The following is a 212801-nucleotide window of genomic DNA, read 5'->3' on the forward strand; positions in this document are numbered from 1 at the left end:
ATTAACAACATCAGCTCAAAGATTTGTCTCATGTGAGAAGCTCGGCTGCTGGTTCTGTTATTCGATTACAAGGGCAGGTTTTTAATTCAGTAAAAGAATATGATAAAGTTGAAACTCTTCAGCATTGAAAACAAAATAATGAGTTGAGGGGAGGGAAGGGGCGAAGGGGAGGGGGGGTTGTTGGACAAAACTCTATTAGCAACTTAGTTATCAAGGCGGGAAGTAGATCTAAAAGTGTGAATACAAACGCGCATGGTTGAACAAGTCATTTCGGTGTAAAGAGAAAAAATAAACCTAGAGAATATTTTAAATTCACTGAAGTGGAACATATCGTTTACAAACTGCAACCTGCGCCCCGCAATGCCCTCCTCCCGATTGAAATCATCTCGAGTTAAGACAGAGACCAATAGGTTCAGTCTCGCCAGTTAAGACAGAGACCAATATGTTCAGTCTCGCCAGTTTCTCATGCTCATGTTGTTCAGTGTTCACGTCCTCGTCAGCCCATGAGAAAGTTCACTGACATATAGAATGAGTAGAAACGTCATAACTTGTGTGATCAACATCTAAACCACACTACAGGTTGATGTCTAAATATAGATGTAAGACTTGTTATTTAGTTATCTAATAACATATATAGCCATGAGGAATAGCATTGTAGCAATCTAGCATTAGGAACAAGGCAAATTCTAAGATGGATGAACACTTGTGATTGGATCTATGTACCTTTCCAACTGCATTGAAAAAAAAAAGAGAAAAAGAAACCAATGAGTCATCCTCTATTTATGGAGAATTTTCATAAATGGAGTCTCCGGTGTATCCGGTGTGCAGAATACGAATATAGTGATAAGCTAGGCATTTTAAAAAGCATATACATTTTATGTGCACATTATTTGTGTGTATGCGCGCAGCAGGATTAACTTTTTAACGTTTGTTCTACTCAAAGCTAAATCTTTATTTTTTTAGTTGGCAACAGTGGTATTAGAAAATTGCGTCTTTGACATTGCTTTAAAAAATCTCAAGCGGTCTTCTTTTGTCCTTGTCTTGAGGTTGTATAACCACATGATACATTTCTCCAGGTGTAGTTTTCTAAGTTACTGCTGAAAGAACGCAATGCGGATGGTACAAATTAGAAAGTAAACAAAGAACAGATGACTGTGAATGTCTGTAATTACCTCAAGAATGAAAATAACTAAAATTGCTCAAAGCTGTTCTATTACAGGAATAATTCGTATTAAGGCTAAAATTGTGCATAGTTAGTTCTGCGCACGGTAGCATACAAAGCTCTTGTTGTTTGTAAAACGACGAGCTGTTTGTCGACAAATCAAGTTTGAAAAGTGCTTAATATTGACCACACAAACTTTGACTTCTAGACGTAAGTGTAATTTACATACGAGTCTTCGAATACTTACAGCTCCTGGATCCAGAACTGTAATATGATCCAAGCAGTAAAACAAAATGTGTTGGTGAGATCTTGTGAAACAATTTTTTTATAAGCATGTTTCACATATTTTAGATTAGAATTTCTAATGTTGATTGGGCTATTTCATCTGAAATTCGTATACATGCTGCGGCTTGAGTCTAATCTTCGTTTTTTTTTGTGTGTAAAAGGTATATGGTCTCGATGGTTTAAAGCTCTAACCAAGACCGCCGATAGTCTTTCCAGTCTTACATGAGGATTCTTCTAGATCAATGTTTCCCAAACTTTTTTCATTTCGCTCTTTTGGAGAATTTAGCACAACAACTTCATTAGTATTTTAGATTGGATTATAACCTATTTATTAAATTATACCAACAATAATAATTAAACCATATTCTAAATCTAGCTTTTTAAAGTTTATAACTAGACCTATAAAAAAAAGCATTAAAAAACGTATGAAGAAAATAGGGTTGTTAAACTTTGATGATATTGTTTACTTGAAGATCAAAACTTTTCTATATCAAGCTAAAATCTGATGCGGCGTCAAAGTTGTTTGAAGACTTAGATTTGGTAATAATTTAATAATAGAAACATCCTGCTGAGCAAAAATTGGTTGTGAGCAATGTAATTAACATGTCGATAGCAGGTTTTGAAATATTGTGGTACTCTTAACACAAACAGGGGGACGCGGTGGCTGAGGGATGAAGCGCTTAGCATGCGAACCTGGGGTCCTGAGTTCGAATCTCGGTGAAGACTGGGGATTTTGAATTTTGGGAATTTTTAGGGTGCCCCTGAGTCCACCCAACTCTAACGGGTACCACACTTTTGTTGGGGAAAGTAAAGACGGTTGGTCGTTGTGCTGGCCACGTGACACCCTGCTCTTTAACCGATGGCTAAAGAAACAGATGACTTTAACATCTGCCCCATAGATCGCAAGGTCTGAAAGGGGAACTTTACGTTGACCTAACCCAAACTAGACAAGAAATCATTTGATTGTTGATCTTTGTGTCTTTGATTTAATACAGAGTCAGAATCTAGAGCAGTTCAAAGTTCATAGAGATAGTGTAATAAAACAAAATTCCTTTACAGAGAAGAACAAAACAAATCTTTTTTTTTCCTGCATTTACTTTGGACTTAGTTCACGTGTAGACCCACATTCGTACTCCAATAGTTCATGGGACACCAGTTGTAGGCCTTATGAGAAACTAGGGTCCCGCTGAAGGCAGTGTGAGAAACACTGTTCTAGACTTAACTCCATTTACGTCTACTTTTATTGAAACAAATAGAATTCGCAGTCACGTGGTGCAGGCGGCAGCGTCGACAGTGTGCACTGTGCGTGGAAGTTTTGAGACGCCGGATAGCACAGCGTCACAAGACATAGGTCATGGGTCATGGGTTATAGATCGGCTATGTACAACAGATATTACTTTGGGCATCACTCTTGTAAACTTGAGAAGAAATAACAATCAAATTAAAAAAAAAAAAAAAAAAACTTTTATAAGGGAATGAATCGCACAGTCACTGTCACAGCTCTCATTACTGCAAGATTTATCACCCCTTATTGTGTATGAAACAAAATTAATTAATTGCTACTAAATAAATAAATTTTTGATTCATTCATGCGATGTCTTCGACAATGTATAATTGTGCAACGTTTTTCAAATTGGTCCGAAAAGGGAAGTGTCAGGGAAAAATGTGTACAAGATTCCACACAGACAGACAGACGGACGGACAGAGTGAGTTAATATAAGCTTTGTAAAAAATCGTGAAATGCAAAGAGTTGAGAGCAAAGTCAAACTAATCCGTTGTATTCTTTTTGTGGTCTCTTATCTTTGTACACTTCTTGAGTTCATTCATCTTCGCCTTGCGCCAAGAGGCCAGATAGTTGACCACACTTCCTGGTCAGCAGAAGACGTCAAAACCTAAGTGTATCGAGGGGACAGATCGTCCACTAATGCAAAAAAGTGTGCTAATTGAGAAACTATAACAACATTTAGGAAAAACAAATCAGAAAGAAAAACAAATCAGCAGACAAATGTTTTGTCTCCGTACGAACTAGAATTGACATGACATCTAATGAGTTGCTACCGAAATGGAAACACAACGAAAGGAACAAATAAGAAAAAAAGTGAGGGGGGGGGGGGAGGGGTAAATCCCAAGCTTTACTTGACATGTTAACGTGCTGTTTCACTTCACAGGTCATCGGGGGCGTTTTGGGGAGGTGTAAGGGTTAGGTTTCCCCAGCGGGTTAATTAATTTCCTTTTGGGTTACGGCCCGTCTTTTTCTGCAAGCTGTTCAGATTCGTTGTGCGCCTTTTGTTCTTCGGAGACTCTTTAGTCAGGGCTTGGAGATTATGTGTTTGTGGGCGGGGTTTAGGTATGATGTCACCTGTCAGTCAAACATTGTTGCGGCTGCTGTTGCGAAACTGTTAGAAATGTTGGATTAGCTAACTTAAAGAAAAGCTTGTTAAACATAACCTCAACAGTTGTATTGATATGTGAAACATTTTACAATCAACTAATTGCCTTCTATTTCGAAAAGCTGGCGTCTTTTTATAGAATAATTTTTTTCATAAGTATAGTTTTCATTACAGAGCTTCTATCAACTCACTCTGTCTGTCTGGTTCAAAGTTTGTACACGTATTTCTCCCACTTCCCATTCTCGGATCCAGTTGAAACTTGGCACAATTATTCAATGTTTCTAACAAAAGAAGAATCCATGAAAAATAAAAAAAAAAATTAATTAATAAATGGCAATAATTTTTTTGATATACAAAAGCGGAATTAAATCTTACAGTATTGAAAGATATGGTTGTAGATGTGCAGTTCTTTCCCTAATATAAACTTTGTATTGTTTTTTTAAAGTAATTTTTACATTTTGCTTGTTAACAATATATTTCAAACGCTAAAAGAACTTTCAGGATTTACCAGTGCAGCTCTAGAACTCTTTCAGCAATAAAAAAACGTATTTGGGATTCTTCCAGGTAATTATCTTAACCAATCAAAACAAAACGCTTAGTGTCGTCTGCAGCTGACACATCATCTGTTTGTTACGACACCATCTTCTTACAGTTACGAAGGATGTAACTCCTAAACATCAAACGCTATGGCCAGTGTAATACACTCGTCAACCACCTTGTCATTCTCCACTAATAGGTATATGTTTGTAGCCTATTTATATCTTCTAGTCAAACCTGAAATCAATACTACCCCCACTTCAATCTACACAATTAGTATGATTTCAGAAAATATAACTATAATAACAGTCCAACTTTTGGTGTACACTTTGGGTATCTCAAGAAAATATTTTGTTTCAAACTTCTTGCTATTATTTTATGACATGGAAGAATTTTGTTTTCTACTTTGTATAGTTTAGGCTGTCCTGTTATCGGCTCTAACAGGAACTATGTCAGAAGACGCTTCGCTTGTTGCTAATAACAACGGAAGTTCTGTGACATTACCATCCGGGAGCTTTGTATTTGGAGAGGGTTTAAAAATAACTCAGAAAATTCAGAGCTGCTTTTTTATAACGTTTGAATAGCTTCTAGAAGAGAACGAAAGAAATTGGTATATACAATATAGAGAAGGAAATTCAGGGTCAGTCTGATGTAAATTTGCATTTTATTTCATCATTATTATTGGGGATTTATTCATTCGTCCACTTTATACGGATGTATGCAAACGCGACATGAAGCTCTTCAAAATCGACACTAGCAGCTTGGAAAAAATGGCATTGGATAGATCCACATGGAGAGCGAGAGTAAAGGAAGGGTCTCGGATTGCAGATGCCATACACAACAGTAGTAGATTGAAGGGTGAAAGTGCAACGGCGCCTGGTGATTACAGATGCCCAATATGAGACCGCAGCTGTGCATCAAGGATTGGTCTCTGTAGTCACACAAGAAGTTGTAAAGGGAAAAGATCGTCTATCGAGACGTATAATGTCACGGAATTGATTCAGAGTATTGTTTATTATATTTAAATAATTTTTCGAGCATATTCATGGTTTAAATACTGTTTATTTAATTAAATGATTCAAGTTTCAATTTGGATTTGTGATCCTGTGGACTATACTTATATGGATATGTTACTGCTACAACCTGACCAGACTAATCAACAGAGTGACCTGACCACACCACCAGTGGGACCAGATCACCAGCGAGACAAGATCACACCACCAACGTGACTAGACCTCACTACCAGCGTAGCCACACCAACTACCAGTGTTACAAGACCCGACCACCAGCGTTTCCAGACCAGAACACCAGTGTGACCACACCACACAGAAAACTACGTAAATTTGTATCAAATAATTTGTTTTAAACCTTTTTTTTTGTCAAGCCTAATTCAAAATATTGGAAATTAGTTTGAGATTGGGACTGGGTCAGCAAGTCTTTCTTCCATCCTCATCACGTGCATGTACGCTCGCTAGAGCATTCTTGTGGTAGCCTGCTGGAGGCTGTGTTGGCTCTCGTTCTTAGCCTATGCGATTTCCAGGTTGGACGTTTCCACGGATGCGCCACGCTGAGGCGACAGGAGATGGAATCCTATGTCTGTGTTTATCCTGCCAGGTTCCCCGACTTCACAGTGAGCAGCTTTTTACTTTGGGGGCATGTTAGAGACAACGTTTTGTTGCCAGTCAATAGTATTGACATGAAAGATCAAATAACATCGGCAATCAACACAGTGGACGTAGACATCCTGAAGTGCTTGGGAGGAATTTTTCATAGCGGCTTGAAGTTATCTGTGCCGCCCGTGGTGGTCACATTGAGCGCTTGTTATGTAATAAAAACCTAAAAGTTATATACAACATTGTGTCCAGCTTTTTTGTTCATTTGTTTTTAATACAGCGCAATGGTTTTGGTGCATTCTTTTTGCATCACCCTTTATACTCCACTCACTTGGCGAATTTATACATTCTGATAAGAAAATGATAATAAATTCAATTGGTTTATAGAAGTGCTTTTTTTTTTCTTATTGTTTTAAAATCCTGTCTCGTTAGTAGTACGGAATAGTGTAGGGTAGGGGAGGTAGGAGCTGCTTACATTTCACCAGCAACAGGAAAGAAAGCTGGAAATGAATTCTGGGAAGTGCTAAGGACATTATTTCATGTAACTGAAAAGAAAGATATGCCTGACACCAAGCGTCGGTAGGGGTAGAGAAGGAGTGAATGAAATAGATAACTTGATTAAACAGTAAACAATGTTAAAGTAATAATATGACATAGTATTAGCAAAGGTTAATGACAATTTGCAATGTCAGACATAAGAAACGAAATAGGCATTCTTAATGAATAGATCATTGACCTAGCCAATGGTCCTCATCCAATTTAGGGCTTTTTTTTCACTACTGTCACTACCACTTTAATATAATGTATTACTAAACATGGTGTGTGTGTGTGTGTGTGTGTGTGTGTGTGTGTCCAGGGCTGGATTTAAGGGAGGGCAGGTGAGGATACAGCCCCGAGGAATCCACAAGTAAGGGGCCTCCACATTACAATATTCATATGACAACATTTCGACAGATTTTGTCTAACTTTTTGTTCGCATTTTTAAGGCTGGCAAAAATGTCGTTATTAACAGATGTACGCTTGCTCGGTATAGGTAAGTGTAAATCCGGATTTTACGACAGTGCGTCTACCAAGAGTCTAACCCTCCGCAAACTAAAGAAATACTTAATAAAACTCAATGATACATATTAAATATTTGTTGATAGTGAAAGTGAGATTAAGTTTACAAGAACTTTATTTCTTTCTTCTAAAATGTAGAATGTTTTAAGATCTAAGTATTGTCATTCATAAACGGATCTTTGTTAAAGCTTTCGAAAAATTGTAGGGGCCTACACATACGTCAGTCCGGCTCTGGGTGTGAGTTGAGTGGTATTAACCACTTGGCTATAATTTGAGGGCCTAGAGTTCAAGTCCTAGGAAATTTTAATTCGAGATTGAACTCTCTGTCCACTACGTTCGCTGAGATCCAACAAGAAAACTTCCTTCAGAATCCTTTCCTCTCTCCCATGTCCTCAAAGAGGTTTTCTGGGAAACATGCTGAAATAGTTTTTAAATTTCTATTTGGGTATATATTTTAAATTTCTATTTGGGTATATATCTCGTTTCAAACCGTGAAAGTAAGGGATCTAGATTAAAGTTACAAAAATATTATTTAATTTTAAATGGATTTTGTAAACAATTTGAAATCCCCCCCCCCCCCCCCGAAATCATAATTGAGAAAACACATTCTCGCTAAGTTTTAAAATAAATCTACTTCTAAGTAAATCCTTGTCTACGTTGGCGTTTGTGTGTGTGTGTGTGTGTGTGTTCTTTCCTTAAAATAATGCCTCGTTTCAACAGGTTTATGAAGACTGGACGTGACCTTTACCGAAAATCCCCAGACTGGGTCAAAGGTTGCCTGCACCGCATTCAGGTCAAATACTCTCAGACCCAAAAGTAGATTTAGGTACAGGATGAACACAGCGTGCACTTTCAGGGGCACGCGCGCGCACACACACACACACACACACACATCTACAGATACGCATGTATGAATTTATGAACTCATATGATACTTATAAATAAGAGAACACATTCCTAATCAAACTGTACATTACACAGTCGTTGATACTTATCCACGGGCCCAAATAAACTTAGTTTTCATTGGTTAAATGTTTGTTATCAAATCATTATCGCACTGCTGTGTAGATTCTTGTTGCAAATATTAAGAACAATTATAATCTAGAAGTAATTAAATTAATTGTTATGTTTCAAACTTTCCCCAACCCATAGTTCTAAGATGATGTCGGAATGTGCTGTTGTTATAGAGTTTCATACGTGGCGGACAAAACTATAAATAGCTATTTTGGTGTATCCGGTGGACAACTGAAAGGACATGTTGACCAGGGCCGGTCTTAGGCCACTGCAACCTATGCGGTCGCTGTGGGCCCCGCGCTTTCATAGGCCCCGCGCTAATTTTATGTGTAATTATTAATTACAAAATATACATGAAAAATTTCCTGGAAATAACCTGCACTTATTAAAATTTCCTGAATAATCTCATGAAAGATAGACAAAATTACCATTTGTGTGTGTCATTCATTATGGGAAACGCCATTCCTACGCGCGATAAAAAAAAAGACATTGTCAGCTTTCATGTAATGAAATGTAATAATAGGACGAGTTTTCCCCTTAACCGGAAGTTCCAATACGTATTTACTTTTATTGTCACTGGCATATAAATATGCCATAGGTTGCAAGATTGGTCAAGTAAAATTAACTTGATCGCAATTTTGTACTTAGAAAAGAATGAATAAAATGCTAAGCCGAATTTATTTTCTAATACAAAATCTTAATTTTCACTTATTATCCTTATTCCCACCCAGACTAGGCCCCGCGCAATTAGTTTCGCATAGGGCCCCGCAATCGCTAGGACCGGCTCTGATGTTGATAATCTAAAATTTACAAAAGTATAAGATAATTTGTGTGCATATTGTAGCACTGCATAATCTTTTCTTTTTCAACTCTGATGTGTGATTGTGTAAAACTCAAGAGGTTAATTTATCATGTTTATAAGGTTTCAGTGTTATTCATTTTTGTATGAGATAGTGACACATATTTCGACATTCAAAAAACAACAAACAGTGCTTCTTTCTTAGTAGTGTTTTTTCTTTCACCTTTTAAACAACACAATGTGAAATACCTTTTATATCAATTTTTTACCTAGTACAATTATTTGTACAAAGCATGCACAAGGGGACAGTTGTAATTAAACATACTCCACACTTTAAAGAACAAGATTAAATTGTTTAGATTACTGGCGAATAGAAATATTATTATACTATTATAATAAAAGATTTTAAATTTTAAATAATCATTTACTACTTTGGTTAAAAGGAAGCGGAAGTGACGTAAAGCATGTTAAAAATAAGTAGTGGGAAAAATTACTTTCAAAATACAGAATTCGTGTTTTTTTTTTAAAAATGCTATTTTTGTAGACTGCGGCCTTTTGAAGAAATACCGAAAATAAAATATAAGGGTTTGATAGAAAGTTTGCGGTTTTTGATCGATGAATGAATGGCATCTTACAGATAGAGAGTAGATTTGATTATAACTAGGTGTTTAAATTAGTCTCGTTGGGTTTAATATCTAACAGTCTTTGCCTCTCTCTCTCTTTCTCCAACTATCTCTCTATATATATCTTTCTGTCTGTCTCTCCCAGTGAGTTTGAATTATATTGCTAGTTCAAGCTTAATGAATCTTTCTCATATGAAGTGGGTGCGAACCAGTTAGAGAGAGAGAGAGAGAGAGAGAGAGAGAGAAAGCTGCTCACACATGGCTAACCGCATTGACCCAGCTCTTTGACTCACCTGTTACACTTAACATCTCTTATCGTTGAGCTGTCCGAAAGTTAAAATCTGTCTTTCTTTCTGAATCTCTATCTATCTATCTATCTATCTATCTATCTATCTATCTATCTATCTATCTATCTATCTATCTATCTATCTATCTATCTATCTATCTATCTATCTATCTATCTATCTATCGCCTGTCTGTCTGCCTGTCTCTCTATCTTTATCTATTTGTTACCTATCTTCTTTCATTTGTTGCTCATTTTCATGACTTTGCAAAGAAGAACATTGCGTAATTAGCAAATGTTATCAGCACAATATCGAAGTGTAGCTATGTATTTTGTATTGCTTCCCCATGCTGTGAATGTACAAGTATTTATCTTCTCTTGCTTGACAGAGTTACAAAATAAAGTCTTTAAATGACACATAGATGAAATGCTCAACAATGTTCCATAAATAGTAGTTAGTCAATGTACACTGGGGACTAAGAATGCGATTGGAAGTTTATAACTTATGTTTACTAAACTTACTTGAATCGAATTTCCACCTTATCTCATTTAAAAAAAACAAACATTTGTGATTTAGTATTAATTGGTCATAAATTTAGGACACCAAAATGATCATCTGAATGTCACCATGAACTTTCTTAAGCAATTAAAAAATATTAGATCGTTCGAAAAAGTCAATTTTCTTACCAAATGTGATAACTGTAGGAAGCGTTAACTTCACAGTAGACTAAACTGTTTTCTGGTAGCGTGTGTCTCTACATAATGTCCCGCGTGAATTTCATTGGAAAGACAGTCCAGTCAAGAACGACTAGTTCCTAGAATTCTAACATTTTTGAAATCACAGTTGAAGTCATAATTCTCTTTGCGATGTCATATGCGAGGTCATCTGTGGCCCATGGCTTACGAGGGTGTCAGGTACTAATGCCAGGTACCTGTTAGAGCAAAAATGCCCAAAAGGCCCGGAATAAAAAATCCCAGTCTCCACTATTCAAACCCGGGAACTCGGTTCGGAAACCAAGCGCCTTACTGCTCAGCCACTGTGAAGTATACAGAGTGATTAGAAAAAGAATGTACCCAAATCATCGGGCTTTAGTTCATTTCGAAAGTATTGTAATGGACACAATTAGTGAACATTTGTTATAGGAGTTATCCTTGTCTAACTGGGTGTCTTTTTTAATTTGTGTGCTTGAGTTTTCAAAAATAAAAGTCATTTTCATAGTCCAGCGTGATTTTGAGCATCTTAAGCTTGAATTAAAAACTTGAAGTTACATACAATACTTTTTTTTTCATCTAAGAGTTTTCAGTTTGTGTTAATTGTAATTGTTAAATTGTTAGTTAATAGAATGGTAATTCTGAATGACAGCTTGGGTGAGCCATTTTTGTTAATGTTTTGACAGTATTCTTAATTCTTGGGTTTTGTCACAGACTTGGGTATTTTTTTTATTTTTTTTATTTTAGTCGCTATAAATGTACTAGATTTAGATCTATCATTTAGGACTTAAGCCTATAGACTCTAGGTCTAGCTCTTACTATTAGGACGAATTAATATGTCATTTAACTTTTTTTTGTAACATACGGTGCTGAAAAGTATTGTCCATGTAGTTAAATCAATATCGAGATACTCTTATGGGAGATAGGTATTGACTAGGTGACCTAAATAAAACCTAAACAGACTTTGACAAATATTAAGGCCATATTGAAAGGTAATGTAGGCAACTAAATAATAACATTACTTTGTACTACAAAAAAAAGTGCGTAAAATATGTGGGAAAAAGGTGCTAAATAGTGAACAAAAAGTATCGTGTACCTTGTACAATATAATGCTTATCAACACTGTCTTTCTGATAACGTCACCAATAACTCATACCCAAGAAATATAGTATATATTCAAAAAATCAAAATATCTTCAAAATTAAGGTAATTTTTAAAGAGTGACCAATTTTCCGATGTAATTTTCCGCCTTGTCATAAAGCTCCCAATTTATCGGTGCCCAAATTTCCGGAAGCCCAAATTTCCGGTGCCTGATTTACCGTTGGTCAAATTTCCAGACACCCGATGAATAGCTGCAAAACATTGTTGAAAAGAATAACAATAGTACTAAACATTGTCACACGTAGAGGTTTGTTTTCTACCAGAAGACAAGAAACTGATTCAACTAATCTTTCTTGCACCACTTTAGAAGTATGTCATGCCACAAAGTCTTACGCCCTCTCTCGCCCCTCCCATACTCTTTCATCACAGGACGTCTCTCCTCGCCCCATCTCAGTACACTAAGTCTGAAATCCCCCCCCCCCCCCCAACTTAAAAAAAAACAAAAAACGTCACCCACCAAGTTATCTCTTCCTTCACTTTATTTCAGTTCTTCTCTTTACCTCTTTATGATCTTTTCTCTTTCTATCTATTTTCTTCTTTTTCTTTCTGTTTGACGCTTCACTTTCTACTCTTTTTCTATTTCTCCTCTTCTCTAGCTTTTGTCTCTGTCTCATTTTCTTTCTTTTCTTTTTCTTTCTCTTCTCCTGCTGTCTCATTCCTTTCTTTCTCTGTCTCATTCCTTTCTTTCTCTGTCTCATTCCTTTCTTTCTCTGTCTCATTTTTTTATTTCTCTGTCTTATTCCTTTCTTTCTCTGTCTCATTCCTTTCTTTCTCTGTCTCATTCCTTTCTTTCTCAGTCTCATTTCTTTCTTTCTCTGTCTCATTCATTTCTTTCTCTGTCTCATTCCTTTCTTTCTCAGTCTCATTTCTTTCTTTCTCTGTCTCATTCCTTTCTTTCTCTGTCTCATTCCTTTCTTTCTCTGTCTCATTCCTTTCTTTCTCTGTCTCATTCCTTTCTTTCTCTGTCTCATTCCTTTCTTTCTCTGTCTCATTCCTTTCTTTCTCTGTCTCATTCCTTTCTTTCTCTGTCTCATTCCTTTCTTTCTCTGTCTCATTCCTTTCTTTCTCTGTCTCATTCCTTTCTTTCTCTGTCTCATTCCTTTCTTTCTCTGTCTCATTCCTTTCTTTCTCTGTCTCATTCCTTTCTTTCTCTGTCTCATTCCTTTCTTTCTCTGTCTTATTCCTTTCTTTCTCTGTCTCATTCCTTTCTTTCTCTGTCTCATTCCTTTCTTTCTCGGTCTCATTCCTTTCTTTCTCTGTCTCATTCCTTTCTTTCTCTGTCTCATTCCTTTCTTTCTCTGTCTCATTCCTTTCTTTCTCTGTCTCATTCCTTTCTTTCTCGGTCTCATTCCTTTCTTTCTCTGTCACATTCCTTTCTTTCTCTGTCTCATTCCTTTCTTTCTCTGTCTCATTCCTTTCTTTCTCGGTCTCATTCCTTTCTTTCTCGGTCTCATTCCTTTCTTTCTCTGTCTCATTCATTTCTTTCTCTGTCTCATTCCTTTTTTTCTGTCTTATTCCTTTCTTTCTCTGTCTCATTCCTTTCTTTCTCTGTCTCATTCCTTTCTTTCTCGGTCTCATTCCTTTCTTTCTCAGTCTCATTTCTTTCTTTCTCGGTCTTTTCTCTTTTCCGATACTGCTCATGCACTCTTTCTTTTTCCCCTCCCGCTCTCTCTCTATCTCTCTTTCTCTCTCTCTCTCTCTCTCTCTCTCTCTTACAGACACACAAACACTCTATCCCGGGAGTAGGTCATGCAAAAGTGGAGGGTAGGTAGATCTAGGGTCTCCTGTACTAGCTTACCTCGCCTTGAAATACACACACACACACACGCACAGACACAACGTAGCCCTCGTCCCGAGCCTGGAGATCTTCAGCCCACCTAATCCTCCCTCCCTCAACACACACACACACACACCTACTCCACAAGTGATCCAAGTGTATATCTGTTCCTGGTATCATTTTGAATATATGTGCAGGTTCTAAACACGGAGGTGATGGCACTGAGAGGGAGGGAGGGAGGCACAAACATCAGCAGTGGTTCCAAAACTATTTTTCTTGACACAGTCTTCTGAAAGATAGCAAAAAAAGTAATCTATGGTCAACATCAGTACTCATTGCCTTCCTATCAAAGAAGTCATTTAAAGGTAAAAATTGTTACTGTCTTTAGTTAAAAGATATATAAACTGGGGTATGGTCATCGTGGTTTTCTAGAGATCTTCTGTGTCCACAATAGTAAACAACACAATGACCTATTTCCAAGTGTTGAATAATGATGATTTTTTTTATCACGCTAAACCAAAATGCGTGTAAAGTCAAAGGTCTAGAGTGGTGTTATTGGGCATTTTTACACAAAAAGTGACAGTAATCTGCTCTTTGTTTACACTTTGGTTCTGTAAGCAATACAGAGGGGAAAAAAGAATACAAACCAATATGAAGAAATGTAGTAGCGATATAATGGTAGACAACTCAATAATACAACATTTTGCTCTAAGGGAAACAACTTTCACTCTCTATACTACAGTGCAGAATGTGCAAACTAATTATGTTTTTTTCTTTGTTTAAATACTTGGTTTTCGAATATTGTACACCAAAAAGTTTGGTATGTGTAGACTAGCCTCCACTTATGAAAATCAAGAATGAATGTTTGTTTGCTAATGTGTAATAGTATGAATATCAATATATTAAGAACACGTGATCAAGTTTTCTTTTTCAAACTGCAGGGGCGGAGACGGAACGTTGCTAGAAGTACAGAGTAGGTGAAGTCTAAATGTAGGCAGCAAGTAAGTGCGTAGAGAGTAACACAGACAATGTACTTTATGTTATAGAGTGTCAGTGTCTTTTGTATTGACTGGTGTACTTCTAGTAGTTTAACTATAAGATCTGTTCTGTTCAGAAGGATGGATTACATGTCAGGTTATAGAACTGAGCAGGTCTGAGAGACAAAACAAGGCGAGATTGAGTGAACAAATTGATTCGAATGACAGAGAATATTTAAAAACTTGATTTTAAAAAATTAAATGTGTATTTTGTCAATAACTACGTTATATTGAAAACCTGTGGATATTTATTTATACAAATGAAGTTTATTTTGTTCGTGAAAGATGGTTTCAACTTTTATTCAAGTTTATGTGTGAGTTCAGAAACGCCGCAAAAATGTGTTTTTGAATTATCAATCTGAAGATAAATCTGACCACATACCTCCACAACTCTTGGAATACGATAAGGCTGAAAAATGTTTATATAATACTGCTCTACTTACGTTCATTTGATTTCAAAATTCATAGTTTCAACTTAAATTTGTTGCTTTTTTTTTGGTACACATGCATACAAGTTAGACAAGCCATTTGGAGCTAGTTCGCTACCTTACAACAACGGGGTATACCATCCTAGGATTTAGAACTACTGATGTCTGAGGGGAAACATCTTTGGAAACGAATTGTTTCACAAATACTGCTTTATAGCCTTACGCTCTGACAGTATTGCATGCCCCCTCCATTTCTGTATTATCCCCCCCCCCCATGCACCCAAATACCCCACCTTTCATAACTGTTAGATACAACGCTTCATCTTTGCACCACGATCCCCCCTCCCATTCTTGGCGAATTCTACACTTACGTCGACCCTGACTAGGACCCTGGTGTAGCCAACACCTACAGTGTTCAAAGATGATGCTGAAGTTATGACAACACTGTGCGTGGAGATGAATCAGGTGAGACTCAATGACTACTACTTGGACATGCTCCCACACTCGGGGTGCAAAGAAAGGGTTCGTTTCTGAGAGAGAGAGAGAGAGAGAGAGAGAGAGAGAGAGAGAGCTTGACATATTAGGGGTCTGTGGGTGGAAGTGGACTATGACCTGGTGAACTGAGTGTGATGGTGTAGGGTGTAAAAAGTTTTGACTAAGGGGACATCACTGTGTGCTAGAACAGAATGAAATCTTCTTCTCTAAACTTTATGTAAGCCTACGGTACTCAACCTTTGTCAGCCCGGGGGCTGGATATTCGAGTTATGATTCACGGGTCGCACAAACGGAAAAAAAAAAGATTATATATATTTTAAAAAATCGCCAAGTTCAACGGAACCAATCATCAACGGTCTTCATTATAAATTGTGGGCAGAAGTTTAGTAGGGCCGTATTACAAACGACACGATGTAGTCCGCGGGTCATAGTTTGGGCATCACTAGTGTACGTGAAGTGTGTGGGTGTTTCTTTGGCTAAACAAAAATCTACAGTGAATACAATATCATGTTTCAAGACGTTGACAGGAAACATGCATCAACAATTTAACCTTAAAAAAATGTCTGAATTCCTTCAGTGATTCTCAAAGTCTGAAGACATGCAACATCACGAATCATAGGATAATGTTTACCTGAATAAGTAAAGTTCTTCTTTTAGACCTTTCGATCTTTTGGGCAGGTGATGTGAAAGTCTTCTTTTTCTGTGGCTCACGATTAACGCAGGTGTCATGTGGCCAGCACAACGACCAACCGCCTTAACTTTTCCCCAACTAATGTCAGGTACCCTAGGTTTAGAGCTGGATGGACTCAGAGGCTCCCTAAAGATCCCGAAATTAAAAATCCCAGTCTTATCCAGGGTTCGAACCCTGGACCCCCGGTTCGGAAGCGATGCTCATTACCACTGATTACTTTAGTCAAATTTATAGGAATAAAAAATAATTTTATTCTTCAAAACAAATTCGTATCTGTATTTGTGTCTTCAATATTTATGATGACAAAGTAGAGCACTTGCAAAAGTCGAGGCAATCTGGGAAGAAAAAAAGCAAAGCTGACGGCTGATTCGCTCCTTAGTCATGACCACATTCTTGTATACTCCCGAATCTTAGGACGCTAACTGCAGAGTTAGAGAGGACAATCCAAGCCATGGAATTGAGATGCTATAAAATGATCATAGGTATCGTCTACTACGACTGCATCACAAATGAGGAAATACTAAACAGGATAATAATGGCGACTGAGCCCCAAGATGACCGACCTAATGTCTACAGTCAGACAAAAAGCAAACATAAACAGTATGGTCATATTGTCAGAGCTCGCAAACACCTTCCTGCAGGGAACAGTACAAGGGAAAAGAGGAGGCGACAGAGAAAGCGGTAGGAAGACATTAAAGAGTGGACGGGCCTATTATTGAAAGATTCTAATGAAGATGAAAATAAAGGTCTACATATTGTGTGTGGTGCCAAAACGGTCCATCAGATGTCACGTGAAGGTGAAAGCAAAATATAAACTCTAAAAATTCATAGCTGGGACTAGTAAACATTATGGTCCTACTTTAGAAAGCATACAATGCCCTAATCTAAGTTTTCTGCATGGAGGCGAGGAAGGTTAGAGCGCTGGACCATCGCAAGTATATTTCAAAGCACATACTACTCAGCCAATTTAAATGTGCACATAGAATAAAAACTCACACTCGAAACCGACCCCCGAAACAACAGTAGTAGCAGCATTGATAATAGAAACATCAACAGCTACAGCAGCAACAACAACAAAAACAACAGCAACAAAAGAAGCAGCAACATCGAGAACAGCAGTAGCAGCAACAACTACAACAGCAGCAACATAAGCAACAACAACGACAACATTAAGGACAGCAACAACAGCTGCAACAGAAGCAACAAAAACAACAGTATCAAGAACAGCAAAAACAGAGGCAGCAACAATAACAACAGCAGCAACAAGAACAACACCAGCAGCAGCAACAACCACATTAACAACAACAACAACAATAGCAACAACGAAAGCAACAACCACAGCAACAACAACAACAGCAATAAAAAACAACAAAAGCCAGAATAGCAACAACAGTAGCAGCAACACTAACAATAGCAGCTACAATAACAGCTGCAGCTGTTAATAAATATATAATAAATATATGCCTTTTACAACACTATTATGACAATTGAAAAATCTGTATTGATTGTACCCATTATAGCTGATTGGACTCAGAGGCGCCCAAGGATTCCAAAGTTAAAAATCCCAGTCTTCACCAGGATTCGAACCCGGTACCCCCGGTTCGGAAGCCAAGCGCTTTACCGCTCAGCCACCGCGCCTCCCCTGGGCTAACTGATGTCTTATATTTGATCTATTTTTTTGAAAAGGCTCAATCTCTTATTCGAATTCTCATGTCATAAGTGTAGACACTACAATATGTTAAGGAAAATGAAGCTTATAAGATTACTATTCGTTTTAAATTAGGTATAACTTATAATGCATACTAATTAGCTTTTTCTCTTTAAAAAAATACTTGCATAACTGATTTTAAAAATTAGATTTTTCGCTTTCAGAAAAAAAAAGTAGCCGTTGCATCAGAAATTTGCATGGTCTAAAATATTGTGATGTCCGATTTTCAATATCTTTTCTAGTTTACGAGATCTAAACGGGACGGACGGACAGACGGACATACATTTCACACAAAACTAATAGCGTCTTTTCCCCTTTCGGGGGCCGCTAAAAACGTGTACTTTTATAAGTACTTAGATAGCTCAGTGGCTAACAAGTCGGCCTTCCATCATGGAGGCTCCAGCAACTTTGAAACAAAATGTTTTTGAACACGCAGCACGGAAACCTTCTCCCAGATACCCCCCCCCCCCCTCGCCCCTTCCCACCCCACTGGTCCACACAAGTGATTGGACCATAACGCGTTGACCATGCTTTAAAATAAACAATAAAATATGTCCAATATCACACATGTGTTACTGTTAGTCCGGAGTCTAGAATATAGATCTCAATTAAAAACTTGATTGATTCGAAATATTTAATATTTAAAAAATTTAAATACTTTTTTGAGTTCATGACTAATTATCATCATGTGTGGAAAAGTTTTGTGATCAATAAACATCACTAATTGACAGATTGATAACGTAACGACCACATCATGATCACAGAAGTGATTGTTGACAATTGAGTGACTATCTGGACGTAATCAATACTAACATATTTTTTTTTCTTCTCTTGACGGTCACTTGCTTATCGGTGCTGGAATTAACTATAAGGAGAGCATTGGCTTTGTCTGGCGTAACTTAAGGATAGGTCACTAAATGAAGAGTGGCTGTAAACTGTCAGCCTTGTTCTTTTCTCCCATAACACAGCTTTTTATCTAAAACAATCTATAACAAAGCTAAAAAAAATGTATGCTTTAGAGGTGGATGTCACAAACTAGAAGTATTTCAAACTAACTTAGAATAAAGAAAGAATTCTATCTCTACCCGTTTTACGGAGCGTGTAATAGTGTACGCTGTGTTCTGGGAGAAGATTGTGTCATCGAGAAGCATAGGACATTTGTCCATATACAAAAAAGGCGACAAATCAAATTGCTTACTGTCAGTAGCGGGAAAAGTTCTTGCCAGGATACTCCTTGTCATTTTCATGTGGAGATAGGTTGTATATCGCCCTGTTGGTTATGTGTCCGTGTGGAGATAGGTTGTATATCGAACAGTTGGTTATGTGTCCGTGTAGAGATAGGTTGTATATCGCCCTGTTGGTTATGTGTCCGTGTAGAGATAGGTTGTATATCGCCCTGTTGGTTATGTGTCCGTGTGGAGATAGGTTGTATATCGCCTTGTTGGTTATGTGTCCGTGTAGAGATAGGTTGTATATCGCCTTGTTGGTTATGTGTCCGTGTAGAGATAGGTTGTATATCGTCCTGTTGGTTATGTGTCCGTGTAGAGATAGGTTGTATATCGTCCTGTTGGTTATGTGTCCGTGTGGAGATAGGTTGTATATCGAACAGTTGGTTATGTGTCCGTGTCTCTTCTGAAAAAGTTTGTAATTGTTCCTTTGTATTTATGTTTCCTAATTTATTCACATCCTTAAATGGATGGCTACCTGATAGTGGCATGCGCTTTGAACTATCTTCTCAATGTCCTCTCTATCCCCCACCCCACCCCCACCCCCATTAGGATGAGGCTAGGATGTAATCATATTCAATTCTGAAGGAAAATCGGAAACTTGTAAAAAATGTATGTCTTTTATGCCATTTTCTTTTTGAGTCGAAAACAGGTGGCAAAAATAAACATCTCCCCAACACACTCGCCTCCCACACCAACCCACCCTCTCTTACATACACCTCACACACACCCACATACACAAACTAAATACCTCACCTCACACGCATATACACTGAATTGAGAAGATGATTTTGATGAACAGATCGTACGTTAAACCCCAAGTCACGTGACCTCCAGTGTTTCCATACAGAAGCCGCCACGTTTAAATTATTTCAACCCCGGCCCCTTGACAAAACACTTTGGTATCGAAGTAGAAGGGGGGGGGGAGGAGGGGCAAAAACTAAAGAAACGAAAGAAATGTGTTCGGCCCCGTGCCTGCCCCTAAGCCCAGTGTACACATGGCGTAAACAAAACTCTTCTGTACAAGTGAGAGTTGCTGAGGGTTAAGTGCCTTTAGCACCCGTTCACACCGGAGCGATGGGCCGTAGGTCGATTACTGTAAAACTATTGATTGCTGGCACAGTGTGACAGATGTGCCGCCAGGTAGTAGTTTTTTGTATGACAGGAACCTGATTAAAAGTGTGTTTACACCTTCCACTCGTTCTTTTCTTGACAGCCCAGGCGGTTAGGCTTTTTTTTTTTTTCACAATTATTTTTAAGCAAAACATTTCTTACATAATAAAAGACATCACATACGAATGTAGTCAACTGAAACAGTATCGCAATGGTGAGTGGCTTCCGTTAGGAACAACGGTTCAACAGACTAAGGGACAGGTGTGAAAGTGAAGAGGAAAAATAGATACACATTTTTTAAAAAGTTTCTGTTGCACCCAAACTCATTGTCGGCCCCTGCTGGTCTGTCACACATTGCGTTGCACTTGGGCATGTCTGATTTGTCAGAATAAAAATGTTGCTGAATAGCAATACAATATACATAGCTTCTTTTTTTTTAAATTAACAATGGTTCACGCATTCGGATGAGTCTCTAAATGTCGTAAGACTGAGACGGTTAAATATGTATTTCTTTATAAGCACTGTGAACACAATGCGTACGTATTTCAACACAAGGCTTTCGATCTTTTAAATGGCTTAACATTATGAAAAAAAAAGTTTATATATTTAATTTAAAGACTAAAACGTTTTAGAAGACCTAACCAAACCGCTGCATATATTTTAAACACAATTTGCGATGAAATAGGATTTTCATAAGCGCTTTTCGTTTTGGATTTTGAGATCTTAACGTGAAAAACAGGCAGACCAACAGACCAACAGAATAAAACCAAAAAACATCTATTCAGAACCTCTGAAAAAAATCTCAAATGTTTTCTGAAGTTTGAAACTTGAAGTCGCAACCATTAGAAGAATACCTTCCTTGAAATATCTCTTCAACCTGAAACCAATAACGAACAAGGGTTATCTAAGGGAAAGAGTCGTAATGTGTCTACCATATATCCCAATACTGCAAGGATTAACTCCCTTTTCCCATATTAAACAAGTTAATTAATAGCCACTAATTGATTAACTAATTTTTTTTTTGATAGATTCGTGTATTGTCGACGACTATGAATAAATGTGGAAAATTTTCAACTTGATCCGAGAATGGAAAGTGGGTGAAAAAACGTGTACGAAAATTGTACCAGACTGACAGACAAACAGACAGACAGAGGAAGTGATTTTTTATAAGCTTTGTAAAAATATATAACCAAACAAAACTAAATTGCAGAGACAATAATGTAAATATACTCCTGCACCACACACAAATACGAAACACAAATACACAGAAAAATACACTCATACAAACACACTCTTACACATTTACTCATTCTATTCAGGGGGAAAAGGAAGAAAACAAGGTTACAAAGACAGTTTGTGTGGAAACACAAACTCAAAATCGGCCCCCGAAGTGGTCCACGCAGGCAGGTAAAAAGGCAGGTTTCAATATTTTCAGAAAGAACATCAGAATGAAATTCTATCAAAGACAAATGAGATGAATGGAGAAATAAGATTGACAGATCTTGTGTGGTGCCCCAGCGGTCCAGCGAATGAGAGTATTGGTGAAAGTGAATGTAATGATGTCTTATAATGAATATCTAATTGTTTTGTAAAGGGTCAATCTCTTATCCGAATCCTTGAGAAATTTAAATTAATGTAAAAATAAAATAAATCCTATAGTTAAGTGTTCTACAGTTTTGATATATCGCTGCAGTTCACTCGATAATATGAAAAGCTACTTATTAATTGTTGTTTTAAATTATGTCCAACTTATATGCCTACTAAATAGATTTTTTTCTCTTTTGTGTTCAAGAGTAAACATTGTGTGTGTGTGTGTAAATGTAGTAATAAGTTTGACAGAACGTACTCAACTTAGGAATTCAAATGTAAACAAAATAATTTTTTGACAAAAAATCTAAAACCATTTGCATAGATGTGTTAAAAATATGGTAAATTGTCTACTTCCCTACTACCGAGCCTTCAGTGTTTGTTACTATTAATAGCGAATAATTGTAAAAAAAAACTGCTTGCATAAAGGATTTAAAAAATTAGATTTTTCGCTTTCAGAAAAGAAAAAAGTAGCCGTTGCATCAGAATTTTGAATGGTCTAAAATATTATGATGTCGGATTTTCACTATCTTTGCTAGTTTACGAGATCTAAACGGGATGGACGGACGGACGGACAGACAGTCCACACAAAACTAATAGCGTCTTTTCCCCTTTTCAGGGGCCGCTAAAAAAAAGTTGTTAATTATTTTTGTTAAACATGCAAAAACCAAATTTTAGTCTTTATAAATCCTTCCTTTATATACGTTCCCGAAAGTTATAATATCCTATATTGTATTATAACATTTTATTTTGTACTGAGACATTTAGTACTGTATCGTAACATCCTAAAATAATTAAAACCATCTTAAACAGTTAACAGTCTCATTTCTTCTGAAGGTAACAGAGGTACGAAACAATAATATTTCACACATTCTTGATTAGCTCACACTAAGCCCAAACAATCCACTTTTGGTTGTTAAATATCAAATTCTTTGTATAGCTTGCTGTCTGTCTGTCTGTCTGGTGAAAAGTGTGTAGACCTTATTTCTTCCACACCCATTCTCGGATCAAGTTGAAATTTTGCACAGTTACTCATTGGCATAGACATGACATTTAACAATTAATAAAACTAACCAATTAGTCAATTAATTACTGGTAATTTAACATTGTGTTTGATGCAAACAAGGGATATTAATGCTTCAGTATTCACAGATATGGCTAATTATGTAGGGTTTTGTCCCCTTAGATAAATGAACATTTTACTTCTCACACACTCATTCTCGAATCAAGTTAAAACTTTAAATAATTGTCTTCTTGACCTAATAAAATATGAATGAATTAAAAAGTTTACCAATTAGTCAATTAAATATAGGTAATTAATTATTTTGTTTGATATCGAATAAAGGAAAAGCTACTACATTATTGTGTTGTAAGTTGTAAGTGGAGAGTTATTACCCATAGATATGCTGTGCTTTTTTTTTTTTTTTAAGGATTGTAAAAATAGTGTTGCTTGTCTTGTTTCAACTGACGTGAAGTTTAACCTGACAAGCGACTTAGTCTCAAACGTCGTGTCTGTGTTTTGTGAAGGACAATTTCAAATTGAATAACAGAAACACAAACGTTTGGACATTTGAACTTGTCTCGTCTTGAGGCTGCACTCGCTGCTTGGAACGTTAGGAGACAATGGGCTCCTATCACGTGTCTGGTTAGGCCAGTGTTCCATTGTCAGGACAGCTCTAGAACAGTGTAATGGCCAGTGTGATAGTTGAGTTCGTTAGGTATCCTCTAGTGGTGAGTATCCAAGTGGATCCGTTTTGAAGAACTTTAACATACATAGTATTAAACTAATAGCTCCCATGGTGATTGTGTATTACAACAGATGTATTTTTATGTAGATAACAATGACTGATGTGAAATAGATTAGATTTAAAATAGATTAGATTTAAAATAGATTAGATTTAAAATAGATTAGATTTAAAACAGATTAGATTTAAAATAGATTAGACTTAAAATAGATTAGATTTCAAATATTCATTAATATGGTAATAGACAATTAATTCACTAAGCAATAAGTGATGTCCTTACTCCAAACCAGAGTGGCTTTATGAAATATAGATCTTGTGAAACACAACTAATAGGACTAATTGATGATTTTTAAAAGGTTTAGATGATAAAGCAAATAGATGCTATCTTACTAGATTTTTCCAAGGCTTTTGACAAAGTTCACCACCATAGTTTGCTTAAAAAATTAAAATATGTCGGCATTAATGGTCCACTGCATCAGTGGATTAAAGATTTTCTGATAGGGAGAGAACAAACTGTAATAATAAATGGCTCTAAATCAACACCAATAACAGTAAACTCAGGCGTACCTCAAGGAACAGTCTTAGGTACACTACTATTTTTAATTACATAAATGATTTACTAAACTACATTAGTTCAGGAACAAAAGTCATATTATTCGCAGACGATTGCATAATATATAGAACAATAAAAACAACACAAGATACTGACATTTTACAATGAGAATTATATGAATTACACAAATGGGAATCAAATTGGAAAATCAAAATGTCTTTCCACCCAGAAAAATGTCAGTAATCATATTCATGGTAAACCAGTAACACAGACTAAAAAACGCAAAATACCGAGGTGTTATAATAAATGAAAAGCTGTCATGAAATCCCCATATTGATAAAACTATAAAAAAATCAAAAAAGCATTAGGATTTCTTAAAAGAAATTTCTATAAATCAAATAAGAACATAAAACTAAAATGTTATTTAACCTTGGTTAGGCCAATAATAGAATATGCATCCTCTGTTTGGGACCCTTCAACTCAAGAAAACATTAAGAAACTATAACAGACACAAAATAGAGCAGTGAGATTCATAACAAACGAATATTCACATTTGACTAGAGTAACACCTTTAGTAAAATCACTAAATTTAGAAAGCCTTCTGGATAAAAGACTTAAAAGTAAAGTAGCAATAATACACAAAACACTGAACCATTATCTTCAAATACAAAAACAAAATTTAATAAAATACTCTGAAAGCACAAAGAAAAAGACACATTCCTCGTTCCATATGCTAGGACAAATTTGTACAAATGCTCCTTCTTCCCTAGCGCTATTAGAGCATGGAATGGGTGGCCTGAGCTAGCCAGGAAAACCAGTGACTTGGCAGAATTTAAGTTATTGGTTAATATGCATGACTAAATGCATGACGCGTAGGGCGTAATCATCTTCTTTTTTTGAAGTAACGTCTGTATCATATAAGATAAGATAAGATTAGTTCTTCCTGTCGCGAGAGACCACGTAGTTTTATCCACATAATTGCTAGACTTCATCAATATATATAAATATGATAGCAGATATTTTTAAAATGATGATTTTCATTGTGTTTCTTTAGTTTAAAATGTATGTTTTTTTTTTGTCGATAACAAGTTTAAATAATAAATCTATCTGTTGGGAAATATTTATTATTAAACAACGAAACAATTCTAAAACAAATCCATACGCCTCTATTGGGGTCCTTCTGTCTCGAGACATTAGAGGGATATTGCCAGAGGATTTCTTGTCTTTATATAATCGATCTTGGAGTGGTCGTCTTTCTTGTACTCTCACTAGGAAGTGATATTTAAGATGAGACTGCTGCTAAGTATACGTGATGTGTACAGTACTCACCAGATGACTATTTAAAAAATATAGTTCAAGTTTCCAACCATAATGCTGATTAATCAACATTAATATATTTCTTCTAATAGCTGCAGCTAATAAAAAAAAAAGCTCAGTTAATTTCCATTACCAAATAGCTACAGCCATATCTTGTCTCTTGCGTCACACTGTTGCAATAATATTCCAGCTCCCGTTGACGTGGCGCCCCATAACCTCGCCACTCTTCGTCCAAAGTCCCCGAGGCTAATAATAGAGGAAAGGAAACGGGGCGTGTCGCGGATGTTTTCTCTTCCATTTCCTGTGGACAAGAAAGAAAGTAGTCCCGGCACTCAATGTCTTTACAGCCGCACTTGAACGCACGGCTACATGTTGGGAAGATGATTTCCTCATTTTAAGCCTCGAATTGTCAAGTCGTTTGTTACTAGACACGAGACAAAAGTTACGCTTGGAACATTTCCAAGAAAAGAAAAGAAATAGAAATGAAAGAAAAGGGAAAAAAAGAAAAATAATATATAAAATTAAATAAAAGGAAGAAAATAAACAAAAGAGAAAGAAACAGAGGAGAGAAAAAAAAAAGAAACAGAAATGAAAGAAAAGAAATTGAAGAGAGAGAAAACAAAAGGTACCGGTATGGGGAAAAAGCTGCTGTTTCATAAAGTTCTGAACTAATTTCGTTTTGGGACAGCAACTGAATAAATTGGGGGGGGGGGGAAGGATGGTGGCCCAGAAGTCACCCAATTAAAACCTACTCAGCCCCAAAGATTACCGTAAATGGACAGTCCCTTAACCACTTCACATGTCTAGGAAGCATAGTATCAAATGACGCCTCGCTTTCAAGGGAAGTTGATAACCGTCTGGTTAGGGCCAGTAGTATTCAATGTCTACCAATCAGTAGTTCTATCAACCCTTCTATAGAGATCTGAGACATGGGTATTATACAAAAAGCAACTAAAACTTTTTGAACGCTTTCACTAAAGATGCTTGTGCTCCATCATGGACATACGGTGACAAGTCCGCACTACAAACAGCGATGTCCTTGCCAATACCGGGACAGTATAGATGGACCTCTTATATTATAGTCCGACAGTTACGCCGCGAAGGGCACGTTTCCCGTATGGGGGACAAACGTATGCCAAAAGCAGTCTTTTTTTAGTGAGCTAAAAGGTGGTCGACGTAACCAAGGCGCCCCACGAGAACGCTTTAAAGACCAACTTAGGCGCCAACTTGCCTTAGCAGACATAGAAAATAGCATCTGGTTGCATGCGACTTCAGAACGAGAAAGTTGCAGGCCACTCACAAAGGCGCGGGATACACATTTGAGACCAAATCCGCTGCCCAGGAAATACGCAGACGGCGAAAAGAAAATCTTAATCGACCACCGCAGACAATGGTTATGCTTGCCATGGATGTGGCAAAGTATGTAGGTCACAGCTGGAGTTGCGTAGCCATGGGAAATATTGCATTCCACATTAACCTTCGGACTCGAAGACAAACCTTATTATTATTATGTTGGTCGGAAGGTAAAGTGCTCTGCTCCCGAATTGATGGGTGTCGAGCTCGAGTCGGTGAAGGCTGGTATTTGATTCGTGTTTTTTTTAACGCCCCTGAGTCCAACCAGCTCTAATAATTAACTGACTTACGTGGGGGGAGTATTGGCGGTTGGTTGGTGTGCTGACTACATGACACTTTTGTTAACCGTTGGCCGTTGTATAAAATCTGCCCTCATTGATCAAAGGTCTGAATGAAAGTCTCCTTACTTTACTCTCTTCCATCTGAATCAACTTGCCTATGTCCACTTTGTTAAGAAGCAAAATAAAAATACAATACTTTAACAAAATTTCCAGCCATATATCTTAATACTGTAAGATTTATTTTCCCTTATCTAAATAAAAAGTAATAATTACAACTAAGTAGTAATTAATTAGTAGTTAAAGTTTGATTTGTATTTTGTTAGAGACATTAAAGAATTGGGCAAAGTTTCAACTTGATCCTAGCATGAGAAGTGTTAGAAATAACGTGTTCAATATGTGTCCCAGACAGACAGACAGACAGACAGCGTGAGTTGATGTAAGCTTTGTAAGTATAAAACAAAAACGCTTATGCAATGAGTAAATGTATCAATTAGTTTGGATCAATCATGTCATTAAATTTTTAAGAGATCTAGACCAACAACAATAAATCTGTGCGATTAGAAATGTGTTTAGCAATCGTTTTTGTTTAGCACTATTTCATGCGTTTAGATTTCTTACTACGCTATTGAGATCCTATCACTACAAAAAAGAACGCAAAGCTCCCTTAATTCCCATTGCTTTTTGGAACTGTGTGTTTGGATAGTTTTATGAACATCAAGTTTGCAGTGTGAGTGTAGACGGAAAGATTCTTAGATTTGTTAAGAACTTTTAACATGGCAACATTACCATGAGATTTTTATGTGTAGCTTTTAGGGTTCAAAGAAAATAAATATGTTGACATATCCCCGGAGGTGTACTCAAACATTAATCAAAAAAAAAAAAAAAAGAAGATTATTACGTCTTGCGCGTCATGCATCTAGTCATCCATGTTAACCAATGACCTAAATTCTGCCAAGTCACTGGTTTTCCTGGCGGGCTCAGGCAACCCATTCCATGCTCTAACATTACCATGGACGAAGGAGCATTAGAATAGATGCGCCTTTGTGTCTTTCTGACTATTTTATTAGGTTTTGTTTTTGTATTTGACGATTATGGTTCAGTGTTTTTTTGCATAATTGCTACTGCTGAAATAAAGATACCTATCACCATTATGAGTACATTCTATATAATGATGTCAATTACCTATAACAAAAAGCAGCTCATGTACAATGTGACCATTGAAAAATACTACAAAATAGTTTCGATTTTCAAATTAAAAACGCCAACCGCCATCCCCCAAAAATTAGACAAAAATTTCCTGACTGAATATTGGCAATATTTAAATTAAAGTATCGATGCTTATAATAGTCACATTGAAGTATCGATGCTGAAAATGTTCCAATTAGAGAATCGATGGGCACAATGTTCAAATTAAAGTATCGATGTCTAATAATTGGAAGATACAAACCAAGAATCGAATTTCTTTCTTAATGTTTTGAATAACAAATGAGGAGGAAGAAGCTTGGACATGAGAAAGGAGATGGGGGGAGGGGAGAGGGTCGGAGAACGAAATCCCCACAAAGGTAACTTTTAAATGCCTGCACAAATTGAACACAATTTATTTTTTGTTAACTTTACAAAAACATCTCCAGCTGAATCATTGCAAGAAGGAAGCAGACATGAACTGTAAAATAAGAGCTCACTTAAAGTTGGCACATAAAATGGCGCTGACCCCAAGGCGTGAGTGCAGTTTTAGACTTGCGAGAGCTCGTGAGGCCTGAGAGGCACGGGGGCTGAATGGGTGGAGGCATTTTTTTTCAACCTTAACATACACAAAAAAATGGTTAGAAGGTGGGGGCGGGGTGAAAGATATGAATGACAAATACTACATCTGTTTTCGTTTGGGAGCAGGGTGGAGGTGGAGAGATGATATTTTGGTACTGGCCAGATAGTACTCAGCATTTTATATAGTGCATATTTATTTATGAATTTTTTTTAGCCAAATAAACTTTTTTGTAGCGTTTTTCAGATAAAAAAAAAAGTTACCAAGAAATCTTAGCTAATATTGTGTAAGGTTTGCATGGATCACTTTGGGAGGACTCCTACTGAGGCAAAGGAGAAAGTTCTGTTAGCCACTGGGAGGTACTTGTCTTAAAATAACAGCAAAAAGATGTTTTGTTAGTTTGCTAACATACTATGAACGAGCAAAGAGAATTTTTAAATATTTTTTTAAAATAAAGTTTAAGGGGAATAACTCCACATTTACAGTCATATATGTCAATACTGTAAGGATTATTTCCCTTTTAATGTTTAACAAAAGTAATTAATTACCGTAATTTTGTATTGATTCATCAGACTTTGACTATATTAGTTTTAGAACTTAGCTTTTAACTATATTTGTTTTAGAAGTTAGCCTATGACTATATTTCAGGACAGAAGGCTCAAAAGTAAAGTAGCAATAATACATAAAACACTGAACCATAATCTTCAAATACAAAAACAAAATTTAATAAAATACTCTGAAAGACACACAGATAAAGGCACATTCCTCGTCCCATATGCTAGGACAAATTTGTACAAATACTCCTTCTTCCCTAGTGCTATTAGAGCATGGAATGGGTTGCCTGAGCTAGCCAGGAAAACCAGTGACTTGGCAGAATTTAAGTCATTGGTTAATATGCATGACTAAATGCATGACGCGTAGGACGCAATCATCTTCTTTTTTGAAGTAACGTCTGTATTATATAAGATAAGAAGATTTGTTTTAGAAGTTAGCCAATGACTATATTTGTTTTAGAAGTTAGCTTTTAACTATATTTGTTTAAAAAATTCGCTTTTAACTATATTTGTTTTAGAAGTTAGCTTTTAGCTATATTTGTTTAAAAAATTCGCTTTTAACTATATTTGTTTTAGAACTTTTAGACTAAATGGTTCTCATGCTAGCTTACATATTTTTTATGGTGGATTGTCTTATTTCAACAGGCCGAACTGTCGCGCTGGAGTTTATCTTGAGTCAGGGAGATAACCGGACAGCTTTAAGTGGATGTTTCTGAGGAGCAAGATTGATTCACGACCTACGGAGATCTCGTGCCGAGTAGCTGTTGGCATTGATTGGTTTGTTTCAGTGTTTCACACAGTCAGTCAGTCAGTCAGTCAGTCAGAACAAAAGTGAAGTGAGAAAACAAACTGATCTACTTTTAAGTGAAAAAAATGGATTAAAATAAATAATTATGATTGGGTCAATTCAGTCTTTCAAAAAACTTTAAAAAAAAATGTAAAATAAAACATTGACCATATTATCTTGGAAGAAAAATGTACTTTAAATATGTAAAAGGGAGTTTTCGTCACAGAAACAGAATAGGTGCCCCCATTATTCACGGTCCCTATGACCTCAACCTTAACCCGCATATAACAGTTCGTAGTATCATCTTATTTGTGTGGTATTTGTATATGTTTCATAATAAATCATTGTCAAAGTTGAATATCTGTATCACCATTATATTTAGGACACCAATGTATGCGTTGCACATAATGTATTTTTAAATACTGTTCGATATGACTTCAATCAGTGAGTGGCACAACACATGTTGTCATTTAACATTACATTTATTAACACTGATGAGAAAATCTGATTCAGGTATTTTTCTTATTCTGACCCTTCTTATTATACATATGCAAAGTTTTAAAATGTGAAAGTTGTATGAATTTTTAGACCATGTCGTGCTCATTGACCCTTCAAGGACTATTTATTCCTCAATCCAGACAAAACTTAAATGGGATGCTTGACTAATAACATAATAATAAAAACCCGCCGAACCAAAAAAAAAAATGTCCCAATTACAATCTAATTATTCGTCGGCTCCTGAAGTCTATATCGAAATATTTGATATACTCTGTGTTGCATTTTTTGGCATTCCTGATGTAGACTTTTTTTACGAAATAAAAGTCAAAATTTCCTTTTAAAAAATACCCCAACTTCCCCATCACCTCTTTCAGAACAGCATTAAAAAAAATTTAGATCTAGTTTAATTGGCTTTTTAGTGAGAATCCTCTATATTTTTAGTTTTAGATCTCTAATACATGTTGATCTAGATATAATCCTTCTTATCAGAAGATAGCGTAACAAAATAGTACTTCAAAATCTAAAGACTATACAGATACTCAGCGATCTAGTTAAAAAAATCTCAGTTTGGTTTCATTAATTGCTTTTCATTATTTCAATTGTGTCCTGACTTATATAGTAAAAAAAAAAAAGATGAAATGTGTATAATAAATATTAGGCCCATGCATAGACATAAATAAACCTATATAAGTATTACATTATTTTCACTAGTGTTTTTTTTAATCTCTAAGACTGAAGATCATGCCATTTTTCATAATTCGGAAATCCGAATACAATAGATATACATGTTTTTAAGTTACATGAAGTAACTTCCTTCGGCCAGTCTATATTTATTTATGTCTATGGGCCCATGTTAGAGCGAACAGGAAGTCGATTTTTGTTTTATATTAAAAATAGGAAGTGCAAAATTTATAGTCGTAATAAAACAGTACTTCAGATGCTAAAGAGTTCTTAGATCTTCAGATATTCTACAATCCTCGACAACAAAAAATCAGTTAGGTTTCATTAATTGCTTTTGTTTATTTCAACTGTTGTCTAGATCTATAGGGCATTAACATAAAAGAAAAATAAGAAAAATTAGAGCGAACCTGAAAAATATTTTTTTGCTATTTAAAAAATAGGAGGTCGCAATGGCAATATTCGTTGTCTGATAATTCACTAAAACACGGTAATCTGATAAATTCACTAAACCACAGTAAAAGTAGTCATTGTCTGATAAGTTCACAAAACCACTCTAAATCTAGTAACTGTCGAATGTTTGCCAAGAAACATGCGTCCAATCTACAAGAGAGTTTCAAGCGACAAAATAAGCTCTAAAGGACTTGATTTCATACACCAATGTCTACTTGCTTTAGAAATACCCACAATTCCATGGAACTTCCTGAGCATCAAGAGAAGGCACTCTGAAGATGGAGCTCGTGCACCTAGTGACATGTTCCTCTGCACACTTGACGAAGTCACCAGCCTATCCATTTAACTCCCTTCCAGTTTTAATTAAACCTCAACACTCGGCTAGGGAAAAAAAAAACCCACACAGTTTCGATAAAACAGAAGATAATTCATCTTTCCATTACCTCCCCCTGTCGTTTTTTAAATTTTCTTTCTCTCTATTTCTATTTCTCCCTCTCATTTGTTTCTCTTTCTCCTTTGATCATTTTCTCTTTTTTTTTCTCTTACATTTTTCTATCTTTCTCTCTCTCCCTCTCTCCCTCTCTCTCTCTCTCTCTCTAAATATATATATATATATATATATTTTTCATTCTTTCTCTATCTTTCATTTTCTTTCTTTCCATCTCTTTTCCTTTCTCCATTCTTTCTCTCTTACTATCTTTTTATCTCTTTCTCTCCCTCTTTCTATCTATTTCTTTCTTTCTTTATCTTTCTTTCTATCTCTATCTCTCTCTTACATCTCTTTCCCTCTCTCCTTTCTTTCTATCTTTCTCTTATTTTACCTCTCTCTTTCTTTCTCTGTTACTGCCATTTTATCTCTTTCTCTCCCTCTTTCTATCTATTTTTTCTTTCTTTCTCTTTTATCTCTTTTTTTTCTTTCTCTCTCTCTCTCTTACATCTCTTTTTCTCTCTCTTTCTTAGTTCTCTTTGTCTCTCTCTCTTTCTCTCTCGTGTGAAGTCTGAGTTTGTTCCATTCAGTAGAACGTTATGTAACTGCTTGTCTTTCATCAATCACATAGTGCAAAGACTTTTGTCCTTCTTTCTAACGGAGGTCTTCCACCCCCCCCCCACCCCCTCTCTTAGCCTCTTCTCCCCCCTCCCCCACCCCTTTATTGTTTTCAGTCGTAACACACAGAAAGGCATGACGCGGCCGAAACGCGCTGCCTCATTGGCTGGATCCACCGGAACGTTGGGTGCTCGGCGCCAAGGTTGCAACGCCTCACCTGATTGGCTGCCGACATTCGCACCGAGTGCCCGTGCGAGAGGTATGCGCGATGAAGATAAATGGTGAGCTGTCTTGCCTCGCGTCACGTGGTTCTCACGTCTTGAATGTAATTAAGTAGGCTCAAAATGTCTACAGTGGTGAGCAACTGGAAGGCAAAAGAAAAAAAAATGCAAACAAAAAATAAGGTAATAACACCCCCCCACCCCTCCTCCACTTCTGTCACCATTGAACATCTTTAGGATTTGCACCTCGTAGATCTTGACAGCAAGGGCAAGTAATTCACTTGACTGAAGACCACTTCGTTTTCACTTTTTTTTTTGTAAAAAGACTAATATAGTGCTGTGTTGGTTCATAGATAAAGAGATTGGTTTCAGAACAGGAGGCTCTCGAGTTTGAAACCCAGTGAAGGCCTTTAGTTTGAACTATGGCATTTGTAGAACCCAGTGAAGACCTTTAGTTTGAACTATGGCATTTGTAGAACCCAGTGAAGACCTTTAGTTTGAACTATGGCATTTTTAGAACCCAGTGAAGACCTTTAGTTTGAACTATGGCATTTTTAGAACCCAGTGAAGATCTTTAGTTTGAACTATGGCATTTGTAGAACCCAGTGAAGACCTTTAGTTTGAACTATGGCATTTTTAGAACCCAGTGAAGATCTTTAGTTTGAACTATGGCATTTTAACCAGTGAAGATCTTTAGTTTGAACTATGGCAATTTTAACTGATAATTACCTGAATTAGAGAAATTATTGGCGTTGCTCTAGCCATATGACACTTTCGTAACCGTCCGTCATAGAAATTGATCTGCTTTTCATAGATCGCAAGATTCTGAAATGGTTTTGTGAGTTTTTGGCACATTTGGTTACTCTCCCTTCATATCATAAGAGCTAAATTTTATATAGTTAAGTCATTAAAAATAGAAACTGATGCGTATACAATGGTCTTCAGAATGGAATTAACATAGAAAATTACTAGGATATCTTTCTTTCCGTCAAGAAAAACAAAATGAATACATTGAACTAACTGTTGGAAGAACTTTGAACACAACTTGATGGTACTAAGCGTTCAGAATGCAAACACATTGTAGAGTGTGAAAGTACAAGACAAACATTCGTTTTAAATATCCATTAAAATGTAGCTGTTCTTTGGAATGTTTCTATAGCAAGGAAGGGAGAAACATTATGCACTAATTTGGTATTTTTAATTATTTCGGACAAAGTTAATATTTGAAAATTATAAATTTAATATTTAAATTTAATCATCATCATCATCATCAAACTCCATTAGAGTGAGGGCTTGACAGGCTCAAATACTCTCTTGCAAAAGCCCTGGACAGAAACTCTGCTGTCTTGCGTAGTGCATAAATGTCGCCATACAGGTCGAGAATTTTGGGTTTCCCAGACCTGTCGAGACGGAGATCAGCAGGTCTGGGGCAGTCAAATAGAATATGAGGCACGGTACCGTGAATCGAAATTTAGCCATAGCCGTGAGAAATATGAGCTAACAGGACAATGGCCTGCCCTGCACTGTGCTATAATAGCTTGCTCAGGCCTGGACAGCCTCCACCACGGGGAAGTGCGGTCAGGGCGCCTCGTGCGCTCCCAGACTCTGCAGGCTTTTTGGGACTTGTCTCAACATTCAAACAACTTTTCCATTTCTGTTTTTTTTTTTTTTAAATTATAGCCAGATCATGATGAAAACTTGTTAATTAACAATTGGTAGTTAACTATTTTGTTTGTTATTCGAACAAGGGAAAGAAATTGTACTTGACTGAAGAGGTGGTGTAAGTTGATTTAGCCCCCTTTATAGGTCGCTGATTTAAACATTGACGCTTACAACAGATACCTATAAAACGCTCTATTTTCATAAGCGATTCGCTGGCTGAGTGGGTAGTGTATTGGCATGAGAATGCTTGGAGGCCTTAGCCATCGAATTCGAATTCCGGTTGTTGAACTTTTTTTATGAATGCTTTAAAAAGCGATAACCCAGATACCCCCTTCTTTCTCTCTCTACCCCCTTTCAAATGGCCTAGACGAGGGATAGGATCATGGTTCATTTAAAAAGCTAAATCATGGAATTTCTCTAAACATAGTACATAATCAATCGGTAAAAATATTTGTAATCGCGCAGATTTGTTGTTGTTAGTCTATATCTATATCTCGCAAAGACCTTCCTTCAGGGAACAGTGCCAGGGCAAAGAAGAAGAGGCAGACAGAGAAAGCGATGGGAGGACAACATTAAAGAATGGACGGGCCTGCCATTGAGAGAGGTTCTACACAAGGCAAAAAAAAGGGAGGAATGGAGAAAGACGGTCGACAAGTCTTGCCTGGTGCCCCAACAGTCCAACAGACTAAAGGATAGGTAAAGGTAAAAAAAAGGTAAAGTCTATATCTACTACACATTTAAATACATGACTAATCCAAACTAACTGAGCTTTTTTACTTTACAGGATTTTTTTTTTTTTTGTTTTTACTTATTTTTCTTGTTTGGCTCTCTTTCTGTTTTAGGATTGTTTCAAGCGATGTCTTTCTGTTTTAGGATTGTTTCAAGCGATGTCTTTCTGTTTTAGGATTGTTTCAACTTTCTGTTTTAGGATTGTTTCAAGCGATGTCTTTCTGTTTTAGGATTGTTTCAACTTTCTGTTTTAGGTTTGTTTCAAGCGATGTCTTTCTGTTTTAGGATTGTTTCAACTTTCTGTTTTAGGATTGTTTCAACTTTCTGTTTTAGGATTGTTTCAACTTTCTGTTTTAGGATTGTTTCAACTTTCTGTTTTAGGATTGTTTCAACTTTCTGTTTTAGGATTGTTTCAACTTTCTGTTTTAGGATTGTTTCAACTTTCTGTTTTAGGATTGTTTCAACTTTCTGTTTTAGGATTGTTTCAACTTTCTGTTTTAGGATTGTTTCAACTTTCTGTTTTAGGATTGTTTCAACTTTCTGTTTTAGGATTGTTTCAAGCGATGTCTTTCTGTTTTAGGATTGTTTCAAGCGATGTCTTTCTGTTTTAGGATTGTTTCAACTTTCTGTTTTAGGATTGTTTCAAGCGATGTCTTTCTGTTTTAGGATTGTTTCAACTTTCTGTTTTAGGATTGTTTCAAGCGATGTCTTTCTGTTTTAGGATTGTTTCAACTTTCTGTTTTAGGATTGTTTCAAGCGATGTCTTTCTGTTTTAGGATTGTTTCAACTTTCTGTTTTAGGTTTGTTTCAAGCGATGTCTTTCTGTTTTAGGATTGTTTCAACTTTCTGTTTTAGGATTGTTTCAACTTTCTGTTTTAGGATTGTTTCAACTTTCTGTTTTAGGATTGTTTCAACTTTCTGTTTTAGGATTGTTTCAACTTTCTGTTTTAGGATTGTTTCAACTTTCTGTTTTAGGATTGTTTCAACTTTCTGTTTTAGGATTGTTTCAACTTTCTGTTTTAGGATTGTTTCAACTTTCTGTTTTAGGATTGTTTCAACTTTCTGTTTTAGGATTGTTTCAACTTTCTGTTTTAGGATTGTTTCAACTTTCTGTTTTAGGATTGTTTCAAGCGATGTCTTTCTGTTTTAGGATTGTTTCAAGCGATGTCTTTCTGTTTTAGGATTGTTTCAACTTTCTGTTTTAGGATTGTTTCAACTTTCTGTTTTAGGATTGTTTCAACTTTCTGTTTTAGGATTGTTTCAACTTTCTGTTTTAGGATTGTTTCAACTTTCTGTTTTAGGATTGTTTCAACTTTCTGTTTTAGGATTGTTTCAACTTTCTGTTTTAGGATTGTTTCAACTTTCTGTTTTAGGATTGTTTCAACTTTCTGTTTTAGGATTGTTTTAACTTTCTGTTTTAGGATTGTTTCAACTTTCTGTTTTAGGATTGTTTCAACTTTCTGTTTTAGGATTGTTTCAAGCGATGTCTTTCTGTTTTAGGATTGTTTCAAGCGATGTCTTTCTGTTTTAGGATTGTTTCAACTTTCTGTTTTAGGATTGTTTCAACTTTCTGTTTTAGGATTGTTTCAACTTTCTGTTTTAGGATTGTTTCAAGCGATGTCTTTCTGTTTTAGGAGTGTTTCAAGCGATGTCTTTCTGTTTTAGGATTGTTTCAACTTTCTGTTTTAGGATTGTTTCAACTTTCTGTTTTAGGATTGTTTCAACTTTCTGTTTTAGGATTGTTTCAAGCGATGTCTTTCTGTTTTAGGATTGTTTCAACTTTCTGTTTTAGGATTGTTTCAACTTTCTGTTTTAGGATTGTTTCAAGCGATGTCTTTCTGTTTTAGGATTGTTTCAAGCGATGTCTTTCTGTTTTAGGATTGTTTCAAGCGATGTCTTTCTGTTTTAGGATTGTTTCAACTTTCTGTTTTAGGATTGTTTCAACTTTCTGTTTTAGGATTGTTTCAACTTTCTGTTTTAGGATTGTTTCAACTTTCTGTTTTAGGATTGTTTCAACTTTCTGTTTTAGGATTGTTTCAACTTTCTGTTTTAGGATTGTTTCAACTTTCTGTTTTAGGATTGTTTCAACTTTCTGTTTTAGGATTGTTTCAACTTTCTGTTTTAGGATTGTTTCAACTTTCTGTTTTAGGATTGTTTCAACTTTCTGTTTTAGGATTGTTTCAAGCGATGTCTTTCTGTTTTAGGATTGTTTCAACTTTCTGTTTTAGGATTGTTTCAACTTTCTGTTTTAGGATTGTTTCAACTTTTTGTTTTAGGATTGTTTCAAGCGATGTCTTTCTGTTTTAGGATTGTTTCAAGCGATGTCTTTCTGTTTTAGGATTGTTTCAACTTTCTGTTTTAGGATTGTTTCAACTTTCTGTTTTAGGATTGTTTCAACTTTCTGTTTTAGGTTTGTTTCAACTTTCTGTTTTAGAATTGTTTCAACTTTCTGTTTTAGGATTGTTTCAACTTTCTGTTTTAGGATTGTTTCAACTTTCTGTTTTAGGATTGTTTCAACTTTCTGTTTTAGGATTGTTTCAACTTTCTGTTTTAGGATTGTTTCAACTTTCTGTTTTAGGATTGTTTCAAGCGATGTCTTTCTGTTTTAGGATTGTTTCAACTTTCTGTTTTAGGATTGTTTCAACTTTCTGTTTTAGGTTTGTTTCAAGCGATGTCTTTCTGTTTTAGGATTGTTTCAACTTTCTGTTTTAGGATTGTTTCAACTTTCTGTTTTAGGATTGTTTCAACTTTCTGTTTTAGGATTGTTTGAACTTTCTGTTTTAGGTTTGTTTCAAGCGATGTCTTTCTGTTTTAGGATTGTTTCAACTTTCTGTTTTAGGTTTGTTTCAACTTTCTGTTTTAGGATTGTTTCAACTTTCTGTTTTAGGATTGTTTCAAGCGATGTCTTTCTGTTTTAGGATTGTTTCAACTTTCTGTTTTAGGTTTGTTTCAACTTTCTGTTTTAGGATTGTTTCAACTTTCTGTTTAAGTTTGTTTCAACTTTCTGTTTTAGGTTTGTTTCAACTTTCTGTTTTAGGATTGTTTCAACTTTCTGTTTTAGGATTGTTTCAAGCGATGTCTTTCTGTTTTAGGATTGTTTCAAGCGATGTCTTTCTGTTTTAGGATTGTTTCAACTTTCTGTTTTAGGATTGTTTCAACTTTCTGTTTTAGGATTGTTTCAACTTTCTGTTTTAGGATTGTTTCAACTTTCTGTTTTAGGTTTGTTTCAACTTTCTGTTTTAGGATTGTTTCAAGCGATGTCTTTCTGTTTTAGGATTGTTTCAAGCGATGTCTTTCTGTTTTAGGATTGTGTCAAGGGATGTCTTGCGAATGTAAACAAGATCTTAAAACAAAACAGAGAAGATAACTCCTAGAGTCCCCTATAAAGAATTGCCCTCTAAATTTGTCCGTCAACATGTTTATCAATGAAAGCTCTAGCACAATGTAGACTCCAAACGTTCAAGTCAACTGGTGAGGAGGTAAAAGACTGATAGAGACATTTCAATCAAGTAACTACTAAACTCATCATGATATCAATCTGAGTGTAACGCCTATCTGATCTTCATTAGCTCTGGCTATCAATACCAATCACTTCATTAGTTCAGCATGTCAATTAACTGCTTATCAACCCCCCCCCCGCCCCCCAGCAGACGATTCCCTCATCAGAAAGTCAGTAGAGTCAAGGTAACAAAAGGTTTACTGTAGGAACCGGTGCGATGAAACCGGTTTATTCCGGTCCTGATTCAAAAGAACGTGACGTGAACCTGTTTAGCTAATTGCACTAGCCGACAAGGGCAGATAATCTGTACAGATTCATCAAGCGGAGTGCTCGATTCCGAAGATTTGTCTTCTTTGGTACAGAGACGAAGCGATAAGTCCAGTATTAATTTACGGGAATAGATTTCCCAATGCCAAACATGTTAGTTCTTACAGATTTAGATAGGTTCCGGGTGCATTCAAGATTGAAGTCCTAGTAAGAGCTTATGTTATTTTAACTAGAAAAATATTAACAGTACTTAAAAAAACAACAACAGATCTTTTATCAGGGAAATAACTGTACATTTATAACCATATATATAAATACGTAACAATAATTTTTATTTCCCTTAATCAATATTGATCTAAATTAATTACCAATAAATAATTGACTAACTGGTTAGTTTTTTTGATTGATTCATGTTTTTTTTTGGGTACATTAAATAATTGTGTCAAGTTTCAACTTGATCCCAGAATGGGTGTAGGAGAAATAACGTGAACTAAAGGGACAAAACTCAACATATTTAACCATATCTGTTAATACTGAAGGATTTATTTCCCTAAATAGTATCAAATTAAATAGTTTATTATCAGTAATTAATTGACTAATTGTTTAATTTTTACATTGATTCATGGTTTGTCAGGTACAATAAATAATTGTGTAAAGTTTCAACTTCATCGAAGAATTGTTTTTTTTTGTAAGCAAAAATATAAATAAAAATAAAGGTTAGAAAAACAGCTTTTTAATAATGGTCAATGGTAATATATTAATACTATATACATCATGGGCGTAGCCAGGGGGGGGGGGGTTCTTGGGGTTCAAACCCCCCCCCCCCCCCCCGAAATGAAATCCCCCCCCCCCGCAGGGGGGTATCGGAATTCAGTAACTCATTTTTTGCTTTGATTTTGTTTATTTTGGGTGTCATTTTAAATACTATACCATCACTTGCCCTAGCACAGCCAAGGGGTTTTGAGTTTAAAAAAACCTACCAGGGGGGTTTTGAGTTTAAAACCCCCTACCAGAGGGGGGGGGGTTTGAGTTTAAAACCCTCTACCAGGTGTTTTTGCAGTTAAATCCCTCTCTTCTAAAAACGAAACAAAAAAAAAATGCAAACGACAATCCCCAAATTCCAAGAGCACAGTCAAGGAAGATTTTGATTTTAAAACCCCCTATTCAATATAAATAAAGCAAATTGCACACTCAAAATTCTATGAGAGTAACCAAAGGGTTTTGAGTTTAACCCCCTCCCCCCTCTTCAGTAGGGTTTGAAGCTAAAAAATACCTCTTCAATATAAAAAAAAATCAAATTACGCACTCAAAATGTTATGAGCATAGGTAAATGGGTTTTGACTCAGTTTTGAGTTTAAACCCCTTTCAGCAGGGTTTGAAGGTAAAAAAATACCTCTTTAAATTAAAAAACAAAGCAAATTATACACTCAAAATTCTATGAGTGTAGTCAAAGGGGTTTTGAGTTTAAACTCCCCTCCAGTGGAGTTTGAAGCTAAAAAAATAGCTCTTCAATATAAAAAAAAGCAAATTACGCTTTCAAAATGCTATGAGAGTTCCCAAAAGGGGTTTTGAGTTTAAACCCCCTTTCATCGGGGTTTGATGCTAAACAAAAAAAAAACAAATTACACGCTAAAATTATTTGAGCGTAGCCAAGCCAATTGGGGGTTTTGAGTTTAAACCCTTCTCTTACAGATGGTTTTTCTTAAAAGTTTAAAACCCCTCCAGATGGTTTTGAGTTTAAAATCCCCCTACAGAGAGTTTTGAGGTTGAAAACCTCATTCTTCAATATTTTTATAAAGCAAACTACAGTTACCAAATTCTATGACCGTAGCTAAATGGGGTTTTGAATTAAAAAAAAAAATAACTCCAGAGATTTTTTAGTTTAAAATCCACAACAGATCATTTTGACTTCCTTTTTTGATATAAAATCTAAAGCAAGCTACAGTCACCTAATTCCAAGAGCGTATTCAAGAGAGGTTATACATTTCTACCAGTGGCGGGGCTCCATTAATAAAGTGCGTTGAATAGTCATCTGCCGAAATTGAAAAACACTAAATGTGGCTCAAAAAAGATGGCTAAGACAGAATTTAGGAGTCAGTTATAGAGATCGGGTCTAAATCAAGGAAATCCTATGCCGAATCGGGAGTCGACACCTTAGTAAGGTTGTGACAGAGCGTCGCATGAGGTTTGCGGGACATGTTGTCCGACAAAATAAATTACGCATACTAAGGGTTGCGATGATATCCTAATACAACTTGGCGTCAGTAAGGCAGTAAGAATAGCATTTTAGGTTTTTGAAATAAAACTTTTTAAAAGCAGGAAAATGTACTGTAGATACCTCAGAATATTCATTTTGTTGGCTTTCAATACCAGAAATAGTGCTTGACGGAGAGGGTTCGCCTCGCGCTGGGGGAGCTCCAAGCGCTCCCCCAGACCCCCTTGCTGTCATTGGCGGGGAGTCTACAATTTTCCCACTAACTCCAGGAAGAAACATTCTAGGGCATAATAAGCGTCTTCCAAAAGAATGAACGGTCAGAATGTAATAAAGATCATGTACATACACACATAAATAATTTTTTTTTCGCGGAAACCCCCCCCCCCGAAAAAAATCCTGGCTACGCCCATGATGTACATTAATTTTATTGATGTTAATATTAAAATAATATTATTCAATATTTTACAACTAAAAACACAGTTGACCAACCATTGTGTGAGAGGCATGAGTTTGAAACTTTGTTACTATTGTAAAATGAGTTAAAGACTGCAGCAAGAACTGTAGAGATGAATGTCCAACTATTAGGAAACGTTTGTTTCGGTCAACTGAGGCTACTCACTCATTACATTACATTACAACAAAATAATTTGTGTTGGCATCTGTAGTGGACTGAGGGCATCTATTGTGGTCATCGCTATGAGCACAGCCAACGATAACCTAGTCCGTTCATTTGGTCAAGACTAAGACCAGAATCTTAAGTCAAGGTTTAGTTACTTTTTTTTTAGGGTCCCGACATTCCAGGCTGGTATATCTGTGGTGTTGGGAGAGAGCTAGGACACGTTGCCATTAATATGGCTTCATAAAACCCTGGTTTAACATCGGTCACTTGCCCAAAGAGTCGATCTTTTTATAAGAAACTTTTTAAATCCCTTTCATTTTATGAAAAGAAGAAACTAACAACAACAAAAAAAAACAGTAACAAAATGTGGAGAAAAAAATCCCTACTAATCTGCAACAAGCTAAAAAGACAGGACCTACTTCATCATAAGTGTCATAAGTCATCACAGTGATAACCTACATCACCATCAGTGGCCTAAGTCATCCCAGTGATAATCTACATCACCACCAGTGTCATAAGTCATCACAGTGATAGCCTACATCACCATCAGTGGCATAAGTCATCCCAGTGATAATCTACATCACCACCAGTGTCATAAGTCATCCCAGTGATAACCTACATCACCATCAGTGTCATAAGTCATCCCAGTGATAATCTACATCACCACCAGTGTCATAAGTCATATAAGTGATAACCTACATCACCATCAGTGTCATAAGTCCTCCAAGTGATAATCTACATCACCTTCAGTGTCATAAGTCATCCCACGGAAGCTCTGTATGTGTTGCTTTGTTTTAAGTCAATGTAAATAAAGTCATATCTAAAGAACGGACCGAACTCAAAGCAGGTCGCAACAAAAATAAAAGAAATTCTACAAACTCACGGGAGAAGAATGTATTAAACACTGACAATGTCTTCGTCGTACATAAGAACTTTGATAGAATGTCATTGAACATCAGAAGTAGAAGAACAAAAGAACCTCTGCAGTTAGAATAGTACAAGTCCAATGTACCTTTACTTTTATAAATGGCCTGAGTCTCCAACTGCGTCCAACAAACAACTGCCACAGTCTATTTAACTTTTGGCGGACACCGACAGAAAAAGTAAAACCCTGAATCCAAAGCTCAGCTGTCGTTTGGCTAACATAACAACATTTCAACAATGTAAAACAAGAATAGCGTGTAGACACTACTAGACTTGCCACACTTTTGGGCCGCCTCTGAGTCAAACCTGACAACTTTAATTTTACTTTCGAAATGATGTGGGCGTATCCTAATTTGTACAAACATTGATATTTACAAATAACAGGCATGCGTTCCTAATGGTCTTCGCGTAACGGACCACGAAAGGTCATTCTTCAAGAGGTCTACTAAGGTCTCTCGGTGCTCATTGAGGCTCAATTAGTCCCTAATCATCGGACGCACTTTCAAATTTAAATTCAATAATGCATCTGTACTGTATGATACGTCTGTGAACTGTAGGACAAGTAAGGGAAGAAGAGAGAGAGAGAGAGAAAGAGAGAGAAAAAGAGAGAGAGAGAGAGTGATAGAGTGGATGTGATGGACAGATGAAGATAACTTATTAAATAGAGAAGAAAGAAAGAATAAGAGAACACAGGAAAGAGAAAGAAATATAGAGAATGTGTGTGTGTGTGACATAGAGAGTAAGGAAGGAGAGAAAGAAGAGAGAGAGAGAGAAAATGAGAAATTAAGAGGGAGAGAAAAAAAAGAGATAAAGAGCTAGAGAGTTAGAGACAAAGAGAGACAATGAGATGGAGAGAAAATATAGATAAAGAAAGAGAGAGACAAAAAAAGAGAAAGACAAAGGGAGAGAGACAGAGAGAGAGAGAGAGAGAGAAAGAGAGAGAGAGAGGAAGAGAGACATATAAGTGTAAATGAGTCTAAAAAGCACTTGGCCATCTCCTGCGGTTGATTCAGCTGCTCTGAAGAAATGAAACATCAAAGAAATGGTTTTATAGCATTCACAGGTGTAGACTCGCTGGGGTTCTAATAGCCAGAGCTCAGTTTTCATCTAAATTACATTGTACACACCCACGTTACATAACCTGGGTTTTAAAAGCAAGAACAAGTTTTCTTGCCAGTTTTAATAGCGTGCAGAAATTTAGAAAGGACAAATCAAACTAAGCAGATTTAAATTGTGAAATAAACAAGGTTACAAAGAGAGTTTGTGTGGAAATGCTAACTCATAATCGGCCCCCGAAGTGGTCCATTCAGCAGGTAAAAATATTTTCAGCATCACTATCAGAAGCTCTGAACAGCAAAACTATCAACTACCACAACTCCGTCTCCGCCAATACAAATAGAAAAAACATGTACGTATCTACAGCCAACTGACACTATGATACCGCTGAGTATGCTGATGTATTTATCTTACTACATTGTTAATATTCATATGCATTCCATGAGCTAATTGTTAAAAAGGTTTAATGTGAACCTGGCCTAACTGATGTTAATGAAAGATTCTCTTATTGACCGTTTTCTAAAGGGCCTATCTTTTATTTAAATTTAGTTTAATTTAGAAAAAGAAATATTTATTAGAAATAGTTTGTTTTTTTAGAAAACTGTAATAACGTTTTGCAAAGATATTTTCAAAAATGAACTAAATTTTAATTTTTTTATTATTAACTAATAATAGTAAAATGGTGTATTTTTATCCAAAAACAGTTAACAAGTTTAATTTTTTAAATTAAATGTACTGCTTTTTTGAACAGATAAATGTAGCCGTTGCATCAGAATTTCGAAAGGTCAAAATTATCTTTAGGCATGTTGGATTATCCACGTCTTTTCTAGTTTGTATGATCTAAACAGGACGGACAGACGGACAACACAAAAATAAAAATGCATCTTAATGGAGTAAGTAAAAAACTAGTTGTTACTAAATATGATCTCACTATTCCATATCTCCTTTATATATCCTCTAGTCTGTTGAACCGATGGGGCACCACACAAGATCTGTCAACCGTCCTTCTCCATTCCTCTCTGTCCTTTGCCTTGGATAGAATTTCATTCTCTGACAGGCCTGTCCATTCTTTGATGTTGTCTTCACATCGCTTTCTCTGTCTTCCTCTTCTTCTTCTTCCTGGTACTGTTCCCCGAAGAAATGTCTTTGCGAAACCTGAGAACCTTGTGATTTGGCCATAGAGTTTGAGTTAATGTATGTTGACCGTGGTTAGCATGTTATAGTGGGGTCCAATAGATGTATTAATTCTGTTCATCTCTTCATTCTTGTTGCGCTCTTTGTGACACCTAGGATCTTTCTGTAGCAGCTCCATTACTAGGATCTTCTTCTCGAGATCTGCAGTCAGCGTCCAAGATCTTTCTGTAGCAGCTCCATTGCTAGGATCTTCTTCTCGAGATCTGCAGTCAGCGTCCAAGATCTTTCTGTAGCAGCTCCATTACTAGGATCTTCTTCTCGAGATCTGCAGTCAGCGTCCAAGATCTTTCTGTAGCAGCTCCATTACTAGGATCTTCTTCTCGAGATCTGCAGTCAGCGTCCAAGATCTTTCTGTAGCAGCTCCATTGCTAGGATCTTCTTCTCGAGATCTGCAGTCAGCGTCCAAGATCTTTCTGTAGCAGCTCCATTGCTAGGATCTTCTTCTCGAGATCTGCAGTCAGCGTCCAAGATCTTTCTGTAGCAGCTCTATTGCTAGGATCTTCTTCTCGAGATCTGCAGTAAGCGTCCAAGATCTTTCTGTAGCAGCTCCATTGCTAGGATCTTCTTCTCGAGATCTGCAGTCAGCGTCCAAGATCTTTCTGTGGCAGCTCCATTGCTAGGATCCTCTTCTCGAGATCTGCAGTAAGCGTCCAAGATCTTTCTGTAGCAGCTCCATTGCTAGGATCTTCTTCTCGAGATCTGCAGTCAGCGTCCAAGATCTTTCTGTAGCAGCTCCATTGCTAGGATATTCTTCTCGAGATCTGCAGTCAGCGTCCAAGATCCGCAAGCGTATAAGAATGTGGCCGTGACTAAAGAGCGCATCAGTCTGACTTTAGTGTCGAGGGCTATGTGCCTTTGTCAGTCCAAATTATTTTGAGGTTTGCAAGTGCTGCTGTAGACTATGCAATTCTGACCAATATCTCATATATATGTATTTAATAATAATAGACATTTCAAAAGGCCTATCTCACTGACAGACTTATCATTATTTCTACCACTTGCAGTAAATGAAAAAATATATGAACTGAACTTGTTTTTTTATTTCTGTATTTCTAGACATAACAATTCTTTGTTTTTTTATCCTTTGGGTTTAATGGGTTTTATCATTAATACAAATAAAACAAACAACAAGGTACAGATGGAAAGAATAACTTTTCTTACATAATGAAAAGCATTAACAGTACCGATTGTGGAAAAGAAAAATGATCTGACATAAGTCATCAGTTATTTCAATAGGTGTTTCTCACTAGATCTGGGTATTTTTACTCGAACTTACAAACAACATAATTTAAAACAAAAGATGACAATGATATTTGTGATACAGAATTGACTTCAACGTAGATGTGAACATTTAAAATGAATGTGTTTATGAAAAAAAAAAAGGTATCGAGCCTTTTATTACAGTAGTCGAATGTCTAAGTGTAAAAAACGTTCGCTGACAACTTCAAGATTTGAGAGTATGATGTATTCGATACCGCCCTTCTAGTTTATGAGCACTCTCTTGCCGTTTTAACGACATGCTGATGGTATCAACTACGTCCTGGGTGACCCCCCTTGCTTTCAGCAGATTTTCTACTCCCACTGACATTTTCCTTTCTCCAACATCCCTTCCCTCCCTTTGCATCTTTTGTTTCATGTCATTTCTAAATGTCTTCCGCCTTAAACCTCGTCGCTTTGTTCTGTTTCCTGTACTTGTTGTCATGCGTTCAATGCTGTCACTGGCACTAGCCTTACTGGCACGAGTTTGACTACCACAAGTTATACTGACATTAGTTTTACAGATTTTAGTTTTACTGATATTATTTTACTGGCACTAGTTTTATTGATATTAGTTTTACTGACATTATTGTACTGACACTAGTTTTACTGACATAAGTTTTACTGACAATAGTTTAATTGACATTAGTGAAATTATGAGTTATATTAAGATGGTCATTTATTTCTAAACAATCGGATATACCCTATACCTATCACATTAAACATGTCCCATCTTCTCTCTCTCTCTCTCTCTCTTTCTCTCTATCTCTCTCTCTCTATCTCTCTCTCTCTCTTTCTCTCTCTCTCTCTCTCTCTATCTCTCTTTCTCTCAGAATTACCCCCCCCACCCCACTCCTAATGTATGTTCCAGGGACGTAACTACTTCCCAGACTTTAGGTTCAAAGTTCACAATGATCAAAAAGAAAATTCTTATCAAAAACAAAAAGTTTAAAAATTCGTATTTCTAAGTTTCTTCCCACATTTCAGTTCAATGGCTAGGAACTAGTTTGGAGACCATCCCGTGTCTCTGGTAAAGCGGCGTAGGTTAAGTCAAAGCAATATTTATGTGTGAACCAAGTCTCTAGTTTCCCGAGGAATCTCAGAGGAATGTTTCCTTAATGTAGCTCATAATATATTCGATTCAATAGGCACGGTGCATAATCTATTGGCCGTACCTAATGGCTCACTCGGTTACACTAAGTGACTAGACTGACACTATTCAGTAGTTACCTACCTTTGGGATGTGTGTGCGTGTGTGTGGCGGGCTGGGGTAAAAAGATGGAAAAAGAAGCGGGAAGTAGTTCTCGGGGTATTTCTCAGACGACTAATGTGAACAGCGAAAGTTCATTTACAAATTCTATTTTCCCTTATACATTTGTTGTGTGTCCTTACATGACCGGTACATAAACAGCTAATGTGTGGACTAGAATCATCCGATGTCAAGTGAAATGAATTCAATACAAAGAGACAACGTAAAAGCTGACCAGTTAGCAAGTAACAACGTCTACTTGATAGACTGTTAGACGAACATTGATTTGTACCAGATAGCCAAAGATACTATTTCCCTGAGCTCGGAGGAACTCCTGTGCAAGAGAAGACCATGCATGAGTCTAAAGAATACCAGAGAACTGTTTCTTGGTTTACAACCTTATTTACATCTTCCTAATGTTTCGTAGAACGGAAATACAAACCAGACAATCACAGATTGTAAAATTTCAAACTGTAAATGAACAACTGTTAGAGGAGACAACCACAGATTGCAAAAATCTGACGTCTGTCCAAACAACTTTTTATTTCACATTTGTAGAGAAAAATAAAGTTCTATTCAAGTTCTTGTTAATAGCCTTTTTTTTTTGCCACTAATTCCAACACTAATTCCGCCTATACACAAAGTCTACTCAAAAATAATATGACGGTCAAAAGTGCGTTATATATTGTACACATCGTATCACATAGTATGTGTCTCATCCTTAATGGAGTCTTGTTTCTTCTTTGATAACTGTATCACCTATTTGGTTAGGTGTGTCTCATCCATTTGGTTAGGTGTGTCTCATCTATTTGGTTAAGCGTGTCTCATTTATTTGGTTAGGTGTGTCTCATTTATTTGGTTAGGTGTGTCTCATCTATTTGGTTAGGTGTGTCTCAACTATTTGGTTAGGTGTGTCTCATTTGTATTGAATCGTGTTTCTTCTTTCTTGAAGTGTGTCTCACGCTAGTGATGTCTCATCTTTAGGAAGTGTCTCATCTTCTATGCAATGTGCCTCATCTTTAATGAGATGCGTGTTATATTCATTGAAGTCTGTCTTATCTTTTGAATTGTGTCTCAAGTTAATGAAGTTTGTGTCATATTTAATGAATTGTTTTTATTATCATATGAATTAAATAAACAAATGAAAGTAATTACCATAAAGAGTTTTTATCTCAACCAATTAATCGTGCATTGATCTATATTTATTTTGTTATCCCATCAAAACGAGATTTAAAAACAAAAATACAAGCATAGGGTTTTAAAAAAATGTCGAATAGAAAAAAAAGGTTTGAAGGTTCTCGAATGTCATGATGCCCTTGCCATGTCACACTATCCAAAGAAAAAAAAAACTGCCATTATGTTACATGTCATGTTTATGTTTTAACTGTTTCAACACTAAAGCTTAAACACCTACTGTAATACAGTGAATGAATTAATTGTGAAACTGCAAGAAAAGATGATGAGTTTGTATCTAAAGGTCATAACAATGTTATAATGTTATGACACTCGGCTTGTTAGTACTCACTTGACCTCCGTTGTCGTGACAACAAGAAGAGTACTTTGTAACAATACCCTCAATTAACTTTGTCTTCGACTGTCATGTCCAAAGTAAAATCCTTTCCCTCCTTCTGGCCAGCTAAAGTTAAGTCAACAGCCCGCCATTCAGCTGGACTACATTCATCTTGGCTTGCATTGACCTACCGCCAGACGCCTCTGATTCCACTCACACACAGTCTTACACGAAACTCTGTAACTATTTCTATGGGCTGCCCCCACCCCCCACCCCACACGTTTCCAGCGTATTACTCCCAGCGCCCCTTACTCACACCCCCCTGCTCCGCCCCTTCCCCATCCGAAAGGTCTAAGCGGAGATAGTAGGGGGTGCTGTAAGTACACGAGACAAGACTAATGTAAAGTTGTGACAGCCAGGAAGTCGCCTGACTCAGTACTACACAGATAGGGTTTTGTACTTCTGAACACAAGTCTGTCATTCTGTCTGTCTGTTTTCTTCGTCGCCAACATTCTGTCCACTTTCAAATTTCTTTCGAGTCTTGTCATTTCATCGCAACGTCGTCACAGATCAAACTTATTTTAGGCCATTATAATAGCTTTTATATTTAAAATTAATCAAGAGTTTAAATTTTTTTTTATCTACGAAGCGAATGTTCAAAATTGGATGTACAAATGCAATCATCGTTCCAATGTAATCAGTCAAGTTTTGAATTATATTTGAAGATTTGCTTCATTCATAAAGTCTAAAACACTTGAAATTATTAAAAAAAAAAAAAAAAAAAAAACTGGTTATTTTTATTGATTTACATTTCGTTCAGAACAATGAATAATTGTGCAACGTTTGAACTTGATCCAAGAATGAGAAGAGGGAGAGAAACATTAACAAAATGTGTACCAGACAGACAGACAGAGTTGATAAAAACTTTGTAAAAGCAGCAACAAGAAGCTAATGACATAGTATAAAAGTATACTTGCACACGCCATCTCTCTGCTACCGCGGGTGCTGCCAACAACAGATTTTGTGTAATCCTTTCCAACTCGTTCCAAGCTTGTCAGGACACTGCAAAAAAAAATTTCTCCAAAGTTTGGCAATGCTGGAAGTTACATTTTGTTTTCTAGGTTAGTGCAACCTAACAAGAGACACCATTTGCTCAATACAAAATTCGGACAGTCACAAGCAGAAGCTTTTGAAACAAAAAAAAAGATCCTCGTGCATCTGATGATGAAAGATTTGTCCCATTACGTCTTGAAAGACAATTTTTTGTTTGTTTCGTGCAGAACCCCAGGGGCAGACAACCAATGAAATAGTGCATAAAACAAGCAAAATATAAAAATCCTTTAAAAAAATCAAAGCTTATCCCAGGGGAAGAGCTCCGCACTTACAACTGTATCTCTCAATAATTTCCCTTAGTCTTACTTAGGCTTACTTAGATCCTTCCGCGCCGTTCAGAAAATTGAGCGGTTCGATTGATATCAAACCAAACAACTAATTACCAATAATGTATTGACTAAATTTTTCAAAAAATTGATTTATGATTTAGTTTGGTGAAATAAATAATTAATTAAAATTTTCTACTTGATCCGAGAATGAGTGTGGGAGAAATAACAAGTATCTTAGGGGACCAAATCCTACATATTAAGCCATATCTCTGAATACTGAAGGATTAATTTCCCTTGATGGTATCAAGCTATTACTAGTAATTAATTTGCTAATTGGTTATTTTTTTATTCATGTTTTGTCTATGCCATTAAATAAATGTACAACGTTACAATTTGATCCTACAATGGGTGAGAAATAACGTGTCAAAATGTTCACTAGACAGACAGACAGACAGACAGACATATATGCTTTGTAAAAATCGGAGTGCACGTTCAGCTAACTATGTTTCAATTTCTGATTATTTGATTTTTTTTTAATGCTTTAGACTTAGATTTTGTATTAAACTCTATGATGACCTGAGCACATTAGTCATTGTTACTAAGCTGCTCGGTTCTAATGTTTTAGTTGAATTAACAATTCTCTTACACCCTGGGATCAAGTCTCAGTGGAGATTAAAAAAAGGTCTCTCCAACTGACCAACGTCGCTGTCCCAGGATTGACTGAGAGGTCAGTGTATACATTAGACTTGGTCACTTCCTGCCGCCAATGATGGAAATGTAATATTGATGCCCTTCTGGACAGATTTTAATTTTGTATTTTGGAGCTCACGCAGACTTGGGCGCTTGATGACAGGTTCGTTTAGTCGCTGGTCATTTTCTGTGAGTGAGCTAGGTCAGTCATTGGGTACTCGTCAGATATACTTTGAGTAAACCAGGCCAGTTACTAGTTTGTAGTCAATTATATAACGTTAGTAAATACGAGTTATAAAATATTGATTAGTAAGAAGCATTAATCAATATGTCAATTAATTATTGGTAATTTATTATTTTGTTTAAAATCGATAAAGGCAAATAAATTCTATATTTTTGAAATATATAGTTGTTAATGTGGAGTTTTCCCCCCTGAAATAAGATTTTGTTTTATTTTATATATATATATATATTTATAACCGAAAATTATAATCATAGAATATTTTGTTTTATATCTTATATAATCTAATTTCATCTCATTTAAATACAATATTTAGCCTCCTTACACTAAGGGATATTCCATACTAAGTTGTAAATGTGCAGATAGAAAACGGTTGCCTCGGATCTATATGAATGAAGACAGCTCGGGTGCCTTAATCTCTTCCCGTGCCCCGTGTAGCCCCAGTGCATATGCCCTCATTCCTCGGTGCTGAGAACATTATTTCTTTTCTCCGTCTTCTGGCCAGTGGAACAGAATTATGCAATTTCAAAAGCAATTTACCTAATCGTTTTAATCTGAGCCTCCCCAGCAACAGCGTTCTATCATCTTGGAGTGATGCCATCAAACCAACGAGCACCGGATTCCACCCTCGTAGCTTTGCGCGCACGACGCTCTTCAAAATGAATGACAGCTGGGCCTGTGATTGGCTGGAGAGGAGACGCCGGGAAGTCCCGAGGGGTGACGAAGACAATCGATGCAAGACCATTTGTTTTTGCGAGTTTTTTGTTTTTTTTTTTGCGCCGGAGTGACTCTTGTACGCCGTGACACCATCTTGGGGCGTCTGAGTCATCCTTTCATTTTGACGCCCGGCGTACTATTGTCACTTTTTTAGACAGGAAAAAAAAAGGACTAGAGCAAACGGAAATGATGTCCGGGCATATAATTTTGGTTCTGGTCCTAGTGCTAGCAGGAAGAACTGTTGACTGTATTACTTTCACGGCAGATTAGAGGCATCTATTACACCCCTAGAACCATTTACTTGAAACAAAGTAATGCGGTGAGACGCACTGTACCCGACACAGTGTGTGGTTCGTTACAGCGTAACCTTACTATCTACTGTCTATTACAATACAAAGTTATAATATATTGTCTGCTAGAGCACAATCTCTATGATAGAAATAATCTGTATGGTTTGAGAACACTCGTATTGAGGCCTATACAAGATAGATTGAATGATCTGTTGAATCTCTGTTCGTTACATAAGAACAAAAACTCATCCGTCCTATATAGTATACTTTTGGCATTCTTTAGAACCTGAACTATTTTAATAGACAAGTTTCTTTATTGTGTCCTATTAGTCTCCCCTTAATACTATTGTACTAGAGCTCAATCCAATGATTTGTTTTACATCATAGCTTCAATTTATCAATGACCAACAACAATACAAATAATGCTTTCCATTGATTCTCTGAGTGATTTAGTTGTCAACATAGAATCTTATATGTAAGAACTAAAGGGCAGTTCACAATATATAAATAAGGAGCCACAAGATGGAGACTCAAGTCAAAAAGATGATACTCTCGTAAAAAAAAGTTACATTTAATCGAGGACTAAATGCGTTGTGCATATTAATGTTAAAATTGACTCAACCAAAAGAATATCCTTTGATCTTTGAAGTGTTGAACTCGCGTCAATCAACATGCAGTTATAGATCACTCTGTAGTCGTGTCCTAATAAGATGTTGACTCTAACCAAGATCTAACAATTAGATGCCGTATTATGGTTAGATTTCTCCGGAAATCATGAACAAATAACAAATGGCAAGAAGAATACAAAGTAAATAAAGTTGTTTTTGTTTTCTGATGTTCATATAGAAAGACCATCCATTGGACTGATGAGAAGCCAGGTATGACACGCTTAAATCAAAAGGACTCTGGGATTTTAATCAAAAATGCAAACTTTAATAATACTTTCGATTCTAGATTGTTCACGTCATCTATGATAGGGTAAAGTAAAGTTCTTCTTTCAGACCTTGCGATCTATAGGGCAGATGATGCAAAGGTCATCTGTTTTTGTGGCCAACGGTTAACGAGGATGTAATGTGGCCAGCACGACGACCAACTGCTTTGATAAACTTTGATGAAAAGTATAAAAGAGGAAAACGGTAAAATTGAGACACTGATGGGCCACACCAGAACCACTTGATGGGCCACACCAGAACCACTTGATGGGCCACACCAGACCCACTTGATGGGCCACACCAGACCCACTTGATGGGCCACACCAGAACCACTTGATGGGCCACACCAGACCCACTTGATGGGCCACACCAGAACCGCTTGATGGGCCACACCAGACCCACTTGATGGGCCACACCAGACCCACTTGATGGGCCACACCAGAACCACTTGATGGGCCACACCAGAACCACCTGATTGGCCACACCAGAACCACTTGATGGGTCACACCAGAACCACTTGATGGGTCACACCAGACCCACTTGATGGGCCACACCAGACCCACTTGATGGGCCACACCAGACCCACTTGATGGGCCACACCAGAACCACTTGATGGGCCACACCAGAACCACTTGATGGGCCACACCAGACCCACTTGATGGGCCACACCAGACCCACTTGATGGGCCACACCAGACACACTTGATGGGCCACACCAGACCCACTTGATGGGCCACACCAGACCCACTTGATGGGCCACACCAGAACCACTTGATGGGCCACACCAGAACCACTTGATGGGCCACACCAGACCCACTTGATGGGCCACACCAGACCCACTTGATGGGCCACACCAGACACACTTGATGGGCCACACCAGACCCACTTGATGGGCCACACCAGAACCGCTTGATGGGCCACACCAGAACCGCTTGATGGGCCACACCAGACCCACTTGATGGGCCACACCAGAACCACTTGATGGGCCACACCAGAACCACTTGATGGGCCACACCAGAACCACTTGATGGGCCACACCAGAACCACTTGATGGGTCACACCAGACCCACTTGATGGGCCACACCAGACCCACTTGATGGGCCACACCAGACCCACTTGATGGGCCACACCAGAACCACTTGATGGGCCACACCAGAACCACTTGATGGGCCACACCAGACCCACTTGATGGGCCACACCAGAACCACTTGGCCTGGCTTGAAGTACCAACAGTGGTACCGAGTACTACCATTTTCATTTTTTTTTCGCGAAAGAAGTTATCATTAAGATGGATTCTAAATGTTAATGATCATATTTTTTTTAATTTGTTTCAGAAACACTTGTATAATGTAAAACTGTTAGGTAAAGTCTAAAAAAGTCTTTAGTGCCAAATAAAGAAAACATGTTTAGATGATGTTAAGTCTGTTTCTCATTTTAATAATCTTTCATCAGGTATAAGTAATAACTCTGATAAGAACTCATTGCAAAAAGAAATTTTACAATAGAATCCACATTCATTTTAAAGTCTTATAGCAATCAATGAATAACTTTAGTTCTATGTATTTAATGAAAATAACAAATTAACGATTTTTTTTATTAATGGGGAAAAATTGATAGGGCTGGGGTGACACCCTGATCTTACCTCCTTAAGTGACACCGACCTTGGTGTCGCCACTGTATTAGTACTGTATTAGTACTCAATGATTCGCCAGTTTTATAGTTCTAAATATTGACAATGACACTCCAATACTATTCTAACTTATAACGCTAAATAATAAATATTTGAAAGATAGATTTAGATTAATTCTGAGGTAAAGTAACAAAAAAAGTTTAGCAATCACCTCTAAAGAACGACTGGTCTCCGCTGGACTGAATGTGGTCATCTTAGCGGAAGAATCTAATATCAGTAAGAGTAAAGCCCCTTTGCGACCGGATATTGATTTGGGTAGCAGTAGTTTCAGTAGATATTTCTTGTTCTCAAGCATAACAAAAGACACACTTCGTATCCTAATAGTTGTATCCTGGTTGTATATTTATTTATTATATTTTTTTTTACATTTATTTGAATGTAGTAGTCAGTCAGGAAAAGTTCTAGACTTACCTATACAATTTTTGTTGCGCTTGATTTTGTTTTTGACACTATTTGTGTGTTGAATGTGTTCATTAGCAAAGGGCCAAAAGAAGATGATAAACAGACTTCACATGCAGACTTCACATGCAGACTTCACATGCAGACTTCACATGCAGACTTCACATACAGACTTCACATACAGACTTCACATACAGACTTCACATACAGACTTTACATGCAGACTTTACAAATAAAGAATTGTTTTAAAATACAATCTTAAAATGTTAACAGTTAATTCCATGACTTTAATTTCTGATAATTGTCTTTGAAATCAGGCGGAAATCTTTTAATACTTCTATTTCTCTCTTTTATCAATGTTCTTCTGTCCTGTCTTGTGTTCTTTTATCAATGTTCTTCTGTCCTGTCTTGTGTTCTTTTATCAATGTTCTTCTGTCCTGTCTTGTGTTCTTTTATCAATGTTCTTCTGTTCTGTCTTGTGGTCTTTTATCAATGTTCTTCTGTCCTGTCTTGTGTTCTTTTATCAATGTTCTTCTGTCCTGTCTTGTGTTCTTTTATCAATGTTCTTCTGTCCTGTCTTGTGGTCTTTTATCAATGTTCTTCTGTCTTGTCTTGTGGTCTTTTACCAATGTTCTTCTGTCTTGTCTTGTGGTCTTTTATCAATGTTCTTCTGTTCTGTCTTGTAGTCTTTTATCAATGTTCTTCTGTCTTGTCTTGTGGTCTTTTATCAATGTTCTTCTGTTCTGTCTTGTGGTCTTTTACCAATGTTCTTCTGTCTTGTCTTGTGTTCTTTTATCAATGTTCTTCTGTCTTGTCTTGTGGTCTTTTATCAATGTTCTTCTGTTCTGTCTTGTAGTCTTTTATCAATGTTCTTCTGTCTTGTCTTGTGGTCTTTTATCAATGTTCTTCTGTTCTGTCTTGTAGTCTTTTATCAATGTTCTTCTGTCTTGTCTTGTGGTCTTTTATCAATGTTCTTCTGTTCTGTCTTGTGGTCTTTTACCAATGTTCTTCTGTCTTGTCTTGTGTTCTTTTATCAATGTTCTTCTGTTCTGTCTTGTGGTCTTTTATCAATGTTCTTCTGTCTTGTCTTGTGGTCTTTTATCAATGTTCTTCTGTTCTGTCTTGTGGTCTTTTACCAATGTTCTTCTGTCTTGTCTTGTGTTCTTTTATCAATGTTCTTCTGTCTTGTCTTGTGGTCTTTTACCAATGTTCTTCTGTCTTGTCTTGTGTTCTTTTACCAATGTTCTTCTGTCTTGTCTTGTGTTCTTTTATCAATGTTCTTCTGTTCTGTCTTGTGGTCTTTTATCAATGTTCTTCTGTTCTGTCTTGTGGTCTTTTATCAATGTTCTTCTGTCTTGTCTTGTGGTCTTTTATCAATATTCTTCTGTTCTGTCTTGTGGTCTTTTACCAATGTTCTTATGTTCTGTCTTGTTGTCTTTTATCAATGTTCTTCTGTCCTGTCCTGTGGTCTTTTATCAATGTTCTTCTGTCTTGAAGTATTTGAGATAGTCAGTCGACATAATGTCAAGTTTTCTGGTTAAATTATTTCACTAATACTAGATTTTTCTCCAGAGATCACCCAGTACAAGCAACAAGGGAAAGTACTTGTCGAAGCTAAATATAAAGTTAAAAACCGCGTGAAATACTAGGGTCGTCTACACCTAAGACGTTGTGGCGGATCCTAAAGGGAAACAAGCCAGTTAGTCGACCAATGATTACAATAAATTGCTCGAACTGTCGGGAGTTGTGTCTCTTTATTGTGCAATCAATGGCCGTATTTGATCGCCACCTTTGACATAGGGGTCACGGAGGTCACGATTTGATGCGCGTGAGAAAGCCTGGGGAATGGGGGTGAGGGGGTGGAAAGAAATAGAGAGTGGCTGATCGTCTTTCATTCTATTGTTTGCCAGTAACACAGAGATGGGGCAGAACTAATTCATTCATCTGTTTAGTGCAAGAGGTAAACACAATTTGATCTAATCTTCACTGATAGCTAGACCAATTGTGCCGGTTGTTAGAGATATAATTTTATGGGTGATTGAAACTGGTTATCTTTCATGCAAAGGGGCGTATCTTTCTTAGGTAAGGAAGGACGTAGAAGACCGGATGTTTAAGGCTGGAATCCTCTCCATCCCAGCCATTTTTTGTCTACATCCAATTTTGGATCAAGTTGACATTTCGCAATATTATTTTATTTACCTGACAAAACAAGAATCAATTTTAAAAAAGTAACCAGTTATTTACAATAACTAGTGGTAATAAATTATTTTGTTTGGTATCTTAAACAAGGGAAAGAATTTGTACTTGACTAGTTTAAGCTGAATAAGTTCCCTTTATAGATAGTCGTCTGAGACTTAGTGAATAGAAACATGAACTAGAAACAATAAATGAGTATACTATCTTTCATGTTTATAGAATCTTCGCTAGTAGAGTGGTTACCGCGTTGGCTTGAGAAGGCTTTGGCCCACGACTTCGAATTCAGGTCGTTTCCTTAAAAAAAATTAATTCAACTACTAGCTCGTATGGGCAGGGTTTAATCCACGAAAAAAAAAAATTCTTTCTCCCCCCTGGCCATATCCAACTGGTCCAGATAAGTGATAGGATCATAGTGTTTGAGAAAGCTAAAATTATGAAATTACGCTAAACAAAAAAAAAATAATTGGTAAAAAAATATTTCTAATCTCACAGATTTATAATTGCTAGTCTCTATCTATTACAATTTAATTCCATGACTGATCCAAACTAATTAATAAAATTAATTTAAGCTATTTTTTTTTTAAAGTATTTTTTAAAATTTTGCTTGTTTTAAAGTTTAATTCATTTGAAATGTCATAGAGTGTAATGGCATCTAATTGTAGACAAGTTTTTGGAGGCTGACATTCGCTATGCACATCTCTGGCTGATTGGTATGTGGACACAGAAAAGTTCATGAAAGATTACAAACTATTGATTGTGGACAGCAATCATATCTGTCTAATTGAACGTCGGACTTTCATTGTTCACTGCCAATAGTATCAGTCTCAGTGAGTGTATCTATGGTTCAGTGCCTATCTCTGTGGGGTTCAGGAAACAGAACTCCAATCATTTGAAACTCTGATGCTAGCATGGCGTTCACGTTACTTGAGAAACTGTCCAGAGGTTTCATTTCCTTGCTGCTAATTATCAGTCAATTAGTTTCCCACGTTTTGAAAGTAATTCAAACCACTGATGACAGTGGCGTATCTAGGGTGGGGGAAAGGGGAGGGAGGTGTCGAAATTTGAAAATCCCCATGGGGGGGGGAATGAGTGTCCGAAATTTGTTTTTACATTAAATATTACCCCATTATCTCATATCCAAATGCAGGGCCCATAAAGAGGCCGCTAATGGCTTAGCTACGCCATTGACTGATGACATGGATTGACTTATGTTAATTACTTGTCAATGGTGTACAGTCTCGTCTCGTAAGGAATTCTCAATAGAAAGTAAACACGTGGATGTTATGATGGACTGTGCTGTTGCTTATAAACAAACTTTAAACAAAATGAATTCTCAATGTAATTATAACTCATTACAATATATATTTGGACTGGACATTTTAGTTAGTTTTATCTAACAGTTATCATGGATACAAGAATACGTAAGAGTCGTTGTTTCATCCTATAAATTGTGTGTCGTTCTTGCGAAAGGCGTTTGCAATAATATCGACTCAAACTTTTAGAAGAAAATATTTTAATGCGTCTCCACTAACGTGATTCTTCGCAACTTTCATATGTCAGCACATTGATCGAAATTCTTCTGAATGTACAACAACAAGGTCCGAGATAAGACGACTTACTAAACGCAAAGAGGACATCATCCATAATATGTCTAGACTAGAGCCATAGACGTATGTGCGCCATGTTACCTCAAATGTCGTTTGCATAATAATTTTGACCAGTACCGCTTTCTTATTTACAAATACAAACTCTTTCCGCCGTTATGCATCCCTGTGGCTCTGGAGGCTTCTGGTAGTTTGTACTTATCTTCAAATCTGAAAAATGTCAAAAAATTTTAGGCATTGTCGTGTCATTATTTCTTCAAGGACGGACTATTCCTCCACCCCCCCCCACCCCACCCCCCGTAAATAAAACCTATGACTATTCTTCGTCTTATCACTCCAGTATTGAAATATTTTATATTGTTATGTTTCTTTTTGGCCGTAATTGATTTGGAAAAGTGCTTAGGTATTACCAGTATAGGCCCATGTTTAGGAATAAACAGATGAAATTTCAAGTTTTTTTAAGAACAGAAAGTATTATTTAAAAAAAAAAACTTGACCAAAGACTTATAGATCTATATTAAAAGGCCCTCATATTTTAATTGTATATCTAGAATACATGTCGATCTATATCTTGATAGTAATAAAAAATAGTTATTAAAATGCTTTTCATTTTTACAACTGTGTTGTTGTTGGCTGGTGGTTGGCTTGTAGCTCCAGACAGCTAGTACAACTGAACCGATGTAGGAGTATTATATTTTTACTAAATTAACTTTAAATAACTTGAAAAAACACCTTTTGTGAACAAAAACTCGATATAACTGTTATTACAATATACACAGATATAACTTGAGAAGAGATATAAATCTAGTAATAATAATATGAAAGGAAAAAAAAAAAAAAAAAAAAAAAAACAAGTCTTTACTCTTTTATTAAAATCCATGTCTCGAGATCGTCTGCCGTCCTTAACAACAATTATGACAGATCAGCTGATATTTCACCATTCTACAATGCACAGCTGCAGCTTCGATCGTGAAATGTGCTTAGTTTTTATAGTAATGACTGGTTACATTTTTGTTCCAAGTGGGAGAGTTAGTCATGATTGGTGAATGAATGAAATAGTCAGTCAGTTATGGCCTTGGCAAATATATTATAGATACAACAGATTTCCTATATGTTATCTTAGTTTTTGAGTTCTAGACGAACCTGACGGACGGACCGACTGACAAGCAACACAAAACTAATAACGACCTTTTCGTTAAAGGGGCCATTAAAGATCAAAATAACAACATCCACAAAATACAAAGAGACCTAGATCTGTATTTCAAATATCTAATAAAACTTTATTTCTCTGATAAAACAAACATTTTTTTGTTTCTTTTGAAAATGGAAACAGTCAAACTAATTATATGAATAAGAAGAAAGTGGATCAAGGCCACATATTTTCATTAACTTTATGTGATTTATAATTTCGCAGACGACAAGGGTGAACATGCTTCTTTTTAAGTGAAAGCCGAGAAGAAAAAAAACCGGATATGACGTCAATCATTATCAGTTTTGCTGACTTCATAATACATCAGGAGTTATTCACCTCTCATAGAGGTTCTCAATTGACAAAGATTATAAGTAGGCTACATGTACAATCCTGTCATCTGTCTGTTAGATCACTATACAAAATGTCTTGCAACGCTGTGTGAACCAGCAACTCATTTTTTTATCAATAAATAGAATTCAATCTTAAATATTTTGTGGTCTTAGCATAAACAAAATTTTCATAAATAGACAATCAAATAATTTCTGCCCGTCCCATGTATTTTTCGCATATATAAATGCTGTTTTGTTGCTCAGAAGAGCTTCTCAAGATTTGTATCTGTTGCACTCAAAGGCCCTAAATTCTAACGTTGAAATAAAAAGCTTTCTCTGTTCACCACTTGGAGAACATAAAGAGAGAAAGAGCCTTTTGCTTGACTCTGCGTTTTCTACGAAGCGTACTTCTTACATGTGAAATGTAAATTAGAAATCTAAAAGAGGAAGGGCGGACAACTGTGAAATGTCACTTTGTGTATAAACTATGCCTCTTAATCAAGCAGTTTTATATCCTATGATTGCCTGATATCTTACAACAAAAATATTGTAAGCTTAATTTTACAGGGTTTTTTTTCTGTTGTTTTATTTTTTTCACATAATAAATTCCCTCCTTTCTGTCCACCTGCGTCAGGAGGGATGCTAATTCAGTTTTGCCGACATTTTTGTTTTGGTGGAGGAGGGGTGCTACTATTTTGAGAAACACTGACTGACTGTTTCTTCAATGAAATAATAATATATGCTTATGATGCAGTTCCACATTTAGTGAAAATTATATTTTCAGAACCTTGAGGATTGCCCAAGAAAAGAATTAGATTGTTTTCAAATGTATTGTTGTTTTTCAAAGAGAAAGAGAGGCGGAGTATAATGTTGTACATTTTAAACCTCATGATATCCTAAACATATAGATTGACAACATTTAAACTGAACTTAAAGTCAAAGTTGTGCAGAGTGGCCAACGAGCTATTTTTGTTTCTTTTCTCAGCAATATACAATTTTTAAATTTGTAAGAAAATCGTTAGAAGCGTTTATAAGATCAGCTGTCCAAATTCCTGGACAGACAGACAGTCAGACAGATAGGCATAAAGAAAGAAAGATTTTTATTATTTTTATTCAAACAAAATAAATGACTTCCAAATCGCCTTCGCTTTTTGAAGGATGAGAATGTTGTTTTGTCTCAGTGTTACAACATAACATAAGAGAAACAACACTATGTGATTGTAATTTAAGAGAAACAACACTATGTGATCGTAACATAAGAGAAACAACACTATGTTATTGTAACATAAGAGAAACAACACCATGTGATTGTAACATAAGAGAAACAACACCATGTGATTGTAAAATAAGAGAAACAACACCATGTGATTGTAAAATAAGAGAAACAACACCATGTGATTGTAACATAAGAGAAACAACACTATGTGATTGTAACATAAGAGAAACAACACTATGTTATTGTAACATAAGAGAAACAACACCATGTGATTGTAACATAAGAGAAACAACACCATGTGATTGTAACATATGAGAAACAACACTATGTGATTGTAACATAAGAGAAACAACACTATGTGATTGTAACATAAGAGAAACAACACCATGTGATTGTAACATAAGAGAAACAACACCATGTGATTGTAACATAAGAGAAACAACACCATGTGATTGTAACATAAGAGAAACAACACCATGTGATCGTAACATAAGAGAAACAACACTATGTGATTGTAACATAAGAGAAACAACACTATGTGATTGTAATATAAGAGAAACAACACGATTTGATTGTAACAAAAGAGAAACAACACGATGTGATTGTAACATAAGAGAAACAACACTATGTGATTGTAACATAAGAGAAAATGCTGTGCTACAAAATATATAATAGAAAAGTATCATTTAGTGGGTAAATTGTACTTTTTAATTCAACTCAGCTGGCTACCAAAATACAAACCCAATCTGCCTAATAATAAAAGTGGAAGTCAATACGACCAATAGTTGTGCAATAAGGCTTTCTATTTAAAGATAACTGGTGTCAGATTTAATAGTACGCTACATGTTTAAAAGAAGAATCTAAGGGAGGTAAACAGAATAAACCTACCACTAATATATATAAGAGTTATGTACCTTATAAATTTATTCTATATTCTATAGTTTACATTTACAGTATAAATAGATACAGGTATACAATGGGCAATTCACACTTAGTTCTGATATTGGAACCCTGTTTCTGGGATATGAAATGATTGAATCACTGACATATATAGAGACAGAGCCTGTATAATACAATTTGGAACGAGAATTTAAAAACTGGGGTTTTTTTGTTTGTCAAGACAGTGACAGACAATTAATAATTTCTGATCGCACACATATATTATTGTTAGTCTAGATTCTCTATCCATTCAATCACAAGACGGATCCAAACTATATAATACAATTAGACTTACTGTAAGCTGCTATTCCATTATTGTAAATATTTGTGTTCTTCTTGTTTTATTGATTCATATGAAGAAGGTATTAAAAATACAGTTTACTTTGTGATTACTGATCAGCGACACTCACAAAATGTTTGAATGAGATCAAATAAATAAAATATTTAAAAAAAAAAAATGTTGATCTTATTATGAAACAATGGCCGTCAGCCCAAATATCTTCAGCTTTTTTTAGAATTTCACTAAGATCCGGACTTTTTATTAGTTTGAATAAAAAAATTATAATGAACATTTATACAATGATATAGCAATAATCTTTCTTGTATACCATACCATGCATATTTCATTATTTGCCTTTATTGTAATATTATTTTGTTTGCATTCTTTAAACAATATTTTTAGTTTTTTTTTTATTTAAATACTGATTGTCACATTTTTCTTTAAGGGCATCTGACATTATCTTTATACATTAAGAATGATCTATGCATGCACAAGAGAGAAAGACAGACAGAGACAGAGAGAGATAGACAGACAGACAGTCAGACAGACTTAGTTTAACAAACATAAACAAGCAAAATATAAAAAAACTAGTCGACCGGCGGCGTAGTGTGCGCCGCAATTTTGCAGGGCCGGCCTTAGGCCACTGCAACCTATACGACCGCAGTGGACCCCGCACTTCCATAGGACCCGCGCTAATTCTAGGTGTATAAATTATTAAATTAATAAATTTATAACTTATAACAGATTTCCCGCGGCCCCCTGTCGATTTACCAGGAGCTGCTGGAAATCTCCTGAAATTGCAAAATATACGAAAAAGTCCTGGAAATATACGGAAATTATTAAAATCTTTAGAAAACTCATACAAATTTTATGAAATATATTTTGGGTTGTCATTCAATACGACAATCCTACGCGCGATAAAAAAAACGGTATTATCCCATAGCTTTTGAATCTAGTGAAAGAAGCTTCTCGCGCCTCAAACTAATGAATAATTACTTGAGGTCAACAATTCTCGTAGATGGATTGAAACATTTGGTAATTCTTGCTATTGAGCGTGATCTGTGTAGGAAATATAATTTTTATGATATACTGTATGACTTCGCTACACGCAAGGCTACATCAAGGCTCGTAAAGTAATTCTGTACGTAGTAAACAAAGAATGAATAAAATGCATAGACGAATTTATTTTCTAATATAAACTAATATAAACTCTTAATTTTCACTTTTCGCTACACGCAAGGCTCGTAAAGTAATTCTGTACGTAGTAAACAAAGAATGAATAAAATGCATAGACGAATTTATTTTCTAATATAAATTAATATAAACTCTTAATTTTCACTTATAATCTGTATCCCTACCCAAACTGGGCCCCGCTAATTCCGTTTCGCATAGGGTCCCACAACGGTTGAGTCCGGCTATGCTATATAGTGATGGGTGAATACAGAGTAGATTACTTGTTCTCCCCCCCCCCTTTTTTTTCCCCTCTAAAACTACGTGGGGTAGAAATTTTAAAAAATTGATCTTTCCATGACTCCTTGGTCACAACGGTTAAGTCCGGCCCTGCTATGTTGTGACGGGTAAATACTACTTGTTTATCCTCCTCTTTCCCTCTTTTTTTTTCATAGTGTAACTCTAGTCCTACTTGCAGAAATAAAAGAGTGATCTTTTCCAAACTATTGAGCCATGAAGATAATTATATTTATAGATCCTTTAAAAAAAAGGAGACGAATTCTGCGCATACAACCATATCTCTCAACATTGTAGAAGTTACTTTCCTTATTCAATATCAAACGAAATAACTAATTGCCAAAATATGATCGCCTTCAGCCTCGAAGTGAATGTGTATCATTTTATAGAAATGAGATGAATGCCTGGCATTAGCTATGGTCAGAGAGATGTCTCCCACACAGCAGTTCCCCCTGTTCATACAGCTGATGTCTCAAAAGGAACGACAAGTCCCGATATAGTTTCAACTTGATCCGTGAGGAATAGCATGTACTATTATCTAAGGAGACCAAACCCTACATATTGAAGGATTAATTTCCCTTCTTGGTTTCAAAAAAAAATAATTAATTACCTGTAATAATTTTTTTTTAATTGATTCATGTCCTGTGCAAGTTTAAACTTGATCCGAGAATGAGTGTTGAAGAAAAATTGTGTACAAACTTTTTACCAGACAGACAGAGTGAATTGATAGAAGTTTTGTAATAACAAGGTTACAAAGACAATTTGTGTGGAAACACAAACTCAAAAGCAGCCCCCGAAAAGGTCTGCTTATAATTCTTAACAAAATGTAATTTTTTTTTAAATTGGGGGGGGGGGGGGGTGTCTATGAAACGGTTGCTATGGTAAACAATACCCACCCCACCAACTTAAAAAAAAATATATTTAAAATACTTCTAGTTGGTTTATTTACATGAAACAAAGTTTATATTATACAGAAATGATTAAAGTATTAAATAGTGTAGCGAACAAAAAATCCATTTTTTTGGTTAAATTTTATCATTCTTATGGTAGACATGTACCTTAAAAAAAACAGGATACGGAGATTTATTAATGCTATTAAAATAACATTGTTAATATTCCTATGTATTCAATGAACTGATGGTTCTGAAGATAGAGTTAGTTCCTAGGTGTCACAAAGAACGCATCACGAACGAATAGTTTAGAAACATGATCAATACATCAATTTGATCCCACAATGACCTGCACAAACTGTGGTGTGTTTGAAAATACTGTCGCAAAAATTTTGTAGCAATGAAGTTTACATTATCAAAGACCACGTTTTTGCATGCTTAGCAATACTTTTTAAATTGTCAGTTATGTAGGCAACATGATGACATGAATATTATACAGAAGCAATAGAAAAGAATACATTCTATCATAAAACATACACTTTTTTTTTTCAATTTAAGCACAAAATTTATTTGACACTAATCAAAGCTTTTGTTATCTTCAATTTCTAATAATGGAATTCACATCATGGATCTCACTAATATCAGATATTTTTTTATTTTGATAACGATTTAACACCACTAGCTCAATCACAATTACCTAGGCCAATAAACGAAAAACATTTTATAGTTGTGGGTCGCCACCTATTTGAAAATGGTATAAGAGGGTCGAGGAGCTAAAACGGTTGAGAACCGCTGCTCTTTACTGTCCATACCAGCGTTCGGAAGGACATCGATTTTTGTAGGGCTGTCTTGCCACCTCCATGATGGAGCGCAAGCATCTTTGTTGCTTTCTGTATAATACCCATGTCTCAAATCCAAATAGAAGGGTTGAGAGAACCACTGCTTGGTTTTATAAGCAGACGGGGCGATTAATTCCTCCAATCTCTCGCATGAAGGCGTCCAGACGGTTATAAACTTCCCTTGAAAGCAAGGCGTCAATTGATACTATACTTCTTAGATATGTGAAGTGGTCTACCACGTTAAGGAGCCGTCCATTTACGGTGATCTTTGGGGCTAAGTAGGTTTTATTGGGTGACTTCTGAAACATGACTTCTGTTTTCCAGAGGTTTATAGATAAACCGAAAGAGGCGGCAGCGTACGCAAATTCATTAACCGCGATCTGGAGATCATGTTCATTGTGAGCTAGCAGGGTGCAATCATCGGCACAGAGAAGCTCTCTTATGGCCATTTTTAAGATTGAACACATTGCCATCTGAACTAAACCAGATGTAGATGCCTTCGAGCAATCGCTGCCTCATTTGACCCAGCATACATGTTATATATATATATTAACAGTACACACTAGCTATGCCCGTTCCCAGGCTTTATATTGTTTATTATGGCCGCAACACCGCCTTTTTATTTTAATAAACGGGCCACATTTTAACAATCAACCTAACATGCATTTTTAGCCCATGAACTAAAGTATCTGCTGCAGTGAAATTTAACGGCCCGCTCTCTCTCTCTCTATCTCTCTTTCTCTCTCTGGAACCCTCATGTTCCTTTTTTTAAAACTTCGCATCATAATTTCTCACACGTAGACTTTTGACTTGATTTGGAAAGACCTGCTTCATGAAGTGCTCTCGACACATGGACACACGGACACATGGACACACGGACACACTCATAGTTTTGGTCCGATAAATTCTAGTATCACTTTCATTTATCCGCTCCCCCACCCTCCCTTCGCCAACAACAAGTTAGTCCTTCGTACACACTTTTCTTTGGCTTCTCAATTCAATCTATATTATTTTTCGGCTTTGATTCCCTCCCTTTATTTTTGGGTTAGTTTTACTATTTTTTTCTGTAATCTTAACGAAAGCAAAGTTACGGTTTTAGACACTGCATACATTTCTTCAGATTGTCAGTTTCAGGTTTAGAGAAAAAATGTATTATTACGAAGGCCCAAATAGAATGTTACATTCCATTTCAAGCTTTTGTGTTTATCTGTAAGGGCCCTGACTGACTCATTAAAATTTATCCCACTTGCGGTGGACGAAAAAATATGAAACTTTAACCTGCAATTACTTACTAGCCACAAAGAACAACCAAGCCATTGTCATGATCGAAATATATAAGGCCAGGATATAATAAGAAGAAAGGCCAAAAAAAGTCAAATATTTAAGCGGAGAAATTACATAATTTATGTAAAAAAAACTGTCGCTAATAGATGTTAATGTCAAATACAGTAAATTCACACAAAATGGACAGATGAACCGTATCTGATCAACTGTTAACATTCTACCACTCTGTCCCCCTTTTCTATAGTCAAATATGGCGACAGCTTCTATGTAATTCCTCAGGATCTAAAGTTTTTTGCTATCATTTAAAGAAAGACTTTGTTTGGGAAAATTTAGAATTCATAAGAAACTTCTATAAATAGATCAAGTGAGATGAGTTTTAAGCCTAATTACTTTTTTACATTATCGCCTTTCCTAACCTTTTATAATTTTTTTCTTTTGTGTAAACTCTGGGCCTATTGCTCTAATTTAGAATGAGTTTTGTTTGAACTGCTTAAAATACGCAATATTAAGAGTATTGACCTAATACATTTATATTAATACATTAAGATAGATAGATAGATAGATAGATAGATAGATAGATAGATAGATAAATAGATGGATAGATAGATAGATAGATAGATAGATAGATAGATAGATAGATAGATAGATAGATAGATAGATAGATAGATAGATAGATAGTCTGGATCCCCTGGTGCCTGAAACTTTTTAAAGTTAATGTCTTCAAAAACTACTAAATACTTTCTGCAAAAAACAAACAAACAAAAGCTAACTTTTTTCTTGAAAATACTACACAGTACACTGTATAGGTCACTTGCACGACTTTTAATTAAATATAGATTTTGTTTGTTAAAACTTTAAACAATTTTTTTTTTTATTTCTATTGCAGACATCTATTTTTAAGAACTCACACCCAGCAGTTAAAAAAGACTTTTTGGATCAAAAACCAAAGAATCCTGTGACACAGAAAATCAGTTTTCTCCATGGCACACATCAGGTTTTGAGAATGGCTACTAGGTACAGTACAGAGTTTATATTAAAACAGCTCTTGGAGTACTGCGGGCCTGCTTACACTCGTGACATACTGAGACTTAAAGTTGCCGTGTTGTCACAGAGAGAAGATCTCTACACTTTGGACTCAGTTATCGAAAACATCCACGACTATGGCTGTACAAAGGAAGATGTCGATAAAGGAATTTTCAGGAATGCATATTTCTTGAAAGAACCTCATATATCAGGATGCCCCTGTAGAAATAACATTTATTTTCACTACTACAGAAAGATGGAGAAATGTCTCACCAAAGACAATGTTGCTTTCAATTCCAAACATTTACACATTTTTCAAAGACTACGAAGTAAGAGAACTTTTGCTCTTACCTTACAAAAATGTGCTGACGCTTTGTCTGTAAGAAATACGAAGCAATATAGCAGAAGATGAATATAGTTCAAAACGTGACCAAAGTTTTTTGGTTCTTATTTTTTTTTAGTTTTTGCCTGTTCTAAAGTGTACTAATGTGAATATTGGATTTCAAAATGTTACATGTGTGTCTTACAAAAGTATTACTACTATGTGTTGACAAGTAATAAACAGATTTGTTGAAGACTTAAACAGTTTGACTGAAGACTTTGAGCTACACTTACAAAACATCCACATTTTTTTAATGAGTAAGTTAAATTTTTTTCAGTAAATATAATATTCAAGTACCACGTGACCGTTCCTCCCTTGATTGAATAATGTGTTAAGGAGAGATATTTATATAAGAAGAGCAGCTCATTCTACAGGCCCTCTTGTAATGACGTAATTAAGCAGTCGGGTAAAGACTATCAAACCAAAGAGTTATGTTTGTGTTCTTTTAGATCTAAATTACATTGTACATGGAGATCAGAAAAGAAGTCCCCAGACAGTCTAGAACAATTGAAGCTCACGTCATGTCGCTTTACATTGCAACTTGTGCATGAAACTATTGGCCTATTATTTGCTCGGAATAAAGTCTTAGCATTTTTAGTTTTTAAATTGAATCTCAGACATTTAACATTGCAATTAGTATATTCATTATGTACGAAACATAAGTGATGCAAAAATCTCTGCGTTCTAGTGTAAAACAACCACTTTTTAACAATGAAAAAAGGCGCATTTTTTTTCTCTAAGAGACTTAGAAACATTGCGTTAGTGTTATAAAGAAGCGTTTTCGTGGGGGTATCTCAGTCACGCCGACCACCTTTTAGCTCAGGTAACTGCCCTTGCCAGCGTAACTGCCGGACTGCAAGTCACTCAATACTGTCCTCTCTGACTCTGCTAACCCTTCCCATGCTCTATTAAACAAATAGAATAGTTAACTTATTTAGGCAGTGTTATCTCAAGCGAAGGATTTGCATATTATGGTGTTGCATTTCGGATTTCAAAAAGTACGGCCTATCTGAACAAACAAATCAATCCATAAAATGCTAGCATTTGACTGTATCCAGTGTACGGAATAAAGGAACTGCTGCTAAGACTTTTTTCTAAAAGCTTATGATTTGATTTTCGTGAACTTTTTCGCACTTCCGAATCAAATTTTCCAAGCTCTTAGTTTGTAAAACACAAAATTGCAGTAACAAGTAGTCAGCTTTATATCTATGACTTAAAACTTATTTAAAAACAAAATAAAGTAGCAATTATAAATAAAACACAGAATTATACTCCTTAAATAATCTTCAAATATAAAAATGAAACCTAAAATAATACTCAGAAGAAGACATATATAAAAGCACATTTCTTGTTTCATGTGCTAGGACACACTTTACAATGGCTCACCCTCTATTGCGAACATTTTGAAATAGACCTTTAAAAAAAATGTTTATGATTAATGTTATCCTATGGGGTCTACAAGATATATAGTACCACTTTTTTCGACAAAAAATGTGTAATTTTGACTTTATAGCTTCGTAGTAAATTTGCAACATAGAGCACAAGTGGGTAAATTGTTCCATTGTTGTAAAAATGCAACATACCATTTAAAACAGTACAAAACATATTTTAAAACAGATTTAAAAATGCATAATATGGATTATATTCAAAGTTATTTATTTAGTGACAATAAAATCAGCAAAAGTATACATTTTGTACAAAATAATGAGAAAAAAAAATATTTTTAAAAATTCATCTTCTATGTAACATTTATAAAAAAGTATTTGGACATGATCAGTTATATATATATATATATATATATATATATATATATATATATATATATATATATATATATATATATATATCATCATCGTGATAGATTTAATATTATTTAAATGTTACGTATAATGTACTAAATGAAAAAAAAAATTATTCCAATAATTAATGAAAATTGTATTTCAAAATATTATTTTACAATTTAAAGAACAAAATTTTTTTTAGAAACCAAACAACCATAGACACAAAACTTGTTAGAATAATGAATTATAATATTAAATCTCTTGGAAAAACATACAACATTATCATTCTGTATTTTAATACATACAAACAAATGTATAGCTTTTAATGAGGTCTCCTTTTAACCCGGTAATTAGCCTCGGCTTCGGCTGTCACAAAGTGTTGGATATTGTTTGAAATTTCTGTTCATATATGAAGTCAAGGGATAACAATAACTAGATGTAGAGCATCAAATGTACTCACCAGAGTTACATAGTTTTAATAATTTTCAGTTATGTCCAAACTTTATTTTGATACTGGTTTGATCAATGTATGTATTCCAGTGGCGGTGACATAGGGCAATATGAATTTCCAAAATGTGTACCACAGGCCACAATAAATTTGATGAACAGAGTATCCATAGCTTCATTATACAACATAGGCAAGAGTTTTGAGAGGCCAGATACCAACCCGTTAAAGCCTGGTATATGCCTTACACTTGTTGGATGTAGATTTGGCATCACCGATGAATCTGCCTGCATGATAAAAGTATTTGTTAAAAAGTCCCTTATATAATCAACAGAAGATCTTACTGGCCTGGTTGATTTTGAGTGTAAAAGAAATCTCTTTTATGAGCTTAATTCTGAAGTTGTTTCAGAAATTATTTTTCCATCAAGCTCAAACTTCCATCAGGTCGACGGAGGATATTAATGGGCTGGTTCAAACTCACACCATCGCAATGGCACTCCAAAGCACATAACATGACCAGGCAGCAAGCATTTGGTTGTTTTGTTTTTATGTCTGTGTTCTCTCTCCAAAAGATATCTTTTATCCATAAGTTGGTGCTGATTGCTCATCTACATCAGCAAAAGATTCATTTGAAGTTACCTACAATAAAAATATGAAAAAAAAAATTAATGTCAATGAATATTCCTCTAATTAATTATTAAATTTTCAAAAATGTCAAAATATGTTGTATATACTTAATATACATCTATATTCTTTATTCACTATTTTTTTTACCTGAGTGGTTTTCATAAAATTTAAAGTCTGCATCTTCGATGCAACTTGAGGGCTCGCTGTCATCTCACGCTCAGGATTCCTCTATAGAAGCTTGACTGGGATTCAGAGAACCTATTGACAAACTTTAGATCTCAAATTTAAAAATGTAGAATATTGATTAGGTCTATAAGGCCTATATTATGAAATCATGAAATTTATTATTTATTTCTAGATTATCAACGATGCTGAAGAATTCCACCGTCTGTTGTGACACAACAGCTTGATTTGCTTTAGACATGCCGCTAAATCTGGACAAATTGTTGCCAGATGCCGTATTCTCTTGCTATTTTACTGAGAGATACCAATAAACCCTATCAAACGCTTTTTGAAGCCTACAAAACTGATCAACATCTTTTCGCAGGACGTAAACTTGTTCAGTGCTTGATTTGCCTTTTCAAAAGCAACTGACAAACACTAGTATAATTTAAAACGTTTTCCGTAAGGACCTCTATTTTTAAATAATCTCTAATAAAAAATATGTTCAACTCAAGGTTTCTCAATTTTATAATTGTACATTTTTAATTTATGTAATAACGTTTAATAAAATATAAAAAATACAACGACATTTAAAAGTAGAACCGAAAACCATTTTCGCGTGTTATCATCAATTGATTAGCATACTGTTTTATTGTTCAACATAATGAAACAAAACAAACAAGAGCTGTTTGTTTTTTTTAAGAGAATTTTTTTTTCCTGGGGGAGGGGGGACACCACGAGCTTATCGCACCGGGTGACACCGACCCTAGTGACGCCATTGCGCGATGATGGAATTAAAAACCAATTTTAAAATGTCTAGAACTTGGTACCAGTTTTCAATACCCTCAGATCACAATTTAGTGCAGAAGCTGATTCAGCTCCAGAAAAATTTTGACCAGAAAGAGATGTTCCAGTCAGGTTTTTTTTGTACTGTTAAATGACAATAGCAAAATTTAAAAACTAAATATTCTGAAAATTCGTTTCAGAAATTGCTAACTCTTGTAATTCCTCAGTCGGAAGTGTAAAAAATGAAAAACGTATGATACTGTTGTAATCTTACCATGCACACAACCATCCAAGATAGTGCGGAAGGTGCGCACTATTAGTGACTAGACTAAGAAGGATGGTGACATTAGAAGGAGAGAACAAGTTCCGCCCAAGTCTAGAACCGATATGAAGATGCTGTGTTGAAGGCAGACGTTTTATGTCCTTATGTAAATAAATATCGTTGCCTCGTTGAGTTGCCTCCGTTAAGTTATAACATTGGTGTCTGGAAGTGGGATTACAGGTGACTCAACGACAGGCATCTCTTAAGCTATTACATTAACTCTTAATTAAAGAGCTAAGAGCTTCGGTACTGAGGTTTGAAACCCGTCAATAGCAGGGAAACGCTCACAGCTCGTCTCCGGCAAGCCCTGATAGATGAAGAAGAAGATCCGGAGACATTATCAATTTGAAATTCAACCAGAAATTGTTGAGGTCATTCATAACGATGAAAAACTAAGCTTATAAGCTGACATGCCAAAAACACTTTGCACCAATTATCATAAATCATCTGGTACATATAGAACTATAATTCTACCAGGTCATTCTAATAGGATCCCATTATGTTAGTGTGGAATACTTAAATACAAGCAAGAGATACCACTTAGTCAAGTTGAGATTCCAAATACCAGAGAGAGATCCCACTAAGTTAGTGTGGAATACTTAAATACAAGCAAGAGATACCACTTAGTCAAGTTGAGATTACAAATACCAGAGAGAGATCCCACTAAGTTAGTGTGGAATACTTAAATACAAGCAAGAGATACCACTTAGTCAAGTTGAGATTACAAATACCAGAGAGAGATCCCACTAAGTTAGTGTGGAATACTTAAATACAAGCAAGAGATACCACTTAGTCAAGTTGAGATTACAAATAACAGAGAGAGATCCCACTAAGTTAGTGTGGAATACTTAAATACAAGCAAGAGATACCACTTAGTCAAGTTGAGATTACAAATACCAGAGAGAGATCCCACTAAGTTAGTGTGGAATACTTAAATACAAGCAAGAGATACCACTTAGTCAAGTTGAGATTACAAATACCAGAGAGAGATCCCTCTAAGTTAGTGTGGAATACTTAAATACAAGCAAGAGATACCACTTAGTCAAGTTGAGATTCCAAATACCAGAGAGAGATCCCACTAAGTTAGTGTGGAATACTTAAATACAAGTAAGAGATACCACTTAGTCAAGTTGAGATTCCAAATACCAGAGAGAGATCCCACTAAGTTAGTGTGGAATACTTAAATACAAGCAAGAGATACCACTTAGTCAAGTTGAGATTCCAAATACCAGAGAGAGATCCCACTAAGTTAGTGTGGAATACTTAAATACAAGCAAGAGATACCACTTAGTCAAGTTGAGATTACAAATACCAGAGAGAGATCCCACTAAGTTAGTGTGGAATACTTAAATACAAGCAAGAGATACCACTTAGTCAAGTTGAGATTACAAATACCAGAGAGATCCCACTAAGTTAGTGTGGAATACTTAAATACAAGCAAGAGATACCACTTAGTCAAGTTGAGATTACAAATAACAGAGAGAGATCCCACTAAGTTAGTGTGGAATACTTAAATACAAGCAAGAGATACCACTTAGTCAAGTTGAGATTCCAAATACCAGAGAGAGATCCCACTAAGTTAGTGTGGAATACTTAAATACAAGCAAGAGATACCACTTAGTCAAGTTGAGATTACAAATACCAGAGAGAGATCCCACTAAGTTAGTGTGGAATACTTAAATACAAGCAAGAGATACCACTTAGTCAAGTTGAGATTCCAAATACCAGAGAGAGATCCCACTAAGTTAGTGTGGAATACTTAAATACAAGTAAGAGATACCACTTAGTCAAGTTGAGATTCCAAATACCAGAGAGAGATCCCACTAAGTTAGTGTGGAATACTTAAATACAAGCAAGAGATACCACTTAGTCAAGTTGAGATTCCAAATACCAGAGAGAGATCCCACTAAGTTAGTGTGGAATACTTAAATACAAGCAAGAGATACCACTTAGTCAAGTTGAGATTCCAAATACCAGAGAGAGATCCCACTAAGTTAGTGTGGAATACTTAAATACAAGCAAGAGATACCACTTAGTCAAGTTGAGATTCCAAATACCAGAGAGAGATCCCACTAAGTTAGTGTGGAATACTTAAATACAAGCAAGAGATACCACTTAGTCAAGTTGAGATTCTAAATACCAGAGAGAGATCCCACTAAGTTAGTGTGGAATACTTAAATACAAGCAAGAGATACCACTTAGTCAAGTTGAGATTCCAAATACCAGAGAGAGATCCCACTAAGTTAGTGTGGAATACTTAAATACAAGCAAGAGATACCACTTAGTCAAGTTGAGATTCCAAATACCAGAGAGAGATCCCAATACGTCAGGGTCGAGAACCGACATACCAGAATGGAATGTGTTATGGTGTGTGTGTGTGTGTGTGTTTCTATGGAGACGATGGGAAGAGGTTAGCCATTGGTTGTGAAGGATTCAATATAGATGGTATTGTCGTTATTTGGTCTTAGTTAGACAGACAACTCCAGAACGTGGGACTGAAAGATGTTATTGTATTGAGCTAGATTTTGAAAAAAAAAAAGTTATACTAAAGTCTACTAGATTTATTCCATTTTATCAAAAATTAAGTTTGTTTATATTATAATAAAAGTTATATTTAATATTGAAAATTATTTCAATTATTTAATGTTGTATTAGTTAAGATATATTAGGGCTACATAGGTTTAGTTGTCTATCAGCAGTTCGGTGCTACAAGTCAACGACCATAAACAACGGTAAGTCTCTACTGTTTTACAAAGGAGAAGTCTTAGGCAACAAATTACTATATTAGTTTATTTTTTTTAGGTCTGTCCACAATATTCACAATATTTACTAGCTTGGCATGCATGATAAGTTACAATACTAAGATTACTTTGGTCCCAGAGTTTCAAATATGTAAAACGTAAACTGAGAATAACTTTTGCCGAAACTTCCAAGATGGAGAGTCGTACTTTGAAAACTATTTCTCTGTTGACATAAGTTTCCAATGAGGGATATTCTAATAAACCAATGCAGCCGACTAGTGTTACACAAAAAATCTTCATAGGCACGTTTATGAACAAACCATCTAATATTTGTAGGAAGCTTATATCCAATTATTAAATTATTCTGTCTGTCTGGTCAAAAGTTTGTACACGTTATTCTCGGATCAAGCTGTAACTTTGCAGAAGTTCCAAATAGTCAATTAATTACTGGTAATTAATAATTTTGTCTGAAACCAACAAAGGAAATTAATCCTTAAGTATTTACAGATATGTCTAAATTTGTAAGGTTAAGTCCCCTTAAAAATTGTTAACGCCTTCTCCGATCAAGTTGATACTTTAAACAAGTATCTAGTGTACCTTAAACACGATGCAATGAACACATTAATCAATTAGTAAATTAGTTATTGGTATTTTTTTTTGTTTCATATCAATTAAGGGAAATAACTTCTACATTATTAATATACAAGGCTGTATGTACAGAGTTCTTCCCCTTAGATAAGCTTTGTTTTTCAAAGGATTTTTTTTTTATTTTGCTAGTTTTTGTCCGTTTCACCACATTATTACCTGATATACAAATTGTGTGTATCGCCATTTTCGTCCATTTCCACTTTCGCATTATTGCAAAATATTTTATTATTTGTTCTTTTATTACACTGAGACTGGGCTGTACCGAGTGATGGGCAGCATATGACGTGCTGGCCGTAGTTTGGGCATCACAAGTCATTCCTTGTGTTTTGAAGTGCGGTGCTTGAGTTTGGCAAGGATCCTTCATGTCTAGGATGTAATTATTTTCTGTTTTGAAGTAACATCTGTTATCTATAAGATACAAAAAAACAACGATTTACTGCTGCAGTGGTAAACGACTGTATAGAAAGTAGGAAAATATGCATATATGTAACCCTGCAGGACCAAGTAAAACATACATATATGTCACCCTGCAAGACCAAGTAAAACATACATATATGTAACCCTGCAGGACCAAGTAAAACATGCATATATGTCAACCTGCAGGACCAAGTAAAACATACATATATGTCACCCTGCAAGACCAAGTAAAACATACATATATGTAACCCTGCAGGACCAAGTAAAACATACATATATGTCACCCTGCAGGACCAAGTAAAACATGCATATATGTAACCCTGCAGGACCAAGTAAAACATGCATATATGTCACCCTGCAGGACCAAGTAAAACATGCATATATGTAACCCTGCAGGACCAAGTAAAACATGCATATATGTCACCCTGCAGGACCAAGTAAAACACACATATATGTCACCCTGCAGGACCAAGTAAAACATACTTATATATGTAACCCTGCAGGACCAAGTAAAACATGCATATATGTTACCCTGCAGGACCAATTAAAACATGCATATATGTCACCCTGCAGGACCAAGTAAAACATGCATATATGTCACCCTGCAGGACCAAGTAAAACACACATATATGTCACCCTGCAGGACCAAGTAAAACATACATATATGTCACCTTGCAGGACCAAGTAAAACATACATATATGTCACCTTGCAGGACCAAGTAAAACATGCATATATGTAAATCTGCAGGACCAAGTAAAACACACATATATGTCACCCTGCAGGACCAAGTAAAACATGCATATATGTCACCCTGCAGGACCAAGTAAAACACACATATATGTCACCCTGCAGGACCAAGTAAAACATACATATATGTAACCCTGCAAGACCAAGTAAAACATACATATATGTCACCCTGCAGGACCAAGTAAAACATACATATATGTAACCCTGCAGGACCAAGTAAAACATGCATATATGTCACCCTGCAGGACCAAGTAAAACATACATACATATCACCCTGCAGGACCAAATAAAACATACATATATGCATGTTTTTCGTATTATCTATAAGATAAGATTTCTATAACGTATAAGATAAGATTTGTATTTACTAAAACTAGCAGACGAGAACTTGCCCTATTTCAATTCCTAAAACATATCACTCTACACGTAATGTGTATGGTAGATCTGGAGAATGACCTGTGATGATCTTTGAACTGAATGACCTTTCTTTTTTGTTTAATCACTACCATGTTGGTGTTAAAACCCTCTTGACATAGCTGACATTTTGTGTAACTTAAATTGCATGTCAGTTATCCGTGTAATAATATTAATTTGATTCGTTATCTCACTACTGAAAAAAAAAGTACTTAGTATTAGTCCTGGACTTAACCTAGCTTTCTAGGACTCAGTCAATTCAGAATCTCAGAATCTTTTGATGTGTATTTTAAGCAATTTCAATCTAAGAATTGGGCTTATTGGAGATTTTTGTCATTAGCAAATACAATAGCTAGCTTTTCGGTGTTTCCGGTGTATAGAAAAAAAAGGGAAATGTTGATAACAGCCTCCCGATCATTTTTACAAGGCTTATATCAACTCACTCTGTCTGGTAAAAGGAATGTACACGTTATTTCTCCAATACCCAATCTCGGATCAAGCTGAAAGTTTGCACAATTATTTCTTTTACATGACAAGGCGAAAGGAAGTTGAAAAAAAAACAACTCATTAAGAATAACCAGAGCTAATGAATGCAATATTAACAGTTGTGTCTTCACTCAAACAAGCTGTTGTCTTTACATAGCATGACATTAGTCACGTGTTTGTGATAGCAGACCTCTATTACACTACTTCTTAGAACAATCGACACGTGGATTGTTTTATTGAATAGCTACAACAACAAACATACTCGTGAGATATATTTCCATTGTACTAGAGCAGTGGCGGATCCAGGGAAGGGGCGGTATACATATTTGAAAAATCTCCCACTCTAAAGTTCTGGGTCCACTAGAGTACTACAAAAATTATTTCAGTGAATACCGCAGGTGAGATTATGATAGAGTCTTTTATAATTCAACTAGCCAAGATTGATGCCTCTCTGGAAATCCACAAAGACACGATGAAAGCATTGTAAAAGCTAGTGACAATCCACAGATGTATTCTTACGTGGCTTGAATGTTATTAATGTCAAGAAAGCAAATTAGATAAGAACTGTACATTTTGTTGATGGTAACTACGGTCATACGTCTGGAATTTGGGAACCTTGACTAACACCACAAAAGTTTGGGCTAAGTGGCATAAGCCGCTACCTGTCAATAGAGGCTTGAGTTCGAATCCTGAATCGAGCTGAGTGGCTTAAGGCAAATTTGAAACCTCCCGGATCTCATTTCCCTGCCATCCTCCATATTTTGGACCAGATCACACTGAGCATGATGTAATCACGAAAGATGCTTTAGATAAAAGTAATGATAAAAAAAAACAATATCGATGAGTGTGGTTTCAGACTGATATAGTAAAGTTCTATTAAGTGCAAGATTTAGAATTATTTTAAGAAATAAATTCTTGTATCGCTCTACTAGTGTAGATTACATTACTTAGCGCACGACACCCACGAAAAGGAAAGTTACACCATGTGCTACCCCACCCTTAACTGCACCACTGGTCAATTTTATTGTAACTACAGCCTGTGAGACAGAAGGCAAACAAGGTCAATATTCAATGTTTCTGTGAGCCAACTGTTAACAAAAGGATTAGATAACTCTTCATTCAAGATAGCAAGAATGTTAGCCTCCTGTGAACTGAAACTCTGTATATTTACATATTTTAAAACAACCCCTATACTTGATAACTCTGACCTCTGACCTACCGCAGTCACTGCAAAGGTCACGTTTTACACCAAAGATAACAAAACTTATACACTAGCCTTAAATCATTGCCGCAGAACAAATGTTTCAATGTCATTCATTATCTTTTACGACATAAGTGAGGAAGTAATGTTAGAGTTACAGTGAACATCTAGAGCACGAAATCAATCGATGATAAAAGATATTAGATGAATGTGGTCTATTTTTGTGTGTACATGTCAAGTTTGTTCTACACATCAGCTCATCGAACAGACAGTGGCTGTTGTTGACTAGGTGTTGGAGCAGTGGCTAAATGCCATTTCTCTGATGAAGTGATCTTTCAGTGACTAGATTTTGTTTTAGTGACTAGTCGTTGTTTCAGTGAAATAAGTGTTTTTCTTTTTCAGTGACTAGGTGTTGTTCCATGAACACATACAATGCTTGCGTTATTGTGTTTCATTCTCTCTGCGTCTCTGTGTTGGGCTCTACCTCCCAGACCACATCTTGTGTTTATTGTGGCTGACGATTTAGGTAAGTAACACAAGTAGTTAAGACTAGAAAAACGTTAGGTTGATCACTAAAAACAAACATTATAAATAGTAACAATTAGTTTTATTATCCAAATGAAAATTATTTTTTATGATTCTGTCGTATACAAAACTTTTAAAGATAAAAAAAGTTCGCTCTAAAAAAAACAACAATATTAACAACTGAAACTTATTGCTTAAGTTTTATTTCTTTAAAAAATCCGTCTGTTAATACTTTATTATGTTATCTATTTTTAATTTTCACTACGACAAACTAAACAATTCCAAGGACGCTAGATTGAGCTTCAATGTTGCCAACTAAACAAAAGCTAAAAACATGCGCAAAAAATAATCATAAGACTTTAAAAAAACACCTAGCTTATCAGCACTTCCTTTATTCTGTACACCGGATACACCAAAATACTTGCTTTTTATGGATTATCCTCCATGTATGAAAATCTGCCATGTTTAAATAAACTATAAAATAAGATGTATACAATAGAGAATAGTGTCCACATCGCTCCTATTAATGACCAGGCCTGTCTTTTCAACTAGGTTGGAATGATATAGGCTACCACAACCCAGACATCATAAGTCCTACCATAGATTCTCTGGCCTATTCTGGGATTATACTGAACCAAACCTATGTGCAGCCTTTATGTTCACCGTAAGTAGTTTAGATTGGCTGAAAACAGTCATCAGTAAATGTAGGAAATCATGTAAGAGACATCCTTAGTCAGCTTTGCATTAAACCCTAAAAGTGCTGAGCTGTTTTACAATGGAATTACAATTCTGATTTTCTAAGACAATGGAATTATTTTCACCTTATGAGTTAAACGAAATAATAATGTAATAAGTAAAGCGAATGTGTCAATGTAAAAATAGTGTGAATGAAGCTCTCAAATCAAAATAGCTAATAGGCTTAAATCCATTTGTTCAAATTAAAACATTTGCTTGTAGGCCTACATATATTTGATTAAATTTTGAGATGAATAGACTTAATTTTGTATGTTCGTGTGTCACAGTATAAAGTAGATTTTGAGGTAGACATAGATCTAAATCTACACTAATGTAGAGTTAAAAATTGGCTTTTATAGAGTTCATTCTGTGTTGCGCATGCGTGACCTTTTTTCATGAATGAATATAGGCCTATCTCAACACAGCTACGCAGCTTTATTTAGCGAACAGCGAACAAATGTATTAAAAATGCTTTAGAAAAACAAATTTGAATGTTAATTTGATTAAAATATGAAATGAATGGACAATAATTAGTATGTTTATGTGTTAAAGCATAAAACTATCTTTGCGAAAAGAAGTTTTATCATCTTAGAGCTCAATAAGAGTTTTAGACCTAGGCCTAGGAATAGACTCAGTAGAGAGATGTGTTAATCACTGTTAATGTGTAACCATTTGGTAATGTCTAATGAAAGGATTTTCGCCAGGAAATCTGTAGTCACAGAGATCAGGAACTAATTTATGTAAAAAATGCTTTTGAAACACAAAATTGAAGGTTAATTTTATTATATAATGAAATCAATGTATCTTCTTTTGTATTTTCATGTGTCAAAGTAAAAAACTATCTGCGCAAAGTGTATTTCTTAAAATTAGATCTAGGTCTAAATCCTTTCGATCTTTTCTCATGTCAACATTGTTAACCATGGCCTAGATCCATAAATACTATAGCTTTAATAGAGTCAGACTACTTTATTTTTTTTTAGGGTCTTAAGTTTGTTTTAGGGCTACAATACATACACTACGGTCTAAGTTAGTACCCAAGGAACATTCCTGCCTAGTTTTATCAAGATTGGTCAAGCGGTTTTGATGTCTATAAGTAGTATACATACATACACCTCACATTCTACTTTATAGTATAGAAGATTGTATGTTTAGATGGTTCAGAGCAGTGCAAATAAATTCATGAATAGATGACGCAAACAAACGAATGACTAGAGAGAGAGAGCGGCTTCCACTCTGGCATTCTTGAGTCTTCTAGCCTACTAGAACAGCTTATCTGGCATCATGTACACTGTATAGACACCAACCAATCGCTGACTTCTTCTCACCATCACCATAGAAACACACATACACACACTCCATAACACCCACAACATGCGTATTACGTAATGGGTATAGATTTTTAAAAAAAGGAACTCGTGCATGCATTGGTTTACGTAACCTATTGTGATCTATATCTACATGTTGATAGAGGCTAAGGGAAATCTCAATGTGTACAAAGAAATTCCATAAAACAATCACAATTTTAATTTGTTTGATTAGAATATTTGTAGACATGATTGTTGAACTTATTTGAAATGACTAAACGAGTCAAACATAACACTTGATTGGATTTGTTCCTGTATTTAGATCCAGAAGTGCTCTTCTAACAGGTGTCTATCCATTCAGGCTTGGAACACAGGTGAGTAGTTCATCTATAGCTAGCTTTTTTGTTTTTGGTTGAACTGATATAATACCATTTTTGTACAGGATTGAATTTGTTAACTCTTTCTTTGTAGCAGTCAATAATATCACTCTGTAGGAAGTATTACAGGCAATCTATAGCAAGTATTACAGTCCCTCTGTAGGAAGTATTACAGTCCCTCTGTAGGAAGTATTACAGTCCCTCTGTAGGAAGTATTACAGTCCCTCTGTAGGAAGACTTACAGTCCCTCTGTTGGAAGTATTACAGTCCCTCTGTAGGAAGTATTACAGGCAATCTATAGCAAGTATTACAGTCCCTCTGTAGGAAGTATTACAGGCAATCTATAGCAAGTATTACAGTCCCTCTGTAGGAAGTATTACAGGCAATCTATAGCAAGTATTACAGTCCCTCTGTAGGAAGTATTACAGTCCCTCTGTAGGAAGTATTACAGTCCCTCTGTAGGAAGTATTACAGTCCCTCTGTAGGAAGTATTACAGTCCCTCTGTAGGAAGTATTACAGTCCCTCTGTAGGAAGTATTACAGTCCCTCTGTAGGAAGTATTACAGTCACTCTGTAGGATGTATTACAGTCACTCTGTAAAAAGTATTGCGGTCAATCTGTAGGAAGTATTGCACCGCTCGCTCCAAGATGGTGGTCAACTACAAACATATTAAAAACAACTAACTAGTGGTCATCGAGCAGAGTTGATACTATATCAAAATTTTATTTTTAGTTGGCAGCAGGGTGCTTTCAGTTTAGTGTCTTTGAGTTTGTTTATTTGATCTATTTCTGTCAAAATCTCATTTTCATTTTCTGATGTTTTTCTTTCAGTTTCGCTATATCTCCTCATCTCTTTTGATCTCTCTCTCTCTCTCTCTATCTCTCCCTCTTTCTCTCTCTCATCCTATCTATCAATCTATCTATCTGTCTGTCTATCTATGTATCTATCTATTCCTTTCTTTCTCTCTTTCTCCGTTTCTCTTTCACTCTTTCTCATTTCTCTCTCTTTTTTCTTTCTCTCTCTCTCTATTTCTCTCTTTCTCTTTCTCTCTCTCTCTCTCTCTCTCTCTCCCTTTCTCCTGTTCACGTGCTACTATATTTTATTTCTTAGCAACAAACATTGATTTAAAAATTCCAAACATTAACTAAGAGCAGATTACTCTGATTAATACATTTTTTTTAAATGTTTGATATAGAAACATTTATCTACCCTGTGTCTCTACATTTGTAGCTCCCATGTAACTGATCTCAAAGTGACCAACGGGCAGCTAAATCTTCATTTGCTATATCCCTAGCATACTATAGGAGATTTTCATACTCGGATAGGAATCGAAAAATTGCTTTTTTTTTTTTTAAGTCTCTCCGGTGTACAGAATACGGAAGCAATGATATTTTAACAAACCACTTTTGTGGGTGCATATTTCAGCAGTCAAACGAACTTTCTAAAACTCTTTAGATAACATCACACATTAACTATATTTTTAATTTTGTCTGTTTTAGCCTGCAAGAGTAATCTTTCAATGTTTCGTCTTGGACTTGCATGTTTTGTCCGTTATTTCACAATGTCTCATAATCTTTCTCGTTTAAATATTTGTACGTTGTGTTCCATTATATCTCCACCATATTTCTTCATATTTCTTTCTCTTCTTTTTTTTCTCATTTGCTATATTGTATTACTTAAAGAACGTAAACTAAATGTGAAAAGTCAAAGTGTAAACCGTGATTCACTTTTAGTGTGAAAATCCCTAATATGACAATGTTTGTGATTTATTGATTACAATACCAGACTCTCCCTATTTCAGCACTTGGTCATCTTAAACAATCAAGAGGTCTGTGTACCACTGACCCGGTCATTGTTGCCTCAAGTTTTGAAATCGAATGGATATAAGACTCACATGGTAGGAAAGTAAGTATATTTTTAATGGATATAGGACTTACTGGGTGCGAATATATATATATATATATATATATATATATATATATATATATATATATATATATATAAAGTATAGTTTATACATAGTCCAACTAAGTATTTAATCTGTCTCTATAGTAATGTAATTGTATGTGTATTGTGTGTGCGTGTTTTAGGTGGCATCTAGGTTTCTGTAAGTGGGAGTGTACACCTACCTTCAGAGGTTTTGACACATACTACGGCTATTACAACGCTGATGAAGATTACTACAGTAAAATAACAGGTAGTATAATAAAATAGCTAAAATAGTAAGGAAGGAGCTACTGAATATACAAGCTCAATACTAGAACTATAGAGAGAAGACTATCTAAACATTGTTGTCTAATACTAGAACTATAGAGAGAAAACTATCTAAACATTGTTTGTCTAATACTAGAACTATAGAGAGAAGACTATCTAAACATTGTTGTCAAATACTAGATCTATAGAGAGGAGACTATCTAAACATTGTTGTCAAATACTAGAACTATAGAGAGGAGACTATCTAAACATTGTTTGTCTAATACTAGAACTATAGAGAGAAGACTATCTAAACATTGTTGTCTAATACTAGAACTATAGAGAAAAGACTATCTAAACATTGTTGTCTAATACTAGAACTATAGAGAGAAGACTATCTAAACATTGTTGTCTAATACTAGAACTATAGAGAGAAGACTATCTAAACATTGTTGCCTAATACTAGAACTATAGAGAGAAGACTATCTAAACATTGTTGTCTAATACTAGAACTATAGAGAGAAGACTATCTAAACATTGTTGTCAAATACTAGAACTATAGAGAGAAGACTATCTAAACATTGTTGTCTAATACTAGAACTATAGAGAGAAGACTATCTAAACATTGTTGTCTAATACTAGAACTATAGAGAGAAGACTATCTAAACATTGTTGTCTAATACTAGAACTATAGAGAGAAGACTATCTAAACATTGTTGTCTAATACTAGAACTATAGAGAAAAGACTATCTAAACATTGTTGTCTAATACTAGAACTATAGAGAGAAGACTATCTAAACATTGTTGTCTAATACTAGAACTATAGAGAGAAGACTATCTAAACATTGTTGCCTAATACTAGAACTATAGAGAGAAGACTATCTAAACATTGTTGTCTAATACTAGAACTATAGAGAGAAGACTATCTAAACATTGTTGTCAAATACTAGAACTATAGAGAGAAGACTATCTAAACATTGTTGTCTAATACTAGAACTATAGAGAGAAGACTATCTAAACATTGTTGTCTAATACTAGAACTATAGAGAGAAGACTATCTAAACATTGTTGTCTAATACTAGAACTATAGAGAGAAGACTATCTAAACATTGTTGTCTAATACTAGAACTATAGAGAAAAGACTATCTAAACATTGTTGTCAAATACTAGAACTATAGAGAAAAGACTATCTAAACATTGTTGTCTAATACTAGAACTATAGAGAAAAGACTATCTAAACATTGTTTGTCTAATACTAGAACTATAGAGAGAAGACTATCTAAACATTGTTGTCTAATACTAGAACTATAGAGAGAAGACTATCTAAACATTGTTTGTCTAATACTAGAACTATAGAGAGAAGACTATCTAAACATTGTTGTCTAATACTAGAACTATAGAGAGAAGACTATCTAAACATTGTTGTCAAATACTAGAACTATAGAGAAAAGACTATCTAAACATTGTTGTCTAATACTAGAACTATAGAGAAAAGACTATCTAAACATTGTTTGTCTAATACTAGAACTGTAGAGAAAAGACTATCTAAACATTGTTGTCAAATACTAGAACTATAGAGAAAAGACTATCTAAACATTGTTGTCTAATACTAGAACTATAGAGAAAAGACTATCTAAACATTGTTGTCTAATACTAGAACTATAGAGAGAAGACTATCTAAACATTGTTTGTCTAATACTAGAACTATAGAGAGAAGACTATCTAAACATTGTTGTCTAATACTAGAACTATAGAGAGAAGACTATCTAAACATTGTTTGTCTAATACTAAAACTATAGAGAAAAGACTATCTAAACATTGTTGTCTAATACTAGAACTATAGAGAAAAGACTATCTAAACATTGTTGTCTAATACTAGAACTATAGAGAGAAGACTATCTAAACATTGTTTGTCTAATACTAGAACTATAGAGAGAAGACTATCTAAACATTGTTGTCTAATACTAGAACTGTAGAGAAAAGACTATCTAAACATTGTTGTCTAATACTAGAACTATAGAGAAAAGACTATCTAAACATTGTTGTCAAATACTAGAACTATAGAGAGGAGACTATCTAAACATTGTTTGTCTAATACTAGAACTATAGAGAAAAGACTATCTAAACATTGTTGTCTAATACTAGAACTATAGAGAGAAGACTATCTAAACATTGTTGTCTAATACTAGAACTATAGAGAAAAGACTATCTAAACATTGTTGTCTAATACTAAAACTATAGAGAGGAGACTATCTAAACATTGTTTGTCTAATACTAGAACTATAGAGAGAAGACTATCTAAACATTGTTGTCAAATACTAGAACTATAGAGAAAAGACTATCTAAACATTGTTGTCTAATACTAGAACTATAGAGAAAAGACTATCTAAACATTGTTGTCTAATACTAAAACTATAGAGAGATAAGACTAAACATTGTTGTCTAATACTAAAACTATAGAGAAAAGACTATCTAAACATTGTTGTCAAATACTAGAACTATAGAGAGAAGACTATCTAAACATTGTTGCCTAATACTAGAACTATAGAGAAAAGACTATCTAAACATTGTTGTCTAATACTAAAACTATAGAGAGATAAGACTAAACATTGTTGTCAAATACTAGAACTATAGAGAGAAGACTATCTAAACATTGTTGTCTAATACTAGAACTATAGAGAAAAGACTATCTAAACATTGTTTGTCTAATACTAGAACTATAGAGAGAAGACTATCTAAACATTGTTGTCTAATACTAGAACTATAGAGAGAAGACTATCTAAACATTGTTTGTCTAATACTAGAACTATAGAGAGAAGACTATCTAAACATTGTTGTCTAATACTAGAACTATAGAGAGAAGACTATCTAAACATTGTTGTCAAATACTAGAACTATAGAGAAAAGACTATCTAAACATTGTTGTCTAATACTAGAACTATAGAGAAAAGACTATCTAAACATTGTTGTCAAATACTAGAACTATAGAGAAAAGACTATCTAAACATTGTTGTCTAATACTAGAACTATAGAGAGAAGACTATCTAAACATTGTTGTCAAATACTAGAACTATAGAGAAAAGACTATCTAAACATTGTTGTCTAATACTAGAACTATAGAGAAAAGACTATCTAAACATTGTTGTCTAATACTAGAACTATAGAGAAAAGACTATCTAAACATTGTTGTCTAATACTAGAACTATAGAGAGAAGACTATCTAAACATTGTTGTCTAATACTAGAACTATAGAGAAAAGACTATCTAAACATTGTTGTCTAATACTAGAACTATAGAGAGAAGACTATCTAAACATTGTTTGTCTAATACTAGAACTATAGAGAGAAGACTATCTAAACATTGTTGTCTAATACTAGAACTATAGAGAGAAGACTATCTAAACATTGTTGTCTAATACTAGAACTGTAGAGAAAAGACTATCTAAACATTGTTGTCTAATACTAGAACTATAGAGAAAAGACTATCTAAACATTGTTGTCAAATACTAGAACTATAGAGAGGAGACTATCTAAACATTGTTTGTCTAATACTAGAACTATAGAGAAAAGACTATCTAAACATTGTTGTCTAATACTAGAACTATAGAGAGAAGACTATCTAAACATTGTTGTCTAATACTAGAACTATAGAGAAAAGACTATCTAAACATTGTTGTCTAATACTAAAACTATAGAGAGGAGACTATCTAAACATTGTTTGTCTAATACTAGAACTATAGAGAGAAGACTATCTAAACATTGTTGTCAAATACTAGAACTATAGAGAAAAGACTATCTAAACATTGTTGTCTAATACTAGAACTATAGAGAAAAGACTATCTAAACATTGTTGTCTAATACTAAAACTATAGAGAGATAAGACTAAACATTGTTGTCTAATACTAAAACTATAGAGAAAAGACTATCTAAACATTGTTGTCAAATACTAGAACTATAGAGAGAAGACTATCTAAACATTGTTGCCTAATACTAGAACTATAGAGAAAAGACTATCTAAACATTGTTGTCTAATACTAAAACTATAGAGAGATAAGACTAAACATTGTTGTCAAATACTAGAACTATAGAGAGAAGACTATCTAAACATTGTTGTCAAATACTAGAACTATAGAGAGAAGACTATCTAAACATTGTTGTCAAATACTAGAACTATAGAGAGAAGACTATCTAAACATTGTTGTCTAATACTAGAACTATAGAGAGAAGACTATCTAAACATTGTTGTCTAATACTAGAACTATAGAGAGAAGACTATCTAAACATTGTTGTCAAATACTAGAACTATAGAGAGAAGACTATCTAAACATTGTTGTCAAATACTAGAACTATAGAGAGAAGACTATCTAAACATTGTTGTCTAATACTAGAACTATAGAGAGAAGACTATCTAAACATTGTTGTCAAATACTAGAACTATAGAGAGAAGACTATCTAAACATTGTTGTCTAATACTAGAACTATAGAGAGAAGACTATCTAAACATTGTTGTCTAATACTAGAACTATAGAGAGAAGACTATCTAAACATTGTTGTCAAATACTAGAACTATAGAGAGAAGACTATCTAAACATTGTTGTCTAATACTAGAACTATAGAGAGAAGACTATCTAAACATTGTTGTCTAATACTAGAACTATAGAGAGAAGACTATCTAAACATTGTTGTCTAATACTAGAACTATAGAGAGAAGACTATCTAAACATTGTTGTCAAATACTAGAACTATAGAGAGAAGACTATCTAAACATTGTTGTCTAATACTAGAACTATAGAGAGAAGACTATCTAAACATTGTTATCTAATACTAGAACTATAGAGAGAAGACTATCTAAACATTGTTGTCTAATACTAGAACTATAGAGGGAAGACTATCTAAACATTGTTGTCTAATACTAGAACTATAGAGAGATAAGACTAAACATTGTTGTCAAATACTAGAACTATAGAGAGAAGACTATCTAAACATTGTTGTCTAATACTAGAACTATAGAGAAAAGACTATCTAAACATTGTTGTCAAATACTAGAACTATAGAGAGAAGACTATCTAAACATTGTTGCCTAATACTAGAACTATAGAGAAAAGACTATCTAAACATTGTTGTCTAATACTAAAACTATAGAGAGATAAGACTAAACATTGTTGTCAAATACTAGAACTATAGAGAGAAGACTATCTAAACATTGTTGTCTAATACTAGAACTATAGAGAGAAGACTATCTAAACATTGTTGTCAAATACTAGAACTATAGAGAGAAGACTATCTAAACATTGTTGTCTAATACTAGAACTATAGAGAAAAGACTATCTAAACATTGTTGTCAAATACTAGAACTATAGAGAGAAGACTATCTAAACATTGTTGTCAAATACTAGAACTATAGAGAAAAGACTATCTAAACATTGTTGTCAAATACTAGAACTATAGAGAGAAGACTATCTAAACATTGTTGTCAAATACTAGAACTATAGAGAGAAGACTATCTAAACATTGTTGTCTAATACTAGAACTATAGAGAGAAGACTATCTAAACATTGTTGTCAAATACTAGAACTATAGAGAGAAGACTATCTAAACATTGTTGTCTAATACTAGAACTATAGAGAGAAGACTATCTAAACATTGTTGTCTAATACTAGAACTATAGAGAGAAGACTATCTAAACATTGTTGTCTAATACTAGAACTATAGAGAGAAGACTATCTAAACATTGTTGTCTAATACTAGAACTATAGAGAGATAAGACTAAACATTGTTGTCAAATACTAGAACTATAGAGAGAAGACTATCTAAACATTGTTGTCTAATACTAGAACTATAGAGAGAAGACTATCTAAACATTGTTGTCTAATACTAGAACTATAGAGAGATAAGACTAAACATTGTTGTCAAATACTAGAACTATAGAGAGAAGACTATCTAAACATTGTTGTCTAATACTAGAACTATAGAGAAAAGACTATCTAGACATTGTTGTCTAATACTAGAACTATAGAGAAAAGACTAAACATTGTTTGTCTAATACTAGAACTATAGAGAAAAGACTATCTAAACATTGTTGCTTATAGCACATGAAGTAAATGATGAGCTACCTAACATCTCCACTACAGAAATAAAAATGTCTTACATATTTGGAACAGAATCCTGACCTTATTTTACTATTTTTATACAGTTAATAAAAAGTTCGCCTTTTAAAAGACGATCTGCCCGACAATTTGTTTCTTTATTTAATTTATTTATTTATTCAGAACTTTCACTTGTCTAATAAAATCAAATTCAACGTCTTTTCAAATGAAATCATATTAATACAAACTTGTATTTGGTCATCTTTCATCACGAAGAGATAAAAGATGTCAGACGCCAGGTTCCGGTTGTCAGCACATCCGCAGAACTATATCCTCATTGTATCAAGTTGAGCTTAAGCCTGTTGTACATTAGTTTTAGGATTATATTCTAAGCGAATATTTTTAAGCATCCAGAAGAATACGTTTTAATTTTTAAAAATAATGTAAGATTGAACGATCCTATTTGTATCATCCTAGGTTTGAGTGTATTTGAAAGTAAAATGAATTTACTAATAAAATTGATAGTAATTATTAGTAAGGTATAATACATTTAATTGCACATTATTCATAGGCGTACAACTACAAACAATATAATTGTTTTCACATTGAGATGTTATAATTTTGAATAGAGATGTACTCAAAGATTTTCTATTTAAAAATGATTTTAAATAAGGCTGCACTTTAGAAAAGATGCTGAGAAATGTTGACAAAATCACTGAACAACATAGCGCTTTATTTCTATATTTCTTTGGCTTGTCATTATTCAATGACATTTTCTGTAGTGACATTGTTCTGTATTGACATTCCCGAATGACTAGAAACATATTTCTCTATATTTGTAATCAGACAAAGGAATTGATTTCCGGATCAACACAACTGTGGGCAAAGAAGCTGTAGGCAATTACTCAGCAGTAAGTCGTTTTGATGTTTACATATCTCGCATAATTCAACACTTCTACAACAGTAGGATATGTTCACTTTGAAACTTCACATTGAAGAGCCAACTAGTGTGTCATATTTCTAAATCTGACTCTTTTTGTTTTGGCGCATGTTTCTAGTATCAGTACGCTACACGAGCTGAAGAGATTATCAAGTCACATGACCCGGACACACCGTTGTTTCTGTACTTACCATTCCAGAATGTTCATGAACCTTTAGAGGTAGAAATCTAGATATACGCTACATTCTTTCTCTCTCTCTCTATTTCCCTTTCTTTCCCTTTCTCTCTCTCTCCCATCCTCCTTCTTTAATACTTTCTCTCTCTCTCTCTTTCTCTCGTTCTATCTAGATTTTCTTTTCTTTCCCACTCACCGTTTTTTTTTCTCTCCCACTCTTTTTTTTTCTTTCTCTCTTTCTCCTTAAATATCTCTCTCTCTTCGTCTCTTTTTATCTTTACTCTTAGTTTCTCTCGTTTCTCCTGTCTGTCTTTTTTTTTTCTTTCCTTTAAATGTATTTGTTTTTTTCTTTCCGTTTAAGTCCTGCTGTCCTTTTTTTTTCTTCAGAAATGAGATTTCGTTTACAAATACATGACTATATAGTTCACCTTTCATTGCCAGGTACCTGATCAGTACTTGAAGCTCTATCCAAACATCTCCGATGAAAACAGAAGAAATCTGTCTGGTATGTTCTGAATGTTGTCTGTAAGAATTCATGACGTGAAAGTCTTTCTTCAATTAAAATAGTACACTTAGTTAGCATGGATGGATTCTGCCAGTTGTTCCTATTAAAATAGTACACTTAGTTAGCATGGATGGATTCTACCAGCTGTTCCTATTAAAATAGTACACTTAGTTAACATGGATGGATTCTGCCAGTTGTTCCTATTAAAATAGTACACTTAGTTAACATGAATGGATTCTGCCAGTTGTTCCTATTAAAATAGTACACTTAGTTAACATGGATGGATTCTGCCATCTGTTCCTGTTAAAATAGTACACTTAGTTAGCATGGATGGATTCTGCCAGTTGTTCCTATTAAAATAGTACCCTTAGTTAACATGGACGGATTCTGCCAGCTGTTCCTATTAAAATAGTACACTTAGTTAGCATGGATGGATTCTGCCAGCTGTTCCTATTAAAATAGTACACTTAGTTAACTTGGATAGATTCTGCCAGCTGTTCTTATTAAAATAGTACACTTAGTTAACATGGATGGATTTTGCCAGCTGTTCCTATTAAAATAGTACACTTAGTTAACATGGATGGATTCTGCCAGCTGTTCCTATTAAAATAGTACACTTAGTTAGCATGGATGGATTCTGCCAGTTGTTCCTATTAAAATAGTACACTTAGTTAGCATGGATGGATTCTGCCAGTTGCTCCTATTAAAATAGTACACTTAGTTAACATGGATGGATTCTGCCAGTTGTTCTTATTAAAATAGTACACTTAGTTAACATGGATGGATTCTGCCAGCTGTTCCTATTAAAATAGTACACTTAGTTAGCATGGATGGATTCTGCCAGTTGTTCCTATTAAAATAGTACACTTAGTTAACATGGATGGATTCTGCCAGCTGTTCCTATTAAAATAGTACACTTAGTTAGCATGGATGGATTCTGCCAGTTGTTCCTATTAAAATAGTACACTTAGTTAGCATGGATGGATTCTGCCAGTTGTTCCTATTAAAATAGTACATTTAGTTAGCATGGATGGATTTTGCCAGTTGTTCTTTTTCTGCCTGCCAAAGTGATCAATGTACGACCACTTCAGCTACACATGTAGATCTATACGCGGACTGTGGCACCAAGATTATTAAGTCAAAGTCCTAGTCTAAACATCATACAAGATGTCAGTAAATTATGACGAGTAATGCTTTAGCTCTAGACTATAGACTGACTATCGTATATGTATGTATGGCTCCTTTTGTCTCGAAAGGCAATGGATGCGCCCAAATGAGTCACTGGTTTTGGCTTAATCTTGAGACGGGGCAGAATCTGGTGTGGCTAATCAAGCCAATTCTAGAACGGCAGACTTTACCACAATTCGTACATGTGTATGCCTCTGATTTAGGGCTAGCAGACAGGGCAGCTTTCTTTTTATCCCTCTTGATTAAAGCCGCTTCAATTCTTTTGTTCTCAGCATGTTTGTCCCAGCACGCACAGTCTGTCTCCATGCACTCCGGTCTTTGGCTATGTTTTCCCACATACTTTCGCTGATGCCTGAGGCTCTCATGTCTCTCTTGCAGACATCTCTATATGTTAGTCTTGGGCGGCCCTTGGGTCTGACTCCTTCCACCAGCTCAGCATATAAGATATCTTTCGGGATTCTGCCATCTGGCATGCGGGTGACATGTCCGAGCCAGCGTAATCTTCTTTGTGTCAGGAGAGCATACATGCTGTTCATATTGGCCAATCTTAAAACTTCCTGATTGGAGACATGGTCCCTCCAAGAGATGCCCATTATGCGTCTCAGGCAGCGCAAGTGGAAACTATTCAATCTGTGCTCTTGGTACATGTATGTTGACCAGCTCTCACTGCCATAAAGGAGAGTGCTCACAACACAGGCGTTGTAGACTAGGATTTTGGTCGCTGTGGTCAATTTACCATTTTCCCAGACGCGCTTGGAGAGTTTTGCCAATGCTGTGGTAGCTTTTCCTATCCTTTTTGTCAGCTCGATGTCTAAGTCTAGGTTACTGACAATTGTTGAACCCAAGTAGGTAAATTCCTGCACCACTGAAAGGGTGTGGTTCCCAATTTGTATTATAGGTATTTCTGCGACGTCTTGTGCCAGGATTTCGGTCTTGGAGAGACTTATAGTAAGGCTAAACTCTTGACAAGCAGCTGCTAAGGCGTTCACTAGCTTCTGTAGACCTCCTTGTGAGTGAGATACGAGTGCCGCGTCATCGGCAAACAGCAGCTCCCTTATCAAGATACGACGCCTTTTCGTTTTGGCTTTAAGACGTGCCAGGTTAAAGAGCCTTCCATCGGATCTGCTATGAATGTATATTCCGTCTTCCAGGGATTTAAAAGCACTGGATAGTACGACTGAGAAGAAGATGCCAAATAGTGTAGGGGCCAGTACACATCCTTGTTTGACACCGCTCTTAATGGAGAATGGCCTGGAGGAAGAACTTTCAAACTGAACGGTGCCCTGCATATTTTCGTGAAAAGCTGACACTAGTTTTCTTAACTTATTTGGGCAGCCGATTCTCTCTAGTACAGCAAACAGACCGCTTCTGCTAACAAGGTCAAAGGCCTTGGTCAAATCAATAAAAGCTATGAAGAGGGGCTGCTTTTGTTCTCTGCTCTTCTCCTGTAGCTGCCGAAGAGAGAAAATCATATCTGTTGTAGATCTACCTGCCCTAAAGCCACACTGCGACTCTGGATAAACACGATCTGCCAGGATCTGTAATCGCTTTAGTAATACTCTAGCAAAAGCCTTTCCGACTATGCTAAGCAGTGAGATGCCTCTGTAATTGTTACAATCAGAGCGGTCGCCTTTATTTTTATAAATTGTAACAATGTTGGAGTCTTTCAATTCCTGGGGGACCATTCCTTGTTCCCAGCACAAGCTTAGCAGTTCATGGAGTGGTTTGATTAGGGCATGTTTTCCAGCCTGAATTACTTCAGCAGGAATGCCATCTCCTCCGGGTGTTTTCCCATGTGCAAGCATGTCAATGGCAATGCTCAGCTCCTTTACTGAGGGCGTTTCGTCTAATTCCGTCAAAACTGGAAGTGATGGGAAGTTGGAAACAGCATTTGGTGAGATGGCGTTTTCAATCTGGTAGAGTTCTGCATAGTGTTCAACCCATCGTTCCATTTGCAGCGCACGATCGCTGATGATTGAGCCATCTTTTGACTTTAGCGGAGCACACTTGCTGGTGTGAGGTCCAAAGGCTTTTCTCATGCCCTCATATAGTCCTCTTATGTTACCACAGTCGGCACAAGATTGAATATCTTCGCATAGCTCCTGCCAGTATTTGTTAGCACATTGTCTCGCTACTCTTTGGGCATTGTTACGTGCAGCTCTGAGCCTTTTTAAGTTGCTTGGGGTGGGATCCTTCTTGTAGATTAGCATGGCTGCTCTCTTGTTCGTAGTGGCAGTTTCCATTTCTGGTAGACTAGCTTCAAACCAGTCTTCGCTTTTCTTGGTTTTGTTTCCAAAGACCAGTGATGATGTTTGGTAGATTGTATCACGCATAAACGTCCAGCTTTTTTCTACCTCAGTCACAGAGAAGTTTTTAAAAGCTTCCTCTAATTTGTTCTCAAATTCGGTGCAAAGATCAGGATTTTTTGTGCTAGTAGTATTCAGGCGTGATTTTCTTTTTCCCTGTGATGTGTGGATCTTAGTTGGCAGCAGTCTTGTCCGGCAGGACACTAAAGTATGATCAGTATCACAATCCGCGCTTTGGTAGCTACGTGTCAGCAGTATATTTCCAATGTCCTTTTTTCGTGTCAGTATCATATCCAGCTGGTGCCAGTGCCCAGACCTAGGGTGCCTCCATGAGACACAGTGCTGTGGTTTTGTTCTGAAGTATGTGTTGGTAATGCAGAGCTTATGGTATGTGCAGAATTCAAGCAGTCTTTGTCCGTTCTCATTCATCTTTCCGATTCCAAAAAGCCCAAGACAGTCTGGCCAGGTAGTGTGATCTGATCCTACTCTGGCATTGAAGTCACCTAGAAGGATCATATGTTCTTTTTGAGGAATGTTTGCAATGGCTTCTTTGAGGTCTTCATAGAACTTGTCTTTGTCCTCCTGAAGCGAGCTTAGTGTGGGGGCATAGGCACTAATTAGAGTGACTTTTCCAGATGCTGTCATCATACTTATGCTTAGTAGCCGTTCCGAGCCACCAACTGGAGGGACTATCATGGGAAGAAGACTGTTCTTGACAGCAAAGCCCACACCATGTATTCGAGTCTCATCCTGTGCTTTCCCTTTCCAAAAGAAAGTGTAGTCAGTCTCGCGGAGCATGTCGTTTTCGGCCAGTCGGGTTTCTTGCAGGGCTGCAATGTCAATATGTAGCCTTTTTAGCTCGTTGTTTATGACTGCCGTCTTCCTTGCATCGTCGATCTGCCTTAGATCATCAGTGAGACCAGGACACATTGTCCTGACATTCCAAGTGGCCAGTCGCATGACAGGGATTTTCTTTTTCAGTTTAATTTTTCTTCTTTTGTTGCTTGGTGCAAGTTTCCAGCCTACTTGTCGTTTTAAACTAAGCTCTAAGCACCCATTAGAGCAGGCATGCTGTGGCGGATCAGCACCTAACTGACTGGGGGCTGCCCAGGTTGAGGCGGGCGGTAGCTGATCAGTGAGGCGCGAAGACCTCTCCCACCGTCAGAGACAACCCGTGGCGTCCATACATTACGCCAATCAAGTTGGACTTATAACCCGTAACTGTTTTCTCCCGTGTTGTTTTAGCCGCTTTGCAGCAGCACCAGAGTTTCCTCTCCGGGGCGCATTCCTGGGCCTTGGATAAAGGGGTCATGGGTGGCCCATGCGTCATGATCCCTCTCTCGACCTTGCTGATGTGATCCAAAGGAACGCATCGCATTACATTTGGCACCAACTCAGTTGCAGAAGCTGCCGAAGGGAATTTCGCAGCTGATACTCCCAACGCCTAAGGGGCTTCACTCCTGATTTCTCCTCGAGGTTGTCTCCTGAAGCCTCAGTACCGCAAGGCAGCGGGGGTTTGAAGTCAGAGTACCCCTCTCCTAGATGAACTGCCTTACTAGGCTGACGAGCTCCATCTGCCCGAAGCTCCCGGTTTTGTGGCGCCAGGTATCCGCCTTCACCCCTTCACCTGTTAGTAAGAGCAGTTTCGCCGGGCTTAATATCTAAGCCACACGAGCAGGCCAGGTGCTGGACTTAGTTGTCAGAGGCTATTTGAGACGCATGCCATTAGGAGTATTTTATAGACAATGGGAGCTTAACCCCATTGACACCCCTGGCCATGACAACCTTTGAAACCGAGACTGACTATCGTAACGACAGTCTAAAGCGCATAAATGAAGTCCAGACAGCCAACTAATATGAACATAAAAAGCTTAATATAAAAAATTGAAATAAACCAAAACTACTTTTATATCATGGGGATCGGGTGGCCGAATGGTTAAACATTAGGCTTCAGAACCAGGGGTTCTGTGTTTGAATCTCGGTGAAGACTAGGATTTTGAATTGCGGGATTTTCAGGGTGACCCTGAGACCACCTAACTCTAATGGGTACCTGATTTTAGTTGGGGAAAGTAAAAGTCTCATGACACACTGCTCGATAAGCGTTGGCTAAAGAGACAGGTGACTTTAACATCAACTGCCCTATAGATCGCAAGGTCTGAAAGTGGAACTGTACCACAATTATATCACAGCAGTCCAACTTGATTTAAATGTTCTGTCTTCATTCACGGGATGAACCATGATTCCAGCTTGAACAAACCTGTGGGATACACTTGGAAGTTCTGGCAATAATTTTATTCTTGAGAAATCTCTGAAAATTCTGGGCAAAAAAAAACAACACTTAACGTTTTAGCAGCCTCCAAAAGAGTAACAGCCGATTTTAGTTTTGTGTCTGTCTATCCGTCCGTTCGTTCGCCCCATTTAGATCGTAAAAATTAGAAAAAATATTGAAAAATCCGACTTCCTAATATTTTAGGTCTTTCAAAGTTCTGATGCAACTACTTTTTTTTCTCAAAGCCAAACATTTAATTTTAAAAATTAACTATACATGCAGTTTTTTATTTCATAAAATTACATCTGTCTGATACAAAGTTTGAACACCCAATCTCGGATCACATTGTAACTGCACAATTATTCATTGGCGTTAACAAAGCTTGAATCAATAAAAAAAAAGATTAACTAATTAGGCTATTTATTATTACTTCCAATTTTCCTTATGCCAACATGAGAAATTAATTCTTAAGTATTGGCAGATATGGTTAAACATGTCGGGTTTTGTTTCACACGAATCAATAGAAAAAAAAAGTTAATTAACTAGTGGTAATTAATAAATTTTGTTTAATATTGAAAAGTGGCAATAAATCTTACAGCTTTGCTATATATGACTGTAAATGTGAAGTTGTTCCCTTTAGATTAGCTTGATTTTTTTATTTCAATAAATTAGAAATAACCCTCCCTTAAAACACAAGAGAAGTGTTCCGTTCAATTCTCCTAAAATAGGAAGTGTTAAAGAAATGGTTTGGGGAAACACTGAATTAGACCATCATCCAATAGCATCAGTTAGACCAGGTTCATATTGAATCATGTCTTCATATATGGTATAAAATAAATTGTAAATAAGAGAATCCTAATAGAATACTTGTGAGCTTTTAAAATTACAGGATGTATTGTGATATTTCCAGTTGAACAAACACTTATCTCCCTCTTTTAGGTATGAAGTAGTTGTTTAAACTTACTTAATGAATGTATTATCTACCCTTCAACAGCTATGGTCACGGCATTGGATGACGCCATTGCCAGAGTGGTGACTGCTTTGAAAACATACGACTTGTACAGCAACACTTTAATAGTATTTACCGCAGACGTAAGTATTTTGTTACAATTACTTTGTTACAATTACTTTTACATTGACTGTTTTTTTACTATTTGGTATTATAACCTGTACAATTACCTATATAATGCGGGTCCTTTTGCAAATATTGATGGAACAAGTCTTTGAATTGTTTTCTTTGCAAGAGCAATATTTAATATATTGTTTCGTTTTATTGTTATTTGTGATCTTTGTTTGGTGATAATTTGTTAAATTTATTTAAAGCATTTACTTGGCACTACTTTATATGTACCATGATTAGTTAGATCAGTTAGGCCTACTGTAAGGCGATACAAATTAGTGATGATCATCTTCTTTCTGACTATGTTTCCGATGGCCTTATGTAGTGTTATGGTGCTTTGCTTTGATGTTGTCTGTAATCTTTTACTTGTTTTCCTCCTCTTTTTCTGGTTCTGTGCTATGTAGGAAATTACAAGATATTTTTACAAAGCTTATATCAACTCACTCTGTCTGTCGCTCTGTGTCGTAAAAAGTGTGTACACGTTATTTCTCCGACACCCATCTCGAATCAAGCTGATATGTGGATCCTTTTAGCTCACAAGATAAAATTCAATTTTTTTTTAAATTTGTTAATGAACTATTGGTTATAATTATTTTGTTTGGAATCTCAAACAAAGAAAGGAAATTGAGGGAAGTGGTGGTATAAGCTGAATTAGTCCCCTTTATAAGTAAGTTTGAAACAAAAAATAGATAACTATACAATCTTCTATTTTCAAAAGCAGAGTGATTAGTATGTCGGCTTGAGAAGGCTTGAGCTATTAGATCGAATTCAGGTCGTCCCCCCCCCTTTTTTTTTGTTATAGATCCTTTTAAAAAGGTATTTAGATGAAATTTACACATGTATCCCTTTCTTTACCCCCCTCCCCAAAACATTTTCCCAACTGGTCCAGACAACTGATAGGATCTTAGCGTAGTGAGAAAGCTAAAAGCATGAAACAATTGGTAAAAATATTTCTAATAGCACAGATTTATTGTTGTTTGTCTAGATCTATTAATAATTTAATTGCATGACAGAGGCAAACTAATTGATACAACTACACTTTATATAAGCTTTTTTAAAAAAGTATTTTTATGTTTTTCTTTTTTTTTTAATTCCAGAATGGAGGATGGACACTTTATGGTGGAAACAATTACCCTCTCAGAGGAGGAAAGTTTACAATATTCGAGGGAGGTACACGTGTTCCAGCTTTCCTACATGGACCAATGTTACAAAATCAAGGCAAAGTTTATAACGGGTGCGTAAAACAATGAAATTGAAATCTTGTTCAAGCCTTAAGAAATGCATGCCATTGTCCAGTTTATATATGTATATGTCCTCAATACTACACAGGACTGAGACTTTTATAATTTATAACTTTTTATTTCCAACATGTACAGAATGATGCATGCAGTGGACTGGTTTGCTACGTTGGTAAAGGCTCTTAATATATCATACAATGGTAAGACTTCACATAATCATGAGTGGTTATATCTAGTGCATTAATACTCGTGTATATTTGAGACCCAAAGAAAAACCCTTGCCAAAGACAGGTGCATACAATGAAAATAAAACTTCAAGAGACCCACAGCGGACAACGGCTTTGTCTGCAGAAGATGTGGCAAAATATGTAGGCTACAGCTGACTGAAATACTGCACACATCATTGGTCTTGGAAATAAAAGGCAGTACTCGTGTAAATAGATGAATGTTGACTTGAATAAAACATTCTAATTCACTAACCATCACTAGACAATTTCATTTAGATAACTTACCAGGATATTCTTTTACTTTCTAGACTCATTTTAGTTTACATACATTTGTTCGTTCTTTATAGAGCAAAAAATAAGAATGTTAAGAAGTTTCTTTTCTGTCAAATTCTGGAATTAATAGATCTTTTTCTTAACTTTGTCTTCATTAAGATTGTCGTCTTTTAATGAACTGTTTAATTACTGTTTTCCTAATTATTGTTTACCTTTAGATCCAGATCAAGATGGTGTCGACCAATGGGAAGCAATTAATTCATTAGGGGCATCCAAGAGAACAGAACTAATATACAATCTAGATTTCCTGTTTCCTCCATTGCAAGGAGAGGCCGCTATTAGGTAATGCATGGGCGTAGCCAGGATTTTTTTTCGGGGGGGGGGGTGAATTTTTTTCTCCCCCCGCCCCGAAAAAAAATTATATGTATTTATGTGTGTGTGTGTGTACATAATCTTTATTACATTCTGACCCTTCATTCTTTCGGAAGACGTTTATTGTGCCCTAGAATAGGTTCTTCCATGAGTAAGTGAAAAAATTGTAGATTCCCCGACATTAATAGCAAAGGGGTCTGGGGGAGCGCTAGGAGCTCCCAACAAAACCAACAAAATGCATATTCTGAGGTATCTACAGTGCATTTTCCTGCTATTAAAAAGTTCTATTTAAAAAACCTAATGTGCTATTCTTACTGACTTAGACCCTCCCTCGTCGTTCGGCGCATATGCCATCAAGCTGTTTCCATAAAATTGTGGACTCCCCGCCATTACTAGCAAGGGGGTCTGGGGGAGCGCTAGGAGCTCCCCAGCGCGGGGCGAAGCCCCGCCGCCAAGCACTATTTCTGGTATTGAAAGCCAACAAAATGCATATTCTGAGGTATCTACAGTCCACTTTAATGCTATTAAAAAGTTTTATTTCTAAAACCTAATGTGCTATTCTTACTGACTTAGACCCTCCCACGCCGTTCGGAACATTTGACGTCAAGCAGTTTCCATAAAAATCTGTCACTGGTAATGTCTGAAGCCTCTTCCCACCTACCATGAGGACCTCCATGAAGGAGTGACGTCAAGTTGTACTAGTATATCATTGCAACTCTTCTTTTGCGTAATTCATTTTGTCGGAGAACATGTCCCGCAAACCTCATGCGTCGTTCTCTCACAATCTTACTAAGGGGTCGACTCCCAGTTCGGCATAGGATTTCCTTGATTTAGATCCGATCTCTATAACTGACTCCTGAAATCTGTCTTAGCCATCTTTGTTGAGCTATATTTAGTGTTTTTCGATTTCGGTAGATATTAATGGAGCCCTGCCACTGGTAAAAATGTGTAACCTCTCTTGAATACGCTCTTGGAATTAAGTGACTGTAGTTTGCTTTAGATTTTATATCGAAAAGAGAAGTTTTATCGTCAAAATCTTCTGTTGGGGGTTTTTCACCTCAAAATGCTCTGTAGGGGGATCTTAGACTCAAAACCATCTGGAGGGGTATTAAACTTTTAAAAAAAAGCCATCTGTAGAAGAAACTCAAAACCCCGTTTGGCTTGGCTACGCTCAAATAATTTTAGTGTGTAATTTTCTTTTTTTTTATATTGAAGATGTATTTTTAGCACCAAACCCCTCTGAATGGGGGTTTAAACTCAAAACCCCTTTCGGCAACGCTCATAGCATTTTGAGTGCGTAATTTGCTTTTTTTCTTACACTTAAGATGGCGGGGGTTTTAAACTCAAAACCCCTTTGACTAAGCTCATAGATTTTAGAGTGAGTAATTTTCTTTTATTTATTTTGAAGAGGTACTTTTTAGCTTCAAACTCCACTGGAGGGGAGTTTAAACTCAAAACCCCATAGACTACACTCATAACATTTTTAGTGTATAATTTGCTTTTTTTTTAATTATTAAAAAGAAGTATTTTTTACCAAAACTGAGTCAAAACCCATTTAGCTACGCTCATAACATTTTGAGTGCGTAATTAGCTTTTTTTTATATTAAAGAGGGGGTTTATCGTAAATTTTAGACGGGGTTTTAGAATCAAAATCTTCCTTAACTGTGCTCTTGGAATTAGGGGATTTTCGTTTGCATTTTTTTGTTTTGTTTCATAGAAGAGGGGGTTTAAAACTCAAAACCCCTCGTAGGGGTTTTTAAACTTAAAACCCCTGGTAGGGGGTTTTAAACTCAAAACCCCTAGTAGGGGTTTTTAAACTCGAACCCCCCTGGTAGGGGTTTTTAAACTCGAACCCCCCTGGTAGGGGTTTTTAAACTCGAACCACCCTGGTAGGGGGTTTTAAACTCAAAACCCCTTTGGTTGTGCTAAGGCAAGTGATGGTTTAGTATTAAAATCTCACCTAAAATAAACAAAATCAAAGCAAAAAATCAGACACTAAATTCCGAATCCCCCCCTAAGGGGGGGGGATTTCATTTCGGGGGGGGTTTGAACCCCAAGAACCCCCCCTGGCTACGCCCATGAGGTAATGGCTTTATATTTAAAGGTCTTGTCAATGAAAGTCTACGTTATGTGTAATTGTCATTATGTGTCATATTCATCAAAAATATAACATTGCTTTTACATGCTACAAGATAAACCAAGATTGCTGGTGGTTCCATTGATAATAGGAAAAGATCTTATCTTATAGAATACAGACGTTAGCTCAAAAATGATGATGATTACGTCCTACGCGTCATGCATTTAGTCATGCATATTAACTAATGACCTAAATTCTGCCAAGTCACTGGACCAAAGAGTTCTAATCCAGTTTGGTTTGCTTGAAAAAGGGCTGGGTAAAGAAAATAATTTACCGAAGTAATATTTCTGACTTCAGTTGCTGGGCTTTTGTTTGACTTATTCCCCTTTAGTAATCTTTTCTTGGTGACACGAAACTCAGTGTCATTACACTGACAACTGAGATGGAACTTAGCGCGTCATTTCTCAACATGAGATTCAGACATTTTAGCTGAAACATAAAATTCAGAAATCTTAGCTGAAACCTGAGATACAGAAATCTAAGATAAAAGCTAGAACATCATTTTCTAGCAAAACACTGAGAATTATTGAATAAAAACTTCTTTTTTGTTATGATAAAACCACTTTTTATTTATTTATTCTTAATCAATCAGGGTCGGTGACTTCAAACTTATTGAGGGCTTTCCAGGATTATTTCAAGACTGGTATAAACCAGCTCAGTTAGATCAAGGTGTTAATTACACCATGAAATCTTGGACACCATCTGATGTGTTACCTCAATCTGTACAGACCATGTTGAATCAAGGCGTTTATCAGTATTTATTTAACATAACAGGTAGACTTAAAAAATAATCTATTGATTGAATTTTTTAAAAAATGATAACAAAGTATTTCTAAAATATATTGATATAACTGTTAATTTAGTGAAATAATGGAGAATTTTCATTGCTACAATATCATGACATAATCCGTATGACATTATAAAACTGATGGGGAATACTTCTAAGTAGTGGCATTCAATTCTAAGAAATGTTTTACCACGTCAGCTTAGACATCTACAAACCATGGTCGATAACTATATTGAAAGCATGGGTGTAGCCGGGGGGTGGGGGGTCGAAAACTCTGGACTCTGTTGAAGGGGGTCACAGCGCTCCCCCAAACCACACATGACTTGCAATGGCAGGGTGTCTACAGTCTTTTCTCACCAACTAAAGGAAGAACCTATTCTAGTGTACAATAAACGTCTTCCGAAAGTATGAAAGGTCGGAATTTAATAAAGATTAATTACGTACACACATGCACACACCCAAAAAAATCCTGGCCCATGATTGAAAGTGCTGTCACGTGTCTTCTATTTCCAATAATGTCAGGCGCATAAAAACTTAACTACTGCACTAACAAACTGACGCCTTCTTTGGAGTTTTTTATGTACATAACATCAATTTGTTTAATGACATAAAGGAAATAAGATTTTAAAAGTGCTATATAATATTTATCAGCCTGTGCGATATTACTAATTAATAAATCACAAAAGTACACTCGACACGATTTCATAGCTTCACTCAAACATTATCAAAAAATATTTCTCGTAGACACTTAATCATCAACAGTTTCCAATTCTTGAAGACTCACCAGAATAATACATTAATTTATAGAGCAATATTAACAACCAAACTGTAGGCTCAAGGCGTTACAATAACATAACTGACGTAAGCACGACAGTTCAAATGACAAACTGGGTAGTGAGTTCCAAACCTTTGGTCCATGCCCTGCAAACCATAAAGTTTGAGGGAGAACAAGTTCAGTCACGTCATTTCTAGAATCTGTACGAAATAGTTTCTTGTTACACAGGCACTGGCCCGACTTATCGTGGATGGCTGACAAGGGTTTTAAGCAACAGCTAGTATCAGGCATACAACTAAACATTAGATATGCAAACAACATGGCCTGGGTTACTTGACCTCTATAAGTAAAATAGTTACTGGTCATTTTCAAAACTGAAAACATTGAAGGGTTATATATAACATAGGTCAAAAGTAGTCATCCATTCAATAACATTTAATAATATAGACTAGATGAAAGTGTGAAAAAAACTGACAAAGTTGCAATAATTGACCAGATTCTGTCCATATCCACAGCTGACCCCACAGAACACAACAATCTCTATGACAAGTACCCAGATATTGTGAAGCAGCTTCAAGACAGACTGGAGGAGTACAAGAAGAAATATGTGCCCCCGAACTTTCCCCTCCCTACGCCTAAAGCTAACCCACAAAACTTTGGAGGGGCCTGGACCCCAGGCTGGTGTTAATAAACTTAACAATGTGTTAACCTAATTTTAATGAACATTTGGCTACATTACTTCAATTTAACTTAAAGTAGAATAAACAGAGTTTTATTGGGGGGGGGGGGGTATGTTTTGAAGTGGATTTTAAAATAAACTACATTTAAAAAAAACATATGCCAGTAGTGTGTGCTTGTTATACATAGCTCCACTGTTAATGTATTTAGTAATGTTTTATAATCGTTCAAAAAGATAACAATATCGTTCTGGTATTGTCTATCATGACCTACAACTAGATCTACTGCGAAATGTGGGATGTAGAAAAACAATGTGTCAGAAGTACATACAAACAAATGAAGCCTACTAGCAGTAAGTAAACAATAATTTCAGTACAATGGTTTTAAACACAATTTCGATAATTTTTTTTCCTAATAATAATGAAGTACAAAATTCGTTTCTTTTATCGCTAAAGTTTTGTATCAAACTAAAATTTGACCATGCATTTTGTTTCTTTTCATTTTTAACATTATGAAAGGCACTGACATGCATGTCTATGCAATTTCTATACAACCCTCCGATGTTTATATTACATTATTATTAAATGTTTTTTTAGGAAACATTCTGGTAGATATATAAACACACCCGTATAAGTTTTGTATGGTCTGTCTGCTCTGTCCATCCGTCTGTCAAGTTTTTTAAAATAAAATTAACAATAACTTAATTAATATGTTCTTGGCATGAGAAGATGTACATAAGGAATAGATCTATGGTGAACTATTTCTGACATTATTCGTAGCCTACCAGATTGGTCTACCTCCCCAACCCCAGAGATTTGCTACATGAAGAAGTTATCACATAAGAATTCACTATGTAGAGTGGCGAAATACTTTTCAAAGAAGATAACACTAAATGAATCTCATCTGTCCATTAATTTTCATCGTAGGGGTGCTGTGTCAGTTCACGTAACCAAATCCCTCCACTTGTCTCAGCCATCAGCTGTTCTTAGCAGGATATCAAGAGAGAGGCCGGTCCATTCGTTTACGTTGTACAGCCAGCTTTTCTTAAATGAATAGATGTGATTAATTTACTTATTAAAAAAATGTAGATTTGTTTATGGAGGCACTACAGGATTTCGCCAGCACAACTGTAATTAAGCCCCGACTTCAACGTTCCAGTGTGGACATGTTGATCGTACCCCCACCAGCTATACCCTACACAGTGGACACTTGCGCCGCTGCTCCCCGGACATGTGCAGGTTGAGTATGTAAACATGTATAGGTCAAATAATGTTCCGCCTAGGGCGTACTTGTCCTTCCACTGACCAATGCTGACCTGTTTAAAACATCCATGTGGATGTGACACCATGAAGGTCAACTTGTCCGAGTCTCTAGATTTCTTGTATTTGTCGTTGACGATACTCCAGACTTTATTAAAATGTCTCCAGACACTCTTGAGTGTCTTGCCGAGTGTCTCATCACACGTCACGCACTTCAGTACGCAAAGGTCTCTCTCGACGTTAACGCACTTCACACAGACTTTCTCAAGGCTGACTTGTGGGCTGTCTCGTCCGTCGTAAAACAGTTTTAAGGAAGTATTCTGAGCTTCGATGTCATCGAAGACCACATGTGTGGCCGTATCCACATTGAACTCCCACCACACGTTGCTAGGAGATTCTGAGTGCTGACACTGTGCACACCAACACGTTGTGTACTGTCCATGATGGTCTCCAAAACTGTCTCTATACCCGGAAGTGTATTGGTAGACTTTCTTCACCATCCCACTTCCTGTTCGGAATTTTCGCTTTTCTTTCAGATTGTAAAAAGGATAAGAGGATTGAGTGTTGGGCCAAAATTCTGGCCTATGGGGACTGACCATCTGAACATCTACTCGGACTGTCAGGTCAGCTACAGCTCTGATGAGCTCGTACAGATCTGGGTCTTGGTGTTGTTCAGGGAGATGCTGCATCTTAAGTTCCTTGGCTGGGATAAATCCCACATGGCCTGGATTCTTAGCACAGACCGCAAAATATTTGTGCAGATCAGCTTCTCCACCTTCTGACAGTTGAGTTTCATGATGAACTTGGCCTGGACAATATTGAGAGTTCATAAGCATAAATTAAGTAAACATTTTTAAAATATTTTCTCCAAAATAAACTTAAAACTTTAAAGTACAAAAATTAGGATTACCTAACAGTTGGTAACATTGCATGCGTTTGAAATTTTTTTGATGGACTGTACTCTCAGACCTAAAAACAGATCACAATTTGTATGTGAGAGAAATTTACAAAGATCTAGAATAGAAAAGTGCAACTATGTGATACATACAATGTTTCGACGTTATGCACATTAAATTATATATTTTTACTTTATACAAATTGTAATTTTGAGGTTCAGCAGTTAAAAAAAAATTAAAGTTTTTAAAGTTTCAATTTTATTTTTTTAAACGTTTTTAAGTTACAGCTTTTTAGAAAAGGAGATGTTAAAGTTCCAGTTAATAAATTAAAAGTTTGGAAGTCTTTACTTTAAGTCCTTCGCGTGATCTTGTTGCATCTTTCAAATGTACGTTGTCTGACTTGGGTTAGTCACGTGATATGGTTGTTGTGGCAATGTACAGCTTCACTTTAAAATTAAATCAAAGAAAATCATTAATATAATATAATAAAATATTATATAATTAATTAATGTACTCTAATCCCAAACAGTTTAAAATCGACTCATGTGGCATGTACATTTAATTCTGGTCACGATGTTATGATGCAAAAATAGATCACGTCATCATCACGTGACTCGTTATTAATTGAAGTTTCGTTTTGTTGACGTAATTATCTTTTTTTAAAACACAATAACGTCTGATCTGATCTTCTAGACCTATTATAAGGCAATATAAGAAAATCTGGTTTCGTTTATCTCAGTTATGTCAATATAAATTTTAGTCCAGTCATCAAAAAAGTAAATAAATCCCACAGTTGGACTGGTTTTTTTTTTTAAATATAAAAATGTGTTCAAATGTTGTTTTTTTTTTTTTTTAAGTAAGACTTCATGTTCATAAATCAAAGCTAATTTGATTTGTTTAAATTTGTTTAAATTAAACCTTTTGGCTTTAATACTGGTATGAATAATGAATTTCAAATATAATTAATTTAAATACATTTTTAAACAAATAAAAAATGTTCTAGTCTCAATAGGGAGTCAAAAACAACAACTACAGTACAGCAACCAATAATTAGTTCATATTGAGTTATAAAATATAGAACTTGCCTGGAGGATACTAAACTTTTATTTCCATACAATGAACTACAAAAAACATTGACTAGCTGAAACATTGACTAGTTGAAACATTGACTAGCTGAAACATTGTTGAGCTGAAACATTGACTAGCAAGATGAGATGTTTTGTCTATTTAGTTTGAACACTTCTCGCTAAATCTCCTTTCATTCCGTCCGATACTCAATTGACTTAGACAATGGAAATTCCCAAAGGAAGCATACACTTGGTCGTACAAACTCGATCTGCCAGGGACACAGCAGTAAGTATTGAAGAAAGCTGTGTTAGAATGAGTTGCTACTTGACACCAGGACACACGATACAGCTACTCATACACAGTTAGCTAACTGTGTTACATGAGTGAGCTTAATAAACGATGGCACAGTTTAGCTCAGCGGTTCTCAACCTTTTTAGTTCCGCGACCCCTTCTTACAATTGGCCACTATGCGGTGACCCCCAATCGTAAAATCATATTTTCGCTAATGTTATGAAATCGTATTAATTATGTAAATATCTGATATGAATTGCCAACGCTGTATGCTATTCATGAAACACGAGATAGTTCAGCTTGTAACCAAACTACCAAAATAAACAATTTTTTTTTTTAGGCCTGCCTGTATTTATTTACTTTTATATCACGTGACCATCCTATAAATCTTTAATAATTATGAGGCACTTACGGAGCATAGTAAACAGATAAGGCAACTGTATTCTACATTGGTATAAAATTGTTGCGCAAGTTAGCGAAAATATCAACGTAATTGTGAAAGTTGAACTTATTTATTTCTGCTTCATCAGATCAAAAATTGAAACACTGTACAGCGTGGAAGGATCTAGGGCAATCTTTACAAGAACCGAACGAATGTTTTCATCTGCATCAAGTCTACTTCTGTATTGAACAAGTTGGAAAATCCTGTTTCGCAAAGATATGTTGTTGGAAATTGAACTCATTTACGATGACAAAGATGTCAAGCAGAGGGTCTCTTCTGTAGTTCACTTTCACTGTTATAAAGTTCCTTCGAATACATCAGCTGCGTGGAGAGGGGGGAACTGATGTGTGGGCGACATCGTTCCCACCAAAGCTAATGCCCAGGCATTCATCTCTCCAAGATGATCCATAGTCGCTTCGCGACTGAAGGAGGCCATATATATATATATATAAAGTATACATCTAACTGTGGTTATGTTTGATTAAAAACTGTTTGACTTTATCACGAATATAAAAAAAAACGTTTTAGAACTTTGTCTTTTGACAGTGATCTGACTTCAATGTGAAATAGCATGTCATAAGCATCGAACTCATTAAATAGCTTTGAAAGCAGTGGACAGTTTAAAATACTCGGTCTCAGAAAATTGAAAGCAAAATTGAAAGCATTAACATCGTTTTCTATGACTTCTTGTAATTCTTGTGGCATTTCCTAATATTTGTCCATGAGTTTGGTTGCTGTCTGGTGACTCACTGTGAAGCAAAAGTTGAAATACAGACCAACATCCAAACAAACTTGGAGCAGTAGCTTTGTAGACACTGCAAATATTTTCGCAAGAGATCTTATCTTCATTTCAAAATGAACACATTTTTCAAATATATCACTTGCTGTAGTAGTCGTCTCAAGAAGAGAAACCAGTCTTTAAAATAGCCATCCTGACCTAAACAAGTAACTGTGATCCATTTGCAACATCTTTGGATTCTTCAAGCTCGATGATAAATATTTTAAATGGAGCCACACCATTCACAAGTCTGCATCCAACATCACCATACAAGCCTTCACCTGGAACCCCAAAGAATACATGGCGCCGTTATTTGGAAACCTATGCTAAGCAGATGGGCAAGATGTTGGGACAATTGGAGAGATTTGTCCAGAACCGAGATGCCTGAAGGAAGATGGTTGATGGCCAACGCCCCAGACGGGACCACAGGCAGAATTATATAATTTCCAGGATTATCTGATCGATAAATCAATAGAGAGCTATTCTGTCAATACATACGAAGATTGAGCTAAATTTTATTTACTAGGTCTAACAAATTCGGCTCCAATCATTACTCGAACAACTGGCAACAGGAAGTCATCAGCGATGATGTAAGGTTTCATAGTTCTAGCCAATCTGAAAGTCACCAAATAAGCTTCAACCGTTCGACGACTGCTATGTTTTGTTGATTGTATTTGGCAGCAGTCAAGTTTGGGTTTTCTTCTGACCCAGTCTGTTAACATTTTAAATAATGTATGTCGTTTTTGGCCATGCTCGGATGATTGATATCAAAATGACTTTCAGATTATTCAGATTCATTGATTCTGATTATAGAAAGTCGTTACAAATGACGCATTGTGATTTCTCAATTCTTGCTTTAAACCATTGAAGCAAAACCATATCGTTAAAAATACTCATTCTAATTTATTTTCTTAACGATCATTTTCACGGGTAGTTCCATAACGAAACTATTATCTTTTCTATCCTAGACTAGAACTTGACAGTGTAATACTAATTATACACGGATGTAGTTTTTCAATTACGTGCGTAAATCTTCCCCATGAAATAAAATCTCAGACTCCGCAATGGTGTAGTGTTGTGTCTCGTAACATCGTTAGATAATAGTAATTTAAACTGTTACAAATACTGATGCTGCGATAGTTAAAAGTTTGGAATTGATTCTGATTCAGTTGTTTGCAATATCTATTCTCAAATGACAAGTAAAGTAAAAAAAAAAAAGTAGCTATTCATGAAAAACTTGGCACAATGTCACGTTTTTTAGAAAAAAAATAATTTTCCGATGGTCTTAAGCGACCCCTGGAAAATCGTCCTTCGACCCCAAAGGGGGTCACGACCCAACAGGTTGAGAACCTTTGTTTTAACTCTTTCTCTCCTAATTAACGATACCATCGTTGATTTGACCTTATTAAATGTAATTAATTTCTGGTTTTATAAACTTCAATTTGTGTTATATAAAAAGAGCATGCATTGTCCTATAATTCTATACAAAAAGTAACGTTTCCTAATCACAAACAAAAATGTTATGGATGTTCAATCATACCAGAGTGGAGAATGTGCACGTGTGAAAAATGAACAATTCTGTCAGAACGTGGAAATATAATAACGGAGATTAAAGAGTGAATAAATCTGACTTCTGTTTCAACAAATATTTAACAAACAAACTGCCACATTCCTTTTGGTCATGTAATTCACAATCTTGGTTTCTTCGACTCAAAATTATATTTAGATCCACACATACGCTGATTAGGCCCGATCCGAACATATTTTAAAGACAAAATCAACAAATAAAGGAATTCATATTCTCCCGCCTTGACTACTGCAACGCCGTGCTAGCAGGTTTACCTAATGACAAAATGGCCAAACTGCAGCGAATTGAAAACAACGCTGCACGAATGTCCTACGGAAATAAGACATGTATTCTGCTACTATTCTCTTGCGTACACTTCATTGACTTCCTGTGAAAGCAAGAATAGACTACAAGGTGGTCACACTTTGTCATCAGTGCATCTACAATAAAGAGATAGCCTTGTACCTTAGTAAACTGATCACTCCATATGCCCCTCAGAAGACACTGCACTCCATGGACTCAATGCTTATAGTGATGCAATATTTCTCCCTCAAAAGTTACGGTTCGCAGTCTTTTTCAGTGCACGGACCAAGGTTTGGAACTCACTCCCGATCGATCTCAGACAGACACCATGCTTCACTTTATTCAAGAACATTAGGACATTATCTGCTTAAAACATTTGAGATTAGTTTGTTATTTTAGCTGTCATGATTATGTTTGTAATGTTATCTCAGCGCCATGAGCCTACATCATGTTTGTTAACAATTCTCTATAAATTAAATTATTATTATTATGTTAGAAATGAACGAGTAGTCATTCTCTGGCGGTGCCAGGGTCGAGTTTCGCTAAAGATAAACAAAATTCATCGTAGTCCCTTTAACAGTTTCCACTGAGGAATTTTCTGGTGATGTGGCAGGTCTGCAGCAGTACCGCCCTCTGACAGGCAACGAAGATGTTCCTAGGAATGTTAAGGGCCTTGAAGGTGTCTGTGAGGTCAGTTGTTATTATCCCCTCGGTTGATATAACAATGGGGTATATTGCTATTTTGGACAATTTCCATAGACGCTTAATCTCCAAGCCTAGGTTCCCATATTTTCTTTGTTTTTCTATCTCAGTTTTTCTTAAATTATGAGACAGTGGAACGGCGATATCGATAATGGTAGCGGTTTTTTCTTTTTTATCGATGAACAGCAGATCCGGGCGATTGAAATCTACCGTTTTGTCGGTCAGAATAGGCCTATCCCAGTACAGCAGATGTTCAGTAGACTCGAGAACTTCTTGCGGAGAGTATTTATAAAATTATTATTATTATTATGTTAGAAATGAACGAGTAGTCATTCTCTGGCGCTGCCAGGGTCGAGTTTCGCTAAAGAGAAACAAAATTCATCGTAGTCCCTTTAACAGTTTCCACTGAGGAATTTTCTGGTGATGTGGCAGGTTTGCAGCAGTACCGCCCTCTGACAGGCAACGAAGATGTTCCTAGGAATGTTAAGGGCCTTGAAGGTGTCTGTGAGGTCAGTTGTTATTATCCCCTCGGTTGATATAACAATGGGGTATATTGTTATTTTGGACAATTTCCATAGACGCTTAATCTCCAAGCCTAGGTTCCCATATTTTCTTTGTTTTTCTATCTCAGTTTTTCTTAAATTATGAGATAGTGGTACGGCGATATCGATAATGGTAGCGGTTTTTTCTTTTTTATCGATGAACAGCAGATCCGGGCGATTGAAATCTACCGTTTTGTCGGTCAGAATAGGCCTATCCCAGTACTGCAGATGTTCAGTAGACTCGAGAACCTCTTGCGGAGAGTATTTATAATAAGGGGGAGTGTCCTTACCGATCAATTTGTACGTCAAAGCCAGGTGTTGGTGTATTAACTTTGCAACTTGGTTATGGCGACCCAGGTAGGCCGATTCTGATAAGGCTGGACATCCTGCCATAATGTGTTCAATCGACTCGCCCACATTTCCACATTTTCGGCATTTGTCGACAACATTGAGTTTCAGGATATGCTTCTCGTAATTTTTTGTCCTGATTACTCTGTCCTGTATTGCTGTAACAAAGCCTTCTGTTTCAGGGTAGAGATGACCTGCTTTGAGCCATGTTAAGGAAGCAGCCTTGTCGATGTTGTCCCCATGTAATGAAGCCGGAAATTTTCCGTGGAGTGTTTTTTCCTCCCATTGGCGAATCTCATGCCCTACGTCGTCCAAACCGACATTGACATCAGCATTGTGTAGGTTCAGAGGGGTTGCATCGGAGTCGTATTTCCGTAGGAAGGAAACTAATTTGTTGCTGGAGGCGAGCAGTTTTGATCGTATTTTTAAAACTTGCATCTTACACAATTTGAAGATGTTCTGCAATCCACGACCCCCTTCCTTCCTGGGCAGGTATAACCTTATGGTGGAGGACTTGGGGTGCAGGCATCGAAACTTGGTTAGTAATTTTCTAGTGAGTCTGTCAATGTCATGTAGGTCGGTGTCAGTCCATTTGATCACACCGAACGTGTAAAGGAGCACTGGGACGGCCCAGCTGTTTATTGCAGTGATGAGATTACTGCCAGACAGCTTGGAGTTGAGGATTTTATTAACTCTTTGCCTATATTTGCCAAGAAAGTCCTCTTTTAATTTCTTATGGTTTATCTTGGCATTCTGGTTTATTCCAAGATATTGGCCTATGACATAATTTGTTCTTTATCATCCACCAATTGTACATCATTTTATCCACACTTATTGAAACAAGCAAAAAAAAAAATACTTCTAAAAGACAAAGTTTACATAGAGTGAAGGGAGACCACCATTTATTGCCAATGTGTTTTGTGTACCCTTTTTTCTATATAAACACAATTAAACGACTACTAAGCGATAAGTACATTTTTTTTAAAATGATTCCTACGTTGTTATCGACAATAAAAAAATTGCAACATTTCAAAATTGATCCGAGGATGAGAAGTGTAAGAAAAAAGTACAACAGAATCCTGACAGACGGAATGTGTAACCACAAGATCTGTAAAAAGTGCACCAACAAATATGTTAGGTGAACTCTGATTTGAGTACATTAAAAATGAGAAAATAAATTGTAAAAATTGTAAAAAAAAATAAAAATAAATATTGCAGTTGATGTTTAAAGCCGATCGCAGAGCTTCACATTTTTATTTCATCACTACATTAAATACATGCATTCCTCATTTATCTTCGGACTCGAAGACGCCTTATTATTACATTTTATACAATTAGTTTCTCTGTTTCTAGTGCATTTTAAAGTCATTGTATTTTAATCTATTTTTATGTTTTTGTTATTAAGCATTGTTTAGTCATGGAGGAACGTATGCCAAAGGCAGTCTTTTTTGGTGAGCTAAAAGGTGGTCGACGTAACAGAGGCCCCAAGGAAACGCTTCAAAAACCAGCTTAGGCGCCAACTTGCCTTAGCTGACATAGAAGAGAGCACCTGGTTGCATGCGGCCTCAAAACAAGACAGCTGGAGGTCACTCACGAAGGCCGCGGGATACACATTTGAGACCAAAAGAAAATCCGCTGCTGAGGACAAATGCAGACGGCGAAAACAAAATCTAAATCGACCACCTGCGGACAATGGTTATGCTTGCCTTGGATTTGGCAAAATATGTAGGTCACAGCTGGGGCTGCGTATCCACTGGAAATACAGCATTCCTCACTAATCTTCGGACTCAAAGACAGCCTTATTATTAGTCATGGAGGAACGTAGGGAATTCTGAAGCATGGAAGCAAGAGTTTTGTGAGATATACATTTTCAACTTAGTTTTATTTATAGTTAGTATAAATCTTCCGTCTTAGTTTATTGTAAAGGGCGTGCCATTGATTTTATTCACGTTTCTATCTTGGCGTGTGATCCAATCCTACTGCTGCCTGAGAACTTGACAAAATTAAAAATTTGAAACCAGAGAGAAGGACAAAACGGCAAACAAGTGAAACGAAATAAAATAGTACAAAAAAAAAAAAGCATTAAATCTAAGACTTCACCTTCACCTATTTCTTAGCTTATTAAACCTTTAAATCAATTGGGGCGCCACACATGATTTGTCGACCATGGATAGGACGTAATAATCTTGTTCGAAGGAGCGCCTTTACGTTTAAGGTACATAGTTCAATTTATTCAGTTTTAAACTACCGCAACTGATTTAAGATATATTAAAGATGATTTTTAAACAGGATCAAACTTTTTGACTATATTTCAAAATCCGTAGATCATAAACACAAATATTTAAATAAAAAGAAACACTTGAACAGAAAGTAGGAACTATGTGATAAGAGGAAACTTGAACAGAAAGTTGATTAAGGGGGGAACGTTTCATATGATTTCAAAATGGCTACCTCTTTCTAATTGCAAATGTCCCGCGGTCTTTGTAAAAGATTTCCAGTTATCTCTTTTGAACGCCATTTGCTGCAAGCTGTTCTCTAGGTCACTTGGAGTAAATTAACAGAGCTGGTTTGTTAAGCGTTTTCTCAACATGTTTACTACATAACAGTAACTTTAAAAACAATTTACGACATTCAACATAATTATATATACATATTAGTTTTATATTAGTTTTCACATATACTTGTGTTGTAAATTTGACAACTAAAATCAATGCATCAACAAGCTTGTCACATACACAAATAAACAGGTATCCAATAGTTCTTGTCATTGTAACATAATTTTGTTTTTTTTAATATCTGTTTTGTTTTCAAATTAAAAACAATTTTTAAAAGTAAGGCACCAGCCGTGTTGCCTTTAAGTCAAACCTGTCAATTCATCTGTCGTCTGTTCTTTAACTTAGAGACAGTTTAATACATTCCATTTACATCTACTACACCTTTAAGTCAATCATAGTAAGACTGTCTACGAACGCTTACTATAAACCTACAGTTAGATAAATTCTGTAAACCTACTGCAAATCTACTGTTACATATCTACTGTAAACCTACTGTTAGATATATGATGTAAACTGCTGTAAGATATCTACTGTAAATCTACTGTTAGATATCTACTGTAAATCTACTGTTAGATATCTACTGTAAATCTACTGTTAGATATCTACTGTAAATCTACTGTTAGATATCTACTGTAATATTTGTGTAAGATATCTACTTTAAATCTACTGTTACATACCTACAATAAAGCTACTGATATATTCTGTAAACCTTCGGTAAGATATATATTGTAAACCTGTAAAATATCTACTGTTAGATATATTAACTTGGTTTTCAATCAAATTTCACCAGTTTGTTTAATTGTCTTGTCGAATATCAGTTTGTGCAATACAGCTTTATATTTGCTGCTCATATTGTAATAAACGAAAATAGTCACTGAGCTATTTATAGCTTCAAGGGTAAGCACCGCAGACCAGACCACCAGAAAGAGGTTCTGCTGCACTCCGCGCAAGGTGTAGTCAGGCGCCAAAACAACGCCCAGAAAAAAGTTCAAGCAACTAGGCAGAAGGCAGCAAATAAAGATGGCGGAGATGAGAACGACCATTTTGACTACTTTCTTGTCCCGGAAGGACAGACCTTCTTTGGCGCTCGCGGCCTCTGCTCGCCATTTAGACTTGACGGTCAACAAGTGGGCGATGACTATGGTGGAGAGGACGTCAACGATAAAAGCCCCGAACTGGGAGGCCACGTTGAACATCAGGGCAAAGTTCTCCACGAACAGCCCGTTGTCGTTGAAGATTCGGGCGTAGATGGTCCTGTTAAGGATTGGGGAGAAGGTGGGGCCGATTCGGTTGGCGATCATGAACGGAGACATCCCGAGGAATGTGAATATGAAGATGACGATGATGACGTAGATGGTTCTCTTGGGGGTGATGATCTGTTTGACCTTCAGGGGAACTGCTATGCACAGGCAACGTTCAAATGTAATGAAGGCAGTGATCCACCATGCAATGCGGACAAAGATCCCATGCGGAACAGCTGAGGATGAAATAATACAAAGACAATATTAAACTTGCAGAAACATTTTAAGAGTAACACACTCAAAGAATAGTGAAATGAACTGAGGCACTGAAATGTCTGCCAAAGTATAAACTTTGTTTTATGATGATTTAGTAAATGTAACAGTGACATTTAAGACTAATATCTGCGGAACAATAAAAGTCAACAATGAACACATTTAAAACGTATTTTGCTTTGCATTAAGTAGTGGACCTCAGATGATGTCCACCAAGGATCGTACAGAGAATCGTACACTTCAAACTATATGACTTAAGTAGACACCAGCTAAGACACTATCTGCGATTTTAATTCCACCCTTTAAACTTTATATCAGAAATAAACATTTCTCCAACTATCGAACGTTCGTCCTATATCTGAACACATGTGTACATTAGATCGAATGTGAACATTGAAGCATTTATTTCAAGGAAGTGTTGGTCCACCACCTATTGTGATAAAAAAAATTACTTGTATTTCATTATTTTTTTGTTATTCATGTCTACTAGCAGGTAACTAATGTTTCAATTTCACTTTCGTAATTTAATCTCTGTAACTCTCCTCATTTCGCTTGATTATTTCCCTTGATATACTTTGTTTTCTCCCCTGCCACTTGGTCTCGGTAGAAACTAGGACGGTAAAATGTGTGTTGTAAATTTTTTCGGATGCTCCTTCAAAGCTGAAGATACTTTACATCCTAGTTCAAAGCTCCCGTCTCTCTCACGTATCCTACATTATCTTCACTTGTCAATGTTCACGGGTGACTAATTGTATGTTCTTAATTAACTCAGTGTACGTGTAACAGCAACACACCACGTGACCGCTGACTTTCCCTCAACTCCTCCCCCTGGCCTAATAGTAAGTTTAGACAATGACATCAGCACAACACGACACTGCTGTGTTGACACTCTGTGTTGTGACATGCAATATGATTGTTCTCACCCACACAAGGTCAACTGCCAATAGCCTCAGGTAGAAGAAACTCACGCAGTTTCATAGTTTTATATTGTTTGTTTGTTTTTTCAACATTTTTGTATATCGATATTGTATATCTGATACTCGGCATCAGATATAGTACCCAGTAGGTACTGTTTCAACCCAGCTTGTTTATCTCTACAGCGTCCTGGCATTGGAGCTGAACTTCACACTAAATCTTAGAGACCTGACATCAACCCGGATACAGCTACAACGATTTTATTGAACGTGTCAACAGTTCTACTGCGATCAACTACACTTGATATTATAATACATTATGAAAATGAAACTCTACTAATCAGTTTCTCGCACGGTAAGTTTCATTGAGTCAAGTGACACAAGATATGTCGTGGCGCTCGGGTGATGACACCTTCTCTGACCTTTATTTCTTCATTTCAGTTACATATTTGATGTCTACTTTTGTTATTAAAAATCATTATCGTTTGCTTACATGTAATTACGCTAGTTTCGTTTTGTTTTAAACTGTTCATACATGCTGCCTTTACTATTCAAGTACACAGTTTCATTACGAATCCTATTCTCTTTGACAACAAACAAGGAAAATGTTTGAAACAGTGGCCAAATCTTAAAGTCATCACCAAATTTAAGATCTTAAGTCTTATAAGATTGCCTGAAGTAACTTAAAAAGTATGAAGTAAGATCCAAAGTCTTATAGAATTATCTGAAGTAACCTTATAAAGTATGAAGTAAGATCAAATGTTCTATAGAATTACCTGAAGTAAGGTATAAAGTATGAAGTAAGATCAAATGTTCTATAGAATTACCTGAAGTAAGGTATAAAGTATGAAGTAAGCTCAAATGTTTTATAGAATTACCTGAAGTAAGGTAGTGAATATCCACGACAGAGAAGGAACTGTCTGAGTTGAAAATCAAAGGATTCAAACATATACTCTCCCAGATGATGAAGAGAAGACTACCAAGGTCTGACACAGCCAGGCCAAACAGACTGATATTGACCGAGTCTTTGAACCCCTGTAAAATATTAATAGTAACAATAAACATTTTTCATGAAACAAAAAGTACTGAAAAAAATTTTTAATGAATCAATAAAGCAGTCTTAGTCTTGTCTTAACCTCTAGTAGAGTTAGTTCAATACAAAGCAGCGAAGTTTGGTCCATCGGCTAAAATAGTATTCCTTCACTAAATTAGAACAAGACATGAATTTGATAACTAAATGATTATTTCTTACCTGCTTGATAAATACAACTAGATTGATAACATTGGCGATTGAGCCAAACACTCCAAGGATACCATTTAGAGCGACATAAAACACGGACTCCAGAATCTGTCGGAGCTCATTGCTGACCAATGGATAGCTAGCTTGGTCCTCCAACACTGCAGTTGTATTCCCTGGCATAACAGTGACTTCAGACATGACAGGGAACTGTTAAATCACTATTTTGTTTGTACTATTGTCACCTTCTATTCTTGTATACTTCTATAATAACTTCTTGAATCTTTGATTAAAACTTTATATACTTTCTTTGGCAAGGGACATTGTAGAGTTTATTATAAAACTCATTAAATGATGTTTGTCAGGATAAGCCTTTAAGTGAAGATGTCAGTCCCTCTGAATGTCACAGAGATGTCATTAGTTCCGCCTCGCTTCATTCTAACAAATTAAATTTTTATCGCAAGTTCTTTAAGCGGATCAAGTTTGATTTGACATGACAACTTCAACGCGACCTAGATTTGAAGCTTCCAAAAGAAACAACAGACTGGAATTCGCATGCATGTAATTTATCAGTCACGTGATTACATTTTTGTTAAAGGTTTGGAAAGATTTTTTTTTTCTTTTTCGGATTTGCATCTATCATGCCTGGGAAATGTTTGAAAGTTTTTTAATTCCAAGGTTTTACAAGAATTTTTTTTTCGAATCAATTTACATTTAAGTAACTGGCTGTGGTTACGTCTTGGTTACACGTTGTTATAGTTTATGATGTGATTATAGTTTAGACTCCAATTACATCAACAGTTTGTTATATCACTGTCTTTGTGTTTTGGTCCAACTGATCCTGTTAGTTTTAGACTTAATATTATAGATGTCTTTGTGTTTTGGTCCAACTGATCCTGATAGTTTTAGACTTACTATTATAGATTCTAAATATCTTCCACAAATTTAATAAGGCTAAAATGGAAGATTTAAAATTTAACAGCTTTAGAGTTCGTGTATTATGTTTTCAACTTATTGAGGGTTACTGTACATGTTGCAAACTTTGAAGGTATACTGATGTATGCAGCCAATGCAACGCGACATGAAGCTCTTCAAAATCAACACTAACATTTGGGATAAAGTGGCACTGGATAGATCCACATGGAGAGGAACCATAAAGGGAGCGTTTCGGCTTGCAGATGGCATACACACCAGAAATCGAAAGAAGGGGAAAAGTGCAACAACGGTCTGGTGATTACATATGCCCAACCTGTTACAGTAGTTGTGTATCAAGGATTGGTAGTCAGATGATAAGTTGCAAAGGGAGACCACCTTCCACAAAGACGTAAAATGCCCCAAACGCCACAGAATAATGTTGGGCACTGTAGATCATATCAATATATCTAAAGTCTACATGTCTATGTCAACTAGATGTGTATTGTGAGATGTAGAGAATACAAATCAATTCAAATCTTTATGTATGTATGAATTATTGGTGACTTCATAATTTCTTTATCAATCTTCTTTAATGCTTAAATCGTAAGACATTTATTTAAAGATAAATTTTAGAACACACCATTTCTGTATTCTTTTTTTGGCAATACTTATATATGCTTGGAAAATGCCATTAAAGACATTTCGTTGGATTGTCTAATTCTAAAATCAATATCATCTCTTTTGTAAGTACTTTCTAAGGTGTAGACATTAAATCATTAAAAGTTGATAACTTCATGAGTTCATTGTCTCAGAGAGATTAGAGAGAATGTGGATGGCTTAGATTGACGTACTGAGGGAGTGATGGCTATAAGGGTCTAACAAAACAAAGTTCTAATTGAGATGTTCAAATAATGTTCACATTGAAGAAATAATGTCAGATAATTACTATATGATGACATTCAAGCAAAAACATTCGCATACATAGTTCAAATAGAAGTCATTACAATAATATCTACACAATTATTTTTATAGGAACGCCAACTTAGTCTTTTTTTTTCTCATTGAAACCATTTAAAGTACTTCTAACAAGTCTTTTTTTTTCTCATTGAAACCATTTAAAGTACTTCTAACAAGACAAGTCAATAAGTAATAAGCCATTCAACCAGTCAATTGGCTGTAATAGAGACCTTTGTTTAAAACATAGATACAAAAACTTATTCGTTTTTAAATAGTTCAAGTCTAAAGAATGCAGTCATGTCTTATTATGGAAGTCTTTCAGCTCGTTAGGGTGATTTTAAAGTGCAGACGGTGAAAAGAGAAATTCAATAAATTCCCCGAGAGTCCACAGCTTTGTCTGCTCTGGATATGACTACGGGTTCAGGTAGGATCTCGGTCAGCGTTGTTACATTAAAGGATTGAAATATTAGGAACTTAAAAGAGGTGAAGACAATATGCTTAGTTATTACATTGCCAATCTTTGTTGCATTTCAATACCAGAAGTTATTGCTCCTTATTGCTGGCTGTGACACAACGGGATAGGGAGTATGCTATCGCTAGACTGCGGAATTTTGTCAAAATATTTATTTACAGCAATTTTTTTTTTTATTTTGTCACAACGATGTTGACTTTTAGAAATAAGTAAAACACAAACATATAATTAATTACGTCAAAAATGTAAAAGACTTCATGAGTGTTTTAATGACACTATAATTTTTAACGACATCGCGGAAGTTTATGTTTTTAATGGCATCATGGGTATTTAATGACACCACACCTAGTTAATTAACCATACATATTAACCCTAAAAGCTCTTTCGTTCGTAGCACAAAGTAATTTCACTATGGAGGAAGCTATAAACTTTCAGTCTATGTCTTCAAACGTAACTGATAAATAATTAGCGGTAATAAAGAGAACTGATACCGTAGGTCAACTGATATGTAGGTCAACTGATATGTAGGTCAACTGATATGTAGCTCAACTGATATGTAGCTCAACTGATATGTACGTCAACTGCTACATAGGTCAACTGCTACATAGGTCAACTGCTACATAGGTCAACTGCTACATAGGTCAACTGCTACATAGGTCAACTGATATGTACGTCAACTGCTACATAGGTCAACTGCTACATAGGTCAACTGCTACATAGGTCAACTGCTACGTTTTGAATGGCAATTTCTTTAATTTCGAAGATGAAGGATGATTTCAGTGTTTCACATGACTATGCAAGCCCACTTTTGACTTGCATTTTTTTTCCACCTCTAATGCAGACAAAACCGTGTCCATCAAAACGTATACTTTTTCTGATTTACAAAGAAAGCTCAAAATAAACAAGAATCAAACGCATAGCAAGTCATGGAAAAAATTTTCTAAACACTTGATCAGTCTTAGTGATGTGGACAAGTTAATCCAACGTATTACCAACTCCTTAACAAGTTCTTGTTATTCTAATATGTTTTTCAAGTTCAACGATGTAATCTGATTACTACATGATTATTGGAATACGGACCTTTCAAATGTATTGTTTATAGTAAAATTCTGATGACACGGTATTTTGTTTTCTTTTGCAGGCAAGGAAACAAATCTTGTATATTTTATTTTTATCTTTATTGTATAGGCCTATATATGTGTGTATATTTAAATGTCTCTCATTGACTATTCATTTCATCACTCAAATAAAAAATAAATCATTATTACTGCTTCCAGGACATACAAGAACACAAAAGTTGAATAAGTGGGGAAAATTGTCATTATAAAGCCTTAATGACCTCTTTGACCTGTCTCAAGCCTGCATAAATGATCGAGAGGTCTTTCTATTCTGTCTCAATTGATGAAAGGTACTCTTTTCCAGGCATCAGCGTGTCATCCTAGTGGAAACGTCCTAATGAGTGACAGGGTAACAGCAGGGCCGGCCTTTGGCATAGGCAGACTAGGTAGCCACCTAGGACCTCTAATTGGTGGGGGACCTTGCACATGACTGTTTCTGTATTTCATTTAGAGAAGAAATAAAGAAACGTGTCCTCAATGTTATTGTTGGAGAACACCAGGTTTCTAATAATTTGCATACTTTAATTTTTTAATGTATATTTTCTATAATTCTATATCATTTGGGGCCACCAAATACATTTCGCCTAGGGGCTCCAATTATCTAAGGCCGGCCCTGCGAACAGGAACCATAGCCTATTAAGGCCTTCCACAGTACAGTGTACATTGTACGTGGTGTGGAAGAAAGATGGCCTCAAGAGTCAAGTACGTTGTTGCGGCCTCTTAATCAAGGGGAAGCAAGTATGACTCAGCTTCAAGAAGTCATGACCCCCACAATAAACGTTTGAATTAAACGATTGTTTAACAGACTCTAGCTGATTGAGGACCTTCAAACAGAAGAATTGTTGAATAGCGAGTCTCTCCTTCTCGGCACTGGGTACGATCCTTTATTTGACACTCTGCAAAAGAAAAAAATAATGTGATTAGCACAGTCCTAGCAGTTTTATTTTTAAGTAAAAAAAACAACATTTCATTAGCTGCTATTTTTTCATAAATGAACAGACTTATAGCTCTATTAATTCTTGAAAGGGCCAAACAGGCAAATTAAGAATTATCTCAAAGACAGTTTAAGGCGAAATCGTTTCAAAAATGTATTTATAAACATAATACTTATTGACAAAACAAAATTATGCCTAGAATACTATTTAATATAATTGTAAAATATGAAATCTCTGCTAATTACTAATATTAAATCAGTAGAAAGAAAAGCTAAGTATTGGCAAAAGAGACAAAAAAAAACTATAATTAAAAATGGGAATCAGAATTTTCTAATGCTCAAAATAATTGCATGTTTGATTTGTTGTCAAATGGGCGTAAAACCTTCATTAACGTTAAGACAAGCTTCCGTAGTACCAATAGTAGCATTCGTATAATTAATCGTAAACATAGGGTAAATCCATTTAATGACTATTTCTTGGTCTTATCGCAAATGAAAACTTTTATTTTAAATGCAGAGTATCAGCTGTTGACCGCGGCAGTTACAATTTTAAAGATGTAGCATTAGGGATTTTATACTTCACTGTGTTATTTCACCCATAGAAGAATCTTATTAGTTAAACCCTCATTTCATAAGTTTTATTTAGATAATTAAAACATTCGCTTTATATTTTTATTAACTGCATGACTTTTCCAATCGAGTGAGAATAGACCTGACTTATTTGTAAATCAAATGATAATATAACACATGTATCCCACATACTAAGCATAATAGATACGTAACTAAAATCTAAACGAAAACAGAATGTCTGAATTGATAGGTTTGATCTGAATAAAGGATCTATTTGTCTGTTTATGTGACAACCATAGAAATGAGTCAACAAATAGAACAAAAGACACTAGGGACTCCCAATAGTGACGTCTTCTTTCCAGAGCTCTATTTCTTTCTTTATTTAAATGTCCCACTTTCTTTGTGTGGAATCATAGCCAATTGTATTAATATCATCGTTTTCTCAAAGCAGGTAAAAATTATTCCATTTTTTATTTTTTGGTTTGTTACAGAATTTGTACAATTTCTTGGCAACTTACGGTCACCGAGATGTAGATATACCAGAGGAGTAGTGGGGGGGGGAGGCTAGGAAAGCACGATGCTCCGGGCGCCACCAGCAATGTGGAGGGGCGCCACACGCAGCCGCAGCCTATATTTCTATGTGATGTTCATGGAAAATTGGGGCGGGGGCACCAATAAAGTATTTTGCTCCGGGTGCACGTTTTGCTCACTACGGCTCTGGGATATATAGATATATAACACAAGTAGCCCGTACACGTTTACCTAACTTTAACTATGTCATCCTAAATATAACATGTACACATTTTACTTAGTGAAGTAGACAAATAAGAAGAATCTAAGACTTGAGACTAACAATTCTCTGTTGACAACGACCTCGGCTGACGAGAAGTTAACACAGTAGCCAGATGATAAAGCTATTGGGTGGGTCGTATTTGTGCACCTCAGTCTGAGATAAAGGTGCTAGAGTAGCCTAAGCAACCAGACAGCACAACTTAACTAAATTAACTGATCTAGCTAAAAGAAAGCAAGAACGTAACTTTTATTGAGAATAAGTACAAAAAAAACAACGATACTTTATTTACATATAGCAAAATAAATCAATAATTAAATATAATATATGTAAACTAATTACTGAGCCCAACAACTAATCAACCCCACTATATCTATACTACAAGACTAACAAACTAACAAAACCAACTATCTAAAGTACACCAACTTACTAAACTACTCTAGCTCTACAATATTCTACAACGAACCCGTAAAACTAAATTGACTAAAACACGCTTTACTACAGAACTAAAACAGACTAAGACTAAGACTGCTTTATTGATCCTTACGGAAATGTGTTGTGATTACAAGGACTAGTTTCTCATATAAAGACAACACAACAGAAAAATACACATAAATACAACAGACAACATAAAGAGTTCATTCAGCGACTACACACAGCACTAAGACAGCAGTAACAAATACTGTAGCAGCAGTAATAATAGCAGGCAGTCTCAGGTACCGAAATATTTAAAACAATGCACGCTTCTAACGATCATAAAGATTACTTGTCACCAAGACAGAGGCTGGCCACTGGTCAACTGTCCAGAAAACAGCATGGAATCTTACTAGTTATACTACCCCGCCCTAACGTATATAACAATAGGCGGAAGTACAAGTATAAAATGTGGCACTAGCCTATAAAAACTAAAAGAATATATGAAAATAGTTCTAACCTATAAAAGTAGTAAATATAAAAAAATACATATAAAATAAGTAGCTATGGAAGCTCAAGCTCACATTATAATGTAAGCATCTGTAGAATTAGTAGAATAGTACTTGAAGGTGGTACTGCAGTTTTGATGTTTTTATGCTGTGTTTGCCAGGGGTTTGTGCAGATAAAACTTAAACGCATCCATTATGATAATGCTTCTTGTCGGTAATGCCATTGTTCAGCACTCGTTCAAAGTCTTAGCTAATCGTGTAGAAAACAAAATTGAAACGGTTTTCTTGTCCTCATTAAAAAAAAATTTCAAATAATTCTTGTACGTATCTTCAAACACTCTGAGTTTGCATAATGATTGGCAAATTATAAATTCTTATTATGTTATTATTATGGTAGTATATATTATATGGTGTTATTTTGTACCCATCGCCATAGATCAAAACAACTTTGTTGTATTTTGTATTTAAAAAAAATAAATTCTTCTCGTACAGATGTTTAAAAAAATCTCTTTTGTTGCTTTAATTAAATTTGCCCAATGATTGTGTGTTTGCGATCTAAACTGACGACACACACACACACACACGCACATGCTCCACGTAAATTAAAATGAATATCTGTCTTCCTCTAGGGACTGAACACATCTGTCAATCTCAATTTATTCAGTCTGGCTGTGGCCGATTTAGGAAGTCTGTCTTCTTTGTTTTTAGAGAGTTTGAGTTTTAAGCCTGCACTGGAAAGAGCCGGGATCGCATATTTGACGACAGAACTATTTTATGCTTCATCTGGTAAAACATATGTGTTATTGCTGTTGTTTGTTTTTTTCATTGTTAGTACCAGTACCATCATTACCATGTGTTGTTGTTTGTTTTTTGTATTTTTGCAGTCTAACTTACATTCTAAATATTTTTTAAGCCTCTGCTTCTCTCTCTCTCTTTCTCTCTCTCTCTCTCTCTCTCTCTCTGTGTCTCCTTATCTCTCTATCTGTCTGTCTGTTTCTGTCTGCCTGTGTTTTGTATATTTTACCTAGCCTGCTAAAAGAGCAAATGTTAATCAGGAGCTAATGATTATTTGTCTGTACAGAGTACAGACCTAAAGGGAACTTGTCAATGATCAGAGCTTGTTGCACTTACTAATCATAAAATACTTGTATAATGTTTGTTTTTATGTATAAACCTACACGCCTTCCAATGACATAGATTGTGTATGTATATATGTAGAGTAGAAGTGTGTGCGTTAGTGAGATATAAGAGCAAACATAAGATTGTATACTTTATTTTTTTCACTACCAAATACTTTCAAATGATGAGGCAAGAGTAATCCCAACGACATTTTTCTAAATCGCGATTAAAGTTTTTTTTTTGTTTGTTGTTGTTGTTGTTTTTTTATTATTAACAAACTACGTATTTTATAGACCAGAATGCAGAATACGAGTTGGTTTAAATAGTGACTGGCAGGTTTCGATTAGAATTGTCTAGAGTTCTACTCTAGCTTCTGTCATTAGTAACTGCCCTATGCGATATTTAAGAATAAAGACACCCAATATACGTGTGTCTGACAATTAGAGACACAAACTATTCACAGACTTCCTCCATACTACAAAAACACAACATAATAAAATACTCAGAAAGACACAAAGATAAGGGCGCATTAGCTATTCCATAAGCAAACATTAACTCTTACAAGAGCCCCTTGTTCTCTAGTGCAATTGGAGCTTGATAAATGTTGACTGAATCAGCTAGATAAACCAATGACTTAATAGTGGTTAAGTCTCTAATTAGTATGCACGAATGGATTAACGGATGGATACGCGTAGGACGTAATTATCTTTTGTTATGTATAAGACAAGATCCTTAGCGCCTCCTTCAATGTTACTTAAATTACCTTGTAGTATAAAGCCACCAAGTCAATTGTTCTGTTTGTTTGCAAAGCTTTTATCAAATCACTTTGTCTGTCTATTAAAAAGTGTCTACACTTTATTTCTCCCACATCCAATCTTAGATCAAGTTGAAATTTCGCACAATTATTTCTTGTACCTGACAAACTAGAAGCAATAAAAACAAAAACTAACCAATTAGTTAATTAATAATTGGTAATTAATTATTTTTGTTTAGTATAAAACAAGGGAAAGAAATTGTACTTGACAGATGTGGAATTAGTCTCCTTCAGAAGGCTTGGTTTGAATTCCAGTCCTATTACATTTTTTAATGATAACATTCACCCAGATACCCCTTTGCCCCTCCCTCCTTTTCTCACCTGCTCCAGATACGTAATAAGATCATAGCGTATTGATTAAAAAAAAAGCATGAAATAGCGCTAAACAAACAAAAAAATGGTACAATATTTCTAAACGCACAGATTTATTATTGTTGGTCTGGGTCTATTACAAATTTAATTACATAACTAATTCAAAGTAATTGATGCAATTAATTAAATTTTTTAAAAGATTTTTTTTATTTTTCCCGTTGCAGTTACACTCAGATTTCTATTTGCCCGGATCGCCTGGTGGATAACGACTTTCATATCCTTTGAAAGATGCCTGTGTGTGACTCTCCCGCTTCATATCAAGCAAGTATTGACCACAAAAAGAACGATTCTCGCGCATGCTGTCATTACTGCAAGCATCATCACTGCCGTCTCGCCATTTTTGGTGGCCAGACCTCTCGGTTCGAAACTCATACCTTCTATAAACACGACTCTGATTGGGCTATTCTACACCGAGAACGGACCATACATCGAGAGGATAGCTTTCTGCTTCAACGCCATCTTACAGTTCACATCCTATATCCTCAACATTATCTTCACCGCGGTTATTATTCTGCAGTTAAATTTAAACTCCAGATGGCGCCAGAACTTGTCCTCTTTGAAAGATCGCTCAAAGCGAGACAAGAAACTGGCCAAGATGGTGGGCTGCATTTGTAGTATTTTTATTGTTTGCGCCATGCCGAGCTGCGTGAATTTTATGATGTCTGTATTACAAGTTTCAGGATTCAGTGGATGGGACAGATCATTCCTAACTTTTCGTGAGATTATTATGACCTTGGAAGCCATTAACAGTACCATAAACATAATAGTTTACTACAATATGAGTTCAAACTACAAGGAAGCATTTTTTAGTATTTTCTGTTTAAAAGATAAACCTAGTTCTACCTAGTTATATAATAATTGTTTTTTACAATGTGCCCAAAGTAGTTATTATTATTGTACCTTTTCTATTCATTTTCGAAACTTTAATGTCACGGAATTTCGAAAAGCAAGGCTATTGTAATTGATGCCACTTAAAATCCTCCCATGATAGGGAACTTGGTAGGGAACTTGGTGAAGTTTTTAGCCTTTAGTTAATAGTAGGCCTGACATATGATTGAAGAAGAAGAAAAAAGAATTGTTATGCAGTTATCGAAAAATAAATAGTTACATTTAGGGCGAGGCGTATCTCAGTGAAGTATTAAACAAAGTAAAAATGTGTTTTTTTTATTATTATTATTTAGAAATATACATGTATTTTCTCTCGACTTTTACATGAACCAGATGATACGTAGCATTTAATAGATATAATAAACAATTTCGATCGTGACTTAATTTAGTCTTAAACATATATCTAATATCAAAGCATGAGTCAGTCAATCAAACGTTCAAGAGCAGACAGAGTGAGTTGATATAAAAATGTGTAAAAAGTGAATTACCCCCCTTTCAGATCTTGCGATCAATTGGGCAGATGTAAACGTCATCTGTTTCAATGATTGATGGTCTGGTGTCATGTGGCCAGCACAACGACCAACCGCTTTACTTTCCCCAGATGTCTTTAGAGTTGGTGAAGACTCAGGTGCGTCCTAAAAATTACAACTAAAAGTAGTCTCAATAAAATATGTTTCACGTTACAATCATTACATGAATGTACATGCCTTTGTATCATGTGTCTAATTACATTGCATTTTTTTAAAACTCATTAAGTAGATTACATGTTCACTTTCCTGTCCCATACGCATCCCATTTCACGTTTGCCAGTTATAAATATAGCCTCGATGATTCAAAATGTATGTTTCTAATTCTAATGATTCAACACCTGACCAACCATGTTCTCATCTGAGGCCATACAATATGATTTTGTTTGTCAATAGGATTGAGTAGATAGACTCAGTTTTTAAACTTAGTAGGCTAATATTGTTTCTAGCTATTATTTTAAAAAATACAAATATGACTCTATGGTCATACTACAAGGTCTTCGGGGCAAAGATCTTCCTTCGGGAAACAGTTCCAGGAAAAAGAAGAAGAGGCAGACAAAGAAAGCGATGGGAAGACAACATAAAAAGAATGGACTTCCTGCCATTGAAAGAGGTTCTATCCTAGGCAAAAGACCGAGAAGAATGGAGAAATACAGTCGACAAATTAACGGTTCAACAGACTAAGGGATAGGTGAAGAAGTATTGTTTCAACATTTGTGATGGGGAAGAATAACAGGCCTACATTTTAAAAGCCGAATTTTGAATCATGGAACGCTGCACCTAACGTCACCTAACGAGATGACAATGTTTACCAATACAAAGAACCAAATTTTCTTACTCAGAAAGACACAAAGATAAAGGCACATTCCTCGTTTCATATGCTAGGACCAATTTGTACAAATGCTCCTTCTTCCCTAGTGCTATTAGAGCATGGAATTGGGTGCCTAAGCTAGCCAGGAAAACAATTGACGTGGCATAATTTAGGTCATTGGTTAATATGCATGAGTGAATGCATGATGCGTAGGACGTGATCATCATCTTTTTTTTTTTTTTAGTAACGTCTGTATTATATAAGATAAGATAAGATGAGTATAAAGAAACTGTCGCCTGACTTATAGGTCTGACAATCATGACCGTTACAAAAATGACTTCGACTCCGTGTAAAATAGTATTACCTAATGCCCAACAATAGTTTCATTCATTGTGGAAACTTGACACCATTGGTATGGCCTATTCCCTAAAAAATGGGTTGCTGTCAAGTCGTGTGGTATACGCTCTGGACTGTCGTCATGGTGGCCCTGAACCTGCAGATGATTTTGGGTAGGATGTAATAATCTTCAAAAACATGTTAAACAAGCAAACAGTGGTTCAGAAGTCATGTCAATCATTCTTGATTTGGGTGAATGTTTGTATAGGCCTATGTGTGTAATGTAGTCTACATTGAAAGTGACATACGTAATTTAATTGACGTAGACCTAATTGCATACACCAATGTTATTTTAATTAATACCAGTATATACATCTTGTGTAGCGATTTAATAGACTGGCGCGTAGTTCAAAGGTAAGTTTTTTGTTGTTTTTTTCTAAATCCTGTTAGCTACGCCTAGTTGTATAAGTCTCGTGAAAACACTAATGTCAAACTTATGATAGGTTGCGTAGGCTCTGAAGGCCTTTATGCTAGCTAGTCCACTGTCAACCAATAAGGCTAGTTAGGCTACTGCAAAGAAAGCACATAAATTAGGGGTTACAACCGGCCCCTGATGAATTACTTTCCGGACCGTCGAAACTTGTGCCCACTGAGTAAAGGTTAGAATCAGATCTATGGAACTTGTGTGTGTGTGTGTTTGTGGTGTGATAGTGATGTAGACAAGGCCTATCTAGATCCTAGGCCGAAATAGCTTGATAGGCCGTCATTTAAGAAAAACAAACTATAATTTGTATTTGACGATGATTGTGATATATCTAATGTATGTTCAATTCAAAATTGACATTTCTGGATCACTTAAGTCGCAATACTAACTATAGTCGTAGGCCTACAAAGTCTACCCACAAAGAACAAAATGGATCTATTTTGTGTTTGGCCCATGCTTATGGCAGTATTATTATATAAATAAATAAATACATGATGCTGGTAGTGCTCTAGGATAGGCTAGAACAGTGTTTCTCAAACTTTTTCCTTAACAGTACACTTAGCACATTCTGAGTTGGCCTATTTAACGGAACACTTTGCTTATTTTTTAGAAAGGTTAATTCCCGAAGTGGCCTACTTGTTAATTATTTCATTAGTTCGAGAAACAACTATTCTTCTTCTTCTTATTATTATTTATTCAGTAGGTCAAAAACAAAGAAAACAAATTCATGGTCTATCAAGACAAGTAAAATTGTTCATAGTTCATTTGGTTGTCCCATTTTTCGGCTGTAAACACCATGGCTATTGTTCTTCTGTTGTAGGCACATGTACAAACCCGCGCATTAGGCTATACGTGTCCTCACGTGCCAAACGATGAAACAGGGATTCTTCCGAAGGCAGTCGTTTCCATGGAAGCCAAAAAGTCCCGGGAAATACAATGCTAAATGTTTTGTTGGTGCGTTGACTAGCTGACAGATCAGCGTGAAGTTTCATTGTTCTAATGTTGTTATGTCCAATACTATATACTTACAACTGGGCTAATCAATGCAAACTATTGCAAACAATGTTCCTGGACATCACTTTGCGGATGATGCATGTGTTCAGCGCAATTGTATACAGGTCCAAAGGAACCTTATTAATAGGACCGTTTTTCCACATCGAGAAACACATACTCAGGCTTCGCGGAACATTAGGGTTCCACAGAAGTATCGTTTGGAAATAGAGTAGTTTGTGCTATTCGGACACCTATAGACCAAAATGTTAAAGTTTGACTTTGACAGCGCATTATTTGACAATGGTTCGACATAGAAAAGAAAATGAAGTATCAAAATTTTCTTTAGTTTAAGGAGAATAAGGATTTGTACCCCTAACCTATATTTAAGGTTAAAGAGAACGAAATGTCTGGTGAACGAATAGTCGAGTGAACGAAAAGTTGTACGTCCCGAGACATGACGTTAAACTGCGCTCCTCTTTCCTTAGCACTTTTGGAGCTCAAAAGTGCCCTACTTCTTTTCTATCATTGTGTCTGCCTCCTCTTTTCCTAAGTCTGCCTTCATTGATCATCACACTGTCTCCTTAACTTTAAATTCTCACTACGTCCTAGACCAGTCCGTTTGCCGTGGACTGCGACGGGTAAGGGGGGATAAAGAGATCCTGGTGTTTGAGTGGTGGCTATCTGAGGATAAACCACAACAACACAATACTTTGGCTCCAAGTTCCCCTAGACCTGAGACCCAGATGGCCCGCTCTGGGTCAACCGGCTGGTCATGCCGAGCTACCAGCATAGGTCGTCGACCTATGCTGGAGGGCGGTGGCTGGAGGGTCAATCAGGGAGCTGCTGTATCGGACACATGTCCGATGTAGCAGCTGACTGAGTATAGCACCTGTGTAGCCCTGGCGGGCTCATTCTGGACATCCGAATGGCCCGTCCCCTTGTTGGACTCGATGGCGGGTGGGGAGCACAGGTGCCGAATTAACCAAAATATATATGGACAAAAAAACACACACAAAACTACTTGCCCCAGACCTATGTCTGGGCAAGAAACGACGAATTGACGATAAAAAAGAGGAGGTCCCAAAAAGCTGTTCCACCTGGCCATCATTTCTGGTGGTTAGATGCACAGAGGAGGGGAAAAGCCTGACCAAGTTGAGCCCTTTTATTATCTATAAGGGACTCAAGTCAGTAGTGGGAGAGCCCAAGAGTGTGTCTAAGCTACACAAAACAATGGAACTCCTTGTAGAAGTAGACAGCAAGACACACTCTGATGGGCTTTTAAGATGCAGAAGACTCTGTGATCTCCAAGTGGAAGTCATGCCACACAAGAGTCTGAACACCAGCAGAGGTGTAATCAGCTCTAGGGACCTACTGGAATGTTCCGAGAAGGAAATAGTGGAGGGCATTGAAGGAGTCACCCATGCCCGGCGCATTACCAGGCGCAGGGAGGGTGAGGAGGTCAAAACCGCCACTATTATCCTCACATTCGGAACTAGGACACCGCCAGAGTATGTGAAGGCAGGATACCTACGAGTTCCAGTGAGGCCCTACATACCTAACCCCATGAGGTGCTTCAAGTGCCAGGGTTATGGACACGGCGCGGCAGTCTGTAAGAGGAACACTGTGTGTGACAGATGTGCTGGAGATGGTCATGAGGACAAGGGCTGCACAGCCCAGTTCAAATGCCCAAACTGTCAAGCTGGCCACTCAGCCTACTCCAAGGACTGCCCTGTGTGGAAACAGGAGGTTGCCGTGCAGGAGTACAAGGCAAGAAACGGATGTACCTTTAGCCAGGCGAAATCGGCTGTACTGGCCCTACCCAAGGGCCAATTCGGCTTGACAAAGACCTACGCCCAGGCTGTTGCTAAGAAAGGAAGATCCATAGCCACACAGACGGACACATTGACCCCACCACCCCCTCCTCCTCCCCCAACTCAGAAGAAAACACCGCCAAAGAACACACCTTTGAAGAAACAAGAAAGCCCTGTTGTCATGCTAAAGAACAGGTTCTCTGTGCTCGCTGATGAGAGCATGGAGACTGAGCAGCATGTCAAAACCAATACTCCGGGAGAACCCGGAGACATCATGTCTGACACAGGTTCTCCTCAGAGAACCCAGCCAAACACCCCAACCTCTACTGAGTTAGAGGTTGACCAACTCCCTAAGGGGAGAAATCAAAGCGGAGAGGATGCCCGAGGTGAGAGAGGAGGAAATAACCTCCGCTCTAACCAGAGGGATCTCCCCTCTCCAGAGAGAAAGACTTCCCCCAAAAGGGGGTTGTCCTCCTCTCCATCCAAACCCAAGAATAAAAATACCAAGGTCACTGGAATAAAGGGAAACCCCTCCGGGGGCCTCCCAAGGCCAAATAGCTCCAAGTAGGTCATCTAGAATAAGCCATGGATTCCAGAATTGTACAGTGGAATTGTAGAGGCCTCAAGGCCAATTACGAGGAAATGCAGCTACTGATGGACTCCGAGACTCCTGTAGCTGTCTGCTTACAGGAAACATTTCTAAAAGATTGCATCAGCTTCCGAAGCTACCGTGCTTACACCAAGAATGTTGAGGATGCAGAGAGAGCATCAGGTGGAGTCTGTATCCTTGTGAAGGATAGCATCCCCCATGAGAGGGTAGAACTACAGACCACACTACAGGCCGTAGCAGCTAGGATAACCCTTCACAAGGTTATCACTTGCTGCAGCCTGTACCTACCACCAGGCGCTCCATTAAACCGAACAGACATGGAGGACCTATTGAAACAACTCCCCCGGCCTTATTTAATCCTTGGGGATTTCAATGCCCATAACACCATGTGGGGATCCAACAATACCGACACAAGAGGTCGTATGCTGGAGGATATCTTCCTCCAACATGATTTATGCATACTTAATGATGCATCACCGACCTACTTGCACCCAGGAACTGGATCATTCACATGCATTGACCTCACCGTATGCGTCCCCGGACTTCTGGACGATTTTAAATGGTCAGTTAGCAATGATCTACGGGGAAGTGATCACTTCCCAATCATCATTACTATCAATCTCCCTTCATTGGGACGACCTCAGCGGTGGAAACTGAATAAGGCCGATTGGGAACAATTCCAAAAAAGATGCTCTGAGGATATCACAGAAAATATCCTCCATGAACAGAACCCAGCTGATACCTTTGCTAGCAAGCTACTAAGTATAGCCAGGAAAGTTGCACCCCTAACCTCTGCAAATCCAAAACGGCCTAGCAAACCATGGTTTGATACAGCTTGCAAAAGTGCTATTGGTGATAGGAAAAAACGACTGGCTGCATTTATAAAGAACCCTTCCCAGGAAAACCTAAAGCTATTCAGGATAGCTAGAGCAAAGGCTAGACAAACCATACGGTCAGCCAAAAGGAATTCCTGGAGAAGTTTTGTCGGCAGTCTGGATGCCAAAACTTCTGCTAGAGCGGTTTGGAAGGCAGTAAGGCGAATCAAAGGGAAAGAATCAAATGCAATAGGGCATTTGAAAAACCAAGGACGAACTGTCACGTCCCCCAGAGAAATAGCTGACTGCCTTGCATCCTCAATAGCAGAAAAATCATCCACTGCACACTACACGCCAGAGTTCCAAAAAGTCAAAACCAGGGAGGAAAGACACCCCATTGATTTCAGGTCAGAGAACAATGAAGACTACAACAAACCGTTCTCGCTCGAGGAACTGAGGGAATCGCTGGACAAGTCACATGACACAGCGCCTGGAGAAGACGAAATCCATTACCATTTCCTCAAGCACCTTCCCGAACCCTCATTGGCAGTCCTACTAGGGGTCTATAACTGTGTGTGGCAAACAGGCGCTTTCCCAAACAGCTGGAGGAAAGCCACAGTTATACCAATACCTAAACCGGGAAGAGACGGCTCTGACCCAGCTAACTATCGACCAATAGCACTAACAAGCTGCATCTGCAAAACCATGGAAAGAATGATTAACAGTAGGCTGGTCTGGTACCTGGAAACCGGAGGATTTCCAGCTACCCGTCGCCTCAGCGTGGCCCTCCGGTGGAAACATCCAGAGGTGGATCTGGACAGGCTAAGAACGAGTAGCGAACCAGGCCTTCTAGCAGGTCTCCCTGGGTGAGCTTTTGTTTTTTTTTATCTCACTCGGGGTGGGGATGGAACAAGTAACCTGCAACCCAGTCCAAAAAGTCCGCCACGCCGTTCCACAAAGGGGGTCGTCATCAGTTCCGGATTGCTGGATTGGCGGTCCTTGCACGGAATAGTGGCGGTTACAGTATAGGAATATGAGACAAGCTCCCCGCAGTTAGCGCTGTCCCTGACACTTATAGCGGGTGACTTAAGATTCGGGGACGGTGCGCTGTGTACACGGCACGGCCCGTTTTACCAGTCAGTCAACCAATATGGCCGCCTATCGTTGGGTGCCCTCAGACAGGACAGGGGTGAAGAACCCCATGTCCAGGCCTGGTGGTTGGATAAAAGCCTTTCTAACCATCAACGGGATAATGGCGCCTCCGGCGCCGATTCCCTACTGGACTTCATCGAAGGTACCTGGAAAGGAATAAAGTGATCTCAAACTACCAGTGCGGATTCCGGCAGGGGCGGACAACAACTGACCACCTGGTAAGGCTAGAAGCTTATATTAGAAATGCATTACTCAGAAGAGAACATCTAGTAGCTGTATTCTTCGATATAGAAAAGGCCTATGACACAACCTGGAAACATGGCATTCTACGTGACCTGGCGCTTATGGGGCTTAAGGGACACCTCCCCCGTTTCGTGGAGGAATTCCTGAAAGATCGAAAATTTCAGGTTCGAGTGGGCAACTCCGCTTCTGACACTCATGACCAGGAAATGGGTGTACCCCAGGGCAGCATTCTGTCAGTCACCCTGTTCAACATTAAAATAAATAGCATCATAAATGCGCTGTCCCCTGGCATAGAGTGCTCTTTGTATGTTGATGACTTTGTCATTCTTACTTATGGGAAAAACATGAACACCTTAGAAAGAAAATTACAGTTATGTTTAAACAAAATTCAGGGTTGGGCAAACTATAATGGTTTCAAATTCTCAGACTCCAAAACAGTTAGTATGCATTTTTGTAATCTAAGGGGACTCCACCCAGACCCTGAACTATTTATACACAAAAAGAAGATCCCTGTCGTGAAAACTACAAAATTTTTAGGCCTCACCTTAGATTCCAAATTTAATTTTCTCCCCCACATTAAGGAACTTAAGAAGAAATGCCAAAAGTCATTAAACATACTAAGAGTACTCAGCCATACGGACTGGGGAGCTGACAGAGATACCTTGCTGCTGCTCTATCGGAGTCTAATTCGATCCAAGCTAGACTACGGATCCATAATATATGGAGCAGCAAGGAAGTCGTACCTAAAAATACTGGAACCAATACAAAATGCTGCCCTGCGTCTCTGTCTCGGCGCGTTTCGTACATCACCTATCCCAAGTCTCCATGTGGAGGCTGGAGAACTCCCCATGGATATAAGAATGAATAAGCTTGCAATGCAGTATATAGTCAAGCTAAAATCCAACCCCACGAACCCTGCTTTTGACTCCATATTTAACCCCACAGAGGTAGAATTATACAATCGAAGGCCTAACGTCATACAGCCGTTGGGCCTTCGAATGAGAGAACCCATCCAAAATTTAACCCCACCCATTGACCAAATCTCTAAAATAGAAACCCCTCAGAATCCTCCTTGGCTAATGAATAAACCCAAATTAAATTTATCCCTCCTTAATTTCAAAAAAGAAAATACAGACCCAAGCATACTACAAGTCCACTTTAGGGAACTGCAGGAGAGCTACGGAGATTGTGGCACCATCTACACAGACGGATCCAAAATGGAGGGAAAGGTCGCGTGTGCCTGCTCCTTTCGGAACAAAACAATCTCCCGTAGACTCCCCGATGGCTGCTCCATCTTTACGGCCGAATTGCACGCAATACTGCTTGCACTTATGGCCGTAAAAGCATCAGAAAGGAGTAAATTTATAATCTGCTCCGACTCCAAATCTGCATTGCAAGCTTTGGGGCGGATGAAGACTGACATCCCATTGGTACATAAGAGCCTGAAGCTGTTGGACCAAATAACAGCCGACCGTAGGGATGTCACCTTCATCTGGGTCCCCTCCCATGTTGGCATTGAGGGAAACGAAGCCGCAGACAGAGAAGCAAAGAGAGCCCTAAATCATGCGGTGTCAGGAACCCAAATTCCCTACTCGGACCTGAGACAAAGTATTGCCTCTGCCACCTATCGAGAGTGGCAGAACCGATGGGAGGCTGAGACTCACAGTAAACTCAGGCAGATTGTGGCGGATGTCAGGTGGCGGCCCACATCTAAGGGTCTGACAAGGCGTGGTAGCACAACCATGTCCAGACTTAGGATTGGCCACACCTACATCACGCACTCCTTTGTACTGAAGAGAGAGGAGCCCCCACTTTGCGAGTACTGTGACTCTCGCCTCACCGTGGAACATATCCTCGTTGATTGCCCCAGATACCAGGATGTCAGGGCGAAATATTTTAGAGCCACTAATCTAAAAACACTATTTAATAATGTCGACCCTGGGAAGGTACTGGGCTTTATTCGGGAAGTGGGGCTATCTACGAAGATCTGATTTCTGAATTTGTGAACATGCACTATTTACATTAGATTTTTACCAAATATTTAAATTTTTACTACCTTTACTATTTTAACTGTGAATAGACCTTGATTTTAATTATATGACTGTATAGAATCTGGCCCTTGTTGTTTAGAGAGAGAGTAGTCCTTAAGGGACTGCAGGCACGACATGGCCTAAATTGTGCCGATGTGCCTCAAATCAAAAATCAAATCAAAAAAACGAAAAGTTGTGAACGATTTGTCGGTGAACGAAATGTCAGTGAACGAATTGTCGTGTCCCCGGAGAAAACAACAACCTGACTTACAAATTTGAAATTCTTTTTTCTTACAGAAAAAGATAGCTAAATGGAAGGAAATTGGGTTAGAATGATTAAACAAGCACATTAGGCCCCCTATACAGCGCGCTAGTTTCATATTAAATATCAAAATAAAGATTTAATGACCACAAAAACAGCGAATGTCCGGATTAAATAAACTACTCTAAATCTATACTGCACTTCGCAACCATAGTGCATAACTATATTTTAAAGATTAACTAGACTCCATGTATTTTTTTGTGCGTAGAATCTGGGTGTAAAAATATTATTTCCAGGAAATCCAGTTTTCAGCGAAACTTTAAACTAGTCACTAGAGACTACAGTCTAGATCTAATCTAGTATGTATTTAAATCTAGTTAGTCTGTCTATATATGGACAAAATAAATCTATTAGATTTAGATCTATAATCTATATAAGATAAGAAAAATCTAGATTAGATCTATAGTTGATTCTTATATCTGAACACCGACTTGCTCTTTCTTCCCTACTACTCTACACTACTACTTAGTACTAGATCTATAGTAATTGTAGTAATAGTAGTATTGTCAGTATTGATTATTCAAAATTATTGAACTATTGATTGTAACTATTTAATCTATTAGTATTAGATCTACTAGTATTAGAGGAGCTACTATAATATTTATTAGTAGTATTAAGTATACTATTAGTATTAGTGATGGAATGGGTTGCCTGAGCTAGCCAGGAAAACCAGTGACTTGGCAGAATTTAGGTCATTATTATAATAGCTTTTATATAGTCTATTACTATAGCACTACTTTCAACCTTATAGATCTAGATCTAGTTATAGCATGCTCAGAGCACTTTGGTCCAATCTCATTTGCGGACCAGTGGTGGGGGCAAGGGGTATCTAGGAGTTGGTTTTCCGTGTAGAGACGTAAATACGCCAGCTAAAAGTGGAAATTACCCACAACTCTGCCCGAGTCGGGTGTCAAACCTCGAGCCCCCTTCTAAGTAGCCAAGCCAAGTTCAAGCGCACTTAGCCTCTCGACCACGCTTCATTGGTTAATATGCATGACGAAATGCATATGCATGACACGTTGGACGTAATCATCTTCTTTTTTGAAGTAACGTCTGTATCATATATTTCTAGATCTACAATCTAGTAGTAGTAGAGTCTAGGTAGTACTAACTTAAGTACTACTCATGATCTATGATCTAGTCTACATAAAATTAAACAAAATCTATCTACTAGATATAGATCAAGATCTATCATCTAGAATATACATCTATACTAGTCGACCCACGGCATAGCATATATATATATGCTGCTATTTTGCAGGCTGGCCTTAGGTCACTGCAACCTATGCGTCCGCAGTGGGCCCCGCACTTTCATTGGACCCGCGCTAATTTTAGGTGTACATTATTAAATTTTATAACTTATAAAGACAGATTTCCTGATTTACTAGGAGCTCTTGGAAATCTCCTGAAATTACTAAATAAACGAAAAAGTCCAGGAAATCTCAGAAATTATTAAAATCTTTTGAAAACTCATTCAAATCTCCTGAAATATATAGACGAAAATAGTCATTTTGGGGTGTCATTCTATATGGAAAACGCCAATCCTACTCGCAGTAACAAATGCTATTATGCAATACCCGTAAATGTGGAATCTGGTGAAAGAAGCTTCTCGTGCCTCAAGCTTGAGGTCAACAATTCTCGTAAATAGATTGAAACATTTGGTAATTCTTGCTATTGAGCCTGATCTATGTAGGATATAGAATTTTTATGATATACTGTATGAATTCGCTACACGCAAGGCTTGTAAAGTAATTCTGTACGTAGTAAAGAATGAATAAAACGCAAAGACGAATTTATTTTCCAATACAAACTCTTAATTTTCACTTATTCCTATCCCTACCCAAACTTGGCTCCACGAAATCCGTATCAAATAGGGCCCCACTAAAGTTAAGTCTGGCCCTGCTATTTATTGACAGGAGAATACAGATTACCTGTTCTCCCCCCCCCCCCCCCCCCTTCTATTTTTTTTTCGCTAAAGCTACGTGGGGTAACATATAGTCTTACTTGCTGAAAAGAGTGATCTTTCCATGAATTCTTGGTCACAATGGTAAATTGCGGCCCTGTTATTTATTGATGGTTGTGTATACTACTTGTTTGCCCCCCCCCCTCTCTCTTTTTTTTCCGCCTCTAAAATTATGTGGGATAACTCTAGTCCTACTTGCAGAAATAAAAGAGTGATCTTTCCATTAATACCTATATAGATATAATAGAATATAGATCTAAATCTAGAATAATATATAATATATATAATATATAGTATTTTACTATATATGTAATTTAATAGAATCTAGAAAAAATCTACAAACAAACAACAAAGCTAGTACTATAGCCAAACTCTAGTCTTTAGAATTAGATCTAGTACTCTAGATTATTATAATAGATCTAGAATTCTAGATGATAGTAGATTCTATGATAAATGATAGTATATTTTTAGATCTATGATTCTATCATTAGTATCATCTAGATCTCGAATCTGCAGTACATCTAAATACTATATCTAGATCAAGTAAAAAAAAATCGACTTGCTTATCGCCAAGGCCAATGCATCTTAAACTTATAGCAGACTGTCTAAAAATGTTTGAAATAGATGAGGTATCACCACAAACACAAAACTAGCTACGGGTCTATTCAGAGCTGTCATCCTTCCTACATTGCTTTATACTCTTTATGCCTCCGAAACATGGACATCGCAGTATCTAGAAAACATGGGGGGTGGGAAATTGAACCATTTTCACATTTTCCCAGCTGCAACGGGCAGCCCACATCTGCAGAATCCCTAAACGACTCATGTATGGTCAATTAAAGGAAGGGAAGCACTCACAAGGTTGACAAAGAAAATGCTTCAGGGACACCCTCAAAGTTCCCTTGATGGGAGATGGAAACACATGATATAGTATCATGGTGTGGCGCTGTGAAACGCACAAAAGAGACAAGAGAACAGCACTGGCAGAAGAAAAATGTCATAGAAAAAATAGCAAGGCCAATGACACTAGCTCCAGTTGGAATAACCTGGCCAATATGCAGCTGAACATTCCGGGCTCACATAGGTCTCACCAGCCACATGAGGAGGCACAAAACCCCAGTGCAGAGCCCTCAGCCCCCTGGATGACAAAAGTGGTCATCATCGAACCATAATGGACGATTTATATATTATATATATATATATATCTAGTATAAATATTGTTATGTTGCTTGTTCAGGCTGTCTTGAGGTCAACTATGGATGACTGTTGAATTTCAACCAATTACTCTGCAAGCGTTTGGGTGTTATTGTTCGGGTGTATTCCGTGTAGTTGATCAACAATCCAGACAAAACAAACACATCGGTTTTAACTAGTAAAGAGATGTAGTCAACGCTGAAGAACAATGTAACATGTATTTATTCCAAGAAAAGGCCACAGTAAAAGTCTCTGTCACTAAACACGTCGTTACCCTAGAGGATTATATCGCTAACTGATTTTCCTGTCTCTAACCCAACATATCCCAAACGTCACTAGTCCCGTTCAATATGCGTCTTCTATGGTGCGTCGCTAAATAACTAATCTATATAAATAAGGTGTCTAACAATATATACTTATGTTATAATTTTATACATAGATCTAGTTCTAGTTATAGCCCTAGCCTATAGATCTAGACTAATCTAGAGCTTTGGTCAAAGGTAGTAGATTCTAAGTCTACTAGTTGTATGTTCCTTCAGAATTAAAGATTATCATTGATGATTATCTACTTCTTAGTCCAAACCCTCCTGCAGGATATGGGGGATGGCAGAGGGCATGTTATGAACCCTGGAGCATAGTCATCATTGCGGCCATAAAGACTTCTGAATGACAGTCCAGCAGGCTTACTACATGACTAGGCAGTCATCCCATAACCCTTTAGATTAAGATTTATAAATCTAGAACATACTTGACTAAATCTAAAGTATCTATTCTATAGAATTATAGATCTAACATACTGAAATTATAAATATTGTAAAAGATGAATTATAAATTTAATTAAAACTAAATTTTTAAGCACAGCGTTAAATTATAGAAATTTGATTATTAAGTTTAATTATTTTAAATATTTTTTGTTGTTGCTCAAACTGCTGTGTATAATAGGTCTAAGTAATTTATCTTTTTTTTTTTCTAGTCTATTACAAATTAAAAGAAACAAAGAATTCAAGTTGCATAGTACTACAAATGGAAGAAGATTCAGGTAATTAAAACATTTACACAACATACAGGTAAATACTAAGATTCAATGAGCATTTAACTATTAATTTAATATTAGAATGACTTGGGATGGTATGTATTCTTGTTACTTTGTGTTATTTTTTATAGTGTGCATATCCCTAATTGTGAAGATAGATTTGGCAGGTTCTTTGTTCTCATGTGAACACAACACAATTTATAATAATATAATACATAATAATATAAATAATATTTAAAAAAATCCACAAAAAGAAATCCCAAACACTTTAGTTAATAAATCCTACAAGAATAATATTCTTTTTGAATCACATTATTAAATTGAATATAAATCAATATTTTTTTTTCATAAAAGTTTATAATTAAAATGAACAAGTGAAACAAATATTAATCTATATACTCTTTCACAAGTCTGGGTCTATTCTCCATATTTCATGACACTGGTTGTGACAAAACAAGATAATTCTCCTCCTTCTATTTAGACTAGTTTCAGAACTAGAGAAAAATGTAATATAATATAATTGCAACTTTTTAATGTAGACAAGGTATACGGTTTGGACACTGTTCCAGTGTCTTTTTCAAATTACCTAATAAAACTTCCTCTAAGTTTTCTTTTCTTTTAAATAGTTGATGTTAAAACTTGCTAAACATATGAACTCATGCAAAGAATCAAATAAATTATCCTTTAAAATTTTTATAGTGTTGCTAGTTTATACAAAATTTATCTAAATTGAACTTATTAAAACTGATACTTTAATATTGATATTGTTACAGGTGAATCAGGAGTAGTGTTTTATGATGTTGGACAACATGACAAGCTTATGTCTCTATGTCTTCAGGAAGCATCAGGTGCTTATTCATTATGCACAACAAAAAAAAATTATTCACACAAATAATTTATTCTATATAAAATATGCCTGAGAGTGCAACATTCTGACAACCATGGTTCTGGGGAATTAGCATGCACTTTACATCTTAACAGACAAAAATTTAATTTTCATAGTAGTTATATATTTTAGTTTGAATATTAAACGAGTAATATGACAATCTTCCAAAAAATTTATATAATATATGTACAACATGTTTCATAGGGTGGTGAAAATGTTTTTTTTTTGTTTTTTTTTTCAATAAAACACTTTGTAATTTAAATTCAATAATAAATTCTAAAAAGTAGACTTGACATTAACTGAACAGACTGATTTTTTGCCCCTGAAACTAATTACTCTTCTTCTGTATATATATATATATATATATATATATATATATATATTTAAATTAAGAGTACTAGAAAGTACTCATGCCAGAAACGAATCTCTAACATTTATTTACTTTTCTGTGTATAAACTTAAAGCATCAAGAAGCCAATGTAAAAATAAACTTCCTGTTTACACTTCTCTTCATACCTTGACACATACACCGTGTCATGAATTTTTAATTATTAAAAAAAAAATAACTTAAAAAATTATATTTTAGTTAAGCTAAACCAAATAATGTCAATCTGCTATTATATAAAAATAAAAAAAAAACATATATTAGATTTATGATACATTTAGTTATTTTATACTTTTGATTGTTTTAATAGAGATAATTATAAGGATAAAGTAATAACGTTTTTTTGGTGGGTTTTACTTTTCAGCTGATGTTGATCTAGATAATCTGTCACTAATACGTAAAAATATAAACCCTGTGTAAGTAAACTTCAAGTAAAGGAAGAAATTATTTTTTTTTACGCATATCTATTCAAGATAATCATTACACAATAATACATAACTGTAATCTCTAAATGTTGCAGGAACCTAAGTTACCTAATTGTTGTTAAACTAATTTTCAGTTGTATTAAAGAAAACAGTTTTAAAGTTCAAACCTCATCTGCCTTGAACGCCGTAGAGAAAATCATTGGAAACATAACTTTTCTACAAAATAGTGGACTTAAAACAGGCATTGTTTTGAATCGATCAAAAGTATGGCTTTGTAAAAGCATTTTGCACATTTTCTTTCTAAAATAAAATTTTGTCTTTTGCATTAAATGATAAAAAACATTATTTTCTTTTATTTATGCCTCATAATATTCATAATTCCAATCAATCATTTATGTACGTTCTGACAGGTTTGAGCCAAATAATAATAATAAGACTTGTCTTGAGTCCGAAGATTAATGAGGAATGCAATATTTCCCGTGGCTGCCCCAGCTGTGACCTACATATTTTGCCACCACATCCAGGGCAAGCATAAGCATAACCATTGTCTGCCTGTGGTTGATTAAGATTTTCTTTTCGTCGTCTGTGTCTGTCCTCGGCCAAATAGTAACGAGTGAATCTGGATAATATAGTTGTGTATGTTTTTAGTTCTGTGATATGGGTACTTATTCTGCATATTCAGGAAATGGATTATTGAAGCATGACTTTATTTGACATAAACTTATTAACTACCATACAGAATGGCTTAAATTAAAATCTCATTGATAGCTAGGGTATTCTTCATCATTCAATTCAAGCTGATATTTTATTTAGCTAAAAGTAACAGACTCATTTCATAAACCCTTCCCTCAAGAATTGAAAAAAAAAAATTAGGCAGTTAAAAAATTAGCATTTCTGGAGCTAGAGTATCATCAGTAGATAAAATTAATTTTAAGCTTGATTAGTTTTTTCTTGTACTAATAATAGACTTTCAAGTAGATCACGGTTTAAGATAAAGGTCATTTACTAATGATAATTGTTTTTCTTCTTCAGGTTTCTGAAAATTCAAGACATACAAACAAAGAAGGGGAAATTTTAGGTATTGGAATCAATTCACCAATTATCATTGTCAAAGACCAAATAACTGGAGAGATAAATGCGCAAAAGACAGTATGTAAATATATAAAGCTTTTTTCTAGTTAATTTTCCACAATTGTTGTTGTTTACTTATTGCTAGAAAATAAATGTGCTGCCCCACATCTCCATCCAACTTTTTGATTCTTGACTATTTATTGCTAATTTTTGTAATTGTATAGATTATGCTAGCCCGATTTGATGGTGATCAGATAATGGCATGGTATCATTTGCAAGAAAAAGATTTGGCTCCAGAGTTATATGCTTTTAAAATGGTTGAAGATCGGGTGGTCATGAATATGGAAATTATGAAAGGTGATTTTATATCAATCTCTGACGTTAATGTCATTTTTTTTTCCCTAACTTATACAAACTTAACGCATCATAGTAATCATTCTAGGTATGTTGTAACATTTCGAGGTTACACAATAGAATTAAATATAATTCTCTTCATGACCCAACCATGCAGGACACCACAATAAAGTAGTGAAAAGATAGCTCTTTTATTTCTGCAAGTCGGACTAGAGTTACCCCACATAAATTTCAGGGTGACAGAGTGAGGCTCAAAAACAAAAGGGGGAGTGGGGGGGGGGGGGGGAGAACAAGTAATCTTTCTCTTTACATTCTATATTTGACTACATTTATGTGTGTATTTTTTACACACGTCAATATGTGTCATTTAAATAGTTGCATGATTTTTCTGTAGCTTTGTTTTGATTTTGTTGTCTTTTATTGCCCTTCGTTTCCTAACCATGGCCACTGCTTCACTTATATTTCGTGGAGTCAACAGGTATTTCAATGTAGTCAAAATTCCTGCATCAGGTAACTGTTTATTTCTATCAGTCGCATATTTCTGGAAAAATGTCATCAACATCTCAAACTTCGAACGATGGCTTTAAACTTTGTCTGTGAACATTGAGATAACTATGGTGATGCCCTGTCCGTTGTTCTTACTCACAGAAGCACAGTCATACACTCTGCTTAGTAATAAGGTGCCATTGTGAAGTGGCGTATTCACCCGTCACTACATAGCAGGGCCAGACTTAACCATTGTGGGGCCCTATGCAAAATGGATTGTGTGGAGCCCAGTTTGGGTAGGGATACGAATAATGATTTAAAATTAAGAGTTTGTGTTAGAAAATAAATTCAGCTTGCATTTAATTCATTCTTTACTACATACAGAATTACTTCACGAGCCTTGCTTGTAGCAAAGTCATACAGTATATCATAAAAATGTTGTTTCCTACATAGATCATACTCTATAGCAAGAATTACCAAATGTTTCAATCTATCTTTGAGAATGTTGACCTCAAGTAATTCTTCATTAGTTTGAAGCACGAGAAGCACCCTAACTTCTTTTTAGATGTTCTAAAATATTAAATAACAAGTCTATCCCCCTCTGATTGCAAGCTAAAAATGTAACCTTCTGCCATTATTTTCCATAATGTTAAATAATAGTAAAGCAAAGCCATGCTTTCTGTCATTCAATTATTGAAAGAAAAGTTGCAAAAAACATGGCATACAAAACTTTTGTGTTAATTTTTTTTTTTCAGGAAAAACTCTGCAACATGTTTTGGATAAAATTACACTAAACTCTGATCAGGCTATTGGTTTATCCATTTGTGTATTAGATGGTCTCTTGTCAGCTTATGAATGTTTGAGACAGAAAGGTTATTCTCATAGTGATATGCATGGTTAGTTAAAAGGATTTGATAACTCTTTTTACTTTATAAAATAGAAAGTTTAGATTTATTATTATAATAAAAGTTGAAAAAGGTCAGAAGTGTAGCCCATTAACTGCATCTACCTAGTAATGAAATGGTAGCAAGATTTTGTTTTAAACTAAGTTTGAATTTAGAGCTTTATTTCTATTAATTCTTTGTTTGCTTGTCTTAGCTGGCAATGTGATGATCACACCAAAGTTAAACATAAAAGTGTTTGACTTTGATGCAGCCAAGAAATTTTTACAGAACAGCCAGAAATTGAAAGAGGACATATTGGAGATCATAAGAATGTTTTGTGCTCTGTACTCTGGGGACAACTTAACCAGCAGAGATATAGCAAATCAGATTTTGGAAGAAAGAAGCCTTGAAACGGTAAACTTTTGTACATTTAATTTTAAACATTAACACACGCACAAAATTCTGTAATGAGTCGAAATAAATTAATTTTATCAGTATTCTAACTATAGAATTACTTTTTTTTTCTTTTGGGATTTCTTTTACAAAGACCTCTATTCAGAACTTCATGGAACCTGGGTCTTTTAACAAAAATTCTTCAATGTTTTTCTTGTTAACAATTTTTAATCTGGCTAAAGAATTACTGATGAGGGTAATTGATTAGTCTGATAGGGTTTTAATAGCAGTGTTCCTACCTTGAACAGACAATTTATAAACAGTGTGCATCAGCTGTAAAGAGGAAGAAATAGTAGTGTTGATATAAACAGCTTTCCAACTTACTTGTCTTGATTTATATGTTTGGTCATCATGATCAGTAGGCATGAAAGTTAGGATGCTGTTCTATCTGCTTTATTTTGTTAAATACTCTTCAGTTATTTCTTTTTGTTTTTATAGTTCAGTTCAAAATTGAGATCTCAATTAACTCAAGCTCAGCGACAAGAACTTTTCAAAATCCTCATGATGCTCTTTGATTCTGTTGCTTTTCCAGAGCAAGAGAATTATGGTGACACTGCTGATGTTTCTAATTATGTTAAAAAAAATATGCCTGGAGGTAATTTAATGAGTTGTTGTTTTGTTTAAAGCTATAGTAGATGGGAAGAGTTGTATTTAAAATGAAAATAAAAATTGTTTAAACTATTAGCACAAAATGTTTTAAAGGCTTGATTATAATAACTGTAGTCATGCTTTTAATTTTTGTACCCGGAACATTGTAATGCTCTCCCACATAAACTTTTGACCATGAATTATAATTTTTTTGTATGCCAGGTTTTACATTTAGCTTTACACTTCTCTGTTGTTGTTTTTTTTTACTTACTACTATATACATTCTTTTCCTGTAAAAAACATAATTAGACCAAATCACATCTCTTTAAGAAACCTGGCTTGTCTAAAGAAACAACTTAGTTATCAATTTGTAGTTGATGTCTTTTTTAAATTGTTACATTCAATTACAAGAATATTTTATTTACTTTTTTATAGCCATTATGGACCAACACTAGCTCTAGTCAATTGAAATCTTTCTGTTGTATATTTTATAATATAATTGAAAATATCAATAACACTGACTATGTAAATATTAAAGAAAGAATAAATTTACAGAAAATATCTGAACTCACCTTCAAAGTTTCAGCTTTTGGGGGGGTGAAGGGGCAGTTGTTGGTTAGCTAGCTAAAATTAACTTGTCTCATTGCACAACAGTAAATTGACTGACTGTTGTAAAGACAGACTCAGAAATTTTCAAGATTACAATTTCAAAATATATAAGATCTAGATATCTTCCCTAAGCCTTTGAAGGTGGACTGTGAACTTGTGAAAAGAGACCAGCAGCTTGAAGACATTGTGTTCCACTTTAATAATCATCTAAATATTCTGAAATCTGATTTTTTTAAATTTATTTATTTTAATTGCTATTATATAAGACCTTGTAAAAATAAAATCCTGTGCTTCAAAAATATCTCAAGCTCCACAAATTTGTGCAATGTTTGCATACTTGATGGCAGCTTTTTTTGAAAATGAAACTAAAAAAATAGTTTCAGAAATAGACTGACAACAAAACACCTCAGTTCACTTGAGTAAAAAAGAAGCCCCAGTGGAACATAATTCTGACTATTATCATCAAAACAATAGCAACTTTATAGACCACATTAAAATTTTCAACACTGTAAAAATGTCTTACGCTCTTAATTTTAACATAAAATTATTATGGCCCCTCCTTGCTTGTATAATGTATTTACTTCATTCATCTTTCTTAAATTAAAAATTTATTTCTTATAATGTTTGAATATTTGCAGATGAAATGAAGAAGCAGATTGCTGTGTTGCTATTTCCTGAAGACTTTCAATTTAAAGTAAGATTTCAAGCATGGGGGCCACTGAAAAGGGCTAGTATCTTTGATGGTCCAGCATGCTGTTACTTATGAGTGGACGGCCTCATTTGTCCCCTTCCAAGCCCTAAACCATGCCCTGGAAAACCTCTTCAGCTGGCAGACTTAACTATGTGAAGGGGGTGGTGATAACATGGCACCACTGGGTGAAAGTGTTTTGACTAAGGTCACAGGCGGGGTAAGAGTCCCAAGATGGACTTTAACGACCTCATGTTGGAGGTACTCTGCTGTTGTAAGGCAGGGAGAGGGATGGATGCTGACCTAGCCCTTGTTACATCCCATAGAATTATGACCATAAGAAAACCCATACCAGCTTTGCTGTCCCCTTGATTACCCAAGGCTGTGCCTACCATCACAGACCAGAGTAGAGGTGAAAAGTATATTACTGGTCCATACAAAAATAAAATAAATGCCAGCTACTATAAAGTTAAAGTCACTATAGGAATATGGAATTTAAATAAGAGATCACTAAGAAACTAAGGGAAAGTTGAATATCTCACACAAACTGAACAAACTCTGCTTCAATGCCATTGAACTCTGTGAAATGTATTAAAAAAAAAGGCAAAATAACAATGAGAGAGGGACATAAACTATACTACAGTACACTGGACTGTAAGATGTTCACAAGGAATCAGGTTTCTTATACACAGAAACTACATCAACTGTGTTGCAAACTGATATCCTATATCAAGTCGACTCATTTCCATGTTTAAAGGCATCACCCTTCAACATCACCATCCTACAAGCCTATGCTCCTACATCAATCTATGGTGACGAGGTAGTAGAAGAGTTTTTATGAGCAACTACAGAAAGTGGTCAATAAAGTCAGATAAAAGGACATCCTTGTTGTACAAGGAGACTGGAATGCAAAGTAGGAAGTGACTCCTACCAAACCTGGAAAGGCACATCTGAAAGATACAGTAACCTCTCAACTAACGAACAAGGCCTGAGACCATTAGAGTTTGCAAAGACAACAATCTCTTTCTGGCTAACACTTTAGGATGCCACTAAAAGTTGCAAATAAACACTTGTTATAGTCCCAAAGGAGCACACCACAACCAGATCAATTACATCTTGGTGCCGCAGCATTTTAAGACAAGCTTCCTTGTGACCAAAACAAGAAGTTTACCTGGAGCTGACATTAGAAGCAACTATAACCTTGTTATGATTACCTACAAATTACACCTAAAAAAGTAACAAAACAAGGACCAGGATAAAATTTGAGCTGCACTAGACCCCAAATAACTGCCATATTCAAGGCACAAGTAGAAGGACACTTTGCAGCCCTTAATATCTTGGACTCCAGAATATTGACACACAAGTCAATGAGCTAAACACAGCAGTCACAGATACCACCCTTGCGGTATTAGGGAAGCTCCACTAGCCAAAAACCCCTGGGTAACTGAGGATATACTCCATGACAAATGATGGGAGCTTAAAAGATAAAAGTTGTTTGATTCAAATTATGCCCATTAATACAAAAGTGTCACATACTGGAACAGATTAAGAAACAAAATGAAAGAACAGAAGAAGTGGATAGAGAAACAATTTCAAGGAATTGAAGAGGGGCTGAACAGAAACAACAGTAAAAAAGCGAATGAACTGTTAAAGGACCTCAAAGGATGTTAGAACTGCCCCTATATACAAAACAAAAACAATAGATGTCTGACTGAGGAAAAAGATGTAATAAAAAGATGTTTGGAATACTGTGCAGAGTTGTAAAACTTTGAAATCTCCTCTGGAGATCCTGAGTTACTAAAGCCCCTACAGTGTCCAACATCATTGAATATCCTATTCTTTGCTTCTTATAAAATAATCAGAATTTTTTTTAGTAGCACTTGTAAGATGAAACCACTACTCTGTTTTTTTATTCTATTTAATATTATAAAAATTGAAATACTAAATAAAATTCTATGTTGTTAGCTGGAGTGTGGGTATCCAAGGCGAGACATGGGTGTGGAAGGAAAATGCAAATAAATTTTAGAAGGATCACATACATAGAGTTTCCTTAAAGTAGTCCACGCATCTTGTGTATTTTGTATGCAAATGTACACAAGTATGGTTTATCTGGGTCATCATCTGAAAATACACATTCCTCCACAAAAGCAATAAATAAATAAAAATTCTAGATATTTTTTGATGTCAGGCACCAAGAATTTAGATACATCTAGATTTAGAATTAAGATCTAATAGATTTAGATCTAGATATAATTATATAATATAGTCTAGATTCTGGATGTGATCAGATCCAGTTGTGTACTAGACTTAGCTCTAGAGCTAATCTAGATCATAGTAGATCTAATTATAGATATAGACTAGTAATTGCTCTAGGATCTGTAACTAGATCTACACCTACTCAAAAGCAGCAATATCTGTCATCTTTTAAAGAGATTTATTGATCTGGCTGTTCTAACTTTATATCTAGTATTTTACATTCACTCAGGACAGTGCTATTCTGTGTGATTGTTAAAATACCTTTAGATAGCTTATAACATGCACATTAAACCCAATCAACTGTTAATGAAGCTGCTTCTAGATTTAGATCTATTCTAGATCTAGATTCCATTATTTGTAAACCAGCAATTTCCAGTGTCTGCTTACCTTGTAAAGAAATAGCAATAAACAAAACTACTTTTATAAAATTAGATTTCACTGATCCAGCCAAGCAAATCATTACATCTGGTTTAATAATTTCACTTCTAACAGAAATTTCCATTCTTAAATCTTTTCAAAGAATGTTCTGTTGGTGCTTTATGGAACCATGATTTAACACTAGAGGCATTAGGTTCATAAAATCATTGCCAAGTGACAAGAACGGCATCATTCTAACATATACTAGAAAAGTCTATGACAAAGACTAAATGTGTAAATATTTTGACAAATGTACAGAATGTCCTGCATAACTTTAAGCTGTGTTAATTTTTAGGATTGTTGCATTTCATGTATGTTACATGCTTGAAGGGTTTTAGTCTTTCCTGAGAATATTTCTTTGTATTTAACAAAATACACATTTGCCCCTCAAAATACACATTTCCAGGTCTGGGAATACACATTTCCATTTTGGTATGTAGGCATCACTGCATACAGCTAAGTTTTTTATAGAAACTAGTGATGAATTTTTTTCAAGTATTAAACCTAAACCCCCCTTTCCCCTGAAAAAAAAAAAAAAAATCTCATGTAAAAATAAACACCAGGACTGCCTTGTTTACAGGAATTTATGTTTAATGTCATATTTTGCTGTCAAAAACTTCTTGTAAATACTTTAACTCTTTCTCTCCTAGTTAATGATACAATCGTTAATTTGACCTTATTAAATTAGATTACTTTATGGTCTTAAAAACTTAAATTTGTTATATAAAAAGAGCATGCATTCTCCTATAATTCTATACCAAAAGTAACGTTGTCTGATTATTAAAGTCTAATCATAACAGGGTAGAATGAACAAATGTGAAAAATGAACAATTCTGTCAGAACGTGGAAAAATAATTGCGGAGATAAAGAGTTAATAGAAGAAAAAAACTACTTGAAACTCTCAATGTTCTGATATAATGATCATTTTACAGATATTTTCAAGAAGTTAATCATCATAAATATTTATTTCCTATTATACATTCTTTCATACTTTTGAAATGTCCCCTGTCTTTTAAAATTGAAAACTATATACCGGTAGTTTAATTATTTTTTCCACTTTGTCCTTGCAGGAAGTAGCAGACTGTGGCACTGGAAGTAAGAGAATGAGAACAGATTTCACTAGTGTATGGGAGGATCCATCTATGGAAGACTATGTTCTGAATGTAACAGATCAAAAACTGAATGAACTGCAACATTTTGTTCTTGCATGCTAACTAAGATTGGAGACAAATCAAACATCTTCTTAGCTTTAGATAGTCATAATTCTATTTCAAGAATGTTTTTGCCTACTCATAAGAATTTCAAGGTATATCAATATAGAAATAGCTTTACATGACTTAATAACACACAAATATCAATCATCTTCTAAATTCATGTCCAAAAATAAAAAGGTAAAATATAAAGACATTGAAAGCAAGTTTTACTCATCACAAAGTTTTTTTCAACCTACACCAAAATTAGTCTAACACTTTAATTTTATATTTCAATTTGAATCAAATTCTCATGTTCTGAAAGACATGATTGTAAAGTTAAGTGGAACAGAAAGCAAATATATACTATAATTGTACAGCAATTTTTTTTTCAATTAAGAAAAGGATAAGACAAACCATAGTTGCCTTGGCTTGAAAAAGTATGCATAATTTCTGTATTTTAAGGTTTTCATATATTTTGCAATATTTTAAACTCGTGTTTATATTTTTAAAACATTTTCATGCCTAATCCTTGTATTATTATTATGAATTCTACTGTTAAAATATAAAATGATTACAAATCTTAAATTTATAATGTTTTATTTCTTTTTATGTCATTGTTGACAATGTGCCTTAATGTTGTTTTTTTTTTGCATTTGTACTGACAGTGCCTGTAAATGAAAATATACTTCATTTATACACTTAAACACCCACAAAGCAACTGATGAAAGAGCTAATGCTAGCTATTTTAATTTTCAGTCTACAATTCTTTATACATGTTTTTAACAAACAACAAATTTAATATCACCATTTCACTATCAAGACATTGTCAAAATTCTTGTTTATAAATGATGAATTACTTAGTCAAATTAGTCAGCATTTCAATTACTTAGTCAAATTAGTCAGCATTTCAACACCAAGGAAATTATTACATGTCTTTATAATCATATAGATTAGTACCACATATATTAACACAATGTTGCCTTTTAAAATACTGTTACTAACAATGGTGGGTATTGTGTATTAGTTTTTACAATTTGTGTATGTATCTCTCTTTTTTTGTATCTCTGAAAGCAAGAGTTAGGGATTTTTTTTTTAGTTAGTTACTTAGGCTTAGATCCTCCCGCAATGTTCGGGGCTATGGGCAGCAGGCTGTCTCCATAAAAATCTGGCAACGTCTGAAGCCTCTTCTCACCTGGTGTCCACTGAGCTGAGGTCTTCCATGAAAATGTGATGCCAAATTATATGCAGACATCCCTGTTTATGCTTTCCTTGTATGGGCACCAATGTCATTTTTTAGTTACAGTTGTATTAACTAAAACTGTTTCCCTGCTTTTTTTAAAGCACAGTTTTAATAAATACATTTTCATGTTTATATTTTTTAAGTGCAGATGTTTCATCAGTAAGGAAAATTATTTTTTCTTCTTTTACTCCAATTATAAAGTTTTGTCATAGACGCATTTTTTTAATCATTAATTTTGCTTTTTTTTTTTTGGTAACTGTTGAGTCAGGACAATTTTTAAAAGATTTTAATTATATTAGAAAATAATGATGGTTAATTTTATTTTAATGTCTCCATTGTGAATCAATGCTAAATTTTTATCCTGAAACAAAATATTTTATTATTCATTTTATTCAATTTAAAATTATCCTCAATCATATCACATGCTAGAAAAATACTAGCATATTTTATAAAATATGCTCTCAGGATAATTATTGAATTTTTTTTAGATTATGCTTTTCATTTAGGCTAATTTTAAATATTTGAAGCTCAGTTATGAGTATCATTTTCTAGAACACCCTCTCATATTGTATATTTATATGAAAAAAGCATATCAATAAATATCTATTCCCAATGAAACAGTGTTTGCTTTTGAACAACTAGGATTTTACTTGTTATTCTCAAATGTTGCTAATTTCCTTTGAAAGATATTTCAGTTTTAAAACTTTTTTCAGTTTGTGACAACAGAAAACTACACATGTATCATTGTCAGAACTCCCAAACCAGTTTGCCTATCACTGCTATATTGGACCATTCTCAAAAAAATAATAACTATAACATGTAAATATGCCTCTGCTACTGGCTCACTACCTAACCTCTTTGAATGTTAACTTCTTAGTTTTTTTCTGCATACAAAGTATGTTACTTGTATTTTATTTCTTTTCATTATTTATTGTAAGTCAATGTTTCTTGTTATGAAAATGTAGTTTTGTTCCTGTTGCCCTTTGTGATTTATTATTCAGTTTTATTTTTTTAGAAATGGTAAGGAACATTTTTTAGCCATTAAAATTTATTTTTTTTAACTGACCTTTTTCTACTTTGTATAGATCTAAAGTCTACATATGTGAACATTAGTAGGTTAAACATAAATACATTTTTTTTATTCAAATGCTGTTTTTATAAGTTAAATTTTTGTTTCTTTAAAATCTTTGTTTCATGAAATGTGATCACATAAAAAAGTAATGTACACTATTTTATAGGTCAATTAAAGGAAAAAGATCTGATTTAATACATTTTTGTTGTTCTTTAGTGTTTTACTAGTTAATCACAATTTGTAAAATTATATGAAATTGAGTTAAAAGGATAATTTTGTTTAAACAGTAGAGGATCTGATCTTGTTCTGTAAAGACAGTGCTTTGGAGTACAAGATTGCTTGTGAGGAAAAGGCAAACCTAATTTTATTCATAAGATTTTGAATATTGTATTCAGTTTAACTATCTTTGCTAACCCTACTTGGCTGCCTGGTCATGCTGTATATGCACGGTTGTCTCGTTTTGATGGTCCTGGGTTCATACCATGTCTTCTGGCTGCAGGTTTGGGATAGGATATAGATTATCTCCAAATCTGAAGAAGCATCTTAAACATGTAAAACATTTCACTTCCAAGATAGGTGGAATATTCTATTTTTTAAATGCTCTCCCGCTGTAGTATGCTTGGACTATCTATGGTAGTTTGTTCTTATAACTTTAGATTTCTTTTAGTTGATCAGTAGTCCAGTTTTTTTTTTTGTTTTTGTTTTTTACAAAGCTTATCAACTCACTGTCTGTCTTGTAAAAAGTGTGTTCACATTACTTCTCCCTCACCCATTCTTGGATCAAGTTGAAACTTTGCACAATTATTGATTGGTATATATAGACAAGACATGATTCGATAACAAAAATTAATAAACTAATTCATCATCACTCCTTTGAGTTCCTCATGGAACATAGGGCCTCGACAAAAAGATGCCACTCTCCACTGTCTCTTGCTAGTTTTTTTATGGTTTCCCAGCTCTTCCCGGTCTTCTCTGCTTCTTCAAGTACACTACGTCACCATGTTCTTTTTGGTCTTCCTCTGCGTCTTGTTCCCTGGAGGTTCCACTCTAAGGCCTGCCTAGCTCTGTTGCTGGTATCTTTTCTAAGGGTGTGACCAAACCATCTCCACTTCCTCTCTAAGATCTGCACTTCTATATTTTCTGTCCACACATCTCCCACAGTTTGGTGTTTTCTACTTTGTCAAACCAGTGTATTTTTAGGATATTTCTCAGGCATCTGTTGATGAAGGTCTGTATTTTTTTTTGTTGTGGCTTTAGTTGTTCTCCATTTTTTTATATCAACAAGGGAAATTAATCCTTCAGTATTCACAAATATGGATAGATTTATAGGGTTTTGCCCCATAGATAATTGAACACTTTATTTCTCCCACTCCCATCCTCGGATCAAGTTGAAATTTTTAAAAATTATTTATTGTACCTAAAAAAAAAAACATGAATCGTTTTAAAAATTAAACAATTAGTCAACTAATTATTAGTAATTAATTATTTTGTTTGTTACTGAATCAGGAAAATAACTTCTACATTACTGAGAGATATAATTGTAAGTAAAGAGTTATTTCATTAGATAAGCTTTGTTTGTTTTTTTTAAATGAGTTTTTATTTTCTCGCATGTTACAAAGTTTATATTCACTCACTCTGTCAGTCTTATTGAAATATTTTGCACAATATTTCCCCTACTTTCCATTCTTGGATGAATCAATGAAAAAAAAAGTTAATAAATTAGTCAGCCTAGTTGTGCTGTTTGCGCACTGGGCTGTCGTTCTGACTTTTCGATAATCCCGAGTTCAAACCTTGACCCCTCCCATCCCCCCTTGTTCTGCAGGAGGTTTGGACTACGAAGTAAATTATCTTCAACTCTGAAGGAACATCTGAAACATGTAAAACATTTTACAAACATTTATTAATAATTTTGTTTTATTTAGAAAAGGGGAGCTAAGTCTTGTTCCAGAGATTAGATCGTTTGCTTCAAATTTTTAACTAATAAAAGCTTCAATTTTAATAAGTACTTGAAATAGTTATCAGACTTCATTATTGAGACTTAAAACATTAAGTTCAATTTCAAACTCAAGCAATTTTTTTGAAAATTTAGCATGTACCTCACCCCACCATACTCGTCCACAAAATGAGTGAACCATAGTCATTGAGCATACTATGAGGTTGAAAGTTATACTAAACAAAAATCAATTAATAACAATATTTTCAATTGCACAAATACATTATTGTTAGCCTAGATTCTAGCTTTATTAAAATTAATTGTATGATTGATAAAAAATAATTGATGCAATGTCACTTAATAGGCCTATAAACTTAAAAAATTTTTTTTTTACAATGCATGTTTCTTGTATGTTTGGATTTTTGCAATTTTTCAACCATTTCTTCTATTTATTCGTCTTTAAATTTTGCATACAAACTCATGCTTGATTACAATATATGAGTCAATAAAAAAAAAAGTAACAATTAGGTAATCAATTAATAACAGAAATTAAGTGTTGGTGACTGTAGATTTGTATAAGTATTTTTTTAAGAAAGAAAAACTTAAGTCACCAAATTCCATGTTGTTGTTTTTTTCAATAAAATAAATTGAACAAAAACAAAACTACAACTGCCAAACTCCATGATCGTAGCCATATGGTTTTAAGGTTCACTTCCTAAGCTCAAAAAAAAAAAAAAAATGTAATAAAAAGAACTAAAGCAAAATTACAATTAATTACCTATTTTCCTTATCAATTTAACTATTTTTTGTTTGTTTGTTTGTTTTTTGGTCACATACATGATATTCTAGCCTTTTAAAATTAGTATTTAACTTTCTCTTGACTATTAAGATGCATATAGATCTAGTTCTAGATTTCATGGTTTGCGTATGTATAGTTAAATCATATATAGCCAGTGAGTTAAATATATATTGAAGAGAATATTTTTGAGTTGGCATCATATAACAGTGAAATTCTTGGAACGTCTCTGTTCGTTTACTTGAGAAGTTTAAAATACTAGATCTAGTCTATCTTGATATTATTCTTTACTTCTGACAGAAGTTCTGTAGTAGAATCTAGATCTATCTATGTCTATATCTATAAAGTAGATCTATATACTATATTCATAATATTGCCTATAACTATATTCTAGATCTAGATAGCTAGACTCTATCTAATAATCTAATCCATGCATATTGAATTGCAGCATAAATTTGATAAATCGTAAAGATCTAGAATAATCTAGATCTAGCCTAATCTAGGCCTACATTACAAATGAAATCAGAAATGTGATTACTGATTACGATGACAATGTGACTGTCTACATTCTAACATTTGCATGTATGATATCATATGATTACAATTAATGAATTATTTTAATTTTGACAATTTTTGCTGGTAATAATAGATTTCTAATAGTTAATTATTAAAAGATCTAGTAATACTAAAACTTAAATACTAGAGTCTAGAGTAAAGACAGACACAGAGTGTGACAGAGTCTTACTTAATTAATTAGATCTAGTTACTAGAGCTAGATATCATATAGATCTAGGATTCTAGGTGAACTAGAGTCTAGGTCTAGACTCTTATGAGTATCAGTGAGTATGAATACCCGTAGGCCTACATAATAAAATCTACTAGATCTAGATTCTAACTATATCTAGATCTAAATAATAAACTATTATTTTTATCACTACTGTCACTAGATCTAGATTATTCTAGATCTAGATTTACAATCTATTTCAGTATTAATATTATTATTATATTTTATATTAATCTGGATGTTCTATAATTTGTTTAATAAAACTATACTCAATATTTGTCTATATATCTATATTAAGTATATTATCATTATAGAAATTAAAAGAAATTTCTATAAATCAAATAAGAGCATAAAACTAAAATGAAACAAAAAGGTTATTTAACCTTGGTAAAGCCAATAATAGAATATGCATCCTCTGTTTGGGACACCTCAAGAAAACATTTACTGGAACAGACACAAAATATAGCAGTGAGATTCATAACTAACGAATATTCACAGCTGACTAGAGTAACTTAGACTTAGACTTAGGTCCTCCCGCGCTGTTCGGCGCATTGGGCGGCAAGCTGTCTCCATAAAGATCTGGCAATGTCTAAAGCCTCCTCCCACCTGGTGTCCACTGTTCTGAGGTCCTCCATGAAGGTGTGTCACCAAGTAATACAAGGACGTCCCTGTTTGCGCTTTCCTCGTTTTGACTTCCATGTTATCGCAACTCTTGGTGTGCGTAATTCATTTTGACGTAGAACATGTCCCGAGTAACATGACTAGAGTAACACCTTTAGTAAAATCACATAATTTAGAAAGTCCTCAGGATAGAAGACTTAAAAGTAAAGTAGCAATTATACATAAAACACTGAACATAATCTCCAAATACAAAAACAAAATCTAATATAATACTCAGAAAGACACAAAGATAAAGGCACATTCTCGTTCTATATGCTAGGACAAATTTGTACAAATGCTCCTTCTTCCCGAGTGCTATTGGAGCATGGAATGGGTTGTCTGAGCCAGCCAGAAAAAACAGTGACTTGGCAGAATTTAAGTCATTGGTTAATATGCATGAGTGAATGCATGATGCATAGGATGTAATCATCCTCTTTCTGGAAGTAACATATGTATAATATAAGAAGATAGGATATAGAAACTATAGTTTAATATAGACTCTAGATCTACTGCTGATCTAGAAAAGTAGAATATAGATATATAATATAGATAGATAATATAAATGTAATGATTCTCACTATTCCAGGCTCTCTGCAACTGCATCACATGACACTACCAATTTAAAGAACATGATTACTCAGGGTCTAAAAAAATTATTGTAACAATTTAATGTCCAATAAATCACAGCCAATTCTATAGAATTGACAACATGCAGCACTGACTGTACAAATGTTCTGCCATAGATATCTGTACTGCCTTATAAACTCTGTACTTTTGTAACTGGAACTCTACTGGCTTCTCCATATCTTGAAGAGATCAGTTCTAAAATCTTTAATTACCTGGAAAGGGATTTGCTTGATTTTTTGAAGTGTTGAGCTCAGATATTTTTTGCAGCTACTATGAATTCATGAAGTATTGGAGATTTAAAAAAAAACAACAGAAAAGCTAGTTAAAATGGATGTGTAGACCATTCACTCAATTTATGTGGTCAAAATTCTTTTTCAGAAAATGCTTCTTGCATATCATATGTCACGTACACAGTATCTATATTTAGCTCGTCAAAGACCTCGGGAAATTCCTTCACGCAGCATCACGCGGAGGGCTACGTGTTCAGAGTGGGTATGATTGGCTATGAAATATTGTTTGTTGTACATTGAGCTGCATTTATTGGTTGGTCTTGCAGAATAGAGTTGTTGATCACGTGATTACGCTCTAGTACCCGGGCAAGATCCAAAATCGCATCAGTCTTGTTTGGAACGTGCTAGTGATAACATGAGTCTTGTTTTGGAACGTGTTAGTGATAACATCAGCTTGTATGGAACGTGAGATAGAGAACATGTACCTTTTGTATTAGGACTCAGTTATAGTATAGTGTAGATCAGTTATTCTATTCAAGTACATTTAACCATTGTAATTATTTGTGAAATAGCTTTTTCAAGTTCTGAATTAAAGTAATTGTTTTAGACGAAGAGAAGTTTCTTCATTGAATACAATAAAATACTTAGATCGTATTGTCAAATAGTAACTCCTAGATCTGGATGATCCTCTTATCAATTGGCAACTTCTGGATGATCATCCTATCAACTAGTAGTTTCTAAATGATCATCTTATCAACTGACAACTTTAGATTCCTCGGCAATCACGATCATTGATGGTGTGATACAGATCAAGATAATCTACAACGTGACATCCATTATAGCATCTTCATAGATCTTGACATCTGACATCCACCAATGATAGATTGTAACGTCAGGCACCAAAGATTGAATGTGATATCATATTTGGTACCCTAAATGGTTTTCTTTCTTCCCCTACATCGATTAATTAATCATAGAATGCTAAAGGTGTGCCAGCTGTCTTAGAATATACTTTTCATGAGTTTTTCCTTCTTTTGGGCTGATGTACTGGGATAAACCAACAATACATAAGAATACCTTCAAACTAAGGTATCAACTTTTCACATGGTGGCTACAAGCAAAAAAGGGTGAGATGTTCAAAATACTATTGAGAATGCTCTTGTCCAATCAAATCAACATATTATTTCAATAGAAAAATAAGTTAAAAACAAGAAAATGTTAGGAGAGTAAACTCAAGATGGCAGACTCACTATACAAGGCAAGAACAATAGATCAATATTTGAATACATTGATCCTTTTTATGTTGAGCTAGAGGACAAGACTCTAAACAGAATTACCAATACTAGAATACATCTACAAGCTGTTAAAATTAATCTTGAAAAAAACTAAAGCCTGGGCAGCGCTTGATTTTTTAAAAATGGTAATGTCTTTGAGACTTTAAAGAATATCAGCTCTTTCATTAAGCCTACATTTCTTACCATATGCATGTCTGTGGCGTAATGTGAAAAAAACTTTCTGAAACTGATGTTAATTAAGAAATATTGGAGATAGATAATGGGACAAAAATGTTTTTCACATGAAATAAACCTGCCTATTGAAAATGAAATCACTTTAAAGTTGTTATAAAATATGTTTGAAATGCTAAAAAGAAAACTTTAAATTTGTAAAGTTCTTTGTATTCTTTTAAATGTTTAATTTATTAACCTTTTTAAAAAATCTGTACGCTTTAATGTATTTTTTGTTGGTGCATTGTTTCATTTATCGTCCGTATAAAACAAAAGTATAATGTAAAGCTATTTTTGTTAAGGAGCTCTTTTGAATTCTAATAAAGAAAGCATATTTAGTTGATGTTAAGTGTTTCTAATTGTAATAACTAATAATAAAATGCAATAAACAAAACATTTTAAAAAAAGAATCTACACTCACTTTTTGTAATAATCAATAAATATAGGTAATTAAATCACTGTAAAATAATTTTTAAAAATAAAAATTTTATTGGGAATATTTGAGAGGAAAGTTAATTGGGGAGCTAACCTCACCAGGCGACACCCACTCTAGTGATGCCACTGGTTTCCATGATTTATTTCTAATTTGTCTATACTTTAATACAGGAAAGGTAAAACTACATGTGAACTGGTACACAAACTGGTGAACAAATGGAAGATAAAACTAATGGTGGCTCAGGTAAGCATCAATCAATAAAGCATTCACTCTTGTTCTATTAATTTAAAAGGTTTTGTCAATATTTTTTTTTTCATTTAAAATGGGTTGTACAATCTACAATCTTTTAATGTACAAAAACCAAAGTCTTAGTAATTATTTTGACACATCTTTCATTTTTGCAATAGGTGATGCACCAAAGAACTATTGGGACAGTAGTAACAAAGAATTGGCCGCACAATGTTTGCAGACAGCTACAGGTGAGGACATAAAATATAAGGTTTGTCTCACTGAATAATTGGAGTGTTGGTCATCACATTTTGGTTCCCATTTTAATTTATTTGTTTTGTTTTTTATTTGCTTAAAAAAACATTCCTGTTAAATTTAAACAATTCAATTTCAGCTGAAATAGACTTTGATAAAAAGAGAATAACTAATGTGAAGGCTGTGTAAGTATAAAAATTCTCTTTCATTTTTTTATTTAGCTTTTATTTAAGTTTTGGTCTTTGTTTTAAGCATTTACATTGCTTTTTTTTTTCCAGTAAGATGTTATTATTTGGATTATAACTTTAAATCATTTTCAGCTATCCAAAAGAGTATGCTGGCACAATCCGTGTGGCTAAATCTAATGATGACATTGAGAATCTCATTATGATGCTGGAGAATATTAGAGATAAGGGGCAACCTAGAGGTCTAATTTTGGACAAAACTAAAGTATGCACAACTCATTTAAATAGTCTAAATCAAAGGAATAAAAGTGATATAAAATAAATGCTTCACAGTTGTTTTACAATTGTGATTGATTATATAGATAGGTGTCACTTGCTTGACAGCAGCAACACATTTTCAATTTATCATATGCAGATCCTATTACCACTACAACGCAACATAACCAACATTCTGTATGGAAGTACTTAACAGCTGAAAAAAAAACAGCACACTAGTTTTCCTTGGCCCAGACTGCAAAAAAAGAGGTCTGGTGGCTGAGTGGTAAAGTGCTTGACTTCTAAACTGAAGGTCCTGGGTTCTAATCCTTGTGAAGACTGTGATTTTTAATTTTGGTATCTTTGGGTGCCTATTAGTCCACCCAGCTCTAATAGGTACCTGAGATAACCTGGGGAAAGTAAAGGTGGTTGGTTGTTGTGCTGGCCACATGACACCCTCGTTAACCATGGGCCACAGAAACAGATGACTTTTACATCATCTGCCCTATGGATTGCAAGGTGTGAAAGGGGAACTTTACTAGACTGCTAAACAAGTCTACAGCTCAACCAGTAAATCTGGTAGTCTTTAAAGAGACACCTTAAGATTTCATATGTTTATAATTTACGAATAAATTGGATTAGTCTGTATAATAGGATATTTCTGTAATTTAATCACACAGATTCATTATGTTTAGGTCAATAATACATATAATGACATGACCGATACAATTGATACAATAACATTTCATATAAGCTTTTTTTTTAAGTATTTTTTTTTTTGTTTGTCTTGTTTGTTACTTCAGATGGTTTTGTCCTTGAAAAGTTTGCTTGTGGATTTTTGTTATTTAATATTTTACATGAAGTCACATTTTATTTTTCAAAGCTGAAGAAATAATGCTGTGTATTAATTATTTCTAAAGGTCTCTGTGGATTCTGGGTTGGTCAGTCAAGAAGGTGGTAAAACTTTGGGATCTGGTATCACATCAAAAATTATTTTAGTTAAAGACAGTCAGCTTGGTGAAATGAGTGCACAAAAAACTGTAAGTACCTTAAGTATTTTAAAATTCTATTAGCATTTTCTGTTAAGTATGTTTATGAGACTGTCATTTAATTATGGTAATGCCTAATTGATTTTTACAATTGGATCATTTCATTCACACAAGTTTTACTGTTTAAAAAAAATATATATTAGTTTCTCTGGGAAGGGGGGGGGAGGGGGCCAGTTGCTGAGTGGTTAAGGGCTTGTCTTTCAAACTTCAAAACTTGGTGAAGACTGATTTTAAATTTATGATTTTTAGGGGTGCCACTGAGTCCACCCAACTCTAATGGATACCTTACTTTAGTTGGGAAAGTAAAGACTGTTTGTCATTGTGATGGCAACGACACCCTGCTCATTAACGCGGCAAAAGAAACAGATGACTTTAACATCATCCATTCTATAGATTGCAATGTCTGAAAGTGGAACTTTTACTTAACTGTATTAATATCTAGATTTTTTCATTCACATAAGAAATATTTTGTTTCAAAAATATATATTATCTTTTTTTTTTTCTGTTCCTACTTGAGATTTTTATTTTTAAGATAATTATTATGTTTAATTTTAATCTTAATGTTAAGACATTTTATAACACCCCCCTTTCCCCCCACCCCCCAAAAAAATCCAACTCTTCACCCCCTCCAACCCCTCAGTTTTATTTCAGCTTTATCCTTCTCAAAGACAATAAAAAAAAAATAGATGCTGGTTATTTTGGCATAGTTTTTAGTAAACATTATTTTTCCTTTAGTTTATATTATTTTATTTATATTATTTTTTAATGATTATCTTCATTTTGATAATGAAGGGATATTTTTTTTGACTGCTTGCTTCTTGGCCTGGCCCACTTGTCAGCAGTGTCATTTATCTTGATATGCATGTGCACTGAGATTCATTTTTGAGATGTCATTGTTAAGGCTTACAACTGCCGCTGTGATTTGATATCAGAGGAATTTTCAGTTTCATTTTAGTCAGGAAGATGATGATTTTTTGGTGTAGTGGTGCTTTGACAGCTTGCTTACCCAAATCCCTACATTCCCCCACTCTATTTGGTCAGCAACTGTATTAGCAGAATACCAAGAGGGCAGTCCTTTCTTTCAAGTTGTCCACAGTTTAGTCTGTATGGATTATTGAATAGAATGGTAGCATTTTACTATCTATTCCAATTTTGTTCCTTCCTGCTCCAACTAAGGCATGTAGCTGCTGTAGGGAATGAGATCAGTTTTGTTTATATTTTTTTCATTGCTTCTCTTGGGTTGGATTTTTCAGTAAGGGTTATACAGTTTGGTTGATCTGGTTGGGTTCACAGTTGATTGGTGTTGTATATAGATATTTGAGGCTTGAGTAAGAGGATCCACCTTTTTTAATAATCTATCTAGTGATTTAAAGTTTTCTGATGGTTTATAAGAAGTATAGTTACTAATAAAAAAAAAAGCCAGTGATCACTAGTAGTTAGCTGATCAGCAACTTTTGTACACTTGAAAACATTGTTAATTATCCAGGTCTGTTGTGTTCTCCAGAATCTTGAGGGAAAATTAGCTATATCACCAGTTTCATTTTTAATGAAGTCTCTGGTTAGTCTATTTCTAAAAATCAATAGTTAGTCTGAGATGAAAGAATGAATGGTGCTAAATATTTGACAAAGTGAAACATTCTTCACTTTCTTTTTCACTAAATGTAGCTCTTCTCATTGTTTTCTTTATAAAGAAAATATTGAATATTATTTTTTTTCCTGCATGCTAATTGAAATGATAAGGATTTTTAAACCTGAAATGTAAATGAATGTAGTCATTGTGTAATGAATGTATCTTCTGATGTAACATTAGATAATGCTGGCTCAGTTCCATGGAGATCAGATTAGAGCTTGGGTTCATCTAGATAATGCAAATTTGGCTCCTAAACTTTATTCTTTTGAGCAAGAAAAAGGACAAGTTATTATGAAGATGGAATTAATGGAAGGTGAGCTTCTAATACATTATAAAATGACTGCCTGATACTTGGGCTAGATTAGTGGTATACCAATTTAATTTCATACATGTGAAAAATAAACTGTGATGCTTTTAAAGATATTTGGATATGTGGCTGGGGGAAGCTAAAGTTCAAACATCTGACTGAAGACTAGGAGCTTATTATTTGAGATTAAGACTCAATTACATTGTGTTTGGGGCATAGAAAATTTTCCCTATTTACCCCTCCCTCAACATATTCACTTAAGAAAGTTTTACACTAGGAAAATCAGGTCATTTTGAAATCGGTATCAATTAAGTAATATATCAATTATGTTATATGGGCAAATGATCAAAATTAAACAATATATGAGGTAATTTAGTCTGAAGTCTGTTACATCAGTTAGTCTGTTAACATGCCGAGAATGAAATAAAGGGAATTAGCTATTTTTGAGTAATTGTGATGGCAGGTTTGATTATCCTTAAGGAAAGGTATAGAAGGCCATGTAAATGTGTCTAGTCTAGTTGCCATTTCCTCCTGATTCCTCCTGGACTTAGCTGTGAGCTGTGTGTACTGTTAGTTATTCAATTGGTCATTAGTCTTGGATAGTGATGGGAACTAAACTAAATTTAAAAAGTTAAACTAATATATAAACTAATATAGTTTAACTAAACTAAAGAAAATTAATTAAACTATAACAAATTTTTTCATAACTTTTTTTTTTTTTTGGGGGGGGGGGGGGGAGGGGGGGGTAATCTAGTTCTAGCTATATTCATCCGACCCTATGTAAAAACAGTTGTAAAAAACAACCCCACTACTTTTATTATTTATGTGTTTTTCCAAAAGGCCAAACCCTGCAATCAATTTTAGATGGTGAACTGCTCCAAAATTCTACTGATGCTGTATCACTATCTATCTGTGTTCTTGATGGTTTACTTGCTGCTTATGAAAGGTTAAGAGAAGGAAATTTTACTCATGGAGATATACATTGTGAGTCGGTTATCTTGATCCACATCTTTAGTGTTAATCTGCTCTTAATGTTGGAAATCTCTCAATAACTTTGCATGGATTATCTCTCTTAAATTTTAAATGTTTATTTGAGAAACTTGGGTGAAGTAGGTAATTTTTTACCAAAACTCTTAATTTCTTGAAAAATCTCGGTAAAAAAAATGGTGATATAACTTAAAAATTAGCCAAATATAATCATAACAGTTAAGTTTGCTTATATTTGTTTTACTATAGAGATTAGATAAAGATGTGTTATGAAATTATATTCTGTATCGGTTATCGTTATTGTGTTTACATGTGCTTGTAACTCGTCCGTGAGAATGTGTTCATGAAATGTGGGTTGTGTAGTCATTCAGTGTATTAAAGCCATACTATACAGACATGGTTATTGACTCTCTTATCTTTATGTTCATAACAATTTAATACACTGAATTCAAAACTGAAGTTGTAAGAATTTCGAAATGGATAGGATATTTCGGCCAGAGAAGTTTGACATCGAGCCCACAGCACCTCAAACAGCAGAACATTGGCAGCACTGGTATGAAACATTTAAAAATTTTATATCAGTAGTATCAGTAGACAATCTTGATACTAAGAAACTACTAATAAACTATATCTCTCCTGCTGTATATCAAATGATACTTGATAAAGAGACATTTGATGAAGCTATCCAGACTCTAAATGGCATCTACATTCAACCAAAGAATGAGATGTTTGCTAGGCACAGGTTAGCTACTTGCAAACAAGAGCAAGTCAAACGATAGACGCCTACATGCAGAAATTAAGAATTCTATCCAAAGATTGCAACTTTAAAGCGGTGACTGCTGAACAACACCGAGAAGAGGCTATTAGAGATTCATTTATCAATGGACTAGTGTCCAACAGCATTCGAAAACGTCTACTTGAAAAGACTGTTTTGAGTTTAAAGGACGCCTTCGAGGAGGCTCGCTTACATGCTTATCAGCACTCATTACAGTATGAATCATCACAGCCGGAAACTAATTGCGCGGCAACTACTCTCACCAATTCTTCGGCCTCACCCTTGCCAAGTGTAACGATTCCTCAAAGTGCAAGCAATTCACACACACATGAAATAATGCATTAGCTAGCAAGTGTTACTTTTGCGGCAGGGCTAAGCATCCCCGCTCTCAATGCCCTGCAAAAGGAAGTGACATGCAATCAGTGCTTCAAAAAGGGTCACTTTCAAAGAGTTTGCAAATCTAGATCTTCAACAGTTTCGGCTATCGCTGCTGTGCAGCCTTTGAATTTAAACAAATCTACAATACCAATTTGCATCAACAACGTGCCATTGAAAGCCCTAGTAGACACTGGGAGCTGTGAAAGCTATATTTCGACGCACATCGCTAAGAAGCACAAATGGCAGACATGTTCCTCAGGCAACAGAATCTTTATGGCTTCCACCCATGTGTCTCGAATCACTCAAGGACATATCTACGCTAACATACGTCTCAAAAATGAACGATACGAGGGAGTTAGACTTTCCGTACTAGACAATTTATGCTCTGACGTAATTCTTGGACTTGACTTTATAAGTTTGCACCAAAACTTGTTTATTCCTTTCGATGGTCAGAAACCATTGTTGTGCCTGAGTACTCTCCAGCCAGTGAAGGTAGAGGCTCCTAGCCTATTTAGTAATCTGTCTGTGGCTACAAGGTCTCGCAGATACTCAGTTCCAGATAGAAAGTTTATAGAGAAGGAAATTCAACAACTAATAAAGGATGAAATTATTGAACCATCTAAATCTCCCTGGCGTGCACAAGTCCTAGTCACACAAATGACAGACATAAGAAAAGAATGGTTGTGGACTACAGCCAAACCATAAACCGGTTCACTCTACTAGACGCCTACCCTATGCCCAGAATTGACGAACTGGCGGAAAAGTTTTCGCAATTTTCTGTATATAGCACTTTAGACCTGAAAAGTGCATACCATCAGATTCCTATAAAAGAAGAGGAAAGGCCGTTCACAGCCTTCAAAGCATGTGGGAAACTGTATCAATTCCGTCGGATTCCGTTTGGCGTTATGAATGGAGTCGCCTGTTTTCAGCGTACGATTGACAAAATCATCGAAGATGAATGACTCACTGACACTTTTGCTTATGTGGACAATGTGACCATCTGCGGTATGGACTCTGAATCACACGACCGAAACTTACAGCGATTTCTCAATAGTGCTCAAAAGTATGGAATCACTCTTAATGAAACAAAAAGTGAAATTACCACTGCTAAAGTGAGACTGTTAGGACACGAGATTTCCAAAGGACTTAAGCCGGATCCTGAGAGATTTCGCCCTCTAAGGGAATTACCCGTACCACTGAACATGCATGAACAGAAATGAGTAGTGGGTCTTCTGGCTTACTACTCACAGTGGATACCTAACTTTTCAACAAAAATTAGCCTGTTAACAAGAAATCAACAATTTCCTGTCTCCGAAGAAGTCAAAAGAAAGAAAGTTTGAAAAATGAGCTTGAAAAAGCCGCCGTGTATACTATTGATCCGAATCGCCCTTTAACCATTGAGACGGATGCTTCTGATATAGCCATTGCAGCTACCCTCAACCAAGATGGCCGGCCCGTTGCTTTCTTCTCTCGCTCATTAACAAAAAGTGAAAGAAAACATTCTTCAGTTGAGAAAGAAGCATATGCCATTGTTGAGTCACTGAGGAAATGGAAACATTTCTTAGTTGGTAAAGTGTTCACACTTGTTGTCTCTTTCATGTATGACAGGTCAAACAAAGGAAAAATTAAAAATGAAAAAATCCAAAGGTGGAAGCTAGAACTCTCGTGATTCCACTATGACGTCATCTATCGCCCTGGCAAGCAGAACACTGTAGCTGATACATTTACCAGAAACTATCTATCTGCCATCACTCGCAATGACCTTAAATTGCTGCACACTTGTCTTTGCCACCCGGGCGTTACTCAACTACGTAAGGACTAAAAATCTTCCATTTTCCTGTGATGACGTCAGAACTGTAATAGAACAATGTCAAGCTTGTGCAGAACTAAAGCCCCGTTTTTTTCGACAGCCGACCGGAGAACTGATTAAAGCAACTCAACCTTTTGAGAGAATTAGTATGGATTTCAAGCGACCTCTCCCTACTGTTTCAAGAAATAGATATCTACTTACCGTTATAGATGAATTCTCTAGATTCCCATTTGCATTTGCATGTCCTGATATGTCTTCCTCTATGGTCGTTAAATGTCTCAATGAACTTTTCGCCCTATTTGGATTTCCAGTGTACGTCCACACTGACAGGGGAACTTCGTTTATGTCTACAGAGGTGCAGCATTTCCTCCATGAGAGAGGAATTGCAACCAGTAGAACGACCCCTTACAGCCCAAGAGGAAACGGACAAATAGAGAAACTTAACGGGACTTTATGGAAAGCCATCACCTTGGCTCTACATTCTAAGGAATTGGACACAGCTAAATGGGAACTAGTACTAAATGATGCTCTGCAGTCCATCCGGTCATTACTATGCACTGCAACTAACAGGACACCACATGAACGACTTCTTGGGTTCAACCGAAGAAGTGGTTCCGGGACATCCCTGCCAACATGGTTGACCAGTCCTGGTCCTGTCCTGCTGAAGAAAAACGTTAGATCATCTAAATATGATCCCATAACAGAGGAAGTTGATTTGGTAACATGCAACCCTCAGTACGCTGTTATCCGAACACCAAACGGTCGAGAGGAAACTGTCTCATTACGAATGTTAGCCCCTAGGGAGGAACAAAAAGTTATAGAAAATGAGAATCAGAGTAGAACAGAGCTTGATATTGGCTGCCCCATCCAAAGCTCACCTCCCAGGAATCAACCTACTGATTCTATCATGCCTGAAGAAACCACCAGCACCACCGAAGACATAGCCAGACCGTCCAAAACTCAAGCAGATGAAACTACACATACCTACAATCTTAGAGTAATGAGAACTAGGCCCAACTACAAAGTGTAAAAGCTCATCAGCTTACTAGAGCTCTTACTTTGACATTCAGTTTGTCTCCAAAATGACATTTGTTTATTTTACTACTTTCAGTTGGTTTTGTTGACTTGACTTTAATGTGATATTTGATCTATCATGATATATTTTAATAAGCTATTTGATTTACCATGTGATATCAACATGTTACATTATGTCATGCTATTCTACATTGTCGCTTATTATTATTATTCTACACTTACTTATATCAACATGTTACATTATGTCATGCCATTCTACATTTTTTGTTTACTTGAATCTCTATTATTATTCTACGCTTACTTAATTCTTTCATTGTTTATAATACTAGTTAGCTTTATTTGAACCGGGGGTGAATGTTATGAAATTATATTCTGTATCGGTTATCGTTCTTGTGTTTACATGTGCTTGTAACTTGTCCGTGAGAATGTGTTCACGGAATGTGGGTTGTGTAGTCACTCAGTGTATTAAAGCCATACTATACAGACATGGTTATTGACTCTCTTATTTTTATGTTCATAACAAGATGATTTGTATAATACCTGTTCAAATGGAGCTTTAAATTATTAGTTATTATTATTAGTTTTTTATTGCTGCTTACATTTTTGTTAAATCAATTAATTTTAGTCACTTATTCAAATACTAATTAAAGCATTGACATATTTTTGTATTCAGTGAAAATTAGGTATAACTAGGATGAACTGATAATTTAATTATGCTCCAAAATGTACTTTATTTATCAACAGCTGGGAATGTGATGATGGAACCTGAGATTAAAATTAAGCTGTTTGACTTTGACATGGCCAGAAAACTTCTGCAAGATCCCACCACTAACATTATAAGAATAAAAAATGATTTGCTGGAAATCATTCGAATATTTTGTGCTTTGTACTCTGGGTATGATCTTGACAGCAGATACAAAGCTGAAAACATTTTGAAAGCAAAGAATGTCAAAGAGGTGCAGATATTGTTTATACTTTGTTTATTTTTTTAAGTTCATTTAATTTTAACTACACGATGAAAGTTTAGGTCTAAGAATTTTCAGCATATTACACATTTAGTTTACATTGTGACATTTGGATCATAATTTGACATTTCATATTTTCTTGGCAGTTAAATGAAATGCTGAGATCTGATCTATCTGAAACTCAACGCCAAGAACTGTTTAAGATCCTGACTATGTTGATTGACTGTGTTTCTGATCCCAGGCAAGAAGGCTATGGGGATACTTATGAAGTGTCTAAATACCTTAGAGAAAAATATGATATCGGTAAAATTTTTTAATCAAAACTTATACACTTGTAAAAGCTATATATATAGCTCCTCCTTCGTCGTCGAAGATGAGCACATTTCTCATTTCCTATGGACTCGAAGACGGCTGTAAAGTTCAATCCTCGCTTTAAAAATCCGGCCACATATGTGGCATGGTTGGGTTAGATCAGTTACAGATAGATCTGCTTCTTCTCTCAGCTTTCTGTTGGTTCAGTGCTCTTTTGCCCTGGCCACTCTTCTTGCTTCAAATCTTGAGACTCTAAGACTCACAGCTTCACGCCATGAGGAGTGATCGAGAGCTAGTGCTTCCCAGCCGTGTATGTTGATATCGCATTCCTTGAAGGAGCTTTTGTAAAAGCTATTTTTAATTAAGTGTTTCACGATATATTTTATGATTATCTGATTGCCAACTTTCAATAAATTTACACATTAATGTTAACACCACCAGACTGGCATACATATTTCTTCTGTAGTTTTCAAAATGGAGCTATCCCCTGTTATTATTTTCAGTACTTACTTATTTCATGAAGAGAATGAGTTAAAATATAAAACTAACCAATGAATTGTAATTAAACCACTTTTTTTAGCTTTGCAAATGGCTGCCCCCATATGTTTACAGTGAATAGGTGTGGTTTTACATGAACATTTAAAAAAATGTTTTTCATAAACATTAACCAGGTACTTTAAGGGGATTAACTACCTCGAAATCTCTGGTTTTTAAGTTTTCAAAATTTGAGGCTCTTTTATGAATTTAAATGATGTATTTTATCATAAAAACACAAAATATGCATTCAAAAAGTTTTTTTATGAATTTAAACAGATTTTTTTTTTACAGGGGGGGTTGAGGGGTCACTCCATTTTTTTAGGAATTAGCTTTTGAATTAAAAATAACCACTATTGCCACAAGTCTCAAATTTGGTATGTTGATAGGCACACTATCTCCTTACAGTATGACAGATAAATCTGAAAAATATTTTTTTTTATATTTTCCCCTCTTACATGGACATTTTCAACCATTGTAACCAAATAAAATGTCTTACTATTTCCTGTAAACATCTCATAACATTTGCTTCTGTCATCCTATGCTAATACCATGTATGCCAAATTTGAGAAAAATGATTCCTTAACACCCGTACCCGTGAAAAATTGACAAAACTAAAGTTTCAGTGAATGAAACAAACAAGATATGTATGTAAGATATTTTATTTAGTTCATTCTACATTTAGGAATAGAAGCAAACATAAAATTCATTAAAATATTGTTAAATTTATTATAGATGGCTTTCCCACACATACCCCTACCCCTCTGGCACACACACACACAAATTTGACAGAGACATATTTAATTTTCCTTTTAATGTAAACCACAAAATTAACTAGAATAGGAGGGTGTAAGCTTGTGATAAGTCTAAGGTTGATCAAAATTTTAGTCAATTTAGACTCTTAGGGTCAGATTTTACTATGAGGAATGTTTTTACTTCAAGAGAAAGATCAATTGATAAAAAAACATCTTGATTTTAATTAAATCTAGAGCTTGAAAGATAGTAAGTAATGCTCACCATGGTCCTCAGGCTTGTTTCTGGGGCCAAGGGCTGGTAGGGTTAATGTTTATTATTATGGGAATTGAATATCTTTTTGAATCCATTGTAATAATGGCAAAGTCACTATTATTATTTTCTATAAATCCCAGCTGATAAAATGATTATTATAAATGGAATCCCAGAAATAATTTAATTTACAAAATACTTGCATAATTTTTAGAGTTATTTTGTTGAAGAAAACAATTGTATTATTCCCTTATTGTCTCAACATCTTGAAATAGCAAATTATTCACTAACCTTTTAAGGTGTCGTTTCTTAATTTTCAGATAATTTAAAAAAACAGCTAGCTGTTATATTGTTTGACAAGTTTCAAGTAAAAGTAAGTGAAATTAGGTGTCTAGTTTCAACCTGATTTCCAGGGAATTCAGTTTAAGTTTATTTGTTTTTAAAAGCTAGAGATTAATATGTTTCATGAAGGTAATAAGATTTATATTGTTTAGGAATAGTGTAAACATTGCATTGGCTTTGATTGTTTCAGAATGAAGAAACTAGTGGCATGGAATGTGAAATAGAAAGTTCAAATGTCTGGAATGACCCAGACCTGGATGATTTTGTTAAAAACGTAACCGATGAGGACTTAAAAAGTCTTGGAGTTCTAGTCCTTGAATGAATCTTTTGAATCGTATGGGTAATGCGCAAACATTTTATAATAATTTTCTTTAATGAAGTTGTTCCGGATTCCGCCCAGTCACGTGTGTGTTGTGTTTACATCACACACCCTGCTTAGTTTCAGTTAGTTTATAGTGGGAATGTGAAGCATTTTAAGTCAATATTTAGTGGGTTCAATTTAGTCATTAGTGCTAAACTATAATTTGTTAATAACAGGCGAATCTAGAGATACATTTTTAACAGTTTCAACTAAAACGAATAGTGAAACCTTTGATAAGCGTTGACCTATAATCTGCCATACTTAGATCTAGATTTCTTGATGTTCAATGACTACACTTACAGTTCTTAGCATTCGGGTAACCAATCCTAGAAAAGAAAGTAACACTTTCATCCCCCCTTCCTCTCTGCCCAAAAGTAAACATGCTTGACCTTGAGTAGAACACTAAATGTTGGACAGCAGACCAGTGTGTATTGAATTGGTCAGATAGCTCTAGGGCTAGTCTAGTGTCTAGTCAATATGTCGACTATTGTTTTAAAAGTTGAAAAGACTGCCATGTGTTTTTCCTTGTGCCTAATAGGCTTGAGTTGTTTAGCAAACAAATAACACATCTGATAGTCAGGGATAAATCTAGATCTACTTTCACAGTTACACAGGCCAAATGTGTCTTACCCCGCCCTTTCATTGTTGGTTTCTAAGTAATAAAATGGATCTAGATTTATTTCGTCTATGCATTTTTGAAACTTGAATGTAACATTTTGTATATAGTAACGTAACTTAAAAATGATAGAACGTTTAGGAACATAATAATACATCATGTATCCAACACACATTTTAATAATTCGTAATGTTATCAATGTGCATAATGAATCAGGAATTTGCAAAATATGAAATACATAACGTTAAAAATAGCTTAAGCTTATGAAAACTAATAAAACTAATATGCATATTATCCCATATATATATTTATATATGTATGTATGTATATGTGCGTGTGTGTGTGTGGTTTACACCAAGCCTTTTTTTTTTTTTATCTTGCAAGAACGTTTGTAAAAAACATCTTCTGTATGTGAATGTATTATCTGCAATATGTTGATGCTTGTCGTGGACTATAAATAAAATATCACTGATAATTTAAACCCATCCTTAAACAGTTCTTGGCATTTTATCTAAACATTCGTATAGTTATTTGAACATTCATGAAGTTCGTTGATGTACTCTGTATATTATAAAATGTTTGTAAATGTAAAATCTTGTAAAAATAGAGGAGCAATGGAAATATAGGAAGACAAGGCCATTCTCCTCTTTGTTGTCCAACTGTCACGTGACTTTGGTTAAAGTAGGTCAGGAATCCGGAACAACCTCATTATAATTAAACTTCATTAACTGGTGCTGAGATTATTGTTTCTACATTATTTTTATTAGCCTCATTGTAAGAACATTTCAGTAAACATAAATCTTTTCATCACAGGAATCTCCAGTAAGTCTACTTGCCTGTTAGGGTTGATGTTTTTACATAATGTCCATTTTAGTATACACTAACCAAGCTTGGTTATTGGGGCACATTTTGACAAAAATTGTTCATTACACTAAATAGTCTCTTGATTTCTTCTACTTTGTGCAGCTACTTGCCATTTGTTATTGTTATCATTGAATAGATCTAATATTGCTAGCATTAGTGGTGTGCAAATAGAAACAAATATTTTTTTTAGAATAGTTTACTAAAGAAAGTTTTCTTCACATTGTTAATACTTTTTTGATGTTATTTTCTATATTGTTTTATTGTATTGAGACACATTTTTTGTGTGTTCAAATATTTTTATTATAAATAATTTGCAGTGGTTAGTAATAATCTATGCGAATCTCTTTTTTGAACTATTTAAAAATATCTTGTGCAATCAATTCACATTTTACAGAACTTTTTTGTTTTAAATTGGATCACGCACAACTGGCTTTATTGTTTCAACTTTTGTGTGATATTATCGAATGATTACAAAAAATTTTCATTTTTAATCAAATGTTGTAAGATTAAAAAAAAACATGTTATTCTTTTAACGTATTCAGAATGAATGTATAGGAATTAGTGGTTTCTAAACAGAATATTTTGTTGGTGAATTGTCTTTATGACATAATGGCCTTGTTATGAGCTGCCCAGAAAATAAATCTTCACTGAAACATGAGTGCGACTTTGTTAAGAATATTTTTTTTAACCATCGCAATAAGTTAACCAATTTAAAATGATCTGCCTAAAAGATTGTTTATTTTTTTAACTAAAGTATACATTGACCATGACTTCATTTTCTCATATTAAAAACAGATACAAAAGTTTTTTCATAATGGTGTATTATGTTTTACATATTTTTTTTGTAATGAATGGCTCTAGTATATAAGCTATGACCTATTCAAATGTTTTGGCCTTAACTTTTATTATAACAGTGGTGTAGCTAATCCTTGTTTATATTTCTATGTCCAAAAACAGGGTGCCTTATAGAGTGTTTTAAACAATCTTGTATTTAATGTAGTGAAAATAAATGTCATTTCTACATGGACAATGTGATACATCCTGGTCATTCAAGAGATATGCGTCCTCGAAGGAATTGAACATTTCTTTCTCGCATTCTTCTTTTGTACTGCCATAGTGGTGGAGGTGTTCTACTAATGAGTTCAATGTGTAAAGATTGTCCTTCTGTAATATACACTTTAGTTTAATCCTCATGAGATCAACATCCTAATCCTCTCCACAATACTCCACTATTTCTCTTGATATAAACTCACTCCAGTACCTAGCAGCCCTGTTCAAAACCAGTTTTTCTCCGAAAAAAAAATGATTTTGTGTGTCAAAGGATTTTTTAGTTTCCTATCCAGAAATTCTTTCAAATAGGGTTTAGTGTCTTGTTTTTCTCAAACTGGATTTCTGCAATGAAAAAAAAAATTGTTAAAGTTATTGACCGACTTGAGATAGTTCTAGGACTTGTCTGGAAAGAAATAAAGTGTCGTGTTTAGAACCTTAAAGATACAGGCAAAAGTCTTTTTTAAACATAAGTTAGTTTTTGTTTGTCTGAAAAAGATCACAATCTTAAAGGTTTCGACTTAAATACAGTTCAATGTTTCTCATAGTTCCACACTTACACTGAGTGCAAAGCCATACTTGGGGATAGTATTGCCAATACAACTGAACAGCCTATAGACATTCAATCCATATTAATTATATGTGTAAAGGGCTTGAAAAATGAAACCTACCAGATGTTACATTAACGTTATGTAACAAATAACTAAATGAACCACCGCTCCACTAAGTAGGTGTTTTGATTCCTTGCTTCACCGGTGTGGTAAATGCACAGACCTACTTTTAATTATACTAAGCAAGACTTCAAAACGTGAATATTGTCTGGAATATTAAAATGAATAAGTTTTGTTAAGTCGTTACTATATGTTGTTTTTAATTTCATTTATATTGCTCATCTTTCATATAGCATGCCTTGTGCGCTTTGGTCAAATTTTTTTTTTTTAGGGGGGGGGGGAGGAGGAAGGTAGCGGGCCAAGATGCCTGGTAGGATTTCAACCTGGGACCATAGAAACGACAGTTTCGAGCACATATCACACGACCAGGCAGCCATCCATAGTTGGCAATATATGCGTTTGCGAAATAATCCAAATTATTGAAACTTTTTTTTTACAATTACGCGTATTCTTGTAACAAGAATGACACGAAAAATACTTTTAGAAAAACAAAGCTTATATTAAGCGTACTTCTATCAATTACTTTGGATCAGTCTCAGGCTTCTCAAGCTTACGCGGTAACGACTCTACTAGGGAGACTCTATGAACTTGGAAGATTGTAAAGTTTTCTATTCTATGGCCTCCTTCAGTCGCGAAGCGACTAAGGATCATCTCGGTGAGATGAATGCCTGGGCATTAGCTGTGGTGGGAACGATGTCGCCCACACATCAGTTTCCCCCTCTCCACGCAGCTGATGTTTCCAAAGGAACGGCAGTGCCGATACAGTTTGGGGTCAGCGGCGTCGCAGGTTCTGCCAGAGTGTAGCACTGGGTGCTGCAAACTGCCTTATGGTCGCCATCTCCAGATTTTTCCACAGGGTTGACTTCCTAAGCCTTTCCCATGATTGGATATAGCTGCAAGGCAACAGAGGTTTGAATTCATGTTTGTGTTCAATAAGACTGAGGAGACTAATTCAGCTTATACCATCACTTCAGTCAAATACTATTGCATTCCCTTGTTGAGATAAGAAAGGATTTTTTTACCAATAGTTAATTAACTAATTGATTAATTTTTTTATTGATTCTTGTGTTGTCAGGTAAAAGAAATAAATGTGCGAAATTTCAGCTTGCTCCGATATTGTGTGTCGGAAGAAATAGCGTGTACAAACTTTTGGCCAGACAGACAGAGTGTGTTGATATAACCTTTGTAAAAAGCCATGTTAGCTAAAATTAAAGTATTAAAAATAAGCTAAGTTATAATTTAATTTAAATGTAAACAAAAATACATACATAATTCTAGATACTAACTTTATAATAAAAATAACCGCCCTTCCTTAAAAAAAAAAATCCTAAATACTATCTTCGACTATTTATCGGCTACTCAATTTACTATCAAAATATTTGACAGGCTTTATGTTGCTTTTTCAGCCGAAGCCTTTTTTTTTTCAACCTGCGCATAGTACCACTGTTCTAATTAGACTTTTGACCTTTGAATTCTATTAGCATGTAAATTACCTTTACCCTGCAATAATAACAACAAATATAGTTGCTCATACATTTCTGTTTGTTTCTATAACTTTGTACTTTATAGTTCACAAATTAGGATTAACAAACATCCGGGAAAACGAGGACATGTCTTCTTTTTAGCTTCTTGTCCTCCCTTCTAAAGTGTAAGACTGTCCGTCCAGCTTATACTCTGTTGTTTACTTCAATTGCATATACCATTTATCTATGTAGGCCTACCCATGTATCCATGTATGTATTTATCTATCTGTCTGTCTTTCTGTCTTTTTATTTTTCATTTTGTTTTACATATGAGCCTAATGTTATATATTTTTAATGCCTTATGTTAGATATTAACATAGTCGTAGGCTAATAGAAAAAATAAAAAAATAGAATGGAAAACAAATTACCTGAAGTTTAAACATAAAGATTTCAACTGACAGTTTTAAAGAGAACATAATATAGCGTATGTATTATGAGGCTGAGTGGATAAGGGTCTCGGGTTTAAATCCTGGTGAAGATTGGGATTTAGAGATTCTGACCCCGGAGTCCAATCTATTCTAATGAGTACACGACATTAGTTGAGGACAAGTAAAGGTGGTTAGTCGTTGTGCTGGCCACATGGCACCCTCGTTAAGTGTAAGCCCCAGAAAAAAGATGAGCTTTATATCATAGAATGCAAGGCCTGAAAATGTATTTTTTATATTGGAAAACGTATAAGCCTATGTATTTATTCCAAAATTTCAAATCCAAAAACGAAATATCTTTTTTACCATTACATCAAATTGACAAGATATTTACGCAGTTACAATGAATTAAATATCATCTAGTTTAATTCATTGATAATTTAATGGTTTATTAATCTAAATATAAAGTCATATTAACAAAACAGTTTCAGATATTCAATTAAAAACAACATTAAGTATAAAATAACTAAAAATGATGACACAATTACTTTTCTAATTGGTTTTCATTTCTTCAGAACTTATTTACATTTCTTGTTGTTTTTCTTTTTTTTTTATTTTTAATCCTAAAGTTATCCAAGTCTTCATTGTGGAAAAAAAAACATGTTAAAAGGCGCTTTACTCGGACACAGACATTGCTTGAAATAGAGTGTTCATTTGAAATATATATTGTTTGTGGTCATGTGACGTCAATGTCGGTGGTTACGTTACAGTTGTCTACTCTTTTTTATTTTTGTAATTAACTATAAAAAAAAAATTTCTCAGATGTTCTATTTAACGAAGTATTCAAAAGGCGCCAGGAAGACTTAGGCCTTCTTAAGTTTTGTGCTTAGTCTATGCCCATGTGGGACCAACACACAATGTGACCATTCTATCTTGCCCATTCTTTTGTTTTCCTTTTGTTTTGTTTTTGTTTGCGCGCACTCTGCTTTTCCCATGTGTCTAATTCTTTTATTTCTCTCAATGTGTACACTGGTCACATGCGTCTCCCGGGCAACGCTTCTCAGCCAGGTAAATGTAGACGGTCATTATAGGAGCCGATTAAGTGCGGGGTTACTCTCTGGGGTGCACTGCTTGTGGATACCTATTTTTTTTAATAAATATATTAAATTTTATAATAAAATTTTAAAAAAAGATACGTTAGTTTTAGTAACTCTAACAACCCATATAATTTTGTTCATTTAGATTTTAAGAAATTTCCATTGTTTCGATCAAAATAATTCGCACTGAAAGTATTTATCAAAAAAAAAAAAAGAAGAACACACAAGTTCAATGTTATTTAACCTTAAATACAAATAGTAAAATATGCATCCTCTGTTTAAGACCATCAACTCAAGATTACATTAAGAAACTATAGAATAAATGTGCAATTAGAACATAGAAATAGAATGGGTTGCTTGAATCAGCCAGAAAACAATAAAAACATTTTTAAAATACTTTTAAAAAACAAAGCTTATATTAAGTGTAATTGTATCAATTAGTTTGGATCAGTCATCGAATTAAATTTGCAACAGATCTAGACTAACAATAATAAATCTATGCGATTAGAAATATTTTAACCAACTGTTTTTGTTTAGCGCCATATGTTTCTTAAATACATTGACCTATTTGAATACATGCATTTCTTTTCGTAAGCATTGGTATAAAATGACTCGCTAATTAAATTATAGAAACGAAGAGAATTCTACGATCAGATATTAACAAAAATTCAAGACGTAGGTAGCATCACTGCACCCATTGGCGGAAATAGAAGGGTTAGACACGTGGAAAGAAAGACTTGTAAGAGTTTGGGCTACACTCCAAAAACAAAATGGAAAACAAAAGACTGGTCAAGGTCGTTGGTCACTTTGTTAATGCGCCCCCACATTGGTTCAGACCAGATGTAAGCGCACAACACTATGACCCACGATAAGACAAATGAACCTTTGTCTTCGCCCGCGTGGCGTAATTCTTTCATTCTTCGTTCAACAGAACATCTGGGAAATTTAATTTGGTACGTAACCAAATAAATAATTAAGAACCAAAGCAGTCACATGACCATCATTGACATCACACTAGCGTATAAATATAGGGCGTAAACGTATTACATTCGTAAGTTAATTCTCTATTTCAAGCTATCTGTGTATCTCTGTGCAAAGCGCTTCTTAGGGACTGTTCAATTCACCATGAAAACTTGGATCACTTTAGGATTAATAAAAAAGAGAGTGAACAAAAAATGTAAATATGTTTATGTTCTCAAGAGAGGAAAACCAATTAAAAAGGTAATTACGGTAAAGCTTTTTTATATTTTTCTTGTAACTTTAAAGTAGTGAGCACATGGGCGTAGCCAGGATTTTATGTGTGCGATTGCACGTAATTAATCTTTACTACATTCCGACTCTACATTCTTTCGGAAGACGTTTATTGTACCATAGAATAGGTTCTTCAGGGTGTTAGTGGAAAGACAGTAGACACCCCGCCCTTTACAGCCAGGTGGTATTATCTGGTGTGTTTTTTTTTTTTAATAAACTCGAAATTTGGTGTTTGTAGTTTGCTTTAGAAATATATTGAAGAGGGTTTTTTTAATCTTCAAAACCCTCTACATTTTTAAAAAATTCAAAACCCTCTGGATGGGGTTTTAAACTCAAAGCCCACCTTGTCTACGCTTATAGAATTTTGGAAACTGTAAATTGCTTTAATTTTATATCGAAGAGGTGGATTTTAGCTTCAAAACACTCTTGAAGGTGGTTTTAACTTAAAGCTCTATGAAGGGGGGTTGAATTTAAAGCCAACAGGATGTTGTTTTTTTTCTATAAAAACATCCGGAACAACTTTTTATAGATGCTTAAAACTATTGCAATGTATTGGGAGGAAAATGAAAGGTTAATTCAGATTTTCAATAGCTTTTAATTCTTTTTTAAAAATCTAAACGTGACAGACAGATCAACAGACAAAACGAACAAAAGTAAGCGGCTTTTATCCTGATGGATGCACTAAAGAGAAATAAATAAAATCTGATTATGTAGGAGTTTTTGGGGCTGTCCCCCTCTATACAAAATTTGTGCATAAAAGGTCGATTTTAAAAAGTGTGCTTGAAATTTACTTACAACGTGCATGCTTAGCCTTATAAAGAAACATAAATGTTTTCTTTTAGTTTTATTGGCTAGTGTACTAGTACAAAAATACAATTAACTATTTTTTATATTTGTCGTGAACATTTTTGTACATTTTATAAATATATTTTAATTAGTTTATATATATACCTACTGAAAATACACACAAAATATATTTCTTTGTTAAGATATAATAAACATAATCTCCATTACATTTATGTATTATTTTAGAATTAGTTTATTTTTATGAAAACATCGCTTGCATACTTAATTTTTCTAAACTAAATATCTCTTTTCTAGTTTTTAAGATCTGAGTTTGACGGACGGACATTTTGCACAAATCTAATAGTGACTTTTCCCCTTACGGGGTCCGCTAAAAATAAAATTTCAGCTAATAGCACGTGTAACTTACAGGTTATTAATTAGTTTGTTTCATACCAATACAGAAACATTCTATTATTATTTACAGATATGACTAAATAGGTCGGGATTTGTCTACTTAAATAATTGTACACATTATTTCTCCCATACCCATTCATGAATCAAGTTGAAACTTTAAACAATTATTTATGTTAACCACTAGCGGATCCAGAAATTTCCCTAACCCTAACGCCCAATAAACTCTAACCCTATGCATAAACGTGCTTACAAACTATCTTACAGCATATATAAATATATATAAATATATATATATATATATATATATATATATATATATATATAATATATTATATATATATACATATATATATAGGAGAATAAAATAAAGTGGTATTTCTCAACCTTCGGCGACAATATACACAGCCATGTTGAGGCCTTTCTCTTGCAAGCTCGGGGGTCTAGGTGAGCGCTGTAAGCTTCTCCAGAGGAGTTCGGGGCAAAGTTCCGTCGCCAAAAGCTTTTTTTTTTTTTTTTTTTTGCTGCAGAAACGCATTCTCCTGACATCTACAACTTATTATTCATCAGTGAGGTTCCGGCCGAAGCGCCGACGTCAAAAGCGTTTTCTTGCATTCTTTACTGCAGAAACGCATTCTCCTGACATCTACAGCTTATTATTCATCAGTGAGGTTTGGACCGAAGCCACGACGCCAAAAGCGTTCTCTTGCATTCTTCACTGCAGAAACGCATTCTCTTGACATCTTCAGCTCATTATTCATCCTATTATTAAGGATCTTTTGAATAATGTTGATATGAATTTATAGGCCCTTAATACATTGCAAATAAAACCGATTTGTTACTTGAAAAGATAAGATACCCCACAAATTTAGATTAAGGGTTTGAGGATCACCACCAAAAAAAAAATAATTATTCGATAAATAATATTCAAGAAGGCGTGGTGGCTGAGCGGTAAAGCGCTTGACTTCCGAATCGAGATCCGGGGTTCGAATCCTGGTGAAGACTGGTGTTTTTAATTTCTGGATTTTTGGGCGCCTCTGAGTCCACCCAGACATTAGTTGGGGAAAAGTAAAGGCGGTTGGTCGTTGTGCTGGCCACATGACTCCCTCGTTAACCGTAGGCCACAAAATCAGATGACATTTACATCATCTGCCCTCTAGACCACAAGGTCTGAAAGGGGAACTTTCCTTTTTTTACTAGTATGTTGGCCGTTTTAGTGGGGGGGGGGGGGGGGGGCAAATGCATCTACTGCCCTTCCAACCTAAACCCTTTGAGGGGGGAGGGCGGTCCTACTTTAATTTGAAATTATAGTTTGTGAGCAAAATTAGTTGAATTACAATATTTTTTTTATTATGTCACTACACTTCTGGTATCTTAGCCTATTTGTTGAGGTGGGGGGCGGGCGATTGCTTTTGCTGCCCTCCCTACACTAGCCGAATGGGGAGGCGGTCCTATGTCTATGGAGAAATCATAGTTTTTGAACAAAAGTAGTTGATTATCTATATCATAAAAGCTACATAATGATGATTTAACCCAGGGGTTTTTAACCTGTGGGTCGCGACTCTCTTTGGGGTCGACTGACCATCTCTCAGGGGTCGCTTAAGTCCATCAAAATTATGGATTTTTTGTCCATTCTAACATGTTAAACTTGTCACATACTACTTTTTTTTTATTTGAACTTACAAAATCTAAATATATTGTTACTCGGGGATAGATGTTGCGGACAACTGAATCAGAATTTTTTTCGTACATTTTAATTATCCAGCTGATATGTTTGTATATATATATATATATATATATATATATATATATATATATATATATATATATATATATTGTGTTAGAACAATATTGAGGCCAGTAATTACCTAAATCATTTATAACTTTTCATCAAACGAAGCGACCAATCCGTAATATATGGACTAAACAATGTACGTTTTAAAAAGGTTGAATAAGGCATCCATAAATTTAAATTTTAATACATAAACTTTGTTTATAAATCAACAACAGATTGGACACCATGAACATCTGATGAACTCCAAATGGTAGCTGGAGAGGAAAGCATGGGCCTCTCGTGGTTCTCTGGTAAGAAACTCGTGCTGAACGTAGTTTCTCATAGCTCCCTCATGCAGTTCAAGTGACACTTCAGTTGTCTCCCCGCTGCTCTTGTACACTTTTGTCAGACATGCACCACTTTTCCTGTGCCTTCCCCATTAGTTTAAGCAGGAATAAAAAAAACATCAACTCCTCAGTATGTCATTTGTAAAAAAATTAATATTTACATGCTTCAATTTTATCTTCTCTCTATGAGGAAAATGACTTTGAACCAAGCAAACAAATAAAATAATAATTGCTTTCAAAGAATGTGCATGTTTGTGGACGAAATATCATCCTACTTTCCAAATGGACTTCACATCCTATTTACACTTGCCAGAAATCCAATGAAAGTCAAAGTTAAAGATGTTCAAGAGACAGAAATAGTTGAACAGCGAAACATTTCTCTTTAATTACACACGTCTGGATCAAGCGGTTGCAGTCATGTTCTGATTTGTGTGTGTTGCACCTTCTTCTTCCATTTACAATAATATCTTTTTTTTTCCCGAAACAGCCTGTTAAAGATCAAGTTTAAATACAGAAAATTGTCACACATGTGTGTGGAATGTGAATATGAAATACAAATGTAAATAAATGCACGTCATAAACAAATTATTTCATTGATTTGTAATTGGAGAAATGAATATTTCAAGAATATAATGACATTTTGTACTGTGATTAAACATTAAGCGTTTCCAATGCAAATCAGATATTTACATTAGGCCTCCAATTATAATTCTGTAACATCATACTTATAACCAAAAATAATTTACTGTTGGGGGTCGCGAAAAGTGAGGAATTGGAAAGGGTGGTCGACGAGCTTAAAATATTGAGAACCGCCGATTTAACCCATTTGTATATTATGTCGCACGCACACTCTGATCTCAAATTTTATCATTAGATAATATAACATGAAAAATGATTGTACCAGATTGGATGGGGTGATACTAAGACTAAAACTGCTTTATTGATCCTTACGGAATATTGTTGTGATTACAAGGACTCTTTTCTCATATATAGACAACACAACAGAAAATACACATAAATGCAACAGACACAATATAAAGAGTTCATTCAGCGACTACACACAGGCATCTTGGTGCTTTTCATGTTTCCTGATCAACGAGTGGCGGTGATATAGTCTGACCGAATGAGGCACGAACGAGTTTTTGTATCGCTCTGCTCTTGTTTTGATAGACATCAGTCGCCCACTTCGCGACGACCTGGCGTAGTTCTGATGGAGCGAGTGGCCGTTGTCTTCCAAGATTTTTTCGATTTTCCTTTTAGACACTTTTGTTCAAAAAGTTCCTTTAAATATGGTAATTTTTGATGCCCTTTAGACGTCGCAACAGTTTAGATGAAGCGTTGCTTTGCCAACAAGTTATTCATCTGATTTTGTATAGTCGCGCCGTAAAAAGTATCTAGGATCTTCTTGTTTAGTTTAAAGCTATTGAGTTTGTATAGAAAAAAGAGTCGCAGGCATGTTTTCTTTGTCAGAGTTCCAAGGTGGTCTTCCCATGAAAGTTTGTTGTTAATGATAACGCCTAGATATTTATATGCTTTTACTTGTTCTATAGATGTCGTGTTTAATTGCAGTTCACGTATAGTTTGTTTTTTCTTTCTGAAATCTATAATAAGTTCTTTAGTTTTTGTGACATTGTTACATACATGCAATCGCCTTCCGCCCATCGAACAAACTAATACTTTTTTCATTTTGTATTTGCAAAACTAAAAAAAAATGTGACTAATATAATTTATATATATATATATATATATATATATATATATATCATTTATATATGCTATAAATTTAATTCTTTTATTGATTCGCACCACCCCCTATTCTTTTATGCCAAATGCAATCTTTAGCGGAAATTATAAAAAGGAGCGAGGATTAACGTTTTCACACTACCGTCCTCTCCCCCTTCCAGATGAAAAGATGAAGTTTTAAAACAGAATAGTCAAATATGGCGATTTAGTTTATGTCATTGCATATGAATTTATCTTAGATATTTTAAGACTTTGTTTTGGAAAATTTAGAATTCATACGAAATTTTTCAATAGAAGAGAAACAATTCAGATGAGTTCTGACATCAACTGCAGAAGGGATATTTTATTTTGGGGGCGGTGTGGGGGGGGGGAGAGAAGTTGAAGATAAGGGTAGGGGAAACACTTGAGTTGAGTTCTGAAACCAAATATTAATTTCGTCGACATCTTTTTTCAAACCTTAACTCATACTGATAATTTTCCGCTGTATAAAAAAATGAGAAAATAATTTCCTATTTAATCTTCAATTTAGATTAGAATCTAATTGGTTCACCTAATTTCTTCTTCCACTTCCAAAATGTTTTTTTTTTTGCTTTGAATTATAATTCTGTAACAAAACAAAGTTATAAACATGCCTACAAACATGGTGGGAAGCGTGGTCGAGAGGCTAAGTGCGCTTTAACTTGGCTTGTCTTGGCTACATAGAAGGGGGCTCGAGCTTCGACACCCTACTCGGGCAGAGTTGCGTTTACTGAGCGCCTAAAGGCAGCACGGAAAACAAACTCCTAGATACCCCCTCCCCTCCACCGGTCCACAAATGAGATTGGACCAAAGCGCTCTGAGCATGCTATAAGCATGAAAGTAGCGCTATATAAAAGCTATAATAATACAAACAAATTTCTTTTTTATTTTTTTATTTTTTTTTTTGCGGCGATCCTCAAAGTCGTAATCTAAATATGTTGGTTATCTTATTTTTTCAATAACAAATCGGTTGTATTTGCGATGTATTAAGGGCCTGTAAATTTATATTAGAATATTTTTCAAGTAAAACATTATTCAAATGTCCTTTTTTAATAGGATGAATAATGAGCTGTAGATGTCAGTAGAATGCGTTTCTGCAGTGAAGAATGCAAGAAAACGATTTTGGCGTCCAGGCTTCGTCTTAACACGACTGGTTGTTTTTTTCGCCGAATGTTGAGAAACACTGATTTGTAAAAACATTCTTATATATATATATATATATATATATATATATATATATATATATATATATATATATATATATATATATATATATATATATATATGTTTAATGCGCGTATATGCTTAGGTTAGGGTTTACTGGGCTTTAGGCTTAGGGTTTTTTATCCGCTAGTTGCTGTGACCTACATATTTTTTAAAACATCAAGGCAAGCATGACCTTTGTCCACCGGTGGTCGATTAAGAGTTTTCTTTTCGTCTGTCCTCGGCAGCCGATTTTGTTTTGGTCTCAAGTGAGTGACCTCCAGCTGTCAGGTGCTCTCTTCTATGTCAGCTTAGGCAAGTTGACGCCTAAGCTGGTCTTTGAAGCTTTTCCTTGGGGCACCTCTGTTACGTCGACTACCTTTTAGCTCACCAAAAAAAGACTGCCTTTTGCATACGTTTGTCCCCCACACAGGACACGTGTCCTGCCCAGCGTAAATGTCGGACCATAAGAAGTTCATCTATGCTGTCCATTCCGGCGTTCGCAAGGACATCGCTGTTTGTAGTTCGGTCTTGCCACCGTATGTCCATGAAGGAGCGCAAGCATCTTTGGTGAAAGTGCTCAAGAAGTCTTAGTTGCTTTCTATATATTACCCATGACTCAGATCTATATAGAAAGGATATCCAATATAAGTTACTGTGAAAATGTGTTTACCCGATTTGTTAAAAAGTTTTGTTATTAAATAGAGATACAATTAGGTACTTTTTCTCTATTTTTAGGGCCTTGTGGTTGTGAGATGGAAATTTAATATACACTACGGTTTTCGCCATGATGTAAGGCACTTTTATGCCAAGTTTCATTAATTTATATATATGTGTGTATTCGATTTGAAAATGTTAAATGCATAATGATGCAATAATTCCTTTTTGCGCTTCCATGTATTAAGTTAAATACTTCATTCAGAAATCTGTTTCGTTATAACGCCTGTAATTTTACATTTTTTTAAGATGAAGAAAAAAGTATCTTAATAGTTCGAATCAAATGTCACTTTAAGTGTTTTCTTCCTTACATTTATTAAAATGTTTTTCGTAAATAACTAAAAGTAGTTTTTTTAATTGCAGAGATCGATTTTCAGGAACTCAAAACCAATATTTGTCAAAGATTTTTTGGATCAAAAACTAAAAAATCCTTTGACTCAGAGAATCAATTTTCTTCATGGAATATGTCTGGTTTTATTAAACAGTTTTGGTTACTGCACAAAGTTTATATTAGACGAGTTAAAAGATTACTGCAGAAACGATGACAGTCTAGAAATTAGTAGACTTAAAGATGCACTTTTGGAACAGTACGATGATCTTTACTTTCTGAATTCTACAGTTCAAGCTTTCCACGACTTAGGCTGTAACAAGGAAGATATCGAAAATGGTGTTTTCGGTTGTTACAAAGCTGCAAAAAATTTGAATGACCTTGACAGTGTATCACGTTGTCCATGTTCAAATCCCATTTACTTTCATTACAACAGAAAGATGGAAAATTGCCTCACCAAACACAATGCTGCCTTCCGTTCCAAATATTTATCAAGTCGTCAAATTCTTCGGAACCAAAGAACTTTTTTTCTTACCTTACAGAAGTGTTCTTATTCCCTTTCTGATATCAATACGAAGCAATATGATGATTGAAAATGGAAGGCAAAAGATTAAAATAAAAGTTCAAGATATTTATTTTTATTTTCTTTCTTTTATTCAGTGTCTGTTAAAAGTATAAAGGTATATAAAAGGCGGTGTGCATAATGTATCAGGAATTAGCATAATATGAAAGACATAACATTAAAAACAGCATAAATTAATGAAAAAAAAACGTATAACAATGTTTCAACTAAAATGTATATTATACCATATAAAAGCCTATATATATAGATTCCCGGTCACTTCATCCCCGGTCACTTCATCCCCGGTCATTTCATCCCCTGATATTTTTATCATCTGATCATTTTTATCTAACACATTGTAATTTTAAAAATCATGAAATGAGCAATATTTAATGTATTCATTTTTTTATTTAAATGACAAAATTGTAACACGTTAATGTTTAAAAGGAATTAAAGCAAAACTTATACAGGCGACATGATATCACGAGGATGGGTGAACTCCGCCTTTGTTAGAAAAAAATAAAATCTTATTTCAAGACTAAAAATGACGCGCCCATTTTCAAGAAAGAGCGATTGAAAAATAAAATAAAGTGAAACATTGTCGTACTTTCACCACACCTTGGCCTTTCATGATAAGTTATCAGCTGCACGGTCATAATTATTGTAATCGCACTTCTATCTCTCAAAAGATTTCCACTACTTGCACCACACCTTGGCCTTTGATGATAAGTTATCAGTGGCATGATCATAATTATTCTAATCGCACTTCTATCTCTCGAATGATTTTTTACTACTTCCACCAAACGTTGGCCTTCGATCATGATAATATTATGATATTACAACCCATACATCCAATAGAAGCGCTATAGCTAAGTACACACCCAGATTTACAATATAATATAAGATTTCTCATTAAGAAAACAAAAGTGCAAGAGGAAACACTATAAACGCTTTAGTAACAAGTCATAAAATGTCAAAAAGCATTCTACATAATCATATTTATATATAAAATATTTAATTGGGGATGAAATGACCGGGGATGAAGTGACCAGGGGATGAAGTGACAAGGGGATGAAGTGACCAGGGGATGAAGTGACCGGGAATGAAATGACCGGGGATGAAATGACCGATGATGAAATGATATATTGTATATTGTTATGACTTTGCCATGCGCATCGCCATCCAAGATAGTGCAGAAAGAAAGTGCACATTATCTGTGACTAAACAAGTCTGATGTTGACATTAGGCGAAGCTTGGTTGGGGGGGGGGGAAAAGGGGGGCCCTAATGTCCAAACAAACTCTGGGTCCCTGTTTGAGGAGGGGCCCAAAATGAGTGTCCAAAATTTGTTTTTACATTAAATATTGCGCCATTATCTCATGTCATGTGTTCAAAATGCAGGGCCTCCTAAAGAGGTCAAGCCGGGCTTCCAAATCCTTAGCTACACCACTGTATTATAAACATATTTCTATGTCCAAAAAACAGGGTGCCTTATAGGGTGTTTTAAACAATCTTGTATTTTAATGCTTTAAAAGTGCCTGTTGAATCTTTCCAAATTAAATTGTAAAAATATATAAAAATAAATTATATAAAATATGTAGCATGCAGAGACTCACAGATTATAAATAGCAGACTTTTCCTCTTAATGAAATGATCGTTTATTCCTTATGCACAACATTAAGACTACACTCAGGTAGTAAAAATTAAATTTCAACATAATTATTTGTGACATATACATGTAACATCATCAAATAGAATATCCACATAGACACTACAAAACAAAGCAAATGGAATCCAAATATTAAAAAAAAAAAAGAAAATTATCATGCACTATGAGGACTTTGTAAATATTTCTAACTGAACGCAATACTTTAAAAATATTTCTAACTGAAGGCAACATTGTCTTTGGTGAGACATTCTTTCATCTTTCTGTAGTAGTGAAAATAAATGTCATTTCTACATGGACAATGTGAAACGTCCTGGTCATTCAAGAGATCTTCGTCCTCGAATGAATTGAACATTTCTTTGTCGCGTTCTTCTTTTGTACTGACATAGCGGGTGAGTTGTTCTACTAATGAGTTCAATGTGTAAAGATTATTCCTTTGCAATATAACCTTTTGTTTAATCCTCATGAGATCAACATCCTAATTCTCTCCACAATACTCCACTATTTCTCTTGATATAAACTCACTACAGTACAGTGCGCATGCCAAGTGCGCTTTGGTCCTATTTTTTTTTTGGGGGGGTGGAGGTAGCGGGCCAAGATGCCTGGCAGGATTTCAACCTGGGACCATCGAAACGACCGTTTCTAGCACATATCACACGACCACCAGGCAGCCATCCATAGTTGCCCATATGCGTTTGCGAAATAATCCAAATTATTAAAACTTTTTTTTTACAATGACGCGTATTCTTGTAACAAGAATGACATGAAAAATACTTTAAAAAAAAAACAAAGCTTATATTAAGCGTACTTGTAACAATTACTTTGGATAAGTCATGCAGAGCTTCCGCTACCTATTATGCAATGTGTGCATTGCACGCAGGCGGCCAAATCATTATTACAAGGTTACCTTTTCATTAAAAAAAATTTTTAGTTTCAAAAAAAAATTACTCAAATATTTTAATATTTTATATTAACTCTAATTATTGGATACATTTGTAGGCACCTCCAAATCCACCTATGTCAGATGCAACCAATTAAAGAATGCACGATTTTGAAAAGCAGCCCTAGCAATCCTTTATAAAACGAATTATTATCAGCAATTTTTTGCTTTTAAAGGATTCACAAATAGTTTATTTGACACCACACGCAAAAGGGTATATGTATTAATAAATACCTGCAATTTCAAAATTTCAGTGAAATAGAAAATAAAATCCTTGAAATCGTACAAGCACACAAATACTTTCACAAATATAATACACCAAATACGTCTCATACGTCTTTTTCTTAAATATCTCATGTTGCAATTAAATACGTGAACATTTTCTAGGGTTTCGGCCAATTACTGAAACAACTGGAGAAAGACTTTGTAACTTCGATGTAAAAAAAAAAATACAAAAACATAAATAAAACATCTAAGAGAACATGCGGGATATAACAACGGTTCGAATATGAAAGGTAAAAATTGAATGATCTGAAAAAAATGGATTTAAATCAACCAACGTTTTTGGTACAGTGTCCAGCTCAGTCGTAATACATTTCCTTTGAAGAAAAAAAAAGGGAGCGGCATTTTTTTATTTCACACGCAGACGGCCACAATCCTTTCTGCGGCCTTGCAGTCATGTAATTAAACTTGTAATAGATCTAGTTATCTAGACTAACAATAAAAAAAAAGCATTATTGAAAAAAAAGACAACGACCTGAATTCATACTTGTGAGTTAAAGCCTTCTCAGGCTTCTCAAGCTAACGCGGTAACGACTCTACTAGGGAGACTCTATGAACATGAAAGATTGTAAAGTTATGTATTAAATTGTTTCTATTTCACGTTTGTGTTTAATAAGACTGAGGGAACTAATTCAGCTTATAACATCACTTCAATCAAATATTATTTCATTCCCTTGTTAAGATACCAAAGAAAAGATTTTTTTACCAATAGTTAATTAACGAATTGATTAATTTTTTTATTGATTCTTGTATTGTCAGGTAAAGAAAATAAATGTGCGAAATTTCAACTTGTTCCGATATTGTGTGTCGGGAGAAATAGCGTGTACAAACTTTTGGCTAGACAGAGTGTGTTGATAGAAGCTTTGTAAAAAACCATGTTAGCTAAAATTAAAGTATTAAAAATAAACTAAGTTATAATTTAATTTTAATGTAAACAAAAATATATACATAATTCTAGATACTAACGTGATAATAGAAATAACCGCCCTTCGTAAAAGAAAAATCCTAAATATTATCTTTGACTCTATATAGGCTACTCAAATTAATATCGAAATATTTGATAGGCTTTATGTTGCTTTTTCAGCCGAAGCCTTTTTTTTTTCAACCTGCGCATAGTACCACTGTTCTAATTAGACTTTTGATCCTTGAATTCTATTAGCATTTAAATTACATTTACCCTGCAATAATAACAACAAATATAGTTGCTCATATATTTCTGTTTGTTTCTATAACTTTATACTTTATAGTTCACAAATTAGGATTAACAGATATCTGGGAAAACGAGGACATGTCTTCTTTTGAGCTTCGTGTCCTCCCTCCTAAAGTGTAAGACTGTCCGTCCAGCATATACTCTGTTGTTTACTTCAATTGCATATACCATTTATCTATGCATCTTTGTAGGCCTACCCATGTATGTATGTATGTATGTGTGTATGTATGTATGTATGTATGTATGTATGTATGTATGTATCTATGTATGTATGTATGTATGCATGTATGTATGTATGTATGTATATATGTATGTATGTGTGTGTGTATGTCTGTGTCTGTCTGTGTGTGTGTGTCTGTGTGTTTGTGTCTGTCTGTCTTTTTATTTTCCATTTTGCTTTACATATGAGCCTAATGTTATATATTTTTTAATCCCTTTTGTTGGATGTTAACATAGTCGTAGGCTAATGAACATTATGGATAGCAAGCTGATAAAATATCAAAAAGAAAAATAGAATGGAAAACAAATTACCTGAAGTTTAAACATAAAGATTTCAACTGACAGTTTTAAAGAGAACATAATATAGCTTATGTATTATGAGGAGTGGCGGCTGAGTGTATAGGGGTCTAGGGTTCAAATCCTGGTGAAGATTGGGATTTAGAAATTCTGCCCCCGGAGTCCAATCTATTCTAATGAGTACACGACATTAGTTGAGGACAAGTAAAGGTGGTTAGTCGTTGTGCTGGCCACATGGCACCCTCGTTAAGTGTAAGCCCCAGAAAAAAGATGAGCTTTATATCATAGATTGCAAGGCCTGAAAATGTATTTTTTAAAATGGAAAACGTATAAGCCTATGTATTTATTCCAAAATTTCAAATCCAAAACAAAATATCTTTTTTTACCATTACATCAAATTGACAAGATATTTACGCAGTTACAATGAATTAAATATCATCTAGTTTAACTCATTGATAATTTAATAGTTTATTAATCAAAATAGTAATCATTTTAACAAAACTGTTTCAGATATGCAATTAAAACAACTTTAAGTATAAAATAACTAGAAAATCATGACACAATTACTTTTCTAATTGGTTTTCATTTCTTCAGAACTTATTTACATCTCTTGTTGTTTTTCTTTTTTTTTTTAATTAATCCTAAAGTTATCCAAGTCTTCATTGTGGAAAAAAAAACATGTTAAAAGGCGCTTTACTCGGATACAGACATTGCTTGAAATAGAGTGTTCATTTAAAATATATAATGTTTGTGGTCATGTGACGTCAATGTCAAATAGATACGTGACAGTTGTCTACTCTTTTTTTTTTAAATTAACTATAAAAAAAATTCCCAGATGTTCTATTTAACGAAGTATTCAAAAGGCGCCAGGAAGACTTAGGCCTTCTTAAGTTTTGTGCTTAGTCTATGCCCATGTGGGACCAACACACAATGTGACCATTCTATCTTGCCCATTCTTTTGTTTTCCTTTTGTTTTGTTTTTGTTTGCGCGCGCACTCTGCTGTTCCCATGTGTCTAATCTTTTTGTTTCTCTCAATGTGTACACTGGTCACATGCGTCTCCCGGGCAACGCTTCTCAGCCAGGTAAATGTAGACGGTCATTATTGGAGCCGATTAAGCCAATAGGGAAGCAAGAAAATACCCTAAAAATAGTGTTCATAGTGCTGACGGGGGTATTAGAAAACCCCAAACAGTCTTGTCACAATTATATCGGACACAGCTTCCGTTGACCTAGAGTCCGAAACTCAACTAAAATCAAAATTTGATTTCTTGAATGCTGTTGATAGGGAGATACTAGAAGTGTCTGTTTACAGATATTTAATTAGCCAGTCAAATTACTGCGCCCCCCTCGTTTCCCAAAGAAAAGGTAGACATGGGGTGACCAAACTGAAAAAAAAAAAGTATTTTACCGTATGGGACTGATTAGACTTTTTTTCCCACTCTTAATTTTTCATTTCATTTATATCAATTTACATTACAAAAATGATTTATTAAAACTCTTTCAGATACGTTAGTTTTAGATTTTTGTTCATTTAGATTTTAAGAAAACTCCATTGTTTCGATCAAAATAATTCGCACTGAAAGTATTTACCAATAAAAAGAAGAACACACAAGGTCAATGTTATTTAACCTTAAATACAAATAGTAGAATATGCATCCTCTGTTTAAGACCATTAACTCAAGATTACATTAAGAAACTATATAATAAATGTGCAATTAAAGCATAGAAATAGAATGGGTTGCTTGAATCAGCCAGGAAACACGAAAACACATTTTTAAAATACTTTAAATAAACAAAGCTATATTAAGTGTAATTGTATCAATTAGTTTGGATCAGTCATCGAATTAAATTTGATACAGATCTAGACTAACAATAATAAATGTATGCAAGAAGCAATTAAAAATATTTTAACCAACTGTTTTTGTTTAGCGCCATATGTTTCTTAAATACATTGATCTATTTGAATACATGCATTTCTTTTCGTAAGCATTGGTACAAAATGACTGTCGCTAATTAAATTATAGAAACGAAGAGAATTCTACGATCAGATATTAACAAAAATTCAAGACGTAGGTAGCACCACTGCACCCATTGGCGGAAATAGAAGGGTTAGACACGTGGAAAGAAAGACTTGTAAGAGTTTGGGCTACACTCCAAAAGCAAAATGGAAAACAAAAGACTGGTCAAGGTCGTTGGTCACTTTGTTTGTGCGCCCACCACATTGGCTGAGACCAGATGTGATATGACACATGAACGCAACACCTTTGTCTTCCCCTGCGTGGTGTAATTCTTTAAGCAGAACATCTGGGAAATTTAATTTGGTACGTAACCAAATAAATAATTAAGAATAACCAAAGCAGTCACATGACCAACACTGACGTCACACGAGCGAATATAGGTCCTATATGTATATTACATTCGTAAGTTAATTCTCTATTTCAAGCTGTCTGTATCTCTGTGCAAAGCGCTTCTTAGAGACTGTTCAATTCACCATGAAAACTTGGATCACTTTAGGATTAATAAAAAAGAGAGTGAACAAAAAATGTAAATATGTTTATGTTCTCAAGAGAGGAAAACCAATTAAAAAGGTAATTACGGCAAAGCTTTTTCTATTTTTCTTGTAACTTTAAAGTGGTGAGCACATGGGCGTAGCCAGGATTTTATGTGTGCGATTGCACGTAATATATTTTTATTACATTCCGACCCTCATTCTTTCGGAAGACGTTTTTCAGGGAGTTAGTGGAAAGACAGTAGACACCCCGCCCTTTCCAGCCAGGTGGTATTATCTGGAGTTTTTTTTTTTAAAGCTCTCGAAATTTGGTGTTTCTAGTTTGCTTTATAATAATATTGAATATTCTAACTTCAAAACTCTCTGTATGTTTTTTTTTTACTCTGGAAACTTTTAAACTAAAAGCCCCTTGGAACTGGTTGTTTTTTTAACTCAACCCGCCTCCCCCCTGGCCACGCTTATAGAAATTTGGATAATGTAGTTTGCTTTAGTTTATATCGAAGAAGTTAATTTGAGCTTCAAAATCCTCTTTAGGTGGTTTTTAACTTATATCCCTCTGGAGAGGATTTTAACTTAAAGCCCTCTGGATGGGGATTTTCAAAAAAGAACATCCGGAAAAAAACTATTATAAATAATTAAAAACTATTGCAATGTTTTGGGAGGAGAATAAAAGGTTAAATCAGATTTTTCAAAACTTTTAAGTCTTTTTTTTTAATCTAAACGTGACAGACAGACCAAAAGACAAAATGAAGAAAAGTAAGCGTATTGATGCAGCACTAAAGAGAAATAAATAAAATTTGATAGTGAAAATTTCACTTTCGGCTGTCATACTGCACACGAAAGTGCTATATAAATGGTCGATTTTTAAAAGTGTACATACAAAAAGCAATCTAAGCCTTTATAAACAAACATAAATGTTTTCTTTAAATTTTAGCAGCTAGTGTACTAAAATAATACAGTTAACTAATTTTTATATTTGTTGAGAACAATTCTTGTATATTTTAGAAATACATTTTAATTAGGATATAAGCCTACTGAAAATATAATATATATATATATATATTTCTTTGTTCAGATATTGTAAACATAACCTCCCTTACATTTATGTATTGTTTTAGAATTGGTATATTTTTATGAAAACATCGCTTATAAACTAAATATCTTTCTTCTAGTTTTTTGAGATTTGAGTTTGACAGACGGACATTTTACACAAACCTAATAGTGACTTTTCACCTTAAGTGGTCCGCTAAAAATGTAACTTCGTCAATTTATTACAGGTTATTTATTAGTTTGTTCCATACCAATACGGAAATTAATGTATCATTTTTTTTACAGATGTGGCTAAATATGTCGGGATTTGTTTCCTTAAATAATTGTACACTTTATTTCTCCCATACCTATTTTTGAATGAAGTTGAAACTTTAAACAATAATTTTTTTAACTAACAAAACATGAATTAATTAAAAAATTAACCAATTAGTCCTATAATAATTGTTAAATATTTTGTTTGATACATAAAAATACCTTTTACATTCTTGAAAGATATAGTTATAAGTGAGGAGTTCTAACAGTTAGATAACCTTTTTTTTCATTTTCTTTTATGCTGTAAAATAAATGGCCGGTGCGTATCTCATAACAATAGTAAATGAAAATGGGTTATTGTTTTTTATTGGCTTTTTGTATGTAAAAATATTTTCTTATCTTATCTTATATAATACAGACGTTACTTTAAAAAAGAAGATGATTACGTCCTCGCGTCATGCATTTAGTCATGAATATTAACCAATGACTTAAATTCTGCTAAGTCACTGGTTTCCAGACTAGCTCAGGCAACCCATACCATGCTCTAATAGCACTAGGGAAGAAGGATGTAGATATACAACTTATCCATTACGTAATTATTTAAACTATGAAACATCTATGTCTTGGACATCTTGATATCTTTAAATGAAGCCCATTGCGGTTTGTCTTGTCATTTTATCTCGGTGGGTTTTTTTTTCGTCCTCCAAAAGGGGGAAAGACCCAATTAGTTTTGTGAAAACGAAAAAATGAAATTTTTAAAATCAAGTATGCAAGCAGTTTTTTAATAAAAAATACACCATTTCTACAACTATTCACTATTAATAGTAAACAAACGCGGGAGGCTATTTAGTAAGGGAGAGCATTCAGCCAAATATATAATTCTCTTCTTCCCTCAACAGTTTCGACGAGAAGAAGAAGTAAAGGAAAGATCACTCTCTTATTTCTGCGTATAGAATTATCCCATGAAAAAACATACAAGAGACGGGGGAGGAGAACAATTAAGTCACCCGTCACAAAATAGTAATGCTGGACCGTTGTGACCAAGAAAGATCACTCTTTTTTTATTTTTACCTCACATAAAAAAGAGGGGGTGGGGGTGTGGAACAAGTAATCATTATCCTTATACATTCTATAAACTTTACTATATTTATGTGTGCATTTATTTTTTACACACGTCAATATCTGGTGTCATTAAAATAGTTGAATTTTTTTCTGTAGCTTTGTTTTGATTTTGCCCCTTCGTATTGCCCTTTGTTTCCTAACCATGATCACCTCTTCACATATATTTTGTGGAGTCAACAGTCTTTCAATGTAGTCGACATTCCTGCATCAGGTAACAGTTTATTTCTAGCAGTCTTCATATTTCTGGGACAATGTCATCGACGAAACTGTAGCTCTTGAACTTCGTAAGATGGCGGTCGCATATGTTGAAGTGGCCCTAAGGCCGGCCCTGCAAAATAACGGCGTATGCTACACCGCCGGTCGTCCAGTTTACAATATTTTTAAACAGTATAAGGGTTTTTTTTTGTTACAAAATATTTTTTTTTTACAATTGTATTGCTAAGTTCTGTAAGTTCTGTCCTACTAACCACTACGTAGAATGCATATAAGTGGAAAAAATTCAAACAATAATTATAAAGTATTTTTTTTTATATTATCACGTGAACTGCAATACACATTTGTGCAACAAACACTGAATAAAGAAAAGGGAGAATTTTTTTTTATTTTATTATACACAGAAATGTTTTTAAGCGCCTCCCCCCCCCCTTCCGAAAGGGGAAAAGACGCTATTAGTTTTGTGTGAAAAATCTCTCTGTCCGTCCAGTTTCGATCTCGTAAACTAGAAATGATGATGAAAATCCGACATCTTAATATTTTAGTCCATTTAAAGTTCCGATGCAACAGCTAATTTTTATTTATTATTTTTTTTTTTTTTTTTATAAAAGCGAAAAATCTCATTTTTAAAATCACTTATGCAAGCAGTTTTTTTTCATAAAAATACACCACTTTTACAAATATTCACTATTCACTATATATATTATATAACCACTATAACCACTATAAATATTCACCATTAATAGTAACAAACACGAGAGGCTCTTGCGATTTGCCATATTTTTAATACATTATGCCAATAGTTTTAGATTTTTTGTCAAATTTTTTTTTTTTACATTTGTATTACTAAGTTATGTAAGTTCTGTCATACTAACTACTACATTTACCCCAAAATAATGCTAACTTTTTTTTAAGAGAAAAAATCTATTTTGTATACATATAAGTTGGACATAATTTAAAACAACAATTAATAAGTAGTTTTTCATATTATCGCGTGAACCGCAGCGCTATGCAGCAGCCATAGAACGCTTAACTAAAGGATTTTTTTTTGGAGGATTTTAATAAGAGATTGACTATATCCAAAACAATAAGATCAATTATATATTCATTACAAGACATCAGTTAGGCCAGGTTCACATTTAACTTCACTTTCACATATCCTTTGCTGTGCTGGACCGGTGGGGCACCACACAAGATCTGTCAACTTTCTTTCTCCATTCTTCTCTGTCATTTGTTTTTGTTATAATTTAATTCTGATGTTCTTTCTGAAAATATTGATTCCTGCCTTTTTACCCGCATGGGTGGACAACTTCGGGGGCCGATTTTGAGTTTGTGTTTCCACACAAACTGTCTTTGTAACCTTGTTTTCTTGTTTTCCTTTATAAAACAACTAGATCAGTTAGATAATCATTATATTACATTAAATAGACCAGGTTCAGTCCGAATTTCTCCTTCACTTTCACATATCCCTTTGTCTGCTAGACCGTTGGGGCACCACATAAGATCTGTCTACCTTCTTTCTCCGTTGTTCTCTGCCATTAGCCTAACAATTTAATTCTGATATTCTTTCTTTCTGAAAATATTAAAGCTTGCTTTTTACCTGCCTGGTTGGACCACTTTGGGGGTCAATTTTGAGTTGTTGTTGTTTTTAGCGAGGAGTAGAAAATAAGAAACGTGGTTTTACATTTGAGAATCAAGTCTTAAAGACATAAACCTAGATCACCTTTGCCTTCACCTATCGCTTAGTCTGTTGAACCGTTGGGACACCACGCAAGATCTGTCGACCGTCTTTCTCCATTCCTTTGTCTTTTGCCTTGGATAGAACCTCTTTCAATGGCACGCAGTCCATTGTTTTTATATGTTGTCTTCCAATCACTATCTCTGTCTGCCTCTTTTTTCTTTTTTCCTGGTACTTTTCCCTGTAGGAAGGTCTTTGCGAGCCCTAAAGACCTTCTAATATGGCCATATATTTTAAGTTTACGGTTGTTGTATTTTTTTTATAATAGCTAGCAGGTCATCGTGAGGTCCAATAGTTGTAATATCCCTTGTCTCTAATCTCTTGGTTTGCGACAAGGTCTATAAATGTGATACCCAGAATCCTTCTGTAGCATCTTAATTCCATTAGAAGGATCTTCCTCTCTAAATCTGCAGTGAAAATTTAGGCACTGGAAATTTAGGCACCTGGAAATGTAGACAACGATAAATTAAGCACTTTTTGACAATGAGGAAAATTAGACACTCATTAATAGCGACATTAATTTTGAAGATAATTAAAAACTTTAACATATATTTTATCCTCATGCTATGAATTATCAATGACGTTATCAAAAATAGCAACTATAACAAATTTCTAACTGCATTCCCATGATAAAAAAGTAAAGCTGACAAAACGGGAAAAAATGACAATCATGAGAATGCGGGACAAATCACATTATATAATATAAATATGAGGGTAGATAAAGGTAGCCTTAATCCCCTTTACACAAGCACACCATAAGGGTTAAGGCTTATGGGAAAATTGTACATTTATCGTCGAAAATACCTGATCCGACTGCTTATCAATCTTTTGCTTTATATATTATGGTCGGAGTGAAAGCTGTTTTGGTAACATTTACTACTTTACCCTCAAAGTTAACTTTATATTTACTAAGGATTTATATTTGGGTTAATTTTACATCAGTGACGGGTAGCGACATAATATATATTAAATATTTTTAAAATGTTAACAATTAATCTAAAGGGTTGGTGGCGGAGGTGAAACAGTAAGAAGGGGTTCGTCTTTATCTTGTCGTAAACTTACTCTTATATAAAAGCTACTTTTGCATTTCTTATTAATTAGTCTTGAAAATGTACAGGTTGTGAGAAAATATAAATGCTATTGAGTAATCAGATTAAATTTTTAAAATTGTATTATTTTTTTAGCCAGATATGACCCACGTCAAGCGGGCCTTAGTATGGATATTACTGATCTACTAGATTGAATTAAAATTGGAGAATGTTCTTTTCACATTTTTATTTTATTTTGACACGAAAATAAATGTAAAGTATGAAAATTGGTTTACCCGTTCAGCCGACATGTTCATATATATATATATATATATATATATATATATAGAGAGAGAGAGAGAGAGAGAGAGAGTCTATATATATATATATCATGGGCGTAGCCAGGATTTTTATTCGGGGAGGGTTTTGGGGGGGGGATCCCCCCCCCCCGACCCCCCCTCCCCGCGGAAAAAAAATATATATGTGTGTGTATGTGTACATAATTAATCTTTATTACATTCTGACCCTTTCGGAAGACGTTTATTGTTTATTGTAGACTCCCCGCCCTTGCTAGTAAGGGGGTCTGGGGGAGATCGCAGCGCTCCCCCAGCGCGGGGCGAAGCCCCGCCGCCGAGCACTATTTCTGGTATTGAAATCCAACAAAATGCATATTCTGAGGTATCTACACTGCATTTTCCTGCTATTAAAAAGTTTTATTTTAAAAACCTAATGTGCTATTCTTACTGACTTAGACCCTCTCGCGCCGTTCGGCGCATTTTCCGGCAAGCTGTTTCCGCAACTCTTATTTTGCGTAATTCATTTTGTGTGAGAACTTGTCCCGCAAAACCTCATGCGACGCTCTGTCCGTGACCTCCGTCGAAGGCGCCGCTCTGTCACAACCTTACTAAGGATTCGACTCCCAGTTCGGCATATGATTTCTTTGATTTAGACCCGATCTCTATGACTGACTCCTAAAATCTGTCTTAGCCATCTTTGTTGAGACACATTTAATGATTTTCAATTTCGGCAGAAGACTATACACACTTTATTAATGGAGCCCAAGCCACTGGTAGAAATTTGTAACCTTTCTTGACTACGCTCTTTGAATTACATGCCTGTATTTCGCTTTAGATTTATATCGAAAAAGAAAAGTTTTTTGTCAAATCATCTGTTGAGGGGTTTTAAACTAAGAAATCTCTGGAGTTTTTTTGTTTTGTTTTTAATTCAAAACCCCATTTAGCTACGATCTTAGAATTTGGTGACTGTAGTTTGCTTTAAAATAATATTGAAGAGAGAGTTTTTCAGCTCTAAACGCTCTGTATGGGAATTTTAAACTCAAAACCATCTGGAGGGGTTTTAAACTTTAAAGAAAAAGCCATCTGGAGGAGGGGGATTTAAACTCAAAACCCCTTTGGCTACGCTCATAGATTTTTGAGTGTGTAATTTGCTTTTTTTTTTTTTATATTGAAGAGGTACTTTTTAGCTTCAAACCCCAACTGGAGGGGGGGTTAAACTCAAAACCCCTTTGGCTACGCTCATAGAATTTTGAGTGTGTAATTTGCTTTTTTTATATTGAAGATGGGGTTTATCGTAATTTTGGAGGGGGGGGGGGGGGGTTAAAATCAAAATCTTCCTCAACTGTGCTGTTGGAATTTGGGGATTGTTGTTTGCATTTTTTTTGTTTTGTTTTATAGAAGAGGGGTATTTAACTGCAAAAACCTCAGGTAGGGGGTTTAAAATTCAAAACCCTCTGTAGGGGGGTTTTAAACTCAAAGCCCCCTGGTAGAGGGATTTGTATCTCAAAACTCCCTGATAGGGTTTTTTAAAATCTCAAAACCCCCTGGTAGGGGGATTTAAACTCAAAACTCCCTGGTAGAGGGTATTTAACTCAAAACTGCCTCGGCTGTGCTGTGGTAAGTGATGATTTAGTATTAAAATCTCACCTAAAATAAACAAAATGAAATAAAAAATCAATCACTTAATTCCGTTCCCCCCACCCCCTGCGAGGGGGGGATTTCATTTCGGGGGGGGGGGTTGAACCCCAAGAACCCCCCCCTGGCTACGCCCATGATATATATATATATATAAAAGGCTTGAATCGAGTCCGAAGCTAAATGCAGTATCTCTCGTGGCAACGCAACCCCAGCTGTGACCTACATATTTGTCACATCCAAGGGAAGTATGACCCTTCTCCACCGGTGGTCGATTAAGAGTTTTCTTTTCGTCTCTACTCGGAAGCGGATTTTCTTTTGGTTTCAAGTGATTGACCTCAAGCTGTCTCGTTCTAAAGCCGCATGCAGCCAGGTGCTCTCTTCTATGTCAGCTTAGGCAAGTTGGCACTGAAGTGGCTTTAAAGCATTTCCTTGGGGCACCTCTGTTACGTCGAGCATCTTTAATTAAGCTCACCAAAAAAGACTGCCTTTGGCATACGTTAGTCTCCCATACGGGATACGTGCCCTGCCCAGCGTAAATGTCGGACCATAAGAAGATCATCTATACTGTCCATACCGGGGTTTGCAAGAACATCGCTGTTTGTTGTTCGGTCTTGCCACCGTATGTCCATGAAGGAGCGAAAGCACCTTTGGTGAAAGTGCTCAAGTAGTCTTAGTTGCTTTCTGTATAGGGGTAGGCCTACCCATATCTAAGATCTATATAGAAAGGATATCCAATTTAAGTTACTGTGAAAACATGTTTGCATTTTTTAAGATGAAGAAAAAAGTATCTTGATAGTTTAAATCACATGTCACTTTAAGTCTTCTCTTCCTTACATTTATTAAAATGTTTTTCGTAAATAACTAAAAGTAATTTTTTTTTATATTGCAGAGATCGATTATTAAGAACTCAAAACCAATATTTGTCAAAGATTTTTTGGATCGAAAACTAAAGAATCCTTTGACACACAGAATCAATTTTCTTCATGGAATTTATCTGGTTTTAAACAGGAGTCATGGTTACTGTACAGATTTTATATTAGAAGAGTTGAAAGATTACTGCAGAAACGATGACAGTCTAGAAATTAGTAGACTTAAAGATGCACTTATGAAACAGAGCGATGATCTTTACGATCTGCATTCTATAGTTCAAGACTTCCACGACTTAGGCTGTAACAAGAAAGGTATCAATAATGGAGTTTTCGGATGTTACAAAGCTGCAAACATTTTGAATGACCTTGTAAATGTATCACGTTGTCCATGTTCAAATCCCATTTACTTTCATTACAACAGAAAGATGGAAAATTGCCTCACCAAACACAATGCTGCCTTCAGTTCCAAATATTTACCAAGCCCTCAAATTCTTCGGAACCAGAGAACTTTTGTTCTTACCTTACAGAAATGTTTTAATGCCCTTTCTGATATCAATATGAAGCAATATGATGATTGATAATGGAAGGCAAAAGATTAAAATAAAAGCTCAAGATGTTTATTTTTATTTTCTTTCTTTTATTAAGTGTCTGTTAAAAGTATAAAATTATATAAAAAGGCGGTGTCAAGTTTTTTCCCTTGACATCATGTAAAAATTGTCATTCAAAAACACTGTAGCCAAAATCAATTTATCAATAATGAAAACATTTCAAACCAATATAACGGTCGATCTCGAGTTTTTCACTTGTGACATATGAGAATTTTTTATACATACACACACATACATATAAGTATTGCTCACTTAAGAGTATAAGTCTACATAGGGGCCTATGTCTACATAATGTTAAATAACAAAACACAAATCAAAGGAATTTTAATGTTAATGTATTTTAAAATGTTGATATATATTTAAAAGCTAAATAATATTTATGTAGATAAAAAATAAATAGGTCTTTGGTGTTAAATGTTTAAATGCGTAAAAATGAAGTCACACTACGCTGCTCGAACTTTCTACCACGCTAACGAATAAGTAGCGGCCTTATGGGGTGGCAAGTGGGGCGACCGCTCCAGGCCCAGCGCATGAAAAAGGGGGGGGGGCGCGATGGGAGATTTTATTGTCACTGTCACAGATTACATTATAGAATTATTTGTACATTTTACATTTAAAAGAAATATAAACCCTTACTGAGCCTCAGGAATTACCCCACAAATTTAGAACCTTGACAGCGCCTCAGGATTTTCCCAAGACGTGATTATGATGTTTGAAATCTATTGGTTGATTTGAAATTAAACAAAGACATTTTTTTAAAAGGGTTAGCGCCAGAGAATTGGCGGTAGGAGAGACAAGGAGTCGATAAAAATAATTCCTTGTAGACAGTCACGTTTCTGAGAGCTCTGATTTAAAGCCTTTGTAATATGTTTCATGCTCAATTGATTTGTAATTTGTACATAAGCTGTACTTACGTTGTATTTAAATAAAGTTCCAGAGTTTTGTTTTATCAAAAAAACCTTTCATTGTGATTCTAGATCGTCATTTATTCAACTATTGAATTCAAGTAAAATCCCCGGCATAACAACACATCGAGACATCGTAAATGTTGTTACAGTCACCAACTTCGAAAGCTAAATCAGTACTCCTTACTTAATTTTTCCCAGTATCTTTAAGATACCAATTACTATTTAAGGTCTTAACATACATTTTTGGTTTCGAAATACCGTCCAGTTTCGGTAAAGACAGCATCTATTGATCTGCCGATTCTAAGTGGCTATCATCGTTTAACAGTTAACGTTGGCATAAATAAAAACTCCTAGGTTGAAGCAACCAATCCATATAGTTTATTTCGTATATGAAATTCGACGTGTAATCGAAATTTATTAGGAAAATGCGTAGTGATAAAGTTTGAACTACTCTTTGCATCATGGGCGTACCAGGATTTTTTTTCGGGGGGGGGGGGGGGTAGGGGGATTCAATTTTTCCGAAAAAAAATATGTTTGTATGGATGGATGTGTGTGTGTGTGGACATAATTATCTAATTATCTAATTATTTCTGTTAGATTCTGACCCTTCATTCTTTTATTGTGCCCTTGAATATGTTCTTCCTGGAGTTAGTAAAAAAATTGTAGACTCCTCGCTCGATAACAAGGGGTCTGGGGGAGCACTGAGAGCCAAGCACTATTTCTGGTATTGAAAGCCAACTAATGCATATTCTTATGTACCTGCAGTGCATTATTTTGCTATTAAAAAGTTTTATTTCAAAAACATAATGTGCTATTCTTACTGACTTAGACCCTCCCGCGCCGTTCGGCGCATTTGCTGGCAAGCTGTTTCCACAAAAATCTGTCACTGGCAATGTATGAAGCCTCTTCCCGCCTAGTCTGAGGACCTCCATGAAAGTGTGGCACCAAGTTGTACTAGGATGTTATCGCAACTCTTATTGTGCGTAATTCATTTTGTTGGAGAACATGCCCCGCCAACCTCATGCGACGCTCTGTCACAACCTTACTAAGGGGTCGACTCCCACTTCGGCAAAGGATTTCCTTGATTTCGACCCAATCTCTATATAACTGACTCCTAAAAATCCGTCTTAGCCATCTTTGTAGAGCCACATTTAGTGCTTTTCAATTTCGGCAGATGACTATTCATTGCACTTTATTAATGGAGCCCAGCCACTGGTAGACATGTGTAACTTCTCTTGACTACGATCTTGGAATTATGTGACTATTTTGCTTTAGTTGTTATATCGAAAACAGAAGTTTTATCGTCAAAATAATCTGTTGGGGTGTTTTAAACTAAAATATCTGGAGTTGTTTTTTTTTATTCAAAACCACATTTAGCTACGGTCATAGAATTAGGTGACTGTAGTTTGCTTTAGAAATACTATTGAAGAAAGAGGCTTTCAACCTTAAAACGCTCTGTAGGGGGATTTTAAACTCAAAACTATCTTGAGGTGTTTTAAACTTTTAAAAAAGCCATCTAGAGGAGAGGGGTTGAGCCTCCAAACCCCCATTGGCTTGGCTACGCTCAAAGAATTTTAGTGTGTAATTTGCTTTTTTTTTTCTATTGAAGAGGAATTTTTTACATCAAAACCCTCTGAAGTGAAATTTAAACTCAAAACACCCAATAGACTTGGCTAAGCTCATATCATTTTGATTGCAAAATTTGTTTTTTTATTTATTTTTTAGCTTCAAACCCCTTTGGCTATGCTCATAGTATTTTGCTTTTTATATTGAAGAGGTATTTTTAGCTTCAAACCCAGCTGAAGAGGGGTTTAAACTCAAAACCCCTTTGGTTACGCTCATACAATTTTGAGTGTGTAATTTGCTTTTTTATATTAAAGAGGAATTTGTCGTAAATTTTGGAGAGGGGTTCAAAATCTTCCTTAAATGTGCTCTTGGAATTTGGGGATTGTCGTTTGCATTTTTTGTTTTGTTTTATAGAAGAGGGAGATTTAAATGCAAAACCCCCTGGTGGGGGGGTTGAACTCAAAACCCCTTGGTAATGGGTTTCAAACTCAGAACCCCCTAGTAGGGAGTTTTAAACTTAAAACCCCCTGGTAGGGGTTTTCAAACCCAAAACCCCCTAGTAGGGAGATTTAATTTAAAACCCCCTGGTAGGGAGTTTTAAACTTAAAACCCCCTGGTAGGGGTTTTCAAACCCCTGGTAGGGGGTTTTAAACTCAAAACCCCATGGTATGAGGTTTCAAACTCAAAACCCTTTGGTTTGGGGTTTCAAACTCAAAACTCCTAAAAACTCCCTAGTAGGGTGTTTTAAACTCAAAATTCCCTTGGCTGTGCTAGGGCAAGTGATGGTTTAGTATTAAAATTTCACCTTAAATAAACAAAATTAAAGCAAAAGATCAGTCACTTTTCTCCGACACCACCCGCTCCCTTGCCGGGGGGGGGGAGGATTTCAATTCGGGGAGGGGTGAACCCCTAAAATCCCCCCCCCCCCTGGCTACACCCATGCTTTGCATTATGAGCAAGATTACAAAGAGAGTCTGTGTTATCACACAAACTCAGAGGCGGCCCTCATCGGAGTCGGATCCCTGTCGGATCCACCTATTCCCAAGGAATATTCAAAACGATATTTAATTTTAATTGTCTAAAGTAATGTTTCAAACATTCGTTTGCCTCTGTAAATAAATTGTTTTTTTTTTTCTGTTTCACATGTTTTGGGTGTTCGGATTTAAAGATAAATAACTTCTCGCTGGACCCTGAATGGTCTTGCAGTTTGCGCTATGAACTTTCGTTCGGATTTATTGATAGTTCCTGGTTCAAACCCTGCCCCTTTTGCCAAGTAATATTTTTCCAACTTGGTTGTCACCCCAAAATGGTGTCGACTGGTGCGGACCGCACCCTCGCCCCCCCCCCCCTTACCCCAGGTGACGCCACCTCTCCAAGATATTTACTTCTTCCCAACAATTTAGATTAATATATTAGAGTAGGCGTAGTAAGAAATAAAAAAAAATGAGCCTGCTCAACTTAACAGGTTTCGCATGCGAACATCATAGGCTAATACACTATTAACAACCTCATAATCGCTCTAGACTATTTACTTAATAGGTCTAACTAGATCTTGATCTAGAATCTCGATCTGGAATTTAGACTAGGTCTAGAAAATGTTTGTAAAATGTTTGACATGTTTCGGATGTTCCTTCAGTGTTGAAGATAGTTTACTCCCTAGTCCAAACCTCCCACAGGACGACGGGGGGTGGGAGCTCGCAGGGTTTGAACCCTGCACCCCTAAGCTGTTAGAAGAAAAACTATTTTTGTAATAGATTATAAATGTAAATTTTGTTCCAATTTCGGAATACAATTAAATCTAAATCTAGATCTATGTCTGGCCTCTATTTATTGTAATTCAGATTGTGATCAATTTAAGTGTATAGCCTAATGAGGATGTGTGAAAACTGCGCGGTATAAAAGTAGTTTTTTTTTAAAGTTACAATAGACCTCATTCACCAATCGTAAACAAACAACATTTAGCCACGTG

At 35.4% G+C, this 212801-nt stretch overlaps 8 protein-coding genes across 18 annotated transcripts; 6 read left to right on the forward strand and 2 right to left on the reverse strand.

Moving 5' to 3' along the window:
- Positions 1 to 79964: 79964 nt before the first annotated feature.
- Positions 79965 to 106579, forward strand: LOC106075603 (arylsulfatase I-like). Its single transcript, XM_056041098.1, has 14 exons — positions 79965 to 80412; positions 80964 to 81075; positions 82773 to 82824; positions 84630 to 84733; positions 84919 to 85025; positions 91953 to 92017; positions 92165 to 92266; positions 92663 to 92726; positions 99484 to 99581; positions 100707 to 100843; positions 100986 to 101047; positions 101566 to 101689; positions 104449 to 104630; positions 105934 to 106579. The coding sequence occupies exons 1-14, from the start codon at positions 80319 to 80321 to the stop codon at positions 106104 to 106106; spliced, it is 1476 nt and encodes a 491-aa protein (XP_055897073.1). The 5' UTR covers positions 79965 to 80318; the 3' UTR covers positions 106107 to 106579.
- LOC106062397 (uncharacterized) lies at positions 106199 to 109662 on the reverse strand. 3 transcript variants are annotated; one of them, XM_013220656.2, is made up of 4 exons: positions 109337 to 109662; positions 108600 to 108697; positions 108266 to 108324; positions 106199 to 108163 (listed from the first exon to the last, which is right to left on the reverse strand). In XM_013220656.2, exons 2-4 carry the CDS (start codon positions 108626 to 108628, stop codon positions 107202 to 107204), a joined length of 1050 nt encoding a protein of 349 aa, XP_013076110.2. In that variant the 5' UTR covers positions 108629 to 108697; positions 109337 to 109662; the 3' UTR covers positions 106199 to 107201. The 3 variants fall into 3 exon arrangements, with proteins under 3 accessions (XP_013076110.2, XP_013076111.2, XP_013076113.1); XM_013220657.2 differs by lacking the exon at positions 109337 to 109662 and having other exon boundaries at positions 108600 to 109092; XM_013220659.2 differs by lacking the exons at positions 108266 to 108324; positions 109337 to 109662 and having other exon boundaries at positions 108600 to 109090.
- Positions 109663 to 117491: 7829 nt separating this feature from the next.
- On the reverse strand, positions 117492 to 120734 carry LOC106062401 (cysteinyl leukotriene receptor 1-like). The gene is made up of 3 exons (XM_013220665.2): positions 120528 to 120734; positions 120154 to 120310; positions 117492 to 118324 (listed from the first exon to the last, which is right to left on the reverse strand). Exons 1-3 carry the CDS (start codon positions 120711 to 120713, stop codon positions 117624 to 117626), a joined length of 1044 nt encoding a protein of 347 aa, XP_013076119.2. The 5' UTR covers positions 120714 to 120734; the 3' UTR covers positions 117492 to 117623.
- On the forward strand, positions 118829 to 130652 carry LOC106062402 (sex peptide receptor-related protein 2-like). 3 transcript variants are annotated; one of them, XR_008779995.1, is made up of 5 exons: positions 118829 to 119314; positions 119462 to 119630; positions 124134 to 124848; positions 127821 to 127977; positions 129661 to 130652. XR_008779995.1 is itself a non-coding variant. In XM_056042936.1 (3 exons), the coding sequence occupies exons 1-3, from the start codon at positions 125780 to 125782 to the stop codon at positions 130341 to 130343; spliced, it is 990 nt and encodes a 329-aa protein (XP_055898911.1). In that variant the 5' UTR covers positions 125297 to 125779; the 3' UTR covers positions 130344 to 130652. The 3 variants fall into 3 exon arrangements, 1 of the variants encoding a protein (XP_055898911.1); XR_008779994.1 differs by lacking the exon at positions 124134 to 124848 and having other exon boundaries at positions 118843 to 119314; XM_056042936.1 differs by lacking the exons at positions 118829 to 119314; positions 119462 to 119630; positions 124134 to 124848 and adding an exon at positions 125297 to 125929.
- Positions 130653 to 140751: 10099 nt separating this feature from the next.
- LOC106062399 (uncharacterized) lies at positions 140752 to 157912 on the forward strand. Of its 3 annotated transcripts, XM_056042150.1 has the most exons (12): positions 140753 to 140817; positions 144649 to 144714; positions 145482 to 145556; positions 146344 to 146395; positions 146539 to 146668; positions 147437 to 147553; positions 147700 to 147832; positions 149071 to 149211; positions 149414 to 149613; positions 150091 to 150247; positions 151488 to 151543; positions 155281 to 157912. In XM_056042150.1, the coding sequence occupies exons 2-12, from the start codon at positions 144699 to 144701 to the stop codon at positions 155422 to 155424; spliced, it is 1221 nt and encodes a 406-aa protein (XP_055898125.1). In that variant the 5' UTR covers positions 140753 to 140817; positions 144649 to 144698; the 3' UTR covers positions 155425 to 157912. The 3 variants fall into 3 exon arrangements, with proteins under 3 accessions (XP_055898126.1, XP_055898125.1, XP_055898127.1); XM_056042151.1 differs by lacking the exon at positions 149071 to 149211 and having other exon boundaries at positions 140752 to 140817; XM_056042152.1 differs by lacking the exons at positions 140753 to 140817; positions 146344 to 146395; positions 146539 to 146668 and having other exon boundaries at positions 144682 to 144714.
- A 2816-nt stretch (positions 157913 to 160728) lies between these two features.
- LOC106072410 (uncharacterized) lies at positions 160729 to 179237 on the forward strand. Of its 4 annotated transcripts, none has more exons than XM_013232782.2 (12): positions 160729 to 161083; positions 164857 to 164929; positions 165094 to 165165; positions 165309 to 165354; positions 165490 to 165619; positions 166530 to 166649; positions 168469 to 168601; positions 169436 to 169579; positions 174325 to 174536; positions 174692 to 174848; positions 176717 to 176769; positions 176929 to 179237. In XM_013232782.2, exons 2-12 carry the CDS (start codon positions 164902 to 164904, stop codon positions 177058 to 177060), a joined length of 1227 nt encoding a protein of 408 aa, XP_013088236.2. In that variant the 5' UTR covers positions 160729 to 161083; positions 164857 to 164901; the 3' UTR covers positions 177061 to 179237. The 4 variants fall into 4 exon arrangements, with proteins under 4 accessions (XP_013088236.2, XP_013088234.2, XP_013088235.2 ...); XM_013232780.2 differs by having other exon boundaries at positions 160729 to 161026; XM_013232781.2 differs by lacking the exon at positions 160729 to 161083 and adding an exon at positions 161218 to 161283.
- A 4837-nt stretch (positions 179238 to 184074) lies between these two features.
- Positions 184075 to 208328, forward strand: LOC129928029 (uncharacterized). The gene is made up of 3 exons (XM_056039920.1): positions 184075 to 184235; positions 199479 to 199623; positions 207771 to 208328. Exons 1-3 carry the CDS (start codon positions 184141 to 184143, stop codon positions 208326 to 208328), a joined length of 798 nt encoding a protein of 265 aa, XP_055895895.1. The 5' UTR covers positions 184075 to 184140.
- LOC129928030 (uncharacterized) lies at positions 184229 to 192482 on the forward strand. 2 transcript variants are annotated; one of them, XM_056039921.1, is made up of 3 exons: positions 184229 to 184503; positions 191554 to 191607; positions 191896 to 192482. In XM_056039921.1, the coding sequence occupies exons 1-3, from the start codon at positions 184408 to 184410 to the stop codon at positions 192451 to 192453; spliced, it is 708 nt and encodes a 235-aa protein (XP_055895896.1). In that variant the 5' UTR covers positions 184229 to 184407; the 3' UTR covers positions 192454 to 192482. The 2 variants fall into 2 exon arrangements, with proteins under 2 accessions (XP_055895896.1, XP_055895897.1); XM_056039922.1 differs by lacking the exon at positions 191554 to 191607.
- Positions 208329 to 212801: the final 4473 nt, after the last annotated feature.

The sequence above is a fragment of the Biomphalaria glabrata genome, chromosome 9 (genome assembly GCF_947242115.1).
Source record: "Biomphalaria glabrata chromosome 9, xgBioGlab47.1, whole genome shotgun sequence".
In the NCBI taxonomy this organism is placed as follows: domain Eukaryota; kingdom Metazoa; phylum Mollusca; class Gastropoda; family Planorbidae; genus Biomphalaria; species Biomphalaria glabrata.

Coding starts and splice junctions, on each gene's coding strand:
- LOC106075603 (XM_056041098.1), top strand. CDS start 80,319: ATGCTTGCGTTATTGTGTTTCATTCTCTCTGCGTCTCTGTGTTGGGCT. Junction 92,018..92,164: donor CTGTAGGCAATTACTCAGCA/GTAAGTCGTTTT, acceptor GCATGTTTCTAG/TATCAGTACGCTACACGAGC. Junction 92,727..99,483: donor AAACAGAAGAAATCTGTCTG/GTATGTTCTGAA, acceptor ACCCTTCAACAG/CTATGGTCACGGCATTGGAT.
- LOC106062397 (XM_013220656.2), bottom strand. CDS start 108,628: ATGCAACAAGATCACGCGAAGGACTTAAA. Junction 108,325..108,599: donor GATCACGCGAAGGACTTAAA/GTAAAGACTTCC, acceptor ATCTGTTTTTAG/GTCTGAGAGTACAGTCCATC. Junction 108,164..108,265: donor GCAATGTTACCAACTGTTAG/GTAATCCTAATT, acceptor AATATTGTCCAG/GCCAAGTTCATCATGAAACT.
- LOC106062401 (XM_013220665.2), bottom strand. CDS start 120,713: ATGTCTGAAGTCACTGTTATGCCAGGGAATACAACTGCAGTGTTGGAG. Junction 120,311..120,527: donor TAGTTGTATTTATCAAGCAG/GTAAGAAATAAT, acceptor AATATTTTACAG/GGGTTCAAAGACTCGGTCAA. Junction 118,325..120,153: donor TATTCACTACCTTACTTCAG/GTAATTCTATAA, acceptor TTTCATCCTCAG/CTGTTCCGCATGGGATCTTT.
- LOC106062402 (XM_056042936.1), top strand. CDS start 125,780: ATGAGTCAACAAATAGAACAAAAGACACTAGGGACTCCCAATAGTGAC. Junction 125,930..127,820: donor TCATCGTTTTCTCAAAGCAG/GTAAAAATTATT, acceptor GTCTTCCTCTAG/GGACTGAACACATCTGTCAA. Junction 127,978..129,660: donor ACTATTTTATGCTTCATCTG/GTAAAACATATG, acceptor TTCCCGTTGCAG/TTACACTCAGATTTCTATTT.
- LOC106062399 (XM_056042150.1), top strand. Junction 145,557..146,343: donor ATGTCTTCAGGAAGCATCAG/GTGCTTATTCAT, acceptor TTTACTTTTCAG/CTGATGTTGATCTAGATAAT. Junction 149,614..150,090: donor AAGAAAGAAGCCTTGAAACG/GTAAACTTTTGT, acceptor TTGTTTTTATAG/TTCAGTTCAAAATTGAGATC.
- LOC106072410 (XM_013232782.2), top strand. CDS start 164,902: ATGGAAGATAAAACTAATGGTGGCTCAG. Junction 165,166..165,308: donor ATGTTTGCAGACAGCTACAG/GTGAGGACATAA, acceptor ATTCAATTTCAG/CTGAAATAGACTTTGATAAA. Junction 176,770..176,928: donor TTGACAAGTTTCAAGTAAAA/GTAAGTGAAATT, acceptor TGATTGTTTCAG/AATGAAGAAACTAGTGGCAT.
- LOC129928029 (XM_056039920.1), top strand. CDS start 184,141: ATGACCCACGATAAGACAAATGAACCTTTGTCTTCGCCCGCGTGGCGT. Junction 184,236..199,478: donor CATCTGGGAAATTTAATTTG/GTACGTAACCAA, acceptor CTCTATTTCAAG/CTGTCTGTATCTCTGTGCAA. Junction 199,624..207,770: donor GAGGAAAACCAATTAAAAAG/GTAATTACGGCA, acceptor TTTATATTGCAG/AGATCGATTATTAAGAACTC.
- LOC129928030 (XM_056039921.1), top strand. CDS start 184,408: ATGAAAACTTGGATCACTTTAGGATTAATAAAAAAGAGAGTGAACAAA. Junction 184,504..191,553: donor GAGGAAAACCAATTAAAAAG/GTAATTACGGTA, acceptor CTCTATTTTTAG/GGCCTTGTGGTTGTGAGATG. Junction 191,608..191,895: donor ACTACGGTTTTCGCCATGAT/GTAAGGCACTTT, acceptor TTTTAATTGCAG/AGATCGATTTTCAGGAACTC.